At 49.0% G+C, this 282,063-nt stretch overlaps 9 protein-coding genes and 2 long non-coding RNA genes across 24 annotated transcripts; 8 read left to right on the forward strand and 3 right to left on the reverse strand.

Moving 5' to 3' along the window:
• The first annotated feature begins 15,644 nt into the window (after positions 1-15,644).
• Positions 15,645-22,373, forward strand: LOC136337590 (uncharacterized). Its single transcript, XR_010731857.1, has 2 exons — positions 15,645-15,761; positions 20,671-22,373. It is a non-coding gene; the product is annotated as an uncharacterized lncRNA (long non-coding RNA).
• RETREG2 (reticulophagy regulator family member 2) lies at positions 22,123-27,670 on the reverse strand. Of its 2 annotated transcripts, XM_066279013.1 has the most exons (10): positions 26,877-27,670; positions 26,513-26,619; positions 25,752-25,782; positions 25,258-25,393; positions 24,819-24,903; positions 24,381-24,524; positions 24,139-24,233; positions 23,876-24,011; positions 23,313-23,626; positions 22,123-23,207 (listed from the first exon to the last, which is right to left on the reverse strand). In XM_066279013.1, exons 1-10 carry the CDS (start codon positions 27,146-27,148, stop codon positions 22,983-22,985), a joined length of 1,545 nt encoding a protein of 514 aa, XP_066135110.1. In that variant the 5' UTR covers positions 27,149-27,670; the 3' UTR covers positions 22,123-22,982. The 2 variants fall into 2 exon arrangements, with proteins under 2 accessions (XP_066135110.1, XP_066135109.1); XM_066279012.1 differs by having other exon boundaries at positions 22,123-23,626; positions 26,877-27,669.
• An 871-nt stretch (positions 27,671-28,541) lies between these two features.
• Positions 28,542-33,722, forward strand: CNPPD1 (cyclin Pas1/PHO80 domain containing 1). The gene is made up of 8 exons (XM_066280695.1): positions 28,542-29,171; positions 29,617-29,725; positions 30,236-30,317; positions 30,482-30,602; positions 30,688-30,816; positions 31,732-31,793; positions 32,156-32,273; positions 32,492-33,722. The coding sequence occupies exons 1-8, from the start codon at positions 29,103-29,105 to the stop codon at positions 33,032-33,034; spliced, it is 1,233 nt and encodes a 410-aa protein (XP_066136792.1). The 5' UTR covers positions 28,542-29,102; the 3' UTR covers positions 33,035-33,722.
• Positions 33,723-35,174: 1,452 nt separating this feature from the next.
• On the forward strand, positions 35,175-41,791 carry SLC23A3 (solute carrier family 23 member 3). Of its 6 annotated transcripts, XM_066279597.1 has the most exons (12): positions 35,175-35,476; positions 35,612-35,769; positions 35,883-35,980; positions 36,185-36,258; positions 36,426-36,607; positions 36,927-37,041; positions 37,195-37,309; positions 38,317-38,570; positions 39,097-39,202; positions 39,613-39,780; positions 41,159-41,254; positions 41,344-41,791. In XM_066279597.1, the coding sequence occupies exons 1-12, from the start codon at positions 35,312-35,314 to the stop codon at positions 41,634-41,636; spliced, it is 1,824 nt and encodes a 607-aa protein (XP_066135694.1). In that variant the 5' UTR covers positions 35,175-35,311; the 3' UTR covers positions 41,637-41,791. The 6 variants fall into 6 exon arrangements, with proteins under 6 accessions (XP_066135694.1, XP_066135695.1, XP_066135693.1 ...); XM_066279598.1 differs by lacking the exon at positions 38,317-38,570 and having other exon boundaries at positions 36,958-37,041; positions 37,261-37,309; XM_066279596.1 differs by lacking the exon at positions 35,175-35,476 and having other exon boundaries at positions 35,637-35,769.
• A 913-nt stretch (positions 41,792-42,704) lies between these two features.
• NHEJ1 (non-homologous end joining factor 1) lies at positions 42,705-137,728 on the forward strand. Of its 3 annotated transcripts, none has more exons than XM_066280705.1 (8): positions 42,705-42,804; positions 47,954-48,130; positions 48,514-48,726; positions 55,672-55,810; positions 56,413-56,471; positions 132,669-132,786; positions 133,404-133,519; positions 133,984-137,727. In XM_066280705.1, exons 2-8 carry the CDS (start codon positions 47,954-47,956, stop codon positions 134,056-134,058), a joined length of 897 nt encoding a protein of 298 aa, XP_066136802.1. In that variant the 5' UTR covers positions 42,705-42,804; the 3' UTR covers positions 134,059-137,727. The 3 variants fall into 3 exon arrangements, with proteins under 3 accessions (XP_066136802.1, XP_066136805.1, XP_066136803.1); XM_066280706.1 differs by lacking the exon at positions 42,705-42,804 and adding an exon at positions 44,011-44,118; XM_066280708.1 differs by lacking the exons at positions 55,672-55,810; positions 56,413-56,471 and having other exon boundaries at positions 133,984-137,728.
• Positions 137,729-147,994: 10,266 nt separating this feature from the next.
• IHH (Indian hedgehog signaling molecule) lies at positions 147,995-154,464 on the forward strand. The gene is made up of 3 exons (XM_066281201.1): positions 147,995-148,708; positions 151,116-151,377; positions 153,040-154,464. The coding sequence occupies exons 1-3, from the start codon at positions 148,388-148,390 to the stop codon at positions 153,696-153,698; spliced, it is 1,242 nt and encodes a 413-aa protein (XP_066137298.1). The 5' UTR covers positions 147,995-148,387; the 3' UTR covers positions 153,699-154,464.
• Positions 154,465-167,957: 13,493 nt separating this feature from the next.
• CFAP65 (cilia and flagella associated protein 65) lies at positions 167,958-204,994 on the forward strand. 5 transcript variants are annotated; one of them, XM_066279895.1, is made up of 32 exons: positions 167,958-168,036; positions 170,739-170,923; positions 175,584-175,686; positions 176,167-176,333; positions 176,514-176,713; positions 177,006-177,151; positions 177,592-177,814; positions 178,174-178,439; positions 178,862-179,062; positions 179,267-179,626; positions 181,488-181,625; positions 182,946-183,191; positions 184,211-184,435; positions 185,322-185,480; positions 185,702-185,852; positions 186,276-186,404; positions 187,890-188,103; positions 188,412-188,540; positions 193,853-194,029; positions 194,306-194,372; positions 194,519-194,629; positions 197,046-197,237; positions 197,341-197,499; positions 198,941-199,084; positions 199,316-199,429; positions 199,635-199,742; positions 201,148-201,210; positions 201,439-201,641; positions 202,097-202,225; positions 203,129-203,605; positions 204,578-204,715; positions 204,799-204,994. In XM_066279895.1, exons 2-32 carry the CDS (start codon positions 170,751-170,753, stop codon positions 204,959-204,961), a joined length of 5,475 nt encoding a protein of 1,824 aa, XP_066135992.1. In that variant the 5' UTR covers positions 167,958-168,036; positions 170,739-170,750; the 3' UTR covers positions 204,962-204,994. The 5 variants fall into 5 exon arrangements, with proteins under 5 accessions (XP_066135992.1, XP_066135994.1, XP_066135993.1 ...); XM_066279897.1 differs by having other exon boundaries at positions 204,826-204,994; XM_066279896.1 differs by having other exon boundaries at positions 201,166-201,210.
• Positions 204,995-209,809: 4,815 nt separating this feature from the next.
• LOC136337483 (uncharacterized) lies at positions 209,810-214,138 on the reverse strand. The gene is made up of 3 exons (XR_010731837.1): positions 214,107-214,138; positions 212,085-212,187; positions 209,810-210,017 (listed from the first exon to the last, which is right to left on the reverse strand). It is a non-coding gene; the product is annotated as an uncharacterized lncRNA (long non-coding RNA).
• A 189-nt stretch (positions 214,139-214,327) lies between these two features.
• Positions 214,328-217,869, forward strand: CRYBA2 (crystallin beta A2). 2 transcript variants are annotated; one of them, XM_066279769.1, is made up of 5 exons: positions 214,328-214,473; positions 214,670-214,834; positions 215,594-215,735; positions 217,070-217,212; positions 217,667-217,869. In XM_066279769.1, the coding sequence occupies exons 2-5, from the start codon at positions 214,674-214,676 to the stop codon at positions 217,812-217,814; spliced, it is 594 nt and encodes a 197-aa protein (XP_066135866.1). In that variant the 5' UTR covers positions 214,328-214,473; positions 214,670-214,673; the 3' UTR covers positions 217,815-217,869. The 2 variants fall into 2 exon arrangements, with proteins under 2 accessions (XP_066135866.1, XP_066135865.1); XM_066279768.1 differs by lacking the exons at positions 214,328-214,473; positions 214,670-214,834 and adding an exon at positions 214,841-215,041.
• A 5,061-nt stretch (positions 217,870-222,930) lies between these two features.
• Positions 222,931-227,591, forward strand: FEV (FEV transcription factor, ETS family member). Its single transcript, XM_066280823.1, has 3 exons — positions 222,931-223,006; positions 223,750-223,824; positions 226,496-227,591. Exons 1-3 carry the CDS (start codon positions 222,955-222,957, stop codon positions 227,029-227,031), a joined length of 663 nt encoding a protein of 220 aa, XP_066136920.1. The 5' UTR covers positions 222,931-222,954; the 3' UTR covers positions 227,032-227,591.
• Positions 227,592-251,054: 23,463 nt separating this feature from the next.
• Positions 251,055-253,455, reverse strand: CDK5R2 (cyclin dependent kinase 5 regulatory subunit 2). The gene has a single exon (XM_066232866.1). The coding sequence runs from the start codon at positions 253,306-253,308 to the stop codon at positions 252,202-252,204; it is 1,107 nt and encodes a 368-aa protein (XP_066088963.1). The 5' UTR covers positions 253,309-253,455; the 3' UTR covers positions 251,055-252,201.
• Between the last annotated feature and the right edge of the window lie 28,608 nt (positions 253,456-282,063).

Below are 282,063 nucleotides of genomic sequence, written 5' to 3' on the forward strand. Positions count from 1 at the left end.
CATATATTGGGCACTAAAGTTTGTGTTCCCCAAAAAGCATAGTCTGAGACAAGGATTTTGGTGCAGGGAATTCATGTGGGAAGTAATCCTAGCCAGAGAAGGGAGACAGGAAAGAAAACCAAGAGAGTGTTACTAAGCTGGTTACCTGTGGTAACAGGAGCTCAGTTCCACTGGGAACTCTTAGTGTAGTCATATGGAACATACCTCAGAGTTGTCCTTCTACAGGTCAGGAGGCTGGACTGACTTCTGTCTAACAGAAACTGGGAGTTACTGCTGGGGTGGTAAGTCTCCCATGCACTGGTTGGTATGCAAGCTGACTGAGCCACAGAGACTTTGGGGAAAGCCCCAGGGTAGAAATGCTGAGCTGGGCTTTGAGATGGGAAGCCATCAGAGCTCAGGGGAACTGTCCACAGCAGCAGCTGAAATCAGAAATAGGCCAAGCAGAGTTGGCACAGAGCACCAAGAACACCTGCTATGTTTGGCCAATGAGATTCTTTCCTGGGAGCTCGAAATCGAGGCCAAGAGATTAGTGTTCATCATACCATTGGGCTTGTAACATATAAACTGTGGGATGGCCATCTACCCATACTGCCATACTGTCATACTGAGGGACAGGAAGAGATTGTTATCTACAATATTCTGACTGATGGGACACAATGAGCTCTATAAAAAATAGATTGATCTTGTAGTTGACACACATGGATTTAAGGTACATTATTATCTGACTCTTCTACCTCCTCCCAAAGTCTACAGTCTTCAACAAAACTGTGGTTGACTGCCACTACTTCATTGGTTCACTTTGTCTCTTTTTAAATACAGGTAGTTGTGTCATCCCGTTAGATTCAAGGTATTCCTCAAGGCTTTGTCAGAACCTCCAGTCACAACATGAAGTCAGGCTAATGACATGCAAGACACTCTTCATCTAGGTGTACACCTCAGGGCCATTAGCCATGAGGATCCAGCTTTTGGCCTAGGCCCTTATAGAAAGGATGGTTGTTGAAGAGCTTGTCATTTGTGAATTCCAAGACTCTGTATCTGTTAAATCCAGCATTAGTTCTGTTAGATTTGAAATTATGAAATTGCTAATATTTGAAATTTTTAACTTAAAAAAAACAATTTTGTATGGTTTAACCTAATCTAAGCAGCACATGTCATAGTTAAGAATAATTTTTCTAACATTCTATTTAATCTTCAACCTGCTTGGTTTTGGAACCCACACATGACAGCATTCAGCCACTGTCTGAGAGTGTGGTTTAAAGTCCATGCACCTCAAAATCAGAAGTGCCAAATTTCTATGGAGCTTAGCCCTTCAAACTTCCAGCATTTCCTGATAATCATGTATAAGAGGAAGGTTTTATGTAGCATATAGGTTAAGCTGCCATATCAGGGACTCAAAATGACAGTGGCATAAACAAGGAAACAGTTTAAATTCTTGCTTGTGTAATAATCCAGGGCTGGTATGAAAGCATCTGTCAGGGCCCTCCTGTTTGTTTGTTCGTTTGTTTTTTATAAATAGCTATTTATTTATTTATTAGAGAGACAGAGAGAGAGTCAGAGAGAGGGACAGATAGGGACAGACAGACAGGAACGAAGAGAGATGAGAAGCATCAATCATCAGTTTTTCATTGCAACACCTGAGTTGTTCATTGAATCGCTTTCTCATATGTGCCTTGACCGTGGGCCTTCAGCAGACCGAGTAACCCCTTGCTCAAGTCAGTGACCTTGGGTCCAAGCTGGTGAGCTTTGCTCAAACCAGTTGAGCCCGTGCACAAGCTGGCGACCTCGGAGTCTCGAACCTGGGTCCTTCCGCATTCCATTGGGATGCTCCATCCACTGCGCCACCACCTCGTCAGGCAGGGCCCTCCTGTTTTGTGGCTCAGCCATTCCTAAGGTGTTGCCTTTGTCTTTGTGGTCCCAAATGAGTCCTTGCTCCAGGTAGCAGAATGAGGGAGAAGAAAAAGAGGCTATAGTCCTGTCATTAAAGGGCATTACCATTAATTTACATAAATCACTTCTCTCCTCATTGTAATAACCAGCACTTAGTCACATAGTCATACCTAGTTCAAGGGAAGCTGGGAAATATATTTTTTAGCTGTGTGGCCAGGTTCCCAGGTAAAACTTTAGTTATTATGCCAGTGAAGGAAAACAGATATTTGGGAGACAGCTAATATCACAAAGGAAAATAAAAGATGATTTTTATGATATTTGGACTATCCTGAACTTGGTAGGTGGGTCACTTAATCACACGATTATATAAGGCATTTTTGTTAGCTCATGGGATTTAAGGATGAGAACAATAGAATTGAGTACCACTTGGTCAATCTCATACTGAAGCCAACAGCCATTCCCTAGTTCTGTCCTTGAAAACAAAATCCTGATTTTGATCACCCTTTTCCAAGCAGTTCTGTTTTTTTGTTTTTGTTTTTAGTTGTTGGTTTTTGTTTGTTTTTGTGGAAGAGACAGAGAGAGTCAGAGAGAGGGACAGATAGGGACAGACAGACAGAAAGAGAGAGAAATGAAAAACATCAATTCTTCATTGTGGCTCCTTAGTTGTTCATTGATTGATTTCTCATATGTGCCTTGACCGGGGGGCTACAGCAGACGGAGTGACCCCTTGCTCAAGCCAGCGACTTTGGGCTCAAGCTGGTGAGCCTTGCTCAAACCCAATGAGCCCGCGCTCAAGCTGGTGACCTTGGGGTCTTGAACCTGGGTCCTCTGCGTCCCAGTCTGATGCTCTATCCACTGTGCCACTGCCTGGTCAGGTCAAGCAGTTCTGTTTTGCATGTGATCCTTTGCAGCCCCTGGGATTAGTCTCAAATAGTCTTCCATGTTTTTCAAACTCTTCAAGAGGTATTCACAATAGGAACTACATTTTACAACCCAGCACACACATAAACAGACACAAAACTGATACTTGACCTTGCTATGTTTGCTATATACTCTGATATTCTATTCTATTCTATTCTATTCTATTCTATTCTATTCTATTCTATTCTATTTAAATGCTGGTTGCAGCCTGACTCATGGTGGTCTAGGAGATAGAGCATGGACCTGGGACACTGAGGTCCCAGGTTCAAAGCCTCTAGGTCGCTGGCTTGAGTGTGGGATCATCGACATGATCTGAGCTTAGGGTTGCTTGCGTGAGCCCAAGGTTGCTGGCTTGAGCAAGGGGTCATAGGCTGGGCTGGAGCCCCCCAGTAAAAGCATATATGAGAAGCAATCAATGAAGAACTAAAGTGCCACAACTATGAGTTGATGCTTTTCATCTCCTTTCCTGTCTCTCTCTCTCTAAAACAAACATATAAACAACATATAAAATGTTGGTTGTCATACACTACACTGATTTTCATCCCACCACCGCATTAATAATAGGTTTCAACTTTCAGTTTGAAAAAACCCAACTGCTCAAAGCCACTTAAACTGCCCTCATTCCCCTTGGTTTAGGCATGCAAACTTTGAAAAAGACAAAATGATGATTACTCTTTTTTAGAAGCAGTGCTATAGTTTTTCTAATAAGCCTACTTGATCTTCATCTGATACTGTTGGGATATAATTGTTGTCACAGTATATTTGACTAACAATTCACTACTGATACAAGCACAGAATTTATGGCTTTGTAACATTAAACTGTAGAAATTGATAAGATGTTGTTCTTTTACAGCCTTGAGGAAACATTAACCCCAAAGGCATTATTTTGAGCCCTGTACAACATTAGTCAGTTTTATATCTAACCTAGTAATATTTTTGTTTATTGCAAGAACACTCAGAGAACCAGTTTTGTTTTGTATTCTTTACCAGTTCCCTCATTAATGATTTAAATAAGACCTTTATATTTTTATACTATCTATTTGGATGAGAATTTATTTCTGCTCTGGACACTATCTGTGACATCCAGCATTCAGTCAGCCATGTGGTGACCATGAGTGGAACCCAGCAGAGAGGATAAACCAACATGCTGAATGAAGATGGCAGAGAGGAAAATAGGAAAGTTCTAGGGCAGGGGTCCCCAAACTTTTTACACAGGGGGCCAGTTCACTGTCCCTCAGACTGTTGGAGGGCCGGACTATAAAAAAAAACTATGAACAAATCCCTATGCACACTGCACATATCTTATTTTAAAGTAAAAAAACAAAACGGGAACAAATACAATATTTAAAATAAAAGAACAAGTAAATTTCAATCAACAAACTGACCAATATTTCAATGGGAACTATGCTCCTCTCACTGACCACCAATGAAAGAGGTGCCCTTTCCGGAAGTGCAGCGGGGGCCGGATAAATGGCCTCAGGGGGCCACATGTGGCCCGCGGGCCGTAGTTTGGGGACCCCTGTTCTAGGGTCATTGGTAAATAACCAAACCTGGACACCACATCTGGCTTCACATGAGTGAAGATGTCCTTGTTTGCAAGGTTTTCTGAGTTTTTAAAGCCCTTTTTCATACAGTTGTGACAGCTTATCTTTATAAAAATAAGTATTTGATTCACCCAGCTGGAACTTTTTGCTGGTATATTTTCTACATATGGTGGTGGCTGTGATGAGAGCAATGAAATGATTGCTAAGCTTCCCAGTCAACCTTAATTCTTTTTTTTTTTAAGTGAGAGGAGGGGAGATAGACAAACTCCTGCATGCACCTGGATTAGGTCCACCCAGCAACCCCACTCTGGGGCCAATGCTAGAATCAACAGAGCTATTTTTTTTTTAATTTTTTTTATAAGTAACTTTATTTAGCTTCTCTTCCATCTTTTTTTTTTTTTTTTTTTTTTTTTTTGTATTTTTCTGAAGTTGGAAATGGAGAGGCAGTCAGACTCCCGCATGCGCCCGACCGGGATCCACCCGGCATGCCCACCAGGGGGCGATGTTCTGCCCATCTGGGGCGTCGCTCGGTTGCAACCAGAGTCATTCTAGCGCCTGAGGCAGAGGCCACAGAGCCATCCTCAGCACCCGGCCAACTTTGCTCCAGTGGAGCCTTGGCTGTGGGAGGGGAAGAGAGAGACAGAGAGGAAGGAGAGGGGGAGAGGTAGAGAAGCAGATGGGCGCTTCTCCTGTGTGCCCTGGCCGGGAATCAAACCCGGGACTCCTGCACGCCAGGCCGACGCTCTACCACTGAGCCAACCAGCCAGGGCTCAACAGAACTATTTTTAATGCCTGAGGCTGATGCAGTCATAGAACCCAGCTATCCTCAACACCTGGGGCTGACATTTGAACCAATTAAGCCATTGGCTGTGGGAGGAGGGGAGAGAAGGGGAAGAGGGAGGGAGGAGAAGCAGATGGTCGCTTCTCTCTATCTTTTTGTTTTTTAATTTATAGGTTTAGCCTGACCAGGCGGTGGCACAGTGGATAGAGCATCAGACTGGGATGCAGAGGACCCAGGTTTGAGACCCCGAGGTCGCCAGCTTGAGTGCGGGCTCATCTGGTTTGAGCAAAAGCCTACCAGCTTGAACCCAAGGTTGCTGGGTCCAACAAGGGGTTACTCAGTCTGCTGAAGGCCTGTGTTCAAGGCACATATGAGAAAGCAATCAATGAACAACTAAGGTGTTGCAACGCACAATGAAAAACTAATGATTGATGCTTCTCATCTCTATCCATTCCTGTCTATCCCTCTCTCTGACTCACTCTCTGTCTCTGTAAAAAATACATAAATAAATAAATACTCTATAGGTTTAAATTATTTTTATTTATTCATTTTAGAGGAGAGAGAGAAAGAGAGAGAGAGAGAGAGAGAGAGAAGGGGGAGGAGCAGGAAGCATCAACTCCCATATGTGCCTTGACCAGGCAAGCCCAGGGTTTCGAACTGGCGACCTCAGCATTCCAGGTTGATGCTTTATCCACTGCGCCACCACAGGTCAGGCAGACGGTTGCTTCTCTTGTGTGCCCTAACTGGGAATCAGACCTCGGATTCCACACATCAGGTTGACACTCTTATCTACTGAGCAAACCAGCCAGGGCCTCAACTTTATTTTTTTTTTAATTTTTATTTATTTATTTTTAATTGATTTTGAGAGAGACAGGAAGGGAGGGAGGGAGAGAGAGAGAGAGAGAGAGAGAGAGAGAGGAGAGACAGTGAGAAGCATCAACTCATAGTGGCTTCACTTCAGTTGTTTATTGATTGCTTCTCATATGTGCCTTGACCAGGGGGCTAAAGCTGAGCCAGTGACCCCTTGCTCAAGCTAGTGACCTTGGGCTCCAGGCTAGTAATCTTGGAATCATATTCATGAGCCTGCGCTCAAGCTGGCAAGCCTGTGCTTAAGTGGGTGAGCCAGTGCACACACTGGCGACCTAGGGTTTTGAGCCTGAGACCTCAGCATCCCAGATTGACACTATCCACTGTGCCACCGCCTGATCAGGCCCCTGCTCAACTTTAAGGACCCTCCCTTCACAGCTCTGGAAAGACTCCTAATATAATGATATTATATTCTGTGCACTATTTTGTGTATTTCATTTGTATTTTAAATTACTTCCAGGGATTTATAAGTACTTTTATTTTATTTTAACATATAGCTATTTGATTTTAAATAATTCCTTTCGTGTTAAACTATAATCATTTGATTTCAAGAATTTTATTTTCTCTCTCTACATTCATCAGTAGCTTTAAAATTGTAGGCTTCCAGTTTTGGGAAACTTTCTTTGAGCAGACTAAACAAAGATAAGCACTGGTTCTCTCTCCACTCCCACTCCACAAATGCTCAGATAACCAAAGATTTAAAGAACCCTAAAAATAAAATCTTTGGAGCTCTTTCTGGAGTATGAGCCAGAATGTTTTAACTGCTATGTCTTTTTTTTTTTTTTTTTTACAGAGACAGAGAGAGAGTCAGAGAGAGGGACAGATAGGGACAGATACACAGGAAGGGAGATGAGAAGCACCAATTCCTTGTTGTGGCTTCTTAGTTGTTTATTGATTGCTTTCTCATATGTGCCTTGACCGGGGAGAGGCTACAGCAGAGTGAGTGACCCCTTGCTCAAGCCAGCGACCCTGTGGTCATGTCTATGATCCCATGCTCAGGCCAGCGACCCTGCGCTGAAGCTGGCGAGCCCGTGCTCAAGCTGGATGAGCCTGTGCTCAAGCTGGCAACCTTGGGGTTTCGAACCTGGGTCCTCTGCGTCCCAGTTCGACACTCTATCCACTGTACCACTGCCTGGTCAGGTGCTATACCAGTCTTAACTTAGAGACTACAAAGACCACAAGAAAGAGTGAAGCCCTCATAGTCTCTCCTCTCACACAAATGCTTCCTGACTGATGGGTTAGAATCCAGATCAACAGCCCAGAGGCTTCCAAAGATTTTAAAAGGTTGATAAATTGACCAAAGTCACCACTCCCTGATACATAGTTTGGATGTAGCTTCCTTGCTTCCTGTATAAAGAAAGGAGAACACTGAGAGAAATCCAATAGCATTTTCCACCTTGAACAAGCTGCTTCAGAAGATAGCAATTAACAATGGAGCATTGCTTAGTCTCTTTTCTTGTAGACCTATGAAGCATATGCAGATCTTCTAAGCATCTTTGTGCTTTAGCTGTGGGTAACTGAACTATAGCCCCCCCCCTGAAAAGCAGAAATTGGCTTCTCTACAAATTACAGTAGACCCCTTCTCTGTGGGGGATATGTTCTTAGACTCCCAGTAGATGCCTGAAACCATGGATAGTATTGAACCTTATATATACTGTTTTTTCCTACACAAACCTATGATAAAGTTTATAACTGTGTCACAGTAAGAGATTAAGAACAATACTGATAATAAAGTAGAACAATTATAACAATACACTATAATCAAAGTTATGTGAATGGTGCATTATTAAGTAAAATAAGGGCTACTTGAACACAAACGCTGCGATACCATGACAGTTGATCTGGTGACCGAGTGGGCTACTAAGTGACTAACTGGTCCAAGAGAGTATTCAGGACGGATATGCTGGACAAAGGGAGGATTTATGTCCTGGATGGGATGGCAGGGGGGAGGCATGAGATTTCATTATGCTACTCAGAACAATGTGCAACTTAAAACATATGAATTATTTATTTCTGGAACTTTACATGTAATATTCTCAGACTGCTGTCGATTATAATTAACTGAAGCCGCAGAAAATGAAACCATGGATAAAGGGACGCTACTGTAACACGTGTAGTGACAACCACACACCTCTTATTTCAGCGTCAGCGGGTTTAAAGCAGAATAGGTCAAAGTGAGGATGCCTGCAAGGATGTCTCTGGCCCAATTCCACTCAAATGCTAGTTTAATGGTATCAGTTAAATGTTTTCCTCCTTCTCAGTAGTCTCTCAGAGAAACAGTGCATACAGAAAGGGAAAGAAAAAACTTTTTTTTTTGTATTTTTTTGTATTTTTTGTGAAGCTGGAAATGGGGAGAGACAGTCAGACAGACTCCCGCATGCGCCCGACCGGGATCCACCCGGCACGCCCACCAGGGGCAAAGCTCTGCCCACCAGGGGGCGATGCTCCGCCCCTCTGGGGCGTCGCTCTGCTGCGACCAGAGCCATTCCAGTGCCTGGGGCAGAGGCCAAGGAGCCATCCCTAGCGCCCGGGCCATCCCCACTCCAGTGGAGCCTCGGCTGCGGGAGGGGAAGAGAGAGACAGAGAGGAAGGAGGGGAGGGTGGAGAAGCAAATGGGCGCTTCTCCCACGTGCCCTGGCCGGGAATCGAACCTGGGTCCCCCGCACACCAGGCCGACACTCCACCGCCGAGCCAACCAGCCAGGGCCAGAAAAAACTTTTGTTAACTGTTCTGTTCTATTTTTTTCATGTGTTAGTTTATTTAATCCCCCATAAAAACCTTTTTGAAGTAGAGATTATGCATTCCCATTATGCAGAGAAGAAAACTGAGACTGAGATTGAGTTACTTATGGAGATGGGATCTTACTTTTGGAGATATGCAGTTTTCTGTTGCCTTATGTCCCATATTCTTTCATTATACAACATCAGCCCCCATATCTACACTGTAACCTCCTTAACAATTGAAAAGGGGAATATTAAGTGGTGGTTTTCTCACAGTTTGTGGAAAATTCGGATCTCTCTATGGGTCAGCAATACGGGCATACCTCGGAAATATTGTGCAATAAAGCAAATTGTAAGATAGCAACGGTATTCCAGCCACACGAAGGGCACGGGAAGAACAGGGCAAACGTTCTGGACTCTCCTCACAAGCAGAGCACAGAGGAGACTGTGTGCACGAGAGATTAGGAATGTGGAAAAGGAACTCTCTGTTAAATATGGCTTATTGAACACACATTTTATGTTTGTTCCCTTCTCACACTCCACTAAAATGACAGTAAAGGAACAAAGAGAATAGAAGAAGAAAGACTACACAGAGCTATGACCAAAATTCTTTAGAAAATGTAACCCTAAAGGAAGAGATGACTGGCAACACGAGGAAGTTGAAACCTAAGTGCTAAGCCAGGAACAAGCCAGTCTGGACCACAGAACCTGGTCAAGGCTCAGGATGGGAAGCAGCAGACACCTCTGAAGGTGGGATGGAAGGGTGGGGCTGAAAACAGAAGGGTGAATTCAAAATCTATATTAGGAGCAGCTAGATTCTCAGATTCCCTCCTTTCATCTAGACAGCCAGATGATTGGCCCTCTCCCACTTCAACAGAAGGCAGGAAGTATACTCTAGAGCAGTGGTCCCCAACCTTTTTTGGGCCATGGACCGGTTTAATGTCAGAAAATATTTTCACAGACCAGCCTTTAGGGTGGGACGGATAAATGTATCACGTGATCGAGACAAGCGTCAAGAGTGAGTCTTAGACGGATGTAACAGAAGGAATCTGGTCATTTTTTTAAAAAATAAAACATCATTCAGACTTAAATATAAATAAAACGGAAATAATGTAAGTTATTTATTCTTTCTCTGTGGACCGGTACCAAATGGCCCACGGACCGGTACCAGTTCGCGGCCTAGGGGTTGGGGACCACTGCTCTAGAGAGAGTAAGCCAGAGGGACTCTGGGCTTAGACTCGATCACCAGATGCAGCTGAAGTGGAGAGGATAAAGCACTGCTTTATCTCACCTGGATCTAGAGCACTGGCGGCCACGTTTATACTCTCCAGACCGGAGATCGCAGGGTTCTTCTCGAAGGCAACTGACCAGTCTAAGAGAAAAGATCCATGGATATTGGCATGTGGGGGTTCCCAGGAAAATGCTTGTCTTTGCCAAATCACCCTACCAGAACGATGCCAACCAGTCAGTCCTGTCTATGCCTAGAAAGCATTCAGTTGGACTTTAAAAGCCTCTGTTTAGCCTGACCAGGTGGTGGCACAGTGGATAGAGCATCAGGCTGGGACAAGGAGGACCTGGGTTCAAAACCCCCAAGGTCACCAGCTTGATTGTGGGCTCGTCTGGTTTGAGCAAGGCTCACCAGCTTAAGCCCAAGGTCACTGGCTTGAGCAAGGGGTCACTCAGTCTGCTGTAGCCCCACCAACTAAGGAGCCGCCACAAAGAATTGATGTTTCTCATCTCTCTCCCTTCCTGTCTGTCCCTCTCTCTCTGTCTCTGTCACACACACAAAATAGAGTCTCTGTTTATATATGAAAGAGCAAACTACAATTTGAGGGGAAGTCTCTACCATGAAAGACAAAGACCAAAATAAAACAGATGCAGTGATAGGGGTAACTGGTACAATACAGGGAAGTTAAAAATATAACTATATTAATAATAGTACAATGACTGTAACATATTAATAATGATTAATATCTTCAGAGAGTAGATTTTTTCATCTAACACTCAAAAGTAAGAAACCATAAAAAGGGATATTTGGATAACAAAGAAAGTGCCTAGAAATAAAATATATAATCACAGCCTGACCAGGTGGTGGCGCAGTGGATAGAGCGTCAGACTGGGATGCGGAAGACCCAGGTTCGAGACCCCGAGGTCCCCAGCTTGAGCGCGGCTCATCTGGTTTGAGCAAAAGCCCACCAGCTTGAACCCAAGGCCACTGGCCCCAGCAAGGGGTTACTCAGTCTGCTGAAGGCCCGCGGTCAAGGCACATATGAGAAAGCAATCAATGAACAACTAAGGTGTTGCAACGCGCAACAAAAAACTAATGATTGGCCTGACCTGTGGTGGCGCAGTGGATAAAGCGTCGACCTGGAAATGCTGAGGTTGCCGGTTTGAAACCCTGGGCTTGCCTGGTCAAGGCACATATGGGAGTTGATGCTTCTAGCTCCTCCCCCCTTCTCTCCCTCTGTCTCTCTCTCCTCTCTGTCTCTCCTCTCTAAAATGAATAAATAAAATTAAAAATATATATACAAAAAACTAATGATTGATGCTTCTCATCTCTCTCTGTTCCTGTCTGTCTGTCCCTGTCTATCCCTCTCTCTGACTCACTGTCTCTATAAAAAATAAATAAATAAATAAATAAATAAATAAAAATTTAAAAAATATATATATAATCACAGAAATAAAAAATTCACAGGATGTTCTGGCTGAATAGCTAGGCTGGTTAGACTAGATAGAGCAGGGGTCCCCAAACTTCGGCCCGCGGGCCGCATGCGGCCCCCTGAGGCCATTTATCCGGCCCCTGCCACACTTCCAGAAGGGGCACCTCTCTTTCATTGGTGGTCAGTGAGAGGAGCATAGTTCCCATTGAAATAATGGTCAGTTTGTTGATTTAAATTTACTTGTTCTTTATTTTAAATATTGTATTTGTTCCCATTTTGGTTTTTTACTTTAAAATAAGATATGAGCAGTGTGCATAGGGATTTGTTCATAGTTTTTTTTATAGTCCAGCCCTCCAACAGTCTGAGGGACAGTGAACTGGCCCCCTGTGTAAAAAGTTTGGGGACCCCTGAGATAGAGCATCATCTGGAAATGCAGAGATTGCTGGTACCATCCCTAGTCAGGGCACATACAGGAGCAGATTAATATTCCTGTCTCCACCCCCCCCCCCAGCCTTTTCTCTCTAAAATCAATAAAAATAAACATTTCAAAAAATTCAGAGGAATGATTGCAAAGTTGGAAAATATTTTAGAAAGAACAACAACAAAAAAGAAATAACAGCAAAGAAAAGGTAAGAAAACCTTCGTCTTGAAGACAAGTCCAAGGTGGTCAGGTGGAAAGTAGGGAAGACAGTTTCAACTGAAAGAGACAAAAATGCAAAGGAGTGATGCATAAGGATAGAGAAACACAAATGCTTGTTCTGTGGTTGGAATATCAAATTACACTAGATGAAAAATAGAACGAGCTATTCTAAGTTCAAATCCCAGTGGCAATAAATACTAGTTTTTAGAGATTGACAGGTCAGCACAGAATGACTTCACTCGTATTTCAGTATTTATTTTACTTAAAACTATTTTTAGCCTGACCAGGCGGTGGCGCAGTGGATAGAGTGTCAGACTGGGATGCCGAGGACCCCAGTTCGAGACCCTGAGGTTGCCAGCTTGAGCGTGGGCTAATCTGGCTTAAGCAAAAAGCTCACCAGCTTGGACCCAAGGTTACTGGCTCAAGCAAGGGGTTACTCGCTCTGCTGAAGGCTCGTGGTCAAGGCACATATGAGAAAGCAATCAATGAACAACTAAGGTGTCGTAACAAAAAACTGACGATTGATGTCTCTCCATTCCTGTCTGTCTGTCCCTGTCTATCCCTCTCTCTGACTCTCTCTCTGTCCCTGTAAAAAACAAAAACAAAAACAAAAACTATTTTTAAGCAAAATGTTCAGCATTTAAAAAAAATTATATATATATAATTTTAATTTTAGTGAGAGGAGAAGAGAAACTCCCACAAGTGCCCTGATGGGAATCAACCCAGCAAACCCACTAGGGGGTGATGCTCTGCCCATCTGGGGCATTGCTCTGTTGCTCAGCAACTGAGCTCTTCTTAGCACCTTAGCATAGGTGGAGGCTATGGAGCCATTCTCAGTTCTCGGGGTCAACTTGCTCCAATCAAGCCATGGCTGCGGGAGGGAGGGAGAGAGAAGGGGAGTGGGAGGGGTGGAGAAGCAGTTGGGCACTTCTTCTGTGTGCTCTGACCAGGAATCAAACCTGGGACATCCACACATCAGATCAACACTCTACCACTGAGCCAACAGGCCCTCTTACTTTTCTCTCTGTGTCTCTCTCTTCCCCTCCTGCAGCCATGGCTTGATTGGAGCGAGTTAGCCCCGGGGTGTTGAGGATGGCTCCCTGGCCTCCACCTCTGGTGCTAAGAAGACCTCAGTTGCCAAGCAATGGAGCAACGCCCCAGATGGGCAGAGCATTGCCCCCTAGTGGGCCTGCTGGGTGGGTCCCAGTCAGGGCACATGTGGGAGTCTGTCTCTCTGCCTCCCCTTCTCTCACTGAATAAAAAAAATAAAAAGAAAGAAATATTTCTTTATATGTTTGAAAAGCAAACATATTATATTTTTTTATTTTGAATTTTTTTACAGGGACAGAGAGAGAGTCAGATAGAAGGATAGATAGGGACAGACAGGAAAGGAGAGAGATGAGAAGTATCAACCATCAGTTTCTCGCTGCGACACCTTAGTTGTTCATTGATTGCTTTCTCATATGTGCCTTGACCAGGGGCCTTCAGCAGACTGAAATACCCCCTGCTCGAGCCAGTGACCTTGGGTCCATGCTAGTGAGCTTTTTGCTCAAGCCAGATGAGCCCGCGTTCAAGCTGGCGACCTCGGGGTCTCGAACCTGGGTCCTTCCGCATCCCAGTCCGACGCTCTATCCACTGCACCACCGCCTGGTCAGGCAGCAAACATATTATAAATACACACATAATTAAATGTAAAATTGTAAGTGTAAAAAGTACGATTGTTAAATATATATATATTTTTTAAGATTTTATTTATTTATTTTTTATTCATTTTTTTAGAGAGGAGAGGGAGAGAGAGAGAGAGAGAGAGAGAGAGAGAGAGAGAGAGAGGAGAGACAGAGAGAGAGAAGGGGGGAGGAGCAGGAAGCATCAACTCCCATATGTGCCTTGACCAGGCAAGCCCAGGGTTTCGAACTGGCGACCTCAGCATTTCCAGGTCGACGCTTTATCCACTGCGCCACACAGGTCAGGCAAATATATTATTTTAATATAAATTATGAGCATATAAAATTAAGAAAATATTAAAGTAAAAACTAAACCAATAAAAATAAAAATATGATAAGAATTGAAAATAAAATTATTTGCTCTTTTTAAAAATAGTAATTTAGTCTGACCCATGGTAGCACAGTGAATAAAGCGTGAACCTGGGATACTAAGGTCACAGGTTCAAAACCCTGGGCTTGCCCGGTCAACAAGAGGCACATACAAGAGGCAGCTACTACAAGTTGATGCTTTCCACTCCCCACCCCCCTTCTCTCTCTCTCTAAAATCAATAAAGAAAATATTTAATAAATAGTGATTTAAAGAAAATATATAATATGTAAGTGTATTTTTTGTTCAGGTTTTTGTAGCTGTTGAAAAAGCTCTTTTTGGTGTTATGCTCCTCAAGAAAATGTGAGGAGATGGCTATAAACCTAACTTCAAATATAGTTCTCCAACTTTTTTTCAAATAATATCATCTCTTATTTGATAAATTTGAGATCTTTTTGAGCAAATTTTTTGTTTCTTTAGGTGGATGTGATGTTTTAATTTCTGGCAAGCTCTAGTTTTTGTTTTTTGTTTCAAATAGAAAATGTCTGATTTGTATTCATCTTCAATTTCATGAAATAGATTGAAATTCTGATGCAGAGATAGGAATTTTATGTCCTGTTCCTAATTTTACATGTTTAAAGTGCCTTTGAATTAGAAACAACATTTTTGTAATAAAAGCTTACTTTGTCCATTGACATTTCCCCTCTTCTTGAAGTCTGCGGAATGCAGTGATGCTTTCTAAACAATTACCTTGGTGTGTGCAAAATTTTAATGCAGCTCTATGTCATTTATAAATGACTTAGAATTTAGATTTTTCTAATGTTGGAAGAATAGTTATCTCAACTAAAGTTCTATTTTGGTCCTTTAAAATATGAAAATATGTGGGAATACTAGAGTACAGAAAAACAGTACTGTAATTACACTCAGCTGTGTAACTTTGGACAAGTGATTTTACCTGAGTCTCAATTTTCTCATCTGTAAAATGGAGAGGTGGAATGGGCTCCTACATCAAAGCATAATGGTGAAGATTACATAAAAGGATACATGTAAAGTACTTAGATCTCTAACTTATTAGTTATTTAACTGTGTATATTATTATTACTAAATATGTTCATTTCCCATGTGTTGATACATTGTCCGTTTTTTTGGTTTGTTTGTTTGTTTTTACTTTCAATGTGTAGATTGTGAGTTCAAATCCTTTAATGTAAATTCTAGATAAGCTTGATGTGGTGGTTTTAAAGTAAATCCAAAAATTCTTTGCTACTTTTCATTTCAAGGATGTAGGCTGGACTCAGTGACTTTCGTCTAACAATATGGTAGAAGTGACAGAGTGTGACTTTTTATTTTTTTGTTGATTTTAGAGAGAGAGGAAGGAGGAGAGAGAAACATTGACCCATTGTTTCACCTATTTATGCATTCATTGATTGACCCTTGTATGAAATCTGGCCGGGATCAAACCTAAAACTTTGGCATATTGGGACAGCAGTCCAACCAAATGAGCTACCTGGTGAGGACCCAGAGTGTGACTTTTAACAATAGGTTATAAAAAGCATTGTGGCTTACTTCTTGCTCTCTCTTGGATCACTTACTCTAGGGAAAGTTGGTGTCATGTCCTGATTTCACTGAAGCAGCTACAGGAAGAAATTAGTGTGCTCAGGAACTGAGGTCTTTTGCCCAGAGCAAGTGAGGAATTGAGTCTTCTAGCTATCTGTGAGTATGCCATTTTGGAGCAGGTCCTATAGCTCTAGTTGAGCCTCCAGATGACTGTAGCTAGCCAGCTCTGGCTGACATTGTCATTACAATCTTGTGGGAGACCTTGAAACAGAACCACCCAGCTAAGCTGCTCCCAGATTTCTAATCCTTAGAAATAGTGTGGCCCTGGCTGGCTGGTTAAGTGGTAGAGCGTCTGCCTAGTATGTGGATGTCCTGGGCTTGATTCCCAGTCAGGGCACACAGGAGAAGTGACCATCTGTTCTCCACTCCTCTCCCTCCCCCTTCTCTCTCTCTCTCTCTCTCTCTCTCTCTCTCTCTCTCTCTCTCTCTCTCTCTTTCCCTCCTACAGCCATGGCTCAATTAGTTCAAGCGTGTTGGCTCTGGGTGCTGAGGATGGTTCTGTGGAGCCTCCACCTCAGGTCCTAAAATAGCTCAATTGCCAATCAACAGTCTTTCGTGGGCTGAGCATCCCCAGTAGGGGCTTTCTGGGTGGATCCTGTTAGGGGTGCACGTGGAGTCTGTCTCTCTGTCTCACTTCTTCTCACTTAAAAAAATATAAAACAAATAGTGTGAGATAATGTTTGTTGTTTAGAATACTAGGTTTTGGAGTAGTTTATTTTATGTAGAAATAGATAAACAATACACTTTGATATTGACACTTAAAATATATATATATATGACACATTCAGAAATGTGTACAAGTCAATGAATTTTTATGTATTGAACACTCCCACAAAACCAGCACCCAGATCAAGAGATAAAACATTACCAGCCCCCAGAAGACCCTTCCAGTCACTGCTTCCCTGTCCCCAAGGGTAGCCACTATCCTGACTTCCAACAATATAAATGCACTTTATGTAAATGTAGTCATATATCATGTATTCTTTTATGTCTAGTTTCTTTTACTCATTTTATTTATGAGGCTCACCCATATTTTTGTGTTAATTATAGGCTGTTCATTCTGTTTAGTTACCTGAACGTACTACAATGTATTTATCCACTGCACAGAGGATTTCTGTGTTACACTTACCATGTGTATTTCTTCTCAACATTTTGCTACATTCTCTATCATTTTCTCTCTCCACACACACACCATATATTCATATACTCATTCTTGTTTATTTACATTTCCAAACTATTTCCTACAATTTGCAGAGAACATAATCTTTTACATCTAAAATATTCTGGGCCTGACCTGTGGTGGCGCAGTGGATAAAGCGTCGACCTGGAAATGCTGAGGTCGCTGGTTCAAAACCCTGGGCTTGCCTGGTCAAGGCACATATGGGAGTTGATGCTTCCAGCTCCTCCCCACCTTCTCTCTCTCTGTCTCTCCTCTCTTTCTCTCTCTCTGTCTCTCCCTTTCCTCTCTAAAATGAATAAAATTTTTTTAAAAAATTCTGAATATGTATCCTAAAAATACTTTCTTATATAATTAAAGTGAAATGATAAAAATCAAGACATTTGATCTTGATATATCTTTTTTATAATATACATTTGATATTCAAAGTTTACCAGTTGTTCTAATAGTACCCTTTAGAGTAACTTTTTTTTTCCTACCCAGGATACAATACAAGGTTGGATTTATTGTTCTGTCTCTTTGGTCTTTTTTTTTTTTTTTTTTTTTTTTGTATTTTTCTGAAGCTGGAAACGGGGAGGCAGTCAGACAGACTCTCGCATGCGCCTGTCCAGGATCCACCCGGCATGCCCACCAGGGGGCGATGCTCTGCCCATCCAGGGTGTTGCTCTGTTGCTACCAGAGCCACTCTAGTGCCTGAGGCAGAGGCCATGGAGCCATCCCCAGCGCCTGTGCCATCTTTGCTCCAATGGAGCCTTGGCTGCGGGAGGGGAAGAGAGAGACAGAGAGGAAGGAGAGGGGGAGGGGTGGAGAAGCAGATGGGTGCTTCTCCTGTGTGCCCTGGCCGGGAATCGAACCCGGGACTCCTGCACGCCAGGCTGGCGCTCTACCACTGAGCCTACCGGCCAGGGCCTTGGTCTCCTTTTTAATCTTAAATAGTTTCTCAATTTTTCATTATCTTTTGTGAAATTGATATTTTTGGAGTCAACTCACTTTTTATATTTAAAAAGTAAAACCCCAGACTTTTTTTTTTTTTGTATTTTTCTGAAGCTGGAAACGGGGAGAAACAGTCAGACAGACTCCCGCATGCGCCCGACCGGGATCCACCTGGCACGCCCACCAGGGGCAACGCTCTGCCCACCAGGGGGTGATGCTCTGCCCCTCCGGGGTGTCGCTCTGCCGCGACCAGAGCCACTCTAGCGCCTGGGGCAGAGGCCAAGGAGCCATCCCCAGCGTCCGGGCCATCTTTGCTCCAATGGAGCCTTGGCTGCGGGAGAGGAAGAGAGAGACAGAGAGGAAGGAGGGGGGGTGGAGAAGCAAATGGGCGCTTCTCCTATGTGCCCTGGCCGGGAATCGAACCCGGGTCCCCTGCACGCCAGGCCGACGCTCTACCGCTGAGCCAACCAGCCAGGGCCAAACCCCAGACTTTTTAAACCTTATTCCATTTCTGTAGAGTCACATTTTTTTAAGCAAGCACTAATACATATAATTGAATTTTTAAAAAGATTTTATTTATCAATTTTACCAAGAGAGGAGAGAGACGGATGGGGAGCATGAAGTATCAACTCATAGTTGCTGCATTTTAGTTGTTCATTGATTGATTGCTTGTCATATGTGCCTTGACTGGGCAAGCTGAGGGTTTCAAACCAGTGACCTCAGTGTTCCAGGTCAACGCTCTATCCACTGCCCAACCACAGGCCAGGCTATAAATTTTTTTTAATGAAAATAGTCAATTCTAAATAACTGAGTCAAAATTATTTTTGAAATATTGTAATAATGCAATCACAGGAGATCAAGTTGGTTGGGCAATTTTACCTTAAACTCAGAAAAGCCTTTAGCTTCAAAATCATCAAATACGAATCTCCAAATTTATATCATTTTCATGGCCTTAAACCTAGTCCAGACACCATGAACTTACATGTTTGTCTGGGGGTTATTTTAAGTTAGCTACCATTCACTAGAACAATAACAAATGAAGGCAAGATATCTATTGTCAATAGGTATGTACCAACCACCCAAGTCTATTTACATTGGCTACTTCAATAGTTAGGACTCCAGTACACCAGTTCAGTTTAGTCCAACATCCATTTATTGAACATCTACTATGTTATATGTTCCAGGCTAAATTCTGGGAATATTCAGAGATTAAGACATAGTCCTTTCCCGCAACAGTAAGCAACAGAGTAGAAGCTGTACATATATACATGTACCTATATATCCCATATACTATACTTATATAGAGAGAATGAAGATCAATGTGATATGTGGAAAAATAAAGGTATACTGAGAGAGTACTAGGAGAGCAAGACTGATACGAGGGGCAGGAGACATGGGACATCAGGGAAGGCTTTATGGATAAGGAATGGCTCGAAGTACATCTTAAAAGACAAGGGAAGTGTTTTCCAAACAGAGGGGTCCAGTGTGTGTGTGTGTAGAGCAGGATGAGGGAGGGCTGCATAGGTGAACAGAGGACAAGATGTTCAGCGCTGAATGCTATAGTGTAAAGAACAAAACGGGGCAGGGGCAGAGCGCAGGCTTCTTAACCGCATAGGGAGCTTGGACGATGTTGGAGGAGAGCCTTTGATTAATACGGAATAGCAGAAAGGTCATCAAATTAGTATTTTTAAATAACATAGCCATTTTGGGGGGCATGAATTTTGGTGGTGGACAAGAGTGTAGGCAGGGAAACTGTCACTCACAGTAGGCCAGATGAAAGATAAAGAGGGTGTGACTCAGAGCTGTCATGGAGATGACAGAATTAAGAAATAATTTGAACATCAAATTAGCAGCAACTGGTGATTAACTGGGTGTGGGATGAAGAATTTAGCCTTCATAGTTGGTGGTGCTAGCAAGCAAGATGGCAAATACAGAGAAAGTCTGTGTAGGGAGGTGTGTGTGTGTGTGTGTGTGGAGGGGAGTGCTCAGTGGAAAGGGTGTGTTCAGTTTGGGTGCTGAGCAGTAGGTATCCATGGAACATTCAAGTGAAGATGCCTAACTGGAAGTTCTGGGAAAGGATTTAGAAGTCATCAGCAATATAAGTGGAAACTAGATGCATGAACACATGAAACTGCCCAGGCAGAGTACAAAGAAAATGAGCCAGTGACAGACCCAATGAAAACAACAACAAAAAGCAGTATTTAAGGGAGTGGGTGGAGCAAGTCCAAGGAGACTTTAGTTGGACACCAAAGCAAAACAACATGGTGATACATTTATCCTTCCATGAAGGAATTTTTAGAATCTCTGTATTTGATCTTTTGTTCTTATAAAGATCATTTAAATCTAGTTTTGCAAAATCTCTTGACCAGAAAAACAAATTCTGCCTAGCACTATTATTAATCAATCTCTTCTCAAAGATTTAATTTCTGCCCTCTTAAGTTCTACAGATCACCCTTCAAAATCTGTAGGCAGCTTATGTGACTCAATTCAGGCCTCTCCTCTTGGCTTAAACACCCTCAGTTCCTTTACCAGTTCCCTATGGGATGATTTTCAGCCTTCACCTCTGGAGATCCTCTCTTACGAACACTGCTGTTTGTCAAGTTGTCCACAAGTGTAGCAAGCCGTCCTCTGGCAATATTCTAACTTATGCACAGTATGCTATAGTTACTATCTTCCTTGCTTGGGAGACAGTATTTCCAGTAATGTAGCCTAAAATTAAATTGTATTACACTGTTAGCTATTTGAATGTATAGTTAACTTAAGTGCACTGCCCTGCCCGCAATAAAAACATAACCATCTCTTCTTCTGCTACTTTTATTTAGCCTAATAGGTTTCACATTTTGCTCATTTTTTTTTCCCACTCATATGAAAGCTTTCTTGTCTCTTTCATCTCAGGGCAGGAAATGGCCTGGACATCTAACAACAACAGAAAAAATTGTTGCCCTGGCTGGACTGCTCAGTTGTTTAGAGCATCATCTCAAAGCACAGATTGCTGGTTCAATCCCCGATCAGGGCACAGACAGGAACAGTTCGATGTTCCTGTCTCTCTCCAACTGAAATCAATAAATAAATTTAAAAAATAAATTGTAGACAAACATGTAGCAACCATCAGACCAGGGTAAATGTCAAGAATGGATCCTCATGGAACCTCAAACCTATGGTCAATGTTTTGATCCAAGTACAGGCTTCTGGCTCCATCCTCAAACTTCAAATTTAACATGAAAATGGATAAAAGGTGGGGTATATGGAGCCAGTGTCTTTCTGATAGGTTGATCTTTTAAATTGCTTTTTTGTTGATTAGAAGTTTTTCCTATTTTCTTCTGGAATCTCTAGATGATAAAGTTTATATTCCTTCACTGGAAATGGACAGGGACTCAATCAATCCTGATTTTCTCTCAGGCAAATGTGAAACAAATGGAAAGGAAAAATTTCTGAGCTTAGGAGAGATGTAACACAGAAGGCACCCTCAAAGAAGTCAGATAACACTGCCACACGTTAGGTACCTCCAGCTGAAGACTGAGGATGTGAGATCCTAGAGAACATCTGCTCAGTTCTGGGCTTTCTGTGACGTCGTGCTTCCCCAGAGGGCAAGGACCACCACATCCGCTCTTTGTGAAGCTGAGGTATTAGATTGGTTCTCTAGTTTTCAGCCCTCCAGTATCTTTCCATTTGTGCCTATTTATGGGTGGGGGCTTCCTGTTCCAGTGTGACTGCTGGAGCCAGACTGCTTGGGTTTGGATCCTGGCTCCACTACTTACTAGGGCTGTGGCCTTCCAGAACATCAGTCTGTCTGTAAAATGGAGCAACAGTACATATCTTAGGGTTGTGAGGGGAAAAAGTTAAAAGTATCAATTACTTTTAGAGTACCGAGCACTTATTACACATTCAGTTAGTGTTAAGATGTTATTCTTTAGTGTTCCCGACCTGAAACCAGTTTAGACACAGGTAGAGGCCCAGTTGTTTGGTTTCCCCAGGACAGCTCAGAGCTGAGCCAGTTAGTTACCGGCCTGTAGATGGGTAAGAACTTTTTAAGAAGACAATGTTAAGGTTGTAGGAAACATAGCAGAAACAAATGTTATGGTCCCAAATTTCTATTGATTGGGAAGACGAGGCAATTTCCTCCTGCATACACTTTATTCACACATGCTAAGTCTCACCGAACATACGACACTACCAGGGGAGGTGGCTTGGGTTTTCAGGGTAATCCTTGCTTCTGGCCTTGTTCTGCACCAAGTAATAAAGAACCAGGAGCAAGACTGGGGACAAGGAGGTAAGGGGTGAGGATGGGACAGAACAGTGTGTGGCAGGCAGCTCACAGCGAGGCAGGCAGGCAGGCAGCAACAGCAGTTCTGGCCAATCAACATTTTATTTTTCCAGTCAACACCAGCACAGATGTCCCTATCCACTTCTTGACCCTGGTAGGGGGTCCCACCACACTTGAACTGCCCAGGGTCCAGAGGAGCAGGTCTCCTTATTCCTCCCTGGGATAGTATGAAAGCACCTCCTCCCAAGACAGAGCTCCTGCGCACTAACACAGTGCTGGTGCATGTGCTGTGGGATCCCCGCTCTGCTCCATCATGAAAGGCTGCAACGAACTAGGCCAATGGTTCAGTGGAGGTTCCACGGGCAACCATGACCTAAGAGCTCAACTACTAGTCTGACACCCCGCCCCCCCCAGGGTTAGTCTATACCTCCCAGACAGGAGCCTCCCTAAAGTTTAGCCAGGGGAAGAAGAGCTGGCAGAGTGGGGATTGAGCTGCTAAGGATAGGACAAAGCAGGGAAATAAAGCAGAGAGGAACACAGGACAGAAGAGAAAAATAATAAAGTGCCTGAACTAAACAACCAAGTGGGACACAAAGACAGAGCAGCACAGGTCCCTGAGGATAGGAGAAAAAAGAAAGGGATAGACAGACCAGCAGGGTTTGGGGCAGACTGGAATGAGAATAGAGATGAGGCAGGGAGGCAAGTGCAGGCTGGGGGAAGGATTTCCCTAGCTCTGTTCACATCCACTAACCCAAAGGTAACATTATTTACAAACAACACCAATCCCAGGCCCTGGAGCAGGCCCAGGACAGCAGGCAGGCAGTAGGCAGAGGTGGGCTAGCTACCATCAGACAGCCAACTTCCTTACATACTACCCCTCGTAGAGCAACAGGGAAAGGATGGAACAGTGGCCACCTACTGTGCCTGCAATTCTTGCCATGGCTCATGGCTCGGCCATGGACTGCGCCTCTTGGTCTGACTGTAACAGAGGAGGGGGGTTGGGCCCTAAGGATGGAGGGGGTGGAGCATCAGGAGGCTCTGGGGATGTCTCTGGCCCCAACCCCAGCTCTGCATTCAGCTGCTCCAGCTCCCCCTGATCCAGCAACTCAAAGTCCTCAGTGGTGAGTGCCTCTTCTTCCTCAGGGGCAGGCAGGGGCTGGGGTGAGTCCTGGGGAAGAGGTGGGGGCACCGAGAGGGAAGGGGCTGGGTCACTTTCAGCAAGGCAAAGTAGGGGGGGCAGGGTGCTCGAGGGAGTGGTGGGATTACCACTCACTGCCTCTGGGCTCGGTGTCTCCACTGGTCCTCCAGGGGAGAGCCTCTCTTCATCTGTGGGAGAGCCTGCCCCATTGAAGTGCGTGTTCACAAAGTGAAGGGGGGACGAGAGCCGAAGCAAGGTTTCCTTGGCTGCTGCATCTTCATCTTCCTCCTCCTCCTCCTCCTCCTGCTCCGAGTCCAGGCCTTGCCTTGCGAGGGCCTGCGGGGGGCCCAGCAGGTCTTCCGGAGGGGCCAGCTCTGTCTCCTCTCCCTCCCCCAGCTCCCGGCTCAGGGCTTCCTCTGGCTCACTTGGCAGGCTCTGCTGGTCCAAATCTGTGCAGAAAACAAGAGGGTCAGGAATGGGCCTGCTGTTCTGAATGCCCACACAGGCTATAAGTTCAAAAACAAGAACTCAGTACATAGAGTGCTGGATTGGGCCTAAGGTGTTAAGGTCTTTCAGGAGCTTAAGAGTAGAATTACAGGGTCAGTTCACCAATATTTATGGGGCAACAATCAGAGAGCAAAGCTAGTATCTCACAACAGGGAACAGGAAGATTGGGAAGGGCAAATGGGTTCCCATACCCTCCGAGACATCAGTTAGTTGTGGAGTTGTGGCCCGGGATACTGAGAAGCCACCACTCTCCAAGATAGATGCCTCCTCATCTGACAGCTCTGAGTCTGTAATGGCCAAAGCCAGGGCTGTTTTCTTCACATCGACCTGCAGGAGAACCAGGATGAACACAATAGATGAGGTGATAAGAGAACTAATTTTCTAGGAGCACCCCCTAACCAACTCCCATTCCCCCCAGCCTTCTACTTGACCTCCCATCTCCCTTGGACCTCACCACCGGGGAGAAGCCAGCCAGCTCTGCCTCGCTTTCGCTCTCTGTCTCTGCCAGTGGCTCATCACCTTCAGGGGGTGCGTTCTTCCCTTGCCGCTCTAGAGAGGTAAGAGCAGCAGGGTACTCGCCAAGCCAGAACAGTAGTGGGGGACAAACATGGCCAAGGGACTGGAGATTATCGATAAATTCTAGGGCGTTTCATGAGCCGTAAGCCAAGCCCCGCCCGGGTTATAGGAGCCCCTTACTCCTCTTGTCGTGTTTGTGATGCAGGCTGTCAGCTTCTGCCTTCATGCTGTAGTCCAGCTGCATGAGCAGGGGCTCCAGGCGAGTATACATCCTCTGGATCAGCTCATGATAAACCACCAGGGGCCACAGCAGGATACTCAGCACTAGGGGACAGAACATCGACTCAGAGCTCCCTATGCTTATTTCCTGAAGGCCCTTGTTCAACTGGTCCCTAAACAGCAAGTCCTTTCCTGAGGCTGTATCAGCCTCTTCCCTCTGTATCCTCTGCCCTCCTCCCAGGCGACTCTTCCACTGTTGCTAATACTCCCAGTATCCCTCAGGGATCTCTGTGAATGGGCAACTGAGCGAGGGAGAGAGCACAGGCGTCCCTTTAGGTCAGTTCAGGGAAAGAAGATAAGGAGAGGGCTTTGGGAAGGGCAAGGTTAGACCCTACTCACAGACAATGTAGGAAATCATAATCCCTGGAACATAGTGTCCCAGCACAGCCAACAGAGCACAGCCGGAGCAGACTCGAGCACAGAACTGCAGAGAAGAGCACAGAGTCTAAGAACTTGGGCGGAAGTAGTATACACCCCACTCACTTGGGTAAGAAATTACTGCTCAGCAGGTGAAAGGAGAAGTATGCCCTCTGGGAATATGGTGATCCAGTCTAGTCAAAGGATGCCCACCACCACCAGTTTGGGAAGTATGCAATTGATACTACCAAACACCTAAAAGTCAAACAGCTGTGCCTTGGCAGGAAATAGTGTCAGAACACCAGCGTATTCTCCGAGTGAGAAGAAGGCACCAGGTCTCTTCCTCCAGTGTCCAAACACTCCTCCCCACCCCCTTTTCCCCACAGTGCAGGGAACTACTGTACGACATGGGGGAGGTTACCTGAGCTGGATTCTGCCTCTTGTACTGCAGCAGCTCCTGCAGATGAATCTGGAAGGTGAGCCAGCTCTCAGCCAGGTATCTGCACAACTCGGGCACACTCAGCAGGTGCGGCCGGGCGCCTGACCCCGCACCCTCACTGGGGAGACATGACATGACCCCTAGAGGCCTCAGACACCAGCTTCTTAGGCACTCAGATCCCTCTGAGAATGCCAATTGAGATCTTCAGTCTAAGGAAATGGATAACCCTACCTCCCCAAAAGAGGCTGTCCTGGTCCAGGGAAACAAAGCCCAGAGCTCCCAACCCTATGCCCCCAAAGGAGCGGGCACACAAACACCTACACAGGAATCTAGGACCAAGCTAATCATCAGTCCGTTCACTATGTGGGGGGTTCTGTGCCTACAGAAGCTGCAGTGTTGCCCTGTGCCATGGTGACACTGGCACCAAAGCAAGACAGGATTTGGGCATTTGTCTTCAAGAGGTGGCCTGCACTCACCTGTCAGAGTGTGGCTCCTCTGGGGTTGATGCTATAGAGAGAGGAGGTGACACGTTACTAAGCAGTAGGGGCTTTGGGAGACATTCCCCAAGGCAGACAGAGCTGCCCTCTTATGCAGTCCCAGAGGACTTTCTTCAGATGCCAACTGCAGGAAACACCAGGTTGTGTTGTTTGAATGTGTCCCTCTTTTGTAGTCTTTACCCTTTTCAAACACAGGAACTATGTCTATTCATGTTTATGTCCCAAGCAACCTGCACACAGCTTGGTATCTAGTTGCTCCAAGAAGCAACTAGATATGAATTATGTTGTTGTACGAGTATCAATATAAAAAAATAAAAACGAAACAGTGAGAGCTAACATTTATATAATTCCTATTGCATGTGAAGGTCTACCACATGCACGTAACATGAATTAACTCACTTATTCTCCACCTCCTGATAAAGTTCTACCATCTCCTACTTTATAGATCAGAAAATGGAGGCAAATACAGATTGAGTGGATCTTAGATTACACACACAGTAAATGGCTGAGCAGACAATGGAACCCGGGCAATCTGGCCGCAGAGTCCACAGTCTTAGCTATTATATTCACAGCAACACCAATCTGAGGAAGGAGGAATGCCCATTCCCGAACTGGGGGCGCGGGGTGCCCGGGAGGCAGGTGGCCCGCGGTGTGCGCACCGCCTCCGCCACCCGGCCACCCAGCGGGTCACCCCGGCAAGCGCACAATGGGGCTCGCTAAATGAAGGAAGTGACACTCACCTGAGACGTCGGGGAGGAAGCGAGGCTGCCACAGATCCAGCAGAAAATAGGCCAAAAGTGAGACGCTCAGTAGGAAGATGGGCCGAAGGGACGACGAAGACAGCAACCTTCGGGAGAGACAGGCCCCTGCGCGGTGAGCGGGTGCGAGCGGCTCCCGCAGCCATCGCAGGAGGCGGAAACGGCAGCCTCCGGGCCTAACCCGAGACCCGGAGACCGAGGCCCGGGCCCCCCAGGCGGAAAGCAAGTCTCCGGGCACCGGGGGTGGGCAGTCCCCAGGGCCAGCGTCGCCCCCAGAGAGGTCAGGTCAGGGCCCGGCCCCTCCCGCCCCCGCCGCCCGGCCCGCCCCCTTCCCCCGCGCCGTTACCAGAAGAGGCCGTTGAGCGCGGCCGCCGTCACCAAGCTGTGCAGCGGCTTCTCCCACACCAACAGCCGCTGCGCGGCGGCCAGCACGGCCTCCCAGCCGCGGAGCCGCAGCCACAGCGCCGTGGCCAGGCGTCCCACCGCCTCGGCCGCGGCCGCCTCGTCCTCCGCCTCGCTGGTAGCCTCACCCATGCCCACGCTCAGAGCCAGGCCGAAGCTCAGGCCCGGCCCCGGGCCCCCAGCCGCGCCGGTGTTACCCCCGCCGCCGCTCGCCATAGCCCCGCCGCAGCCGCCGCCCGAGCCCGCGGGGAGCCAGGGCTGCGCGGCCGCCGCCGGGGGCGCGTCAGGCGGAAGGGGGCGCACGCCGCGGAGAGAGCCGCCGAGGCCGCCGCCGGGCAACACGTGATGGCGGAGTGTCGGGCTCGTCACGTGATGCGCCCTAACCGCCTGGGTAGGGCGGCCCGCGCATGCGCGCAGGGGCACGGGTGACCCGGGTTCCTACAGTGCTCTGTTCAACTGCTGGAGTCGTGACCCCTGGTTGGGGACTAAATGGTGTCTCTTTCTTCCTGACCGAAGGCCTGTAGCTCCGTGTTTCGCCACCCCAGCCCGTTTTCTTTTCCCGGTGTAGGCAGGGCGGCTAGGGAGTCTGGCGCGGGCCAGCTATTCCCGCTGTGATGTCGGTCGAAGAGGCAGGAAAGGGGGTTTCCAGATGCTTCCTCCCCTCGGTGGGATCTGCTTCTGCTCTGGCCAGGCGGCGGCTGTCCCATTACTCAACCCTCAACGTACTGGTCTTCCCAGTTTCCTCTTCACGGCGGTAAATAAACACCAGCGTGTGACGCGAGGGACTGACTCAATAACAGCTTCACCTACTGAGAGTTGTTTACTCCCTGTCTATGTAAACATTCCCGCCCCCACACAGACAGCTCCTTCCAGTCCCCTGCTCGAATCAGGAGTTTAGTAGGGTCTGCGGTTGAATTTAAAAATAAAATCCTTTTTAAATGTTTATTCTTTGGAGACATGTTAACACCATTTATTGAGGCTTACAACATATCGGACGTTTTATTGTCCCTTGAATCGATCTCTGCAATTACCCTACAAAATACGTATTTAGTTTTTTTTGTTTTGTTCTTTTGGTGACAGAGAGAGACAGAGGGACAGACAGGAAGGGAGAGAGATGAGAAGCATCAATTCTTGGTTGCAGCACCTTAGTTGTTCATTGATTGCTTTTTCATATGTACCTTGACACCCCCCACCCCCCCCACCCCTACAGCAGAGCAAGTGACCCCTTGCTCAAGCCAGCGACTTTGGGCTCAAACCAGCGACCACGGGGTCATGTCTATGATCCCACGCTCAAGCTGGTGACTTCGGGTTTTGAACCTGGGCCCTCTTTCCCAGTCTGAAGCTCCATCCACTGCGCCACCACCTGATCAGGCCGTATTTAATTAGGTTTAAAATTCGAAACTACAGTGCATACACTGTACAGCAAAAAGTAAGCTTCCCTGCTTCATTGTACACACACAGTGCAACCACTGTCAAATTTCTTGTGCATCCCTTCGTCGCTTTTATGTACATTGATGTGTGTGTATCTATATCTCCCCTTTTTAAAAACAATTGGGAGCAACTCGTCGTCCTACATTTTTGTTTTATTCACATTAGAATCTACATTGGTAAGAGAAGTCAGCGGGGCTTGCTCCCCTTCCGTGCGGTATGGTTCCCTAGGAACTGTCCCCATTTGTCAGATGAAGCGAGGTCATGCTGGGGATCAGCTCTGTGACTTGCCCGGACCAGGCTTTGGAGCCCGCCGCTCGGCCCAGCCGGCGGCAGGAAGTGCCGCGATCGCTGACTCGCCGGCGACACCCGCGCGGCTTGTAAACGCGGGGCAGATGAGCGGCGCGGCGCGACAACGGCATAGTTCGCATTGCCTCGTGGCCGGGTTCTTTCTCTACTCCGTGAGGTGAGCGCCCCGGCCAGTGAATCCCAAGCCCGGAGCTCCGATCCTGGAGTGCAGAGCTCCGGTCCGGGTCCGGGATAGCGGAGCCCCGCCCGGGGCGGAACAGGAAGAGGCGCCCTTGCGCCCGGGCCCCGCCTGCTGCCGCTGGCGCGAGGGACGCGGCCGGCACTGGCAAGGGCGGCGGCCGGCGCGGAGGAGGCCGGAGGGCAGGTGGACCGCGGCCCCCTTACAACTCGTTCGCTTCCCATCCGCCTTCACAGGGCGGCAGCTGGCGGCGCGATGGACCTAGCTGGGCTCCTGCGGGACGAAGAAGGCACCTTCTCTCTCACCGGCTTCCAGGACTTCTCGGTGAGCGCGCTGCCCGCCCCACTCCCCGGCCGCCTGCGCTTGGAGTCGGGAGACTCCCCTCGGGGCCGAGCCGGGCCGGGCGGAGAGCTCGCCTGACAGCCTGCCCGGGAGCTGGGAGGCAGCCGCTCGAGCCGTCCCCACCTGAGGCCCCGGCTGCTCGGCCCCGGGGGAGAGCCGCGGGGCACAGGATTGGAGGTAGTGGTGGCCCGCCCGAGCCTTGCTCGGAGAAGCGCACTTGGAGAGCCCTCAGTGGAGGACGGTTCCGCCCCTTGTGGACAGGCTCCCACTGGCAAACAATCCAGAGACCGCGGGCTTGGGTGGGGCATGCGACCCAGGAGCAGGGAGGCAGGCCTGCTGCCCCGCGCTCCCTTCTGGCCCGGAGTCGGGATCTCCGTCGCACCCTCCCCTGCCCTTCACCCTCCACCACCCTCCTGCCCCGTTTCAGTTCCTACCGGGACACCAGAAGCTGAGTGCCAGGATCCGGAGAAGACTCTACTATGGCTGGGACTGGGAAGCGGACTGTAGCCTGGAGGAGCTCTCCAGCCCCATGGCAGGTCAGACAGTGTTGTGTGTGTGACTGAGCATGTGAGCAGCCCGAACATGGGATTGTCAGCGGGCACAAGAGTGACTCTAGGTGTACCCCATGAGTTGCCCTGTTTCTTCATAGCTAGCTTTTAGGTAGTTGGTGTAAAGGCTGGGTTTATTTTTCACCTTTTTTTTTTTTTAGCCCAAATGAGTATAAAACATTGCTATCTTACAAATATGTATCTCTCTTGACTTGAATACCAGAAACTCTTAATTTTCCAAGAACATCCACCATGTGTTTCCCAAATAAATGAAGTATGTCTATTTCCCCAGTGAACAAGAGTGAAAGACAAGTTTAAGTAACTTCCTGTGACTGGAAGATAAGCCTTCTTGCTGGAAGGAGCTGAAGGTCAAACTTGGGATGGACTTTTTGTTTCAGCGCTATTGTTACTGTGGTCCTGTCTGCAAGGCCTCAGCTCTGTGTGTGTGTGTAAGGGGGGAGGTTGTTTGCTTACTCTGTCTTCCTTTTGCCCCTGCAGACATTGCTGTAGAATTGCTCCAGAAGGCAGCCCCCAGCCCCATTCGCAGACTCCAGAAGAAATATGTTGCCCATGTGTCCCGGTGAGCCTTGAATTGAGGGAGACAGGATGAGAGTGTTTGAACCCTAAAAAGAAGGGATTAGGTATTTCTGGAGAGAAGACGTAAAGACACAGAGATGAGCATCATAAGTGTTACAAGATCTGAAAGGTGCTTGGGTTTAATTACTGATGCTTTCCACCACTCAGGGAGGCGTGCATCTCCCCCTGTGCTATGATGCTAGCCCTGGTGTACATTGAGCGGCTCCGGCACCGAAACCCCGACTACCTACAGCATGTGTCCTCCTCTGACTTGTTCCTGATCTCCATGGTAGGACATCCTCTCCCCTTCGTTTCCTTTGTGAGCTAGGAGCCCAGTGTGAGCTCTGTTGACACCACCTCTCTCTCCTCTGCAGATGGTGGCTAGTAAATACCTCTATGATGAAGGGGAGGAGGAGGAGGTCTTCAACGATGAATGGGGAGCTGCAGGGGGTGTGGCTGTGCCCACTCTCAATGCCCTGGAGAGGGGCTTCCTGAGTGCTATGGTGAGTAGCTGTTTCTTGTTCTGTTTCCTTGGCCCATATTTTTGTTCCTTTCACTCTTCGTTGTTTCTCTCTCAGCCTTCTGTTTTTTTCATTTCTCTTTCTGCTTATCCTCCTTGTGTCTTTCCTTGTATCTTCCTTGTCTAGTGCTCTGCACCGACTACAGCATTTGGAGGTTCCTGGTGTGGTGAGGCCAGAAATGGAGCATCCCTGCTCCTCCATTCCTCCAGGCCCAGCAGGGTCCACTCTGAGTCAGAGCTTCTCTTACTGGACATGATTTGCAGGATTATTTTTTCCCTGTACCCTTAATGGAGGATGTAATGTGAATCCAAATATGTGATGATTAAATGAGTTAATAGAGCCTGACCAGGCGGTGGCACAGTGTATTAGAGCTTCAGACTGGGATGCTGAGGAGCCAGGTTCGAGGCCCCAAGGTTGCTGGTTTGAATATGGGCTCATCTGGCTTGAGCACAGGCTCACTCATTTGAGTGCAGGGTCACTGGCTTGAGTGTAGGATCATAGACTTGACCCCATGGTCGCTGGCTTGAGCCAAAAGGTCACTGGCTTGAGCCCAAGGTCACTGGCTTGAGCAAGGGCTTGCTGGCTCAGCTGGATCCCCCTTCAAGGCGCATATGAGAAAGCAATCCATGAACAACTAAAGTGCTGCAACAATGAGTTGATGCTTCTCATTTCTCTCCCTTCCTGTCTGTCTGTCCATGTCTGTCTGTCTGTCTCTCTTGCACACATGTGCAAAAGCAAATTGAGTTAATACAGAAAAGAAAAGCTCCAGGAACAGTGTTTGGCACATAGTATGTGCCAAGTAAGTGTCACTCATAGTGGTAGTTGAGGTGCTTTTGACTGTTAAATGACTGGCTCATGCCTAAGCCTGGTTTGGTGCCTTTCTCTTCATACCCACAGGATTGGCGTCTCTACACTGACCCTCAGGAGATCTTTGAGGTGCTGAGCTGGTTAGAGAGCTGGTAGGTTCTAAGAGTCGGGAAAAAAGACTTAAAGGCTGAGGCCTACGCCAGAGGAGCTAGACAGAGGTGAGGGTCTGTGTATCTGGGAAGAGGCAGGAGACAGGAGAGAGAATGCCCAAGTCAGTGGTTCCCAAACCTGCCTGCCCTCTTTGTAATCAGTCACCTCTGGGAGGGTGGGAGGAGCTTATAAAAAATACAGATCTTGGTCTCACCCTCGGTGTCTGGATCAGCAGGCGGCCTAGGAATCTGCGCTTTTAACAAGTTCCCCAGTGTTTTCTGGTGGGTCCCGGGGAGGAGGAGGGTGCCATCGAGCCAGCTGCAGGAGAATTGCAGGTGCTTTGTCTTTTCTCTGCTCCCAATAGTGTGGCTGATCATCAGGGACGGCGACGGGGCTGGTACACCTACACAGACCTGTGTGTGCTGTTGGAGCAGCCAGCCTGGCAGCTGGCCCTGGGCTCCCTGTGCCATCAGCTGGCAAAGGTGAGGAGGGGTCAGGAAGACAGGAAGCTTGAGTGGGCTGGTGTATGGGTGGGATGATGTAGAGCGAATACTGAAAGGCTCAGGAGATCGGATCTGGGAGTAGAAGGTGAGAGAGCTCTTACTGGGACTCGTAAAGACAAGGGGCGGGTATGTTAAAGATAGAGCAGGTTTCAGGGGAGGATATTTGGCACTGACTTTTCTTAATCTCTCTCCTGCAGCTATCCTGCCTGTTGGCTGTGGCGTATGTGAGCAGTGTGGCCCTGGCTGTGGCATCAGTGGCTGTAATACACCAGTCCTTGGGGCTGTCCTGCAGTCCCCCACCTGGTCCCCCAGACCTTGGACTGGCCTCCAGGTGCCTCTTGGAACCCTGCGTACCTCCTCCTATGCCACAGTGCCTGCCATCTCCTGCTAATGTCTCCAGCCACCTGGAAGGCAACGTAGGGCTGCATTCACTCTGGAGCAGTCTCCTGGCCTCACTGAGTCCCCCACCATTGCCTCCCCCAGACCCTCCTGCCCCTCCCATTCTCCATAACTGTCCCCTTTGCCAGAAGCTCCAGAAAGACTTGCCAACCTGTCGTGCCTGCCACCATTCCAACCGTACGGGCCCTACAGGGCGCCCAAGCCCCTGGTACAACTCCCATGGCCTGGTGTCCTCCTGGCCCCGGAGCCCAATGCCCTCTCTGCTCCCACAGCCTCAGCAGTGTTCCCTTCTCAGCATCGTGGAGCTGGCCCGCCTCAAGTCTTTCATCTTCCCTGGCTAGGTAGGGTTCCAAGGGATGCACGAAGAGGGCTTGGGAGTCCGAGAATCTAGAGGCGCAATGCTTGATTTAGACCCTGTCTACCTCTCTGGGTCCTTGGCTGGTCCCCTGTCATTTTGGGTGAGGGAGTTTAAGGAGTTACGGGGCAGAATGACTAAAGGTCACTTGCTCTCCTAGACCTCAGTGGCTGGCTGTTGGCCAGGGCAGTGATGGTGCCAGTGTAAGCTTCAACTCGGTGACCAGGGCATATCACAGATGGACAGAGGACCCCTTGTCTCTTCACCTCTTCTGGGCTCTTTTAGACTTTAGCTTTTTAGTTCCCTGGACGGAAAGGTGGGAGATGGGAAATGGGGGTGGAGGGAGATAACATTGACTGGAGTCTGTATGATATCTCTGAGCAGGAGAGCCAGGGATTGACAGGGCCGAGGGGGGATCTGCGAGGGAAGGCGGGTGAGTGGGGAAGCCCAGCCCACGCCCGCCCCTTCCGTGGAGTCTGAAGGAGGCGAGGACTGCCGGGACCTTCAGACCCGCCCCTTTGTCTTCCAGTCTTTTTAGTACCCTGCTCCTGGGCTTCCTCTTTTCCATGTCCTCTCCTGGGTGTTGTCTTCACAGGCCCCTCTGGCCACCACTTTGTATCTGGGTTTTTCACGCTTTTGTAGAACTGAGGTTTCAATAAACAGTTTCAGTTGCATGGCCTGGACTCTTCCTTCTCTGGCAGCCTTTGGAAGAACTTTCTTCCCCATATCTGCCTTCTAAGCCACCCTGCCACCTGATCTCGTCATCTTACAATTCTTCCTCTCTGAGCCCCAGTTCAGAACTTCCCTGTTCTTTGATAGCCATAAGCCCCCGTTTCAATCTTCCCCTCCATCCCTCCTCCCAGCACCCTGGGGTCACTAGCGCTGCTCACCTTGGGTTGCCATAGAGCATGGATGGTGACCGCCATCCCTGGGGTCGATCTTGTCTGTTGAAAGTTCTGGGTGAGCACCACCCTTGTGGATTCTGAAGCACATCTGGACAGAGGCCAAGCCAGGTATCCAGCAGAGCCCATCAGCTTCTTGAGGGCAAGCCAGTGCACCACCTGTGAATCCTGACTTTCAATCCAGTCTGGCCTGTGATGGTAGTGTTGTTAAGAGCGGTCCAAGGAGGGGCAGTCATTGGAAGAAGTAAAACCTCTGGGCAGCTGGACTGGGTGGGTATTTAGGACTGTTTAAGATGGTTTATAGCAGGGATGTATTGCATGCCCCCTAGGGGGCATTTTGAAAATTTACAGGACTTTGTTGACTCAAAACTTTGAAGGCCTGATCTTGGCATTTGGTCGGCTTGGGCAGAAAGCTAGACACCCTGAAATGCCCAGGATCCCTCTTATCAGGAAAGATTCCCAAGGTGAGTTTGGAATCATTGGGTGCACATAATGCATAGGAAAACCCTGTTTATATTGGAGCCTAGAACTATCTAACTTCACGTGTAAACACAAAGTCCAAAGTCCTTTTTGCACATTTTGAATAAAGACTCAGTTTTTCATGAACGCACTTCCATATGAATTCAAACTTGCTTTGCTGCAGCACTTCACCATGAACTCAGTACATCTTTTGAAGCATCAGGTCACCATGGGCAGCACTGCCTGTGGCCCACAAGTCAACAGGGAGGCACCAGTATCAGTTGGCATGGTAGCTTCTGCATCCATGGTGACTCTACATATGGGGTTGGGACTTGATCAGTTTGTTGTCTTCTGGTTTAGTTGGGCCCAAGCTTTCACATCATGAAATACTTTTTATTATAAATTACTTATTCCTCCTTTATATTGCAGTGAGGACATTATATAAAGTTGTGATCCCTTGTCGTGTGTCATCTATTACCCATGCATGTCCTTTGGAGGCATCCAGGGGGGTGTGACCCTGAAAGGGTTGAGGACTGCAGTGTCACAATAGTGCCAGATCACAGTGGGGAGGGTGCATAAACCTCAGATCTTCCCAGGGTGTGTTCTAGGTCTCCGCCCCTCCTGTCTGGCTTTCCAGAGCCTGGAACCAGGGATCTAGATGGAGCTTCTTGGGGGAGGGGTCCAGAATATGGCTCCCAGTTAATGGGTGATGGAATTTGCACAAGAACTGGGCAAAGGTGAAAAGGCCGTGTCCTGCCTCAAAACCCTTATTCCTCCGCTCTGCTTCGCTGACACTCCACCCCCTCTCCACTCCAGGCAGCTAACTTCACCCAAACTCTGACCCACTATCTCTACTTCACTCTGGCCCAGGGCAGTCAACACAAGACGAAAGGCAGGACAGCATGAGCCGATCACACGCCCATCCCATCCGACTGGGATCTGTGGGCTCCCAGGGGGTCCCGATTACCCTGCCACCAAAGCCGACTGTCCAAGATCCCTCCTCCTTCTCTTGGGCCTCTCTGTGTGGGCCTCCTCCCTGGGGCCTCAGCTGTCTCCTGGCTCTGCAGGTAGGAGACAGATGTGCAGGAGTTGATGCTGACTGTAGGGGGTGTTCGGGGGAGGAGGCGTGGCATGGGAAAGTCTCTGGAAGTAGGTACCTGCCTATTTCTGAAGACCGCCCCTTCCCCTACCTCCACCTGCAGCATATCTTGGTCCTGGCTTCTCTGCTCTGTGCCTCGCATCTGCTCCTGCTTCGAAGTTTCCCCCCGGGAGGACTCACTTACTCCCCTGCCCACCTCCTGGCCTCCAGCCTCTTTTCATGTGGTGTGTCTACCGCCCTGCAAACCTGGATGGGCAGCAGGTAAGGGGAACTCCCTGGAGGGCCAGGGCAGGGGCCCAGAGGGCAGGAGAGGCTTGGGACGTCCTTCCAGCTGCCACCTGCCATCAGACCTGCCAGGACCGCTGTTCCTACAGGCTGCCTCTTGTCCAGGCTCCATCCTTTGAGTTCCTCGTCCCTGCTCTGGTGCTGACCAACCAGAAGCTGCCTCTGGCCTTCCAGACGCCTGGAAACGGTGAGCACAGAACAAAGGCATGAGGGTGGGGTTGGGTGCTAATCGGAGCACACAGGTGTGGACAGGTGCAGGGTTAAGGAGGGCAGCGGTGGGACCCCTAGGCGCTCTGGGGTCTTGGAGCTGTGCCGGGCATCAGCTAGGACTGCAGAGCAAGGGGCCTCCATCCCATTTCTCTCTCTCCTCTCTGTGCCCCCGACTTCCCAGCCTCCCACACGCTGCCCCTGTGTGAGGGGCCTGGCTGCGGGAGCCCGGATGTCTGGAACACTTCTCTCCGGGAGGTACGTGCCTGGGGACTGGGGAAGCTCTGGTTTCCGTTTGCAGAGACCAAGCTTCTCTGAGGGAAGGAGGGAGGCTGGTCTGGGGGAGAGACCGCCCCTGGAATTAGGATGTCCAGGCTGAGATCAGCTTAGCCAAGCAGAATGTTTTCTCCTCTTCACTCTGCTAGGTGTCTGGGGCAGTGGTGGTGTCCGGGCTGCTGCAGGGTGCAGTGGGACTATTGAGGATTCCCGGCTACTTGTTCCCCCACTGTGGGCCCCTGGTGCTGGCCCCCAGCCTGGTGGTGGCAGGGCTCTCTGCCCACAAGGAGGTGGCCCTATTCTGCTCTGGTCACTGGGGGCTGGCCTTGCTGTACGTAAGTCCTGAGAGATGTGGGGGTGGTGACCAGTGGGATGTGCCGGACCGGGGGAGGGCAGAGCTGCGGACCCTACCAGAGCAGCTAGTGGAGCGGGGACGACTTCGTGGCTTTGGAGTCCAGGAATTTTGCTGGATACATTTGGTCTCCCTGACATTCACTGTGGTCTCCCACTGGCCAAGGTGCTCTCCTTCCCTGTCCATGGGGGCTTTCTTCTCTGAGACCCCCTTTTATGATAGTCTGCCTCTCCTACCTCTATTACCTGCCCCGGGATGCCTGCTTCCTCTTGCTCCTCAAGCTCCTTCTCTCTCCTAGGCTTATCCTGCTCATAGTGGTCTGTTCTCAGCACCTGGGCTCCTGCCAGTTACCCCCGTGCCCCTGGAGGCCAGCGTCACCTTGCACTCACACCCCTGTCTTTCGGCTCCTCTCGGTATGTGGGCTCTGGGCAGGGAGGCCAAGATTAGAGGGGCTGGCACTGGAACCGGTGCTGGCCTCCCTCCCCTTAGGCCTCTGTTACTCCTCTCAGCCTGGCCTGGAGGAACCTGGGGGAGGGGTTCTTTTCCATCTCAGCCTCGCCCCTCAGGTGCTGGTCCCAGCGGCCAGTGTGTGGGTCATCTGCGCCCCTCTGGATCTCGGCGTCACCCCCCAGGAGCTGTCTGCCCCCACTAAGGCACCGTGGTTTTGGCTGCCTCACCCAGGTACGTTTTCTCCTCGTCCTCTGTCCTCTTATTGAAATAAACATATCTATTTTTTTCAACTCAAGACTGAATGAATTTCATTTCTGAGTTAAATCCTGTGTTTTCTCAAAACTACAGTGGAGAGAAACTGCTGTTCTGCGGGGCAATGGCAGCCCCTCGTTCACCACAGGGTGTTCTATTTAGTGTTAAGAGATATCTATCTGCAAACCACACCACTCTCTGCTGATATTCCTTACCCAATATATATATTCATGTTACCTACCCCACAGGCATTTGAGTTAGTGTCCTGTGTATAAAGATTGCTTTTGAGACATTGTATCTGAAATTTGCTCATTCATCAATTTAATGGAGGTTTGTTGAGTGCCAATTAAGTGTTAGTTATTTGATAGGGGACATAATAATAAACATGACAGACATAGTATCTGGGCTCATGCAGTCTATAATGTTGGGCAATACAGATATTAATTAAATTGGCATCTAAGTAAATGCAAAATTGTATGTGGTAACTGTAACAAAGGGGAGGCACACTTGTGTTATGAAAGCTTATAATGGGGTGTCTGACTTTATCAGAAGGGTCAGAAAAGGTATTCTTGAGGAAGTGATCATTGAGCTGAGGTGTGAGAGATGACTAGGAGCTAACTGGGTAAAGTAAGAGAGAAGAGCACTTTAGATGGTGAGAACAGCATATGCAAAAGTCCTGTGGTGGCCAGCAGCACAGCAAATACAAGGGCCTTGAACAAAGTCAGTACTATATCTGGAGTGAAGGAATTAAGGCAGAGTGTGGTAGGAGATGAGGCTGGAGGGACAGAGGTAAGGGTCAGACCAAAGAGGACCCTGTAGACCACGGTAAAAGGATGGTCTTTATCCTAAGAGTTTGATGATTTTTGTCCTAAGATATCTGCAAGATAATGGGGCCCCCAGGATATTCTTGTGGCACAGGCCTTTGCAGGAAGAGGGATGCTCCAGCCTTGAGTCTGGCCCCAAAGCGACTCTTTCTCCCTCTTCAGTCGAGTGGGTCTGGCCCTTGCTGACACCCCGGGCTCTGGCTGCAGGCATCTCCATGGCCCTGGCAGCCTCCACCAGCTCCCTGGGCTGCTACGCTCTGTGTGGCCGGCTGCTGCATTTGCCTCCTCCACCTCCGCATGCCTGCAGTCGGGGGCTGAGCCTGGAGGGCCTGGGAAGTGTGCTGGCTGGGCTTCTGGGGAGCCCCGTGGGCACTGCATCCAGCTTCCCCAACGTGGGCACAATGAGTCTTATCCAGGTATGTGGGCAGAATGGGGTGGGGAAGGTGCAGGAGGTGCAGGAGAGGATAGGGAACTCACACGGACTGATTGACAGCTATGTGCAGTAATATGACATTAGGCTCTTCACATCCACGATCTCCTTTAGGGAGGTGCCTAGAAGTGATAAGGGGCTAGAAGTGCAAGGAAGACCCCAAGTCAAAATTGAACTCCTTCTATGCCTCAGGCACTGTACAGAGCTAGGATTCCAGTGAAGAATGAGTCAGATAAAGTCTCTGCTCTCTTGGGGGCTTCAGAGAGGGAGAGGCAGACCATTTAAGAAAAAGACGTAGATATTTTCCCAGAATGATGTGCCGTTGAGAAAACCAAGCAGGGCAGTGGGACAATGGTTGAGTACAGGAGGCCCCTTTAGGTAGCGTATTCGGGGGTGATTCCTGGAAGGGGAACATTTGAGTTGGGATCCACATGGTGGGAAGGGGCCACCGGGCAAACACCTTGACTAGTTGAGGAGGTGGTTGTCTTTTCGAGCATCTTTTCTTCATGTAGGCTGGACCTCGGCGCGTGGCCCACCTGGTGGGGCTGCTCTGCGTGGGGCTCGGACTCTCCCCACGGCTGGCCCAGCTCCTCACCACCATCCCGCTGCCTGTGCTTGGTGAGTGCCTATATCAGCAGGGCTGGTACTGACCCACTAACCCTCAGTGTGGCCCACCTGGAGGGGCTGCTCTGCGTGGGGCTCGGGCTCTCCCCACGGCTGGCCCAGCTCCTCACCGCCATCCCGCTGCCTGTGCTGGGTGAGTGGATATATCAGCAGGGCTGGTACTGACCCACTAACCCTCAGTGTGGCCCGACTGGTTGCTTGTGACTGGCACCCTTTCTTTCTGAACAGCCTCCCTGATTCATTTTCTTAGCCCAACAGAAGCCCTTGACTGGGTCTCTGGGCTTTTGGCAGAATCAGAAATGAACCTTTTGGAATCTCTCTCCATCACAATCTGTCCCAGCTTGCAATACTTCCTGCTATGCTAGCCGTCTCTCAACCCCTTTGATTACTTTGCTATGACACAGGCGGGGTGCTGGGTGTGACCCAGGCTGTGGTTCTGTCCACTGGATTCTCCACCTTCTACCTGGCTGATATCGACTCCGGGCGGAATGTCTTCATTGTCGGCTTCTCCATCTTCATGGCCCTGCTGCTGCCAAGATGGCTCCGCGACGCTCCAGTCCTGCTGAGCACAGGTGGGAGGGGGGAGGAGAGAGGAGTCACTCAGTAGGGGGGAAAGCAAGGGCTTGAGGCTTGAGGCTGTCTGGACTGTGGGCCCCACGCCCTTCTCTGGGCTTTGGTATGAATAGTCCATCCATTTGTTTAGCAAATATTTATTGGGCACCATGCAAGTTCGTTGGGATACAAACATGCCTCCAGATGTTACAGGCTAGTAAGAGAAATGAGATATGTAGGCACGTGACAGGAAAGGCTCAGATAAAGAGCAGTGCTGCTCAGTGGTGAGATCGATAGATGGTTGTGGTATCACATGATCCAGGCAAGTTTTTTTTTTGTTTTTTTTTTCCATTTTTCTGAAGCTGGAAACAGGGAGAGACAGTCAGACAGACTCCCGCATGCGCCCGACCGGGATCCACCCGGCACGCCCACCAGGGGCGACGCTCTGCCCACCAGGGGGCGATGCTCTGCCCATCCTGGGCGTCGCCATGTTGCGACCAGAGCCACTCTAGCGCCTGGGGCAGAGGCCACAGAGCCATCCCCAGCGCCCGGGCCATCTTTGCTCCAATGGAGCCTTGGCTGCGGGAGGGGACGAGAGAGACAGAGAGGAAAGCGCGGCGGAGGGGTGGAGAAGCAAATGGGCGCTTCTCCTGTGTGCCCTGGCCGGGAATCGAACCCGGGTCCTCCGCACGCTAGGCCGACGCTCTACCGCTGAGCCAACCGGCCAGGGCTCTTGATCCAGGCAAGTTTTATGGAGAAAGTAACATTGGAACTGGTCTTGAAGGATGGGGAGAAGATCACTCCTGGTGGAGAAGCCATCATAAACACAGACACAGTAGGAAGTGATAGGGATGTCCTGGGAGCAGCAGATAGCTTAGTTTGTTAGCTCAGTTTAGCAAATGCAGTGGTTCTCAACTGAGGATGATTTTGGCAATGTCTGGAGACGTTTTGGCTGTTACAGACAGGTGAGAGGGGAGGTTACTAGCATGTACAGGGATGCTGCTATATATCCCACAATGCACACGCAGCCCCCCTAAAGAACTATCTGGTCTAAATTACCAGCACTGAGGTTGAGAAACCCAGGCTAGAGCATAAAAGGTAAGTGGGAAGTAAGGTTGGGGATTTTAAGACAAAAATTTCCAGAGACAGGAACCTGGACTATCAAAGCACATCTGGAGGGCATGTGGATGCTCAGAAGACAGGGTGTTGAGCAGGGATCCTGTGGGAAGGGCCTGGGTGTGGAAAATGGAGAGTAGAGTGACAAAGGACAAATGGGATGGAACAATTCAGACAGATTTGTCCTTAGTCCAAGACTTAGATTTAGGTCTAGAAGTATAAGATTCCTTGGCCTTGCATAGGGTCAGGGTTCCCCTCCTGCCTGGTCCCAACATCCTATAGGCTGGAGCCCCTTGGATGTGTTACTTCGCTCGCTGCTCACAGAGCCCATCTTCCTGGCGGGACTCTTAGGCTTCCTCCTAGAGAATACTATTCCTGGTAAGTTGAGGCCCTAGCAGACTGGGGAGTGGCCAGGAAGTCATCACTCCTCGGGTTGGGCAAAGGCCTGACCAACCTTTGTTTTGCAGGTACACAGCTTGAGCGAGGCCTAGGTCAAGGGCTGCCATCCCCTTTCACTGCCCAAGAGACTCGGGTGCCTCAGAAGTCCAGGGACAAGGCTGCTCAAGAGTATGAGCTTCCTTTCCCCCTCCAAAACCCGTGTCCCTGCATTCCCCAGCCCATCTCTTGCCTCTGCCCACTACCTGAAGACCCTGGGAATGAGGAAGAAGGATCTGCAGAGCCAGGAGAGACGGCTGACTTGCTGCCTGGTTTGGGGGAGCAGTACCCAGGGTCTAGCAGAGAAGAAATTAGGTCCCATTAATTCCAGGACTCATACTTCTGCCTATGTCCCAGTTTGCTGGAGAGTCTGCACCCAGGGTCTTCTTCCTCCTAGGGAGAGAGAGAAAAATAGAAAGGGGGGGGGAGTGTATGTGTGTGCTGTAAAATGGGTCCACATAAAGGTCTTGTTTCCCAATAGGTTTATTGCCTTTCTTTCTCTTAATTAGGCCTAACTGCTCCAGAGCAGGGACCATGAATGAAAATGAGATTTTGCCTGTAAACGATCTATACTTGAACCTCAGCATTCACTTAAATATTTATTGAGTGCTTCCCATGTGCAAGGCCCTGGAACTACAGATATGGATAAGACAGGGTCCCTGCCCTCTGAAGACACTTACGGGTTAAAAAGACTTAATGTAATTACTGAAATCCAAAGCAGAAGGCAGTCTGGAGTAATGATAAAAATAATGCTTTGGGCAAAGCGCAAGAAACAACTCTGCGTGGGGACCGTGGGAAAGGCTTTATGAGAGAAGCAGCCCCGAGGCTGCTTTAGCAAGAGGAAGATTTTTGGTTGTGGAAAATGCATGGGGAGAATTTTTCAGGCTCAGGTATCCAGCTCAAGAAAAACCATAAGTTGTACAAACTACAAGGTGCGTTGAGGGATTTCAAGCTTCTCAGTGGTGATGAAGCATAATTATGGGAATGGATGGAAGGAGAATGAGACAAGCGAGGTCGTCAAAGGAGGAGGCCAGACCATGGGATTTATGCTTGGGAGATACACCAAAGAGCTCACGTGCTGGTGAGGACCCAAGAGATTATCTAGGAAAGTTCTACTACCCTCTTCCTACGTATATCAAAGAGGTTGGACAGGTAAAGGGAGAGAGGGAGGGACATTTAGTGATAAGTCCAAATACACGGGCCCCCTCTCTTGCACCTTACCCGGCATTCTTTCCACCCAGCCAGCCCTGCTACCCCGCCACCTCTCTACTTGTTTCCCTGTCTGGATAGCTGTTGGGCCACGCTGAGCCTTCTGCTCCGAGCACTCTTAATCAGCTTAGATGCCCCGCCCACGTCAAGCCCGGGCCCCGCCCCTGTGTCCCAAGGCCCCGCCTCCCCGTGTGTGGGGCAAATGCCTATACTATAGGCCTTTCGGTTTGCGCGCGCCGGCAGGCCTCCTGCGGGGAGGGTGGGAGCTGTCGCTGCCGTTCACGGTAGGTGGGGTCCGGCTGGAATCCGGGCCGGAGCGGGAGCCCGGCGGGGCTGGGACGCGAGGGGCTGCTCGGACCCTGAGTGCTTGCGCGGCCGCGGGAACTTTCTCCCAGGAGGGACCCGCGCGCGGCCCACGTTCCCGGGCCGACCTCGGGGTGGGCGGGACCGCGCGTGCCCGGCCTGCCTCCCGGCAGCGAGAGACGGGGTCTGGGAGCTTCTCCTTGGCGAGCTGCTGGGTGCTCCGGGGGAGCGGAGTGTCGGCCTTGTTGCCCCCTGAGGGCTTCTGAGTCGCTCCCCAGTGCGGCCGGTGCCGGTGCCGTAGAAATGGAAAGGCGGACAGCGGAGGCCTTTCTGGCGACGGCAGATGGAAACGGCGCCAGGCGGGGCTCGTGGGGTGGGGCTCTGGGAGAGAGAGAGAGCGCGTGAGGATTCGTCCCGCCCAGAGAACGGGGCGTGGCCCAGCCCGGAGGGTCGCTGGGGCCTTGCTGCCCTCTGCAGGATGGCGGAGGAACTGCAAGGAGAGAGGGCCTCCCGACTGAGGGGCCGGGCTTGGTTCAGACCGGAGTTCTCAGGTGACCCCACCTCGCGTGGGCTCTCCCCAACTTTACTCAAGAATAGTACAGTGAATCTGGTTAACGTGAAGGTTAAAGGCGGTCTTTTTTTGTGTGTGATAGACTGAGATAGGGACAGACAGGAAGGGACAGAGATGAGAAGCATCAAATTCTTCATTGCGGCACCTTCGTTGTTCATTGATTGCTTTTTCATATGTGCCTTGACCCGGGGCTGCGGGGCTACTCCTGAGTGAGTGACACCTTGCTCAAGCTAGCGACCTTGGGCTCGAACCAGTGACTATAGGGTCATGTCTATGATTCCACGCTCAAGCCAGCGATCCCTTGCACTCAAGCTGGTGAGCTTGTACTCAAGTCGGATGAGCCTGTGCTCTAGCTGGCAACCTTGGGTTTCAAACCCGGGTCTTGGTCCCAGTCCAACACTCTATCGGCTGTGCCACCGCCTGGTCAGACTAAAAGTGGTCTTGAAGGAAAAAAGAAAAAAGTGGGATAGAGAGGCCTCAGACTCCGGATGTGCGTGGTGGGAGCAGCTAACCCCAGGTCTAGTGCTGAATATCTCCGTTCTTTATGGAGCCTATTGACCTTGACCATACTTAAAATTTTTGTTTTTAATTTATTGATTTTAGAGAGGGAGAGAGAGAAAGAGGCAGGAACATCACTCTCTTCCCGTATGTACTGACCAGGGATTGAACCTGCAACCTCTGCACTTCAGGATGATGCTCTAACCAACTGACCTATTCTGCCAGGGTATGGCCACATTTTAAACGCCTTCCCTGTACCAGGAACAAAACAAAACAACACCCTCCATCCCCCATCCATACAGTTTGATGGTCCTGAGCTTCCGGGCCTTCTGAAGTGACAGGCCAATTCTGGTGAATCAGAGTAGACGGCATGCTAGATAGGACCTCTAAGGGACAGAAGGGCTTGGCGACTTCACTTGCGTTTGTGACCTTTGGCAATGTGGAACTCTGGAACAGGGAGGATTAGCTTAATCATTCCAAGATCTCTTCTTGGTAAGAAATGTGACTGATGTACTATTCCCCAAACACAAAGGTTTTGAGGCTGCTGCAAATAAAAGTCACAATGTACATTTCTATTTCACCTGTTTATTGACTGTACAAATTAAGTTAGGTTACAGGGCCGTGTTTCAAAAACTAGCTTATGGTGGAAGAATAATGGCTTAGACTGAAATGGAAATGACTGGAGGAACAAACCGTGTTTACTTTGTTAATGAAATCCAAGGAGTTTTCTTTAGCTTCTGAGATGCCTTCCCCCCCCCCCCCAGCTTACTTGTATTTATATACTGAAATAATGGAAGGAAATTCTAACATCCCCTCCTTTTTTTTTTAACCCACAGGGGAAATCATACTTCTTGTTAATTAGCCATAGTTACTGAACATCTACTAGGTTAAGGCTACAAATTGAGGGGTTTTTTTGTTTTTGTTTTTTTTTTATACACAGAAACAGAGAGAGTCAGAGAGAGGGATAGATAGGGACAGACAGGAATAGAGAGATGAGAAGCATTAATCATTAGTTTTTCGTTGTGCATTGCGACACCTTAGTTCATTGATTGCTTTCTCATATGTGCCTTGACTGTGGGCCTTCAGCAGACCGAGTGACCCCTTGCTCGAGCCAGCAACCTTGGGTCCAAGCTGGTGAGCTTTGCTCAAACCAGATGAGCCCGTGCTCAAGCTGGCAACCTTGGGGTCTCGAACCTGGATCCTCCGCATCCCAGTCCGACGCTCTATCCACTGCGCCATTGCCTGTTCAGGCTACAAATTGAGTTGTTGAAGTGGAAAAGTTGGTGCCCAGCAGTTCCAGTATGTGCAGCAGGGCGTGGTGTCACTGCTGGCAGTGCCTTGCGTGGGGATGTGGAGGATGAGTGAAGTGGAGGGTAATGTACCATCTTTACTTCTGTGATATGCTCTTGCCTTGTAGTCATGACTTCTTAGTCTTTCAGGTTCTTCTTTTTTAAATTTTTTTCTTAACCCCCCCCCCTTTTTTTTTTGTATTTTTCTGAAGTTCGAAGCATGAAGGCAGAGAGACAGACTCCCACATGCGCCTGCCTGGGATCCTTCTGGCATGCCCACCAGAGGGTGATGCTCTGCCCATCTGGGACGTTGCTCCCTTGCAACCAGAGCCATTCTAGTACCTATAGCAGAGGCCATGGAGCCATCCTCAGCACCCAGGCCAACTTTGCTCCAATGGAGCCTCGGCTGTGGGAGGGGAAGAGAGAGACAGAGAGGAAGGAGAGGGGGAAGGGTGGAGAAGCAAATAAGTGCTTTTCCTGTGTGCTCTGGCTGGGAATCGAACCCAGGACTTCCACACACCAGGCCAATGCTCTACCGCAGGGGTCCCCAAACATTTTACACATGGGGCCAGTTCACTGTCACTCAGACCATTGGAGGGCCAGACTATAAAAAAAAAACTACGAACAAATCCCTATGCACACTGCACATATCTTATTATAAAGTAAAAAAAACAAAACGAGAACAAATACAATATTTAAAATAAAGAACAAGTAAATTTAAATCAACAAACTGACCAGTATTTCAATGGGAACTATGCTCCTCTCACTGACCACCAATGAAAGAGGTGCCCCTTCTGGAAGTGCGGTGGGGGCCGGATAAATGGCCTCAGGGGGCCGCCTGCGGCCCGCGGGCCGTAGTTTGGGGACCCTTGCTCTACCGCTAAGCTAATCATCCAGGGCCTTAGGTTCTTCTTGATATGGGATTTGTGCTTCCCTATTTGCTTTGGACACAGGGTTTATTTATTAGCTCTTTATTTATGTATCATTGATCCCTTTGAGAATTTGTCAATAGCTGTGGATTTCATCCCAAATGAATATATGCATGTATGCACAAATTTTGCATGTAATTCCAGACGATTCACATACATAGACTCTAAATTAAGAATCTGTCTTAGGGAATATATTTACCTATTTTATATTTATTATTATATGTCATTATTTGAAATCCTGAGAGCTTCCAGAATTTTGTTTTTAGATAGTAATCAAGTATTTGAATTTTTCTGATGATTTATGATGTTTTATAAGACAAGAACTATTTCTTCTCTTCTAGAAATTCTAGGAAAAGATAGCATTGACAGAGTTCTTAGGAATGTGATAAATATACAATGAGAATGGTTTAAGTTTCTACATTGTTATATTATTAGAAAGCAGAAGTACTAATACCAGTATGCTGAGGCTTGTTCCTTTAGGCCAGGGGTCGGGAACCTTTTTGGCTGAGAGAGCCATGAACGCCACATATTTTAAAATGTAATTCCATGAGAGCCATACAACGACCTGTGTACATTACGCATTATCCAATAAAAGTTTGGTGTTGTCCCAGAGGACAGCTGTGATTGGCTCCAGCCACCCGCAACCATGAACATGAGTGGTAGGAAATGAATGGATTGTAATACATGAGAATGTTATATATGTGTGTGTGTGTGTGTGTGTGTGTGTATTTGTATTTTTCTGAAGTTGGAAACGGGGAGGCAGTCAGACAGATTCCCGCATGCGCCCGACCAGGATCCACCCGGCATGCTCACCAGGGCCCTGCCCATCTGGGGCGTCGCTCTGTTGCAACCAGGGCCATTCTAGCGCCTGAGGCAGAGGCCATGGAGCCATCCTCAGCGCCTGGGCCACCTTTGCTTTAATGGAGCCTTGGCTGTGGGAGGGGAAGAGAGAGACAGAGAGGAAGGAGAGGGGGAGGGGTGGAGAAGCAAATGGGCGCTTCTCCTGTGTGCCCTGGCCAGGAATCGAACCTGAGACTCCTGCACGCCAGGCTGACGCTCTATCATTGAGCCAACCGGCCAGGGCCTGTTTTATATTTTTAACATTATTTTTTTTTATTAAAGATTTGTCTGCGAGCCAGATGCAGCCATCAAAAGAGCCACATCTGGCCTGACCAGGCGGTGGCGCAGTGGATAGAGCATTAGACTGGGATGCAGAGGACCCAGGTTCGAGACCCTGAGCTCACCAGCTTGAGCATGGGCTCATCTGGCTTGAGCAAAATGCTCACCAGCTTGGACCCAAGGTCACTGGATCGAGCAAGGGGTTACTCAGTCTGCTGAAGGCCCGTGGTCAAGGCACATAAGAGAAAGTAATCAATGAACAACTAAGGTGTCGCAGCGAAAAACTGATGATTGATGCTTCTCATCTCTCTCCATTCCTGTCTGTCTGTCCCTATCTATCCCTCTCTCTGACTCTCTCTCTGTCCCTGTAAAAAAATAAAATAAAATAAAATAAAATAAAATAAAATAAAATAAAATAAAGAGCCTCACGAGCCATAGGTTTCCGACCCCTGCTCTTAGGCACTTAATGTGGAAAAAAAAATCTCTCAAAATTCTAAATAGATTTTTAGTGGCCAAGAGGTACTCAGATTGGTGCTTGGTTGGTTATATACTGGGGTTGGGGAGGTGGAGGAGTGGGGGTATAATGTAAATCCATGCTTTCTGTGTTATTAGGGAGGGATTTCATGAGACTTATTTGATACTGAACTGTCTGGAGGTCCCCCCCTTCTCCCGCTCCCAGGCCCGTAGTACCCTGGGACACTTTGCTAATTAAGATCTCCTATAGATGGAGGAACTGGAGCAAGGCCTGCTGGCACAGCCATGGGGATGGCTGCAGCTTGATGAAAACTCCCTCATGGCCAAGGCTTATATCACCAAGCAGGGCTATGCCTTGCTGGTTTCAGATCTTCAAGAGGTGTGGCACGAACATGTGGATGCTAGTGTGGTCAGCCAACGAGCCAAGGTAAGTGTAAAGAGAAGTGCTGCTTTGCTGGGGTAATGGACATCATTTCTTCCCTAGTGAAGGTCAGGGGACATTAACCTCAACCAGCATGCTGGTCTGTCAGTTGTCAAGGAAGGCTGAATCAAGCTGAGGCGATTTCAATCATCCAATCAATGTCCTGCACTTCTGCCTATAGCCCTGGAATCTACATATGGGGGTGTATGCATGTGTTAGTTTCTGTACTGCACACAGGACAAGGCAGAATTGTGAAGCAGGCCGGTTGATCTCTCTGCTCATGCCCACTGTCTTCATGTTAACCAGAGTTTCCCTTTGCTGTTGTTGTTTACGAAAGAGTCGGTTTCCCTTTAGCCCCGCACTCTGTACAACTCCTGCTGCCCTTTTAGGAGCTGAACAAGCGCCTGATTGCTCCACCTGAGGCGTTTCTCTGTCATTTGGATGATCTGCTTCGCCCGCTGTTGAAGGACATTGTTTGCCCTGGAAAAGCTACTTTCTCCTGTGATCGTATGGCAGAGACACTGATACTGCGGGTGCGGAGTGAGCTCTCGGATCTCCCCTTCTACTGGAATTTCCACTGCGTCCTAGCTAGCCCTTCCCTGGTAAGTGGAATTCAAATATGGGGTAGGGAAGGGGCTTGCTGGCTGCTTGGAGATGAAGTTTTAGGTGCTCTCTTATTTTTTTTTTAATTATGTTTGAAATACTCTCCAATTAAAAAACTTTACTTGTCTAGACAGAAGGCAAAAAGAAGTCTCAACGGATACATCCTTTCTTTGCAAAGGGAGCAGAGTTTGGGTCTACACACTTTATTGGGTGTCTTTTTTCATTACTTTATTTAATATTTATTTATTTCTTTATTTTTTTTTAGATTTTTTTTTTTTACAGTGACAGAGAGAGAGGGATAGATAGGGACAGACAGACAGGAATGGAGAGAGATGAGAAGCATCAATTATCAGTTTTTCAGTTTTTCGTTGTGACACCTTAGTTGTTCATTCACTGCTCTCTCACATGTGCCCTGACTGCGGGCCTTCAGCAGACCGAGTAACCCCTTGCTTGAGCCAGTGACCTTGAGTCCAAGCTGGTGAGTTTTTGCTCAAATCAGATGAGTCCGTGCTCAAGCTGGCGACCTTGGGGTCTCAAACCTGGGTCCTCTGCATCCCAGTCTGATGCTCTATCCACTGTGCCACCACCTGGTCAGGCCACTTTAATACTTATTAAATATCTGCTGTGGGCCAATTATTGAGTGTCCACATCTAAGACAACATAGCCTTTTCCCGGGGTTCATAATCTAGTAAGAAGATAGACAAGATAAAGGATGGTAAATTCTTTGATTGAGGTAAACCCAGGATGATTGAGGATCTGACAAATCTTCTTTAAAAGCTGGTTTCTGAGATGAGTTTTGAATATGAGTAGGAACTAACTGGGAGAAAATAAAGAGGTCATTCTGGGCAGTAGTGCATTTTGAGAGGCGTGGAAATGGTTTAGTTTGGGGCATGTGGGGGAACTTTGTGACTGCAGGGAGTGGAGAGAAATAGGTAGACAGTGGCTAGATCTTGAAGGGTTCTAGTGAGTTTGGATTTTATCTCAAAGGCAAAAGGGATTCATTGAAAAACATTAAGCAGGGTTTAATATTATTCAGTTTGTAATCAATCAAGATCACTGTGGCAATGGGGTAGAGTATGTACCAGAGTTAGGTACCATTCTGAACATTATCTCATCATTTAATCCTCACAATTGTCCTGCAAGACAAATACTGTTTCCCCTGTTTTTCAGAGTAGGAAACTGATATTGAAGGTAAGTTGTCCAAAATCACCCAGGTTATAAATGAGTAAACTGGAATTTGACTTGCAGAAAGGTCTGATTCAAGAGCCCATGTTCAGGGACTAGGAGGATAATGTCTTCTGCTCACTTGTAGCTTTCTAGGCCCCAAGAGCTTTTATGAGAAATTGGTTAGTTGAGAGCGGACATTAAGGATCAGTTTGCAGGCATTGCTGCTGCAGGTCTCGTCTCCACGTCTATCTAAACAGAGCTTGTTTCAGTCGGTAACGTTAGAGGAGGGGCGTCTTCTATGCAGGGCCCAAAGGTGTGGGTTTATCAGCCAAGGGTTCTGACAAGTGGGCATCCTTTCCTATCTCCATTTGTTAGTGGCCCAGAGGAGATGTGGTGCTTTGGCATCAATAGCATGGATGGAGCAAAGTGCCTTGTGGAAAACTGTTCTCTGGTGTTTGTTTTTGATCTGGAACCCAGTAAAGCTAGACTTGAGTGTTTGGAGAACAATATATTATTAACGCTGAATCTCTAAGGCCCATCAGCAATGCTTAGTAGAGAATAGCCATTCATACTTGTTGATTTTAATCGAATTCCTTGTGAAAATTTCTATCCTGCCTTACACATTAGAATTTACCTCTTTTGTTCAAAACCCCTGTAACTTTTTCTATGCAACACCAGGGGGCACTGTTCCCTTAAAAATGCTTGTTCTGGGACCTAACTATTTGGGCTGCCTTTGGGAAGCCCAAACCATGGCCAATCTCCTTTTGCATCACACAGCCGTAGAAATTCAGAATAGTGAGATTGGGGAGCCATTTCTTCTTGGAGGCTGATGAGCTCTCATAGTGTATTTTCTTTCATAAGAATAATGATATTAAAATGGAAAACAATATGGAAAGAAACAACTAGCTGTTCGGCCAAGGTCCTCTAACTGGGAAGCTGCAATAAGAAAGGAGAAAACAGAGGTCAGAGTGGAGTGCGTTTTGGCTGGCCGTCGAGAGAAGTGAGCTTTGGACAATTGATTAACGGTTATGCTTTAATGTAAAATAAAATGTTTTTACAAGAAGGAGAATGCCATCCCAGGGAAACCCCTGAACCTGAGGAAGCTTTATAAGGAAAAAATTGGAGTGCGTGAACTCCAAGGATGTAGGTGGATACTATTTCAAGCTTATGTGTGTGTCTATGAGGTCACGCAGTCATAATTTTTCTTTGTTACTCATTCTAGTGATAGAGTTTCCTTTTTATGCAAAGGACAAACATTTCAGGCATTTAAGAGTATACAGTGAAAAAACCCCAGGTCTTTCTACCCCTTTTCCAGTGCCTCATTTTGCTTCTCTAAAGCAGCTACTGACGTCAGCTTCTTGTGAGTTCTTAAAGAAAGCTGTATTTAGGTGCGTACGTATGTGTGTGTATACACCCTCACACAATAACTACCCTCTGGGTGTGTGGATGTGTTCCAGAGGGCAGCATGCTGGTCACACTGTTCAGTACCTTGCTTTTTTTTACTTAGAGAACTTAGACATCATCCATCACAAGACATTTAGAAGATTTGCATTAATAGTTTTTTAGTGACAACATAGTGCTTTATGAAATGGCTAGATCAACATCTATTTAACTGCTATGCTATTAGACTATTACTAATAGTCTAATACTAATAGTCTACTAACTGCTAGTAGACTATTACTTGTTCCCATTCTTTTGTTGTTATATATAGTGACTATACTTGTGTTTACTCTTTCTATGTGTATAAATTCCTAGAAGTGGAATAGGTGAATCAAGAAACATGTGCAGCTTTAAACTTGCTTACATAATGCCAAACTGTGTTCCCGAGAGATTAGGCAGCTCACCTCCTACTAGTCGTACAGGAGAGTAGGAGAGTACCTGTTTTCTCCACACTCTCTACAACATAGTGTATTCACATGAATACTCTGAGAGTTCTGAAGTCTCTGCAGGATGTGATGGAATATATGGAGCTTCGGGTCTCTGCTTTCCAACCCTGAGCCCATTTCCACTTCTGGCCAACTTCTCTTACCTTCTCCTCCTTCCATTGTGTATCCTTTCTACTGTAATTCTTTCTGTTGTTGTTTATATATTTTTTCTAATATAGTCTTTTTTTTTCCTTTTTTTGTGGCAGAGACAGAGAGAGTCAGAGAGAGGGACAGATAGGGACAGACAGACAGGAAGGGAGAGAGATGAGAAACATCAGTTCTTCATTGCGGCTCCTTGGTTGTTCATTGATTAATTTCTCATATGTGCCTTGACCATGGGCCTTCAGCAGACTGATTGACACCTTGCTCAAGCCAGCAACCCTGGGTTCAAGCTGGTGAGCTTTGCTCAAACCAGATGAGCCCATGCTCAAGCTGGTGGGCGACCTCGGGTCTCAAACCTGGGTCTTCCGCATCCCAGTTCAACGCTTTACCCACTGCGCCACCGCCTGGTCAGGCTCTAATATAGTCTTGATAGTCCATATTTTGACTTTCAGATTTGTCACCTCTTTGGGCATTTTATAATTTCCAGGACTCACCTGCAAAGGCATTGTGTGTGTGTGTGTGTGTGTGTGTGTGTGTGTGAGAGAGAGAGAGAGAGAGAGAGAGTGTGTGTGTGTGTGTTAGAAAGAGCAAAGAGTACAGGCTTTCGAACCAGCAGATCTGAACTTGTATCTCAGCTCCACCGCTTTGACTGTTCATGTTACCTCGGATAAGTTACTGAATTTTTATGAGTCTCCGTTTCTTCATCTTTAAAGTGGAGATACCAATCACAGCCTTCCTGTGGAGTTATGAGAATTAAATAAAAGGACACATGTAATATTACTTACCCTTAGTCTCATGGAGCAAGTACTGCAACTTCATAATTTTTCTTTTTAGAAAGATCAGGCCCATGAGACTACTTGGGATGAAGGCATTTTTTGCATCTAGGTGGTCTCGGAGCAGAACTAGAATGTAGGTCTCCTGATTCCCAGTCTGTTACCCCTTTCACCACATCCAAACCTGATAGGGTTCGTCGTGGGGTTGATAACTGCCGTTCTGCTCGCCTGCCTGTGACTTGTGAACATTTCCAGGAGAAATCTGAAGACGTTGCGGGAGATTATAAATAGCGTTTCCTCTGGAGAAGATTGCCATCTCCTGCTTCCACATCCACCACACTTCCTGGCCTCTGAGCTCCTGAGCTCTTGAGGGCACAGCCTCGTTAGGGCTGTAGGGTCAGAGCATGTATTAGGCTCACAGCAGGTATTTGTTGAATTGACTTGTTAAACTGCATCTTTTCATAGATTGCTGTCTATAAATGAAGGGGGCGGGGTGGGTGTGTCCCTGCCCTTCAAAAGCATTTCAAGATTTTTCCTTGTAGTGTCTGTGGATTTGCTTTGAAATCTGTTCCTTCAGCCGCAATGCCTTGTTCTAATTAACATCTAAGTTACTGTTCATCTAACTTTGAAGTGAGTTATACCCCCGTGATTCAGAGTGATGTAACCCAATTCTATGAAATACTTTAGCAGTTAAAATATTTACTGATAAAAAGCTTTTTTTTTATTTTTTATTTATCTTTACTTTGTGGACAGTGGAGTCCAATAGATAACTTCAGGTGCCTGGTTATAGCATTACCATGTTTAATTAGACATGGCATTGATTAAAAACTGTTTCTCATCATGTTTCATGTTGTTGTGTTTACTACCACTCAAAGAAATTGCCTTTAAGGTGGCCTCCCAGAGAGAGGCTAGCGAATGAACTTGAGGAGTTTCCACTGTTTGAGGGCTGTCGCCAAATGCATGGCGTTGCTGCTTGGTTAGCAAGTGCAGTCACTTCCAATTCAACCCACCAACCATCGACTTGCTTTCATACAAATATTCACCTGTTTTTCTTCCCGATCTACCTTGAATAGGACCGAAGTGCCCAAAAACAATTCCCAGGAAAGAAGGTTGGGTCTAGAGCACCTCAGTTTCCCCAAAGCAGATCTTCTGCCACAGTCTGCACAGCGCTTCCTAGAAGCGTAAGTTTGTACTAAGGATCCGAGCTGGCAGGCAGCGCCAGGTTGGGATGCACTGGGCGATGGAGAGCAGTGACTGGCATCTATAGCTGGACTTGACTTCTTCTCGCCTTCCGCTTTGTGCCAGTACCCCTGCATTTCTTGGGTCCTGGTGCCGGCACTGGTGCCTAGCATCCCCCCTCCCATTAGAGAAATGTGGAAGTAAGTCCTTTCCTCTCGGTTTGAGCCACAGTACAATTGGAGTTTTTAGTAGTAAGTTCTAGTAGAAAATTAATAGGAAACAAAAGCACCCGAGTGTGTGAGTTCAGACTTCTGGTGCTGCTGGAGACGCGTCTGCCTGCACATCTGACAGAACTCTGAGTACCCTCCGCACTTCAGGCCTGTGTGGCTGGTGTGCCACGGCCAGCAGGCCGACTCTGGCGTGCTGCCTATTTTTGTCAAGTTTTATTGGAACCCAGCCCTCCCTCATTTATTACATGTTGTCTGTGGCTGCTTTCGTGCTACAAAAGCAGAGCTGAGTATTGCAACAGGGACGGTATAGGCCACAGGACGGAAAATATTGACTCTTTGGCCATTACAGGAGAAGTTTGCTGACCTCTGGTCTAGGGCATTTCTTCTTAGTTCCTCCTCTGGTCCGTCTCCCTGGGGGGAGGGAAAAACACTCCCCAAGCCACAAATAGATTATTGATTTTAGTTATTTTTTTTGGCTAAGGCTTTCCTCTTTTAATGGCTAATGGACACCTTGCATAGGTGAATAAATGATACTTTTATATAGCTGTACATTATCGTATGAGAACATCATCCTAGCCGCGCCGCAGGATGGCTGTGCTTGCGACTTTCTTACCTCTTGTTAGGAGCGTAGTATGTGTGTTGGTAGTTTATTCCCTCCTAGGCTGGCCTCTTGTGACTGGCTTGCTTCTATCACAATAATAACCTTAGACATTGCTGTGTTGGTGGAAACAGATTGAAACTCGGGGCTCATTCTGGGGTATCATCAGCCCTGAAATGGCTCTTCATAAGTGTCTCAGTCAAATTCAGCTTTGAAACCTCTTTACCTTCTGTGGATTTTTGTCTTCTATTATACTCCAGCTAACATACTCTGTTGTAGTCATACCTGCCTTCCTTTTCTTAAAAGTTTTTTTGTGAGAGAGAGGGACAGACAGAAAGGGAGAGAGATGAGAAGCATCAGCTCATAGTTGCAGCACTTTAGTTGTTCACTGATTGCTTCTCATATGTGCCTTGACTAGGGGGCTCCAGCCGAGCCCAGTGACCTGTTGCTCAAGCCAGCGACCTTGGACTTCAGGCCAGTGACCAGGGGGTCATGTCTATGATCCCACACTCAAGCTGGCGACCTCAGGGTTTCAGTTCTGGGTCCTCAGCGTCCCAGACTGACTCTCCATCCACTGTGCCACTCACTGCCTGATCAAGCCAGACCTGCCTTCTTGACGGTTACTTGGACCTTTTGCTTTTGTCTCTCCCACTCTCTGCTGAAAGTTGAGTTAGCACTTGCCTCTTATCCATTGCATCACATCCTTCTCTTTGAATCCCGAGTCTAAATATATATTCCTGCGTGTTCTTTATTCTTCCCAGCTTTTTACCTGTGACACAAAGAAAATCCTCCGGCTTCTTTAATTATATTATATTTGTGTTTACATTCATGTAAATGGGCTGCTTGTCCCTGAATCTATAAGTTCCTATGAAAACATTTATTCTTCAGTATTTTTTCTAGGTTTTCTAATACAGTGTTAGGGAGTATTTTATAAGTATCTGTTGGCTAATTGCTAACCCTTCCATGAAAGGTCTCACAACATTTGATTCGTCCTCTGATGGGCATCAGTCTGGCATTGCAGTGCCAAGTGAGAGATCTGGCAGAATTGCTTCGCATGAAAGACCTAGAGATTCAGGACTACCAGGAGAGTGGGGCTACGCTGAGCCGAGGTGAGAGGACGCTCTTCGAGATGACGGGTGGGGCGTGGCACAGGGAATCAGGGGGGCCTCAGCCAAGGGGGGGACTGTTTGCGTTAGAGAGGTGCTTCCCCAAGAGTGGGTGCTGGGTTCTGACCAAAACTGGAGACTTGATGGTTGGTGACACCTCTCTCCGCCTCGAGTACCTGGCTGGTGCCCAAGTGGCCAATAGAAACTGTACCCAAGTCCAGACATGCCCTAGGCAATGGCAAGGAAAGACTTTGGAAAGGGGCCAACAGCTGTACAAAATTGTATGAGGGCAACGTGAACTTGGGCCTTCAGGAAGCTGCACAGCTCCAACTTCAGAGTAAAAATTCAGTTTGACCTTTGTCTTTGAGTTGGGAAAAGCTCCTAGAGCACATGCTGCCACCAAATCTGTCGCTGGTGGCTAATCACCCTTTGCTCCTCATGTTTGCCCACGTAATCTCACCCCTTCTCCCAGTGGATGGGTGCCTCTGGGTATTGTGTCTCTGTGCTCTTTCCCAACAAATTTTGGGCCTGTTTTCTTCCATGTCACAGGTAGGAGGCTCGTCCTAAGACTCACATTTCTTTTCTGTATCCCTTGTTATTAACAGATCGGTTGAAGACAGAGCCATTTGAAGAAAACTCTTTCCTGGAACAATTCACGGTAGAGGTAGAGTATTTGTTATTTCCTTTCTCCTGTGCAACTTGGCTTCACTTCCTTTTTCCAGGTACTCTAGCGGTGACTTGAGTTTGGATGTGAGGTTGCTTGCATGGTTGGAAAGCCCTTTCTCTGAAAACGTTGCCTACGGAAAGTCTGATAAAGCTTCAGGTGAACGTGGGGAAATGGGGAGTGTAGGGGGAAAGGAACGTAAAAGGCAAAAGCGGGCTGATTAACACTCAGAAAACATCTCTGTTCAAGTGCCTAGGTATTTAGTTTGGAATTCTCTAACCTTGGAAAGCTTGGTTGCCCAGGTGCTAAATTTTTGCTTGTGGAGATCTGATCCCAGATCTGGATTGGGGATCAGGGGGCTAGTTATTATTACTTGTCCAGGCCCCTTCAACATGCCACAGTAGAGGAAGGTGGAAAGCACAGGGCTAGCATTTGGGGACTGTCTTGTGGGCACCATAGGCTGTGGAAAATCACAGTGTTTATGCAAGGGGACTGGCACAGGGGTGGATGGGGAGCAGATAATTGTGCCTGTCAGAAGCTCCTGCCTAGGCTTCCCTTCTAAGGACCAAGCGCGGCCAAAAGAAACATCTGCTAAATGCCAAACAGGGAGAGTATTATTAATAGTGGCCTTTGATAATACCAGTCAATATTGATCTTTTCCTTCTCTAACTCTTCTGGGACTTGTTGGTTGTACAGTTAGTACCTTAGCATCATTGCCCTATTTTCTAATTGTGCCTGTTACCCAAGTTGGTACTTTATTATGTAAGTAAGTGATACTATTATAATACTCTGTTATGTATAAATTATTCATATTTCTATCTTGTCGTCCAGACTAATTTGAAAACTCCTTGTGGGTAGGGGCTGTAACTCATACTTTTCCTTTGAACCTGAAATTATTACTTTTCACAGAGCTAAGCATGAAGCAGGTGTTCTTGAGTTGGAACTTTCTGTTCTGCCTCTGTTGACTGAGTTATGACTCCATAACTCGTGGGGTCTTAGCACTAAGGACAGAAAAAAGAAAAATGCAAGTGGAGTGTTTAGTCCATCTATTGCAGCAGTTGTAACACTGGAGAAGGAAAGTATGTATAGCTGCGTCCTAAAGCAGAATAGTTTCAAGTCTGTAAGGGGAAAGAGAGGCCATTAAACCTAGACTTCTAACAGAGTGATTTCCCAGGCCCCTTTCCTGTGAGTGTGGGTATGAGGGTAACGTAGGCTGGAGACGATGTACTAGCTGGTGCCTCAGCCCCTTAGTTAAACCACGCAAGGCTGATTCTTAGCTCAGCGGAGAGGACCCTTCCCGATCTAGTGCCTATACACCTATCCAGCTGGGTTTCTTTTTTTTTTTTTTTTTACACAGAGAGAGAGTCAGAGAGAGGGAGAGATAGGGACAGACAGACAGGAACGGAGAGAGATGAGAAGCACCAATCATTAGTTTTTTGTTGCGACACCTTAGTTGTTCATTGATTGCTTTCTCATATGTGCCTTGACTGTGGGCCTTCAGCAGACCGTGTAACCCCTTGCTCAAGCCAGAGACCTTGGGTGAGCTTTTGCTCAAACCAGATGAGCCCGCACTCAAGCTGGCAACCTCGGGGTCTCAAACCTGGGTCCTCTGCATCCCAGTCTGACGCTCTATCCACTGCGCCACCGCCTGGTCAGGCTCCAGCTTGGTTTCTTTTTTTTTTTTTTTAATTAAAAATTTTTCTTTATTTATTTTATAGAGACAGAGAAAGAGAGAGTCAGAGAGAGGGATAGACAGGAACAGACAGACAGGAACAGAGAAATGAGAAGCATCAATCATTAGTTTTTCGTTGCGCGTTGCAACACCTTAGTTGTTCATTGATTGCTTTCTCATATGTGCCTTGACCGCAGGCCTTCAGCAGACCGAGTAACCCCTTGCGCGAGCCAGCGACCTTGGACTCAAGCTGGTGAGCTTTTGCTCAAACCAAATGAGCCCACGCTTAAGCTGGCGACCTTGGGGTCTCGAACCTGGATCTTCCGCATCCCAGTCCGACGCTCTATCCACTGCACCACCGCCTGGTCAGGCTCCAGCTTGGTTTCTTGATGTTTTTTCTTTATAGACTCTGCTTCAGCCAGCTAGAATGACTTAATCACCAAAAATGCTTTTTTTCTAACCTTGATGTCTTTGTACACATTGGTCCCTTGATCTAGAATGGCCAGTGCCCTGGATTTGTCTTGGAAACTTCTATAAATGTTCTAAGTGTCAACTTCAGCTTCATTAGGAGACCTTTCCAGATTTTCCTTGTAAAGATAATATTCCATCCTTGTTGCTCTAGTACCTTGGTTTGTACCTGTATTTTAACCACTTGTAACTTTGTAATATTCTGTTTGTATGTCTGTAGGGCTGTCTTTCTCCTCCACTATCTATGGACTACTTGAGGGTAAGGGCCGTGTTGAATGCATTTCTATATCTCTAGCACTGAGCACAGTGCCTAGAACTAGTAGGTTCTCAGTGAGTGTGTAGATGAGTATGTGGAAACTATATGCCAGGGGGATGTTATGAAAATTGTGGCAGTGTGGCCTGTGGATACAGTGTTTCTTGTTAGACCTGTATTAGGGTCTCTGGTTATTCTTCCAGTTCATTTTGCAGCTTTGGATAAATTGCTTCTCTCAGGGCCTCTGTTTTCTCATTTGTAAAATTGGAGGCAAGGGGAACTCTACAGAACTGCGTGTGAAAGCCTACAGGATCCAGGTGGTACTGCAGGAAGGGTATTGGTGTTCTGGACCCAATGACTTCAAGAATACTGGTCCTTAGGCTTTGGGTGACCCCATCCAAACTGCATAGACTTGTAGAATTTTATTGTATCTGCAAAGGATCTGAGAGAGAGGTGGTTGTAGCTTTCCATTCCTTAGATTAAGAAATTGGGCCTCTGAGAGGTTAAGTGACTTGCCTAAGGTCATAAAGCTATAGCTATAGGTTTAGGACCTCCTACCTTCCTTATCTAGGATTATCCCTAATTTGTTTGGCTACTTTAGTTATACACACCAATTAGGAAAGTTAGGGGCTAGGATAATGTGGAGTTCTTCTGACCTCTGGATCACTGCTCTGCCCCGCAGGACCACCGAATGGCCCGTGCTGCTAGGACCAAAAGGCTTCCTCACGGGACTGTGGGAGTTCTTCTGGCCGCTGCATCTTTTCAGTTAGTCTGCCTGGGTCCTACAAACAGGACACAGAAGGGTCATGGGGTCACTCAAGACTGAGCCGAAAGGATGTGCCATCAAAATAAGCAACATAGGAAGATAAACAAACCGGGACAGAGAGCTCAGGATGAAGGTACAGGGGGAGGGGGCTGATGTCAGAGGGCCACGCAGTCAGTGCCTGGGGTCTGTTTTTCTTAGTTTTCACTGGGACTATTGCTAGGCAAGAGGCCACGGAGACAGGGCAGGGGGCAGTAGGACAGGGAGGTTTCTAGGATACTAAGGCCAGGAAAGATATATTTAAGGACTGAACAGGGGTTACTTCTCCATACTTAGTCCTTTTCCACCACCTCCCTCAAGAGCCTCTGATTTCTCATTTCCACGGAGCCCAAGGGGCCAGTGGATGGTGGTCTAACGAGAGGGGGACACTGGCAATGTTGACACAAGTCAGCGGGGTAAGGTAGCTGCTGGCACAATCCTGATAGCGGCCAAGAGTCCCATATGGAGCACTGCCTAGGACCAGAGGCTGGAAGTCACCTTTAGGAGCAGGAGACGAGACGAGTCAAGGACTTGGGGACTATTGCATGGCAGTAGGAGCTGTGTTACCAGCGAACTTGAGGATGATCGGGCTGGCCCAGCCCACTCCCAGCCTAGTCCACTGGAGGGAGTTTCTTCCCTTGGCCCTGTCCCGGCCTTTCTCTCTCCATCTGGTTGCCATCAGGCTGTGTGGCTGCTGGCGGGGCTCTTTATTTATTTATCCCAGTGTAATGGGGTGAGGAGGGAGCTGGCCTAAGGCTGGCATTCCGAGGCCAGGCCACTGAGCCACAGGCGGTTTGCATGGGTGTGTGAGTCACTGGGGCTGCATGCTGCTCAAACCAGACGCGGCTGGGCTCAGGGACAGGCAGCCCAAAATAGAGCCCCGCCCTCTGCAGCTGGCAACCCCTGGCCAGGAGTCAGCCCTTGACACCAAAACCTGGGCAGTTGCATGAAGCTGGCTATCCTGGGGGGGGGGGCGCTTAACAGAGAGATTCTGCAGTTCTCTTCTCCGTCTTCAGACGAGAGCGTTCAGCATAGCAGTCGCTGCTCGTGCTGCGTTCTGAATGCCTTGTGAGATGTAATTTGTTCAGGGTAATTCTTTCACCAATTTCTGGTATATATATAGTTTTAGTTATGTAACTACAGTTAACGTTGATTTGACTCAGCATCCTAAATGTAGCCATGGACTTTGTGTCCTGTCCAGTTTCAGTTACTATCTTCATCCTTCTGGTTGCCGCCTGTTTCTAGAGTAGATCCTTCAAGCAATGAAGTTATTTGCTGCTACTGTTAGTAAGCTAGAGATTGTACCAGAGACCCCCAGGGGAGATGCGGAGTCATTTACCTAGGAAATTGTTGCCCTATTAGGTTCATTCACAGACAGCTTCTACTTGGTTTCCATGGCTGGCTTTCCATTCTTTACCTGCCCCTTTAAATGTTAGCATTAACCTAGAATAGTGTCCTGATCCTCACCCTCCATTCTCTTTCTGGGTATCCAGACCCCAGTTTCAGTGATTCTAGTCCACCACTGAGGATGACGTTTACATCTCTACTGTGTTTCAGGCCCATAGTTCTTCCTGCATGTTGGACATTTCCACCTGGATGACCCACATGCAATTTGTGCAAAATTAATAATCCACTCCCCCAAACCTTTTTCTTTTCTCATATACCTTATTTTGAGGAATTGTACCATTACCCGTTTATTCAGTTTTCTAAGCTAGAAACTTAGAAAAAGTGGGAGTTACCCACTTTTCTCTTTGGCCTTACTGCTGAAGCCTAACTTGTCAGCTGTCTTTTGACTCTTCTGATTTTCTGTATTCCAGTTTCCATTGCCTTAGACTCACCACACCCAGCGCCATCTTCGGTTCGACCGTGCAGTAGCCTCCTAACTCTCCCCCAGTCAGTACTGTTGCCCCCACCCCAAGTTGAACTCGCACTTGTGTCAGAGTGATCTGTTTGAAACAGAAACCTGATTGTGTCACTCTTTTGCTTATCGCCCTTTGGTGGCTCTCAATAGCCTATAGCAGTGGTCCCCAACCTTTTTTGGGGACCGGCTTTTAGGGTGGGACGGATAAATGCACAAAATAAAATTATGTGGCCGGCGTAAAAACTGGTATTTTTAAATATAATTGTCGAACTTATGAGACAAGCGTCAAGAGTGAGTCTTAGATGGATGTAACAAAGGGAATCTGGTCATTTTTTAAAAATAAAACATCATTCAGACTTAAACATAAATAAAATGGAAATAATGTAAGTTATTTATTCTTTCTCTGCGGACCAGTACCAAATGGCCCACGGACCGGTACTGGTCCGCGGCCCAGGGGTTGGGGACCACTGGCCTATAAGATAAAGTTCAAGCCCTGGCCGGTTGGCTCAGCAGTAGAGCGTCGGCCTGGCGTGCGGGGGACCCAGGTTCGATTCCCGGCCAGGGCACATAGGAGAAGCGCCCATTTGCTTCTCCACCCCCCCTCCTTCCTCTCTGTCTCTCTCTTCCCCTCCTGCAGCCGAGGCTCCATTGGAGCAAAGATGGCCCGGGCGCTGGGGATGGCTCCTTGGCCTCTGCCCCAGGCGCTAGAGTGACTCTGGTCTCGGCAGAGCATCGCCCCCTGGTGGGCAGAGCGTCGCCCCTGGTGGGCGTGCTGGGTGGATCCCGGTCGGGTGCATGCAGGAGTCTGTCTGACTGTCTCTCCCTGTTTCCGGCTTCAGAGAAATACAAAAAAAAAAAAAGATAAAGTTCAAAATATATTGCCTGTCACACAAGATTATTCATGACTTGGTCCTGCTGACCTCTTTAGCTTGACCCTCTGTCGCTTGCCCGCAGCACCCACAATTCCGTCATACTGAAGGGTTGACAGTTTCCTACTCATACAGCTCTAGGCCCATTTGCTTTGTACGCCCTGTGCTCTTGTCCTTGCGACAAACTCCAATTAACCTTTCCTACCTCTGCTCAGGCGTCGTCTCTTCCGTGAGTTTTCCATGAATTTTTTCTTTCTTCAGCCTTCTCTCCTGCTTCCAAGCATAGGTACGCTGTCCTGCAATGCCCACAGACCCCTTGCCTACCTCTGTCACTCTAGTCTGAGCCACTGTCGTCTTTTTTCTGTTTTACAATAGCCTCCTTACTGGTGACCCTGCTGCGACCCCTCCCCCGCTTCTGGCCAACAAAGTGATCTTCTTAAAAATAAGTCACATCATGCTACTCTCCTGCTCAAAGCCCTTCACTAACTTCACATTTCACTTACAGGGTAAAACCAAGACCTCCCGATGGCCTGGCCTGCAGAGCCCTCCCTGATCGGACTGCACTGCCTTTCTGGCCTCACTCGACATTCCCCTGCCTTTAGGCCAGTGGTTTACCAAGTGTGCGCCAGGGTGCACTGGTGCGCCCTAGAAGATTTCCAGGTGCGCCCTATGGTAGTCCAGAGAAATATGTGCCTGTTGGGGACCAAAAAACCAACAGGGTTTTTGGAGTTTAGATTTTTGGGGGACAGAGGTGTGGGAAATTGACTGTAAGCTGACAGTCTACCCAACCCCCATCTCACTTGCCTGACTAGGTTGCAAAAGGCTATTAAACTGTGGTGCTGGATTGTTACACTACCCCCCATGTTCCCCAGAAGACTGGAGGCAAGTTTCTTCTATCCTTTGTTTGGTGTAAAGTTAAGATGATATGTATGGTGGGGGTTTTCTGCACTCAACACAATTAAGAGTAAAAAGAGAGGAATTCTTCAATGTATTGACAAGGAAATGAGAGTTTGCTTTTCAAATATATGCCCAAACACTGAAGAAATCACTAGGACACATCAGGCTCATGTTTCTCATAAACACAAGAATGAAAAAACAACACAATCGTACCAGGACCTGCCGAATTTACTAAATCTTACTAAGAATGTATCTATATATATAAAAAGATAACTTTTTTGTCGTTTTTTTATTTTTATTTTATTATTTTTTAAAATTTATTCATTTTTATAGGAGAGGAGAGAGAGAGAGAAAGAAAGAGAGTGGGGGGAGGGGGACAAGGAAGCATCAACTCCCATATGTGCCTTGACCAGGCAAGCCCAGGGTTTTGAACCAGAGACCTCAGCATTCCAGGTCAAAGCTTTATCCACTGTGTCACCACAGGTCATACCCGTTTTTTAATTTTTTCAACCCCTCTTTTTTACGAATTCTAAAAAGCGTAACTCAAAAAATGTAACATAAAAATGATTTTAAATGTCAGAATCAATTTAATTTTGTTGTATTTATTTCATTTAATTACCATAAAAGCATGCTTGAATTTTATTTTTTTCTCTAATATTTGACTAAATTATTATAACATATTTCTCAGAAATTTGTATATAGTGTGCCTACAATTATTTGTAGGATTTTATTTTATTTATTTATTTATTTATTTATTTTTTGTATTTTTCTGAAGTTGGAAACAGGGAGGCAGTCAGACAGACTCCCGCATGTGCCAGACCGGGATCCACCCGGCATGCCCACCAGGGGGCGATGCTCTGCCCATCTGAGGCGTCGTCGCTCTGTTGCAACCGGAGCCATTCTAGCGCCTGAGGCAGAGGCCACAGAGCCATTCTCAGTGCCCGGGCAAACTTTGCTCCAATGGAGCCTCCGCTGCAGGAGAGGAAGAGAGAGACAGAGAGGAAGGAGAGAGGGAGGGGTGGAGAAGCAGATGGGCGCTTCTCCTGTGTGCCCTGGCGGGGAACTGAACCCAGGACTTCTGCATGCCAGGCCGACGCTCTACCACTGAGCCAACCGGCCAGGGCCTTATTTTAAATGCGCCCCGACTTCAAAGAGTTTGAGAAGCACTGCTTTAGGCACTTATGCTGCCGTTCCCTCTGCCTGCAGTGCTCATTCTCCAGATATTTGTGTGGCCAACTCCCTCACTTCCTTTACGTCTGTATAAGTTATCTATTGCTCTGATGAATGACTCCAAAACTAGTGGCTTAAAACAACAAACATCTTATACAGCTTTTGAGGGTCAGTTATCTGGAAGCAGCTTATCTGGGTGATTCTAGTTCTGGGTCTCTCAGGAAGTGGCAATCAAGATTTTGGTTGGGACTGCAGTCATCATAATAGGCTGGAGAATTCAATTCCAAGCTCTGTCACATGGCTGTTGGCTGGAAATACCATTTCCCTGCCACATGGCCTCTCCATAGGGCCACTCACATGAAGATCCCTGGTTACCTCCAGTAATCCCTGAGAGACCAAGACGAAGACTAAGATCAAGACCAAAATGGAAGCTGTGGTCTTTTTAATTTTATTTATTTTTTTAGAGAGAGAGAGAGGAAGGGAGAGAGATGAGAAGCATCAACTCATAGTTGCTGCACCTTAGTTTTTCATTGATTGCTCCTCTTACATGCCCTGACCCAGGGGCTCCAGTCTAGCCAGTGATCCCTTGCTCAAGCCAGAGACCTTGTGCTTTAAGCTAGTGACCTTGGGCTCAAGCCAGTGACCTTTTGGCTTCAAGCCAGTAGCTTTGGGATCATGGCAATGACCCCACACTGAAGCCAGTGACCCCATGCTCAAGCTGGTGACCCTGTTCTCAAGCTGGATGAGCCCATGCTCAAGCCAGCGACCTTGGGGTTTCGAACCTAGGAACTCAGCATCTCAGGTCAACACCCTATCTACTGTGCCATACTGGTCAGGCGGAAGCCATAGTCTTTTTATAACCTAATCTCAGAAGTGACATCCCTTCCCCATCTTGCTGTATTCTCTTCATTAGCAGTGAGTCACTAAGTCCAGGCCATACTCAGGGGGAGGGTAGTTAAGCTCAATCTCTTAAGGGGAGGTGTGTTAAAAATCCATGGACATATATACATGAACTACAGTGATGTCTTTGTCCACATATCGTCTTTTCAATGGTGTTACCCAGACTTTCCTACTTACAACTGTAAGCCGCATCCCTGCACCTGGCCCTTGCATTTTACTTCACCATGCTCTCCTTTGTATTTTTCCCCACAGCCCTTACTTTCTAACATATTATCATAATACTCACTGATTTTATCATATTTATTGCTTATGGTCTGTCTCCCCCCTGCTAGAATGTGTAAGCTCACCAAGGACAAGGATGTATGTTTTGTGCACTGATTTATCCAAAGTGCCTAGAACAGTGTCCACTCAATAAATTTTTTTTGAGTGGGTGTAGGAATCGTATCTTCCCATTCCTTTTTATTATCCCTGTCTTTTTTTTTTTTTTTTTTTTTTTTTTGTATTTTTCTGAAGCTGGAAACGGGGAGAGACAGTCAGACAGACTCCCGCATGCGCCCGACCGGGATCCACCCGGCACGCCCACCAGGGGGCGACGCTCTGCCCACCAGGGGGTGATGCTCTGCCCCTCCGGGGCGTCACTCTGCCGCGACCAGAGCCACTCTAGAGCCTGGGTCAGAGGCCAAGGAGCCATCCCCAGCGCCTGGGCCATCTTTGCTCCAATGGAGCCTCGCTGCGGGAGGGGAAGAGAGAGACAGAGAGGAAGGAGAGGGGGAGGGGTGGAGAAGCAGATGGGCGCTTCTCCTGTGTGCCCTGGCCGGGAATCGAACCCCGGACTTCTGCACGCCAGGCCGACACTCTACCACTGAGCCAACCGGCCAGGGCGTATTATCCCTGTCTTATGAAGAGGCCACCAATGTATCACCTGTTGGTAGCCTGAGAGGCAGACAGCTCTATGATAATTATGTGAGTGGTCTAAGGAGAGGACCACTGTTAGATTGCCATTCTATGACCTGCCTTGTTTCTTCGACTCTTAGTTTAGTAGGAGATTGTCCCAACTTTGGGATGAAGCATAAACCTTGAATCTCTTATCATGGAGAGACCCTAGAATCTCTTTTACGGACTCAGTTAAGAAATTAAATACCTCAAAATCCAAAGGAGTAAGAACTTAACAAAACCAGCAGAGGACATTATCATAGAGCCAAAAGTAAGTGATTAAGTTTCTCCTTTCCTTGGTCTTTCCTCTCTCTGGGCTCCACTTCCACAATTAGAGGCACCGCTCCTCTGCCATGCACCTGCTTTGACCACGTGGGGGAAGACACAGGGTTCAGAGTACGTTTTGTCAGTCTCCCCATTGGCATCTTATGCAAGGGTGAGTCCAGATGCATCAGAATGTCCTCCCTACCATAGTAGGTATCACTTCTCGGGTCCCGAGAAACTTGCAGTTAATTCATTCTTCTGCAATTCAGTATAGTGCACACATACTGTGTCAGGCTCTGTGAGCATCTGCGTGTGATAATACTGTCATCCAAGAGCTCGCTGTGTTTAATGAGGGACAGTGCGGGCCACAGTAGTGGAGCGACTGAAAAAAGCTTCCTGTAAAAGGCAGATCTTGAACTGGACTATCGTGGGTTAATTGTTTGCTTTCTTCAGTTTTGCTAGGGAAATACTTGGAAGGCCATTTAGGTGGAAAGCACATGGGCAAAGATCTACAGTAGGAATGAGTGGATGAGGATTAGCAGGAAATAAGGTTAGTAAGATAATGCCTCGAGGCCAGGTTGTGGAGGGCCTTCCGTGCTGGTCTGGAAGATCGGTGCTTTCTTCTGAAGGCAAATGTTTTTCATTTTTTTTTCCTGCCTGTAAGGCACTGACTTGCCCATTTCAGTCCAGTTGTTAACATCTGTCGTTACACGCAGTGATTCTTAAACAGAGGCACATCTCCTAGGAAGGAGATGGGGCACTTCCTTCTTACCGTTATTAATTACTGTTGTAGATAGGGAGAAACCATGGAAGGTTTGGACTGGAGAATTGACATATGAAAGTAATCTTTCAGGAAGATTAGGCTGTCAGTGGTGTGCCTGTGTGATCTGAAGAATACTGGTGCCATTGACAGGCTGGGCAAGTCATGGGTGGGGCTCAATTAAATCTAATCTTGGGCATATAAAGGAATGGTTTTCCTTATTTAAAACACAAATCCACCAGTATTTGAGCTCTGGAATGAAAACTCCAGGGAGGAAGAGATGGCCGCACATGTTTCTCAACTGTATTTCTTTTGAATTTGCCTTCTCTCTGGGGTTTTCTCACTGGGACTCCTGTAGTCGCCATTGAGCCCTGCTACCAGGGTCACCACCTTTATCCTTTCGGCCCGAGAATGTATAAAAGGGTCTCTTCCTTTATTTTCCTCTTACAAAGCTTTATATGGGATTATACTTTCAAAAGAAAACTTATTAGAAATTGGAGGGGAAAACTAAAGAGAAATCAATGTAGAAAATGCAAATGAGATAAATGGACTCATTTCCAAAAGGCAGGTTTCTGATTCTGGGAATCCCAATAGTGCAGGACTTAATCATCTTCCACATTCTCTTCTCTGAAAAAATTGAAAGCACGATGTTATAAACTCAGATGCCTACGTGGGGTAGGCATCTAACAGACATGTGTATCTAGCCGGATGAAAAACAATGGGAGCCTATGGGGAACTCAACTGTGCATCTCCCTACGTCTAAGCCCAGATGGGCTAGCCCAGTTTAACAGACGCTGCTCCAGGGAGTTGTGTATCTTACTTCATTCAAAGGAAGTTACCAACTCTTCTAAAATAAAAACTTTTTTTTGTTTCACCAAATCTACTGTTAGTTTCTCATGTGGTTTTAATCTCCAAGTCTAAGAAATCTCCTTAGTTCAGAATTGAGTTTGAAGCGGTGTTGATTGATGCCTTATTTCTGGCAAATATCTAGCCCCTTTAGGTCTAATCTATAAGCTGCACATACCCCTGGAGCATTTTGCTGTGATTCACGGTTGAATCTCCCTGTTTTCCCCTCTTGTAGGGGGGGGGGGGGGGATAAATCCATTGATTACAGTATGCCCATTTAGCAATGCCTTCATTTATATATATATATATATATATATATATATATATATATATATATGGCTTATGCATAATTAGAGTTAATTTCAAAACATAAGATGAAGCTCTTTTTTAATACGTGCTGGACATACACGTATTAAAATGTATCATAGGACATACAAGTGTGCATGTTCAGGAAAGAGTTTAAAAAATAAGGTTGAAGTTTAGGTTGAAAAGGACTTATAGAAATATATTTGGGAAATCATCTGCAAAGGAGCAATATTTGAGAATGATGCGTTTTTTGGTGGGAAGAACATGAAGAAAAGAACAAAAGTCCACCTGATTGGTGGTCGACCTGGGACGCTGAGGTCCCCAGTTCAAAACCCAAGGTTGCCGGCTTGAGCATGGGCTTGCCAGTGGGGTTGCTAGCTTGAGCATGGGATCATTGACATGATCCCAAGGTCGCTGGCTTGGGCATGGGATCATTGACATGATCCCAAGGTCGATGGCTTAAACCCAAGGTCACTGGCTTGAGCAAGGGGTCACTGGCTCTGCTTGAGCCTCCCCCCCCCGACTGTTAAGGCACATATGAGAAGCAATCAATGTATAGTTAAAGTAAAGAAACTACAAGTTGATGCTTTTCACTTTTCCCTTTCTCTCTGTCTATCCCCCTTCTCTCTTCCTCTAATAAAAGAAAGAAAAAAGAGAGAGAAAGTAAAAAAGAAAAGAGAAAGAAAGAAAAAGAAATAAAGAGAGAGAGAAAGGAAGAAAGAAAGAAAGAAAGAAAGAAAAAGAAAAAAGAAAGAAAGAAAAAAGGAAAAGTCCAGTGATGGTTTTGGAGGACAATTATGAATTGGAAGGAGGCGTAGGAGACAGTGAGGGAAATGTGAGTGAGATAGGACGAGAATCTGGATGGAGGAGTAAGTTGGCTGAGAAAGGGAAGCTCACCATTATCAAGTACATACTGTGCTTGTGCTAGACACAGTGCTAGGTACCTTACTTAAATCCTGACTTTCGATCCTTACAACACACCATGAAGTTAGTGATAGTCTCCTCACTTTAAAGATAAAGAAGCAGAGGCTCAATCAAGGGCTAAGTAATTTGCTTTAAGTCAGTCAGCTGATTTACTCATATTTGTCTTTACTCAAATCTCACACTCTTTCTGTCACCAAGTGGGGTGATTCCCAGTGCCACATGTGGGGGAGAGACCAAAGAGAAAGGGCGACTGCCTGAGAACTCCTTAGGTCATTCACGATCTTGGGCAACATCAGCAGCTTGCAGGCAGCTAAAGAGCAATTGACCAGGCAATAGAGACATGGGACGTAGAACCCTCATCAGAGAAGTTTCATCCTGAAAAGGGAATGAGAGGTAGAAGGAGCTTAAGCAAAATTCCTTTTTAAGATGGGAAGATACATGTTTGAAAGTAGAGGAGAATCCACTGGAACAGGAAAGTCTGAAAGCCGGGACCAACGGAGCGGAGCCAAGTGGAAGGATTAGCCCTTCCTCAAGGGGATGTGGATGGCATGAAGGCACAGGAGATATTTTGAAGATACTGTAGATGACTTGATTTCTGTCTATTTCCATCCTCTTTCCTCAGGAGAGGTAACCTTTTCATCCCAGAGTTATAAAGTCCTTTCCAAGGGCATTCAATCTGCCTTACTTAAGAAGAGGATCGGATAGTTACACGACTTCTGTTAGAACAGGAACAGTGAAAGGGACAGAAGTCAAAGTTGAAGCTGTATTCTTTACTTCTCCCAAACTCCCAAAGCACTTTGTATCTTACCTGTGTCATTTATCACTTTAGCTTTATTATAAGAATTTCTAGCCTGACCAGGTAGTGGCACGGTGGATAGAGCATCAGCCTGGGACTCAGAGAACCCAGGTTTGAAACCCCAAGGTCGCTGGCTTGAGTGCAGTTTCATTACCTTGAGCGCAGGGTCGCTGGCTTGAGCATGGGATCATAGACATGAGTCTGTGGTCACTGGCTTGAGCCCAAAGGTCACTGGCTTGAAGGGGTCACTGGCTTGGCCAGAGCCCCTTGGTCAAGGCACATATGAGAAAGCAATCAATGAACTACTGAGATGTCGCAATGAAGAATTGGTGCTTCTCATCTCTTTCTCTTCCTGTCTGTCCCTCTCTCTGTCTCTCACCAAAAAAAAAAAAATTTCTAGACTTATCTCGCTTGTTAGATTATACACTTCTTTTTTTTTTTTTTTTTTTTTTTTTTTTGTATTTTTCTGAAGCTGGAAACGGGGAGAGACAGTCAGACAGACTCCCGCATGCGCCCAACCGGGATCCACCCAGCACGCCCACCAGGGGGCGATGCTCTGCCCCTGGAGGGGGGTCGCTCTGCGAGACCAGAGCCACTCTAGCGCCTGGGGCAGAGGCCAAGGAGCCATCCCCAGTGCCCGGGCCATTTTTGCTCCAATGGAGCCTTGGCTGCGGGAGGGGAAGAGAGAGACAGAGAGGAAGGGGGTGGGGTGGGTGGAGAAGCAAATGGGCGCTTCTCCTATGTGCCCTGGCCGGGAATCGAACCCAGGTCCCCCGCACACCAGGCCAACGCTCTACCCCTGAGCCAACCGGCCAGGGCCAATTATACACGTCTTAAGTGCCGCAGTGTCTTGCTCATTTTGCTTCGTCTTCTGCACCCACTACAGTGCCTTTTCAACAGGAGGTACACAATGATGAGTGATTGTAACATAAAGGTGTTGGCATTCGAGGAGTCTCTCATATTGGTCAATATTTCTCTGGTTATAGAAATGAAGAAAGAAAACGACTTACCTTTAAGCTTTACCTGATCTATTGGCTTCATTACCTTAGCCTTTTACCTACCTAAAGGGTTCTCTTATATCCTTTACTTGTGAGTAATATATTTTTGGAGCTGAACCAGCTTGAGTTCATCCTCTCAAGTTGGAGGATGAACCAACTTGAGAAGTGACAGTTCTACAGAGACTGAGTCATATTGGCTTAGCTGTCCAATGTTTAGGATTTGTGGGCATCCTTGTAATCTCCCATAGGGAATTCAAGCAGACATTGCCTGCCACAAAGTCTCAGGAAGCATTGTTGTCATTCTGTGCGGGAGATCTTTGGTCTATTTGTTTTTCTATTTGGAAGTTTAAACTTTATGTGGACAGTACTTATTAAGCACCAGCAAAGAATTAAACATTATGATATTTAATATTTTGTTTTACTGAAAAATTAAAATGTGGTTTCTACCCTTGAAAGGTGGACTATTAAGATTTTATTTTTAGATTTTTTAATTGATTTTTTTAAAGATTTTATTTATTGATTTTAGAGAGTGGGGGTAGAGAGAGAGAAAGGCAGGGAGTGGAGGAGTGGGAAGCATCAACCTATAGTAGTTGCTTCTCCTGTGTGCCTTGACCAGGCAAAGCCGGGGTTTCGAACTGGCAACCTCAGTGCTCCAGGTTGACTCTTTATCCACTGTGCCCCTACAGGCCAGGCAAGAATATTCTAAATACATAAAATGTATGTTACCCAAAAGGAGGAAGAAGTATATGGATTCATTTGGCTGTGATCTAGGGTTCACACCAGGTTAGTTTGGGTGAGGCGTTCTGGAAGAGATGAATCTTGAGCTAAGAGTTCAGAGGGATTTTGTGTAATAAATGGCTGCCGAAGGGAAAACACACTAGGTGTTTTATTCAGTTACACCATCTGAGAGGCTCCCCTGAGGGGTGGTGGTTTGAGGGAATCCTTCCAAAGCTCTTCGGCATCTGTTACTCTTACGCTCAAAGCCTGATCAGTTTTGCTGCTGTCCATCGTCCCCTTAGACTCTTTTACTTCAAAGAACCCCTTCCAATTTGATGTGAGTGAAATTAGGAACAAGGAGCTTGGAGACCATTGGATGACAGTACTTCTTGGTTTAAAGAAGGAATAGTCGCAGATCATCTTGGCAGTTAGTTTTCTGCAGCCCCCAGCAGCTGAGGGACAAGCAGAGTCAAAGTGCTGAATTTAGTGGGTACCAAAGGAGATACAGGTCTCAAGCAGAGTACATAAAAACACAACTAAGCTACAGAAAAAGAATATTACCTATTCTTCCGCCGTGCACAACCAAACTATCAATAGTTTATCCACTTAGTCTGTAAGTACGATGCTAACAGCGTAAGCCAAAACACTCATGTCTCAATTTTTTAAAGTTTTTATGGGAGTGAGTGTCGTAAACTTGAAAGGTTGTATGTCGAGACTGTTGTAACCCAAGGAGCCCCTGTATCCCTGCATAGTATTGATTATGAGACTAGGTTACAAATCTCATCCAGGTCCTACCCTAGTGCCTTAACAAAGGAAATCCTGTCATCTCAGGTATCTTGTACAGAGGAGTAGAGCAGTCGAATTTTATGAGCTTTAAGGGAATTTATCAATCTAAGAATATATCAAGCCTCTTTGTTTTACTTATGAGGAAATTAGGGCCCACAAAGATCAAAGAAACCTTGTGTGACAAACAGTGGTAGATTTTGACACCAGGACTCAGAGTTTAGCAGCAGGACACAGGGCTCTGAACTTCTGGTCCAGTATTCTTCCATCATGTGCCATCGCCCTGCTTCCTGTTACACAGTTGTGCACGGAACTTCATGTGGACAGTAAGCAAGACCGAGCCCCACCTGTGAGCAGTATAGAGCCCTAAGTTAATTACGAGGTAGGAAGATGGGGCACGGCTGGAGAACTCTGCCCCAGGTACTGCCTCCGTCCTTACTCCACATTCCTTTCTTCCCTCTCTTGGTCTTGCACATCTCTAGGCTCGTATATGCAATTTGAGAAAAAACTGTTAAACAATTCATGAGGTCGGAGGAGATTGCTAACAAATGGGCAGAGATGTATAGAATTCAAAAATAAAACTAAAGGAGGAGAAAAATCAAGGAGTAACACTTGATTAATTTATCTAGCACAGTGCCAGAGCAATGCTACAGGAGAATGCGGATGAGTGTCTAGCTCTTTCCACAGTGTATACAAACTATCCCATAAAATCATTTGCTGTTTTTTTGCCCTTTTCTGTGTTTAGCAAGTAGCACCCTCAGTGTTGATTCAGCTTCCCAGGAAGACCTTTACCTTGTAAACTAATAAGTTGGCATTTTAATTTCTAAGTCAGTGTCTTATGATTTTAGTCAGCATCAGTCAGTCCTTTAGCATCTGATTATGCCTAAATTAACTAATGACCACCAAGTTAGAGACTCTGGATCTTTGGTGATCCTCGCGGACTCCGATAGACTCCCCACAGGATGCTGCTTGAGTAGCCACTCAGGGTCTCTCAGTCCATGTATCCATTGCCCTTCCCCCAACATTTCATGTTGAAAATACCGAATGAACACTGTGGGCTCCTCTAATTCCATTTTAGAAGCATCTTGGGTAAGTACCAGAGAGTATTGGGTGTTGTGCCTTTTGTTCGGTGCAATAAGTGGTCTTACCCATACCACTCTTTCCATTGACCCTGCCGTGTACAGTAAGAAGCCCATCAGTGGGGCTTTGCACAGCTAGAGAGGCCCTTCGGATGGGCAGTGGGAAGTGTGCACATGCTAAGTTGGAAGGGGTCTCTCTCGGTACTCTCTTCACTTGTAGCTTCCCCTCCTTTGACTTTATCCTCCAGTGAGCAAAGTGCCCCTCTGTCTCTTATTCTTTTCCCACACCCATTTTAGGAACTTCAGTGTCGGAGGGCTTTCCGGAATCGTGTTCACCTGCTCTGGAGAGCCCTAGCACCTCACAGTCTGAAGATTGGTTCTGGTTGTACCAATCTGCTCAGAACTGCCTGGATCAACTAGCGATGCTATACAGACCAATAGCCCCTCTTTCCCGAAACTGCTCTTGAGGCCGTACAGCCTGCAACAAATAGCCATTGTACTAACCTCGTATCGGGACTTAGAATGTCAGTTTTCAGCATGTCCTTATATATAAATATAGGCCTCTCTAGATATAAAAAGTGAGAGAGTCTGTAAGTTGCTTTTTTTTTTTCTATACCCCCTTTCATGGGACAAGCTAATGAGGTGCATATCATTAAAGACCCGATGTTTTGTGGGACGGAGCCTTTTAAACTGGATGTGCCTGGCTTAGTCATGGCAAATATTTACCAAAAAAAAAAAAAAAAGGGACATACCATATAAAATTAGAGTTCTGAAAATAGTACCGAGAGAGGGAGAAAGAAAGAAAGAAAAAAAAAAAACGGGACAGAAAATACAGGCCAGTCTGTTTGGGGAAAAGGGAAAAAGATAAAATGAGAGAAACCTCGGCAGTAAAAACAGCATCTTGGTAAACAGACTATAAAAAAAATTGTGACCTGCTTTCTGGCAGCCCTGGCGGCTGTCGAGCGGGTGAAGGTGGCGGAGCTGGCGTCTGTGTGGACACACGGTGCCCGGGGCGCACGGCTCCCCTGGCCGCGCAGGGCGTTAAATTTAGCCACATAATGATGGGCCTGAGGACAGCCTCTTGTTGACCACACCATAATTACTGCTTCACTTTATGAATTTTATTTTGCTTATTCTGTTTCCTCCTTCTTTGGCATGAAGGAGGCCTGGAGTGGGGGGAGTCCCGCCCCCATACCCCTCCTTTACTGGACAAATGAGTCTTCATAGAAACCAGGGCTCTTGGGCCATCAGGGTAAAGAGTAAGCTCCCTTGATTAATCCTGAAGAGGGGAAGATTAGCTGGTCCCCGTGGCTCCTTTTTTTTAAATCCTAGTCTAGCATAGTCATAAGTGGGACTCGCCAGCTGTGCTTCTCAGAACTCCTGGAGAAAATGTCCTGAAGTCTTTGGTCTCAGAAGGCACTGTCACATGGGTCTACAGAGGTTGACACTCTTGCTCTGTTTATACCCCAAGAGCTGGTGTCCCAGGTTTGTTGGATTTTTTGGTCTTTGGTACTAAACTGCTTAGCTAGCTGCTTAGAAGTTGAGCTTTGCAAGGTCTGCATCACGAAGGGGCATGTTTTATATATGTCAGTCTTGGCAACAGCTGGGTTCTCAAAGCTGGGAATCTGATATAATCAAGGGACTCTGTTCAGGTAACATAGAAATATCTGATCAAAATATATTTTTGAAACCTCAAATATTATTCATCTTGGGCTTGGATGATGCAAATCTCGGTTTTAGAGTTAAAAGAACAGTAGCTAGAGCATATCATGACATTGTCAGAGTGGTGCTTGAAGGCTTAGCTTTACCTGGCGCTCTAAGGAAGGGGTCAGAAGCCCTTGATCTCAGAGCAAGAGTACCATATTGGGGAGAGAAGGTAGGTTGTCTAAAGGGCATTGAAGACTTGCATAGAATAGGTACGGGGTCATTGCGGGTGAAGTCCTTGAATGGTGACCCAGGCTGGCGGCCACCTATGGCCCCACCGTGGCCCTCCAACTGAGGAAGTGGTGGAAGAGGAAAAGCAAACAGGGGTTGTGGTCAGGGTCCTGGCTTGTCTATCATTGGCCAGGACTGTCCTGTTTGTGTGTCAGGGGTGGTTGGGCTTCTCCCAAAGGCAGGCAAGAACGTGTCAAGGAGAGGCTTCTTGCAGCTCTTGTTTTCCCAAAACAAAGGAAACTCCTTGCATTGCTGGAAGTCGCGTGCTTGGATGCTGAGTTTGTTATTGCCTGATAACCTGGCCACCAACTCCTGGCCTCCTCTTCACCCCTCAACAACCAGGGTCTCAGTGGGAGCAGCTTCCTGCTCCTCATCCTACAGCAGATTCACTCTCTATTGTACCCAGAGGGGAAAAGGAGAGGAGAGCTAGTCCTTCCACCCCCATACCTACCCTCTTCACTTCCCATGGAACTTTCTAGAACAGTACTTTTCAAAATAATCTCACACATGATCTTACTGTGCATGGCTAAAATGTAGCACATGCCACATGTGACAAGTTGACTAATACTCAAACCATTTTATACCCTGTTTATTGAGATGAGTCTTCTGAATATGTGTGTGGATGTCATGGCAATGTCAGGTTGCTATAAGAGTTTTAAGAAACTTACACTCAACTTCTATCCTTACCTCATCATGAGCTAGTAACAAAGAGTTCATGGATCAGCACCAGTTGGCTGATCACACTTTGAATAGCATTCTTCTAGAACCTTAAGACCTAGTGAGTTTGAGCTATTTCCTATTGGACATAGGGATCCTACCCCAAACCTGTTTAGTAGGGGATGAACAGAAAAAGAAGGTATTAAGGAAATTTTAGGCAGACACTGAGGTGAAAGGTTGGACTAGATCAGGGGTCTGGAATCTATGGCTCGTGAGCTAGATGTGGCTCTTTTGATGGCTGCATCTGGCTTGCAGACAAATCTTTTTTTTTTTTTCTGAAGTTAGAAACGGGGAGGCAGTCAGACAGACTCCCACATGTGCCCGACGGGGATCCACCCGGCATGCCCACCAAGGGGTGATGCTCTGCCCATCTGGGGTGTTGCTCTGTTGCAACCAGAGCCATTCTAGCACCTGAGGCAGAGGCCATGGAGCCATCCTCAGTGCCCGGGCCAACTTTGCTCCAGTGGAGCCTTGGTTGCAGGAGGGGAAGAGAGAGAGAGAGGAAGGAGAGGGGGAGGGGTGAAGAAGCAGATGGGCTCTTCTCCTGTGTGCCCTGGCCGGGAATTGAACCCGGGACTCCTGCCAGGCTGACACTGTACCACTGAGCCAACCGGCCAGGGCCTCGCAGACAAGTCTTTAATAAAAAAATGTTAAAAATATAAAACATTCTTATGTATTACAATCCATTTTCCTACTGCTCATGTTCATGGTTGTGGGTGGCTGGAGCAAATCACAGCTGTCCTCCAGGACAACACCAAATTTTTATTGGATAATGCATAACATACATGGGTTGTTGTATGGCTCTCATGGAATTACATTTTAAAATATGTGGTGTTCATGGCTCTCTCAGCCAAAAAGGTTCCCAACTCTTGTACTAGATGGTTCAAGCTTTCTTTCCCAGCGCTAAGTTCTGTGGTTCTAGGTTAAACAGTGAGGCCAAGAGATAAAGTCAATGACCAGGATGATTTTCCCTTGGGCAGCGACTTTCAAATGGTGTGCTGCAAGAAATTTTAAAACATGCACGACCTCACTATTTAGTCATGGGCTCTGACCTCTTTTCCCTTAGATTGGCAAATTAAAAAAATGACACTACCATCTGGTGTGAATGAATCAAAATTATACTTTTTTTGTGTGTGTGTCAGATCGGCAAAAAGTTATAATTTTTGGTGTGCCACAGAATTTTAAGATTGAGAAAGGTTGACAATCGCTGCCTTAGGGTATTTTTTCTAACCTTACACTGCAACTCCAGGTGACTTAATGAGGTAAAGAAAGAAAAGCAATGGATGGTGTGTCATTACCATCTGGATATGAGGCCTTTCTCATACAGATTGATCATGTGTTTGGTCAGCGTTATCCTAATCTGTTAGGAGGCCACCAAATTGTTTCTAGAAGTTGAGAGATCTAGGATTGAGGGGAAAAGTAAATATTGGCAGAGTTGGTGGAATTCAAGTAAGATAAGAAATGGGGCTTTGATTCGAAATGTGGGTTATTGGCAGGGTTATCTGACAGCCAGAGTGGGGGGGGGGGATAGGTGTGCGTAATACTTAAGACAGGAGGCTAACAGCCCAGGTCCATAGGACAGCTGGTTGGAAGGGACTTGCCACACGGTCAAAGGTTTCCCTTTGCCAGAGAGGAATAAGGGGACTGAGAGGGAAGGCTGTTCGGAAAGTAAGCCAAGGGTTTAAAGCACTAGAGAGTTCCATGAGGAAGGGAGTATGACTCTTCCGGGTCCCACCCTTGCTAAAGGACAGAAGGAGGAGGAGGCCGTCTCAGCTCTGCTTCTTTTCCCTTTTTAACACCTCTCTAACTTCAGGGATCCGCAATCAGGAAAAGAAACCAGATGGAAGCTCCTGATTAAAATCATTCTGGCCACGTGTCCCTCTTAAACCTGATCCACAGCTTGCTAACGACCTTAGGATAAAGTCCAAACTCCTTACTAAAGCCATTAAGGCCCTTTATGACCTGGTCTCTTCTGGTGTCTCCAGCTCCGTCCCCCACTCTCCTGCTAGGCTACACTCACCGCCCCTCCATACTCCCAACCTTCCCTCCGTCCGCACTCCAGGGAACTGCTGTCAGTTCCTAGAGCCCATTATTCTCTCGTATTCCTAGTCCTTGGCATGGGCTGTTCCCTCCAGAAATCCCCGGTACCACCAGCAGGCCTTCTCTTCTGGATAGCTCCGATTAGCGGCTTAGATTTTAATGAAACTGTCACTTCCTCTAGGGAATTTGCCCTGACTCTCTGTGAATTCAGATTAGTTGCCATCTATGTGCTATTTTATTTGCTCTGTCATAGGCCTGGTCTACACTGCATTGTAGTTACTGGTTTTTCTGGCTCCCTCATCAGATGGTAAGTTCCCCGAGGGCAGGGATATTATCTGTCTTGTTTAGCCAATGTTTGATCCATTGTAAGAACTCAGTAAATTTTGAGGTGCTACTATTCTACACAGAATTTTTGGCTTTATTATTTAATTTGATTCCACAAATATACTGATCACCTTCTCAGATGAAAATGAAGAACAAATTTACATACTTTTTTTTTTTTTTACCCCACAGGGGCACTTCAGAATGAGGGATCTGATGAATTGGCTCAGAGAAATTAAGTGATCCTGAATCCCACAAGTAATTGCAGTTAAAACCAGAACCTCATCCTTTGTCTTTCTAGTACAGAGCATTTTCACACTGTCTCAGAGGCTCTGTTCTAATGAAATATACTGGAGAAGGGAGGATGGTCTGAGACTGAAAAGCGTTCTTGAATCTGCCCATTGAAACCCTGAAAAATGACTAAGCACCAACCTGGAGTATCATCACATAGACGGTCAAGAAAAAATGTTAGTACCACGAGACATGGAATGAGCTGAGACACAGTTGGAGGGGAATCCTCTATCTTGGAGGAAGATCTGAGAATGCTGACATTTTCAGCTGCCAAAATGTTTGCCTTGGTGCCGCCTTGAGAACAGGATAGCCAAGTGGGATGAGAGCAAAACCAGGGCTGCGGGAGGGGACACTCGCTAGCCCTCTTCCGACTGCAGCCGTTTCTCAGTCACGGAACAAGTAAGGTGGGTGCACTGGGACCTCTAAGGCTGCTCTCGGCCCTTTCAGTCCTTCTGTTCTTGGGACCTGGAGGGAATTGGTATCACCCAGATCAGCAGGAACCTGGTCTGTAGCAGAGCTGGCCACAGGCCAGGTTCAAAATTATTCCTGCGCCTTGGCCTTGGGCAGGGGAGACACGGCCCACTTCTCTCACCAGCAGGGATCAGTCAATTCTAGCCGTACAGGACCCAGACGCTCTTTGTCCAGCAATGTTTTCCCAGTGTCTCCTGGGGAGTGATTCAGGGCCAAGGTGACAGTGGGTTTGGAGCCCAGATGAAAGGATTGCAGGGACCACAAGACAAGATCCCTTGTGTGGTGGCCGGCTGGAAAGAGGAGGGAGTGAATATGTGTGGAGGTCAGTGACGCAATTCTCCTGGCTCGCAGAGATGGAGGAGGAGAAGGCTCGCGGTATGTCTCCTTATAAAGAGGCCCTTACCACATGAAGCAGGGGGTGAAGGTGATCCCACTGTGAGTCACCCAGGAAGGGACGCCGTGTGCCCAGAGCCCAGAAGACAGGACTTGTGGATTTCCCACTCTTTCCTTCTATGATGTTTTGCGTAATATGGTTGCTTTAGTCACTCGAGCCGCGCTGCTTCTTTGTCCTCCAATCTATTCTTGCTCCTCACCCTGGACTATCCCTGATGTGTATGGCTTTTCAATCTGTCAATTTGTTCTTGATTTCTTTTTTTTTTTTTTTTTCATTTTTCTGAAGCTGGAAACAGGGAGAGACAGTCAGACAGACTCCCGCATGCGCCCGACCGGGATCCACCCGGCACGCCCACCAGGGGCGACGCTCTGCCCACCAGGGGGCGATGCTCTGCCCATCCTGGGTGTCGCCATGTTGCGACCAGAGCCACTCTAGCGCCTGGGGCAGAGGCCACAGAGCCATCCCCAGCGCCCGGGCCATCTTTGCTCCAATGGAGCCTCGGCTGCGGGAGGGGAAGAGAGAGACAGAGAGGAAAGCGCGGCGGAGGGGTGGAGAAGCAAATGGGCGCTTCTCCTGTGTGCCCTGGCCGGGAATCGAACCCGGGTCCTCTGCACGCTAGGCCGATGCTCTACCGCTGAGCCAACCGGCCAGGGCTGTTCTTGATTTCTATAGTTGGATTTTTTTAAATCTGCAGTTTAATATCTGTTGATTGCAGCAGACCCTAACCCTACTAATTGTGTTTGCCTTTGGGAAGATGGCCTGGTGGCTCTTTGCCAAGCCCGGTTGTTCTTAGACTGTGTTTGCTTTCCTTCTTATCTCCAACCAAGGCAGGTACCCTATCCTGGACTGGAATCTGAAGGGATTCTAGGGGCCCCCTGGATCCAGTTGCCCTTTGGTTGAAAGCAGCTCTCGTCTGGCCTTTATTGAGGTCTGGGATTGCAGAGCGCTCTGGGGAGTGTCCCTGTAATCAGCCCGCCACCAACCCCACACTGCCTTGTAATAAAGCGACTCTATATTTGTTCTGTTTATAGTCTCCTCTGTAATAATGCCACAGCCCTCACTGTTCTCTCTCTTTGGGGAGATTTTCTGGGTAATAGAAAATTTTGAAATGTTAAAGAGGATTTTAGGCTCAGAATGTGTTTTTTATCTAGGATGTGTCTTAAGTTGGGAAGATGCCTAGGAAATCCAGGCGGCCAGTGCTCTTGGGGAGGAGTGGGTTGTGGTGAGCTTGCTGTGTGTGTGACAGTGCGGCTGTGCGGACCATGGCGAGGAGGGGAGGTTTGGGAGCAGCTGTGGGTGCGTGCGGTGTGGTTGCAGTCGGTGTGGAGCACGCTGCTCCGTGGTAGTGGCAAGTGGAGAGTGTGGTTGGAATGGGGAGTGGGAAAGGTGTGCAGAAGTGCCAGTGCAATGATGAAAAACCCAATTTTGGGAAATTTCAAAACTGTCAGGTATGTTGGATGGTGAGACCAAGAAGTTTGGCCTCAGCGTGGATCAACCTTCGGAGACTCACATTCCCTTCATTTTCCCGCCTGACAGCCCGCTCGTTGACTCTGGTCTCCAGACCTCTCAGGCCCAGGCTGCACACGGTGCCGCCGGCATGCCTTCCTCCTGCTTCCTGTTCCTTCCAGTTTCTCATCTCTTATTTGCCAGCCAGGAGGAAGTCAGAGACAGACTGTTATGGCGAGGAGGTGAGCAGTAAGCCTCCTGGATGTTGGCTAGTGGGGGTGGGCCGGACGGCCCGGGCTGGTGGCTCTGGCATTCGCCTACATGATGACTACTGGGAGTTGTCGCCAGGGCCCTTGCTAACAATTCTGATTCCTACTTTTCCCCTCCCCCCTTTACCTTTGCCCACTCCCACCCCCCGGATTCTATAAATACTTTATTATATGGCACTAGTAAAACTTCAAGTATTTCTTTTTATTAGAGCTACATAATATGGTAATTGTATGACAGAACACAGCTCCCGTGAGCGGCCCCCATCCTCTTCCTAGGTGTGGCCTCTCACCACCTCGGCTTGGGCTAGGCCCACAGGCCTCTCTGTTCCTCCTAAGTGTGTGTGAAGGGGGCTGGGTCAGCTTTTGAGACAGATCTAAGGGGTCAAGGCCTTTAAGTAGGATTAAGTGAGGGGAGTAAAGAGGCCCTTTTCTAAGTCTAAACACAGTTTGTCCTGGTGTGCGAGTGCAGCAGGAATCTTATTATTAGCAGTAATTCTAACCACTGCATCAGGCCACTTAACTTGCCTTTCCTTTTCATAGTGTTGTCACGTGCCCTTGAATAGGTTTTGAACCTAGAACCAGGTCCCGGGGAGCATGGGTCTCTTCGGTTGACTCTGATTCACAGCGCTTCTCCTTTGTTTATTTATTTTTAATAACAGTCCTTATTCTTTCTGGTGTCTCCTGGTTCAGAACCTGTCAGTGCTGACGGAACCCAATCCCTCCCATCCCTTGCTACCTCAGCCCTTGATTGTCCTTCCTCTTAAATCTGAGTCATTGGTCTCTGTCCGCTAGTTTCATGAATGGTGTGGAGCTAGAAACGCCAGTGTGTGGGTCTTCCATGACTGTTAATGTGTGACCTGACAACTGTGTATTTCGTTGCCTAATTGAGCCTTATTATTTGAGTCAGGTTTTTGTCCAGTGCGATCTGACTTTAAATTTGCTCTAGAGCTCTACTGTGGCAATTGATCTAGGCCAGTGTGCCCTCTCATTCTCCTCTGAATTGAGTAGGACATCATTTCCGCATTCGTATTGCAGCAAAGCTCGGGAATTGGGGATTTCTGCCTGGGTAGCAGCTAACAGAACCCGCAGTGCCAGCGACATGGAGCAAATTGTTGAGTCCCTTCTTGACTGCCCTTGTGTCCTGGTTTGCATAAGGGCCAACCTCCAAGCTAGACTCTGCCATCCACTCTTTACTCCCCCTGGAGACAAATGGGCATATGCTCTTCCCATCTTTTGGACCCAGCCAAGGTTAATATTAGACCTTCTCGCTGGGCTGCTGTTCCCGAAAGCCACAGGGTGTTGTTAATATTCATGTGACCGCAGAGGCTCATCAATATTCATGAGGTATCTGCAGTCTTCCTTTAGGCCCTTAGCTTTTAGAAAACAGGAATGATTAGAGTTTCTAGGACTTAAAACTAACCCTATTTCCTGGAGTCTCTTGAGGAAGAGGCAAACCTTAAGAGTAAATGTCTGGGCCAAGAGAAAAAGGAGTTTACAGGCCAATATCCTAAACCGGTCTGACAGCTTAGTGGAGTGCTGGGTGGCTGCTCTTAATGTTATCATCCCCAGCCAGTGTTTGCTGACTACCACTGGGCTTAGTTAGCTTCTTGTACCAGGTACTGTGGGGCTAGAAAACCAGCACTGTTCAGTACCCAGTGAGTGCTAAGGATACAGCCATACCTGACCTGATTCCTGCCTCCAGAAGCATGTGCAGGAGAAGGGGAGACAGGTGTGCACACACCTATCATTCCGAGGTCAGAGGGCTCTGTCAGCGATACATACAAAGTGCTGAGTGGGGACAAAGGAGAAGTCATTTCTGTGGGGAAATTAATGCAGGATTCCTAGGAAGCTCTTGAAAGGAGGGTGGATCTAAGGAAAGTAAAGCAGAATCTTCTGATTGCTTCAATACCCCTCAACAAGTCACCGATCCCCGGTCAATGCCCCTCCTGGGTTCCCTGACCTTGCCTGCTACTCCTTTTGTCGGGGACTTTATTCCAGCATCTTATTGAATAGAATGACTATCCTGTAAAAGTACCTCTACTTCCTAGGTGGGAAAACTTCCCCTTTAGTCCTGAAAGACTTAACTCATAAGAACTCCCAACTGTGACATAGTCTTTGGTATAGTGTGGTTATGGAAAAAGTTGGGCATCGTTCCAGATTGAATAATTTAAAAAAGGGCATGAGCCTGACTGGGCGGTGGCGCAGTGGATAGAGTGTCGAACTGGGATGCGGAGGACCCAGGTTCGAGACCCCAAGGTCACCAGCTTGAGCGTGGGCTCATCTGGTTTGAGCAAAACTCACCAGCTTGGATTCAAGGTCGCTGACTCGAGCAAGGTGTTACTTGGTCTACTGAAGGCCCATGGTCAAGGCACATAAGAGAAAGCAATCAGTGAAGAACTAAGGTGTCGCAATGAAAAACTAATGATTGATGATTTTCATCTCTCTCCATTCCTATCTGTCTGTCCCTATCTAACCCTCTCTCTGGCTCTCTCTCTCTGTCTCTGTAGAAAATAAAAAAATTAAAAATAAATAAATAAAAGAAGGGCGTGAGATCCTGAGGCCACCTTGACATTGTATTTAGCATTAGTTGGCCTATTAGGATTTTGGTGTCATGTTTGAAAAATGCATGGGACCTGAGTGCCCATAAAAAAAATTATAAAAGGATGGAATAATAAAAAGGATGGAAACAGAATTTTAAAAAATGTATTCAAGGAAAATGGGAGTATTTAATTCAGAGAGTAGACTGAATAGGAATAGTAGCTCATTCTTTTACATATGAAAACTTAGTACATGGAGGAGGATAGATAGCTTTTTTGCATTTCATTCAAGATAATACAAGGAATGATCTTGACCTTGAATTACAGCAATAAGGTTACAGCTGAAGTAGAAAGAACTTTTTACCGACTAGAATGTTACTAGGGAAGCTTTGGAAACTCCCATCCTAGAATTCTCTAAGGTTCTTTTCATAGTGACAAGTGTAGTGCTGCTTAGAAACAATTTGAGAGCCAGAGGAGTGGGCATGTCCAGCCCTAAGATGCTATGATCGACTCCATGCCGCTAGATTTACTGGGTCATGCTAGGGCCTATCAGAAGCTTCTCCCTCTTCTACCAGATGACAATGCTTTTTATGGAGCCCCACATATTTCCAGTGGTGACATTTGGGAAAATACTTGCTTATAATTAAGTTGTCAATCATAGATATCGCTCCATAATTTCTACTAAAGACTTGTAAATCTTGAGGTCTGAGGAAGCTGACCTTGGAAGATAATGCAATTCCTAGAGTTAGGCCCAGGAATGGGTTTTTGGAGAAACAAACAAACAAACAAAAATACCAAAACTAATCCATAAGGCATGTGAAGAAAAATGAATATTGACAGTTCTTTTTCTGTGCACATTTATTGCCTCATTCTGTATGTCCTTCCTTTTATAGCCTCTTGTATTTCTTTATTCTGTCTCTTTACAAAGAATGTTTATGTTTTCGTCTTGCTCTTGGCTGTTCACACAGGTATTCTTTTAAATGAGTGAGAAATTGCTAGACTACCTCACGACGTCAGACGCATGACGCTAGCCTGGGGGCTCCGTGGAGGAGGAACTGCGTGTGTCTTCTTCATCCCGGAACCTCCAGCTTGTGCCTGGTCCGTCTTAGGTACTACAGAAATATTTGTTAGATGGATGAACAAATGTTTATATTTGTGAGATGAGCTGACTACTCAATGAGCTTATTGCTCATTAGAATGTTTGCCCAGACCATACTGAGGACCACAGAATGGGACGGCAGTGTAAAATATCCACGTCACTGTTCATTGGGTGACATTGCTCTTTTTCTACTGTTGGATGACAAAGGATCATGTCACTGTGCAAAATTAGAATTTCTACCTAAAACCAAGAAAAGGAAAACTGTGATTGAGAAATCATTTTCATATATGGAACCTATTAAGTAGAGAAAGGGCTTGTTGAGTATCCACAGTCGTCCAATCAGGAAGACTCTTGGAGAAGGAACTTCACAGCCCAGGAAACCGTGTGAGGAGGTTCTGGCTAGTTGGCTTCCCTAAGACATTGGTCCCAGGAAACACGTGGGTGGAGGACTGGGTTTGTCCATTGCGTGTCATAGGAATATTCCCTTTGGTAGAAGTTTAGTTTCTTTTCTCACGGATTCCATTTCTTTTGGGATTATGATGAATTAAAGAGGGTGAGCTTGAGGTCTGTCCAATTGTAGGCTCTATTCTACTCAGCTGTCAGAAAAGGACAGCAGGTGGCGCCAAAACATTGTCATACTTCTGCAGGCTTTGGGCAAGACTCCAGGTGGAAAGGATTCTCTTTGAAATTGGGGACCAAGGGGGACCCTGGCTGTTGCTCAGGTAGGACATCCTTTTGGGCTCAGTGTCTGCTGGCTTCCATCACCCGGCATCCATACCCCCACACTCTGCTTTGGGAGAGGATTGGTGGGGAGGGGGGCATCCATCACATCAGAGTAGGAGAGGAACCTGTTCACTTTTGTCCTTGGCAGGAGGACACTGTCTTCTTTAGGGCCTGATTCTGTCAGATGCCCTGGTCTTTTCTAAAGCTGTTGGCTTATTCTGTGAGCCTCTTTTTTTCCCCTGTGAATTTATTTCTCTCCTTTGACAGATGTCCACCTTAGGATATTTTTCTTGTTTTAGGATACTTCCCGTATGTATAGATTTCTTTTCTTTTCTCTTTTCTTTTTCTTCTTTGTTCTTTCTTTCTTTCTCTCTTTCTTTCTTTGCTTCTTTCTTTCTTTTTCTTTCTCTTTTTACCTGCCTCCCATCCCAGTGTTTCTGGAAGGCTGGGAGGGGGTTAAGGGCATAGGAGTGGAGAACACGCATGGGAAGTGGAGGTGCTGGTTGGAGCACCTCCGACCAGCAGGGGACAGGGACGGCTGGCTCACTGGCTCTGAGGAGGAGGCAGAGTGTTACCAGGATGGTAGGACACCAAAGCAAAGTGTTAAAACCACCCCCAGACCGGCCACAGCTCAGAGGCTGGCTCTCTGGCCGGCACGTGCTAGAGCCGAATGGCTTCCAAGCCCTGAGCCCCGAGCCCAGAGCCCAGAGCCCTGATTGACTCGCACAGCCCAGCCGTTAGCTCTCTTCTAGCATTGTCCCTGACGCCCCTCATTTCCCCACTCCCTTCGCAAACCCGCCGGGCTGTCTCCAACCTTCATTCCTTGAGCTTGTTCCTTAGGCCTCCCCCCTTCCCTGGGGCGGGTTTAAGGGTTGGGCGGAGCTGTCCGCCCAAATCCCTTGTGGCCCCTTTGGTTCCTGGTTCTATATATATCCCTGTCCTTCTCTGAACAGGGTTTGATAGGGCTTTATGGGCATTTCCATCCGCTTCACAGGCACAGCCATCACAGAGACGCGTTTCACCCGAGAAACCTCAGCGGAGCCTGGCCTGTGGCGGACGCAGTCTGGTCCCTGAATCAAGGCTCTCTTCTCTTCCTGCCCTCCCCCAGCCCTCCCCCGCCAGCTCCCCACTGCCTACCCCCAAGTGAATAACAGAGCTCTGGGGAGCACTCAGCCTCATTGGCAGGGCACTTTGGAACTCCAGAGACTCGTGGAGAATGCTTTAGTGTCCGTCTCTCCACTGAGCTAGCCGGGGAAGATGTGAGCCCTGACTTCTGGCTTAGACTCTGCTGTAATAGGGCAGCCGGGCATCTCTTGTGGGTGCTGGCAGGTTCTCTTGAGACATATGAAGAAGAGCCTTTATGGACTGAGACAGGAGGAGCCAGTGGAAGAGGGTCAGGAGCAGAACTGGGTCATATGAGTTCAAAGGGATGAAGGCACCAGGGGATTCAAGACAGTGGGTAGGGAAGAAGACTCCCCTCAGGAATCTTCTTTTGGTTCATCCTCTGACCAGGAGATGGACTCATGGAGTCTGGTTTATTAAGGGAAAGTCTGCAGAGAATAAAGGGAAACCTGTTAAGCAAGCTAAGATCTGCATAGGGAAGCAACAGAACCCCTTGCTCCCCTACGCCCACATTTCGGATGTCTAACATCCCAAATAATCACAATAACTACCATTCTTTGTACCTATTGAGTGCCAGGGACTCTGGCTGTAAATCTTGCCGTTACTCTTCCCAACAGTATTATGAGTTGGTGTTTTCCCATGGTACGGAAAGTGAAACAGGTTCAGAGAATATAAGTTGACCAAAGTCACATAGCTCATAAATAAGCGATGAAGCCAGCTTTCAAGGCCGGCCGGCTAAATCCGAAACCCATGTTCTTTCCGCTGCACCATGCCACCTCCCCAAGGAGCCTGTAAGAAGGTGACAGAGCCGATGCCGACTTAGTTTGTGGTTTGAATAATGTTTAGTCTCTTTCCGTTATTTAGAACTTCACATTTCCACATGGTTCTCTGAACCTGACACCTGTGTTTACTTGTGAGTTTCCCTGACATTCTGGCTGATTCCCTGAGCCTGGGAATTCCCAGGGCACCAGGATGCTTGGCCGTTCCCCCTAAAGGATTGGCCCATCTGTGTGCATTTCTTTACTGTTATCCGGCTGAGCTCTGACAAAAAGGCAGCATGCTGTTGTTGCCTAAGGGCCTTCCTCCCTGGCTTAGAGACATCAGTCCATTTGTGACTTTGCTGTGTCCAGAGTGGCCTGGCTAGGTATTTTCTCTTCCCTGCTATGTTTACTGTTCTTTCGTGGGATTTCAGATTTCCATGATGGCAGAAGGCTTGTAAAATGCAAGGGTGGGGAAGGGTTACCGTGGCAGGAGCCCGGGCCAGGCCAGGTCGAGCCAGCATTACAGACAGCTTTTATAATGGTGTGCAAGGCTAGGAGGCTTGTAAAGGCAATGCAGGCAGATAGGAGGATAAATCATGCAAGCAGTGGGCAGGGTGGTGAGCCGAGGTTAGGAATTAACTTTGTGTTGGATGGAGCCCAGGTTGTGGGATGGGAAGAGAGGCCTCTCCTCTTTTCCTCTCCTCTCAGCTCTGTTCTTTGCCTCTCCTTTCTGTTGGCCCTATTCACTGCAGGCTGTGACATGTTTGCCCTGGCCCTTCCTGTCCCTCCTCCAAGTTGCTTGAACTAAATCAACAAGGGAGAGAGTACCCCAGAGCAAGGGAAGAAAGTACTTCATGCTTCTGCCGGTCAGATTGCTTTGTTTTATTGCAAATATGAAAAGGGACTTTCTTCCTGCTGCCATAGATAAGGGTATCTGTCCCTAGTTCCTTTCTGCTTTTTCTCATCTATTATGACCTTTACCTAGAAAATGAACCTGGTCCTGGTCGGATGCTCAGTTGGTTAGAGCATCATTCCAGAACGCAGAGGTTGCTGATTTAATCCCTGGTCAGGGCACAGACAGGAACGGATCAGTGTTCCTGTCTCTCTCTCCCTTCCTCTCTAAAATCAATAAAATAAACATTTAAAAAAAATAAAAGAAAATGAGCCTGAATCCTTCAGGATCATAAAGGAAGCAGAAAATGACCTTCCAGCTATTCTGAGAGGCCCTGTCTTGATGTAGAGGCTCAGCCTACCTGAGCCTGGGGTGAGAAGCCTTTGGCTTCTCTTGAGAATTGAGGCGAATCCTGATATCGTTATTCAGGATTTTATTTGATGATGGCGTCTTTTTCTGGGGCCGGAAGAGTGTCTGTGTGTGTCATGTATGGCAATGAGGAGGGAACTGGGAGAAATGCAGAGAGAGGCCACACGAGTGGTCAGAGTAGACTTTGTGTATGTATAAAAAGAAGTCGAGGTTAAGTTTTCTTAAAGACTTATGCAGGTGGATATAGCAGCTGAATGTTAAGAGGCGGATTCTTACGGCAGGGACAGTGTTTATAAGCCCCTTCAGCTCTTGATTTCTCCCTACAGCCCTTTGTATAATGCTTCTGCAAATTGTGGGTGGTCAATAAATGTTTTGACTATCTTTTTTGGCTCTTGATTGACACAATCAACCAGCTTCTAGGCCCTCTTCTTCCATTCCCTCCAACTCCCTCTCCCTCCAGCGTCTCGCACCAGAAATCGTCCCTCTAATCATCATAGCTTTCAAGTGGATGGCTCAGCCCAAACTCAAGTCATTGACTGCGTTCTTCCTCCCCAGATCTGTAATAATGGCACGGCCACTTTCTTTCTAATTAGGCCCTAATTGAAAACCGGTTTCATTTGGATTTTTCTTCTTCTGTTCTGCTTTTTAGTTCCAGTGGTGGAAAAACATTCAGCTTAGGTTTGGGTTTTTTCCTTCCTTTCCCCCACCCCTTTTTTTCTCCTCCTCTTCCTCCTCCTCCTTCTCCTCCTCCTCCTCCTCTTTTTTCTTTTTGATACGGTGGGGTTCTTTTGGGAAAGCTGTCCCCAGCCTGTTGGAGCCCCACTCACAAACCCCAGCCTTCTCCTACAAGACCGGGTCTTTTCAAGTGGTTTGCGTTGAACACGTCGGAGGCCCCCAATGCCTGTGACAGTTTCTGTTAATTATAGAGGCTCTTTCCCCCTCTCACATTAGTCAAAGGAGTTTTGTGTGTTTTAACAGCGTTTTCCCTTGGCTTGAATAAGACTCTGTTCAGACATTTCCTAGCGCGGGTGAGTCAGCAGCAACACCGGTACCCGGTAGCATGTTTCCTTATTTGCTTCTCCGGGAGCTTCAGAGATTACAGTGGAGGGATGCTTCCTGGTATGCCCGAAATTTAGTTGTTTCTGGACTTGGTTCTTACACAGTCAAAAGCTTCTGCAGTGTCTGGGCCACAGATATGACATAGGTGTGCCCCTGTGAATGGAGATGTTCTCTGGGTCTTCTTTGTGCTTTTGGTCACTCGCAGCCTTGTCCAGTCCCTGTGTAGGAGTCCTCTGATAGTCCCCATTGTCAGGTTGTTACATCAGAGCATTTCCGGGGGCCGTGGCTTCCATTTTCTATTTCTTAGCCCCTATTGGCATCACCTCTTGTAGGCCTTTGGAAGACTTATGTTGCTGTCATCTTTAGTATTAAATGCCCTTCTGCCTTGAAGCCCCCAAGAATGGCTTAGGCCAGAGCCTTCTAACTAGGACTCGGCTCTCGCACGTGGTCTGCTTAGGGACTTCTCTGAGAGGTCAGCAGACCAGTTTGGCTAGGAGAGAGCCTAAAATCGCTGAAACAAAAGATATTCCACTAGAACTCCTGTGTGGGGCTGCATCTTGCTGAATTGTGTTGAAGGTAGGCAGCCTGGATTTAGTCTGCGAAGGGGTCAGCACAGTCTCACAGAGGGAGCTGTGGGTGGAGGTCAAGAGACCCCGCACAGGCAGAGTATCTTTGGACACAGCATTTTTTTTTTTAAAGATTTTATTTATTGATTTTAGAGAGAGGTAGTTATTTCTCATATGTGCCTTGACTGGGCAAGCCTGAGATTTCGAACCTGTGACCTCAGCCTTTCAGGTCAGCACCTTATCGACTGCGCGGCCACAGGTCAGGTGACACAGCAGTTCTAATGGCTGGATGATAACTGCTTCTGCCGTTGTGAGCTTTATTCTTTTCTTCAGATATTGACTTCGCTGTGACTTTCTCTTTAAGAATATTTTGCTAGGCCTGACCTGTGGTGGCGCAGTGGATAAAGCGTCGACCTGGAAATGCTGAGGTCGCCGGTTTGAAACCCTGGGCTAGCCTGGTCAAGGCACATGTGGGAGTTGATGCTTCCAGCTCCTCCCCCCTGTCTCTCTCTCCTCTCTCTCTCTGTCTCTCTCTCTCCCTCTCTTTCTCCTCTCTAAAATAAATAAATAAAATTAAAAAAAAAGAATATTTTGCTTTTGAAGATGCTTGTTTTCAGCTCCTGCACCGTTTTCCTAGCCTATAAACCTCCCTGCCTGCAGCATTGATTTTATTTGGATGAGAACATTGTGGGAGGAGGATCCCGAAGACTGATGATTGACAGGTTCTGTTCGGGACTTCTCCTGTGAGCTTTGGTGGTTAGCATGAGAAGGATGAGCTTTTTGAAGCATTAAATGGGTGACGGTCTTAATTATGCGAACTCTCATTCCCTGTTTTCGAGAAGTATGGTATACTTGAAAATAAAACCTGTTCTGGCTGTAGCTCAGTGGTTTGACAGGGAGTCTTAGGCCACATGGGAAGGTCAGCTAGCTCAGTTTCTAGTTTATGGAAGATAGAGTAAGACCTGTGGAGGGTGTTGCTGGTGGGAAAGATGGGCACCGAGTGAGGAGAGGACTCTGTTTTAAAATTATTATTGACTTTCAGAGAGAGGGAAGAGAGAGAAGGGTGGGGAAGAAGCAGGAACTCGTAGTTGCTTGTCCTTATGTGCCTTGACCAGGCAAGCCCAGGGTTTTGCATCGGAGACCTCAGCTTTCCACTACAGGTCAGGCAGGAGAGCACTCTCTTCTACATTAGAAAAACAGAAGCCTTGGAGGCCCTGGGTGGCTGACCCTGGAGGTACATCACTTCTCTGGAGCCCCTAAGGGGCTCCTAAGGACAACGCCATAGGAAGGAGGTTATGGAAATTCATAATGATTACAGTTTTTAAAAAGTTCTTGGATCCGAACTCAAGAGAGCTGGTTCCCCACATGGAGTGTGACTTCTCCATTCTCTTCCCCTTTTCTTTCCTATCTGTCTTCCCCTCCCCAGCCTGCCTGGAGTCTGTGCTTCAGCACGTATTTGGTGTACCAAATGCAAAACACCCTCCTGCCCTGTGACCACGGAGAGAGACTGCAGCGTTGGAAATTCTTCCTAAGTTGCTGACATGGTTGTGCTGTACATTGTTTACATTGTATGACACACGTTTAACAATATAAACTGTAATATATTAAGGTAAAACATTGAACAAGTAAAGCAGAGTCAAAAGATACTAGTGACATAGTCGGTTAGCCCTGAGGAGGTGCAGGATTGGAACCTCATCACTGCATTTTTCATGTGCCATCAAGTGATGGTCGCTTGTGTGCCCTGTGCTGTGAAGGTGTGGAGTGTAAACAGTGGCCCACATAAAGGCACAGGAGCTTTCTGTAAAACCGGGCAACTAATTTCAGCAAAATCTTTTCATGTATTTTTCAAAGTATATTTATTTGAAATACTTTCGGATTGTGATTTTTGGTGGCACAAATGTTGTGGGGGGGTGTTGTCACGCCCTACTGTGGGGTGATTGGATGGGACGTTTATGCTGATCATGAGAGTCCCGAATGTAAGGGAAATCCAAGAGAGGGTGAAGCAGCAGAGGCTCGGAACAGAACTGTGGAGCCCAGCAGCTGTGATGTTTGTTCCTGAAAACCCTCGGGTTTCTGGAGATCAGCTTTCTGGAAGAGTATTCTCCTTCTTTGTATCGGGACCTTCTGCAGCTGGGAGCGGGGCTTTGGGACACATTTCAGCAAGTCGGCCCCCTGTGTTATCCTGTAGCAAGGGAAGGATTTAGGTATTTGCTTCTGACAAGTTCAGGAAGAGCTCAAGTCCTCCCTTCTGACCTCTGGCTTTGCTCTTAGAGAGACTGCAAGTTATTGGCCAGTTCAGAGTATAAAGGTGCACAGTTAGCTAGGATTGAATTAATAAAAGTAATGATTTATATCTGTGTGGTGTTTACGGTTGGCAAAGGGCTTTCCCTTACACTGTCTCCTTTTGGTTCTGTCTTTGTGGATTAGGACAAAGTTTCCGTATCCTTACCCCTGTTGTATAGATGGGGAAACGGGTCCTTCAGTTTCCCAAGGTTACTTAGCAAGTAAGCAGCCGAGCCAAGACTCAAACCAGGTTAGTTTAGATTGTTCCATTAGGTTAAGCTGGTCACCTGGTCTTCTACCTTATGACTCTTGGCTTGACCAAGGGTCAGGGTTCAAAAGGATAAGCTCCCCAGTGTTCTCTCCAGTTTCAATCTCTGTTACGTTTTTCACTATTTTTAGCAATTTTTTTCCTGACACTTTCTTTTTCCTCTCTGTTCCTACTTCTCTGACCCCCCACTTTCAGAGACTGCCTTATTTGCTTTCCTAGAAATTCCTCTTTTAAGGCTTTTGGGAACTTTGACCTACCAGTAGTAACTGCGTTTAAGAGAGTGTTTAAAATCCCTCCTGCCCCTCTCATTCACCCCCCACCCCCAAAGCATGGCCGCGCCCCATCCTGCCATGGCGCTGGCCAAGCGTGTGGGGCAGCTGTGGTCAGTCACATTTATAAAACTGGTAAATATGGGACCGGTTTCTGTCCCCTCCAAAGGTCAATATTTGTGCAGAGTTTAATTTTAACTTAACAAGCAGTTGTTTTCTGCAGCTGCCCTAGTGTGTTGTGTTGTGTGTGCTCTCCTTCCCCCCTTCCCGCCGACTGTGTGCGTCTCTGTGTGTGTGTGTGCACACTGGCAGCTCGGTACTGTTCTTAGAACCTGCAGCCAAGGGCGTGGCCGGCCTCCGCATCACAGAGGACACTGGGGCTGAAGCCAGCGGGATAAAGTGCAGTGGGCCTAGCATGTGGCCATGACTGCCTTTTTTCCTCGGGGTCAGGGGACAGAGAACGCTGTTTAGTGATCCTGACGTCATCACCATATCTTCCTTTGCAGGAGAGATTCTAGAATGCAGGATTTGAGAGAAAGGGTGATCTCCTCCAAAATGTACACCGCCCCCCTGCTTTGCTTTCTGAGGAGTGTTAACCCCTTATCCAAGCAAGAACCCTGGGTCTGAACTGCAGCAGCTGCCTCTTTAGTAAAAGGAGGGGAAGGCATGCGATCATCCCTTAACTTCTTCCAGCTTTTAATAGGCCATGATTTTATGACTATCAGGGCATTTTATGACTAGGTGTCAAGAGTAAATTCTATTTTAGTTTGTAGCTTCTTTTAATTTTTTTAATTTTTAAATTTTTATGATTTTTTTTTTACTTTTGAGAGGATGTTTATTAAAGCTGGGGACAATGAAACAAGGAAGGGCCTGGGATAGAAGAAGCAACAGGAGAGCCCAGTCGGGCTGCAGGCTCCCTGGAAACGCTACGGCAGGGGTCCCCAAACTACGGCCCGCTGGCCACATGCGGCCCCCTGAGGCCATTTCTCCGGCCCCCACCGCACTTCCGGAGGGGCACCTCTTTCATTGGTGGTCAGTGAAAGGAGCATAGTTCCCATTGAAATACTGGTCAGTTTGTTGATATAAATTTACTTGTTCTTTATTTTAAATGTTATATTTGTTCCCGTTTTGTTTTTTTACTTTAAAATAAGATATGTGCAGTGTGCATAGGGATTTGTTCATAATTTTTTTTATAGTCCGGCCCTCCAACGGTCTGAGGGACAGTGAACTGGCCCCCTGTGTAAAAAGTTTGGGGACCCCTGCGCTACGGGAAGGCAGTGAGCCCAGGCGCGCTGCCCTCAGGTCCCGGGGCATTCGGAGGAGAGGGGCCTTGGAGACAGGTTCAGGCGGTGGGCCCGCAACAAGCTGCCGCTGCCACTGCTCCCCTGGTTGCAAGCCTCATGGGGACCCTTAGACCCTAGGAGAAAGAAAATTCACCCGAAAAAGAGATTCGAGTCGGCGTGCCCCAGGGAGGGCACGGATCTCCTATTCCTAGCTGTAACACCGTTTAGAAAGTAATCTTCCCCTGGTCCGTGTGAAGGGGATAGGACCTTTGTTTCTTACAAGGATTTTGTGTAAATGTGAGATTTTACTTAAAAGAACTCTGAGCTGTTTAAATAAAGATAAATACTTTTAATGCTAAGCTCACCTTAGCAACCCGTGTCCCCTTTCACCAAGCTTCTGAAGTTTTTTCTGCATGTGAACATGTTCCTGGCTCAGACAATCTAGTCCAAGAGGCAATCAGCCCATGTCCTCAGAGCCATAGGGTGTAAGATGGAGGAGGAGCTGTCAAGAACAATGGTATGGGGTTCCAGGAACCATGACCACCTTATTGCTCTTCTTTGAACATGGGAGACACGGGCCCCACCTTCGGGCCTTCTCACTCGCTGGTCCCTCTGCTAAGAGTGCTCTTTCCGCAGATATCTGCGTGGCTCAGTCCTTCGTTTCCTTTGAGCCTTTCTTCATGTGCTACCTTCTAGTTGAGGACTTCCTGGCTACCCCGTCGGAAGTTTCATCCCCACCTGCATCCCTGTGCCCTCCAGCACCTTCTGCTCCCGTTTCCTGTTCTCCTTTTCTCCTGAGCACTTATCATTACCCAGCATACCACAGATTCTGCTCTTTTTGTTAGGTTGTTTTTCTCTCCTGCGAAGGCATGGATTCTCAGTGAGGGCAGGGATTTCTGTCTGTGTATTTATTGCTGTCTCCCCAGTGGCCCTAGAACAATGCCTGGCATATAGAAGCTCTTAAAATATGTTTGTTGAATACATGGAAGGAAGGAAGGGAGGGAATGAGAAGTAGTCTCCCTAAACTGATGATTCTTTGTAGGGGGTATATAACCCATAGTGGAAGTGGTCAGAGTAATTTGGGGGCTTTTTCAAACTATGTATACCCTTGCCAAAAAAATTCTGATACATGCCCCCTCTACCCCAGGATGATTAGGAATCATTACATAGTGACCTACAGTTCCTGATGAAAATGGGTGATACATGCTTCATGTGTGTTGGGTGGGAAAAAGTTGGGAACCACTGTCCTAGGCAACCTGACAGGCCTGTCCCCTTCTGGTCTGTGACTTACAGGCAGCCATGATGGCTGGGAGGAGGTGGTTGTTTCTCTCCCCCTCCCCACCTTCCCCTGCCTCCTATATGCCCCTACCTCTGCCTCCTCGCCCCTCCTCTTTCCTTTATTCTTAGCCAGACACCCACCCGCCTCTAGCACACAGAGGCTGCCTACATTGTGAATGGTTGTAGTTGGGACACAGAGAGCCCTTGATGGCAGCAAGCGCTTCTTGTGACATCAGCTCTGTGGCTTTAGGGGGAAGGCTGTGGCTCCGGGTCCTCGAGGGAGGGGGCTGTTTTTCTCTTCTTGATCGTTCACGTTGGTGCCGTCTGACTTATAAACTTTAATGGCCAGTTTTAAAGGTTACTGCCATGGGGCACCTTTGTTGCCAGTTTTAGTTTTTTAATTTGGAAACTTTTTTTCCCCTTGTGGTCTTGGGAGGAAAGAATTGGGGCCATTTGGGGCTGGGAATTGGTATTTGTGGGTGATGATGAGATAGCACAGGAGCATTCTGGTTCTGGCTCCAATAACCAGAATCCCTGGCATGTTGTCCGATGGCCCAAATGAACCCCCAAATGCGAAGAGGAAGACCAACATTGGGAGGTAGAGTCATGAGCAGCATTGGTCAAGGAGATGGACGGTTGGGAGCTTGGTAGGCTGTCTGAGAAGAATGGGAGTCATAACCCTGAGGCATTGGGGAAGGAAGGAGACTTCTCGTTATTCTAAGCCTCTTAACTCTTCCTTCACGTGAGTCTGGGTCCTTCGCTCTGAATCTGAACGCCATTGACAATGGTCAGGTGTAATGGGGATGGACACAGGGCTTCAGCTAGAGAACTGACAGTCGGGAATGTGCCCGGCACTTACTGCCTGGGTAGTGTGGATACAGCAGTCACAGAGAGAGCTCGCTGAGTCTTCCCGCCACGGGGCAGCTGCTGTAGAAGGAGGGGGTGCGTCAGGGCTCCAAGACGTGGGGTATGAGGGCATGCCTTCGGGACGGAATGCACGGTCCTGGATTCAGATCTCACTCCTGGCTGTTTTCCTGGGCTGGACGAAGCTGGATTTGCTTCTTGTTCCCTGCGTTGCAGGGCGGGGGAGGAGGTGTGGGGGTTGGCTCCGGGCTGGGCCACAATTAGTGACCTGGAAGCTGGGCTGGGCACCCAGAGTCTATAAATAGCAGACGCGGAGCAGTCGCTCAGCGGACTCGAAGCCCAGCCAGACTAGCCGCGTTTCAAGTGGTCTGGGTGGGATTTTTTTCCCTCTGTTAACCATTTGTACATCTGGTTTCCTCGGTGTTGGTGGGGGCAAAGGAGGAGGGTGGGGTTGTGAGCAGAACCAGAAGTTTATGTGGGGAAGTTGCTCCTTGATTAGTTTTGTTATTTTGTGTATCTGGGAGCTTGTAGAGTCCTCAGAAGGCATCTGGGAGTCCAAATGGTAGCTGCCAGCAGTTGGGGTCTCAGAGCAGGGCGTGCGGTGTGGGAAGTGCAGGAATCCTGCGGAGCCCCGGCCACTGAGATATGGTGGGTGTTCCTGATGAGGGAGAGGAGTGAAGGCTCAGGGGGAGCCCCTCAGATCAGTTGGGGGTAGCCTGGGGCTCATTATTATTATTATTATTATTATTATTATTATTACTTAGATTTTATTTATTCATTTTTAGAGAGAGAGAAGAGGGAGAGGAGCAGGAGGCATCAACTCCCATATGTGCCTTGACTGGGCAAGTCCAGGGTTTCAAACCAGCGACCTCAGTGTTCCAGGTCGACGCTCTATCCACTGCGCCAGCACGGGTCAGGCTAGGGGCTCCTTAGGTCTTAGTCTTCAGCACTCCGTGAACTCAGCACTGCAGTCCCCCCGTGGCAGCCACGCCAGCCTGCGCCCCTTCTTCCTTACAGCGCCACTCCTCTCACAGGTCTGCATGGGTTCCAGTCACCTGCCCTGGGTTTGAAGTCAGAATACTTTGCTTTGGATCCCAGTTCTTCCACGTCATTGCTTGTCACTTGGACATATTATTTAAGCTCCCTGGGCTTCAGGTTAGTTCATCTGTCAATGAGCAGCTTTCATAAAATACCCCGTAGGTTCCTTCTAGCTTTTATAAACCCATAAATTGGTGTCAGCCAGTTCATTTGTTTTCCTTCTTCAAGAAGAAAATTCACCTCTTCCAGGAAGCCTTCCCTGAACTATCAGTTTGATCTTATCTTTCTCTCACTTCATGGACCATTAGTGGTGACATAAATAGTTTATCCTATTTTCTTTTGCATTTATTATCTCTTTCTTTGCAGTTATTTTCTTGCTAGTTTCACATACATATTTATATTTTGTCTCTTTAAGTAGATTACAAGTTCTTTGAAGCAGGAAACCCTATCTTCTCTGGCTCTGCCACTCACAGCTCTTACTGTTAGCGTTGTAGGCACCACGGAAGCCACCAAAGCTTCCTGAGAGTCAGGCAGGTAGGCAGACTTGAGTGGAATGGGAAACAGGAAGATATGAATGTTTTCAGCGAACTCCACTTTGAGAGGTGTCTTTAAGTAATGTGGAAGGCGGCAAATGAGAACAGGTGGGAGATTTCAAGTACTTCACCAACCGTGGGATCCCAGGCCACTGCTTTGCTCATTACCCTTTCCTGGGTGCTTTGACTTACGGGCCAGTCTGACTACAGTGGGTTTCTCGGACACTGCTTTAATAACACACAGTGCAGGGCAATACTTTGTGTAATGGTAAAAGGACTTTCTGTTCCAAGCACAGGCTCTTTGAATTAGGTTTCAGTTCTCCTAGTTTCAATAATCCATCTGTTTGTAGACTTCTTTTATGTCTGAAGATAAGGCTAATAGCACTTGTCGATACCTGTGAAAATGTATATGACGTTGTTTTCTCTGAGTCCAAGGAGAGCGATGTCCTTCCTGGCTGGCTTTTCTGTCACGGGGCTTTGATCTTCCACCCTTGTTTCATCTTTTCTCCTCCTTCTAGCTCTTTGGACCAGGCTAAACATTCCTCCCTCTTGGGTGTTTACACTCTCCCAATGTTAGCTGAAGCTTATCGTGTCTGGTCTCCGACGTCAATTCGGCCATCTGCCTAGCTGAAACCCCTAATCGCTCCCTCCCCCACCCCAGGTCAGTTGTGTTACTCTTCCTGGATCTCTCTCAAAGTTATTTCTACAGTTTTGGTGCCAGAGTGCCTGATACTGGGCATACGAACCAGGCGAAGTCTCCTTAAACCAAGGGAAAAAGACTGTTTCTCAGTCTTCAAGGCGTGATGCCTTTCAGCCCTGGGTTCTGATGCAAAGAGCTTGGTTTTGTCAGTATTATTTTTCTTTCAGTTCATTCATGTAATAACCATTTATTGAGCACCTATAATATGCTGGCTTCTTCTTAAACACAAAGAGTATAACACTATTTCATCAAAGTTAGCAGACATTTAAGCAGTCACTGTTTGTGAGGCAGTGTGCCCGAAGACGGGGACTGGAGAACACCGGAACCCAAGGTTGTGCAGTCCGGGAGCTTGTAACCCAAGAAAGAGCCAGACACGTGAACACTGAACCACAGTGCAGTGCAGGACGAAACGAGAGGGGATCTAGGTCCTAGTCATGTGCTTTGGAAGGAAATAATAAGAAGGGTTAAACTGTTTGAGGGAGGGAGGTTTCTGGGCAGCAGGCAGCAATCAGGGAAGACTGAGAAAGAGAAGGAGTTTGAGCTGAAACTTGAAGGATAAGAATTCTCCTAAGTAGAGAATGTGGAAAAGGATATTAAAGTGAGTGGCATTTATTTTTTCTTTCCAGATATAATTTTTGAGAAAATGGGAAAAGGGAGTATTCAAAGAACGGCCCTATTTCTTCTCTAAGAATGTTTGCGCCCTCCACTGTGCCGCTCACTGTTCTAGAGGCAGTGATAGAACAGTGGCCAAACCAAGTTTTTATTCCCTTAGAACTTATGCTCTAGTGAGCTGTCACAATAAACATGGCATTTGTTTCTCTGTCCCACTGCTGTTATCACTCACCATACTTCTAACTGCACCAAGCCCTTTGAACTAAAAATAATGTCTCATAACTCTTCGGGCATGGTCCTCTCCTGACTTAGTGCCACCTACATATTTCTTGATCATTTCTTTTTCGCTCGGTTTTTGACTGGTCAGTAACTGAGACCAGATTCTGTCACTTCCTTACAGAGTAGTGATGATTGATACTTTTTTTTTTTTTATAAATAAACCTTTTTTAAAAATATTTTATTTATTGATTTTTTAGAGAAAGAGGAGTGAGAGAGAGAGATAGAGAGAGAAGGGGGAGGAACAGGAAGCATCAACTCCCATATGTGCCTTGACCAGGTAAGCCCAAGGTTTTGAACCGGCGACCTCAGTGTTCCAGGTTGAGGCTTTATCCCACTGCGCCACCACAGGTCAGGCCATGATTGATACTTTTGATAAACACTCTATATGTCATTGGACAATCATGAGGTGTCTTATATTTTAAGTGTTATTTTTATTTTACAGCATACTTTCAAGTATTCTGAAAATTGGTAATCTGTATGAGCAACAAATGGTAAATAATAAACTAGAAAATGTGATTAACTAGAATTTCCTGTCTCAATCAAGCAAGCGATTGGCACTCCCTGTTCCTGTGTTTACCTTGGCTGAGTCTTCTCCATTTCGTTCCGTCACTGCACTGATTCTCAGGGCCCATCTTTTGCCCAGCCTATGTGTGTTTCTGTTTTACCCATGGTCTCTTTATGGCTTCAGGCCATTTTAATTTGGTCAAGTTAAGCCTTTCTTCCCAAGTCTGCAATTGCCTTTGCCTCAATTCTAAGAGAGGCTGACAGTAGGAATGAATCCAAAATTCCATTCATTTTATATTCACCACATCTGGGTTTCTTTTAGCATCATTTTCCCCCTTGAGAACATTTTCAAGGTTCTCCTAATTTTCTAGTGGTTTTTCTTTTTTTTTTTTTGGTGGTGGTGGAGAGGTGCCTTTTGGAAGATTACTAAGACATTTCCAGGACTGATTATCTAGTATTGAGTCTATTTATATATAGCCCTTCTTCTCTACCACCTTCTCTCATGTAATAAAATTATTTTCCTTTCCTTACTTCATTTACTGTGTAGACTTTTATTCTTGAGACCCAAGTTGTAGGTGATACCCTCCGTTCCCCTTGGTTTCCTAGGGAACTGTTGATTCTCCAGAGAGGAGTCTTGCTCCATCGGAGTCCTCTTGTAAGGGAGCGCTCCAGGTAGAGAGTGCAGCAGTTTGTTTACATGTCTCCCGATTTCCCTTCAGCAGCTACCCTGGCTAGACCTTGGCAGCTGTCAACACTATTCTCAACCACTAGAGGACACCCTGTTGGGCTAATTGTGGGGATAGATCTCCCTTTTCCTTTAGTCAGTCTGTGTCTGCTTTTGGGCCACCACATTCAGCACAGTAGGTTACGTACTGCACAGCTGCAGTGAGTTCCATTCACGTAAATATGATGTCCCTGGAGTCACGCAATCTATCTATCTATCTATCTATCTATCTATTTATTTAATTATTTATTTATTTATTTTTGGTGAGAGAGAAAGAGAGAGAGACAGGAAGGAAGAGAGATGAGAAGCATCACCTTGTAATTGAGTCTCTTTAGTTGTTCATTGATTGCTTCTCATATGTGCCTTGACTGGGAGGCTCTAGCCAAGCCAGTGACCCCTTGTTCAAGACAGTGACCTTGGGCTCAAGCCAGCAACCCTTGGGCTCAAGACAGTGACCTTTGGCCCTAAGCCAGCGACCATGAGATCATATCAATGATCCCACGCTCAAGCTGACGACCCCTGTGCTCAAGTTGGTGAGCCTACGCTCAAGCCAGATGAGCCCACACTCAAGCTGGTAACCTTGGGGTTTCCAACCAGGACCTCAGCATGCCAGGTTGATGCTCTATTCATTGCACCACCACTGGTCTGGCTGTAGTAATGGAATTTAGCTTATCCTGCCTTTAGCTCAGCCAAGGCAATATCAGTATTTTGTTTTTCAAACCTTAGGCAAAACAGAACCAAAAATACCAAAACAAGAACCCCCCAAAAAGTTTAGTTGGGAATAAATTCTTTCCTACACTATCATTACATTATTCATGTAAATAATGCAAGTTCTCTTAAATAAACAAACACTTTACATATATGTGCTCTGAAGTTAGACAGACTTGGGTTTGAATCCTGACTGTAACGTTTACTGTCTATGTGACTTTGTTTGAGCAAGTTACTTGTCTACATGGGGAATCCAGAGTCAGGTAGTCTGGTTTCAACACCTGGTTCTACTCAGTTATTAGCTGTGTGACTTTGAGAAAGTTACTTAACCTATCTGGCTTCAGTTTCTTTTTGTAAAAAATGGGCATATTATATCCTCTATAGAGTTTGAGAGCTCAATAAAATAATATAGTTGGGTACTTTTCATAGTGTCCGGTGCAAGATAAATATTCAGATTATATAATACATATAAAATTATTATTCTCATGTTTCTTTCCCTTTAGCAATCTGTATATTTAATGAAGATAGTATCCTCTTCATTCGATGTTTATGTTTACAAGCAAATTTGAAACAGGTTTTAATATTTTTTATTTATTTTTTTGTATTTTTCTGAAGTTGGAAACGGGGAGGCAGTCAGACTCCCGCATGCGCCCAACCGGGATCCACCCGGCATGCCCACCAGGGGGCGATGCTCTGCCCATCTTGGGGCGTCGCTTTGCCGCAATCAGAGCCATTCTAGCACCTGAGGTAGAGGCCACAGAGCCATCCTCAGTGCCCGGGCTAACTTTGCTCCAGTGGAGCCTTGGCTGCGGGAGGTGAAGAGAGAGACAGAGAGGAAGGAGAGGGGGAGGGGTGGAGAAGCAGATGGGCGCTTCTCCTGTGTACCCTGGTCGGGAATCGAACCCGGGACTTCCCCACACCAGGCCGACGCTCTACCACTGAGCCAACCGGCCAGGGCTGGTTTTAATATTCTTAAACTGATATATCCTCCTCACTAAAACAAACAAAACAAAAAGACATTCACATTAAAAGATGAATGAGATTTTCTCCTACTATCAGTTGGCAAAAATTAAGATTGGTTATTATAGCTTTGTCAATCGTATGTATGGGGAATTGGGCATTCTTTTTACAATTTTGGTGAGAAGGTAAGTTTTTAAAAAATTTTTATTTAGAAAATTAAATTTAATGGGGTGACATTGATCAATAGATGTACCATAGTTTCAGGTGAACATTTCTGTAGCATTTGAACTATTGATTATGTTGTGTGCCCATCAACCAAAGGGAAGGTAAATTGATACATTATTTTTGGAAGGCAATGTTTTGGCAGTATTAGATAAATCCTTTCATTCAGGAGGTAGGGGTGTAATCTGTAGAATTGTTAACATGCAAAGACATCCACAAGTATTTTTTTATGCTCTCCATTGTTCTTTTGTTAATTGAATTTATTGGGGTGACACTGGTTAACATTACTATACAGGTTTCAGGGGCCCAGTTCTAAAACACATTATTGTACAACATATTGTATGTTCACTTGCCCCCAAGTCAATCTTTATCCATTACTGTGTGCACAAGTATTTTCAAAACAGCATTGTTTATAATATGGAAAATTGGAAACATTTTTAAATGCCCTTTGTTATGCAAATGTAAAATTATGGTTTATCCATACACTGTAGTACAGTGAAGCCACTAAAAAAATGAGGTAGACCTGGATATACCTTGAATAGATGGCCATGCTATACTATTAAGTGAAAAAAGCAAAACGGGTAAGAATATGCCTTCTACTTGGGGGGAAACACCTCTGTGTATGTTTACATAAGAATAGAGAAACGTCTGGGAGAATACACACCAAATTGTGCACAATGGTCACCCCTGAGGAGTGGGTTAGAGGTCAGAGAGGGAATCTTCTAAACTCAGTGTTAAGGGTAAACTTAAGTGTTAAAATCAGTATGTTTTTTTGGTAACTCTTTAAAAAGGGAGAAAATAAATGGATGAGTTTACCCCACGTGCTTTCTTTTCCTGATGGAGTTCTTCGCCATTTCTTAGCCGCACTGGTGTAGCTTCCTGGGCTCACTGGTCCAGGTTCCTTTCCTCACCCTCTCTGGGCTTTCGGTGGAGGGTGAGGTAGGATTCTCAGCCCCTCTGGGGAGTTACATTCTAATTCTCTTCCAGAGTGTAAGCACTGGATGAGGTCCTGTGGGTTCTTGGCCATATCTCATAGCCTCTTGGCCGCTCTGCCCTTTTTAGAACACTCTAATTTCTTTTTTTTTTTTTTTTTTTTTTTTATAATAAATTTTTATTAATGGTAATGGGATGACATTAATAAATCAGGGTACATATATTCAAAGAAAACATGTCTAGGTTATTTTGTCATTAAATTATGTTGCAAACCCCTCGCCCAAAGTCAGATTGTCCTCCGCCACCCTCTATCTAGTTCTCTGTGCCCCTCCCCCTCCCCCTAACTCTCTCCCTCCCTCCCTCCCATGTCCTCCCTCCCCCCACCCTTGGTAACCACCACACTCTTGTCCATGTCTCTTAGTCTCATTTTTATAGAACACTCTAATTTCTAATCAGTCCTCTAATGAGGAAGGTAATCTAATTGGCCCTAAGAATTTTCCTCAGGGCTTTAGGCCTTTCTGTGCTAACCTTGCACAAGTTTCTCTTTCTTGAAGATTTCCTTAGCTCCTGGACCTTTGAAAACCTTGTCCTTGACTCTTGGTAGAGGTGTGACTGTTTGGCTGACTTTCTGATATTAAAGCCGGTGCTGTTCTTTGGTGAAGCAGAGAAAATTATCCTTCTGTTCTAGACGAGTTCTAGCGTAAGGCTGGTAATTATACTAGTGGTATTGCCACAGGCCTGGCAGATTCTTACCTACATCCACCTTCTTCCACAATGACAGAAGGCTTCCTTCTCTTGTTTTGAAGACCTGTGTCCTCCACCACTCCCTCAGTGGGCCTCCCAGTGGATCCACCTCTTGGTTTGAGGACCCTTCTGCAGTTCCTGCACACTTCCCTTGTGCCTCCTGAAATTAATGGTGCAGCATCAGCAAAATCTTACCCGTGAGCATCCCTTTCTCCTCCTGGCTCAGAAACCTGGCTTTGCTGTGAGGACACTTCTTTCTCGGCAGCCCACTCACATGGTGGCTATTTTTTCCTCCCATAGTCCTCTGACCACGGACTCTGGAGGTGGGATGCTTGCTTCTCATTGCTGCTTCCTCACCATTCTCCTTCCCCTTCCCTAAAAAGCCTGGTTTTGAATCTCATGTCATCAGACTATGTATCATTCAGGACTCCTCATTGTTTTTGTAATGCACTGACTCTGAGTCATTCCTGTGCATTTCTTGAGGACTTTAGCTCCTGACTCACTGCCACTTTCTCCATTTTTCTCTAATGATCTTGACTTCTGCTCTCTCTCATTCACTGATTACTATGGACATGCTCTAGAGCAGTGGTTTTCAACAGGGGAGATTTTTCCCTTAGGGACCATTTGGCAATGTATGGAGACATTTTTGGTTGTCATAACTCAAGAGATACTACTGGTACCTAGTGTAATGGGTAGCGTCCCGGGACATTGCTCACATCCTATAGAGCACAGTATGGCCCTGCATGACAAAGGATTGTCCAACCCAAATGGTCAGTAGCACTGCTGTTTAGAAACTCTGCTCTAGAATCTACTTAGACCTTGTCATCACTGGTAACTGCAACTCCCAGAAGCTCTATTTTACACATGCTACTATCCAACCACTTCCTCCTCTTACTGTTTTGCTGTCCTTCTCTACCTCTACTCAGCATTCCTTTAATCCCACAGAGCCCTCCACTTCCTTGATCTCACCCCCCTTTCATTGTCCTGACTCCTTTGATGTCCTGCCTACCTGCCTCAGCCAGCTTCTATGGTCAGTCATTGTAATCACGCTCCTGCCTGTATTCTTCTCAAGGCCTTAGCCAGAAGGCCGAAGAGTGACCCTGCCTCACCCTTGGTTCTCTTGCCCATCACTCGGCTTGTATGCAGTTCATACCTCTTCCATACCTGCATATACAGCCAAATGTAGTCAGGAAAAGAAACAACAACCATGCCGACTAGCTTCAATTTAAATTCTTGACCATGAACCTCAAATGCACCGTTAATACTGCCAGGCAGTTGTATTATATTCTCCTAATTCACTCTCCCATCAGTCTAGACACTCACACCTTCTCTTTCCTCAAGCCCGTATCACCTTAACCTTGCTTCCTGTTTCCTGGGGGTAAAAAAAAAAAAAATCAGAAGTGGATTTTAACAGACTTACACCACTACTTATATTTACTGCTAATATCTATACCCCCATACACTGCCTTCTACCTGTGTATAGGCAGTCTCCCATTTGTGCTTTAGACTCCATGTCTCCTATCAAAGAAATCTGGTAATTCCTCTCTCTTTTTCCTTTCTATAGGTTTATCATATTAATATACAAATGTGCTATTATTTTTCCCATTTAAAAAGTTCTCTTCTTGATACCCTGATTTGCCCACCAGTTATGACCCTATTTCTTTGAACCCTTTGTTGCAAAACTTCTTACAAGAGTTGTCTACTTTTGCCTGACTGGGCGGTGGCGCAGTGGATGGAGCGTTGGACTGGGATGCAGAGGACCCAGGTTCGAGACCCCGAGGTTGCCAGCTTGAGCACAGGCTCATCTGGTTTGGGCAAAGCTCACCAGCTTGGACCCAAGGTCGCTGGCTTGAGCAAGGGGTTACTCGGTCTGCTGAAGGCCCATGGTCAAGGCACATATGAGAAAGCAATCAATGAATAACTAAGATGTTACAACGAAAAACTAATGATTGATGCTTCTCATCTCTCCCTGTTCCTGTCTGTCTATCCCTCTCTCTGTCACTGAAAAAACAAACAAACAAAAAAACCAAACAAACAAAAAAAAGCTGTCTACTTTTATTGTGTTCCTCTCTTCCAGTTCTCTCTTAAAATCACGTCAGTGGGTTTTGACTGCCATCCCTCTACTGAAGTTGTTTTTGAAAAGGTCACTACTGACTTCCTCATTGCAAAATCCAATAGTTAGTTCTTGGTTCTCATCTTATTTGATCTATAAGCAGCTTTTGAGTAGTGGTCACCCAGTCTTTCCTTCCTTCCTTCCTTCCTTCCTTCCTTCCTTCCTTCCTTCCTTCCTTCCTTCCTTCCTTCCTTCCTCCCTCCCTCCCTCCCTCCCTCCCTCCCTCCCTCCTCCCTCCATTCCTTTATTCTGTCCTTCCTTCCACCTTCTAAACTATATTTGGAACTAAAACAATCTTCCTAGAGACAAAGCTCTGAGCACAGAGTCTATCCCCAACCATAAACGTTTTCATAACAAAATTAGCAGCAAGTGATCTTTGGTATTACAGTAGGTAATTCTTTAGCTGTTCATACAATATTCAAACTAATCACCACATGACATTAGATTACTGGTTTACAGTTGAATTTTATACTTAAATTATCTTAAAAAGTTTGAAGTCCTAGCTTAGTTTTTCAGTATCAATATGCTAACCATAGCTAACATTTAGTGTCTGAGGTAGAGACGTCTGTAAGAGGTTTATTAAAGAAAACACAATTGAGAGTACAATAAAGAACAAAAGATTTCTAATCATGGAAGCATACAGCCAGTTAGTTGTCTTTGTTGGTTCAACAAGCCAACCCTGAAATGCAGAACTCTTGCTTCTTTCATTTCTGTAGAGCTTTTGCACAGGCGTGGAACTTTCTTTTGTTTGGACGCCTGGATTTTGGAATACTGTGAACAATGATGTTAACTGAGTTTAGGCCGTGTATGTTCCACGTTAATAATCAACAGTCCTTCTTGAAGACACACATTCTTCATTTGGCTCCCAGAGCTGTGCACTCTCCTGGCTTTATTTTCTACTTCTTGGTTACTTCTTCACAATCTTCTTTACTGATTCCTTCTTTTCTGCACTATTTCCAGGGCTTGGTCCTTGTTCCTCTACTATTGTTTACATACGTTTACTCTGTTGGTGATTGCATTTAACCTCATGGCTTTAAATACCATCTTTACACCTGTCTCTCCAGCCTGGATCCTCCCAAACCCCAGACTTGGGTTTCCAACTGCTCATTCAACATTTCTACTTGAAGGTCTAGGAGACATCTCAAACTCAACATAATTCAACTTGAACTTCTGATTTTTCCCCTCCTTACCACACATTGGCCAAGCGTGCTTCCCCTGTAACCTTTTCCCCCTCAACTGATGACAACTCCATCCTTCCACTTGCTTGGGTTAAAGGTTTTGGAATCATGTTTGACTCTGTCTTTGTCTCATATACCCCACCTCCAGCCCATCAGGAAGTTCTATTGGCTCTTTTTAAAAAATAAACACAGACTGTTACTGCTTGTACAACCTTGATCTCGGCCACCATTATTTCTTGCTTAGATGACTGCAGTAGCCTCCTCTCTTGTCTCTGTGCCTCCTCCTTTGCTCTCCTACAGTCTTTCCTTAACTTTGAAGCTGGAGTGATCCTTTAAAGTTTCTACAAAAGCTACCTTGGGAGTTAGACGCAATGGAAGTGAGAAAGGAAGAAAGCTGATTAGACCAAGTTTTCCTTAGCCTTTCTCTCATATCCACTACCCACCTCCCTTTCTAGGAAGGGACTAATACAGTCTTTCACCTCCTGGTCAGCTTTTTCTTTAGACCCTCCCTTAGGTGCCCATCTTCTCTGACTAGTGGCCTTCGGGGTGGAGGAGGGGGTGGTATTATTCCCTGGAGTGGGAGTCAGAAGGAATAAAATTCCTCTCCTATTCTTTTCTGTTTTGGTGGGTTGGAGGGCTGAAGACTTGACAGATAATGTTTTATTATCAACAGGTGTTCGAGATGCCCTGTAACCAGAGCCTAGATTTGGTTCTTCCTTCATCCCCTCACCTGGAGATGAACCCTGGTATAGCTGCTCTGTTCCCTAGGGTCAGCTTGGTGTCAGGGCTGCCTGTTCTCACCTCCTAAGTGAGCCTGAGGATAGGGGGTTAGCAAACTCAGTGAGCATCTTAAACCCACAAAACTGTGGCTTCCTGTATCAGTTAGGAAATATTACATTAGGTATTCAAGGCATCCTCTCCCCCTCAGCAAAACCCAGATGCAAGAGTGTGTGATGTATTATCTATACCTACAAATGATGTGGACATTTTAGAGTACCAGGACTAGAGCCAGGAGAGAGGACAGGATTGCGTAAGTCCTGGACTGAGGGACCGGAAGTCTTAGGAAGCAGCTTTCAGCCTCAAGCCTGTTCACATCCAAATAGAAGTGCCTCCTAATCAGGCTTGTCTTGACTCCTCTGCAGATTCACACTTCTCTCCTTCTCCAGCTCCCTGGCCAGCCCCCTTTCTCCAGCCCCATCCTCTCACACCCACCCTCCCTACCCACACAGTGCCCCCACACTGAGTTGAGGTCTGACTTGAAGTCTATCTTAACTTCCACTTTTTTTCTCCCGGTATTCCATCTTTTTTTCCCGGTATCTCTTTAATGCCTTGTTGGACCTGCTTACTTTTCCTTAAGCACTAGATTTTAGAGCCATCACTGGACCATTTTGTGTCATGTCCCTGTATTGCTCCCGCAGCCATGGGTCAGGCAGGTGTCCTGTTGTGAATGAGTATTTTGAGTGAGTTAAACCAGTGTCAGGTAACTAACAATTGACCTAGCGTTTCAACTTCCTAAGACCACAACCTGCTAGTCTTCTTGACTTTCTGGAAAGTGACTTAGTATCCAGAATGTTGTGGTTTTTTTCCCTTAGAACCTTCAACTCCTTGGAACCCTTGCCCTTCTCTAAACTCGGAGTGTCTGGGGCCAGGCATTGGTGCAGGTCTGGAAGGGTGTCCCTCAGCGGACTTGTGGTGCTTGCACTTTGGTAGCCACATGGATGTTGTGTTAGGTAATTTCCACTTTTTCATTTAGATGTTTAACTTAGATTTCACCGTTTGTTGTTTTTTTTAAACTTTTTTTTTTCTTTTGTATTTTTCTGAAGCTGGAAACGGGGAGAGACAGACAGACACCCGCATGCGCCCGACTGGGATCCACCCGGCACGCCCACCAGGGGCGACGCTCTGCCCACCAGGGGGAGATGCTCTGCCCCTCCGGGAGGCGTCGCTCTGCGCGACCAGAGCCACTCTAGCGCCTGGGGCAGAGGCCAAGGAGCCATCCCCAGCGCCCGGGCCATCTTTGCTCCAATGGAGCCTTGGCTGCGGGAGGGGAAGAGAGAGACAGAGAGGAAGGGGGGGGGGTGGAGAAGCAAATGGGCGCTTCTCCTATGTGCCCTGGCCGGGAATCGAACCCAGGTCCCCTGCACGCCAGGCCGATGCTCTACCGCTGAGCCAACCGGCCAGGGCCGATTTCACCGTTTTTTAAAAAATATTTTTACTATAAAATATTTAACACATACAAAAACATATGACATATATAAGGTATAAAGAATAATGAAATAAGCACCATATATATACCTACCACACATTGCATTTTAAAACTATTAACAGTAATATTCAGCCCCTGTCTCCTGGCTTCTTTCCTGTTTGCCCCCAGTGGGATTGCAAACAGCGGGAAGAGCAGCTAGAAGACTTGAGGGTCATTCCAGCCCCTCTCTAAAGAAGTGTCCCCAGGTCTACATCTGTCTAGTGGGGGCGGCCAGTTAGGCACTGCCCGTTGGTGTTACTTTTGTGACAGGAAAGCTGTTCAGGACAGTTTCTCCTCCCCCAATAGCACAGAATATCTATTTATGATACGTTTTCCAAGAGGGACCTCTGAGAGTTTTGGTTTCTCTTTCGGAACTTTGTGTCTCCATTGTGCCCTTGCCCTCCATAAACCCAGAGGTCGACAGTGATCAGACAGTACTGGGAGCACCCATCCTGCTCCATTTCTGCTGGCTCCGACCAGCTCCATATGTGGAGAGAACTGGCCAGGTGTGCCTACCAGGTCTAGTCGCAGGCCAAGAAAGGTGGCTCTCCCTCCTCCCCTGAGTCACTGGGTGCCATCAGTACCTGCTGCAGCAGGTTCCTGGCAGTCAGCACCTGTGTACAGGATGGAGAATGTACCCATTCTGAAATGCTAGGAATTTATAATCTAGTAGAATGTTAATACATGCAAACAACATAGTGTATTGTTAACAAATCAATAAACTCGCTTGTCTAAGGGAGAAGATCTCCTCAGTCAGCTTAAGTAAAAAGGCAAAAAGGAAATTGGATGCAAAGGCACTGGGACTCTTAGCACCAGCTTTCAGGATGGCTGTGCGTGGCTCACAGGGACTGGAGAGGCAGCTTCTTTTTCTGGGATCTCAGCAGAGCTCATCTCTGCCGCCCATGGCCAACCCCCGGCCCCTCGGTTTCTGCTCCTCCAAACTACGGACTGACTTGTGGCTTTGGCATGTCTGGGTGCTCACTCTAACTCTACATGGCCTTTGTGTTAAGCATCCACCGTCATCCAATAAGAGCCTTTACAACAGGGGTTTTTATCCTGTGATCAATGGATTATTTGAGAATCCAGGCTCAGAATTCAAGTTTTCATGAACTGGATGAGGGAACAAATTACATATTTATTTTCATTAACCTGTAACTGAAACACATTTCCTTTTATTATAAATGTAAGCAAAAACCACTGTGGCACTAGCAATGTCTGTGATTTTATCACCAATAGAACTCACAAGTATTTTCCTCTCTTTTCATAGTTGCTGCAGATATGAAATATAGTTTATGCTCATTACTACTTGAAATTATGTAGTTATTAGACCCACTACTAAATCTTGTAATGTAATGTGTCAGTAAAGAAGCATATAGCCCTGGCTGGATTGTTCGGTTGGTTAGAGCATTGTTCTAAAGCACAGAGTTTGCCGGACATACCACCAGTTCGTACTACTACCAGAACGACATACTACCAGTTCATACTACTACCAGAACGACGCACTACCAGTTCATACTACTACCAGAACGACGCACTACCAGTTCATACTACTACCAGAACGACGCACTACCAGTTCATACTACTACCAGAACGACGCACTACCAGTTCATACTACTACCAGAACGACGCACTACCAGTTCATACTACTACCAGAACGACGCACTACCAGTTCATACTACTACCAGAACGACGCACTACCAGTTCATACTACTACCAGAACGACGCACTACCAGTTCATACTACTACCAGAACGACGCACTACCAGTTCATACTACTACCAGAACGACGCACTACCAGTTCATACTACTACCAGAACGACGTACTACCAGTTCATACTACTACCAGAACGACGCACTACCAGTTCAATCCCTGGTCAGGGCACATACAGGAACAGATCAATGTTTCTCTCTCCCCCTCTCCCTTCCTCCTGTCTAGAAGCTTATGTGTTATTGTATTGCAAATTTGTTCTTTTAATATTTGGATAATGACATTTTAATTCATGGTTATTCTACATGTTCTAGTTTATGCATTTAAAAAGGGTCCACAGCCTTCATATTGTCAGAGGAGTCCATAACATTAAAAAAAAAAACAACAACTAGCCTGACCTGTGGTGGCGCAGTGGATAAAGCGTCAACCTGGAAACACTGAGGTTGCCGGTTCAAAACCCTGAGCTGCCTGGTCAAGGCACATATGGGAGCTGATACTTCTGGTTCCTCCCCCTTCTCTTTCTCTCTCTCTCCGGTCTCTGAAATGAATAAATAAAATCTAAAACAAAAAACAAAGAAACAACAACAACTAAGAATCCATGCTTTATGACTTTTGGGTCACATAACTGATGGAGAGAATCTGGTTCAGGAATTGAGTTCTCTGGGGTCAGGTGTCCACTCTTTATCTAACTAGCTGGGGCCAGGGAGTTGGGGTCACACAGTGCAGACCTGACCCCCTCCCTCATTGTGCCCTTTCAAGGAGGGATGTGGGCAAATGGAACATACTTCCAAAGAAGGGGGCTTAGGCCCTGGCCGGCTGGCTCAGTGGTGGAACGTCAGCCTGGCGTGCAGAGGTCCCGGGTTCGATTCCCGGCCAGGGCACACAGGAGAAGCGCCCATCTGCTTCTCCACCACTCCCCCTCTCCTTCCTCTCTGTCTCTCTCTTCCCCTCCCGCAGCCGAGGCTCCATTGGAGCAAAGATGGCCCGGGCACTGGGGATGGCTCCTTGGCCTCTGCCCCAGGCGCTAGAGTGGCTCTGGTCGCAACAGAGTGACGTCCTGGAGGGGCAGAGCATCGCCCCCTGGTGGGCGTGCCGGTGGATCCCGGTCGGGCACATGCGGGAGTCTGTCTGACTGTCTCTCCCCGTTTCCAGCTTCAGAAAAATCCAAAAAAAAAAAAAAAAAAAAAGAAGGGGGCTTAACTGAGCCGACCACCTGAGTTTGCTCTGTAGTCCTTTGTATTTGATGTAGTTAACAGTTATATCCTTTCATATTCATACTCTACCACCGATCTAGAAAATATGTGCTATTGCTTATTAAAGGGACCAGGAAGCAGCATGTAGGTATATCATTATGAATTCAGAAAGAGCTTATACTGATGACACTAAATAGCAGTATATTAGTATGGTAAGAAAACATTGTTAATGATTGGAATAATAGCAAAGGTTTGGTGTTGAATGAAAGAAAATATATTTCTCTGTCCCCCACTCAGGATCCTGGATCCTGGATCCTAGATGAGCTACTCTTCCACACTCATTTTCTTCAAATTACAGTTTTTTTCCATGTTGATTATGAAAGGGCTCAGTCTATTCATCTAAGATTTGCGAAGTCCTTCCCCTGGGAGAACGACATCCTACCTGCTCGAGGAGGGGCAAGGGAGATTAATGCTGAGGACGGGCCTTCTTCTGACCTGGGGTTGAGTTAGGAATTTGTGCAGAGATTTCCAGAGAATCCCATTTTCCCGGGACAGCCTCACACAGTTTGAGTTGCAAACCATCAATTCCTATGTAACACCATTTCTCCTTGCCAGCTTCGAACGCCCATCATTAATTCTGCTTGGCCTGCCAGCAGCGATTTGGGCTGAGGCTATTAGTTGGCTGGTTCCTGTGGATTTGCCTTCTGTTTTCAACTCAACATGCTGTTCTGCTTTAATAGACATACCTTGACCCCCGTCCCAGCCCCTTCCTCCAGATTTACCCCATGCTCTTGCTTCTGTTTGCCTCTAGTGCAGGTTAAAAGTAGGGAGTCTGGGGGTGGGGCTAGGAAATCCCTGCCAAGGATGAAAAATCCCGCCTACTTCCTGCTGTTCTCTCATAGTAGACTGTGCACAAACCTGCATCACAGAACTGGACAGTTTTGGCCGAATGAACAATCATTTGTTTCTTTGCACCTAGAACAATCTGGCTCAGAGAAGGTATCTAGTAAGTGATTCTTGAATGAATAAGTGCATTTGTTTCTGTAGCTTGAGACTTTTTCCCTGATTCTGCTTTCAGCACATTATCTCCTGCTATTAAGCAGGGATTTATTCTGTGTGTGTGTGTGTGTGGTTCATTTAATACAGAATTTGAAGCAGCTTTTTCAATAATTCTTTGAATTTTGTTCTCTCCCATTTCTGGAAAATAGTATCCCTTTGGGCTTATCCCGAGAGTTTTTTTGTTTGTTTGTTTGTTTCTTGTTTTTTTTTTTTACAGAAACAGAGAGAGAGGTCAGAGAGAGGGATAGACAGGGACAGACAAACAGGAACAGACAGAGATGAGAAGCATCAATCATCAGTTTCTCGTTGTGACACCTTAGTTGTTCATTGATTGCTTTCTCATATGTGCCTTGACCGTGGGCCTTCAGCAGACAAGCAGCCCCCTGCTTGAGCCAGCGACCTTGGATCCACGTGGTGGGCTTTTTGCTCAAACCAGATGAGCCCGCGCTCAAGCTGGCAATCTCGGGGTCTCGAACCTGGGTCCTTGACATCCCAGTTCGACGCTCTATCCACTGCGCCACCACTGGTCAGGCTTGTCCCGAGAGTTCGCAGTAGAATGGAGACTAATTCAGCATCCCTAGATCTCAGGCTGGCTTTAGCAGGAAGCACCCTTTGATGAGGTCAGGCTCAATGGTGGAGAAGCTCAGACCCCGGGAAGCAGCTGCCTCAATGGTGGAGAATCTCAGAGCACTCACTGACTTTGAAAAGTGATGAGGGCTCAGCACTTCCAGGTCCAGTTATTCCTTCTCTGTGGGTCTTAGTGAGACTCTCACCTACCTGCCCCCCTTCTCACCCCACCCCGGCCAGTACACCCCTGGCCGGATACTGGCTGTTCTTGCTCTTAGAATGCTGATACGAAGAGCTTTAGAAGGAAGGAACTTGCAGAAATGGCTCCGAGGCTGTGCTGCTGGCCCCAGCTTATACTTCGCTGGGCTGAGCATGGGAGTCGAGGATTGCGAAAGGAGGAGTTGAGAAGTACTCAGAATTTCAGGCTTTTGGTTTTTGGACTCAGTGAGAGATTAGCAACCAAGGGCTCATGTCCACCTGGGCTAGCCAGAGGGCCTCAGCCAGCATTGGGACAAGCTGCCATCCCAAAGCTCTGCAGCAAAGGCACACTGTAACCTCCGTGAGGGCAGTGGCCACGTCTGCACCCCCAAAAGGAATTCCTAGCACCTATTTCGGAACCTGGGACGTAGTAGATACTTGGTAAATACTTGCTGAATGAGCTTGGACTCTAGGAACTCAAGGCGCTCACAGCCTGGTGAGGAGATAGGAAACACGTAAATAAATGAGTAACTGAAAATAGTGCAGTCGGTTTGAGGGAAAAAAAGAGAGTGTACCTGATCAGTGGTGGCAAAATGGATGAAGTGTCTACCTGGAACGCTGAGGTTGCCAGTCCAAAACCCCGGGCTTGCCCAGTCAAGGCACATACAAGAAGCAACTGTGAGTTGATGCTTCCTGCTCCTCCCCCTGGCCTTTCTCTCTCTCTCTCTCTCTCCTCTCTCTATAAATCAATAAATAAAATTGTAAAAAAGGAATAATAATAATTAATAATAATAATAATAGAGGGCTATAAGAGCATATACTTTAGATGACATGGTCAGGGGGCCAGAAGAAGTGACATTTAAAATGAGATCTGCAAGATGAGACAGAACCAACCACTTGAAGAGCAGGGTAAATAGAATTGTAGGAGATGCCCTGAAGCCCCTGGCCAGTTCATAGAAATGCTGAGGAGGCAGTCTGCATGCCTATTTATCTAGATTCTTGTAGGCTATTTATAGAAAAAAAGAAGGGTCTACTGTTGATTCATGGTTAGTCTGTTCACCGCCGCCCCCACCCCACACCGCTCCTTACATATCCAGCTTTGTTTTATAATGCCTTAGACCTAGTGTTATTGACAGGGAATCAAAGGCTCCAGTGTGTGCCTGGCCATGCAGAACAATTATTTGTTTATGTGTCTGACTTCCTAGCCAGACTATGAGCTCCTTGAAGGCAGTGAACTCCATCTTATCCTTACGACACAGCATGCTATCTGGCATACTCAACAATTTTGCTTAATGATTGAATTAATAATAACAGTTCATGTTTATTGAGTGCTTTCTCTGTGTCAGGCAGTAAAGTGACACGTTCCATGCATTATCTCATTTAATCCCCAGTGTAACTCCATAATACAGGTAGTGTTATTATTCCCATTAGACAGCTGGAGAAACTGAGGCTTAAAAAGGTCAAGTAAGGGGCCCTGGCCAGTTGGCTCAGCGGTAGAGCGTCGGCCTAGCGTGCGGAGGACCCGGGTTCGATTCCTGGCCAGGGCACATAGGAGAAGCGCCCATTTGCTTCTCCACTCCTCCACCGCACCTTCCTCTCTGTCTCTCTCTTCCCCTCCCGCAGCCAAGGCTCTATTGGAGCAAAAATGGCCCAGGCGCTGGGGATGGCTCTGTGGCCTCTGCCTCAGGCGCTAGAGTGGCTCTGGTCGCAACATGGCGACACCCAGGATGGGCAGAGCATCGCCCCCTGGTGGGCAGAGCGTTGCCCCATGGTGGGCGTGCCGGGTGGATCCCGGTCGGGCGCATGCAGGAGTCTGTCTGACTGTCTCTCCCTGTTTCCAGCTTCAGAAAAATACAAAAGAAAATGCAAAAAAAAAAAAAAAAAAAAAAAAAAAAGGTCAAGTAAGGGACTTGAGATTTGAGCAGTTTGACTCCAGAGTCTGCACAGTTTTGGCTGAAAGAAAGTATGTTTTCTGGGTTGCCTTCAGGTAGCTGAGGTTGCTTTGCACTTTCACGGAAAAGGAATTAATATGTTACATATATGATCTCATTTAACAGTCCTCACAACGACGCTCATTGACAGGAATTATTTTACTCATTTACAGAGAGAAAATTGGGGCTCAAAAGATTAAGTTACTTGGCCAAGATTCATAAACACAAATGCATAAGTGGTGGACTTTTTCTCAAAACTAAGGCCATGTGACTCTAGATCCCGTGCTCTGTCCCCATTCTGTGCTAACTCCAGTCACTCAGTCACTAGGCAGGAATCTGCTCTACTGACTGTGTTAAAGTCGTTTAAAGGTTGTTCAGGCTTGTTGGGAGCCTGAGAGTCTATTCTTTTTTTTTTTCACTCCTTTTCCAAGTCAGAGGAGGGGAGATAGAGAGACTCCTAAATGAGCCCCAACCGTGATTTACCCAGCAACTCCCTTCTGGGGCTGATGCTCTGCCCATCTGGGGCCACGCTCACAATTGTGCTATTTTTAGCACCTGAGGCAGAGGCTCCACAGAGCCATCCTCAGCACCCAGGCTGATGTACTTGAACCAATGGAGCTGTGGCTGTGAGAGGGGAAGAGAGATAGAGAGGGAAGGGGGAAGGGTGGAGAACTTGGTGGTCACTTTCCTGAGTTGCCTGACTGGGAATTGAACCCAGGACATCCACAAACCCAGCCGACACTCTACCACTGAGCTAACCAGCCAGGGCGAGAGTCTATTCCCAAAAGAGGGAACAGAGTGGAGAACAAGCAGAGGAGAGGGGAAGAAAAGAGACTTTATCTTTTTAAAATCTGTTTTTAAAATTGATGTATCATTCACATACCATAACATTTACCAAAAAGTATACACCATAAATGCATACAGTTCTTTGGTTTTACAATAGTCACAAGGTTGTTCAACCATAACTGCTATCTATTTCCAGAACCTTTTTATCACCCCAAAAAGAAGCCCTGTGCCCATATGCAGTCATTCTCCATCCCCCTTTCCCCTAGCTGTTGGAAATCACTCATCTACTTTCTGTGTGGATCTGCCTATTCTCAAGATCCATCCATTAAACCACTTCATTCCTTTTTATAACAGAATAATATGCCATTATACGGTTATATCACATTTTGTTTCTCCATTTGTCAGTTGATGGACAGTTGGGTTGTTTTCAGTTTGGGGTTATTATGAATAGTGCTGCTATGAACATTTGTGTACAAGATTTTGTATGAACATATGTTTTCAATTCTTTTGAGTATATCCCTAGGAGTACAATTGCTGGGTCATATGGTAACTCTACATATAATTTTTTGAGGATATGCCAAATTGTTTTTATCATGGTTTATATTTTATTAATAGACTTTAAAAATGGAAATATAAGATGCATACAGAAAAAAAAGATGCATACAGAAAAGTGCCCATGTCACAAACATATAGCTTAAAGAATTATTACAAAATGAACCTAGCCATATAATCAGCGCTCAAATCAAGAACAAGAAAACTGCCAGTACTCAGTACCTACCACCACCAATGGGTAACCACTAGTCTGTTCCAATATGACAGATTAATGTGCTTGTTTTGAACTTCATATAATTGGAATTGTATGGTATATACTCTTTTGTGTCTGATTTTTTTCTCTCAACAAAATGTTTATGAAATTCATCCATGTAGTGGGTAGCAGTACTTTGTTAATTTTCACATCTGTATAATATTTCATTGTAAGACTCTACCACAACTTGTTTATCCGTTTGTGTTGGATATATGGGGTAGAGCAAAAGTAGGTTTACAGTTATAAGTATACAAAACACATTTTTTCTTATATTATTACTTATTAATTATTGTATTATTTTTCACATGAACAACTCTAAACCTACTTTTACCGCAACCTGTATACATAAAAGTAGAATGATTGTTTCATAGTTATGCATATGTTTAGATTTAGTAGGTACTGCTAAACAGTTTTCCAAATGACTGTATCAATTTATACTCACATGGGCAGTACTGTGAGAGTTTTCTGGTGGTACCACATTCTTGTCAACACTTGTATTAGCTACTGTTTTCCTTCTTAGTCATTATAGTAAGTAGGTAGTGAGATTCTATTGTGATTTTGATTCCCCTAATGACTGATGAGGTCCTGCACATTTTCATGTCAGTATTGGTCATTTAGATATGGTCAAGCCCTTTACCAGTTCTCTCTTGGGTTGTCTTTTTCTTATTGATTTTTAAGATTTCTTCATTTATTCTGGAAACAAGTTCTTTATTGGTTATACGTATTGCAAATATTTTCTCCCACTTTATAGTTTACATTTTTTGTTCTTTTAATTGTATCTTTTGATGAACAGAGGTCCCTAATTTTATCTTTTTACCTTTTCTTAACTAGAAATTTTCTTTTTCTTTTTTTTCAATTAAAGTGTATGTTCAATATTAATTTGATCAGTTTCAGGTGTACAGCATAGTGGTTAGACAATATATACTTTACAAAGTGTTCCCCTGATATTTCTAATACCTGGCACCATACATAGTATTGCAGTATTATTCACTCTATTCCCTATGCAGTACTTACATCCCCATGACTACTTTGTACCTGCCAGTCTGTTCTTCTTAATCTCTTCACCTTTTTCATCCAGTCTCCCAACCCCTCTCTGCGCTGGCAACATCAGTCTGTTCTCTGTGTCTATGAGTCTGTTTCTATTTTGTTTATTTGTTTATTTTGTTCTTTAGATTCTACGTGTAAGTGAAATGATATGGTATTTGTCTTTCTCTGACTGACTTATTTCACCTAGCATAATATTCTATAGCAGCGGTTCTCAACCTGTGGGTCGCCTACCCCTGTGTTTTGGTTGTTCGACCCCCGCCGGCATCGCAACCCACAGGTTGAGAACCACTGTTCTATAGCAAAAAATGTAAGCTATAGAGTGGGAGAAAATTTGCAATACATATAGCCAATAAAGGACTTGTTTCCAGAATAAATGAAGAACTCTTAAAAATCAATGAGAAAAAGACAACCCCAACAGAGAAATGTAAAGGGCTTGGTTCATCCATGCTGTCGCAAATGACAGAATTCCATTTTCATGGCCAAGTAGTATTGCATTGTAGAAATATACCACAATCTTTTCATCCACTCGCCTATTGATGGGCACTTGGGTTGCTTCTATATCCTGGCTATTGTAAATAACACTACAGTGAACGTAGGAGAGCATATATTCTTTCAAATTAGTGTTTTGTGTTTCTTCAGATATATACTGAGAAGTGGAATCACTGGGTCGTAGGGCAGTCCCATTTTTATTTATTTATTTATTTTTGTATTTTTTTGAAGTTGGAAACAGGGAGGCAGTCAGACAGACACCCACATGTGCCCGACCGGGATCCACCCAGCATGCCCACCAGGGGGCGATGCTCTGCCCATCTGGGGTATCGCTCTGCCGCAATCAGAGCCATTCTAGCTCCCGAGGCAGAGGCCACAGAGCCATCCTCAGCACCTGGGCCAACTTTGCTCCAATGGAGCCTCAGCTGCGGAGGGGAAGAGAGAGACAGAGAGGAAGGAGAGGGGGAGGGGTGGAGAAGCAAATGGGCGCTTCTCCTGTGTGCCCTGGCCGGGAATCGAACCCGGGACTCCCGCACGCCAGGCCGATGCTCTACCACTGGACCAACCGGCCAGGGCCTCATTTTTAATTTTTGAGGACCCTCCATACTGTTTTCCACAGTGGCTGCACCAGTCTGCATTCCCTCCAACACTTGTTGTTGATTTATTGATGGTAGCCATCCTGACAGGTATGAGGTGATGATCTCATTGTGGTTTTAATTTGCATTTTTCTGATGATTAGTGATGTTAAGCAATTTTTCATATGTCTATTGGTCATGTGTATGTCTGTTATAGAAAATTTAATATGTCCTATTTGGAGAAGTGTCTATTTAGGTAGAGGTTCCTAATTTTAATGTTCCAATTTAACAATTTTTTCCTTTATGATTGTGTCTTGTTAAGAAATCTTTACATACCTGAGGTCATGGAGATCAGGCCTTGATCAGGAGAGAAGAGAGAGAGAGAGAGAGAGAGAGAGAGAGAGTGTTGTGGTGCATCCACCTATAGAGTAAGGTTTGCAGGGTGGAGAGGACACTGTGTCACCCAACAGGGAGCAGGCAGGGTGGGGGCAGGGAGCCCATGAGATCGCAGCCACGCTGGGCTGTGTTCCCAGCTGTCAAGCGTGTAATCGAGTGAAAAAGAATCCCTTTGGTGGTAGATGTCCTACAGAGAATACTACTGGGTCCTCTAAATCACCTCTGTGCCCTGCAGGCCCAGCTGACTGTCCTCTCTTCTCCACTGAAACAGGAAAAAATAAAATGTGCACTTACGGGCTGTGCTCTTGGCACAGGGCAGGGACCAGAGCTTTCAGAGCCAGACGCCTGCCTTATAGCTGTGATCTTTTTGTTACTAAACCTGATGCTTTTTTCTTTCTGATTTCTACCACTTGGTTTTGTTTGTTTGTTTTTGTTTTCTTCTGTGTGCGTGTGTGTGTTTGTGTGTGTGTGTGTGTGTGTGTGAGAGAGAGAGAGAGAGAGAGAGAGAGAGAGAGAGGAAGGGAGAGAGATGAGAAGCATTAACTCACAGCTGTGTCACTTTAGTTGTTCGTTGATTGCTTCTCATTTGTGCCTTGACCTGGGGGCTCCACCCAAGCCAGTGACCCCTTGTTCAAGCCAGCAACCTTGGGCTCAAGCCAGCAACCTTGGGCTCAAGCCAGCAACCTTGGACTTCAAGCCAGTGACCTTTGGGCTCAAGCCAGCAACCATGGGGTCATGTCTATGATCCCATGCTCAAGCCAGAAACCCCGCACTCAAGCTGGATGAGCCTGTGCTTAAGCCGACGACCTTGGGGTTTTGAACCTGGTACCTCAGAATCCCAAGTTGACGCTCCATCCACTGCGCCACCTCCAGTCAGGCATACCCACATTGTTTTATTTCCCTGTGGGAAAAGGATGGTGAGATGGCTGACTCTGAGAGAGGTGCTAAACCATCCCTCAGACTATTTCCCTGATCGGCTGGTTGGACCCCCTCTCTGAGCCAGAACCAGCAGGAACCAGGAACTGCTTGTCCTTCTGGAGGAAGGCGTGGGAGTAGAGAAAAGAAGGAACCAGAGTTGCTACTGCACTTTCTGAGGGCCTCTGAGGACTCTCCCTCCCACCTCCCAGCCCCCACGCCCCCAGGAAGCCACTTTTGTCCCCCCAGCCCCTTTGCTGCTGCCAGGCGCTCTCCAGACTAGAAAGCCACGGTTTTGTGCTGTGCCTGGGTGGAGCTTCAGGGACAGTTCAGGCTCCAGCCCTCCGAAGGGGCGGGGCGGTTGAGGAGTGAGCAGAGGGTCACAGCTTAGGCTGCACCATTTGCTTGTCACCTTGAGAAGTTCCACCTTGTCTAGCAAAACCCCCTTTCAGAGGCAGCCACCACAAAGGGCTCTTATGAGAGCGGCGCCCCTGCCCCCGCCTCCACTTCCACTCCCTTTGCCATTATTTTTCTTTTGGGGCAGAGCTGAGGGGCCTTCCTGCTATGACTTTGAGGGGCTGTACTTATTTTGTACTTATTTTAAAAGGCAATTTAGAGTCTAGAGCCTCCCAAGCCAGAAACTCATTTTTCTGATTTTCTAGGACCATGGGAGGGGACTCAAAGGGTTAAGTCGGACTTTCTTTCTGTGGAGGGCGCTTTGTGTTTGCCCTTGACTAGCCTCCTGAGCTACTGGGAGATTTAAGAAAGAAGGTAGGAGCTAGCATCTAGTACGACTAGACCTCAGAACAGGGACCAGCCTACTTCTGGGGAGGGGGGCGGGGAGAAATGGCTGTCTCATTGGGTCATTCTAAAAGACATTGTTGTGTGGAGGTTCGGTGTCTGTTCTGGGGTCTTCCACCTCCCCATACGGCTACTTTCTAGCTGTGGCCTTGGTCAAGTCACTTAACCTTTCTGAGCCTTTGTTTTCCCATATACAAAATGAGAATGATTTTAGTGTCTAGCTAATAGGGTTACTTTTTTGAGAAAAAGCAGTAAATGCTTAGCCTACTACTCAGTGCTTTGAATGCATTCCGAAGTGTTCCTCTTACTGCTGTTATTGTTTCTCCCCGCCCCCCTCTTCGGACTGTGTAGTTCAGTCCAGGGAGCTCGGGCCTCACAGAACCATATATTTACAAAAACATGTATAATAGAAGTGAGGCTGGATTTGATCTCAAACTGTTTTGAACTCTGCACCTATCTTATCTCCATTGTGTTTGCAGCCCCATGAGAGAGAGAGTGTGGCAGTGAAGTGATCGCAGTTTGACATGCGGCCACAGAGAAAGGGAACTCACGCTTTGACCGGATTGCACGCGTGCATGCTTGAATGTATGTCTATACGCGTGTATCCGTTCTCCCACCAGGTTTTAAAAGGGTGGAGGGGTGAAGTGGACTATAATTCATTTGTCCCAAACACAAGGTTGAGTTCAGGCCTGTCTGCAGAGCTGAGCGTTGAGTGGCTGGGTGCTCGGGAGTCGGAGGCTGGTGGGAGCACACGCAGGTCAGCAGCGGCCGGGCAGAGTGGCCAGGGCAGGCCTGGTGCGGCCCAGACCCAAACAAAGCTGAGCCAGACCAAACACAGGAGCCATGTCAGCTGTCTCGTCTACTTCACATGCGATCTTCAAGGGCACCGTGCCTTGTGTACTCAGGGTGCTGTGTCCTCTCCCAAGTCACCAAGGCTTATGCCCAGTGAACAGAGAGAACAGAGGAGTATTCTGGGAGGGACGGAGCAGAGGGACCCCTCAGGCTTGGATCTTGCTGAAACTCAGACACAGCTCATCCATGTGAGATGCTGTGGAATGATCTGAAGTGAGGAGAAGGGAGGGTGAGAAGGTTGCCTTTTAACAACCTGCACATCACTGCCATCTCTCTCTCCTTTTCTTCCTGTCCTATTGTGGTTTGTTTGTTTTTTTCTCAGACTCTGAAGAAACCGTGAGATTTATCCCATCAAAAACCATTTGGCTGTTAACTATTTGGATGACATACCTGCAACTCATGTTTTTCTACTTTCCAAATAGTCTTCACTGAGTGTTTCTCTTTAAAATGGGAATGCCTCAGCAGAGCATCTTGCACAAGTCACAGTGGGGGGCAGGGGATGGCGGTGAGAATGGTTCTTGGTAGAAGCCCCATTGGACAGTTGGACTGTGTGGAACACTTTGGTGACAACTTTTTGAGGAGCAAGCTGATTGTGTTTCGTGTGCTTCTAGAGAAGGTGGCTTTACTCTCTCTCTTATACCCGCCCCACTGAAAAAGGGTCAGGGGAATGTAGGGGAACTTGACCCCTTAGTTAAGGTCCTGAATATGGGGAGAATAAAAGAGATCTTTGAAAAGTGACAAGAGCAGTTTGGGGGAAGTAAGGAGATGTAAGTATACTGAGCAGGCACCTATGCAAATATTAACTTGTATAACCCTTCTGCTAGTCTCAGAAAAGTAGATATTGGTCTCCTCATTTTTCTTGTGAGGGACCAGAGGCTAAAAGAGATTAGTAGCATAACCGCTAACTGGCAAAGTCCAGATTTGAAACTAGGACCTTCTGATGCCAAAGCCATGCAGCCTTGGTCCTTGCCCGAGACTGAGGAGTGGGCCAGTGTGGCAATGGCGGACAGGGAACTGTCCATAGGTTATCTTCCTGTTCTGGGCTGTGATGAGGCGCTGAATTGTTAGAAGGTCATACGGTTTGAGGTGCAGTGGGGAAAGGTTGAGGACTGGGTCAGACACTGGCTTATTTATACACTATAGCATTAGGGTATTTCTTGAGCCTCCTTGGCATTTGACTAGGCAGGAAGTCTCTGTGTGCCTTGCAAAGGGAAGGGACACATTTCCTGAGTATCTTCTCTACACTCATTTAATCCTTTCACAAACTCTCTGATGTGGATGATGGCAGGGTACCTTGTCTATCATGGGGATTAGGTTCCAGAACCCCCCACAATAGGTGAAAATCCACGAAGTAATGACATTATATTTATTTTATTATTTATATATATTTTAAGGCTTTATAAACCCTCCCCACACTCTTTTTTTTTTTTTTTCCACTTTGGTTTTTTAATTTTTTTATTTTATTTATTCATTTTTTAGAGAGGACAGAGAGAGGGAGAGAGAGAGACAGAGAGGGAGAGAGAGAAGAGAGAGAAGGGGGGAGGAGCTGGAAGCATCAACTCCCATATGTGCCTTGACCAGGCAAGCCCAGGGTTTTGAACCGGCGACCTCAGCATTTCCAGGTCAATGCTTTATCCACTGTGCCACCACAGGTCAGGCCCCACACTCTTATAAACCTTTCCCACCCTGTTATTAACCTTTCCCACACTTACTTTGCTTATTTTACTGCAAAAATAATTAAAATAATAAATATATAAAAATACCTATATACCGCAAAATCCCACGATATAGTGAAAAATCCATGATACAAAATTAGATATACTGTATGCAATTAAAAAACCCGCGATACAGTGAGACTGCGAAAAGTGAACCGCGGTATGGCGAGGGAGGACTGTAGTCTCAGCATCTCTCTCTCTCCACCCTCCTTCCCTCCTTTTCCCCCTCTCCTTCCTTCTTTCCTTCCGGTCCTCCTCTTCCTCCTCCTCCTCCTCCTCCTATTTCTTCTCTCTTTCTTTCTTCCTCGCCCCCCTTTCAAAATAAGTTGTTGACTTAGTATGATGACTTATTGAAAATGTCACCACTAGCAAATAGAAGCCCAAAGACCTTAGGTACGAATCCAAGTCTTTAAACCCTAAAGACAGAACTTAAAACTTGATTTTACTTCCCTTTTGTCTTTTTCTGAGGAAGTTTTTTTACTGATTCGTGGGTCGTCTTGCTTCTAAGAAGCCACCGTCGGTTTTCTCTATCTGAGCCTGGAGTCTGCCCTTGGCTTCGGGGTTGCCTTTCCTGCTGACTCCCTCTTTCACTGCCCAAACTGGGTCTGTATTGCAGACCCAGGAGTTAGTTCAGGGCTTATTATCTTTGATTTAAGATTTTATTCTAGCTTTCTAGATTATCCTTCTGTAACATCTACCTTATTCCCTTGGGTGGAGTCATCCTTGACCCCTCTCATGTCCTATACCCAGTCCATCAGCAAATCCTGTTGGCCATACCTGCACATACACCTGGAATCCGACCACTTCCCACCACCTCCGCTGCTCCCACCTGACCCAGGCTCCCACGAGCCCCCACCTGGCTATCACAGCGGCCTCGGAGCAGATCTGCACCCCACCCCTGTCTTCTCTTGTCCTTCCACACTCAGAGTGATCCTTTTGAAATGTATACCAGACCATTTCACTCTCCTCTTTATTATTAAATAATAAAGATAGTCATGGCTAACTATTTTTAGGAGCAGAAGCTAATATACTTCATTATCTCACAAGTTCAAATAAACACAGACACATGTGGATGCCTGCCATGCTTTGACGGAGGGTGACCATCTAACTTACTGTCCAAATTGGGACACTTGTAAGAGAGAAAGGGAGCTCTGTTAACACAATAAGCATAGACTGGGCTGGACCCAGGCAAACTGGGAATCTGGTCACTGACCCAGATACAGAGATCATTCTCTCAACTGTACTCCTGAAACTAATACAAAATAAGGTTAAATACAAACTATAAATGAAAAATAAATTTTTTTAAAACTGTCATCTTCTCAGTGAGGCCTTCTTTGACCTCTGTGAACTCACAGCACATTCCTGCCCCTGTACCAGGATGCCTGTGCTGATTTATTTTTCTCCATGGTGCTATCACCATCTTGATCTCTCCTCTCTAGAATGTAAACTTTAGGAGGGCAGGGGATTTTATATCTTTTGCTCAACATACTATATCACCAGCGTCTCAGTCATCCTGAACACTGTAGGTGATCAGTAAATATTTGGCGAATGGATGGATGGCGGTGGGGATTTCTAGTGCTTGAAGAGTCTTTCTCATGAGTCCCCTTCCTAATCATTTAGCTTGTCCATTTCTATTTATCTTGGTAACTTTTCCTTAGAAGAGTTTCCCAATGTGCTCATACCCCTAATGGGAGCTGATGACCATTTCCTAAACCGAGCCGTGGGCTCCCTAGAGGGAAGTTTGTACAGCACAATTTACCAGGTTGCAAGAGGTGAGAGAGGAGTTCTTACCCTTAGGAAGTCACACGTTGGGCCCCTGCCCTGCAGTTGTGACATTGTGATAGTCGGTCCGGGCCTCGGGGCCGTGTCCGCTTCTGCGCTGGTACCAGCACGGAAGAAATGATGCTGGGAGCTCCGGTTTGCTCGTTTCCCCCTTTTCTTCTTTTACATCTTCATCCTCAGCCTATGAACCCACACTGACCAGGGCGAGCAGCGCCTCGGGTCAAGCCTTTCCTTACTCACAATCCTAACGGTTTCCTCTGAAACAGCCCAGAGGAAAGGAGAAACGAGACGGGGGTGGGGGTGGGGGGTCAGGCCTCTTATTTTCTGTTGAAAGTGGCAATTGGGATATCGCCAACTAATCCTGTTAGAGTCAGAGAGTAGGAGGGAGTTTTAGGACTCTTGGACCTGGGGAGGGAATTTTAGACCAGATGGAGATAGGAGTTTGCTGAGCGGGAGTGTGGGCCCTGGGAACCAAGGCGGACTGCAACAGGGACAAGAAGGGAGATACAATGCTCTGTAGGATTTCTGTAACTTTAGTTTCCTTCCTTCCTTCCTTCCTTCCTTCCTTCCTTCCTTCCTTCCTTCCTTCCTTCCTTCCTTCCTTCCTCCCTCCCTTCCTCCCTCCCTCCCTTCCTTCCTTTCTCTTTATTTAAGTGAGAGAAGGGGAGAGGAAATAGATAGACTCCTGCATGCGCCCTGACTGGGATCCACCTGGTGACCCTTATCTGGGGCAATGCTTTGCCCATCTGGGGCCATGCTTGTAACCAAGCTATTTTTAACGCCTGAGGTGGAGGCTCTATGGAGCCATCTTCAGCACCTGGGACCAATAAGCTCAAATCAAACAAGCCATGGCTGCGGCAGGATAATAGAGAGAGAGAGAGTGAGAAGGAGGAAGGGGAGGTATGGAGAAGCAGATGGTCGCTTTTCCTGTGTGCCCTGACGGGGAATCGAACCCAGGACTTCCACACGCCAGGTTGATGCTCTACCACTGAGCCAGCTGTCCAGGGCCACCTTTGATTTTCTTAAAGCTTCTCATATGGCTGTATAGCAGGGGCTAAAGTCCTAGTGGATTACAGATGGGAGAGTAAAATAGCTCTTGTGACTATTGAAAGGTCACAGTACTAGCAGTAAGTAGTGAAGTACTAGAAGAGTTTACAAAGATGTGGCAGAAAAACTTAAAAGGGAAACCTAGAGGAAGCTCGGGCTCCTTATCACTGCATCAGTCCTAGTTCGGAGCCAAGGAAGCCTAGGCAGGCAGTTATACGTAGAGAAGGCTGTGAAACAAAGGGAAATTCCCACAGGCATAGCCTTAATTCAGAGTACGATGTCCTTTGCCATCTGGCGGGTAGGAATTTAGCCTTCTGGTCTCATTTCCCATGGGATATATCCCTGTATCCTGTCTTTTCACACCTCTGTGCCTCAGAAACTTCCAACACATTCAGAGTCTAACTTTGCAAGGTTTAACTAATGATGTCACCACCTCCGAAGCTCTTTGAGGACTTTCAGTCGATACTTGCTCCTTTCTTCTTCTCTGGACTCCCAGAAAGTCAAAATTTGCCCCTTTCTTTCTCTCTGGACTCCTATCACCCTTTGTTTATAATTCTGTTGTAGCATAACCCTTGAAAATAAACATGTGATCGTATATATCTTCCTATCTCCTTTGAGGCAGGGACTCTGACTTACTCCTGTTCTGAGGGGAAAGGACAGATGCAGCCATTTCCCCACCTCCAGTCCTGCAGGGCTTGGCACGTGCTAGGATCTCAACTTTTTTGCTGAGTAGAATTGATTCTGGGTTAATCAGATGAACACATTACACGGTATTCTTCCCCTCCCCACTCTGGGCAGTGACCCGCTTTGTGGCTGGTACACCTTGCTCCGGGCCCAGTCGTACCTATAGCAGGGGACACTGCTATTTGCTTTTCTTAGTCCTGACTCCAGCATTCTCCCTTTGATCTCTGCCACACACACCCCCACCCCCATTGTCCTGGGCAGAGAGCTAAATTTCTCCTTCCCAGGCTCAGACCTCTCGCCTTTCTTCCCTGGCATGCTCTGCCCAGGGAACAGGGCTGACAGGGAGCTGCTAGGAGAAGAGTAAGGGTGTGGCCCTTCAGCCCCTGAGGTTTGGGTGGGGGGAGCTTCCTCTTTTTTTATCTGTTCACTTTTTTCTTGTCACCTGAGAGAGCTTGTTCCTGGGCTGGACAGGAATACAAGCAGATGATCCATGATGAGAGGGATTGAGGGGTGTAATCCTGGGAAAGCCTGTTTCGCCCTTTTAACTAAAATTTTACTGTTCAGAGAAGTAAATACAAAGTCATTATATTTGTAGGCCTTGAAGCCAGGCTGTGGATTCTAATCTCATTCCACCACATCCTAGCTGTGGCTTCCTCAGGGAAATGGGGTTATGGTGTTGCCTACTATGTTCAATCATTCACAAATAGTTATTGCTCCTTCTATGGGCCAAGTTGTTCTAGGTGCCAAGGAGACAGCAGTGAGTAAGACAAAACTGGGTTAATACAGTCAATACTGAGGACAGTGTCTAGCACATAGTAAACATCAGCAAGGGGACCAGCATTCTTTCTCTAGTACTATTCTGAGAGTATATACTCAGGTACAGTAACCTTGACAGTGACTGTAGGACCAGATCCCTCTGAGAAGGGGAAGGATGGGGGGGCTAATATAGGGGTGCTAGATTTGGACTCAGGTCCGGGACAACACTGGCTGTAGTGGCCTTCAGTTCTGATGCTTCATTTTGAGACTAAATCACGACCTGGCAAAGATCCCGCTGGAAAATCGATGAATCTCTTTAGTTCCGTAGACAGGGCAGGAGGAGATACCTGGGTAGCTCAGGCTCTGCTTGGCCCGTCTGTTCAAACAGTACAGTGCCAACCAGGCTGTGTGTGGGTGACGCAAAGAGAGGCCACATCTCGTGAGCAAAATGGAGGGAGAGCCAACATCTATGGGCCTGCCCATTGTCAGGGCTCTCTGGCTGTGGAGCAGAGGACCTTCTGGGGAGGAGGTGGGCTGGACTGGAGAGCTGGACCTGGAAGGAGAGCGAAGTGCGGTGAGGGGAGGGGAGGGGTGTGCTTGGCCTTCCCCGTTTCAGGTCATCTCTCAGGTAATGCTGCCGAAGAGGGCTGTTTCACCCCCAGTGTGATTACTGGCTAGAAGTGAAATTTGCATTCAGGGCTTTTGAATCACTGTCTGTGGTTTCTAGTGACTGCCCAAGACAGGAATAATCTTTATGACTATACCAGAATCGGGTTAGGGTAGAAATGTATGTTACATTTCCTGGGATCAACAAGTTTTTCAGCGACCGCCATGCTCAGGGAAAGATAACTGGATAATCTTGACTTTGGTTCACCAACTACTTCACTGCTTCCCCCACTTTCTCGCTCCATCCTTCTCCCACAGTGGGTTTCAGAAATGAATGCCCTTAGAGCCCAGAGAAAGTGCCCTTGACAGAGACGTGGGCCAATCCAGGGTTCTTGGGTTGGTTCCCATGTGAGCTGCTGGCACGGCTTCCTCAGAGACCTGCTAGCTTGGCTGGGAGCCGTGCCGATTTGCATGCACAGGGACAGATGAAGTAGTTCTGGGCCCTTTCCAGGATGCTGACGTGCAGCCAGGTTTGGGAACACTGGAGACCACACTCTTTCATCGCATTTTTACTGCTCCTTCTTCCGTCTTCAGCATCATTTCACCTCGGCTCAGCCAACGTGTGAAAGTCAAACTAGGCAGCACATTTTGCTGTGAATATAAATCCACATAGGTCATTTTATATTGAAGGAAACATAAATATAATAGGATTATAACAGCATGTCTTAACTTTTTGTCATTATAACCTCCCTAAGGAACATTTTAAGACATTTTTTCCTAATCACTCACCCTCTAGGAAATTTTAATATAAAATATATAGCAAAATTTTGTTTATGTTTATATATGTCTGTGCTTTATACTCTTTCTTTCTTTCTTTCTTTCTTTCTTTATTTATTTATTTATTTATTTTTAGTGAAAGTGAGTGAGAGAGAGAGAGAGAGAGAGACAGACCAACAGGAAGGGAGAGAGGTAAGAAGCGTGAACTCATAGTTGCAGCACCTTAGTTGTTCATTGATTGCTTTCTTGTATGTGCCTTGACCAAGCGGGCTCCAGCTGAGCCAGTGACCCCTTGCTTAAGCCAGCGACCTTGGACTTCAAGCCAGTGACCTTTGGGCTCAAGCCAGCGGCCATGGGATTATGTCTATGATCCCGCGCTCAAGCCGGCAACCTCAGGGTTTCGAACTTGGGTCCTCAGTGTCCCAGGCCAACGCTCTATCCACTGTGCCATGACCTGGTCAGGCTGTGCTTTATACTTTAAAAAATAAGCTGGAGAACCACCCTAAAGAACCACTTTTCACCCCCTTGGGAAAGCTGTCCCCCACTTGAGTTCGTGGGTCGCAGTAAAGCCCAGCGGGGGTGCAGTGGGGCATATAAGCTGTCAGGTCAGCCTCTACGGCTCCGTAAACTTTATTTCTCCTGCCTCCTGACTAAATATCGCAACTCCATGATTTTTTCTTATTCCTCAGCTGGTCATTCCCATATATTCTCACTGCTCTATCCTGGAACTCGTCTTTCATCATTTTTCTCTCTAGTATGCAGGTTTAGGAGTGAACTTCATTAAAATGGTAATCTGCACAGCTCAGGGACCATTTAGGGACAGTGATTTCCTAAAACAGTCCTCTAAGAGATCATCCCTTTGGAAGAAAGAGCCTGGAGACCTATGGGGTATTCATGGACAAACATAACAGACCTGAATGTTGGGGGAAATAAAGATACACTTTTGGAAATTGCCTTTCAGGGGAGAAGAGTTCTCAAGAGGTCTTTGTATTGGTCCCAACAGGCCCTCTATGGCAGGGGTCAGGAACCTATGGCTCGCAAGCCAGATGTGGCTCTTTTGATGGCTGCATCTGGCTCGCAGACAAATCTTTAATAAAAAAAATAATAACGTTAAAAATATAAAACATTCTCATGTATTACAATCCATTCATTTCCTACTGCTCATGTTCATGGTTGCAGGTGGCTGGAGCCGATCACAGCTGTCCTCCAGGACAGACAACACCAAATTTTTATTGGATAATGCGTAATGTATACCGGACATTGTATGGCTTTCATGGAATTACATTTTAAAATATGTGGCGTTCATGGCTCTCTCAGCCAAAAAGGTTCCCGACCCCTGCTCTTTGGGATCTAAATTCTTTATGTAAACTCTTTTGGGGTTGAGGCCAGTTCTGCCAGCAGAATATCAAGTCCCCTTTCTCTGGCACTAACTACAGTGACCACATCTCCTCTCCCTTGTAGAAGCTACCAGAGGCTTGCAGTGTTGGTGATGGAAGACCCTTTGTCGCCAATCTACAGAACCTGTACCTGGCAGTCAGCAGACAGGAGATCCAGGCGAGGCGGAGGCATCAGGACACTGGTGAGCAGCTCCGGGGGAACTGGTCGCCCTCGGGGAGGAGTTGGGTCTAGACTTGTGCTGTCTCGGTTTGTGGTAGCTCTAGCTGCTTGTGGTTATTTAAGTTTGAATAAATAAAAAATGAAATAAAATGAAAATTTTGTCTCCTCATTTGCTCTAGCCACATTTCAGGGGCTCAGCAGCCGCTAGTAACCACCAAGTCGGACAACGGAGATACAGAACATTTCCATCACTGCAGAGAGTTCTAGTAAATCGACTAGGCACTTAGGAGGATTAGTGAGAGAGCCAGGAGAAGGCAGAATCGCTCCACCTGAGACATGTCAGGAAATGTGTAGAAGAGTTGGCTACTTTGAGTCTAGGGAGCTCTTTTCCGACCTGGTAAAAGTGAGCCCTGGGAGTCCTCATAATAGAAACAGGGCTTTTTGAAAATCAGCTGGAAGTTGGATTTGTGGCTACTTCTGTCTGTTGATACATTAGTAACAACCCCAGCCTTTGTCAGGATGCTTGGTAAATTCTAATGTCATCCTGGTAAGAAGGTATTTATTATGATCTTCCCTTGATCTTTTCTTTTTTTTTTTTTAATCTTTTTTTAAATCTTCCCTTGATCTTTCTGATTTCAGGAGATCCCCCAGCCTCCAGTGCCTCCCCACAAGGAACTGATCACCACCCTCTGAACCAGCAAGAAGAGCCAGTTTCCTCAGCACCGTCGCCACCACTGCCTGAGAAAGAGCCCCCAGTGAGTCATGAGCAGCTTCCTGGATGGCGTTCTAAGCGCTGGAGGAGTCCCACCTGTCGCCTCCAAGTCACGGGTCCCTGGAATTGCCACCTGGTTGATGAGGCCTTAATAATATTGGGGAATATTTGTCACTAGCCTTCTCAAGGCTGGTTTTCTAGATGACGAGTCCTAGTATTTTACACCTCCTCTCTGCAAGGTTCTTACACTGAGTGAGGGACCTCAGCTTCTGTTCTACCTTCTCCCACTTCCAGTGATGGTCCGCAAGGTTGTTCCCTGGGGGCAAGGCGAAGGTGCGCCTCCTGCCTAGGGTCCTGTGTCACACTCTCTGACATAGACTTCGAAACACTGGGTCAGCCACTGCAAAAAGGCCTCATCCTACCCAGAGCTGCGGGAGGAAGGAAGTCCTCTCCTGACTGAAGTGGAGCTGTTCAAACCCCCGTTCATTCGCATTTCTTTTTCTCTAGGGTACTCTGGGCCCTGTGCAGAGGCCTCAGCTATCAAAGGTCAAGAGGAGGAAGCTGAGAGGGCTCTTCAGTTAACCTGTCACTGTCTCAATGCTGAGGATGGACTTGGAGGGTAGTTTCCTGGTGCCACTCTGAAAGGAGCTCTAGTGGCAGCAGTATCTCGGACACAGTTATATAGTCAGAGGCAAGATCTCTGAAGTTCACGTTGACAGGCGACATGAATGGGTACTGTTAACTGAAGGAATCTTGGCTCCGACCCATCAACCATTGGCCTTCCCTATCCGAGTAGAAGCCAGTTTCTAGGAATCCCATATCCTCCTCTTCTTTGGTGGAGCTTCTCTAGACCTAGGACCCTATCGTGGACTTCTGGTGTATAAGATGGGTCAGCAAAAAGGCGCAACATGCTTCGGAAGCTTTGTACATCTTTCTCAAAAGTCCCTAGTCAGTTCCAGGTGCTCCTCAGAGACCCACTTCTCCCTTTAGCATGGGACAAAAACCACTCGCACTCCCCTGATTTTGACAGTACTTATTCTGTGGGGCACGTTACCCACTTCACTGTCTGGATCCCACCCCACTGTTGTCTCTGGACAAAGTCTAGGCCCTCAGTCCAGTCCTTCAGTCTCTTCCGTAGGCTTCTCGGCTGAGGCGTGCGCTAAGCGTCCACGTGGGAACTTGGGTCTTGAGAACTCTCTCTATGGTGGGCACAAGGAAGAACATATGTTTATGCTCTCCTTTGCCCAATTGATATGGGTTTTTATCTATTTTTTTTTGTCTGTTTCTAAGGCATAGACAACAGGTTAAACCACAATATGGGATTGAAATAACAAAGAACTTCAAACGTAGTGCCAAGGTCGTGGAGTGGGAGAAAAAGAAATTTTACCTTCCCATCCTTCACTCCACTTCAAATGACATAGTAACTAGAAGAACTAGGAAAGATAGGATGTCAGGAAATAGGAAGTCACCCCAGGAGTTCTCTGGGACAATGTGATTGACCTATAGGATGAAGAGTGCTTAGCAAGAAAAAAAGTGCACGAACAGTCTGAGATAGGCAGAATTTCAGACATTTAGAAAGTTAGCTCTTTGGACAGATCTGGCAAGACAGCAGATCAGGATTGGCAAAGTCCCTTGGCCTTTCCTGCTAGGTTTTCCTGTACAGGTAAGCCAGCTGAAACTTTACCTTGGAGAGACAGGAAGGAAAGTAGAACTCAGATGTTAACTGGGAGCTGCTGGGTAGAGGAAGGGGTCAGGGACAGAACCCACAGAGGCCTTTCCTGGTTTATTTACATATGATGGTCAATGCCTCCTTGCCCCCATCTGCTCTCTGACTGGGACTGGTGTTTTTGTGCTCACGTCAAGTCATGCAACAGTGGACAATCCAAGCAATGATAAAATAAAATGATTCTAATGAGAACAATAATAGTGAGAACAATAATAGAGAATAATAAATGAGAGCATTTATTGAGCAGTTAATGTACACCAGGTTACTAAGCGCTTGCCACTGAGTCCTCACACCACCATACGAGGAGGATACTGTTAACCCACTAGGAAATGGAATCCTGATGAGATTCAGTGCCTTATCAAAGGTCACACAGCTACTAAGTAACAGCCAGAATTTGACCCCAGACAGCTGCGTTCACCATTCTATACATGACTGAAACCATTCTCCGGAAGGGTGTCAGGTCCTTTTCTGTCTGCCACTGTAACATCCTTCTCCTGTGACCTTGCCTACTTTCAATAGGATGCTCTACCTGTCATTGATCTTCAAGGACTCTGGGCCTTACCCCACGTTTTCACCTGCCGGCAGGGTCTGAGAGCTCCACCAGGGCACATCCCAGTAGCTGCTGCTAACAGTCTTTCCCTCCAGACCACAGAGTGCACCCCTCGGCCGTGACTGCCGTGGAAGGGAGTTGGGAACCGAGTCAAAGCAATCTATAGATGGCTCATTTTGTTCTTTAGTTTCTTTTTGGCGTAATTTCAATAGCCAGATTTCAGGACCTACAAGTTATGAGACCACATGGAAAAAGGAAAGTCTTGCCCAGCAAGCTGGGAGAAACTCTGGATTCTTCTCTGGAGAAACCTGGATGATCTCTCTATCTTAAGCACAGTCTCCAGGGCTGGCATTTTTAATCAGAGGGGTCAGAGGTTTGTGAATCCCTCCCAAATTATAAGTAAAATCTCAAGAGCATAACTTTTTTCATGTTCTCAGAAGAACGTGTACTTTTTAAAAAGGTTAAGTAAGAATGCCTAATGACCTCCCCATCCATTGCCCACTCCATCCCCAAAGGGTGCTGTCTCCATGGGGATATTGCCTAAACACATCCTTCTGTAAACATGGCTTCCAGAGGCCCTGCCTCAGGCATTCTTGCCCTGAAGTGCTAACCCCCCAGTCCTAGGGGTGGTGGCTGAGAATCTTTGTCCCAGGGCAACTCCAGGGAATCCCTGCCTTGACAAATTGGCCTAACCAGGCCTATTCCAGCCCTGCCCCCTGGCTTGGGCCCCTCCCCAAGGCCCCCAGCCTGGCCCAACCCCCACTCCACATGCACATAAAAGGGTCGAATTCTCGTGGCTGCTCCATAAATTTTATTCCGTAAATATTAGTTTTCCCTGTGTTTAATAAAGCAGTGGCCCACCTCCCCGCCTCCCCGCCCGCTCCCCGGGGCCGGGGCTGGGGCCAGGGCTGGCTGGTGGGAGAAGGGACTCTTTCAATTGCTTTGGAGTATTTTTAGAAAAAAAAATAATATAAGGTGGTTTACACGAGCAAGCCAGCAAACCAGGAGCGGGACTAGAGACCTCGAGGAAGTTCCTGCAGGAACTTGACCTAAAAAGTAGAGAAATAGCGCCACCTAGGCTGCTAGGTCAACTTGGCCCGGCTGGTGGGCTCACCCCTCCCCCATCGTCAGCGAGGACTGGCCCGCTCTGTGCTGGGAGAGAAATCTTCATCCCTTAGCACTCCAGCTGGGCAGCACCTCCTTTACTTAGGCCTGGAGGAGGGCTTTCTCAGCAGTCCTTGAAGGCAGAGCCCACGCTGGGTCCTGGAAAATCCCAGTAGGGTCATTCTCTTCTGTTGTAGTCAGCCAGCCTCCCAGATCAAAGAGTGTTTCCAAAGGATAATAAAGTTATTGAGAAAGGAGGAAGGAGCGTGTGGTCTCCATCTTCACACTGAATCCTGAGGTGCTGGCCCTGGAATTCTTAGGGTGCAAAGTGGCAAAGAGTGAAATCTGTGCTCCTTTGCCTTGGATGTGAAAGGAATCTCTCTCTGTTAGATCAAGAGCCTTCCTGGGGTCAGATGCAGGTTCCCTCCAGTGAGATACTGGAGTCTCCTGTGTCCTCAGCCCTCTTGCTTCTTAAGTTTATCCTGTGGCACGTCTGAATTCCCTTTTCTTGCCTTCCTATCTATTTAAAGCTCCCATCTTCCGAAGGCCTCAGTCCTCCGCCCTGGTCCCCCCGAGATGAGCGGGAGCCCCATGTGTTATTCTCGGTACAAAGCTGGCGGGAAGAGCAGCGTTGGCAATGGTCATGCCTCTTCTCCTGGGCCTGATTTAATCACATACTTGGCATTGTCACCAGGGCATTTCCTTCTCTCCTAGTATTATGTCCCTCATTTTCTCCTGTTGTCAAAACTAGGAAGATTTGCTCCAGAGAGTACAGGGGAAACCTAAAATCCATTTTAAAACCCTTCCTCATGATGTGAGATGCTCCCTTCATCCGTTCTGCTTGCTGACCCTCGCGATTTGCGCTGTCATATGTGTTTATATACACGTTGTTATGTGCCTTTTGTTTTCATCCTTACATTAGGTTATACTCCTTGAGAACAGGGTCCATTCTTAACCCTAACTTGTAAACTACCACCATGGTGGTATCACACTGCTAAAGTGCAACTTATGTTAACTGGGTTTTGATACAGTCAGGAAATGCTTTTTTCTAAGCTGCTCTGACACTTTTCTATCTTCGAGTTTTCCCGAAGAAGAAACTGTTCAAAAGGAGTAATGACAATGACATACTACAAGGAAGCCACCACACTCAGAGCTCAAGGCCCTTGTTTCCTGGTCCCTGTTACCGACATCAGTAAACCGATGGGCTCACAAAAATTGTAATGGATTAGGCCAGGTGCTCAGATACAGAGGAAATGCCAGAGGAGAAGGGAGCCCACGCTGTGGAGGGAGGGTTTTTTCTAGATCCCGTGACCTCCTGGAAGCTGCTACTGCATACGTATTCTTGTTGAAGGTTCCTATTGCTCTATTTTTTTTTTTTTCATGTTCTCTTGGACAAGGCCTCCAAAGGTCACACCCTAGATGGGAGGGTATGAGATGCCTGTGTACGAGGGAGGGGTCCCAAGGAAATCCCTCTCTGCTTGAGGAGCTACAAGTCCATCTATCCTCCCTCTTTCATCCCAGACCCTTTGAGGAATATTCTCTCATCATCAAAGACTTTGCTTTGGTGGCCCTTTATGCTCCCCACTCAGTGCTGGGGTCTCATGTCTCTACCCGGGCACATGGGGGGAAGTCATAAGGTAGCGCCAAAGCATTCTAGCAAAGGCCCAACTGCGCTTCCAAGCTGCTGAGTCCTAGCTGCACTCAGTTCCTCTATCTGGGAGCCCAACTGGTTCTGCTGTGTTTCCACACTCCTTTGGAAGAGCGCTCACCTCTCTTCACCTCACCCTCATGGGCTCGGAGGACCGGGGCCAGCCTAAGGAACCCGGAAGAGGCACTGGAAGGACTCCAGGGTGTGGGGAGCACACAGCCATTGACTCACCTGGGAAGATTGTGCCCAGATTACTCGTCCCGCCGGGCCAAGGGCCAGGAGTTAAAGGAGCATGCAGTATCCCAGTCCTACCCACTCAGTCTGAGGCCCGAAAGAGTAGCAGGGTTAGAATTGGGGACTAGGACTCTGGGGCTGCTTGGAGTCCCTTCTGAAATCTGAGTGTTGTATTTACTTTTTCATATTGGCAGCTGGAAGGGGAAGCCCATCCCAGCCCGGCATTGTTGTCTAACATGGTTAATCAGATCCTATAATCCTGCTGTGGAAATATTGGGCCTCATGCAAAACAATAGAGACCAAGAATATTGTAGTTAAATTTCAACCAACTGCCTCCCTGGCCTGTTTGCCTAACCCCTACCCCCCTCTCCCGGGCCAGAGTCCTCCTTGCTTTATGGACCCCTGATAGGATCGACAGCAGTCAGAAATCGGTGACAGGGGAAGGGAGAATGGAGTAGGGAGTAGGGGAAGGGTAATCCTCTTGACTGGCATTCTGTCCCGCCTCTCCCCTCCCACCTGGGCCTTAAAGTGGAAGCCGGGGTGGTGAAAGGAGTTGGAGTTGGTGGGGAAGTGCCCTGGGCCTGGGTCTGTGTACAGGGGTCAAGGGCGGGACTTCCGGGAATCCGGGGAGGTAAAGAGATCCCTTATTCAAGACAGAAAAAGACTGCTGCCGGTTCAGGAGAGACTGCCAGTTTCATTTATTACGGCTGCCTGGCGCTTCCAGGGCACAAAGCAATACCAGTTTGTCCTATGTCACATATGGGAGAAACAGGAAGGCACTGGTTGGGGGAAGGGGAGTTGGCAAAAAAGGATTTTTGTTTGATTAGTAATCTGATATAACAGCAGTATAAATAATAATACTCTGATGATATATGAAGGTGATACTGATACCCTCACTGGAGTGGTTTTCTGGTTGTGGTAATGTCCATTATGTTGCTCTCTATAGTGAGTGTGAATTTAATGTGGCAGGATAATTTACATGATTCAAATAGCAGCACAGAGGGACTAGATAAATTGTGCAATGGCATTGTGAACCAAAAAAGGATGCAGTGTCTGCATGGTGTTAAGGGAGACAATGAACATGGTGGTATGTTCATCCAAAGGCGGGGACATGCCTCTTGCAGACAGGAGGGCACCGTCTTGTGAAGTGGCCGACTTGGGGTTTGTGCTGGGCCGTCATGCCCCCAGGATGCACTGGACACACGGTGCAGCCTCCCTGCTTTTGGAGTGTCACCAGTCAATGAGGTGAAGTACAGCGAGTCCCCAGCCCCAACACCATGGACTATTGAATGGTCAAAGCGTATCTGCGATTTTAGGATTTGCAGAACGAAATAGCAGAACTGTGCCAAATGAAACTGTATTTACTTAATCCCTGTTCATATAGGGTGGGGATGGAGGAACAACAAAGAGCACTCGGTGTTTCTTACTGACGATGTTATGTGATAATTCAGGGATTGACATGGTTCCTGAGGGTCATTCATCAAAGCTACTTTAAAGCAGGGACTGCTTGGTGCGGGCTGAGAGTCCCACCACAAAGACATCTGGAATACAGTTCCTAGGAGTGAGGCTCTAAGAGGTATGTATGCTTCTGGATAGGAATTGCAAAACTACCTTAAAACCCTGGTCAGGTATCTCTGTTGTTTAGAGCATAATCCCAGTACGCCAAGGTTATGGGTTCAATCCCCAGTCAGGGTACATACAAGAATCAACTATTGAATGCACAAATAAGTGGAACAACAAATCAGTATTTCCCCCCCTCTCTCTAAAACTCAATTTAAAGAACTAACTTAATGGCAGTCATCAAATGGAATTGTAGCAGGTATGAAACTGACATTAAAATGATCTAAAAGATGATGGAAAACATTCCAACAGTTAAGCAACTTGAATAACTAGTGGGAAGAATTCAATGAAAAGAATGATCCCCAGTGAAAGCTACATAGAATGGGCCATATTCCTGACCAAGAAGGGATGAGGAAGCCAAAACGGTTGGTTAAACTGTATGCTACACATAGACGTGAGCTGCAAATGGGGAAGTCCAACAGGAAAATCCAGGTCCCCACAAAGGTGTTCAAAGGAATACACAGGTTTGTAGGAAATGTGCTGGGAATGAGATAGAAAAATTCATATTCAGCATGAAACAGGAGGAATTTTAAATGCATTTACTCAAATCTTACATGTATATGTATGTATATAAAATGCTTACTAGCATCCCGCCAGTAGACATGTTATATATATACATACGTACAAGCATACATTATGTATGGCCACAAAGACATATAGCTCTTGCTTTAAAGAGACCTACACTCCAAAGATGATATTAAAAGGATAGATATTTTCCTAAAAATTTTTCAAGTGTACGAAGTACAAAGTGAGAGCCAAGACTGTGCATCTTTTTTTTTAAGTTTAAAAGAATCATATGTACAAATGCTATTTTGTTACCTGCTTTCACTTTTGCTTAATGATGTTGTGCCCATATTTACATGTCAATACATAAGTTTCTTTAAAAGGTACGTTATCATCACTCTGAGCTTTATAAAAAGTTTAAAGCGCCCCTATAATCAGAAAGTTGAAAGGCCAGGCTTACTCCATTTCCCTCCATAACTTCCTCCTCGACCACCCCAGTCCCCTTGCTGTTTCTCTGATATGCAAGCAGGTCAGGGCCTTTGCTCTATGCAGTTCTCTCTGCTAGAATGCTCTCCCCGCAGTTATCCACTTAGTTGAAGCCCTCACCTCTTTCAGGTCTTAGCGTAAGTCGCCCCTTCCCACGGAGGCCTCCACTGACCACCCAGCTTAGCAGAGCCCCCCCCGCCTCCTGACCTTGCACCCGCTCCTTTGGCTGCACCCCCAATCCTTTTAGCCGGTTTTTTGCTCATAGTCCTGTCTTATTCCCTTCTAACATGTTATGTATTTTACTTATTTTTCCATTTCTGTTTACCTGTCTGTCTCTCCAGTGCCTCCGAGAACGAAGCCCCAGAGGAGCAGGAACCTTGGGCTAAGTTTTTGTTGTTCCCTTGCATCCCAAGCACCTCAGTGTCTGGCGCTTACTGAATGTTCAACAATAGTTGTTGTCTGACCAGTGGTGGTGCAGTGGATGGAGCATAGACCTGGGACACTGAGGTTCCAGGCTCAAAACCCCGAGGTCGCCACCTTGAGCATGGCCTCATCCAGCTTGAGGGCAGGCTTGCCAGCTTGACCACAGGGTCACTGGCTTGAGGGGGGGCCATCAACATGATCCCAAGGTCACTGGCTTGAGCCCAAAGCTCGCTGGCTTGAAGCCCAAGGTCACTGCCTTGAGCAAGGGGTCACTGGCTCAGCTGGAGCCCGCCCCATCAAGGCATGCATGAGAAGCAATCAATGAATAATTAAAGTGATGCAACTACAAGTTGATGCTTCTCTCTCCCTACCTCTCTCTCTCTCAAAAACAAAAACAAAAAGATTGTTGTTGATTGAACAAGTGAAGAGAGATTATCTTTTTTTATTTTTTATTTTATTTTATTTTTTTATTTATTCTTTTTTTTTTTTTTTAGAGAGGAGAGAGAGACAGAGAGGGAGAGAGAGGAGAGAGAGACAGAGAGAGAGAGAGAAGGGGGGAGGAGCTGGAAGCATCAACTCCCATATGTGCCTTGACCAGGCAAGCCCAGGGTTTTGAACCGGCGACCTCAGCATTTCCAGGTCGACGCTTTATCCACTGCGCCACCACAGGTTAGGCCCAGATTATCTTCACACATGAGAAGAATACCCACATCTGCTCACACCTGGAAGTGGTTTTAGAAATTTGCAAGTTTCAAAAAAATTTTTCAGATATAAATAAATGTAATCTTTGTTGTTTACAGCAACCGGTTGTAACGAGAGTGGGACTTCAATATCATTTTGTTAGCCATAACCATAAGGGAATGAACTTATTTTGCCAAAACTAAGAATAGAAGTTATTTAAAAGCAAGAGACTGTATACCTTCTTATATATTTGACTACAGACCCCCAGCATCTTTAGGGTGCTAACTCTACCAAGAGAGACTGGTGAGAGAGTGCGGGTGACCAGTACAAACCCAGAACACCGCTTGAGTATTAAAAGAGTAGTCCTCTACCCTCCTTTACTGAGCATTCACTGGACTGGTATTTTCCAAGGTTCTCTTTAAGCAACAATTCCTTCCCAAATAGAGACACTGAGGTGGAAATAAAGCCCATTACTTAGTAAAATGTTATTATCCATATACTGAAATATATTTCTATGTACGTCTTTCTGTCTATAAGACTTTCCCACAATCTTTAGTCTCTGATGTGAGGAGAAAACACTTTCTTTGTAACTCATTCTGCTGCCTTGTCCTCCCCATTCAAAGTCTTCAAAGCAAGGTCTTTAATGTTTGGATCTCTCTGAAGTGCCTTGTAATGAGCTTATTGTTTGGGCAAAGGTAACTTGACATTCTCATTTCTAATCAATAGCTAGCTTTCAAAGCATTGTTAGTTTTGAGTGCTTTAATTGGATCTCCAAATGTATTCTGGACTGATCTGAGGCTCAAAAGACAGGCATGCTCCCATTTTTGCACATGGGCCAGATTTGATGACGTTGTTAACCTTTCTAAAAAATCCACAGTAGGCGTTAGAGTGCTCCCAACCAGTTCGGGAAGTCGTCAAATAGAATTTGAGGTCTTAAAAGCCCAAGAGGAAGATAACAGAAGAGTCCTCTAGGTTTAGAGAGAAAAAGAGTGACTTGAACAAAGGTCAACATGCCAGCATGCTTGTCCTAGGAATCACTCACCAAGAAACTGGATGATTATGGAGTCAAACAAGCCTGGACTCCAGTTCCAACTTCCTCACTTACAAGCTCTGAACCTCTGTTTCTCATTCGTAAAATGAAGATAACAGTGTCAGCTTTCTAGTTTTTGTGAAGGTTACCTCAGATGATACTAGGGGTTCTCTCCTTGACTAGATCATTCAACTCGGCTCTTCATTATTTCAAGGGCATCGTGTTTGCTTGGACCACTGCCCTTTTCTGAGGATGTTCTTCATTCTCGTCAGTCATTCCTTTCCCTCCTTCAAAACTGACTTTTTCCAAGATATCTCACTTACAGCCTATCACTTCTTTCTTTCTTTTTTTTTAATGAAAAAAATTTTTTCTATTACAGTTGGAATTCAATATTATATTAATTTCAGGTGTACAGCATCATTTCTTAATTCCATATTCTTCTAGACCAAGTTCATATAGTTCATTAACCTATCTAGTTTGTAATATGTTATTCTGTACTTTTTAATGAGTAGCATTCATGGCTTTGTAACTGCCTTTTATTTTCATGATTTATCTTTAGGTTTAAATAGTGAACGCCTGAAGAATAACAACTGTGTCTTCTACTTTTCCGTTTGCATTTTCTATCCTTATCTACCTATTATACTAGTGGGCACAAAGTAGATGCTCCCTAACAGACAGAAGCAGGGCCTTCTAATCCCCACTACCGTCTTGGGGCGCACGTATTAGTATTCCCCTCTGGACAGGTAACAGGAATCAGAGGACAGAGGTTTCCACTAGTGGACCCAGCAGAGACTAAAAATGAATTACACAAAAGATTTGTACTTTACAGTGTGTATTTTAACCCTCTCAACAACCCTAAGAGGTGGGCGATATTTTCACTTTATAGATGAGAAAACTACAATTTAGAGAAGTCAAGTGAGTTGGCCACGAGCGTACAGGTTGAAGGTGTCAAAGACAGTGTTCACGCACAGATCTGCCACCTCCAGGCCTAGTGCTCCCTCCGCTCGCCGGAGCTGCTGTGCACTGAGTCACTGCAGGATATTTGACTAACCGCGTTCTTGAAACTTGTTTGGTTGTGGCTCAGGACCCATGGATTTAGAGCAGGATTGATCTGGTCAAGTGGCTGGATTAGGTGAAAAAAGGCTAGTTGAATGGACCTACACAGTGTGTGTGTGACTATATATATAAATATGTATATATGAATATATCACTATAAGTACACTATATTTGTACTATAGTGTTACATTCAAGATTGACTGAAAATACTAATATGGTAGTCTACTAAACAGATGCTTAAGTATCAAGTTCTGTAGTGTGTTTTTCTCCCTCCCCTTCCTTCCCGCCTATTTTTCCAACTTTTACTCTTGTAAACAATAACAAAAAAATTTAATCATATAATCCGAAGAAATAGACTTTACTTTGTTCTCTTCAAAACAGAGATGATTGGGGGGTACAGGGCTCTACAAGTGAGAAAAGAAAAACGATTTTACCATCTGGCCCAGGACAGAGATATGAGGTGCCCTGAGCAGGTTCTGTTGCTGCTGCTCGGACCCCAGGCCTTCGGTGCCTCCAGAGGGGACATCTCAGTTCTCCAGCTCCCCTGCTGCCAAGAGCCTGGCCAGGATCAGAGAAAGGGCCAGACTTTGAGAAACTTAATGGCTTGGCCCAAATCAAAAGCTACCCTGCATCTACTGACCAGCTAAGAACACAGGCAGCCAAGAAATGATGAAGTTCCTTAGGCCCTAATTGGGTTAAAAGTGTTCCGGGGTCTCTGCTGAAGAAATGATGGTGCTAATGTCTCCCCTCTTCTCTCCCCCTTCCTCTCTGAAGGAGATCGGGCTGATGCTGGTCTAAATTTGAGCTTTGGCTCTTGAACCACCATTGTATCCGGAGAAAAGACAATATAGCTTTGGGATGAAAGACCGCCAGGTCCAAATCTTAACTGTGGGATCACAGGCAAGTTACTTTACTTCTAAAGCTCTAGAGTTTGTATATTTGTCAGATGAGAATAATAATTACTGTGTACAGAGGGCTTCTGTGAGGATTTATTAAGTGTTTAAAGTGCCGGCCACAGAGAGAAGATTCGGTTACTATGAATCCCATCTGCTTCTCCTAGTACACACCCTGATCAATGCTCCAAAGCCCTTCAGGCCAAGGTGGGTCTCGGGCAGCGGAGTACAATCTGAAGCAAGGAGATTGTGCAGCTGTGGAAGCACCCTCATGCCAACCCCCACCAGCACTGCAGAAGTAATTTTTATTTGACACTGGTCCTATATGTACCATAGGTTTGTATTCAACAGGACCACAGTTTAAGAGGAGAAATAAAGAGGAAGAAAGGCAAAGTTAATAAATCATTATAAAAAAGAATGTATGAAAGAATCTTAAAGACATACACTTTCACTGGGAGAAAAGAAGATTGAAAGTGAATCTAACAACTCTTCAAGACCATGCATACTAGGAGGACAATGGCTCTAGTTGCTAAGGCCAGAAAAAGGAGGAAAGAGGTGAATTTGCATTAGAGAGGTAGGAAGAAAGATTGAACTTGAGGCAATACTTGTATAGAAAATGATTATAAGAGACTAGGACAGATGAGCATGGAACCCCACAGGATTTCTCTTTGGGAACTCTGTCCAAACAGGGAGCTCCTGTTTGTCTGGGCTGGGAGAGGTACTGACCCGGCTGCATGGTCTGTCTGTCCCAGAAGTCTGAGGACGAGACGGGGGTGGGAGCATTGCAGGGATAATTAATTCCTGAACCCTGAAAAACATAAGTTAGAACATTCTGAAAGCTACATTAGAGAGACGTAGAATCCAAACGCTAATATGAGAATAAATGGGGCCTGGGAAGGAAGTACAGACAAAGCGGGGAGGGAGGGAAAGAAATAATCCATTTTGTTTCCAAGTGACACATGCCACTCCAGTCCTAAATTCCCTGTGGTGAGCCTCAGTTTCCTTGGGTTAAGCACTCTCTTCAGTGAGTCCCTTCCAATTCTGAAAATGTGTTCACAAAACTGATCTAGAGAAAATATGAGCACATCTGTGAGAAGCCACAACAGCCCGAAACCCAGGCTCTACTGGAGGAGTCAGTGTTGCACAGACAGAGGGCCAATACATCTGCTCTGGGTTCAGACCCCGCCCCACTGGACCCCTCCCTGCGCCTCACCAGGAGCAAGTTGCTTATCCTCTCTGAAATTCAAAGTTTTTATTTGTAACATGGGGATAATAATAGCTCATTTGGGGTTGTGAGGCTTCTTTATTTTTCAGGTTGTGAGTTTAAATTAAATAATGCAAAGAGAATATCTGCTATAATAATATCTAATAGTTTCCATGTATTGGGCACATAAGTACCCACAAAATGGTACCTGTTGTATTAATATTCTTGGAATTAGAATTTTAAGCCTTTTCATTTCTCATCCTTTTATTCTATTGCTATTGACTTTGTAAAATAGATTTCAACCAAATCATATGTAGTTTATTGTGAGGTTGTTTTTAACACACTCGCCTTTTGTTGAAATGAAACCTAATTCATTTAGCTTTTCTGAATGGCATAGTAACAAATACAAGCTATGTTTACTTCTCCCGCTGCCTCTGCGTGTTCTCTGTCCTTGTTAATTTGTAAAGAGAGTAATTGTTTAGCAGCCCCTTATGCTTTCTTTCTTTCTTTTCTCTCTCTCTTTCTGCATTCTTGGCGAGCCTGTCTCTGAGATCTGCACTGCCCCTCGGTACTGTGGCCAGTCGAGGTTTCTCCTTTTTTCTGTTGATATCACCATTTCGGCTGCACTTCTCTACGCCTTGGCCTACTACCCCTTTGCAATTTCATCTTGCTCCTGTTAACAGTATTTCCAACTCAAAAACCCCTACTGATTCTTCTAAGGATGAACGCCCCACTCCCAGCTTCACACCCGCCGGGCCGTGGGATGTGCACCGAGTTGATACAGAACTCAGCTCCTCTAAGCTGAGAGGGCGAGTCTTCTGGGCCAGGGTGGGGCCCCAGGTTACTAGCGGCCTCCTGCCTTTTGGGTTGACTTCCCCGCAGGGGACACCGTAGGCGGCTGTGCGGTCCCGCCACTGCCCCCCGCCCCTCGCGTCCGGCCGCGCCGTGGGTTGCGGTCGCTGTGGGGGTGGCAGCTCCTGCCCGGGAGGTTTGTGCCTGGCGGGGCACCCCGGAGCCGCGGGGAGCCCAGAGGCGCGGCCAAGGCGGGGTGGGGCGCGTCCGGGCGGGGAGGGCGAGCTCGGGCGGTGCAGGGGGCGCCGAGGGCAGCGGGCGGGCGGACTGGCGGCGCAGGAGCGCGCGGGCCGAGGGCTGGCTGGTGCCGGGGGCCGCCCGCCCGAGGGGGAGGAGGCTGGGCTGCCCTTGCTGCAGGTTCGCTGTCGAGCACACAGGAGGCAGGGACATGGGCAGGGTGCGGTCTGCGCGGGGCCCGAGCCCGGATCTCTTCCATTTCCCCTCTCACTCGGCCCCGGGCTGCGCCGCAGACGGCAGCAGCTCCCGCTCCACCCGAGTCGCCTGACCGCCGGGCCGGGGTGCTAACCGCGGGGCCCGCCAACCCGCCGGCCCGGCCAGCCCAGCCCAGCCCGGCGGCCCGCAGCCCCGCCATCCGCCGCCCCCCGCCGCCGCCGCGTTGCCAAAACAAACGGGCCGGCCTATTTATTGGCGGCGGGCGAGCCGGGCAGCTCAGAGTCGAGGCGCCGAGGGGGACAGCGCGCCGCCACCAGCCAGGGCCCCGGGCCCCCACCGCGCACCTGAGCCCCGCCGGCCCCGCGCCAGGCTGCGCAGCCCATGGCGCCCCCGCCCGGAGCCCCCCGGAGCCACCCCGCCGCTTGAGCCCCCGCAGGGCCCGGGTCGACTCGCCCACCCATCAGCCCACCAAGCGCCCTCGCCCGCTGCTCTCCCGGGCTCCCGGCCATGTCTCCCGCCCGGCTCCGGCCCCGACTGCGGTTCTGCCTGCTCCTGCTGCTGCTGCTGCTGCTGCTGGTGCCGGCGGCCGGGGGCTGCGGGCCGGGCCGGGTGGTGGGCAGCCGGCGGCGGCCGCCGCGCAAGCTCGTGCCCCTCGCCTATAAGCAGTTCAGCCCCAACGTGCCCGAGAAGACCCTGGGCGCCAGCGGGCGCTATGAAGGCAAGATCGCGCGCAGCTCGGAGCGCTTCAAGGAGCTCACCCCCAACTACAACCCCGACATCATCTTCAAGGACGAGGAGAACACGGGCGCCGACCGCCTCATGACCCAGGTGAGCGCGACCCGCCCTCCCGGGCGCCGCCGCCGAAGCACCGCCACCTGCCCGGCCCTACCCGCCCCCCTGGCACCTTTTCGCGACTGGCTGGCCCGCCCCCTGGCACCTGCCCCTCTCGCCCAGCCCAGCTGCCTCGTGTCCAAGACGGGAAAGCCGGGGGTCCCGGCGGGAGCGTCGGCAGCTCCGAGCCCGCCGATGGCTGTGAGAAGAGCTCCCGCTGCCGAGCGCCGCAGCCCGGGTTGCCCGCGGCCCCCCTGCCCTGGAGCGCTGGCCGCTCCGGCCAAACACGGTCCCCGGAGGCACCTCGGACCGCTGCCTCCTGCGCCTCCAGGACCCACCCGGTCCTTCCAGGCCTAGCCCGCCGCCCCGCTGCGCTTCTTTCATTTAGAAGCCACTGGGCACCCCCAGGAGAAGACGCTCCAGGCGCAGGGGACCCCGCGGACTTTCTTCCACGCGCTCTTGGTTTGATGCGCTGCCCCCTCCTGGAGCGGCGTCCCGGTGGGGTCTGGGGTTAAGGGACAGCGAGGAAGGTGGGTGTGGGAAAGAGAACTTGTCGGGGAGCCCACGTGTCTGCCCAGAGAGCCGAGCCGCTCAGCTGCGGTTGAAGGGTAGGGGATCGAACCCGGGCAGTCGCTGGGCTTGGTGGCTGAACTTGACGGCGGGGACGGGCTGGGTTGGAAGGGAGGGGCTCGGGTGCCGGGGAGAGAGGGAGCAGAGCTGAAGCTATAGCCCCTGCGTGCTCGGACCGCGCTCAACACCGGCGCTGGGGTGCTGGTAGGGCGGTGAGGGCTTTGGGGGTGAGGGCGGAGGCACACACTTTCTTCCCTGCAACCCGGTCCTCGGAGAAAGAGACCTCAGTCCCCCTCCGCAGCGGCCTCCCGGGCTTCCCCCGCGAGAAGACAGCGCACGCTCTGAGTGCTGTAGGAAAAGCAGCTAGACCACGGCTTCCAGCATGCGCGCTGGCGCCGGGGCCGGCCGGCCAGTGTCGGGGCGAAGGTTGGCCGGGGTCCGGGCCGGGCCGGGCGCACAGGAATGCAGATAAGGATCCGGGCCGCGGGCTGGGCAATCATTGACAGCGCGCGCCCCGCTCCGGGCCCGAGCTGGGGGTGGAGGGGGAGAGGGGCGGGGAGCAGGGGCCGCCCGCGGACACAGGGGGGGGGGGGGCCTGGAAGCTCGGCGGCTGGAGAGCACGCGGAACTCCCTCCCGGGGCAGCGAGCGTCCCGGCTGTGCTGCTCACCGGGGAAGGCGGCAGGCCTTGGGCTGTGACCGCTGTTGGCTCCGGGGAGACCGAGTCCAAGGGTCTGTGGGGCCGGGCTCTGCGGAGCAGGGGTAGGTTGAGACACGGGCTGCCCACGCCTGGCGGCACCTCGAACTTCAAAGTCACGGGCTGTGGACGGGCCCTCTCTCTTGCCGGCCCCTCCCGCCAGCCAGCGGCGGGGTCCCCTGGACTGCAGGCCCGCGAGGAGTCAGCACCGACAGCTGATCTTTTCCGTCCGTCCCCGGGGGCGCGGTTCTAACTCTCACCCTATGTGAGGCAGGCGTGGAGCCGACTCCCTGAGATTAGAGGCACCGTTTCGGGTCTCTTTCCGGCTGAGAGTTTCTCAAAGGTGCAGAGGGCTCTGGGCCCGGGACGTTGCCTAATTATCAACCTTGCAGAGAGCCTTGTAGCGGGAGACGCTCGGCGTCGCCCTGCATCGCGCCAGGCACTAGCTTTTGCACCAACTTCTGGTTCCAAGGATGCCGTAGTTCAGGCAGGGGTGCGGGCAGGTTTTGGACATAAGAGGGTCCCAGCAGGAGCGCTTTGTGGCTCCCGGGAGACCCAGGCAGGTCCGCGACTCCCTTCCACCCCCCCCCCCCACACACACACACGCTCCGGGGGCTCCGCACCTGACGCGCCTCCAGGGCTCGTGTCCCGGGCTCAGCCCTGAGGCTACGCTGACACCTGCTGGGCGTCGTCGGCCTTGCACGCCCCGGAGGCCAGCCGCAGGCGGTCGGCTCCGCTCCCGCCCCGCCGGGTAGTGAGTCGGCCCTGGTCTCGGTGCCCCGGTGAGACAGGGCCTGGGCGCTGGGAAGTTGTAGCCCGGTCTGTGGAGGACGCGGTACCCAGAGAGGGTCAGAAAGAACCCAGAAGGGAGAAGCCACTTATCAGAAAAAGGAGCCCCCAGAGTGTACGGCCGGCCAGCCGTGCCCTCCAGGTCTGTGGCGTCGCGGTGCGGTCCAGGTGCCTGGGGCGGCCCGATGCTGTAACGGAAGGAACCAGGTTAAGGCTCCGTATTTCTAAGAGCGAGGGAGAGAGCAACTCCCCCGGTTTCCCAGCGCAGGCGAGCGCTCCGGAGGACCGCGGCTGCGCCTCCCCTGCGCGCGGGCCAGTGCCGCCCCGAACGCTGTGCTTCCCTCCCGCAGCGCTGCAAAGACCGCCTGAACTCCCTGGCCATCTCGGTGATGAACCAGTGGCCAGGCGTGAAGCTGCGAGTGACCGAGGGCTGGGACGAGGACGGCCACCACTCGGAGGAGTCGCTGCACTACGAGGGCCGTGCTGTCGACATCACCACGTCCGACCGCGATCGCAACAAGTACGGGCTGCTGGCGCGCTTGGCGGTGGAGGCCGGCTTCGACTGGGTGTATTACGAGTCCAAGGCTCACGTGCATTGCTCCGTCAAGTCCGGTGAGCCGCTGCCGGGGGACTGGGCCCGGGGCCGGGGCCGCAGGGCGTGGGCAGGCGGAGCAGGGCCCGCCGGGGCCGAGAAGGCGAAGAGACCCGCCCGGGGATGGAGGCGGGAACCCCGGGAAAGAGGACGTCGGCGGCGCTCCCCGCTTCTGCTCGTGACCTCCTGCCCTTCCCGTGCATGGTAGTGTCAGTGGCGGGAGCCTAGGGAGACAGGGCTCTGTTCCCGCGCTGCTGGGTGCCGACCGTGAGGCCCACAGTGCAGAGCCTGCCGCAGGAGGTCACGACAGAGCAAGCTGAACGGATGTGGAAGCCAGGCTGTGACAGAGACAGCCTCCCCACCCGGCACGGTGCAGAACGAGGCGGGTGGTGGGGCCAGGGGCCAGGTGGGGCCCAGACACCGGGAAGTCTGACCAGGAACCAGGAGCCCAGAGGTTCAGAACCCACAACCCGGCTGCAGGTCAGGCCCTTTAGGGCACTATGTATGCTCGGCCCAGGGGGCGCAGGCGTCCCCAACCTCTCCCCCAAGGCCCTGAAACTGGGCGTTCTGGGGCAAAGCCAGCTATGAGGGCCAGAATAAACAAAGTGGACTCAATAAAGTGGATTTTCCCACGTTTGCCGCCTTGTTGATCCGAATTGGCAGGCATTGGGGCCTCACCCCTCTCTCAAATCTTGTCAATGTCCCTGTCACCCACACTGAACGCAGTCGCGGATGCTTCAAATGGTTCCTGTGTGGTGCCAGCCTGGCTCCACGGGGTGCAGGCTCAGCCCTCCAGGCTGGCACTGGGCAGTAGTCACACCTGCAGGTGCCCTTTTTACGGCTCCTGATCGCACTGGGTCCACAGTGATGACCCCACCTCCACCCTCCCCCTTAGAACTTCCTTGCCAACGGTACCTACTTCAAGTCACATCCGCCCTTCACCTGCAAACACTGGTCCAGTGACAGCTCCCAGAGTGGCCACTCTCATTCATTATTCCTGACCCCGAAACACTGTTCTCCATCCCACCCACTGATGCCCCTGTGTCCTGTTCCCGCACAAGGACACAGTGATTTTACTCCTGCCACTCACGGAGCCAGGCTTTCCTGGAGTCTGTAGTCACCCACGGCTGGCCTGTGGCCTGTCTCTCACTTTCATGTAGACTCCAAGGGCCAGCTCTGGCACAGAACTTGGGGTGTCAGTCAAAGAGGGCAGCTTTGGGGGAGTGTCTGATCAAGGGGTGAGAAATAACGGCACATTCAGACCCCAGAGGAGCTAAGCAACTCACCTTTTCCACAAGGCTGCAGCTCTCTGAGTATCAAGTCACAGCCGACCACTGCCTGGCTCGCTGACCTCTGACCTCTCTGGCTGCTTCACAACATTGTCAGCATTGAGATCAGATGAGGGGGTTTCATCTGGGCTTCAGGGTGACCCTTTCCTTCTCACTCACTGGAGCCACAATATGCTCCTCTTACTGGCAAAGAATTAGACTGGGGAAGAGGGCAGAGATCACACTGAAGGTTGGAATAGGTACAAGACCGCATGGGAATTGGGGGTAGGGGCCAAGATATGGTGATGGAGGCTGTCTGGGAGCAAAAGGATCCGGGCTGGGCTTGGGAAGGGGGCTGTGATTCAGAATCTGAGCTCTGCATCAGTAACACCTTCGTGTCCCTTCTTCCTACAGAGCACTCGGCGGCAGCCAAGACAGGTGGCTGCTTCCCTGCCGGAGCCCAGGTGCGCCTGGAGAGCGGGGCCCGTGTGGCTTTGTCGGCCGTGAGGCCCGGAGACCGGGTGCTGGCCATGGGGGAGGATGGGAACCCCACCTTCAGCGACGTGCTCATTTTCCTGGACCGTGAGCCGGATAAGCTGAGGGCCTTCCAGGTCATCGAGACCCAGGACCCCCCGAGACGCCTGGCGCTCACGCCTGCCCACCTGCTCTTCACCGCAGACAACCACACAGAGCCGGCAGCCCACTTCCGGGCCACATTTGCCAGCCAAGTGCAGCCTGGCCAGTATGTGCTGGTGGCAGGGGTGCCAGGGCTGCAGCCTGCCCGGGTGGCAGCTGTCTCCACACATATCGACCTGGGGGCCTATGCCCCGCTAACGAGGCACGGGACACTGGTGGTAGAGGATGTGGTGGCCTCCTGCTTTGCAGCCGTGGCTGACCACCGCCTGGCCCACTTGGCCTTCTGGCCTCTGAGACTGTTTCACAGCTTAACGTGGGGCAGCTGGACCCCGGGGGAGGGTGTGCACTGGTATCCCCAGCTGCTCTACCGCCTGGGACGGCTCTTGTTGGAAGAGAGCAGCTTTCACTCGCTGGGCATAGCTGGGCCAGGCAGCTGAAAAGATCCCTCTCCGTCTTCCCAGAACTGCCCAACTGGATCCAGAGGCCCCCCTGTCAGGAGGGCGCTGGCCCTGGAAGGAACCTGAGCAAGGGTTACTGGATCCTACCGTCTCCTCCATCACAGAGATACCCCATTGAGACTTGACTGGGCAATGCCAGCGTCTCCCACCGCCATCTTGGTATAGTGACAGAGCTCCAAGCTGAGCTGGCAAAGGGATGGCTTGTCCTCCTAACCTATAGACCCCCAGGCTGGCACAGTGGGTCCCAACCCAGCAAGCTCTCATTACGGTTTTTCATACCTGCCTCCCCCAATGGGGAGAAGCCATGCCATCTGTCTTGGCCCGCCTCTGGAGGGCTTGCACCTCAGTTGATGCTGCTAGATTCCCTGGGAGCCAGCAGGGAGCTGGCTGGACTCCATGCTGCCCAGAACTAAGAAGGCTGCAGGGTGGGGCAGCCATCCTGACACATGTCCTTTCTCCCTGGCCACACTCCTTGGGACACATCCGGAGACTGTTTCTATCAGCAGGCAGAGTTCTGTGTTCCAGCCAATGTGATCGTAGGGCTTGGGACCGGGGAAATGGGCTGGATGTTCTTAGCCCTGCCCAGGCTAAACTCCCTCTTCTGCTGAACCATGACCCTCACCCCCTCTTCTGGTCAGTCTCCCCCACCTTATTTATTGGAACCGAGGGGGAAACCCATGGGAGAATTTGGGATATGTTTTGGTCTTTTCCTCCTTTTGTAATAAAAATTATTTAAGTTGTTAGAGCCATAGAGTCCAGAATGCTGAGTGGGGTCAACACACAGACAGTCTGGAGCCAGGGTTGGGCCCATCTAGCAGTGTGCTCACCCTTCTCCAATGACAAGACCTCCTGTGCTCCATCTGCTTTGCCGGCCCTTTCTCTCACCGGTAGCTCTGTGAGGTCCCAACAGAGATCTGAGTTCTATGCCAAGCCAGGCCTTAGCATGTTGACCTCAAGGTTGGAGCAGAGAGAGAGGTAAGGTGTCTAGGCCCATGATCACCTCGCTCATCTAGAGCCACCTCCTGTGCTAGGTCAAGGTGCTTTCCCTGCTCGCTCCAGCCTTTCCAACTCCTTACTGTGATAATGGGTCGTGGCACGAAATGATTCTGGAGACTTCACATCTCTTTTATGGCCCATTGTGACTTCTTGGATAAATCAGGGTTCCCTAATCTAGCAGTCCTCACACCTCAGACTTACCTGGGCAGCTTGTTTAAAATCTTGGCCCTACTTCCAAGGTTTTGCTTTAGCAGGTTCAGAGTGAGGCCCAGGAACTTACTTTTACAAACATCCCAAACCTGGCAGATGGTCCATGGACCACACTTCGAGAAACATTGCTTAACCTGGAGGAGGCCCAATTTATTGCCAAAATAGGATGACCCCTTTCTTCATTTGGCCTTGCTGCTTCCATCCCGACGGGCTTTTCTGTGTTCGCTGCAGGTTACCTGATTTCCAAACTCAGTGGGACAACTGTTAAATGCTCAGGAATTCCACGAGCCAGTGGAAATAGGCCATGGTGAGACTATTTACACCATGGGAACTCGCATAAGCTACACATTAGAGTTCCCCACACTGTAAAGAGCCAGTTGTTGGAGTGCACCAATGCCCAGGTTCTACCCTCCTACGAAGATTACTGTGTTGGGGTTGACTGCTCAGATTCTTATCTTCCCTTTCCCCCACCTCCATGGAAGAACACTCCAGAGAAAACTTCATTTTCTGGGGACTGCATTATCTGGGGGAAAATAAGCCCCCACAGGCTGTAATGAATAAAAAAATGCTATCACTTAATGAAAATTCCCCATTGCCAGGCGTTGTTCTAAATGCTTCCGTGTAGAACCCACTGAATTTTCCTAACACCCCCATGGGGTATACACTGCAATATTACCATTTTCCAGAGGAGGACACAGAAGCACAGGCAGGTGAAGTCGCTTGCCCAAAATGATGCAACAAGCAACAGAAGCAGGATTTATACCGATGCATCTGGCTCTCGTGCCTACTGTTTTATTTTATTTCAATGAGGTAACATTGGTTAATAACATGATACGTTATAATTCATGACATTATAATTCAATATCTGTGTACACGATAGTGTGCTCGCCGCCATAACTCTTGTTTCCACCCATCACCATACATTTGATCCCCTTGCACGTTTCTCCCTCCTCCCCCCTCCTAAAGCCCACTGTTTTTTTTTGTTTTTTTTAAAGAGCTAGAGAGAGGGATAGATAGAGACAGACAGACAGAAACGGAGAGAGTTGAGAAGCATCAATCATCAGTTTTTCGTTGTGGCACTTTTAGTTGTTCATTGATTGCTTTCTCATATGTGCCTTGACCGCGGGCCTTCAGCAGACCGAGTAACCCCTTGCTCGAGCCAGCGACCTTGGGTTCAAGCTGGTGAGCTTTTGGTCAAACCAGATGAGCCCACACTCAAGCTGGTGACCTCAGGGTCTCGAACCTGGGTCTTCCGCATCCCAGTCTGATGTTCTATCCACTGCACCACCACCTGGTCAGGCTAAGGCCCACTGTTCTTACCATAGGATTTTCCCTTGGTGAACCTGGGTCTTCTCTGGAAGGTCTTCTCAGTGTGCCAGGCCTGGAAATCTGCTTGGTTAGAACATGAAGAATGGACTCATCCCTCTGAGGCAGATACTCGTGGATCAGACTCACAGGAAACAGAATGTCCATGAATTCATTCACAGTGACAAACATAAAAGGTCAATGTCAATATATTTTTGTTCACTTATTTGCACATTCTCTCCCTTGTAGGCATTCTACATTTGTGTGTGTGTGTGTGTGTGTGTGTGTGTGTGTGTGTGTAGAGAGAGAGAGAGAGACAGACAGACAAACAGAGAGAGACTCTCTTATGCTCTTATGGAGTTTGGGGTGGGGATGATTACCTGCTTCTCCTGCTGGCCCTGGGTACCCTCTGTCCTATAGACACAGAACCCTTGTGTGTCCCCAGACTTTTTTGTTTTAAATAGGCCTCATCAGAAAAAGCATTCATTCTCTGACAGAGAAGGATGCAAAAGTTCAGAAGAAATTTTATCTGAATTCAGCCCCTCAGAAAACAAATCTTAGGGAGAAGGTGGGGCCCTGAAGCTTTTCTGGAAACTCTGGGCTCAGGTCTGCGGAGACTGGGTGAGCGGGGACATAAGAGGAGGCAGCCTTGCCTGACCTATGGTGGCGCAGTGGATAAAGCGTCGACCTGGAACCCTGAGGTCGCCGGTTTGAAACCCCGGGCTTGCCTGGTTCAAGGCACATATGGGAGTTGATGCTTCCTGCTCCTCTTCTGTTCTCCCTATCTCTTTCCTCTCTCTCTCTCTCTCTCCTCTCTCTCTAATAATAAAAATGAATAAGTAAAATTTAAAAAAAAGAGGAGGCAGCCTGAAAACTTACCTTCCAGCTCTGCAGTGTGGTGGCCCTGACCCATCCCTCCAGACCCCAGCTTGCCCCATCCTCTCCACGATGCCAAGGCCCAGGACGCTACTGACCCAATGCCTGCCTTTCCCCTCAGGCCCATGCTCAGCCCCCAAGTTGCTGCACCCGCGGTTGGAACCTTCACTCACCTGCCCAGTCATTGTTTACTGGACACCCCGTGGCAGGCAGGGTGCCGGTGTGAGGGAAAGAGGCGGTCCCCGCCCTCGGTGACCTGGGTGACAGGGAGCAGCACGGGGAGATGGATGTCCTGACATCCTCACAGGGCCTGTAGGAGTGCCACAGCGAGGGTGGAACCAGAACAATTCCTGGAGGTGAGAACCACGCAGGGAGGGCAAGGAGGTGTTCGCACGGCAGGTGAGTAAAGGAAGGGTCCAGGCCAAGCACAGTCAAGGCCACGTCTCAGAGGCTTGAGTGAGGCCGGGAGCTTGAAGGAACCACCAGCAGGTCAGCGTCACCAAGCTACTCGGCGCGTGTGGGTCTGGCAAAGGTGAGTCAGAGGACACAGAGCCTTGGGTTCCGTGCGTTTGGACTTCATCCCGAGGGCCTGGGGAGGCTGAGGTGGGGGAAGCTTGCCACTAGACTGTTTCAGAAAGCTCGCCTGACTGCAAGCGGGAGACAGAGCAGGGGAGGCAGTCAGGGAAGCTGGGAGTCCATTTACTGGGTAAAGAAGTTCACTGATTTCTGGACTGAAGCAGTGGTCACAGGGATCAGAATAAAAGGTCATTACAATGGATTGTAGGTGTTTGGGCAGGAAAATGACCAGGACTTGAAGCTGTTTTGGATGAGCAGTGAGGGTGAGGAACGGGCCCAAGTCAACTTCAGCTTTAGTTTCCTTCAAACATTTTTAAAAAGACTTTATTTATTTATTTTAGACAGGAGAAAGAGAGAGAGAGAGAGAGAGAGAGAGAGAGAGAGAGAGAGAGAGAGAAGGAGGGAGGAGCTGGAAGCATCAACTCCCATTATGTGCCTTGACCCTAACAGGGCAAGCCTGGGGTTTTGAACCGGCAACCTCAGCGTTCCAGGTAGATGCTTTATCCACTGCGCCACCACAGGTCAGGTAACTTCAGGTTTCTAAGCCTGAGATCCAGCTCCCCAATGCCCAGCACCCTTGACCTTGGCTAAGAGACCTCTGGAGCAGCCTGGGTAAACAGTCGTCAACACAGGGGCCGCTGCACCCTGGCTCCTTGGCTTGTCGGTGAAGACACCTGTCCTCAGGTCCCCGTTCCCAAGTTGTCCTTCCAGTCTCCTCCCTTGTGTTTGGAAAACACCAATCACCCTGGGCCTGGCTCCTCTGAAGCTCTGTGCGCCCCACTCACCCCGGCCCCTAGCACAGCCTGAAGGTGGGCCTGCCTGGGGCCGGCTCCCGACAGTGGACTGGGCTCAGAAAAGCTGTGTCAAATGCAACAGTCCTTAGGCACCCAGGCCTGCTGCTAGTACCTGCAGCCCACGTGTGGGGACCAGCAATAGGCGCCTCTCCATTAAAAAACTGTTCAAAATGCCCCCTGAGGAGATCTTACTAGAAAAGGCCACTTTTCTGGCCTGGCACCAGGAGAGACCCTCGTGCATGGGGCAAGCAGGGGTATGCAGCGCATCTGGATTTCCTGGCAAAGGTTGGTGGTGGCAACACCGCCCAGCACAGGCCCTCTGCTCTCTGGGTGCAACACACCTCCCGGGGCTCAGCCCCAGGGGCCCCATGTCCCACACCCCAGCCTGGTTCTCAAAACCTCTTTGTTCTCCTGGGACAGGCTGTGGCTAGCCCCGTCCTGATAAGGCTGGGTCAGGCCGATAGCAGCCCTACCCTTGTGCTCCAAACCACACCCTTGCTGCCTTGCACACACACTGAATCCCCATCAGATGGGCATAAATGCAGGGTATTTCTGCCCAAGTTGTAGTCCAGAAGCCTTAACCCCTGGGCTGACCCTCCCTCACTTTATCTGGATGGGGAAGCAGGATAAGGGAAATATCGCTATTTTAGAGAAAAATGAACTAAGCCTCCAACAGGAAAGACCACTTGCCCACAGTTATTTATTCCACAATCAGGATCCTCAATTGTGCTAAGTCTATTTACAGTATCTTTTTAAATCCTAATAGCCTGTGAAGGGAGGTTGTTCCTAATTCCTACTTTGCAGAAAGGTGAAATACAGAGGCCCAGAGAGGTGAAGGCACGTTCCCATGATGGCACAGTAGCGCAGTCCAGACCAGAACCCGAGTCTCCGTAACAGCGACTGGGTGAGGCGGGAAAGGACGAGTCGCCATCCCAGAGGAATGGGAGGAAGTCACGCCCAGCAGCAGGCTGGAAGCTCTGATGGAGCTGGAGGTGGCCAAGAACTTGTCAGGGAACGTGCTCTTGGAGGAATAATGTTCCAGATGTTATGGGAGGATCTCATTTTGATGGGAATGGCAATGGTTAAAATATGTCCACAATTATTTGACACTCCCCTTCCCTTGAACTTGGCCTGAGGCTGGAAAAGGCCATGTAGCTTCTTCCTGGTTCCACCCTGAGATTGCCAAACTGGACCAGCTATAGATTGGTGTTTCCGTCCAAAGCCTAGCGAGTACCCAGCTGACAGCCAGCACAGACTGTCAGCCACGTGAGGACACCACCTTGGATGACCAGCCCAAGATGGCATCAGCCCTGGCTAACATCTGAACGCAGCTGCATGAGAGACTCCAAGGGACATCTTCCTGGCCAAGCCCCCCTGAATTCCTGACCTACGAATGCACAAACCAAATTAAACGATCATTTGGAATCTTGACGTTTGGAATCATTTGTTACACAGCAATAGTAACCAGAACAAAAGGCAAAGTGAATGGGAACAGATAAAGGCATCCTCTGAGACCTTCCTGGGGCCTTTAATACACTTTTACACAAAAGCTGCTTTAAGTGTAGCCTGCATGAGGAGGTATGATGCCTCTTCATCTTCTAACAGGCAGCAGGAGAAGACACAAGGACTTGGAATAAACTTGGGGGAGCCAGAGATGGAGACTAAAGGAAGGGCTGAATGAGTGCATCTCTTCACATTCAACTGATTGAAAAAAAGTTATGACTCTGTTCTAGTGGCAGGATCTCTGATCACAGCAAACTCTTGGAGGAATAAAGAGCCTTCTGAAAGGAAGCAAGTTCACGTTTGTGGGCTAGTGGCTATCAAGAAGTTATACATGGCCAAGTGGAAGAAAATATTATTAGAGATCCAAAAAACTCAATGTTAGATGTTGAAGAAAGTTCTCAAAGGTCAGGGACAGACTGGGAAAGAGCTGGACATTCCTGTGGACAGTTGCTGGCCACATTTTCCCAGAGTATCCCTGCCAGTTTCTGCAGAAACAAAATGCCTCAACAAAAAGGTCCATGGAAATGAACAAGAAGCACCCTGTTGCCCTAATAAACCCCAAGTGTGCCAGCATCTGGCTTCTGCACACACTTCCAAATGCCCACCTTAAGAAAACTCAGAGGAAAGTGGCCGGCAGATAATGAGAGATGAGTGTGCCTCTGGGGAGTGGTGGGGAGAGTAGGGATGGACGGGGTTAGCTCAAGGACAGGTTTCTTAGTTTTTTTTTTTGTTTTTTTTTTACAGAGGCAGAGATAGACAGGGACAGACAGACAGGAACGGAGAGAGATGAGAAGCATCAATCATTAGTTTTTTGTTGCGTGTTGCGACTTCTTAATTGTTCATTGATTGCTTTCTCATATGTGCCTTGACCGCGGGCCTTCAGCAGATCGAGTAACCCCTTGCTGGAGCCAGCAACCTTGGGTCCAAGCTGATGGGCTTTTTGCTCAAACCAGATGAGCCCGTGCTCAAGCTGGCGACCCCGGGGTCTCGAACCTGGGTCCTTCCGCATCCCAGTCCGACGCTCTATCCACTGCGCCACCACCTGGTCAGGCAGGTTTCTTAGTTTTAAATACATGATTCTAATGACACATAAAATGGGTATGGTCAAAAGCTGATAAAGAGGGGGAAATAGAAAGGTTACAGTGGAGAATCCCGGCAGACACCACTTTAATCAAGTGATCAAAGGTAACACCACCAGTAAAACACATTGGCATCATGTACCTTCTGATATGATGCACTGAGAAGGGCAAATCACCTGTCTGCTATGCTTCTCAACAATGCACATATTAGTACTATTATGAGAAAGAGAACCAGATCGAGGAAAATTTTACAAAATAATTGAAAGTACTCTTCAAAAAATATCAAGGTCATGAAAGACAAGGAAAACTCAGGAAATGACCCAGGTCAGATTCTGGAATGGATACTGAAACAAAAAAAAGAACATTAGTGAGCAAACTTGTGAAATCTAAACAAATTCTATATTTTAATTAATGGTATTTATAACACCAAGGTTAATTTCTTAGTTTTGATAAATGATCTATGATCATGTAAGATGTTAACCTGAGGGAAAGCCAGGTCAAGTGGTTATGAGACTCACTGTACTATTTTTTGTGACTCTTATGTATATCTAAAATTAACTCACAAATTCAAAAAAAAATCTAGAAGATAGAATCTCATGGAACAGTCAAATGTTGACTCCTTTACCATCCATGAAGTTCTAGCCAACTTCCACACTCAAAGGAAGTCAGCTGCACTGAGCCAGTGGTCATGTCATGACATCTTTACTTGAGAGAGGACCCTGGTCAGAAATGGATTGGAAAAGGGTTTGAGGACTTACATAGAATGGAAAGTCACAGAATAATGATATTCTATATTTATTGAGAACATATCATGAGTTTGGCATTGTGCTACGCTCTCTAAATAGTTTATCCCACTTAAACCTCACAACCTTTGAACTGATGAAATTTTCCCTGCTTATGGAAGGTCTTGTAGAAGTGAAGGAACAAGATCATACCGCTAAAAGCTGGGGCAGTTGGGATTCAAAACCAGTCTGCTTTACTCCAGAGCTTGTTCTCAACCACTCCACTGTAGTGTCTTCTCAGGGATGTGCCTCATTCAGTTCAGACTCCAGGGTTTCTGCACTGGGGAGGGTGGGGAACGAGGAGCTAGAAGGCAGGAGGAAGTGCATGGCCCGGGATGGGCTGGCCAGCAGGAGCTGTCCGTGGTGCTGGCCGGATAGTCTTGGAGCTGGAGGATCAGCAGGAGATGGTGTAGGAAGACAGCTGGGAGTGCACACAGAGAAGAAGCACTTCTCAGAGTAGAAGGAAAGAGCTGTTAAAGGCAGTAACAGGTCCTCCAGCAATGAGAATGAATTAGAGGTGGGAAGACTTTGAGTTTTGCCTTGAAATAAATAACAGTCTACTGGAGCTGGTGAGGTAAGATTTGTCCTTAGGACTGACTTGCAACTAATACTATTCAGTATAGCTATGCTGATCATTGAAATCTGGAAATGTTGTGGCACTATTGATAGACACTGGCTGAAGCCTCCACTGTGGCTGCTCTTCCAGTTCTCTCCCTGTCCTCTTAGGCTTCCCCAGGACCCAACAACTAAAGGGATAAGGCCTGGCACATTGTGGGCTCCCAGAAGCCTACTCTGATTCTAAGGCCCATTCTCATACATCATGCCCATACCTTACCAATTGTTAAGTATTTTTTTTTGTATTTTTCTGAAGCTGGAAACGGGGAGAGACAGTCAGACAGACTCCTGCATGCACCCGACCGGGATCCACCCGGCACGCCCACCAGGGGCGATGCTCTGCCCACCAGGGGGCGATGCTCTGCCCCTCCGGGGCGTCGCTCTGCCTGACCGAGTCACTCTAGCGCCTGGGCAGAGGCCAAGGAGCCATCCCAGGGCCGGGCCATCTTTGCTCCAATGGAGCCTTGGCTGCGGGAGGGGAAGAGAGAGACAGAGAGAAAGGAGGGTGGGGGTGGAGAAGCAAATGGGCGCTTCTCCTATGTGCCCTGGCCGGGAATCGAACCTGGGTCCCCTGCACGCCAGGCCGACGCTCTACCACTGAGCCAACCGGCCAGGGCCTGTTAAGTATTTTTTAAATATTACCCCTGTTTGTTCCCATTTTACAGATGTGGAAAATGAGGTTCTGGAATGTTTAATTATTTTCTTGACATTGCTCAGTTAATTCTAGAATCAGGACCTAAACTCAAGTCTTCTGGGATAAAACCTCATGTCCTTTTTCCTTCATCTCCCTATTATTGGCCTGCATGTCTATCCAACCTTGGGTGAGGGCAATGCATAGGGGAGAAAGTTATCCAGGGGGGTTGGGTTGGCACAGGAGAGTCAGAAAAACCCTATGGGGTTCCCAGACAGAATAGAATCTTTTTCTTTGAATTCTCTTGCCATATGGCAGTCCACCCCCAAACCTCTGCTGGTTTTGTGCCATGGCAGCTGTTCCAGGCTGGAGGTGCCATCAGTCCTTTAATGCACTCCCGCCCTACCACATCCCGCTGCTCCCAGGGAACACAGCACTAATGCAGAGTGTGCCATGCCTGCTCCTTGATCCAGCCCCAGACCATCCCAGGTCTTCTTGGCTGCAGCTTTCTCTCACACTCCGTGCCTCAGGCTGGGCATAGAAGACGTATTCCACTAGTTTCAGAGGTCAGGAGCTTCTGTGGGAGGATGCACCTGCTCATCTCCTTCTTGCAAATTAAATACACCTTGGATGCAGACCTGATTTCAGAACCAGCACTCCAAATGGAGTCAGAATCTGTACAGGGGAGAAGGTGGGAGAGGATTTTGCAAGTGCTGGAGCTAGGTTGACTCGCCATCTGGACTGCAGATCACTCTGGTATCTCCTTCTGTCTTTCTCCACCCTGAGCAGCAAGGCACCTCCTACTTGGAGAAACAAGAGGAGGTTGTGGAGAGGAGAGAAACTTCTCACTTCTCCAGTGTGCAGCAGAGAGGTTGGGAGGTGGTAGGAGAGGAGGGTGCACAGGCCATGTGGTTCGTTTATAGGAACCTCCCATTTAATGAGTGACCATGGTGTGTGTATGTCTAACTTTGTTGTCTACCACTTGTCAAGTACTTTACACATGCCTAATTACTTGTTCCCTACACCAGTCTTTAATTATCCTCAGGTAACAGATAAGGAAAGTGAGTTTCAGAGAGGTCATGTGACTTGCCCAAGGTCACACAGCCAGTAAGAAGCAGAGCCAGAATTAATTTCAAGTCTGCCTGGTTTCCCAACCCAGAGTCCTCTCTATTCCATGGTGGTAAGGCTTAGAAGTAGGGAGTGGTGTGTGGTGTGGCTATGTGGGAGAAAACCTTAGAAAAGATGTTTTTGTGTGTGTTGAAGCCCAAATCACTGACTGCTTTATCTTTATTACCCCCATACCTGGCTTCTAACCAGAAGGATTGGAGTCTGTCTCCTACTCATCCTCCTTCTTCCCTTTCTTCCACACCCTGGCCCTCATCAGTTTCCTGAATCATCACTCACCTTTGTTTATAACCTCAAACCAAGCCTTATCCACCCTCATTGTCTTTCTTGGATCCAGGAAGGATATAGTTACTCATTATCTCCCATGGGTTCCCGGCTCCTGAAAAGGGGGACTTCTGAAGCAAACCTGTCTTCCTCTTTCTTCCTCAGGCTCAACCACTTGCCATACTCCTTTCTATGCTGTTCAAAATCCAATTCAGGCCTCTTTTTGCAGCTAAAATATACTTTTGAAATGTCAGAGTAATCTCCTTTTCTAGATCCCTCGGGTCACAAACTCTACAGCAGAACATGACTACAGAACCCCTCGTAGGATCTTGTTTCTTGCATACCATCTCTATGTGCTGTAAAATGTCGATTATTAACTATGCTGTACTCACCAATGTAAAAGAAGTGTCTCTCTGTTTTACTTTTTATTCAGTCTTTTTATTCCTGCTTTGCTTTCTCTTGACTCCTTAATCTCTCACCAATGGATTTGATGCAACTCTCCTTACATCGCCCCCTTTTATTCTAATGCATAAAATAAGCTGCAAACTGCCATTCTCCAGAGCTTTTTCTCAGTCTGTTGAGATTTTGCTTCCTGTCAGTTTGGCTCTGATGAACTCATAAAAATTCTCTACAGGTTTGGATGTTTCTTCGTCAACACTACTAAAAACCTCTTTTATTGTCCCAAGTCCAGAACACACCAAGCTTTGGACAGATCTCAGGGACACTCCCTCAGTGAAGAGGCACAAGGATGCATGGCTCCTGGCATAAGCTTTTCCTCTTCTGTGTGGTTTCGTCACTGGGATCCCTGAGACACCACCAAGCCTTGCCTCCAGAGTCACTGCTCCCTATTTCTTTCTGACCTAGAAATGGACAGACAGATTCCATAGGTCCAGATGAATCAGGCTGACCATTTCAAAAGAGCTTAGGGGAAAATAAAAAGGAAATCATTATGGAAACTACAAACAGCATTTAAGTCATCATGTTCAACTTCCAGGTTTCAGATTCTTAGAATAACAAGAAAACCAGTGAAATACTCACTGAGTTCCACACTTTTGATCCCAAGAAAACTCCAACTCGAATTGTGTTGGCATAACTTACTGGACACCCCCTGGCCCCGCCTCTGCCTTCCCTCCAGTTCAGCCAACCTTTGGCCATGTGATCTCCCCACCACTTTGTCATCAGATTCTGCCTTTTACCTTTCACAGGTAAACCCAACTTTCCCAAAATGAGGATTTATTTTCTGGTTTTACTCCTAAACTCACTAAGGTTTCTCCCCTTAACATCTGCCCCCATCACTGTCCTGGGTAGTGAAACATCTTTAATTGTTCATGAATGAACTTTGAGACTTTTGGCTTTACCCACCAAAGCAGTGTTCACCAAATGAGATCCTCCCCCACAACACACCTCCAGACTAATAAACAAAGGGCTTCCAAAAATCCATAGTACGTATAACAATGAATTCTTCATACATTAACCTTCAGATCTCTTCAAGAGCTAGCTTTGCGCTGGCCAGGAAATAAGGACACATTCTCTCCAAACAGCAAAAAGAACCCGTCTGCAAAGCAATGTGCGAATAAGAAATATCACGGACTGCTTTTACATTAACAATTGCAATCGCAGAATGAAGTTCCGCTTGAAATGCTGACCGTATTTCACCAACCCTTGAACTTCTGACCGTATTTCACCAACACGTGTTGGGAAAGAACAGGAATGACTCCCTCAGGTAACGATGAGTCCACGGAATAGCCTCCTATGAATTTAGTTGTCAAATAAAGTCATGATTGCGGAGCCCTCGCAACAGCTAAGGAACCATACACACCCTGTTACAACTGGTGGAAGCCCAGTTGCTATGAACAGAGAAAATCAGAAAATTAAAAATGAATGTAGGAATTCAAATTGGGCAGTGCTTTCGCCTTCTATGAACAGTGACTCTTTCGGGCTGCCGTCGTTGCCCTGGGATACCAAGAGACGCCGCGTCCTGTACCTATGGAGACGACAACATGGCGGTGGTGTGAGTTTTGAACGTTGATCCCAGGGACGCAGGGAGCGGCGCGAGTGGCCAGGGAAGGTATCTGCCCAGGAGACCACCCCCTCCGGGAAGTGACCAGGGGTCCCCTTCCTGTCCTTCTGAGAGTCCCGTGGGACTGAGACTTGCGCGAGATCAATCAGAGTGGGCATCCCAAAGAGAAAGGAGGAACAACTAAGTAATTTTTTCCCTTAAATTTACCTATTTCTTCCTCCTTCATCTCTACACGACGACCTGCCACTTTTTCCACTGGTTATCGTAGGGATTCTTAGGTTTGAAATTAGAAAATTAGGGAAACTGATAATATGTATTTTTAAATTCTCGAGATTAGAAAATTGGGTTTTAAAACACCACCTCTTTGCCTAGTGTGTCCACAATGATTGCAAATGCCTTTTCAGAAGAGTAATGCTGGCTAGTGTTGTTAATTATAGTCACACTCACATAGGTTTATCTAGGGCTTTTTTAACCCCCTACTTCACATCAATTTTGTGAAATAGTCAGCATAACCCTCATTTACAGGCGAGGAGACTGGGGCTTGGGATTTGGAGAAACTTGCACATCTCAAATGAATCTAAGCGGATGCTGGAACTTAGCTGTCCCTGCTCCAGGACCAGTGCTCACTCTCTTAAGCCCTAACCCCTGGCCTGGACCAGCTTTCTACCCCATCCTCTCTCATCTCTTCTACGCAATTCACGGGGATGTTTCATGTGTTGACTGAAGACTTTTTCAGAGCATTGAGGCTGGGGCTGTCTGTAGAACCTCCTGAAGCCACAGGCATTAATGAGTCAGACTAGAACGACAAAGGCATCTAGTAGCAGAAAAGTAATGGGACCCTCTTCTCAGGGTCCCATTAAAAGATTACATGCCCATGCACATTATATATTATATATTTTGCATATAATTTGCCTATAACATTTGCATATCATTTCCAAATAATTTCCAGCTGCAGTTCATCCATAGATTTCTCTGCTTTAAAGGCTGATTCAGGTAGAGCGTAAGCCTGGTGCATAGATAGATCGGGTTCGATTCCCAGTCAGGGCACACAGGAGAAGCGACCATCAGCTTCTCCATCCCTCCCCTTTTCTGTCTCTCTTCTCCTCCTGCAGCCATGGCTCGATTGGCAGTGAGTTGATATGAGGAACTGAGGGTGGCTCCATGGCCTCAGCCTCAGTCACTAAAAAATGTGGCTCCCGTTGTAATGAAGCAACCACCCCATTTGGGCAGAGCATTGCCCCCTGGTGGGCTTGTTGAGTAGATCCTGGTCAGGGCACATGCAGGAGTCTGTCTCTCTGCCTCTCCTCCTCTCACTAATAAATAAATAAATAAATAAATAAATAAATAAAGATTCATTTATCCTCGGAAGGAGTCACTACTTCAGCGAATGCTTGCTTTAAACCAGGGCTACCGGTTTCATACTGACAGAGGAAACCCAGAACACTAAGAACCCTCCAGTCTCCTTTGCCTCTTTACTCCTTATTCTTCTCACAGGAAGCCACACATTCAGAGGAAGGAAACAGAGCAAAACCTAGATAAAGGTAACGCAGATGCTTTAGTAACTCTCAGTCGGGGCTTTCTAGGAAATGCCAAGTGTGGTCATGGAGGGCAGGGTCTCTCTTCCAAGGGCCTTTCCTGAATGGGGGGCTCTCTAGGCTTGCAGCGAAGCCCTGGGTCAGATTCAGGCTCCTTCCTCATGGTGCCACCTCACCTCACACCTGTTGCCAGCGCTGGGAAGCAGGCACTCCTCCATGATAACGATGGCTGTTGCAAATCTACTCCATTGGCCTCTTTTTCACGTCCCTCCTGTCTTTTATCTGGTCTCTTCCCAGCTCCAAACTGGCAGGAACTCCTGGCTTAGCCAGAGTGCTCCCCTTAGACTTGTGTTCCAGGCAGCCCCAAACCCCATGTCAAGGACAGGGGGCAGCAGGGACCACACTGTGGATCATACTTGAGTGCCACCGTCACTGGCAGCAGTGCGGCCATGAAGGCCTGCAGCAGCGGCAGCGCCAGTGCCCGGTGCCCGTGTGAGCACACGTCCAGGGCAGTGGGACGGGGCACAGCAGGGCTAGGGCGAGGGGCCAGGTGGCAGGGGCGCGGAGGGGAGGAATCTGAAAGGACGCGGTTCTCCTGTCCCAAGCCCAGCACTCGATCCTGCACAGATGGAGCACCAATCTGGCTGGAGTGGTGGTGGCAGTGAGTGACCGCGAGGGAAGGACTCTAGGGGAATGTGAGCTGGAGGCTGATAGAGTAGCCAGGCGTTCTCTTTTCCTTCAGAAAACTCTTCTTGTCATGACCCCTATGACTTTGTGTTTGACCAGCATGTGAATGTTGATTAGTTTCTTGCAGCTCTTAGGTTCTCTCTATGTTCTCTCTGTGTGACAGCACAGGAACAGTGATGGGGCGGGGGCGGTGCTCTGAGGGTGTGACTCTGGGCTGTGGCTTTGTACTTGGTGCAGCGTGTGTCTGTCTTTGTGGATTTTCATGTCTCCTTAAGTGTGATGGTGGTTGTACTTGCATTCCTGCTGACCAGGGGTCATCTCAGCCCTCTATCTGTGCCACTCTGGGCCTGTTTGCCCAAAGATTCACTCCCCTGGCTGGAGATTGGAAGATGGAAGAGGGAGAGAAGCCAGAGCATTTCCCTTCCTCTCTGCTTTTTATAATTTTTTTAAATTTTTATTTATTTATTTATGTATTTTTTTTACAGAGACAGAGAGTGAGTCAGAGAGAGGGATAGACAGGGACAGACAGACAGGAACGGAGAGAGATGAGAAGCATCAATCATTAGTTTTTCGTTGTGCATTGCAACACCTTAGTTGTTCATTGATTGCTTTCTCATATGTGCCTTGACCATGGGCCTTCAGCAGGCCGAGTAACCCCTTGTTGGACCCAGCGACCTTGGGTTCAAGCTGGTAGGCTTTTGCTCAAACCAGATGAGCCTGTGCTGGTGACCTCGGGGTCTCGAACCTGGGTCCTCTGCATTCCAGTCCACCGCTCTATCCACTGCACCACCGCCTGGTCAGGCTCCTCTCTGCTTTTGACAGTGTCTCCAATAGCAGTGGCGTCTCCCTGTGATGCCAGTCCCCACCTCTGGACTCTGAGAACCCCGCCACCTCCTTTAACCTAGGTGTGGCTGCAGCTTCCTGAGGTCGCTAACTTCACTACCCCCTGATTGTCCGTTAAATTCCTTGTTTTAAATGCCCAGAGCGGCTTCTGTTTTCCTGGTTGGACTTGACACATGCACCAGATGATACTTAAAATAAATTACCCTCGCTCACCTGGCCACGTTTTCTCTGTGGGCAGATTGGGAAAGAAAATACTGTATTAGCCATCTGACACTCTCTGTAAATATTGAAACTGAGAGTGTAGCCTCCAAGAGAGGAAGGATTTGTCAGTCTTTTTCAATGTTGTATTTCTGGCACCTAGCTCAGTGTCTGGCTCATAATAGGTAGTCAACAAATATTTGTTGAACTGGGGAGTATATCCTTATGCTATGTAACAATATAAAAGCAATCCTTGTTCAAAGATAAAATAAAGTGGCAATGAGTTGAGCCTTCAGAGCAATGACTGTGGCAGGAAGAGGCGCCTGGTTCATCCTCCTCCCACCTTGCGTCCCAGGGGTTTCCCATTCCCCTCCCCCCTCAAATAGATAGGGCTTAGGGACCCTCCCACAGAGGGGTTCCCGTTCTAGAAGGGAAGCGCTGGCACACGGCACCTCTGGCATCACCAGAAGTAGTGCTTGGAGGGCCCCAAAGTCAGCGCACGGGGTGGGGGTTGGTCACAGGCAAAGCGGCTCCTTCCTCGGCCGCACCAGCCAGTTGAGGGAGGAGATTGAATGCTGGAATATCCCTGGGGCCTGGAAAAGTGCCTGGGATAGACGGCTCCCGCGAGGAGAGGCTCTGTGGTGAAGGGGCAGGACGGGGAGGACGAGGAGGAGGCAGCATCCGAGAGGCGTGGGATCTAAGGTGCCCGGAGGCACAGAATGGGCCAGCTAAGACTGCTCAGTTTGCTGGGTGGAGTGGCCAGATGGGCTGCCCTAGGGGAGGCCTTAGGGTCAGGGGCGCCGGGAATCTAGTTGGAAACCATTCCAGTGACCTTGGAAGAGGTAATATCTGATTCCAGGGCCTGCCTGCCCCTCACTCTCTCTCTTCAGTCCACCCCCCGGGGCTGGAGGTGCCTATACTCTGCGTCTTTGAATCCTACCCCAATAATTTGTCCATCTGTCTCTCTGCCAACTGAAAAGCCAACCAGCGCCATGGACACTCAGATGTGCTTCTCAAAGAAGCAGGACAAAGTGAAGAAGAGGGTCATCTGGGGCATTGAGGTGGCTGAGGAGCTGCTGTGGAAAGGCTGGGACCTAGGGAAGGAGATCTCCAAGAACCTGGTTCTGAAAAACCTATCCATGAAAACGCAGAAGATAAAGTACAGGTATGAGACCCAGCCCCTGAGCCCCAAGCCCCAGAGCAGACACTCTTTCAAAAAAACACAATTTTTTAAATGTTATGTAAATTCAGAAGACTATATAAAACATGTGCAGTTTGAAAAACTATCAAAAGTGGAACCCGGCCCTGGCCGGTTGGCTCAGCGGTAGAGCGTCGGCCTGGCATGCGGGGGACCCGGGTTCGATTCCCGGCCAGGGCACATAGGAGAAGCGCCCATTTGCTTCTCTACCCCCGCCCCCTCCTTCCTCTCTGTCTTTCTCTTCCCCTCCCGCAGCCAAGGCTCCATTGGAGCAAAGATGGCCTGGGCACTGGGGATGGCTCCTTGGCCTCTGCCCCAGGCGCTAGAGTGGCTCTGGTCGCTGGGCAGAGCGACGCCCCGGAGGGGCAGAGCATCACCCCCTGGTGGGCAGAGCTTCGCCCCTGGTGGGCGTGCCGGGTGGATCCCGGTCGGGCGCATGCGGGAGTCTGACTGTCTCTCCCCGTTTCCAGCTTCAGAAAAATACAAAAAAAAAAAAAAAAGTGGAACCCGTGTGACCAGATTAAATAATGGAACCTCACCTCCATTACATGTCCCTTCCCTATTAGAACACCTTCCTTATCCACAAAGATAACCATTATCCTGATTGTCACAATGATGATTTTCTTGCTTTTTTTAAATGGATTTACCACCTATGTTTGCATCCTTAAATTGTGATACAGTTTAATTTTACCTTTTTTATAAACTTTATATAAATGGAATAACCTGGTATACTTCTTAACATTTTTATTTTACTCAGTTATGTTTCTAAGACTCATCCATGTGCAGCTATAATTCATCTTCTTTCATTCCAGGATAGTACTCCAATGTATGCTTGTATAGTATTACAATGTCTTCATCCATTCTTCTGTTGAAGGACATTCAGGTTGTTTCCAGTTTGAGATTGTTACCATCTTTCATGTACACATCTCTGGTTACACAAGCAGAGATTTTCTAGGGTAGATACATAAGGATAGAATTGCTATGACTTAGAATATGTAACATTCGCTTTTTGTAGATAAAGCCAAACTATTTTTCAAAGTACTTGCATCATTTGTATTCCTACCAGTCACATAGGAGAGTTCCCATTCCTCCACATTTTTACCAATTGCTATTGTCAGAAAAAAAAAAGTTTTGGCTAATAATGGTAATTTCTTGTGGTTTTACATTTGTATTTCCCTGATCACTAATACAGTTGAGTGTATTTTCCTATATTATTGACCATATGACCAAATTTCAATTATGAAATTCCTGTTTAAGTCTGTGCCCATCTTTCTATTAGATTGTCTTTTTTTTTAATAGAAGGTATTTTTTAGAAGTTTTTATTATGGATAAAAATCCTTTGTCAGTTATGTGTTGTGAATATCTTCTCCCTCCTGGTGACTTGCCTTTTCCTCTCTTTATCATGTCTTTTGAAGGCTAGAAGTTCTTAATTTCAAAGAAATCAAATGTATCAATCATTTTCTTTTATGGTGATGCTTTTGATGCTATTTTTGTATCTTGTTTAAGAAATTCTTCTTGGCCTTGGCCAGTGGCTCAGTGGATAGAGCATGGGCCCAGCCTATGGACGACCCAGGTTCAATTCCCAGTCAGAGCATACAGGAGAAGCAACCATCTGCTTTTCCCCCACCACTCCCTCTTCTCTCCCTCTTCTCTCCCTCTTTCCCTCCCACAGCCAGTGGCTCAATTGATTAGAGTGTGGCCTCAGATGCTGAAGATGGCTCCATTGGAGTGCATCAGCCTCAGGCACTAAAAATAGCTCGGGACTGGAGCATTGGTCCCAGAAGGGGTTGCTGTGTGAATCCCAGTTTGGATGCATGTGGGAGTCTGCCTTACTATCTCCTCTCCTTTTACCTGAAAAAAGAAAGAAAGAAAGAAAGAAAGAAAGAAAGAAAGAAAAAGGAAATCCTTCTTTACCACACAAAGGTGATGGAGATATTCTCCTATAGTTATCCTCTAAAGACTTTATGGTTTTTCATTTTGTATTTGTCTTTCATCTATATGGAATTGATTTTTTTGAATGGTTTGAAGTCAGGATCCTATGACATTTCCTTTCTTCTCAACCAAATGTCCAGTCACCCCAATACCCATTTACTGAAAAGTTCATGCTTTCCCTCATGATCTCTCCCGCCACTGGTATATGTCAAGTGTTCATATAGTAATGGATTCATTTCTGAACTATTTTGCTCCTTTGATCACTTGTCCTGGGCCAATATCATCCTGAATTAATTATTAGAACTTATAATAAATCTTCATATCTGGCAGTATTAGTTCTCCAATTCCATTCTTTTAAAACATTTTTATTTATTGGTTGATTTTAGAGAGAGAGGAAGGGGGCAGAGAGAGAGAGAGAGATGTTGATTTGTTGTTCCACTTATTTATGCATTTATTGGCTGATTACTTATGTGCCCTGATCAGGGATCAAACCTGCAACCTTGGTGTGTCGGGACAATGCTCTAACCACTGACTACCCAGCCAGGGCCTCCAACTTCACTTTTATTCAAGATTGTCTTGACTATTCTTGGCCCTTTGAACTTTCACATAAGTTTTCAAATCAGCTTATAACATCTACACATAAAAAAAACCACTTTTTGACATTTAGATTGGGATTTAATTGAACCTACAGATCAATTTGGGGAGAATTGATATTACAAAATGAGTCTTTCAATTTATAAACATGATGATTCTGTTTAAGTCTTCTTTCGTGTCCTTTGAAAAAGTGTATAATTTTTTCCATAGACACCTTACAAATTTTTAGTTAGTTTCATTCCTACATATTTTGTATTTTTGATAATATATATACCATTTTCTGCTTATTCTTGTTTGTTTTAGAAAGTCATTTTTTAAAAATGTGGATGTTATGTGCATAACCTTATTATGTCCAGCAACCGTGGTAAATCCTCTCACTCGTTCTAATAATTTATTTGTTGATTCTTTTGTTTTTCTATGTACACATTCATTTTACATGGAAACGACATTTTTTCCCCAATCCTTACACATATTCTTTCTTTGTCTTCCTTCCCTGCACTGTTGGATAGGGAAGTGCTGAACAGAAGTGGTCACTGAAGACATCCATGTTCACGATCACACAGTAAAAAGTTCCATTTTTCACCATTCATTGAGATGTTTCCTGCAGTTTTTTTCCCCTTTAGACTTTACCAGGTTAAGGAAATTTCCTTCTCTTCCTGGGTTGCTGAGGATTTTTCTCATAATCATATGTTAAAGTTTATTTAACATTTTATTTTATTTTATTTTTATTTTTTTATTTTTCATTTTTCTGAAGCTGGAAACAGGGAGAGACAGTCAGACAGACTCCCGCATGCGCCCGACCGGGATCCACCCAGCACGCCCACCATGGGGCGACGCTCTGCCCACCAGGGGGCGATGCTCTGCCCATCCTGGGCGTCGCCATGTTGCGACCAGAGCCACTCTAGCGCCTGAGGCAGAGGCCACAGAGCCATCCCCAGCGCCCGGGCCATCTTTGCTCCAATGGAGCCTTGGCTGCGGGAGGGGAAGAGAGAGACAGAGAGGAAGGAGAGGGGGAGGGGTGGAGAAGCAGATGGGCGCTTCTCCTATGTGCCCTGGCCGGGAATCGAACCCGGGTCCTCCGCACGCTAGGCCGACGCTCTACCGCTGAGCCAACAGGCCAGGGCTAACATTTTAAATTTAGATGACCATTTGACATTTTTCTTTTAATTTTTTAATATGATGGGTTACATAGATTCTCTATGTTAAAGTAATTGTGTAACCCTGGAATAAGCCCAACTTGGTCATGATTGAGTATTCTTTCTCTACGTTGCTAAGGTCTTTTGGCTAATATTTTGTTTATGGGTGATTCTGGCCTGTAGTTTTCCATTCTTCTCCTGCCTTGGTCAGGTTACAATGGATTCATAGAATATGTTGGGGAGTGTTTTCTTGTTTTCTATTATGGAGAAGATATGGCTGGAATTATTTTTTGTCAGATGCTCAGTAGGACTTGCTGTGAAGGAAGCCACCCAGCCCAGCATTTTCTTTATGGGAAGACTTTTGACTATGTTCCCATTTCTTGGATGATTTTAGTGAGGATGGCTGTAAAATTTATTATATAATTCTTGAGTCAATTTTGGTAAGTTATGCTTGCCTAGGAATGTAAACACATTTATGTGAACTTTAACATTTGTTGGTGTAGAGTTGTTGACAATACCATCTTCTTATTAATGATCTTAAAGGTTGGGGTATCTATAAGTTTGGACCCACCCTGTAATGCTGTAGCTCTGTCAAGGTCTCTGCTTGAAAAGGCGTCTCTGGTACCTCTGTTCCCACCTTAGTTTCCCCCAGGAACTTGGTTGAATCAAGACATTCTTTCTCGCACCCATCCCCATGACCACCGCGGGCACCAGAGCTTCAGGGGCTGCTCCCTTGCTCCTGCGTCTGTTGGGTTGGTGCTCTGACATCCTGGAGGGAAGGTCTGTAACAGGGATAGTAAGACGAGGGAGACAGGTCCTCCTGTGACGTAGCCCCGTGTTTTCCCCTTTGTGGTCTCAAGGACTCCAGCCCACTCAGTTTTCCAGGGCCCTTTCCGATCTCTCTGCCCCTTCTGGTTTTCCGAGCCCCGACCCTGAAGCATGTGTCTGCTGGTTCTCTCCTGCAGGCCCCCCAAGACCAGGTTCTTCTTCACAGTCACCCCTCAGCCCATCCTCCTGAGCCCGGGCATAAGCTTCATCCTCCCCATCATCTTCCGGCCTCTGGAGGAGGTAAGGTCCACCATGGCAAGCAGAGGGCAGTGAGGGACACATGCACAGTGATGCTGAACTGGCAGAGCCCCAAGGAGCCCCCCACCACCATGCAAACATCCCACCAACTGTAGCAAAACTCCGGCTTGGGAAGCCCTGGAGAGGCTCAGACCTTAAACTCTTTAGACAGAGGTGTTTTCAGTTGGATGTTGGCTGTGCTACTATATTAGTCATCCAGGCTCTTTGGTCTCTTCCTGCTCTCAAAATGTTCCCCCAAAATGCATTGTTTCCCACAAAAGAGGCCCCATATCTCTGAGACCAAGACAGTGGTAGAGCCCAGATAACCAACCATCTCCCCAGAGACTGAGATGGGGGGGCCACCTCTCAGTGGTTGTGTTGGGGGGATGGCCAACCGCTGGGGTGGACCATATGGTCCCTGAGTACCAACCAGGTACTGGTACTGATTAGGGGCTGCCTCTGCCCCCAACCCCCACACTGCAGAAGGAGTACACGGACCAGCTGTGGTTTGAGAAGGAAGAGGGGATGTTCTGTGTGGACCTGAGGGCCACCCTGCCTTGCCACAATCTGACCTGCCCAGCATCCCTGCAGTTGCCTATGTGTGCCGTGGGGGACATGGCTGAGGCCTGGTTCTGCCTGGACAATGTAGGGTGAGGGGAGCGACTGCAGCTCAGAGGTGGGGAGAGCAAGTACCTGGGGGAAGAGAGACCGGCATTTCTGGTGTGGAAAGGGGTGGGCGAGTAACGAGTGGAGCCCAGTGTCTCTACCTTCCTAAAGCAAGGGCAGTGACCAGAATGAGCCCAGAGGCTCTGACTAGCTTCACCCTCCAGGGACCTGCTTACCTTCTTCAACTGGGAGTTCCCAAGCCCGTTCCAGATGCTGCCCACCAGGGGGCTGCTGGGGCCAGGCCAGGCTTGCCGGATCAAGGTGACCTTTCAGCCTCTCGTGGCTGTCACCCAGAAAGTCCAGGCCACGTGCTGGTATGGGGAGGCTGGCAAACAGAGGAGCAGCATCCAGCTGCAGGCTGCAGGTGACGCTCAGCCTCTTACCTGTGCCCGGAGCCCACCTGCTCTACCTCCCTTGGTCCTAAAGCCTCCACGTGCCCTTCTACCCCACCTCTGCCCTGGCCTGGCCCCCACGGGACCCCCACCAGCTCCCTGCCCTCCCCCCAGCCCTGCACGCTTTGCCTTTCCTTTGCCTTTTGGTGTCATAGGCCAGTGTTTCCCTGGGGACTCCTACCTTCTTCAAGGGGCTATTCAGCTGGGGCCACAGAGACCCTGGCGGGTTTTCCTCTAAGACCCTTCCCCCAATCTTTGGTCCAGCCAAATGTGCCCAGCTGCTGGTGAACATAAAGCAGAAGCGACCGGAGGACCAGGATGTGGAGGGCTTCCAGAAAGTGCTGCACTTTGGCTCTGTGGCTGTGGGCTGCATGGCCAAGAGGCAAATCAGGCTGTATAATCCATCTGTGGTACGCATCCTGTGCACGCGGGGGCCAGGGGCAGGACTCGGGACCGAGGGGCTGTGTGCTCCTGAAACCCGTCCCCTGTAAAGAATGTCCCCTTTCTCTCCGTACCTTTGGCTCCAAGCCCCACATAACCCCTGTCTGTGCCCCTGATCCTCCAGATCAATCCACAGAGCAGCCCAGGACTGTCCCAACCCCAGAACCACAGCTAACCTTTTGGTACCTTCAAGAGATGGGGGAAGGTACCTCTCTGTCAGTCCCAGTACAGGGCACAGGGCTCGACCTCGTCCTTAGTCCTGGTGAAGGTAGCATCACCCATGCCCGAAGCTGACAATGAGGCAAAGGCTGGGTGCCAGCTGCCCGCAACCCCTTGGCTAGGAACCTTGGTCATGACAGACTGCCCCAGCCTGAGGCCTGACCATTCCTGGCCTCACCTGGCCCCGCAGGTGAGTGCCCCCTTCAGGATTGAAGTGGCCCCAGACATGCTGACCAAAGACCAGGCCTTCTTGTGCCCCACGGCCTCTGGCGTCGTGCCCCCAGGAAAGAAGAGATATGTGTCGGTGTTTTTCCACCCCGAGACCTTGGATGTCAGAACTATGGACTACTTGAGTGTCGTGCCCTCTGGCTGTGCCTCCCAAACCCTGCTCAAAGTCGTTGGTTTCTGTAGAGGTACTTGGAACCCCAGGACGCTGCACTTCTTTGGGGACAGGAGCAGCCCATGCTTAGGATTGGGAAATACTCCTTGCCTGCTAAGAACCGGGTGCCTCCTTGCCCTTCAGTCTCGGTGTCTGCTGCCCCCTGGTGGGCTCAGTGAGGAATCAGTTGAGGACACCCAGAGATCATGTGCCTGCCCTAATTCCTGGAGACCGGGAGGTCTGCTCAGGCTGCTGGGGCTCCCAGACTTTCCACCTTGGCCTTCTGTCTGCAGGCAGCACCCCCTCTCACCAGTGGGACCCTTGGGAGGCTGATACTCCAGCCCCACCCTGGTGCAGGGCTAACTCACAGGGACCCCCATCTCCTATGCCCAGGTCCTGAAGTGTCCCTGCAACACTACTGCATCAATTTCAGCTGGGTCAACCTTGGAGAGCGCTCAGAGCAGCCCCTGTGGATTGAGAACAAATCAGACTGCCTGGCCCACTTCCAGTTTGCCATTGACTGCCAGGAGAGCGTCTTCAGCCTCACACCTGCCTTCGGGACCCTGGTGGGCAAGGCCCGCATGACCCTGCTCTGTGCCTTCCGGCCCACACACCCCATCATCTACTTCCGGCGGGTGGCCTGTCTCATCCACCACCAGGTGAGGGGGGAGGGGGCGAACAGGAGCTTCCCTGGGAGCTGGAGGGCCAGTCTGAGGCCCAAGGATAAGGACAGTGCTTAGCGCTCACCTCTGTGTTCTGGAACTCCTGGGGCTGTCTGCCTGGCCTACTTCCTCCAGGGCCAGCCTGGTTCTGGAGCCAGAGCATGGCCAGGGGCACAGGCAGTTCACTCTGAGCCGGGCGGGCGGGTGTGCCCACTTTGTCCTGACTGCTCCAGGCCAGGGACTTTTCTACTGCTGTTGTGAAGGAGAAGGGAGATCAAGCTCACCCCACACAGCACAGGCAAGACCCAGAGCCTTGAACTGCGCATGAAACCCTGCCCTGCACGAGCTCATTCATACTGGTGCTGGCCAAGGTGGTGGGTGGGGACTGAAATGTAGCCTCACGTGGACAAATGTCATAGGACCCAGTGTTCCTGGATCTGATCGGGACCTGCCACTCAGACAGCATGAAGCCGGCCATCCTGAGGCCTCAGCACCTCACTTGGTACCATACGCACCTGGTGCGGGGCCTGACGCTCTACCCGCCAGACATCCTGGGCCTCATGCTGAGCGAGAGGAAGCTGGAGCAGGATGAGAATGGGGCCCTCATGATCCCCACAGAGGTTCGTGGGCCCCACTGGGTCTGGGGGCAAGCCCTCCCAGGTTCATGCCCCCTTCTCTAGCAGTTCTCGGGGGGGGCAGTCCTGCGCCCCCAGAGTGCTGTGGGGCAACCTGTGTGGAGCTCCTGCAGTTTTCCCCAGAAAGAAACATACCGGCGAGAGGCATGCAGGAGGAGGCAGTGGGCCTTTCCCGTCTCTCCCCACCAGGACCCGAAGGACGTGCCAGCCCTGCAGTGTCCCCCCATCCCCCCCATGACTGAGTACTTCTTCGATGGCACCAGAGACTTGGCCATCTTTCCCCCGCCCGTCAGCATGGAGCCGGTCGAGGTGGATTTTGGTGCCTGCCCTGGACCTGAGGACCCCAACCCTGTCCCACTGCGCCTGGTGAACCACACCAAGGGCAAGATCACTGTGGTCTGGACACGCAGGCCTGACTGCCCCTTCTGGGTGACCCCAGAAACCTGTGATGTGCCCCCGCTCAAGTCCACAGCCATGCACCTACACTTCCAGCCATCGTGCCCAAACTGCCTCTACGTGGTGGAGCTCGAAGCCTTCGCTGTCTATAAGGTGTGTGCAGACAGACAGTGTGGGGAAGGTTGGTTCTCTGTCCCGACGCCTGAATGGCAGGGGGGTCAGGGGGGTGACAGGGACGTGCTGCAGGATCTGTCTCCTCCACGCCAGGCCCTTCTCCTTGTCTTCTTGGCTGGGCAGTGGCGTAGCTGGTGGCTTCTCCCAGGCTCGGGGCCTGCTTTGGCTGCGGGGCTTCTTGGCCTATCTGATTGTGTCTCATTCATGTGTGGCCTCCTACCTCCCACAAAGGGGAGCTCAGCTGGGGTCAGGCCCTTGGGAAATTCTGGTGGACAAGGAGTAGCTCCCTGGGCGCCTGGCTTCTCTTCTAGTCCTTGAAGGAGGACACAGTCCCTAAAGGAGCTGTGGGCAGGAACCAGGGCCCGGGGACAGTCGGGACGCCAGATAATTAGATGTGTGTGACAAGGGGCTCCCAGCACAGCCCTTGCCCAGGAAACTCCGGGCACAGGTTGACCCAGCCTGGCCTCAGTCTCAGACACGCAGCACTCCCTCCTCATCTCCCATTGGTCCTGCCCGGTCCCTCCTGCCTCTCTTAGCTCCGCCCACCGCTGTTCTCTCCCAGCGGCCAGGGGCCCATAGCTGAGCGAGGAGTTGAGCAGTACAGTCAAGATCAGACTCCCTTGGCCCTGGCCGGTTGGCTCAGCGGTAGAGCGTCGGCCTGGTGTGCGGGGGACCTGGGTTCGATTCCCGGACAGGGCACACAGGAGAAGCGCCCATTTGCTTCTCCACCCTCCTCTTCCTCTCTGTCTCTCTCTTCCCTCCCGCAGCCAAGGCTTCATTGGAGCAAAGATGGCCTGGGCACTGGGGATGGCTCCTTGGCCTCTGCCCCAGGCGCTAGAGTGGCTCTGGTCTCGGCAGAGCGAGAGCGATGCCCCGGAGGGGCAGAGCATCGCCCCCTGGTGGGCAGAGCATTGCCCTTGGTGGGCGTGCCGGGTGGATCCCGGTCGGGCGCATGCGGGAGTCTGTCTGACTGTCTCTCCCCAGTTCCAGCTTCAGAAAAATACAAAAAAAAAAAAAAAAAAAAGATCAGACTCCCTTACCAGCCGTGTGACCTTGAACAAGTCCCTTAATGTTTCTGAGTCCCGGTCTTTTCAGCTACTAACCTGGGGTCATATCCAAACTTTGGAGAAGGCTCTTCAAAGCTGAGTCTTTCATTGCCTCCATTCAGATATCCTGGCAGTGAAACGTGGAGGTGTGTAGGGACAGGGCTGTGGACACCTGCCTGGGCCGAGGCTGAGCCGTCAGATTTTTAGGCTCTATGCCTAGCCCTGCACTGTCCCATATGGCAGCCAGCAGCTACCGGTGGCCAGCAAGCACTTGGAATGTGGCTGTTCTGAGCGGAGATGTGCCGAAAGGGTAGGAGACACTGGAGTTTGAAGACTTAGTGTGAAAAGAATGTAAAATATCTCACAAATCACTTATATATTGGATATTTGTTTGAAATGAGATTTTAGTTTTATTAGGTTAAATAAAACAAATAATTGAAATTAATTTTATGTGTTTGAATTTATCGATGTGGCTACTGGAACCTTTAAAGTTATGTTTGTGGTCCACATTTGTGGGTCTCAGTGTTTCTGTTGGCCCGCGTCTCTCTAGGTACATTCTTACAGGACGTCCCACGGCCGTTGTGAGGATGAAAGAGCACTGGCTGCGTGCTCAGTGAGGGCAGCAGGGCACACAGCAGGAGGGGCTGTTAGGACTTGTTCTCTGCACTGTTCGCAGGGAACGCCTCCCTTCTGTGCCCCATGTAGCACTCCTGCCGTGCAGGGAGGCACACGAGGGCGCTGTGCAGGGTCAGGCACAGCACTCTGAGCTTGTCCGTGGACCTGGCCCCCTGCAGGTCCTGCAGAGCTTTCATAATATCGAGGAGGACTGCACGGTGTGCCCCTCCTGGTGCCTGACTCTCCAGGCACGAGGCCACAGCTACCGCGCTGCCTTGGAGCACTGCACCCCCCAGTACTCCCTGGACGCCCCCAAGGTGAGCGTGGTCCAGCAGCAGTGGGAGGTGGGACGGGGGGCTTCTGCTGTGGCCTGCAAATCCTTCTCCCTTCTCTAAGGGTCTGAGAAATGCATCCCAGCACCCTCCCTGGCTGTCCCAAGCTCCCCCCTCCAGCCCCTGGGGCTCTGGGCCAGTGGAGGCCCTGGAGCAGGGGAGAGTCTAGGGCCTGGACAGCTGGCTCCTGCCTGCTCCCTCTGAGATACTCCCCTCTCCTCTCACGCTCAGGTGTAAGACTCTCCAGCTCCTTCATTGTCTGGGACCCATTTCCTGAACACCTGTCAGGGGTGGGGCTGCCATATCATGAGCCCCTGCTCTCGGGGATCACCCAGACCTCCGTGGGTTGCAGAACCAGTCTCTTGGCTTAGCCCCTTCCTCGGGGAGTCATAATTCCCAGGCCTTCCCTGTCTGAGCAGCAGGACGACATAGGGCTTGAAACAAACCTTGGAGCCAGACAGCCAAGTTCTAATTCTGGTTTCCTCTCTGATGCAGTTGTCAGACTTTTCGTTCGTTCTCACTCCCCTTAAACTGATGGAAAGGCATCACTTTCGGAGAAGGTGCTTGGGGAGACTCTGCTCCTCCTGCCAGCTGTGTTTCTGCACAAGGGCACCCCTTCCGGAAGCCCTTCCTGACTGCAAGGGTTTCCCCTGGCCAGCCCCTTCCAGCAGTGCGTGGCCTTTGCCGCCATCTGGAGCATTCCAGCCCCTGTCAGTCCCCCACAGCCTTCGCAATGCACTTGTTGTCCAGCTGAACTGGGGGTCCCCTGCTCAGCGACTTCGGGCCTGTGTGTTGTAGCCTGCTCGGCTCTCAGCCCGGTGCTGGCCACACCCTAGATGCCTAAGGAGTGTTTGGAAGCTGGGCCTGCTGGGGCTTTCACTTTCTCAAAGTGGGGCTCTCCTCGGCCTCTGCAAGGGGGTCATCCGGAGGTGCTGCTTACCCTGGAGCTCCTGGACCAGGAGCTCTGAAAGTGGGTTTTCCAAAAGCGGTTTCAGGGCCCCTTAAAATGAAAGAACTCTTCCTTAACTTTGAGGAAGGGTCTGTGAGGCCTGAATTTTCTGGGGCCAGTTCCTGTGGTCACTCTATCTCCCTGTCTGGAAGTCTCTGGAGGACAGAAGCATTTTTTGGTGCCAAGCTTGGCCTCCCTCCGTTACCTACTCCCAGGCTTGGCTTGGATGTGTAGAGGCGGCATGGCTCCCCTTGGAGACAGCCCCATCCAAGTCCACATAGACTTCCTTGAGTGTGTGTATCAGGGGTGGGGGGCATGTGCATCTGAGCTTGGGTCCCTCTTTTCTTGCACCCTAGCTGTTTCCTGCAGTGTCTCCCAGTGAACCTTCCTACCGCAGCCTGCTCCTGACCAACAAAGGTTCCATGTTGCTGACCTTCAATCTGGCCCCCCAGAGCAGCCTGGACATCTCTCTGAAGCCCAGCTCGGGCTGCGTGGCCCCTGGAGCCCACAAGATCTTCTTTATCTGTACCTACCCCAAGGGCAGCTCCTGGAAGCAGCACGTTTTATACTTACAGTTCAATTTTTGTCCGCAGTATCTTAAGGTAGGAAGCTGGGGTAGGGGGCTGGGTCCCTAGGAGTGAGCCATTGTTGGGGGCATCCCTCTTCAAAACCCCATTCTTGGGTTGGCCTTCAAAGCTTACTAAAAGTAGCTAAGGGGGTCCTGGCCAGTTGGCTCAGCAGTAGAGTCTCAGCCCAGATTGTGGATGTCCCGGGTTTGATTCCTGGTCAGGGCACACAGTAGAAATGCCCATGTGCTTCTCTACCCCTCCCCTTCTTGCCTCTCTTTCTCTTCTCCTCCTTCAGTCATGGCTCAATTGGAGCAAGTTGGCCCCAGGTGCCGAGAATGGCTCCATAGCCTCTTTCTCAGGCACTGAGAAGAGCATGGTTGCTGAGCAATGGAGCAATGCCCCAGATGGACAGAGCATCGCCCCCTAGTGGGCTTTCTGGATAGATCCTAGTCAGGGTGCATGCGGGAGTCTGTCTCTGCCTTCCCTCCCCTCGCTGAATAAAAAAATAAATAAATAAAGTAGCCAAGAGGCTATTACTCCTCCAAGAAGTGGCATAGCAGGAAGAGGACCTCACTCCTGTGTCTAAGAATAGCTCTCTCACCCCTCAGGGCCTGGCCTATCCACCTCATGGGGTCTGGACAAGAGAAGGGGTTCATAAGTCCCACAGGATGGAATGGGGGCAACATAAGACTCATATCTACAGGTGGTAGAGGGGTGTTTGGGAAACCCAAATACCAGCCTACTTGGGTGGGCTTGAAGAAACCCAAAGCCAGTCCAGGGAAAGGGTCTGGGGTGGTAAACCCACACACATCCAGCCCATGAAATGGTCTCTACATCCTCTCTCAGTCCCTGAGTTCTTTTCAAGAACTATGTCCTAGGTCAGTCCTGACCCACTCTGCCTTTGACAGAAGCTGCCACATCCAGGCTGGCAGAGGGCCTTTTGCTGCCCTTGCCTAGGGGTAAAAGCTGCCCAGCTGTGGCTGCCTGGGCCATTAGGGGATCCAGGGCTGCAGGGTGAGGTCAGGGCACTGCCCTCCCTGCTCTGGCTGCAGGAGGTGAGCATGCAGAGCCGGGAGGAGCTGCTGCAGCTGCAGCTGGACACCCACAGCAGCGTCTTCTTCAAGCCCACCCGGGTAGGCTGCTCCTCCACCAGCCGCTTCACCTTCCGCAATCCCTCGCGTCTGCCCCGGGAGTTCGAGTGGAGGGTCTCCCAGCAGTACCGAAAGATGCTGGCCGTCCAGCCTGCCAGGGGGCTTATCCAACCCAACGAGAGCCTCGTGAGTTCCCTGCCCCACTGCCAAAGGCCGGGGGGGGCACCTGCCATCCTCACCCCACCATCGTCTCTTACGCAGGCCTCTCAGGGGCCAGGCTTACGCTGTGCACCTCCCACCGGATCCGTAGCCACTTCCCCCAGTCTATGAGCAGGTGTGGTTGTTGCTAGTATCATCACTTCATTTAATATCGATGAATCAAGACTTAGAGAAGCAAACTGCATTTACTAAGATTATAGATTAGGAGGTGCAGAGCTGGAACTTGAAGCAGGCTTTCTGATGCCACTGCCCAAGGGTGAGTCCACCCTCCATCCATGGTCCCCAAAATTGTGAGGTCACTGGCAGGTGGATTAGAGCAGCTGGGCTTGAGGCCAAATGATGGAGAGGGACTCCTAGAGTCCCCAGTGGCTGTCTGGAGGGATACAGGCTGGGACACAAACTAGCAGATCCCCATTCTGGTCTAGGACCTTATAGACCAGTTGGGAAGCCAGACAGGCCCCAAACCACCAACTCACGGCAGGGGTAGTGATCGGCGAGGCGAGCGGCCACGCAGACCCCGGGGCCAGCCATGGGAGTGCACACCCCAGCTCCCACCAAGTGCCCTTACCAGCTATGTGACCCTGGGAAAACTACTCCAATTCTCTGAGTCTCCAGTTTCTCATCAGAAAATAAGGCACTAAAATAATACCACTTACCTGGTGGGGATAAAGGGTTGAGAGGCTAAGGGAAATAACACAATATACGATCCGTGTAAGGTAAACACGAGGTGCACAAGGTAAACACCCAGAGAGGCTTGCCATAGCCTGCTGTCCTGCAGGGGAACCTTGGACAGCCAGGAGCCTGGGTGGGGGCTTGCTGGAGGCACCCACAGGGAGAATCTCTATGCCTGCAGACGCTGACATGGACCTTCAGCCCTCTGGAGGAGACCAAGTACCTGTTCCGAGTGGGGGTGTGGGTCTGGGAAGCTGGCCTGCCCCCAAACGCCAAGCCCTCCCCCACCACCCACTACATGATCCGGCTGGTGGGCGTGGGCACCACCAACACCCTCTCTGTGAGTGGGAGAACCCTTGTGGGTTGGGGTAGGGAGCTGGGGGCCAGGGCATATAGGCCAGGGGACCCCAGGGAACCTGCCTCAGAGAGGGGAGCCCTCTGAGCCCTGGCCCGCACCTCTGGACCTGCCCTTCCCCGGGGACTAGGGCCAGGGGTGGGAAGCCGGGGCCGAGGTGGAGGAGCCCCCACCCCCCCCACCCCCCGTCTGAATCTGGCCCTCAGGCAAAGGAGAAGGAGCTGGACTTCGGGAACGTGGTGGTGAACAGCGAGCAGTCCGGGTCGCTGGTGCTCCTGAATGAGGGCAATTGCACCCTCTGTTATCGCCTGTCCCTGGAGCAGGGCAGCCCTGAGGTGGTCAGCAGCGACCCCCTCGGTACGGGGCCTGCGCTGGCACCGGGGCCAGGGAGGTGGGCAGTGGTTAGATCATAGCTAGCAGGCAGGCAGAACAGAGTTTAAAACCCCCTGCTTCTGCTTTCTAGCCGTGTGGCGTCGGGCTGGCCCAGTCTGAGCCTTAGCTTTCTCACCTGTAAAATGGGGCCCCTGGCGGCACCTGCCTCAGAGACTGCTCAGAGGAGCAGAGTGTTTAGCGGGTGCCAGTGACACAAAGACAGAGCCCTTCTGTCTTGGTCTGAGGAGAGGGACCCTGCTCCCCGTTTTCCGGCCCAGAGCCGGCTCCGTAGCCAGTGCTCCGCGGGCCGGGAGGGTAGCTGGGAAGGAGCAGGCGGGGAGGCAGGGCCTCCCTGCACTGCGTTGAAGGCCTCTCTGCTCTCGATCCCACGCCGTCACCCCTGAGCAGCTCTTCAGCTGGACCGCACAGAGGGGAGCATGCCACCCCGGTCTCAGGACACCATCTGCCTGACCGCCTGTCCCAACCAGCGGTCCCAGTACTCCTGGACCATCAGTTACTCTCTCCTCTCCCACAGAGGTACCTGGGCCACCTGACCGGGAGCCAGTGCCTGGAGGAGAAGGGGAGGGCTGTGTGAGCAGGAGTGGGGTGGGGGTGGGTACGCCTTTGGGTGACTGGTACGCATGCCTCATAGCAACCACCTGTCTGTGCGGGTGTCTGTGTGTCCGATGCCTGAGCTGTGAAGGACTCAGAGTACAGTGGTTAGAGCTGTGCTAATTGAAAGAGTGATTGTAGGCACATCCTCAGCTGCCTTGGGCCTCAACTTCCTCCACAGTGGAATGGAGTTGTTCCCAGACTGCGCCAGGGCACGGAGTGGTGTCCAGGGCAGCACAGAAGGGCGGCTTAGCGTGTGGACTCGAGCCAGACTGCCTGGGACTGGAGCCTGGCCCCTACGCTTATTAGCTATGTAACCTTAGCAAGTTTTTTAACCTGCCAGTACCTCAGTTTCCACATCTGTAAAATGGGAATAATAATGGAGCACAGGCAAGAAAAAGGAAAGAAGTACTGATACAGGTTACCACATGGTGGAACCTTGAAAAGATTATGCCAAGTGAAAGAATCCAATCACAAAAAGCCACGTACATAGCGTGTGATTCCATTTATGTGAAGCATCCAAATGGGCAAATTTATAGCAACAGAAAGTAGATTAGGCTTTACCAAGGGTGGCGGGAGGGGAGAATGAGGAGTGACAGCTACTTGGTACTGGGTTTCTTTTGGGGATGATAAAAGTGTTCTAAAATTAGATAGCAGTGATGGTTGCACTGCTCTAAATATACAAGAAAACTCTGAATTGTATGCATTAAAGGGTTAATTTTATGTTATATAAATCATGTGGGGTTTTTTTTGTTGTTGTTGTTGGTTTTTTTTTTTTTTGCTTCTTCTTTTCCAAGTGAGAAAAGGGGAGATAGAAAGACAGACTCCCACATGTGCCCTGACCGGGATCCACCTGGCAAGCCCCATCTGGGGCTGATGCTCTGCCCATCTAGGACCATGCTCGCAACCGAGCTATATTTAGCACCTGAGGCAGAGGCTCCATGGAGCCATCCTCAGCGTTTGGGGCCGATGTGCTCAAGCTGTGGGAGAGGAAGAGAAAGAAAGAAAGAGGAGGGAGAAGGGAAGGTGTGGAGAAGCAGATGGTCACTTCTGTGTGCCCTGACCAGGAATTGGACCCGGGACTTCCATACGCCAGGTTGACGCTATACCAATGATCCAACCAGCCAGGGCCATAAATTATGTTTCAATAAAGCTGTTAGTAAGAACTAACTTGAACACAAACACGATGCACATCACATATAGTGGTGTGCGTGAAGCACCCAGGATGGTGCCTGGTACATAGAAGTATCAGACAAGGGCTAGCTGTTGTTGGAAACGTCTCAGAGCCTGGGAGACATCCGCTGTTCCTGACAAGGGTCCTGGGGCAGGTTGCCCAGGGCTCCTGCACAACCCACCCTATGGGAGCCAGGGGGTGAGCGCACCCCTCTCAGTCACATCCCTGTCCCCCAGATAACAAGGTTGGAGAGAAGCAGGAGCTGTGTCGTGTCTTCCTGACAGCCGTGTACCCCATGCTCTCCATCCGGAATGTGTGCTCCATGGGCAGCACTGAGGGCATCACCCGGAGGCACCTATGGCACCTCTTCTCCTTGGACATGCTCAACAGCTACTTAAAACATGACCCCTTCCCTGGAGAGCTCACCTACAAGGTGCCCACCCGGCACAGGTGAGCAGAACCTGGGAGACGGGGGAGGGGGAGGGTCGGGGCCCGACTGGGGATGTTCTTGGAGCTTTCTGTCCACCCCCTCAGCACAAGGCCCTGTCCAAGAAGTGGGCCCTTACCTGCCCCCTAACTTTTGCCCATCCGGGGAGGGGCCTGGAGAAGGCAGGGGTTGCCTTGACGTCCGAAGCACTAGCCCACCTGCCCAAGTCTCTGCCCCCCACCTGTAGGGAGCAGAGTGCTAAGCCAGTGCCCCTGGGAGGGCCCTGCTCTGTTCCCGCCCCTGTCTGAGCCCCTTTCTCTGCTCCCTACAGCACGAGTCGGATCCCCCCCGTCCTCACCTCTCTGAAGCTCGACTTCAATTTTGGGGCAGCGCCAATAGAGGCGCCACCCTCTGTGGTGCTCCTGGCTCTGAAGAACAGTGGTGTGGTGTCCCTGGACTGGTATGGCTGGCGCGGAGGGGCTGGCTGGGGGCCTGGGAGGCAGGTGCGGGAGGCCTTCCCTTGCTGGTGGTAGACCTGGCTGCCCGGTGCCTGTGGAAGCAGGTACCCCATTGATGGGGTGCGGAGGCCGGGGTGGGACTGGGGCTGCCCAGCAGGATGCAGGACCTGTCACTGGCTTAGACACGTCAGGTCAGTAGGCTCAGCAGTGGTGGAATCACAGTGCTGGGGACAGGCACTGCGGCCTCAGTGAGCGAGGGGCACCCCCTGGAGACAGGCACTGCGGCCTCAGTGAGCGAGGGGCACCCCCTGGAGACAGGCACTGCGGGCTCAGTGAGCGAGGGGCACCCACTGGAGACAGATACTGCGGCCTCAGTGAGCGAGGGGCACCCCCTGGAGACAGGCACTGCGGGCTCAGTGAGCGAGGGGCACCCACTGGAGACAGGCACTGCGGCCTCAGTGAGCGAGGGGCACCCACTGGAGACAGGCACTGCGGCCTCAGTGAGCGAGGGGCACCCCCTGGAGACAGGCACTGCGGCCTCAGTGAGCGAGGGGCACCCCCTGGAGACAGGCACTGCGGCCTCAGTGAGCGAGGGGCACCCACTGGAGACAGGCACTGCGGCCTCAGTGAGCGAGGGGCACCCCCTGGAGACAGGCACTGCGGCCTCAGTGAGCGAGGGGCACCCCCTGGAGACAGGCACTGCGGCCTCAGTGAGCGAGGGGCACCCCCTGGAGACAGGCACTGCGGCCTCAGTGAGCGAGGGGCACCCCCTGGAGACAGGCACTGCGGCCTCAGTGAGCGAGGGGCACCCCCTGGAGACAGGCACTGCGGCCTCAGTGAGCGAGGGGCACCCACTGGAGACAGGCACTGCGGCCTCAGTGAGCGAGGGGCACCCACTGGAGACAGGCACTGCGGCCTCAGTGAGCGAGGGGCACCCCCTGGAGACAGACACTGCGGCCTCAGTGAGCGAGGGGCACCCACTGGAGACAGGCACTGCGGGCTCAGTGAGCGAGGGGCACCCACTGGAGACAGGCACTGCGGCCTCAGTGAGCGAGGGGCACCCACTGGAGACAGGCACTGCGGCCTCAGTGAGCGAGGGGCACCCACTGGAGACAGGCACTGCGGCCTCAGTGAGCGAGGGGCACCCACTGGAGACAGGCACTGCGGCCTCAGTGAGCGAGGGGCACCCACCGGAGACAGGCACTGCGGCCTCAGTGAGCGAGGGGCACCCACTGGAGACAGGCACTGCGGCCTCAGTGAGCGAGGGGCACCCACTGGAGACAGATACTGCGGCCTCAGTGAGCGAGGGGCACCCCCTGGAGACAGGCACTGCGGGCTCAGTGAGCGAGGGGCACCCCCTGGAGACAGGCACTGCGGCCTCAGTGAGCGAGGGGCACCCCCTGGAGACAGGCACTGCGGGCTCAGTGAGCGAGGGGCACCCCCTGGAGACAGACACTGCGGGCTCAGTGAGCGAGGGGCACCCCCTGGAGACAGGCACTGCGGCCTCAGTGAGCGAGGGGCACCCACTGGAGACAGGCACTGCGGCCTCAGTGAGCGAGGGGCACCCACTGAGCATCTGCTCCATGCCCGGCTCTGTGCTTTATAACCCTTTCTCCGCCAAGACTCCCTCACTCCAACTGGGGGAAAAATCCTCCTCTGCTGACTCTTTCGCAGATGGGAGGCTAAGGACTCAGCAGAGTCGGGTTTAAACCCAAATTGGACTCTGTCCAACTCCAGAGCCCCCACCTTCACCGGCTAATCAGCAAGGCTTTGAACTGCTCCTGGGTACCAGGCACTGCGCTGGGCGCTGGGGCACTCTGACAGAGCCCCGTCCAGCAGGGACAGCAGGGTAGCGTGGGGGGGGGGTGGACAGAAGTCTGCTGGCACGGTGCTGTCGGGGAGGAAGGTGTGGCTGCGCGAAGCCGCCGGGGTGGAGGCTTTGGCCGCAGGGCAGGCTACACTCCTCTAGTCACTGGGGCCCAGGCCTGGAGACCTGAGTCCGCCACGCTCGGCCCTTCCTGTGCTTGGCTCTCCTCCCACTGGGGCCCAAACCTGTGCCCAGTAAACATCCCGTTTCCATGCCAGGGCCGTTTCTTGTTCTTCCTCCCTGTCTCTGCCACGCGCCTTGATTTCCTAGTAAACTTCCTTTTGATGACTTCCAACTTTCTTTGGCTACACGGAGGTGAGGAAGAAGCGTCCCATCTGGGTCAGGCTTGAGAGTGAGCGAGCCAGGAGTCCAGCCTGGGCGGGCAGTGCGTGGGTGAGAGTGAAAATATGCAGGCAGGGGCATCTGGGACGGCAGGAACCCTCCTGCCGCAGCGGAGAGTCTCAGGGGCCTGGGGGCTGCATCAGCCGGGTGCCAGGGTTGCCTTACTCTCTGGGTTACCCTGCCCCTGCCTGTGGCAGAGGCAGCTGGGGGCGCTGGCTCACCGGGCAGCCCTTGGATGAGGAGGGCTGGGACTGTGAGTAACGGAGGCTTTCTGACCCCAAATGACTGAGGAAGCTTGGCAGGCAGGGCTGCGAGCCTGATGGGAAAGGCCCAGGGCCCGCTTTGAGCTCTGGATCCGCCATTCACTGGTCTCTCTGAGCGGCCGGGAGCCAGGCCCGACGGAGCTGGGGGGGGGGGGCAGGAAGAGCTGCACTGGCCTGTGCCCCGTGTGGAGCAGGGTGTTTTGGTGGATCGTGTGTGCCTGTGTGTTTGGGTAGGAGCAGGCCAGCTCACACTCTCCGTGGAGAGGGTCCAGGTTGCTGGAAACCAGGCGAGAGGAAACCCAGGCAGAGTGCCCGCCGAGCTGGGCCCATCCATTAGGGGATCATTTGAGGCTCAGGAAGGCCTTCTGTGCTCCTTCCAGGATTCCGAGCTCAGGGAACCTTCCTCGGACGGCTGGACCCTCCCAGGCTTTCTGTGTGTGTGCTTCCGTTCCCTTCCTTAGAAGGCTGTTTTTGAAAAGCCTGGCTGGTCTCCGCTGAGCTTATAAAGAACAAACCGAAGGCTTAGCTCCTGCCAAGACCAGCAAGAGACGGGGAGTGTGCACTCGGCCTAGAGGTGGCGGCAGGCGGGACAGACAGACTGAGAACCCCAAGGATGATGAGGAGAGCCTGGGAGAGAGGGAGCCACGTCACCGGCCCCTCCCTTCGAGCCTTCTCTGCTGCTGCTGCCCTCAGCGGTGTGAGACGCAGGGCCTTGGACTGCAGGGGGCTTCCCTGCAGGGGCTGCTTAACATGGTGTTCCCTCATTGCTCATTAAGTCACTGGCTAGATCTCTCCTGGGGCTTCAGAAGCACAGGGTCTGGGCTAGCCCTCAGAATAGAAGTGCAGGGGAGTGAGCCGGCCCCCCAAGGGCCAGCGGGCTCTCTGAGCGGGCAAGCCTTTTGGTGCAGGGTGGTCTGCGCTGCGGAAGCCCTGAGGCCACTCCACTCTGACTTTGGACATGGGGAGGGGGCAGATTGGAAAGGCTTCCTGGAGGAAGCTACAACTAAGCTAGGCCCTCAACCTCGGGGCTGCAAAGAACCTTCCAACAGAGCACCTGGTGTGCACCTGGGTAGGAGGAAAGGGCACAACATACGCAGAACATTGATAGGGTAGGAGGGAAGTGCTTGCACGCACTGGGGAAGCGGGCAGGGGCCAAAGTCTCTAGGCCATAGGATCCTTCTCCTTCTGAGCGTTTGGACTTCTGAGAACAGCGATGGGATGGACTATGGGAGGAAGGGCAAAGACACCGTCTACTTTTAAGAGCCGTCACTCTGATCTGGGTTGCAGAGAGAGAAATGGATGAGCAGCTTGAGGCAGGGGGCAGGTCGGGAGGCTGCTGTCTCTGCGGAGTTGGGGTGCTCACACTAGAGGATTGGCCAGGAAAGGGGGCTCAGAATTATTTGGAAGGGGAGGCTGGGTGAGATCAGAGAGGGAAATGGAGGTGATGAAACTACTCAGACGACCCCATAATAGCAAGATCTCTACTGATCGATATTCCCTAGATAAAATGACAAAAGCAGTCCATTCACCTGTAACAAGTCAAATGATACAAGAGTGATGGAAGAAATTCCCCAGCAATTCCCCCCCCAGTCCACCTTGCGGGGTGCTGAGAGCTTTCTCTCTCTCTGCACTTGTACAAAATACAGACCCAGGGACAGTTACAGGGTTATTCTGTTTCTTTCATTTCATTTTATTTTTTATGGTAACAGTATAAAATGATACATATTACTTTCTGCTCAATATTCTATCAATAACATTCCCTGTAGATTAATACAGATCAGTATATAGCTCTAACTCATTGCATAATATCCCATTATAGGGATGGCCCTTACTATGGCTTTATTGGAGGGCGGTAGTGGTTCCCAGTGCTTTTTTTGCCACCACAGAGATGGTTGTGATAAACCGTGTGTGTGTGTGTGTGTGTGTGTGCGTGTGTGTGCGCACGTGTGCACGTGCATGCAGGGATTTATTCCTGCAGGTTACTTCCCCAAAATAGGATTTCTAAGTCAAAGGGCATATACACTTTTCATTCCAAGTTTTTACAAAAAAAGGTGGTAGCAGTTTCTTCTCTCCTGACCTATTTTTGAGGGTGTCTTTTTTCCAAACTTAATGAACTTAGATGTAACTCTTTCACATTTCTGATGTAAAAATACTTCAGGCTCACTGGAGGGGTTTTGATTTGCTTTGCTCGGCTCCCTTCGAGCCTTTTCGGAAGTGTTGGCCGTTTTGTTTTCTCCTCTGACTTCTCCCTGTTCGTAGCCTCTGCCAGTTTGGGGCCGTCTCTGTGCCAGATCTCAGATTGTGACCCTGGGACCCCCTTGCCACTTGTTTCTCAGCTGTTGAGAGTGCAGGGCCTACTCGACTATGCCAGGCATGCCAGGAATTAACCGACGCCTGGCTTTGCTTCAGATTCCAGAGCGCTGGTCCTGCTGGGTTACCTGTTTTCTGCCCTGTGCTCACGCTGGCCTGGACACGGTCCCGCTTGGGGGCCCTGGTTGGCCCTGCTGGCATTCTTAGGTGTCTCAAATGGACCTTCCTAGGAATTTTGTCATAGAAACCCCTCCAGGGTTAATGGCCGGCTCCAAGTCACCCACATATAAAAGTGACCTTCTTGACCCCTGGCAGCCACAATGGGAGCCCGGCCTTCACTTCCTGGTTAGTCATTGGCTGTGAGAATCCACCACCAACCCGTTTGCCCTGCCATGCATGGGACAGTTTGCCAGATGGCAGGATGAAGTAGGGAGGCATGAAGGAGGCCTCCAGCATTCCTCGTGGGGCTCAGAGCTCCTGCCTCTCTATTCCGACTAAGAGGCTTCACTCCTGCTTTGCACCCCTCTCCCAGGACCTTCCTCTTCCCAAATGACCAGCACATCGACCTGGACCTGTGGGCGGAACAAGCAGAGCTCGACTCCACCGAGCTGCACCAAATGCGTGTGCAGGACAATTGCGTCTTCTCCATCAGCCCCAAGGCCGGGAGCCTGAGTCCTGGGCAGGAGCAGGTGGTGGAGCTCAAATACAGGTGCTCCCCCCACCACCCCCTGCACTATGGCTCCTGGAGCATCCAGGCCTTGCACTGTGTGATTCCAGGGCACCCTGAGCAGCCGCCACCCTGGGGGGACCCCCCTTCCCACCTGCAGGGGAGGTTTAACTCCCCTCCTACCCCTTCCCAACTCAGGGGCTTCCATGTGCTCCCAGCGGGTGGCCAGCTCCAAGCCACAGGCATGCTGTGATCATTTGTTCTCCCACTGGTACCAGGGCTCCCTAACTCATTCTGGACCTGTGTCCTCCCTTCCAGCCACCTGTTCATTGGCACTGATCGCCTCCCCGTGCTATTCAAGGTGTCCCACGGCCGGGAGGTCCTGGTGAGCCCCAGTGCGGATCCTGTCCTTGGAAAATCAAGAGAGGAGCAGGGAGTTATGACCCCCAGAGAGCAGGGATCTGGATCTCTCTGCTCAGGGCTTCTCTTTCCCCCGGGGAAGGATGCTACCCACGAGCCCTCTATTTCCAGCTGAATTTCGTAGGCGTGACAGTTTTGCTGGGTCAGAAGTACGTGCACTTCACCTCCACTAGCCACCAGTTCACCCCTGTCTCCATCGGCGACACACTGCCCCCACGGCAGGTCAGTGGCCTACATCGTCCTGGTCCCCAAGAGGCCTGCGTGTTGATCTCTGTGCATCTGCAAAAGTTCTTGACAGGGTGACAGAAACACTGCCTTCCAGAAGCCCTCACTCTAAAAGGGAGGGCTGGAGGCTGAACCCCGAGATTGGGCAACAGGAAGAGACCTGAGTCGAGAGGCACCGGTTTCTGGGTGCCTGGTGCTCAGCCCTCTGCCAGGCCCGCTCCTGCGCAGAAGAAGGGCTTTGTCTTCTCTTCTCTCTGGCACAGGGTTCTTCAGACTTCTTTGACCATGAACCGCACGAATATGTTTTGGGAAATAACCCAGTACTTAATACACATACAACCGATCATAAATCAATACATACACTACTACATGCAAAGTACTCTGATGTGTTTTTAATTATTATATTCTGTTCCATTTCTTTAAATGCTGGATATGACCCATTAAATTAGTTTCATAACCTGCTCACTGATAGGTCTCAGCCACAGTTTGAAAATCACTGCTCCAAGAAGGACATCTTTCTGGAATATGAAAAACTTGAATGCGAATTCTGATGAGGCTGTAGGGTTTTCTTTATTATTTGGAGCAGACCCAGTTCCTTTGCTGTGAGAATGTACATTGGAAATCTCCAAGAAGGGAACATAGTATTTCCCCAAACATTTCACAGCTCTGAAATTTCTAACCATTTAGAATCCCTTGGGTTCCTGGGCAGGGGGCCTCAGCCACTCAGCCTGATGGGCTTCCAGGACCTGAGGGGGGTCGCCAGCCCAAAGCTCTGTTAACATCCCTACACCACCCTTTACCCCACTGGCTTCCCAGGAACCCCACTTGGGGCTGGCATGCCCAAGCCTAGAGAGGTCCAGACACTCAGAGAAGAAGGCAAGGACTCAGTGGCCCCAGCCGAGCTTTCCAGAGTGACCAGACCACTCTCCTGTGGCCCTGACTGCAGACAATGGAAAATACCCTCCAATCTGCAGCCATAGACTCAGCTGTGCCTCCAGTCAAACTCCACAAGCGTGGCAGAGCTTTCTCTCTCACTCGGGAGGTGATGACAGATTATGACCTGGGCTGGCAAGGGGGCAGTGGAAAGAGAGAGAAGTCAACAGGTTTAATTTACATTTTGGAGGTAGCATCGTTGGGACTTGCTGGGCGCCGGGTCTGGGAAGTAAGAGGAAGGGTGGGGTTGAGGGTGTATCTGACTACTCCTGGCGCGAGCTCCTGGGACTGCAGTGCCATTCACTGGAGGGAGAAGCCCTAGAAGGGGCTGCAGGTCTTAGAGTGAAGACATTGTTTTGGCCAAATGTGGAATACCTGAGACACAAGCAAGAGAGGTGGTCAAGTAGAAGCTGGTGTTGGGTCTGAAGTCCAGAGGGCGGGCAATCTAGGCTGGGGGAATAGTCAGCACATTGAGGAGTGGGTGCTGAAAAAGATGAGAGGTCTGGGTATCAATCTAGATGAACTCCTTACTCTCTCTGTCTTCTGTTCTCTCATCTCTAAAATGAAGGATTAGGCCAAGAGGTCTCTGATTTCTTCCAGGACATTCTGTGACTTTCAGACATTGAAGTTAATCTTGGTGGCCCGCATACCTTTCCTTCCACTCCCTTGTCTTCCTTTAAGTAAGACTGGCTCTAATAGCTACAGAAAGTGGCAGCCTCACAGCTGATTAGAACCAGAGCCTAGAAAGGGATTAGGAGTCGGGATGGTGCTTGCATGGACATTTCCCTAAATTCCAATACTAAGGACATGAGCATGAGTGTTCCCTTAGACCTTGGCAAAGGTAAATTGAGAGAAAATAAAATAAAGATTACAGATTATCTTAAAATGGCACAGGCTGATGGCCCTGGCTGTTTGGCTCAGCAGTAGAGTGTTGGCCTGGCGCGTGGATGTCCCAGGTTCAATTCCCCATCAGGGAACACAGGAGAAGCGCCTATGTGCTTCTTCACTCCTCCCCCTCGCCTTTCTCTCTATCTCTCTCTTCCCCTCCCACAGCCAAGGCTCTATTTGAGCAAAGTTGGCCTGGGCCCAGAGGATGGCTCCATGGCCTCTGCCTCAGGCACTAGAATGGCTCAGATTGCGGCGGAGCAATGCCCCAGATGGGCCAAGCATCACCCCCTAGTGGGCTTGCCGAATGGCTCCCGGTCAGGAGCATGCAGGAGTCTGTCTCTCTGCCTCCCCTCTTCTCACTTCAGAAAAATACAAAAGAAAAAAAAAGTAGCACAGGCTGAGAAGATAGTTACATACTTCTTCTTGGATGATGAAGCCACAAGGGAAATCTGAGGTATTTGGGGAGCTCTGGGACCAGAAGTGTGACATTACAGAGATCAACCTGCCCTCCCGCAGTGGACACAGCATCCCAGGCTCTCTGCATTGCTGCCCTGGGCTGGTTGCGAGGTCTCCCTGTCCCTGCCCCCTGCAGATATATGAGCTGTATAACGGTGGCTCGGTGCCTGTGACATACGAGATCCAGACCAACATCCTGTCGCAGGTTCAAGAAGAAAATTTTGGTCACCCCATCTTCTGCTGCCTCAACCCCCAAGGGGAGATCCAGCCAGGCACCACCACTCAGGTCCTGTGGATCTTCTCCCCCATCGAGGCCAAGCCCTACGCAGTGAGCAGCAGCTTGGGCTCTCGCGAGGTGGAGTTCGGGGTTGGCTTCCTCAGCAGGCCTTGCTCTGACCAGTCCCCGCCCCCCGACCTTCCTAACTTCCCAGGTGGACGTCCCCATACACATCCCAGGATGGAACTCGGCCGTAGTCCAATTCCAGGGAGTGGGCTATGACCCCAGTGCCACAAAGGACACAACCCCTTTCCACAGTATCTCCTCATGGGACAACAGCTCCACACACTCGAGGCTGATGGTTCCTGGACAGGTAGGGGGAGGGGGCTGGGAAGACCTGAGTCCTAGGAGGAGCCTGAGGGCCCAGGGTGGCTAGTGCAGCGGGATGGGGAGGCGGGGAAGGAAAGGAGAGGATGTTGAGAATGGAGGGATACGGGACGGAAGCCTCCGATACAGGAGGCAGACCAGCTCCAAGACAGGCTTACCCTGCCACCTAGTGACCACAGGTGTCCCTGCTCCAGCCACTCTACCTTCCTCTCTGGGCATTAGGATGGGGCTATTAGAAGGGGTAGAAAGAAGTTCTCCCATTCTAGGGCTCCAAGGTATCATCTTCAAATAGAACAGCCACCCCTGGACCTAGATGGGTTTTGCTGAAAATATCTAGGGCCCTTAACACTACCTTTCAATTCACATACTCCTCACTTTTGGGAGGTCTGACTCATTTATCCATCCACTCATCTATCCCTCTCTCCACTGACCAACATGCCTATTTACTCATCCAGGTGTCTGTCCACCCATTCACCCAGTTCTCCATCCATCCTTCCATGCACCCATCCAGTCACTATCCACTCCTACGTCTGCCTGTCCACCCTTCTGCTCCTACCCTTCCTGGACTCTCACTGCAGGATGAGCACTGTGGAGGCCCTGGGAACACAGAGAAGAGTCCAACAAAGCCCCAGCCGTGGAGGCACTGGGTCTGGACAGAGAGAAATTGCCCCTTTCATGTGGCCTCAGGCTTGCCAGACACCCCTACAACACGGCTCCTGTTCTCTGCCCAGTGACAACATCAACAGCTGATCACCCATTAATTTACAACCATACTTCAAGGACTCAAACTATGTTGACTTTAGTTCTGTCTTCTCTAAGCCAGTTCTGATTTCTCAGCCTTACCAAGCCCGTTTTCATTGTCAAAATCATAAGCTTCAGAGTGAGACTGGCTGGGTTTATCCAGCTGCACCTGTGAGACCTTTGGAGAAAATATTTATGCTGTCTGAACTTCAGCAGCATATCTGTAAAATGGGGGCAGTGGTAGTACCTATATCAGGGGTTGGGAAGCTTTCTGGCTGAGAGAGCCATGAACGCCACATATTTTAAAATGTAATTCCATGAGAGCCATACAACGACTTGTGTATGTTACACATTATCCAATAAAAATTTGATGATGTCCTGGAAGACACCTGTGATTGGCTCCAGCCACCTGCAACCATGAACATGAGCAGTAGGAAATGAATGGATTGTAATACATGAGAATGTTTTATATTTTTAACGTTATTATTATTTTTATTAAATATTTGTCTGCGAGCCATAGGTTCCCGACCCCTGACCTATATCATAGGCTATTGGGAGGATCACGTGCGTGTAAATTACCTAGCGTGGTACCTGGCCTATGGAAAGCACTCAGTAACTGCTGGTAGTTGCTATGGTTATTATTTCTTCACCTCCCAAAGTTGCTATTGTGTTGTTTCCCTTAACAGAATGTCTTCCTGTCCCAGTCTCACATCTCCCTGGGAAACATTCCTGTCCAGAGCAAGTGCAGGCGCCTGCTGTTCCTCAGAAACATCTCCAGGAACGAGACGATTGTCTTCGTCTGGCAGCTGAAGCCTCTAGACTTTGGGGAGGTGAGAGTCCCTGGTGTCCACAGATCCAAGCCTCCAGTGGGGCTCCAGACCTACCCCAGCTCTCCCCATCCCATTCCATCCTGTCCCGTCCCGTCTCATCTTGTCCCCTCTCACCCCACCCCATGCTCTGCCCTCCCATCCCACCCTTTCCATCCCACTCCATCCCATCCCCTCTCCTCTGTCCCAGCCCCTCCCAATGAAGCCCCAGAGACTCCTTCCCCAAATCAACAGGTGTCCGTGAGCCCCATGGAAGGGAGGGTGGCCCCAGGAGAGACGGTCCCGTTGGTGGTGACTCTGAAGGCCTCAGTGCATGCCAGTTTCTACAGCCTGGATCTGGTATGCAAGGTAGGACCAGCCCCGGAAAAGCCAGGATAGAGCATAGCTTCTAGCCCTGGGGGAGGGGGGATATGGGGAATGGGGGTATGAGATCCCCAGACCCCCAGAGAGAGCCAGCCCCGGGAAGAGTAGGGGCCCACAGCACAGGCCAGGGCAAAGCCTGGACACAGGCCCCCCAGACCTTGGTCTTCTCCCTCCTGGCCCTGGGCCACAGGTGTACCGGCAGGACCTCCTGCAGCAGTACCATAAGGAACTGCAGGACTGGAAGGACGAGAAGGGGCAGCAGGAGGTGAAGCTCACTATCACGGACAGGAAAGTGACGGTGAGGAGGGCAGAGCGGGCCTTGAGCACCATGACTGGCCTTACCCGAGGGCACAGAGATGGTGATCCGAGGGGGTCCCACATGCAAAACTGGCCAGCCTGCCCTAAGAGATTAGATTTATTTTCTCAGACTAAACATAGCATCTCCCCCAAGAAACTCTTGCACACAGAAGGCTGGCTGACTTTTCCCTGCTTCGTGTAGCTAGTATTTAACAAGTGCCTTCTAAGCACTGGGTACTGGGGACTAGGGAAAAAGAGGCAAAGCCCACCTTCTGATGGAGGGTAGTGCAGCCTGGTGGTTGCGGGTGCAGGCTCTGGAACAAGTTGCCTGGTTTGGATTCCTGGCTTTGACAATTTCTAGCTCTGTGATCTTGGTCAAGTTATTTAACTTCTCAGTTACCTCAGCTAATCGGCTTCACAGTAATTCAGAGGGGCGGAGAGGAGAGAAGATGGGCTGTGAGTTGTGAATTGTGGAAGCTGGGTGGTGGGTAACGGAAGATTCTATGTAGCATTCTCTACAATTCTGTGTATGTCTGAAATTTCCAAAATTAGGAAGGTTAGAAATGAAAGTTCTGTCTGACCTGTGGTGGCGCAGTGGATAAAGCACTGGCTTGGAATGCTGAGGTCGCTGGTTCAAAGCCCTGGGCTTGGCCGGTCAAGGCACATGTGAGAAGCGGCTGCTTCTCACTCCTCCCCTCCGTCCCTTGCTCTCTCTCTCTCTCCTTTCTCTAAAATCAATAAATAAAATCTTTTTTAAAAATATCTTTTAAGAAATAAAAGTTTTAAAAATATTTTTAAGTGCAAGTAAAATATCTGCTCTATAGCACTGTTGGGAGGATTAAGTGAGTCGATACACGTAAAGTAGCTACAACAGTGCCCAGCCCCAGTAAGCATTCACTAAACGTTCTATGAGCATCTGTCCGGGGAGACCGATGAGAAAACAGGTCTTGGTCCCCACCACCACCAGTTTCACAGCCTTTCCATGCTGGCATGTTTGTTCCTTGATCACCTCTGTGTCCACCACATTGCTCCCCTCTGAAACTCTGACCCAACTGTGAATGTAACCCATATCTGAGGTCACAGAAGAAGGGAATTCTGAATTAAGTCTTAACAAGGGAGGCCGTTTCCTTATCACACCAAATCACAAAGCTCCAGGGTGCAAGGAGCTCTTCCGGGTCAGCCTACACATATTTGGTGGCATCTTCTCTTTCCTTCAGTTGGATAACCAGACTTTCCTTGTCTGTAGGTTGTACTTCCCTAGGGAAGGCTCTGGAAGAAGGTATGGCTAGGACTTGGGCAAGAACAGGAGGGCAGCAGGTCCTAGCATTGAGTTCAGGCCTTTGGTGGGTCAGCGGGAAGAGTAGAAAGAGAAAAGATTCCCTCTGGGCCTCTTGTATCCTAAGCAGGGGTCCCTTTGCTTCCAGAGAAGAGCATGTTGTGCAGCCTGTGAACCTACAAGGAGGTACAAGGTAAGGCCGTAAGCCCCAGGCCCATCTCCTTGGATAACCTGAGTGGGTCTTTGCTCGCTCTTAGAGATACCTCCAACCCCCGGTCCACCTTCTAGAAGGGAGGGATGAAATTGACATTGGGTGAGGTCAAACCCTGTGTGGCTCAAAAGGCCTGGTTGGGGGCTCGGGACCCATCAGTGATGGGAGTGCAGTCCCCAGACCCCTGCTATCATGTCCCCCTTTCCAAAGACGCTGCCCCCCATCAAAAACCAGCAGTCTCTCAATGGGCCCACCAGCCGGAGTCTTAAGATCCCAAAGGAGGAGATGTCCTGGCCATGCCTCCAGCTGCCCGCACCAGGCGTGCTCTGCTTGGGCCTCACCGCCCGCGCCCACGCCATCGACTATTTCCTGGCCAACTTCTTCTCTGACTTCCCACGACACTTCTTGCACTGGTGAACTCTCAGAGAGAGAGGGGTCTCTTCCCTCTGCTCTCTACCCCCATCTCCCATCCAGAACAGGGGCTGCCCAGACCCAATCCTTACCAAGGGCTTGGAGCAGGTGCACTGGTGGTGGTGGGGTGCTAATGGAGTGTTGCTGCCCAAGATGCTCCCATTACTGCTTAAGCCCTTTTGAGGATGGGGCAAAGAGCCAGGGCCCCCTGTGGAACCTACGTAGGCCTCCCTCTCCCTCCTTCCTTCCTTTCCAACTTGGAGCCTCTCCAAGTCCTGCTCCGACTCTGAGGGTCGGGCTTAGTTCCCCAAATGCAGCAGCACCATGTCTGGGTTAAGACTGAGTCCACCCCAAACTCATCTATGTCCTCTTGACTGTGAGGCCACCACCACTGCTCATGCCCCCAGCCTTAGCATGGTGGCTTGCCCAGGCCACTCAATGTCATGGCCTGCCCCAGGGAGCTGCCACAGAGGATGTCCATCCAGGAGGAGCCAGAGGCTTCTGAGAAAGAATCCCCCGATAAGTGGGCCCCTGTCTCTGAACAGAAGAAGCAACTTCTGGTCGACTGTCTCACCGCCATCATCAGGTGACTGCTCACCCCCTGGACTCTCACCTCCCTATCTCTCTAGTGCATTCAGTCAACTTGGGTCTACCACACTTCCTGGAGTTTCAGCTCTTGCTTTCCTGAAAAATAAAACTTCCTCACAAGCTTCTTCCACTGGTAGCCCTAGGCCCTCCAGAATGGCACATCTGTAATGGAGCTGGCTGGAGGCATCATCAGGGCTGGGTCCCGAGCTCTGCCCTGTCCACAGCTGGTAGATGAGCTCTAGAGCTAGTTCACGTTCCCCAGTCTTCCTGTCCCTCATCTGTGAAACTCTGACTTCCTGGCTCTGTCTCTACCGTATAATGTTCACCTCTAAGACTCCATGGGGTCCAGAGATGGCTTCCTCTAGAGCAGGGGTCCCCAAACTTTTTACACAGGGGGCCAGTTCACTGCCCCTCAGACCGTTGGAGGGCTGGACTATAAAAAAACTATGAACAAATCGCTATGCACACTGCACATATCTTATTTTAAAGTAAAAAAACAAAACGGGAACAAATACAATATTTAAAATAAAAAACAAGTAAATTTAAATCAAGAAACTGACCAGTATTGCAATGGGAACTATGGGCCTGCTTTTGGCTAATGAGATGGTCAATGTGCTCCTTTCATTGACCACCAATGAAAGAGGTGCCCCTTCCGGAAGTGCAGCGGGGGCCGGATAAATGGCCTCAGGGGGCCGCATGTGGCCCGCGGGCCGTAGTTTGGGGACCCCTGCTCTAGAGAAAGGTGGGAAGAGCAACGGACCAAGGGCTCCCCTCTCTCACCTAGCACCTGTTTGTGGACACACTAGGCAAGAACCACAACTTGAGGAACTCTGAAACCAAAGCCTCACATGGGGCTTGAGAGCCTTTCAGTGAGAATCTTTTCCTCCTCCCTGCCACCCAGAGGCCTGCTGGAAGACAAGACCTTCCATGAGGCCATAAACCGAGGCCTGGCGGAGCAGATACCTTACTTTTGCCAGTTCTGGAGCGAGCAGTCCACCAGGCTCATGACCCAGAGCAGCAGCCTGCAGGTAGCACCAGAACTGTTTCTGTCCTCCAGCAGCTGGGAGGACAGGGAAGGCAAGGGGCAGGAGGAAGACAAATGGAGTCTGGGGAAGCCAGAAGGGGAGGAAGAGACGGAAAATGATGAAGAGGAAGAAGAAGAGGAGGAAGAGGAGGAAGAAGAGGAGATGAAAGAGGAGGAGGAGGCAGGCAAGAAGGAGCTGGAGGAGGAGGAGGTGATGGAGGAGAAGGAAGATAAGTTGACCGGGACAGGAATTAAGCCTATGTTCCAGGAGTCTCTCCAATGGCAGTGGCAGCAGCAACTGAAGGCCATAATGAAGGAGGAGCAAGAGCAGGATGAGAAGGAGGCCACGAGCCGGTGAGTAGCCAGACCCAGCTGAGGGTTTGGAGGGGGGCTGTGTGCAGAAGGATCCTGCAAGGCGAGGTAGACTGGGGCAGCCTCTACTGCGTGTCTCTTCTAATTCCGTGTGCACTGGCATGATGTTGGAAGTATAAGACCCGGGTGGAAGTAACATATTTCCGGTGTATAAGATGCACCCTTTTCCAGAAAACTGGAGGTCTAAAAACTGAGTGCGTCTTATACAGTGGTTGTAGGTTTTTTTACTTTCCTTTCCCACTTTTTGCACTTTTTTTGTGCTCATTGTTAAAGACAGTGATTCGTCATCAGACACAGATGAGGACAAGCTAATGGATGGGAGTTCTGACAGTGATGAGGAGTTGTATGAATTTTATGATGAATAAAACTTGAGTTCAATAACTTTATGTAATACATTTTTTTTTTCAAATTTTGGACCACAAAATTAAGGTGCGTTTTATACATGGGGAAATACGGTATTTACAGAATGGTGATCTGAGCTTTAATTTTTTCCCCCAAGATCTGCCTGTTAACATTCACCATCACACCACTTCAAGGAGGGTAGTTGTAGTCTTCAAGATCTCTTGATTGAGTTTCCAGAACCAGGAGAGAAGTGCCCCCTCTTCTTGAAACTGCGCTGTGGTGGCTTTCTGTCAGGGTTGGGGTTCCCTAGGACCCACCTTGTCCCTTCTGCACTCTCACTGCTGCGTGCTTTTCTCCAAACCTGGCCCTGAGAGAGGACTACCATTGCCTAGGTTCGAATCCCACCACTGTCCCAGCTGTGTGTTATTTGGCAATTTAGGCTTATAGGTGTTTGTAAACTGGAACCAGGATGCCTCCTAGTCTAGGGAGGGTGGGAAGTGAAATGAGAATCCAAACAGAGTGCCCAGCACGCGGTACAGCTCACAGGAAGCCCCCGGAGAACGCGCTCATGGCGGATGACCACGCTGACACCAGCGCCCTGGTCCCCCGCAGGCTCCCGGCTTTCGCTAACCTGCAGGAGGCACTGCTGGAGAATATGATCCAGAACATCCTGGTGGAGGCGAGCCGAGGGGAGGTGGTGCTCACCTCGCGGCCGCGCGTCATCGCCCTGCAGCCGCTCGGCGTTCCCAGGTGGGGGCACTGGGGCACTGACGGCGCCGGAGGGGCGCCAGGGGTGGCGGGGGCAGCAGCTTGGCCTGAAGCCTCACCCTCAGCCCTACCTGGGGCTTCATATCTTACAGGATTCCGACTTCAGACCTGCTGCCGGCGGCGCCCCCTGAGTCCCAGCAGAGAGTGGTGCCCCGGCTGGTCGTGGCACCGCCCCCCACCGACTCTTGGAACAGGCCGGAGGCCAGCTCCTCCAGACTGCTTCCCTAGACCCTGCACGGCACCCTCCCCAGCGCCCCTCCAGTAAAGCATCTGGCCGTTTTTCTGTATCTGCCTTGACTTTCTTTCCCTGACGCGGGAGCAGCTCGCACGCGGGCTCTGAGAGAGACAGATGATGGGAGTGGCCGACGTGAACCTTAGCGACGCATGGGAGACTTAAAGGCTGGGAGGCTGGGCCTCCCCACTGTACACTGCTGCCGGCGCTGGCCCCGGGGACAGGGGAGGGCGCTTCAGGTGGGACCCAGCTGGCCTTTGCCCCGGGGCAGCCTGGTGGACAGGAACTGAGCGCCCGGCCCGGCCAGGACAGGGAGGTGCACACCCCTTCCCCGCCCCGCTTTCCCGGGGCCTACTCCGAGGCGGCCGCTCCGCCCTCGGCCTTTATTCGGCAGCTGCAGGGTCCCTGGGACTCGGCTGAGAGTCTGGAAAGAGAGGGAGACCGAGGCACGTTGCGGAGGGTCCACAGCTAAAGGCTGGGTGCGGGTGCGGGTGCGGGTCACCGCTGGACAGCGGGCCACAGTCTCGACAAGCGACTCTGTCCTGACTCTGAACTCCCAGACGCGGGGATGTCTGGCTCCCCTGGGACACCCACCTCCCACTCCCCTTAGCCCCCCGCCCCCGGCAGCCACTGTCCTCTGCTCCGCGGCTCCTCCCACCCCACCCCCGCCCCGCCGCCAGAGGCAGGTGGGTGGAAAAGTGACATCTGGTGTTGTTCCAGAGGCGCCCAGGTCCCCGACCCCCCTCCCTGACACGCGCCGCCACCAAGGCCTCGGAAGAGCTCGGCCCCGGAGCCCGGTGGGGGCGGGGAGAGGGCTGGGGGCGCTCCGCCTCCTCTGAGTCAATATTTGCCCCGAGCAAACGGGCGCCCGGACAGGTGTGAGCGTGCGTGTGTCTGTGTGTCCAGGGGCGGGGACTGGACGCGCCGTATAAGAGCGCGCCGAGCCGGGCGCGGGCACAAACTCCGAGGCGTGCGCGCCGGGGCCGAGCCAACGAGGGCCCGGCCGGGCAGGGTGGCCGGGAGGGAGGGGCAGGCCAGGGGTGCGCCCGCGGTGGCCGCCCGGCCGCCGACGTGTCAGCCGCGGAGGCGCGCAGTGAGGGGCCCCGCGCTCGCGGAAGACCGGGACCAGGAGATCACCAAGGGGCCACAGCCGGGCCCGGGCCTTCCGCTCCCGCCCCGCGACGAGCCCCTCGCACAAACCGGACCTGAGCGTTTTGTTCGTTCGGCTCGCGTGAGGCAGGGGCGGCCTCGCAGCACCCGCCCGGGGGCCCAGCGGATCGCCACGCAGACACCTGCCGCCGCCGCCGCCGCCGTACGGGCCGGAGGAGCCGCGCGCGGTTCCCAGGGCAGATCCGGCTCCCATCCGGCCCCGCCCGCTCGGCCGTTCGCTGCCCTGGCCCGCAAGTCCCGGGCGGCCGGGCCTCGTTCGGGGTACTGTGGGCCGCAGAGCAGGCTCCACCGGGTAGCACACGGGGCTGCGGCCCGGAGAAGGAGCCCTTCAGAGGCAGAAACCCAACTTCTGGTCCGACTCTATCCCAGCGACTTCTGTAGCCTTGGGCAAGTCATTCTCCAGGGCCTCTCCTGGGATTTCCCCATTTGCACAGCGAGGTCACTCTGGCCTCCCGTGAGGGCCTCGCCAGTCTCTGTACCCAAGTTCCAAGCTTCTAGCAGTATATTTGAGCCCCCTCAGCCGGAAAGTTGGAGGCCCCTCACTATAGCAATAGCGGTGAGGTGTGGAAAGTCTGAGTTGGGTGGGCTAAAACTGTGATGGGGTCCAAGACCCTCCCCCAGGCCTCCCGGGTACTGTCACCCTGAGGGTTCCCTCCCTACTACCTCGATGGCCCCTCCTTCAGCCTTCCCCCGTCTGAGACAGGTTGATGAGAAAGAACAGAGAGCCCAGTCCTTGCCTGATGGGGTCCCCAGGCACAGCAACTCACTACTTTTCCCAAACTTCATAATCCCAAGGCCTCTTGCTTCAGGGTGGGGTGGTGCCTGTGCGGCCCTCAGTTCAGCTGGGGGCCCTCAGTTTAGCTGGGAGGCCCTCAGTTTAGCTGGGGGGCCGTGGTTCACTAGCCACACCCAAACCTGGGACAGACCATCCCCCTGTCCGGCCATTCAAAGTGCTAATATCTGACACGGAGGCGGAGTACAGAGATTGCTCAAGACCCTTGGGCTCCTGCTTGGAAAGCCTAGAACTGAGGGCTCCACACAAGGCCTGGGGTCAGTCTGAGCCCCTAGCTGAGTCTGTCCCGGGGCTCCAGCTGCCCTCTGTTCTCCCTCCCAAAATGGATAGTAATGAGGAGCCAGCCCCAGATGAGAGACCAGCTGAAGGTTGGGGATGGAGGTAAAGCTACTTGGACAGCAATAAGGAGCCCCAGTTCTCCCTTGGTCTGAGGAAGCATCGTAAGGCGGGACTGTGCCCTCACACAGCCTGGCCTAGGCAGCCCCTATGGAAATGAGAATAAGGGTCAGAAGTCGTTGGTCCCTTCCAGCACCAATCTGGGGGCTGCTGGAGGTGTTGGTTTGTTGCCTCCACTATCCTCCTCCCGCTCCACTGCCACCCCTCACCCCCTGGGATCTGCTGACCACCCTCAGGCCCCCTGGGATCTGCTGAGTCCTTGTTGCAGAGACAGGAAGGCGGTGGGGATGAGAGGGCTCTGATAGGTCCCAGGCAGGCCTAGGGAGAGGTGGCACTGCCCGAGGGATCTGTGGGCAGCAGCCATGGGTGGGACGAGGTGGGGGGTGCACGGGCCCCAACGCAGTCTCCATCCTGGCCTCCCTGACCAGGCTTCTGTCCTGGGCCCAGCCCTCTGCTCCTTGTCTGGCACTTCATGATGTGCCTGTCAGGCCTGGCACTGGCACATCACCCCTGTATCTTGGAAGGCTTCCCCCCCTCCAATCATAGAAGAGGGCTAGAGTTCTCCCCCTCTGGCTGGGATTTGAGATCCTGGGGCTGCACAACAAAAGAATTCCTCTGGAGTGACCCCCCAACACACACACACACACACACACACACACACACACACACAGCAGTCCTTGTGGAGGAAGGTGTTGAGAAAATGAGGCCACCAGAGGACTGGGGTCTGCCTTTGTGACAGCCTCAGAGGGCTACTGCCTCTTTCCCCCAGAGCCTAATTTCCCTGGACCCCACCCCCCACCCCCCAGCCATCCCCAAGACCTATATTTCCTGGCCCTGGCCAGGGATCTGGCCTCTCTTCCGAGTCCCTCCTCCCTTGCCTAGCCAGGGGCGGAGTCTCCAGGCGCCAGGCAGACCTGCAGGTGCAGGGCTGGGTGAGGGGGGTGCTCAGCAGCTGGTGTTCGAGGTGGCCCCCTCCCCCCTCGGCTGTCCAGCTCCCAGCCAGAGCCTGCTTCCTGTCATCCCCGGCAGCACCCTGCGTGGGGGAGGGAGAGGGAGCGGAGGATGCAGAAAAGGGACTGTGCTTCCAGTGCAGGTGGGACTAGGAAGCAGCCAGTTGGAGATGGAATTGGGAAGAAGGATGACAGAAGGGCCAAGAACATAACCAGGGCAGGCAAAGGGTGCAGCCCCGAGGGGCGTGAGGACCACAGGGAAAATTTTAAGGCCCAGAGATGCTGCAGAGTCCCCCCTCCCCACCCCACACACAGTGAAAACAAAAGCTAGTGGTAGACCTGAAACACAGGCAGAGACCACCTGAGAGAAGCCAGAGAGAAGGGACAGAGGCAGTGAGATAACCAGAAATGTACACTTCAGAAAGATGGACGGGTTTAAAGACGGAGGGTCAGAGGTCAGGTAGCCAGCGGTGGACGGCTTAGTGTATGTATGTAGAAGGAGGAAGCAATGTGGAAACAGCCTCCACCCCACCCCACGTTGGGACAGGAAATTGCCTCCTACAGAGGGGACAGAGTTGGCTTCTATGTGGGCTGCAAATGGGGCCACCAGGAGGTGGGAGGGACACCCTTCTCTTGGGAGACCAATCTCCGTTAAGAAGCAGGAGGAGAGGCAAGGCTCTGGCCACCAGGGGACACTGAGTCTATCTCTCCCCCTTTCTCTCTTGGCCACAGCTGGACAGACAGACAACTATGGCAGCTGCCCTGCCTCCACTGTCCACCTGTTGATTCTGCCCAGTGTTGAAACTTCTGGGTGTGGAGGCTGCCCAGGCCTCCTCCATATTGGCGTGGGGGACCCTGGGCATGCTGGCATGGGGGTTCATACCCAGGTGCTAATCCCCACCCAGCCAAGGCAGAACCAGCGGCTCACTGACCTTCTTGGAGATTAGTCCCCATGGCGACAGCAGTCAACTCAGCCCCCTCACTTTGGCTAGGCTTGGGGGGTGGGGAGGCTGACTGGGGAGGAGAGTGAACTTTCCTGAGGCGTCACAGGATCGCAGAAGGCAGGGCTGGGAGGCCCCTGCAGGATCAGCAGTTAGCTTAGTTTACAGGCACAAAACCGAGGCCCCAAGCAAGGGAGTGACCTGCCCAAGACCACAAAGAGAGCCAGAAAAAGTGTGGGGACCAGAAGTCAGATCTCCAGTTTCACTCCCAAGCATTCTTTCCAGGAGAGCGGAGGCCAGAGCAGGAACAAAGGATTGGGATCCTCTCCTCTGACCTTCCTGTCCCAGCAGAGTGGCTGGAATGAGGTGAGGTGGGAAGGCTCCTCAGCCTGAGAGCTAGGCTGGTTCCCACAGGAAGTGTGGGAAAGCCAGTGCAGATCCCGAGTTCTGCTTGCTGGGCTGACTTCTCTCCCCAGCCCCCCCCCAGCCCCCCCAGCCCCAGGGCTGGACGGAACCACACTGCAAAGCCAGTCGTAACCACCGCCACAGCAGTAACATCTAACATTTATTGGTTGTGTACAGCAGGCTGTGTTTTACATGCATTTAAATCACAACAGTTTTTAAGACCATTATTCCCATTTTACAGCAGGGAAAAACTGAAAACTAGAGTACAAATTCATCCAACTTGAAGCAGTGGAGCTTGGATACGAACCCAGGCAGCAGCTTGACTCCAGAGCCCAGTCTGCAGTGTCTGTCTGATGGTGGACGGGTGCCTGAGACAATCTTCTCCGGAAGATTTTGTCTAGAGATGGTGGAGTGGGATGTGTACATGTGAAAGTGCATACCCATGTGACTCCAGTACCCAGAACAGTGCCTGACATTTAGTACATCTTATTAAATATTCAAGCAACAAGTGAACAAATGTCCGCCCTGGCAGTGTGTGTGATTCTGAAGTGTCTATTAAACTGTAGGAGACAGTTCACAAGTGAGGCATGTGGGACCCACCCGTTGCCTGTACTGTGTGAACATGGGTATGTGTGTGCCCTTTCCCTGTCGCCCCGTGCCTGCCCTGTGGCTTTGTGTCTGGATGAGGGGGTGGTGGCCACGGCTGCCTCTCATCTCTCTGGATGGTGGCCAGCTCTCTGTCCCTACTGAGGGGCTCTGTTTATAGCGGGATAAGACAATGGGTCTTATCCAATGTGTAGGTGGGGCTCCCACCCCCGCAGGACCCACCTCTTTGGGGCCCAGCTATTGGACCCTGCCTAGGCTAAGCTGGTCTGCTGTTATCTCTGTCTCCCAGGAGACCAGACCTCACAGCCCCAGGGAAAGTGCTCATCTGCCCATTCCTGGCTCCAGACCCGGGGTGGGGGCAGGGAGAGGAGGAGCAGGGCTGCAAAGGAAGGGCTGGTGCTGTTACCAGAGTGCGAGAGGGCACCGTTCACAGAATTTGCATCTTCGGTCACCAGAGCCCTGGTTGATTTCCCAGTGAAATGAAGGGTAAAGGGTGGGAGCAGGCTGGCTTCAGAGCATTTGGGCCACCAGGCACCTATCAGCTGCCCAATGGTACTGAGAAGTCAGGTCTCTCGTGGGACGGGACTCTGTATAAGGGAGACGTCACTTCTCTGTGGATTCTCGGGGCCTTTACCTGGGACGGAGGCCTGGGCCAGAGCTCAGGATTGGGTCTGAGGGTCTCTTTGTTGGATCTAACCACATGCGTCCGTACGGATGGGGGTCTGTGGGATCTTAGGGTGTCTTATGAGATGGGCGTTTGGGTAGAACCATGGGAGGAGGAGTGGCCCTAAGGATTTCTCTGTGGAATGTATGAGATGGAAAACTAGGTGGAGTGGGGGTGGGTTCACTGAGTCTGATGAGATCCCTGTGAGCTCCTGAGGTTGCTTGGAGGTATAGATTTGGGAATAGTTTTTTGTTCGTTTTCGTCTACCTAACTCCCACCCTCCACGCCTGAAGGCCAAGGCTGTGGATGTGGAAGAGGTAGAGGTGTGTGTGCTCAGCTGGCAAACAAAGCCACCTGCACATCCATCCTTCAGGAAGCTCTGAGCACCACTGATCTGGGAAAACAAACAGGACCAGCTGCTGGGGGGGTGGAGGGGGGCAAGGGGGGGTTTGGTGGCCGGAAGCTGGGGGACTGGAGCTGGACCAGCCTGGTGGAAAAAGGAAGCCGGGGGGGGGGGTCCATAGTACAGGAAAGGGACAAAAGCCCAAGTCCCATTTGGGCACACCAGGCAGGGCCCCCTGACAGCTCTTTCCTCGCCTCTTCCCCTTAGTTATTCATTCTTTCCTTTTTCTGGTGACTGTGAGGCCCAGAGCCAGGGAGAGGTCTGGGGGGATGGGGTGGCCCTGACAGAAGTGCCCAGAGGTCTTCTGGGCAACGGGCTCTTGGCAGTGTTGGTGGGTGTGCAGACTGCTAGAAGTAAAAGCCATGGAAGGTAGGGTGGGGCAGTGGAATCTACACAGCATGTCCCTGACAGGGAGCGAGGGTACAGGGGTAGAGAGACTGGCTGGTGCCACACAGCGTGTAGTGCAGGCCAAGATCAGAATTCAAAACAAGAAGAGGAGGAGCAGTGGCCCTGCTCACATACAGGAGACTCCTAACGCCTTTGACACACACACACACACACACACACACACACACACACACACACCCCTTTGCAGAATACAGTCCTCCAACCCAAACCTGGACTGGAAACAGCCTTCCCAGTTGAAGCCCTGAGCCCCAGTTCCTGTAAACGCAGCGTCCAGTCTGACAGACACCCCCCAGCCTCAGATCGAACACGGGCACTCGCGTCACGGACCAACGCAGACACACAGCCTGACGCACTCACCACCCGCTCCCGCCGCCCCTCCCAACCTGAGCCTCTCGCCATATGCCTCTTCCACCCCTCCGGCGGCCTCAGCTTTCCACCCAGAACGGCCCGCCGGCGTCTCCTGGTGGCCGAATCCAGAATTGTATGCTAGAGATAAGGGAGGAAGGCAGAAGGGAGGGAAGGAGAGATTTGGGTTCACCGCCTCCCACCGCAGCCGTAGCCCCAGTTTAGGAAACCAAGACCAAGGGCCAGGACACAGAGTCCAGGATCAGTCCTTGTTTCTCTCGATAGTTTGCATTTTCCCCCTATGGTTTTGGGGAAATTGGGGAAATTATGGCCTGTTTGTTTCTCTCTGAATCTCGTCTTAGGTAGGGAGTCAGGGGACTGGGCGTGGTTCCCAGCCCTCTCCAGTTGAACCTGGCTGTGATTGTCCCTGCTCTGACTTCAGTCCTCCTAACTTGGACTTGACTTCCCAGGCTCTTAGTCTAGGGTATTCTCCTTTACACACATTGTGATCCTCAAGAGCCATTCTTCACCAGTGAAAACTGGAGCCTGGCTGCCCCAGCACCTATTCTTGGAATCTCAGAACATCAGGGCGGGGAAAGTTGGTAGATTGGGCAAAGCCTTACTCCTGCACTCTCACTGTAGTATTTCCTCTACACCCCTTCCTCCCCCCCTGGACATTTGATCCAACCCGACCACATTGTTCACTCACTATTCAAGTTTTACTGAACGCACTGTGCTAAGGTTTGAAGATAACAACACCTTAATCATAATGATAATGATGATGACAACACAACCCGCTTAAATGGAGCTTACTGCTTGTATAAAAGGAGACACTCAGCACACCCATAAACAAAAGACGAAAAAGACAGACGCAGCTGCGTCTGGCCTGTGAGCCTTTAGTTACAGGACGTCAGGTGGCAAGAGCAGTGGCTTTGGACTCAAAAGGTCTAACTTCTCATCTTGCCCTGACACTGACTAGCTATGGACAAGGCCTCCTCGAGCCTCAGTGTCCACAGCTGTACACCCAAACCTCCCTCCCTGGACTGCTGTTGAGTCTATGAGGAAAGCTGTTGTCTCACAGGAACAAAGAATACTAGGTCCCTTCTCACTCACTTCCCCCCCCACCCACACACACACTTCTGCTGGAATATCTCCTCCATTAAGGAAAACGCACAATTTTCCCAGAAGCCTTAGTGTCTCATTGACAGTTGCGTGATTAGAAAATTCTGCTGCAATTTGGGAGGAAATGTCTTCCCTGGAGCCTCCTTTGGGACCCCAAACCTCTCCCCCCTCCTTTTCCTCTCCACCTCTCCGGGCCCTTCCCCCACCACACATAGCAAGGGCCCAGGAGTGCTGCGAGCCTTTTAATTACAGGACAGTGGGTGGCAAAGCAGAAGCCCGGGTTCGCGTCTCAGCTGGGACACCTCCTCCGCCACCTTCCACGAACCTAAGCCGCGGCTGCTTCTGTGAAATTCAGGATAATGGCAGCGCCTATGCGCCTACCTCACGGGTTCGGGATGAGAATTGGCTAAGAGAACGCACTTTAGTAAAGGCTCTGAACAGCGCGCCTGGCCTGAACTGAGCTCTTAGGAGTCAGCTGCTAGCCCCCGGCAGACGTCGGCACCCGAGCCCCCGGTCCCGGGAGCTCAGTCCGCAGCTGGCAGCCTCGCGCTTCCGGCCGCGCTAAGCCTGAAACGTTCTTCCCAACTACTCGGGCGAGCCACTCCTTCGTTACTATTACTCCTCGGAGCTTAGTGAATCCGCGCCCACCCCTGCGCGGTTCAAGTTTCCTGCGCTAAGCGCCGTCTAGCGCCCCTCTCCGCCACTCAGCTCAGAACAACGCCCGGAAGGCAAGGCCGGGTCTGGGGACTCCGGTTTGGGAGGACAGGGGCTGCGGAAGGCTGGTCTCCCAGGGAAGAGAAGGCTCGGGGTGTGCGCCTGTCTCCTTCCGCCCTGGCCAAAAGAGAGGCCTCAACCTAGAACCCAAGAAGAGGTGGAGTTCAGACTTGGGGAAATCCTGCCGCGCCTGGGCGAGTTCGGAATGCGGGGGCCCCTGGTACCTCTGTCCCCGAGGGCCTGGGCCTGGGCCTGGGCCAGGAAGGGCGCGTTCTGCTCCGAGGTCGGTGCGCCTGGCTCTGGCCCCCCAGAAAGAAAAGGCCGAGTCAGCCGTGGCTGCAGCAGGCGCGGGACTTGTGCCTCAGCGCTTTCTATTGTCATCCCCGAGGGCAGGGGCCAGCCGGGCGGCTGCTGGAACGGCCTCGGCTCCCCGGGGACTCCAGAGCTGACCGCAGCCTGCCCGCTGACTCAGCTCTCCCCACCCGAGGGGGAGAGCGTTCCGGGAGGGGGGCGAGGCCGGGTATAAAGCCCTGCGCATCCAGCCGGCGCGCAGCCTCTCCATTGTCGGTCACTACGGCGCCCACCCAGCCGGTGAATACTGGGGCTGGGGCTGGGTCTTTTCAGGGTGGGGGAGGGGAAGATGAGGGAGAGCCACTAGCAACCCGCGTCTAAGCCAGCCTCGGTCCGATCCCTGGGTCCTGCACCCCCACCCCGGCTTGGGCGGGCCTGGGCCTGAGCCGGGGAGGGTGTTCTAGAGACTCTGAGCGCTTGGTCCTTCTTGCGGCAGCGGCATGAGCAGCGCCCCCGCGCCGGGCCCGGCGCCCGCCTGCCTCACACTCTGGGATGAGGAGGACTTCCAAGGTCGCCGCTGCCGCCTGCTGAGTGACTGCGCGAACATCTGCGAGCGCGGAGGCCTGCGCAGGGTGCGCTCCGTCAAGGTGGAAAACGGCGCGTGAGTGACCGCCCGGATGCTTGTGCGGGGTTGGGAACTCCGGGCTCCCTTAGCCCAAGCTCCGGGCCTGGGACTTCGTCTCTCCTTCCTCCAGTCCCCGGTCTGTAAACTCTGCCCGATAGAGACCCACCAACACAGGAAACCCCTTGGCTTCTCCAAAATCTCCAGCCGCCGCAAGACAAATCATAAGAAAGAATGTATCCTCGCGTGAGCTCAAAGAATAAAGGCGCAAAGCGACCCTTTGCGCAGAGGGGGAGGGAGAGCTTTAACCCTGAAGGGGTTTCCAGTGTAATTCCCTCTCCAAAGTTTTTCTCTGTACAAAGTTAGATGGCTCTGCACTTTCTTTAACACAAGAAGCCAGTTCTCTTCCTCCGGGTCCACCTTGGTCTCTTGGAGCCGGGGGCCCTCAGGAGAGCTGATTGTTGTTATCACGTGCTGCTACCGCAGGTTGCGGTGGGGGTTGGGGGGGGTTCCCACGCCTACTTTTAAGGCATCTAAATTTTTTATGTAGAAGGGCTTGGTTGGCTGATCTTCGCAAATTGGAAAATTCTGTCCACCCTAACAGTACTGACCTGGAAGTCTGGACCCCTCAAACCCTGGTTAGCAACCTGTTTAGGGGTTTTGGTCTCTAGAAGGGCTGTTTTGCCACCAGTGGGTGTGTCCGGGAAAGTGCTTTCTCGGTCTTTTCAATCACAACAAGCAAGGGGAAGGGGAAAGAAGTAGTGTGCTGGGGCAGATGTTTCCCTTCTATTTCCCCAGTTGGGTGGCCTACGAGTACCCCGATTTCCAGGGACAACAGTTCATTCTGGAGAAGGGCGACTATCCTCGCTGGAGCGCCTGGAGCGGCAGTGGCGGCCACCACAGCGACCAGCTTCTTTCCTTCCGGCCGGTGCTCTGCGCAGTGAGCACAGCCCTCCCCTCATTTTCTGCCTCCTAGCTCCTAGCGCCAGGTCCTGGTCCCTCCGCGGCGTCACTCACTGTATGGGGGTGTGTAAACACAACTCCTAGCTGGGTGGTAGGGGCCTTACTTTTAACCGGAGGGCTCTCTCTAACTTTGGATTGTGGACCTCAGCCCGGCACCAGAGATCAGCACCGCGGACAGCGCAGAGACCTTGCGGGTCTTCCGCACGCACGGGGTTTCTCTTGTCGCATTGTGCAAGAGTGAGCGAGCGCCTCAGTCATCACACAGCCCTGGGAAGTCTAAATGGCTGCCATTAGCCTCATACACTGGTGTGAAAATGGGGTTCAGAGGGGCAAAGTGACTCGCTCCAGAGTCACTAGGGTCAACATGAAGATGAGACTAGAATGCAATCCAGGGATCAAAGCTGAGAAGGGCCAGTCTATGGTGTGTGTGTGTGGGGGGGGAGGAAGGTTGGTAAGAAATCAAATACACCAGTGTTTTTTAACTGCCTGTCCATGGATCGATGGCGGTTCATGAAAAAGTTAACCACCCTCATGTTGTATGAAGATTACAGGCCCAATGATTATAGACTCTACAATCTTCATACAGCATCAGAGTGGTTACCTCTTCTGTGGACTGGCACAAAATTTTGGTTTTCAATTTCAGTTGAAAACCACTGAAATACACTAAAGGGGAGTATTTCACTTCCCATTTGTGCTGATTTAGGTCCCATGCTGGTGAGGCCTGGGGCGAGGAGGTGGGGGCAGAGAGCAGGTGTTGACTCAGCCAAACTTCTCCATTCCAGGAGACCAAGGAGCCCTTCAGCAGGAAGGACCTGGGACTGTGGCAGCCCAGACCCAACCAACACTAATGCTCTGGCCTATTTGTTTTGACTCTGCCACCAAACACCCCTTAGTTGGGCCTTGTCCTGTGAGAGGCTGCCCAGGGTTCTGAGCAGGGAATTGGGTAATCAGTAATGCCTTAAAGACACTATCTTGGTTAATACACCAAATTTCTCTCAAGACCTCTGATTTTCCTCTTGAAAAACAAGTTGATGTCACATGATGCTTTCTAGCCCTGACCTGAAAAGATCTCTAGGACACCCCCCCAGTCTCACCACCTCAACCCAAAGCCACAGAAGGGGCCAGACTGGGAATCTCCAGGCACCCTAGCTCCCCAGACTGCTAGGAAGCCAGTGGAGTAAACACTAGAGTGTTTGTGGAACCCAGGTGTCTGCACAACCCGCGTTGGGTAGCAAGTGAGGAGAGGGGGGCTGAGACTGTGTCCGTTAACATCTCTTTGGAGGGTTTAACCCCTACCTTCCTGTCCCTCAGAACCACAGTGACAGCCGTGTGACACTGTTTGAGGGGGACAACTTCCAGGGCTGCAAGTTTGAGCTCAGTGATGACTACCCGTCCCTGCCATCCATGGGTTGGGCCAGCAAGGATGTGGGTTCCCTGAAAGTCAGCTCTGGAGCGTGAGTGCTGGGGCTGGGACAAGGGAAATGAGAGGCACAGGAGAGGATTGGGGAAAGGTGACGGGCGTGCTAAAAGACAGAGGAAGAGGGGGTTGTGACCGGAGGACAGAAGGAAGTGATGTGGTGGGAGACTTGGAGACAAGGGGAAGGGAGTGAAGGGTGGAAGCAGTCTGGGAGGGAGGAGGCAGGTCATAGGAGAACAGGAGTCGGGGTGAGTGGAAGGGATTGGAAACTTGGCTGGAGGCAGTGGAGGGTGGGAGTAAGAGACAAGGTGAGGAAGGTGATAGGAAGATGTAAGCAGTGAGCAGGGCAGGGAAAGATGTACGTAGGAAAAACTGAAGCAATGGTTTTGAAGCTGGGGGTTAGGAACTGCAAAAGGAGTACTACTGATGGAGGACATCTGTGGGGGCGATGGCAGAGCCTAATTACCACCCTTGCCCCCTCACTGGTCTAGGTGGGTGGCCTACCAGTACCCAGGCTACCGGGGGTACCAGTATGTACTGGAGCGGGACCGGCATGGTGGGGAGTTCCGAACCTACAGTGAATTCGGCACACAGGCCCACACTGGGCAGCTGCAGTCCATTCGAAGAGTCCAGCAATAAGGTCCATGACCTGAGCACCTTCCCTGACGATCCTCAATAAAGCCTTCTGAACCTGCCTGCCCTTCTTGTTTCTTCTTCTTCTTCTTCTTCTTTTTTTTGGTGTTTTGCTTTGTGATCTCCATCCTCATCGTTCTGAGTGTCTTTCTCAGCCAATCTGAGCCTCCTTTCAGGCTACAGTTTATGGAGCATAAACTGGCTTAGGATGTGTGCAGCTAGACTCTGATGGGGCTGGGCTGGTAAGAACCTTGGGCATCCTGTTAACTGCAACCAGTCCCACACTGCTTCTTGGTAATGGCCCATCAGCGTGGGCCAGGGGTAATGTGGCCAGCTGGCACTGGCGCTCTCCTCTGGTTGGGATGCACACCGCCCCACAGCGGGGCTCAAAGATGAATTGCCACCTGCTCTTATTCCCTGCTCCACACCCACACCCCCAGCTCGGCAAGGTCAAGCAGGGCAGGCCCTCCTCCACTCTGCAGGAGCTCTGTGGAGTTCCTTTTAGCCCCATTTCCAGTCTTTTTTTTTTTCTTTAAGGTTTTTTATTGATAGATTTTAGAGAGAGGAGAGAGGGGGGGTAGGGGAGGAGTGGGAAGCATCAACTCATAGTTGCTTCCCCTATGTGCCTCGCCCAGGCAAGCCCAGAGTTTCAAAGGGCAACCTCAGCATTCCAGGTCAATGCTTTATCCACTGCGTCACCACAGGTCAGGCAGTTTTTCAGTTTTGATTGGTACCCTGGCTCCCTCTTCGGCTAGGGAAGCCTGCACCCCCTTCCCAGCTTTACGGAGTCTCTGCCTTATAGAAGAGCAAGGGTGGGAGAAGAGGAATTAGTGGGAGTTTCTACTGTTTACCAGGGCCTTCTAAAGGTGAGACTCCCTCTCTCTGAACAGAGCCTCCAGGGCCTTTGTCTGAATAATAAAGATCCTTCACATGGTTTGAGCTCCAGTATTTACAAAGCATCTTCATACTCCTCCTTTCTACGGTACCAAACAACCTCCTCTTCACTCTTCCTCTTCTACACTTTTCAAAGAACGGGTGAACTGAAGAGGCACTCCCTTAGCAACTGACCCAGTGAGCCTGGATTCTGGGGCAGATGGCAGAAGCCCACAGACTCGGTGGAGCTGAGTGTGGTAACAGCCACCAGAACCCCTGTCATCAATGTAGCTTCCTCCCAGTTTCCTCTTTTGCCCAGTTAATAATATCCTCAGTCTTACATAGGCAGGGCTTCCAAGGTGCTGGGGATTCCTTTATCCTATTCCTCAGAGATGCTTGTGTTTTCAAGTTCCTAGTGGACCTATCAATGTGGAGGAGTGGCCCAGATCATCACCCCAGTGCAGAGGAGGCAGGGCAGTGTTGGGGAATGGTCAGACTTGAACCCGCAGTCCCCAGGGGCCCAGCTGTGCATAGTCAGGCACCTGCTCCCTTGGGAAAAGCCATGAACTGGCCAGAACACCAGAAGTCAGACCCAATCACACAGCACCCCTGCATCTCAATTCCCTCTCCTGTAAACTGGGGCTACTGATCCATGCCTGGTCTGTGTGACAGGGATGTTGTGTAGATTCAGTGAGAACCCCCTGAAGATGCTTGTGGTTATGAAAAAGCACTGGGGCAGTCACTAGTCAACTCCTTCCCTGTCTCCCCTCATGGACCCCAGGGCTCGGTCCGGAAAACAAGGGACAGAGCCCTAGGTGGGGTCTAGAGTCCATGCCCCCTATTGCAGTTGATTCTCCTGACACATTCAATGCTTAATCCATTTCACCAAGGGAGCCACTGGAGCTCCTCTGAGAGGAAGAGGCCTCAGGGGTCACCCACATAATTGGTGACTTGAACAAGGGCTCCTGACCCCAAATCCAGGCTAAGTGTAGGCTGACCTGAGCAGTGGCTCAAAGTCTCAGGCCTCAGCAAAGCCCCAGAACTTTATGAGTTCCAAAGGACCTTGGGGTTCCTGCCTGGTCACAGGCTCCTTGGAGCCTGTCTTCTCGGAGGGATGGTAACAACAACAGCAGAATGTGTAGAGCCTTGTCTGAGCAGTCAGCATGTGTTATATAAGCCTTATAATTCTGTATGGTGGGTACTGGAACCCCCATTTTACAGAGGAAGAGACTAAGACAGAGAGGTTCTGTAACTCTTCTGAAAGCTCACACAACTAGGAATTGGGGTCCCGGAGCTGAACCCAGGCGACTGGCCTCAGAGCCCAGCAGCCCATCTCCTCGTTCCCTGTCTCGGGGTCATACAGAGGGCAAGGGGAGACCTGGTCTCTGCCATCAGTTGAACCGCCCTCCTTCTAGGAGGGTCTGTGGCTGCTGGAAAGAGCCAGCAAGAAGGCTTCAGGAACTGGAAGCGTGACCCTGAACAGGGCACTGCCTGTCTCTAGGTGTCAGCGTCCTCACCTGTACAGTCAGGGAGTCGGGAGAGCTAATATTTGCAGCAACCTTTATTTTCCCAGACCCAGAGGTCCGATTCTGCTCCCCACACTGGCAACTGAGGAGTGGGGGGCTCACAGAGGCCAGGCCTGAGAGTTTCCACCTTCCCATTCCAGGCAGGCTGATGGTCTGCAGAATGCTGTGGGGCCTACACCCTACCTGGGATTTGCTCATTGGCCACACCCAGCCAAAGGCCAAAGGGGATGGAGAGCGCCGTTCCTTACTGGCGCAGCCAATAGCCAGGTGGGGTTGGAGGACAACTCTCACTGCCACCCCAGGCCCACTCCCACCCCACCCACTCACCCCTTTAACATCTAAGTCCTCATAGGCAGGAGCTTAGAGTCTGAGACAGTGACCTTCACCAGTTCAGCGATGGGCTGTCTGGATAGACCCCTCACTCTGAGAGCTCTCCTTTCTGCCTCAGCCTTCTTAATGAAAGAGCATTAAATGCTGACCTTGGTGCCTCCCAGTTCTCCTAGCTCTGACCTCCTACTCCTTGTTTCCTGTCTGGGAACTGATAAGACAGCAGGGAGGAGAAGTATTGTAACCTCAGCTCTGCCTTCAAAACCCTCCCATCCTATGAAGCCCTGAGTTTGGTCAGCAAGGAGCATACCAACCTCCCATTTTTGCTCCCACCAAATTCCGCAAGCCCCCATCCTTCTCCCTTTAGGATCCTCTGGGGTCTTGGGATCCCCCATTTTCCCTTAGTCTCTGCCTCGTCCACTCTTCCATGGTTCCTTTGGACCTTTACAACTTCCACCGGTAAGGACAAACACTCCAGCAGTTGTAGCAAGAACCCACCAAGTTAGATTTCTAGCCATTCTCAGTCAGGCACCCCGGGACCAGGGACCCTGCAGAAAACCTGCCCACTCTGATCCACGTGCCCTGCAGTCCCAGGCATCCTCACCTTCTGGGCTCAAGCAGTGGGAGGAAAAGGCCTCAAGAGTACCAATTCGGACAGTAGTCACCGGGTACTGCATGGCTGCAGGTGGGCTTCCGGCTCGGAGCCCGTTCCCAGCCAGCATCCCTCCCTAGCAGCCCCTTCGGAATCAGGAAGCCTCACAGATACCCGGAGACCTCAAGCCACCTGGGAACCACATCAGCTTTGCTAATACACGACCAGCATCTTTGTCCCCCTTTCAGGGTGGATCTCAGCCTCTACTTCCTCTGGGTAGGGTCCTTATACAGTATCCAACCCTGCTACTCGCTCTGCTCCCGTTAGCAAGGTGCCAGTTCCAGCTTGATTCAGAGGTAAGCAGACGGCAGTAGGTGTGAGGGCGGACAGCGGCTGGGACGGCAGAGGATGGGGAGGCTGGGAGAGCGATAGTGTGGCGGAAGTGGAAGGGGGATCCTAAGCTTACTGTATGCCACAGATTAGTGGGGAACAAAGGAGTGAGAAAAGGAGGAGAGAGATAGGATGGAGAGAGAGAGAGAGAGAGAGAGAGAGAGAGAAAGAGAGAGAGAGAGAGAGAGGAGGCAGGAGGGGAGATGGAAGTAAGAGAGACTAAATGGAAGGAGAGCCCTAGCCAGGTAGCTCGTTGGTTAGAGCATCCTCTGATATGATAAAGTTGCAGATAACAAATCGATGTTTTTCTCTCTCTTTTCTCTCTCTAAAATCAATCAACAATGTTGTTTTTAGTAAAAAGGAGGGATGTAGAAAGGGGGATGAGGGGCAACCAGCTAGAAGTTGTGGGGGAGATGTCCCAGCGCCGCCGAGGCCTGCGAGCTCTGGAAAGGCCAGACTCGGGCGAGAGCCGGAGACAGACCGGGAAGGAGGCAGGCCTCCAGGGCAGAGCGGAGTGGGAGAGGGGCGGAGGGAGAAGGCCCGGGGACGGGGCGCGGAGATAAAGGGAGCCCGGCTGCCCGGCTGCCGGCCGGCGCGCAGCGACAGGAGAGAGGGAGGCAAGCGGAAATTTAAAAGTGAAGATGCAGATAACGCAGCCTGGAGACGGGAACCGGGTGGGGGTGGGGGTGGGGCGCGTGGGGCGGGGAGGGGGTGGGGAGGGGGAGACGGGAACCGGGTGGGGGCGGGGAGGGGGGCGCGTGGGGCGGAGGGGGGAGACGGGAACCGGGTGGGGGTGGGGAGGGGGGCGCGTGGGGCGGGGAGGGGGAGACGGGAACCGGGTGGGGGTGAGGAGGGGGGCGCGTGGGGCGGGGAGGGGGCGGGAGTGGTCGAGACGAAGAAGCTGCGGCCCTGGGGGTCTGAGGTGGGGCTGGGTACTCCGCCCCGCCGCTGTTTGCTGAGAGTCGGGGAGGCGGAAAAGAAACGCGCTCCCGACCTCCGTCAGCGCTCGAGGCCCCGGCCCATCCCCCGCGCGTCTCCCGGCTGCGGGGCGCGGGGGGCTGCCAGGCGCGCAGGGCTGCGGCGCCGCTTGTTGGAGACTTTATTGCGATGGGGCGATAAGAGGGGCGGGGGCGGGGTCCGAGGGGCCGAGGCGACAGCGCTTTAATTAAAACGGAAATTGCGGCCCCTGCCCGCGCGGGGGGCCGAGGGTTCCAAGCTGCCTGGTGGCTGGCAGCGTCTCTCCAGGACCCCTCGTCCCCCGCCACGCCCGGCCAGACCCCTCCCGCCGGGCCTTGCTGGACTTGGCTCTGTCTTCATCTCCCAGTTACCCGCGGTCGCCTCGGGCGGGGATCGGTACCCCGGAGCGCAAAGCCCGACGCGTCCCCCCTCTTTCACCCCCCACCCCCACCCACCGCCCACCGCCCAGCCTCTGGCGGCGATGAGACAGAGCGGCGCCTCCCAGCCCCTGCTGCTCAACATGTACCTGCCAGGTACCAGGGCCCAGCCGGGGCCGGCGGCACCGGGGCCCGGGGCTGAAGTCTGGTCTGGGGCGTGGGAAGGGGACGGCTGGGTCCAGGGGAAAGGGGCGCGGCCCAGGGACTCAGACTGCCGGAGGACTGAACAATCTAAGGCACTGAGGACGTTAAAGGCAGATGGAGAGTTTTGGGGCTCTCGTGTCAGATCTAGAAGACCCGAAGTGAGCAGATAGGGAGGCTGGGAGGCCGAGGTCGCCAGCTCAGGGGCTGAAAGAGCCTGAAGGGGAACAGGGTCTCCGGTGGGGTGGGGACCTCGGGGCGTGTTCAGTGTTGGGGGGGGGGGTACGCCGGGCGTCGCCCCGCACCCTCGCGGCTCCTCACCTCGGTGCTCCTGGCGCTCCCGCCGGCCCAGCCTTCCAGGCGCCCTCCTCTCCTCTCCTCTCCTCTCCTCTCCGATGGGCTCCGTGCGCTCCGGCTCGGCTGGCGCAGCCCCGGCTCGGCTTTATAAGGCTCCCGCCCGCGGGTTCGGAAAGCGGATTTCCTTTTTCCTGGACGCGTTTCCTGACTTGGGCGTTATGGAGGGTCTCTGCGCGGCGCGCGCCGGAGCCAGGCTTCGGGAGGAGGAGCCGGGCAACTCGCGCCCCCAGCCTCGCGCAGGGAACCGAGGCACCCCTTCTAGAGCCTTGGCCCCGGGGCCCTTGGGTCAAACCCGCAACCTTCGTCTGCGTCTGCCTGACTGTTTTCTTCTGCCGCCACAGATCCCGTCGGAGACGGTCTCTTCAAGGAAGGGAAGAGCCCGGGGTGGGGGCCGCTGAGCCCTGCGGTACAAAAAGGTGAGCTGGCTGCGGGCTGGGAGGGTGAGGGCGAGCACAGTGGATGGGGGCCGGCACCCACCCGAGAAAGACAGGCGCTACCACTACCAGAACAGGGTGGAAGCGATGTGCCCTGCGGGGCCCTGGACAGCGGAGGGTCCAGGCGTCATTGTGGAAAGGACGGGGAGGCATTCACTTGGCCTTGGGCTCCTGCATCTTCCGAGTGACAGCGCCGGACTTGCAGGCCAGGACGGAGGCAGAGGCTCCTGGCCCCGGCTCACTCTTTTGAGGACAGTACTGAGGTGCTTGGCGTCCTTTCCCTGCTAGCAGCAAGAGCGCCAGGCCCCAGGCACCTCTGGGACGCATTTACTGCCTCGCCACTGCACCAGGGCCAGCACCTACCTGCTGAACTGACCTGCAGCGGCCAGGCTTTCCCTGCCAATCCGCTGGGTCACTGCAGCTGATTCCTAGGCTCGAAGCCAGCTCTCCACCACTGGCTAGATTACCTTCGCTTTGCTTTGTTGGTGGTGGGGCCTGACTAGCTTTCCAGGCAAAGCCTCCCTACAGCCCCTCACTCAGCCAGTACCCTAAATCTCACGGTTACAGTCATCATAAAAACAGGGTTGGCAACAGCTTTACCTAGAAGAAAACACGACTCCCAACAGGAACGCGTTTCCAAGCCTCTGATGTCATTCTGCATCTATTCCAGCTGCACATTTCTACCCAAATCTTCCTTTCTTCTGACCCTAAAACTCAGCGCTCCCTACCTGGAGCCAGGCAGCTCCTGCTGGGCTACTGGGGAGGATTGGGGTTGAAAATGTGGAGGGTGGCATCTGGGCTGTGAGCGAGTCATTGTGAAGGGAAGAGAGGCTCCCCCGGCTCGGTTTGAAACAATAATTGAACAACTTTGAGGAAAATCCATTTTATTCTTAAAGGGAGGGGGCGGTTGTACCAAGATTTTAATCTGCTTGTCTGGTTGAGCCCCTAAGACAGAGGAGTGAGTCCCGGGGCACCCCGCTCCTCATCACACGAATACCCAGGGAAAACCCTGCCGCTTCCAGCAACCCCAGAACCAGAAGGCAGCAAAGCCTGGAGATGGGCCGAATGTGGGAGAAGGCAGGGAGCTGAAGGTGGGACCACAGCGGCGTCGTGGTCTCAGCCCCTCTCCTCAGAGCCGTGCACCCCCTGGGAAGTATGGCAGCTTTGCAGGCCCAGGTTCCCGCCTGTTCCGAAAAAGAGGCCGAAACGAGCGCCCGCGCAGCGTTCTGCGCACCAGGCCTTGGCGAGGTTGGGGAGCCTTCAGAGGCTGCTCCTCCTCTCAGGTGGAGGAGGCCCCGAGCCCTCTTCCTAGCTGACGTGCCACCGCAAGGGAGCCTGCCACCACCTCTTCCCCGCCTCAGGCTGTCTGCCCTTCCCCACTCCAACTGTGTGCCCCTAGGGGCTGGGCCTCGTCCAGTGGCCGGGGGTGGTCCTGCCGCCCCTGCCTCTGCTCCCTGGGTCTCCAGGTGTGGTCCAGTGGCCGGGATGGTCCTGCCGCCCCTGCCTCTTCTCCCTGGGTCTCCAGGTGTGGTCCAGTGGCCGGGGGTGGTCCTGCCGCCCCTGCCTCTGCTCCCTGGATCTCCAGGTGTGGTCCAGTGGCGGGGGGTGGTCCTGCCGCCCCTGCCTCTGCTCCCTGGATCTCCAGGTGTGGTCCAGTGGCCGGGGGTGGTCCTGCCGCCCCTGCCTCTGCTCCCTGGATCTCCAGGTGTGGTCCAGTGGCCGGGGGTGGTCCTGCCGCCCCTGCCTCTGCTCCCTGGATCTCCAGGTGTGGTCCAGTGGCCGGGGGTGGTCCTGCCGCCCCTGCCTCTGCTCCCTGGATCTCCAGGTGTGGTCCAGTGGCCGGGGGTGGTCCTGCCGCCCCTGCCTCTTCTCCCTGGATCTCCAGGTGTGGTCCAGTGGCCGGGGGTGGTCCTGCCGCCCCTGCCTCTGCTCCCTGGATCTCCAGGTGTGGTCCAGTGGCCGGGATGGTCCTGCCGCCCCCTGCCTCTGCTCCCTGGGTCTCCAGGTGTGGTCCAGTGGCCGGGGATGGTCCTGCCGCCCCTGCCTCTGCTCCCTGGATCTCCAGGTGTGGTCCAGTGGCCGGGGGTGGTCCTGCCGCCCCTGCCTCTGCTCCCTGGGTCTCCAGGTGTGGTCCAGTGGCCGGGGATGGTCCTGCCGCCCCTGCCTCTTCTCCCTGGATCTCCAGGTGTGGTCCAGCTGGGACGTGGCGTCCAAACACCTGTGAAGGCTGCCATCTACGGTTGTGCAGGCTCTGACCTAAATTAGGACTCAGGGCCCAGCTGGCCGTGAGCTGACATCTCATCTTTGCTCACCTCAGAGAGCCAGGGTCTTGCTGTGCCACTGCCCTCCTGAGGAGGAGGCGACGCTTCGCCTTCTGGTCCCAATTCTCACAAAGCCACGCGCCCGCGGGACTGTGTCCTCCTGCTGGAAGAAAGCCTTGTTTTCACTGTGGAAAAGCGCAGTGATGACGAGGACACCTTTGCTGACCAGCCTCTCCCTGGCCGGCCGCTCCGCTGCGCCCGTCTGCCCAGCCGGGCGGGCCCTCTCCCCTCCGTACCCCGGGTCCCCCGGGCTCGGCCGCCCTCCCGCCTCCCCCCGTCCCCACGCCCGGTCCCCCCGCCCCGCCCGCGGCTGACCGCTCTCCTCCCCGCAGGCAGCGGGCAGATCCAGCTGTGGCAGTTTCTGCTGGAGCTGCTGGCGGACCGCGCCAACGCCGGCTGCATCGCGTGGGAGGGCGGCCACGGCGAGTTCAAGCTCACGGACCCGGACGAGGTGGCGCGGCGCTGGGGCGAGCGCAAGAGCAAGCCCAACATGAACTACGACAAGCTGAGCCGCGCGCTGCGCTACTACTACGACAAGAACATCATGAGCAAGGTGCACGGCAAGCGCTACGCCTACCGCTTCGACTTCCAGGGCCTGGCGCAGGCGTGCCAGCCGCCGCCGCCGCACGCGCAGGACGGCCCGCTCTACAAGCTGCCGGCCGGCCTGGCGCCGCTGCCCTTCCCGGGCCTCTCCAAACTCAACCTCATGGCCGCCTCCGCCGGCGTCGCGCCCGCCGGCTTCTCCTACTGGCCGGGCCCGGGCGCGGCCGCCACCGCCGCGCTCTACCCCGGCCCCGGCTTGCAGCCCCCGCCCGGGCCCTTCGGCGCCGTGGCCGCCGCCTCGCACCTGGGGGGCCACTATCATTAGACGGGGCGGCCGGGCGCGCGGCCTCCAGGCGCCCAGGGCCTCGCTCAGTCCCACCCGCGCCCCGGGAGGAGCCCTGCGCCTCCCCGCCGTTCCTTTGACGTCAGACTCGACTCCATTCGCCGCACGCAGTCCCGGGGAGGAGAGCTGAAGTCTCGTCGATGTCCCTTCAGCCGCGGACCTGAGCCCCTAGAGGAGGGTGACTGCGTCCCCCACGTCCTCTACCTTCCACCTTCTTCTAGCCCGCAGGTCCCTAGGGGGCTGTGGGGCTCGCCCTGTCTTTCCCCCCCTCCACCTGCACTGAGGCCTGGCTCCTGGAAGCTCCATTCTGACCCTTCTCCTTCGAGTTCCAAATACTTTCTCTCTTTTTATTCTCTTCTTCACGGAGCTGCCGGTTCCAGCGCGGTGGCGGCCTCTCGCAGTCACCTTCCGGGCCCCTCGGCGGGCTTGGCGGGGGCCACTGCCCCACGGCTCACGCGGTGGCTTCCCGGGCCCCCTCCTTCCGCCACTGCTCTCTGGCGGGAGGACCCGCTGTTTCTCTTCCCTTCCAGAACCATTAAAGCTCCCCAGCTCCCCGCGCCTCCTCTCTCAGTTCTTTGCTGCACCAGAGCCGTTTTCCAGGAAGGACAGAAGTGAGCTGCCCGGCGGAGGCCTGAGCAGAAAGGCCCGCCAGGGAGGAGCCGGAGAGGATGAGGGCGAAGGAGGCTGGGGGGTCGCTCCTGGGGGGCACGGGGGGCCCCGCGGGCGGCGCGCACGCGGGGGGGGGGCAGCCACGAGGGAAACGTCCTGCTGCGCCCTCCCCTCCCTCTCCCCTCCGGCCCCTCCAGTCCGCCTCACACCTGCCTTCCCGCCCCCTCTCTATCCTACTGCAGCCCCATCTCGTCCTGACGCGCAGGGGCATCCGCCTTGTCCCGTCGCACGCGTCCCTCCACGGGGACCCTCCCCTCGTGCCAGCCCCTATCCCGCCTTGTTTCATCTTCACGCAATCTCAGCCTTTCCTCAGGCACGCCATTGCACCCCCTGCTAGCCCTCACTCGGACTTGCTCTCTCACCCTCTCTCGCGGGCCGCCCCCCGCTCGCCCATCTCCAGCGCTCTCTCTGGATCTACATCCACCTCCTTTTCGGAAGGAGGGAACCCTGTCTCCCTCGCCTGCCGCTCCCAGCCTGGGCCTGAGACGGCCGCCGCCTTCTCGCGGGTGGCGCGCGCCCTCTGCTGGTCGCAGGAGGGTAAGCCCGGGCCAGGCTTTGCCTCTAAGCCTGTGAAGGCTTTGCACCGGTCGTGTTGGGACCTCAGGTGTCTTCCCGGACCGAAGGCTGGAAGACCCCGACGCTTTCAGGTTACCCTCAGCCTTCAGAGAGGAGGGCGGAAAGAGGGCACGCCAGCCGTGCATCTCAGGCCCGGCCTCAGGGAGTCCGGGAAGTGGGTCATTATTCTGGCTCTGCCCTTTTCCTCACCTTGTAGAAGCCCTTCTGAATGGGGTACCCAAGGGGACCACGGCTCTTATGCTCTCTCTGAGCATTTTACAAAACCTATTGGCAGGAAAACTGCCTTAAACACTTCCCCAAAGATGGAAACAACGAGGGGCGGGTACCTGAAGTGAGAGCTGGGACCTGGAGCTGCCCAACTAAGCAATCCCGCTGCTCCCCCTTCCCCTGGGTCCTGGGGTTTCTTCCCCAGGAACACATTTCCTCCGGGACAAAGGTTCCTCGCTGGTTGCTGGGGAAATGCCTGGGCTTCCACAAGGCAGTCAAGGAGACTCCCCTGTCCCTTGTGGGAAGGAAGGAGAAAAGCAGTTGGAAGTCTGGACAGTTAGTGCAACAAGAGCCCAAATGCCCCTTCCCAAAGAGTCCTGATGAAAGCATCTAGGTCCGCCTATATAAAAAGAGTCTCAATTTATTTTCACTTTATTTATCTGGTTCTCCAAATCACACATTCTCATCATAGTAAATTTAGAAAATACCCACCTAAGGCTCCCATTAAATATGAGTTGGACGAAGCATGTAATGAAGCATGGGGAGAAGTCACTTACAGTCCCATTACCCGGAGGCTACTATTCATAACTCTTTGTCACAACCCCCTGCTTATTCTCTATGCCATTTAGAATTTAATGATATCCTGCTCTAGTCACCTAACATCTGGTGTAATCTTGTTCCACATCATTGGGCCCTATAGACCTCATGGGGTGGAAGACCTCTAGGGAGCACATGAGCCAGGGGAGGGGTCCTTAGTGACTTGAAGAGAGAGGTAAACAGGCTCTTTGCAGGGGGGGCAGAAGCTGGCAGGGAGAAGAAACGCACTGGGTTAGAACCAGGTTCCAGAAAGGTGGGGGCTGCAAAGAGTCATGGGTTGAATGTAACAAAGTGAACTTTCCTGGTAAGGAGTGTGAGGCCTTGCCCTTAGATCACAAAAGACATGACAGCAGGTTGGAGTGTGAGGCATGGCAAGGGCAGGGCTCAGCAGAGCCTGTGTGGAAATATGTGGTGACTTTGTCGACATATGAAATGGGAGCCTGGAAGGTGAATGCAGGAAAGTCCCTATGATCTGAGGATGCATTGATGGAGCTATGGCACCTCGGATGAAGGAAATGATCCCTTGCTCTAATGATGGTGCCTCCAGCATGTTTTACATGATGTTAGATAACACTTTCAGTTGAAGACCAAATGGAGAACATACAGAGGAGAGGACCCAGGAAGTGGAGAGGAAGAGTGTTGGAGAACCAGCAATGGGAGATGTAGCTGGAAAATCAAAGTGGGGAGAGGGGCACAGAGTTGTTTTTACTCATTCAAAGAGCTATTCTGTGGCAGAGAACCAGAGTGCATATGACTAAAGACAGTGGGACACGTGGTAGGAAGCTATAGTAAGAGAGATACGGCAACTTGATCTAATAAAGAAGCTTCTTTCATGGACCATGTCAGATGAGGAATGATCTGTCACCAGTGTGCTCAGTGGACCCTTCTTTGGGACACTGTCAGGGGAGGTGATCTCCAACTCTGAGACTCTTGAAGTCCTGCAAATGAGTCAATAAAGGAGGGATTTCAGGCACCACTGGGCAGCTGGGGGAAGTGTTGTTAGCTTAGGGGGTCTCCTTTCCTGTGAAGTCACATCCTTAACTCTCATGCTGCCCCTCTGTTCTTTCTTCCACACTGAGTTAGTTTAGGAAGCTAAGATATAGGACTGGGAACCAGAAGACCTAAGTTCCTGGTCCCAGCTTGGTGACTAACTTGCTATATGACCTTCAGATAATCACATCTCTGGGATTCCATTTACGGTGGTATTAGGATGACTCTACTCCACTCAAGTCCTGAAGAAGCCACACTTCTCACACCCAGCTTCCTGATGCTCCAGGCCAGTCCTCACTGACCCCTCACTCCTTGGTTCTTGGTTTTCCAAGGTGTTGATTCCATCATTGTTTCCCTCTCCCAATCCAGGGTCCAGTCCCTCTTCCATTCCTCGGAGTTCTGAGACTTTTCTCTATCTTCTCATTCATGTCCTTCGTGGAACGATGCTGTCCGCTGCCATAGGTTGTCACTACAGAATTTACAAAATACTTTCACACCCATCGTTTTATTAATCCCCTCCGAGGTCAAGGAGAAGGACAGGCAAGGATTGCTTTATGCACTTGGAGAATAAGTAAACCAAGGTCCAAAATGTTAAGAAACTTGGCCAAAGTCCCAGGGCTTGTTCTAACACTTATGTCTTCTGGTTCCTCTCCCAAGACTTTTGCCAGTGCTTCGAATGGTTTCTCCATAGTCCTTCAGGGCTTTTGGTCACCTTGCTTGTAGAATCACACACTCCCAATCCTCAGGATTGCATAGACCCACATCTCCTCCCATAACGCAGGCTCCCTGCAACCAGCTCCAGTTGCCTTTCTGTGCAGATGAAATCAAAAGCCCAATTAGTAACCCTGGCTGGGTGGCTCAGGGTATAGAGCGTTGTCCCGGCATGACCAGGTTGCAGGTTTAATCACATACAAGAAGTAACCAATGAGTGCACAACTAAATGGAACAACTAATTGAAATGAGTTGATGCTTCTCTCTGTCCCTTCCCTTCCCTCCCTCAAATCAATGGGAAAAAATTTTAAGCCCAACTAGAATACAGTATGGGGACACCCACTTCCCCACACTGTTTGACACCTGCACAGTCACAGAGTAATGATGCCACCTAGGGCACTGAAGCTTGTATAACACTTCCATACAAGCTCATGTGACCATAGACAGCACGATGCTGCTGTGAGGTGCTTTTCTCAGGGCTTTCTGCTTCTCTGGCCTTTATCTCTACTTCAATGTGTCTTTAAAATGCACTTAACTTCTGCTCGTTTCCCAACCTGTTTATAATGCATATCAAGTAGAGCTGCTGCTGATAACAATGTGCTCTACCATTTATTGAACCTGACGGTGCCAGGCTCTGCCTCTGTTTCCATGTGGCATCTCCTTTACCTGGCCACAACCTTGACAGGTAGGGTTGGTTACCTCCATTTTCAGATGAAGAAACTGACTCTCGGAGAGGTTAAGTAACTTGCCCAACCTGCCGCTCCAGAGCTCTAGTCCTCACCATCACACCATATCCCCTCCTTCTGGGCCTTCTCGTCTTCCTCATGTAAACACAACCTGCTGCTTGGCTATTTCAGGTGTACTTTGTCTAACTGTCTAATCATAGCAGAAATGGTTGATTATAATGGATGAACTGATGGCTTGTTTTCTGAGTGTCCTTAGTAGGGCCCTCAACAGATAAAGAACAAAGAAGACTCTTTTCTTGTCCCTTTGTTTTTTGCAAACCTCTACTTTCTTAACTGTATTTCTATAAGCTTGGCTGTGTTAGATCACTGTACTCTGGGGTCTGCATGTACCTTCACTTTGGTGCCAGTTGTTTGGTCAGCGGGACTTACCCCTGACTCTCTTCCATCCTGAGACGGTAGGTCTCGTGTCTGGAGGAAAGTGGCCCAGTGTTCCATTGCCTGTGACTTTTTCTGGTCATTCTTTTCCACTGGATCCTGTTTGCTATTTCCCTCTTTCCTTTCTTTGTAAACAAAAGGCAACACAGTAAGGGCTCTGGGTATGGCCATCTTGGGTTTTAGTGCTGGCTCTGTCACTTACTAGTTGTGACCTCAAGTTACTTATTTATGTCACATCTGTAAAATGAATATGATAATAACAGAATCTACCTCATGGGTTTGAAAGATTAAATGATTGTGTTAGTGCCTTTGTTTTTCTATTATTAGACAAACAAACAAAATCCCAAACAAAGCAAGCACCTTCCTCTTCCCCACCAGACCCGTTCAGATGTTCACCGCGTGCCCTGGGAAGGGAATATATGTCTATGTTTCCTAGCCAATCCAGACCTTGTCCTGGGCCCGCCTGGTGAGCCTCTCCAAGAACTGCCTTTTCACTGATTATGGGGCCACAACCACCATGGCACAGGTCAGCCTCCTGGACTCAGAACACCCTCCATTTCTTTATGAAGTAACAAGAGAGTGTACTGAATTTAGAATTACAGGATTTCAGCTAGTTACCAGCTGTGTGAGTTTGGGAATATATCCATATTGTTCGGGGACTTAGTTTTCTCCTAAAAACTGGGGAGAGCAGTAATGCTTACATCCCATGGTTATTGTGTGGGTTAAATAATAATAATATTAGCGCCTGACCAGGCGGTGGTGCAGTGGATAGAGCATTGGACTGGGATGCAGAGGACCCAGGTTCGAGACCCCGAGGTCGCCAGATTGAGCGTGGGCTCATCTGGTTTGAGCAAAAAGCCCACCAGCTTGAACCCAAGGTTGCTGGCTCCAGCAAGGGGTTACTCGGTCTGCTGAAGGCCCACAGTCAATCAATGAACAACTAAGGTGTCGCAACGCGCAATGAAAAACTAATGATTGATGCTTCTCATCTCTCTCCGTTTCTGTCTGTCCCTGTCTATCCCTCTCTCTCTCTCTGAAAAAAAAAATATTAGCAATAACACTTCACATATGTCTCACACTTAATAATACCCAAATAATATCCTAATAATATTTCTCTCCTTGTGGTCAACACAGCTAGCTCTCCCCTTGGGTTGTGTGCTCCTCATTTCATGCAGTAGAGTTGCCACGAAGACGTGATTGTCCACACCGAGTTCAATTTCCAGGCCCTCCTCCTTTTTTATAAGTGGAATATTAATGGAAATGATCATATGTGTTTCTCTCAAGCCAAAGCATTTAGAAGTGGATGTGCCTTCCTCATATTCTCTTATTTCCATTTTGCAACCTGTTCTTAAGATTAGTAGTCCCTAAGAGATGGCAGAGCCACAATATAGACGGATCCTGGTCCCTAGAACATTGTATGGAAAGAAGTCACCTGTCAACATGCATTGGACTATGACATGAAATTTGGAGGTTTTCTTGTTATTAGCAATTAGCATTGCAATAACTAACTTCCAAATCGCATTTAATCTTTACAATAATTCTCTGAAATAGAAGTGAGTTCTCTTAACCAGTAAGGAGGGAAAAGGGCTTTTGTAGTAATAACAATAAGGGCTAATACTTACTGAACACACATGTGCCAGGCACAATGGTAAAGAACTTTATATTCATTTCATCCTTACCACCCTCTGGAGTTGGTTCTGATATTATTCCCATCCTATGTATCATCTCTCATGGAGGAATAAGCAGATTCTGAGATTCTGAGACCCAGGAAGTGGTAGGACTATCTGCCCATAGCCCAGCCTAACCCAGGACAGGTCCCCAATTCCAACACTCACCGTGGGTTACAGACAAATAACAGAGCAAGAAATGCATTTGAGAAGTCCTGTGGCCAACTGTGGCCCTTGCATTCCAAATGGCATGACAGAGCAGAAGGAGCCCTGATGGACAGGAATTCAAGCCCAGCCTCCGCCTACTCCCTGTGAGAACCTGAGGCTACTACTCTCTCTGAGGCTCAGTGGCTTCATCTGTGCAGAGGAGATGCTGACTAAACCCACCCTGTTTGGTTTGGTTTGCTGCAAGGCCGCAGCAGGTGCCTAAAGAACCCGGCATGAAATGCTGCTCCATAATTGTCATTCAGCCCAGCATCGACCAGCCCAGAACAGACACTGTGAGCACAGACCAGCTCTCAGTCTCACCTTCCAACTCTGCACCCCAATTCTCCTTCCCTGAGTCAGAGAGCTCCTTGAGTTTCCGTGAGGTTGAGGGAGGAGAAAATAGCTCAAGGAGGCTAGAAAGCCAGACCCGAAACACCGGTTCCTTTTTCTGGAAGAGGAGGCCAAGTTGCTTAGCAACACAGCAAGAATTTGTCAGGGAGGCTCCAGGCAGTTTTTTTCCTTTTGCATCCTGCAGCAGGGAGACGTCTCGGGTGACAGTGAGTGGGTAAACAAGTGGGAAAGTGAGGAAGGGTCCCAGGCTCTGATGGTAACCTCTGCACCTCACCCTCCTTTCCTGCAGTCAGCTTCCAAATCCCCAGATCTCTCGCCTTGGTTTTCCACCCTTGACACAGAGGCAGAGACAAGCTCTAGGGTCTATATTGCACACACAATCTGTGCAATGGTCACATCTCTGACTGAGCACCTAAGGGCCAGACTCAAGACCACCTTATAATGTGTACTGTGCTTTATAGCAGACAAAATACACCCATGTACATGATTTCACCTGATACTATAATAGCCTCTTTAATTCCTATGTGACAGATGGGGGGGGGGGGGAATCAAGGTTCCACAGTGAGGGAATAGAAGGATCTAGATTTTCTGCAAATTTCTGCAGATTTCTACTACATGCTGTAGCATGGATCTTAATACATACTAATCCAGGCATTAGTACATATGTGTGCACTGTATCCTCTGTGCTCTCAGTCTGAATTTTTTGTATGCCTAATATCCGCAGATGCCCCAAGATTTACCTCCCACCTCCTTCCTCCCACCTTTTACCTCCTTTTCAGTCACAAAGCAGGTAAGTTGTGATAGCGGGGTTCAGCTGTTCTTCTCTGCTGGCCCCATCCAGCCGGGGGCGGGAGGGGATCCCTGGAGTGGGGAGCCCCAGGAAGGGCCTGGCCTGCTGGCATGCTGCTGTGCGAGGCCAGACTGGCACAAGCGTCTACACACCAGCAGCAGAAGCAAGTCCCCTGGCTGGCATTCCAGAGAGAGGCATTTGGGTTGCACTGGGACCATGTCCTGGCAGCAGGGAGTAAACATGTGTCACCCAGTCACAGATAGCTCATGGAAGGTCCAGGCCTCCAGGCTCTGTGCCGCCTCAGGGGCCAGCAATGCTGGTCAGAGGAGCCCTAGGCCCCATTCTGGACTCTACTGTGGTCTCTTAACCCCTCTGTCAATGTTTCTTAATAGTGTTGACGACCATAGCAATGACTGTTACCCCAACAACAGTGATAGCGCCACTCCTATCACAGCCGTTTGAGAGACACAACAAATTTCCATGTAATGAGAAAATAAAATTCAGAGTGAATAACTATCTTAGGTCAGCAGCTAATAAATGATAAAGTAGGGACTCCAACCTCTGACTCATAGTCTTCTGTTCATCACATCACAATATCTTTATATATTAGGGGAGAGAAAGGAGTCCCAGGGGACATTCAGACACCCTGTCCTCTATCCCCAAATTACACGTGGCCTACACATGTAGGCCAATATGGCTCAGTTGGTGTTCCACATAGAATGGTCAATTTGAGTATTTTGATCAAAGTTTTATTGATATCCAAAAACAAATAGTTTTGTGTATATACAGCAATACACACAAAACAGAAGATTCTGTTTTAAAAGACCAATAACCTTGTCATTATTTCTACTACTGAACATTCTACTAGAGGTCCTCATCAACATAGTAAGACAAGAAGAAACATATGCTGAAGCCCTGGCCACGTGGCTCAGTGGATAAAGCATTGTCCCAATGTTCCGGGGTCTCTGGTTTGATCCCCGGTCAGTACGAGAAGCATCAATGAGTGCTCAGCTAAAACAAAAAAGAAGCTATATGCATATACTGAAAAGGAAGATACTAAAATGCCCTTTTTGCAGATAATATGACTGCCTAACTAGAAAATCCAAGAAATTCAACTGGCAAACAATTAAGAACTAATGCAATTAGTATATCCAGTAAGCTATAAGATTAACATACAAAAACTAAAGGTTCCCCCATTACTTCATAAAAATAAGAAAAAAAAATTGGGGATAACAGATTTACAACAACAATGAAAAATATGCTCCCAGATAAACCTAGTGAGAAACATGGGGAACATCTAAATGGATAAAGCTATAAATCTGCACTAAGGAATGTAAAAGAGGACCTGAATAACTGAAGCGCTTAGCATGCCTCTGGGTGAAGGATTCAGTATTGCAAAATGTCAAGTCTGTCCAAAGTGATGTGTAAAAGTATCTAACCGACAGTCCCTTGGTTGGTTAGAACATCGCCTGGAAGCACAGAGGCTGCTGGTTCGATCCCTGGTCAGGGCGCAAACAGGAACAGATTGATGGTCCCGTCTCTCTCGCGCTAAAATCTATTCATAGAAATTTTAAAGAAAGTGATACCATCCCAATCTAAGTCTCAAAGGAATTTTATGGAAACTGACAAGCTTGACTATAAAGTTTTTCGGGGCTGTGTTTAAGATTAGCCAAGACGGCCTGACCTGTGATGGCGCAGTGGATAAAAAATGCTAAGGTTGCCGGTTTGAAACCCTGGGCTTGCCTGGTCAAGGCACATATGGGAGTTGATGCTTTCTGCTCCTCCCCCTTCTCTCTCTCTCTCTTTCTCTCTCATTCCTCTCTCTCTATAAATCAATAAATAAATAAAAATTCTTTAAAAAAAAAGATTAGCCAAGACAACGACTTCTCTGGCCCCCATCTCACAGACCAGAGAACCTTGTCCGGGAAGCGCTCTACTAAATAAAGCTTTTGCTCTTCCAAAGAAAAAAAAGATTAGACAAGACAATTTTTGCAAAAAAAAGTGAGCATATTGCAAAATGACTGTTATTAAAAGTGTGGCTTGGTGCAGAAATAGTTGAGTAGACCAGCAGGACCTGGGGAGTAGGTCTGTGCACGAGTGCATAAAAAATAAAAATGACATTCCCTGGGGGAACAGGAAAACTGTTCAAAGTTTGGCACAATTTGCTATTCATTTGGGGAAAATAGTTATACCTTACTTCTTGCTGCATAAAAAATAAATACCAGCCTGATTAGGCGACGGTGCAGTGGATAGAGCGTCAGACTGGGATGCCAAGGACCCAGGTTCGAGACCCCGAGGTCGCCAGCTTTAGCGTGGACTCATCTGGTTTGAGCAAAAGCTCACCAGCTTGGACCCAGGGTCACTGGCTCGAGCAAGGGGTTACTCGGTCTGCTGAAGCCCCGCAGTCAAGGCACATATGAGAAAGCAATCAATGAACAACTAAGGTGTCGCAACGCGCAATGAAAAACTAATGATTGATGCTTCTCAGCTCTTTGTTCCTGTCTGTCCTTGTCTATCCTTCTCTCTGACTCTCTCTCTGTAAAAAATAATAATAATAAATAAATAAATACCAAAATAGATTAAAGAATAAAATATTGATACTATAAAAGTACCAGAAGAAAATTAAAAAACAAAGCAAAACCTAACCTCCAAACCCAGCAGAAAACAAGAGCATTCAAAAGGAGAAGAGAAGGGATCAGGAAGATGGCAGCGGAGTAGGCGGACACACAGATGCCCAGATCTCAACACCAAACTGGAATACAAATCAATTTAGGAAAAATCAGCATGAAAAACCAACACTGAACTGCAAGAACAGCTATCAAAAACCAAGGAGCAAAGAGGAAGCCACAATAAACCTGGTAAGGAGTGCCTGAATCTCCTCTGCTTACAGGAACGGCAGGGGGGGGTGGTGGTGGTGAGGCTGAGAGCCCAGTGAGATTTCACAGAGGAAAAAGAGCAGAAACTACTGCTCACAGCCACTTACCTGGCGACCAGGGAGCAAGGTGGGTTGAAAAGACCAGCTTATCTCCCAAGTGGAAAGGACAAGGAGAGGGACAGACTGTGAGGGGCTAAGGTATGCAAGAAATGAAATAAAAAAGCTGACTCATTCATGCTGGAGGTGGCCATAGCTGGGGGAGGGACTGAACCTTTCACAAAACAGAGCTGAAGTGCTTCCGGATCAGAGATCTCTGGACATCTATCCAGCTCCAATCAGCGCAACAAGACACAGCTGAAAACAAGAAGTGGGGAGGAGGGGCAGTAACTCAGGTCTCCATGGAGATCTGAGATACACCTCCCCCTACTGAAGCTGAGAAAAAACCCTGCCCCCAGTGAGATTAGCTGGTGGAAGAGACCTTCAGCGTCTCAGGTTACACCCACAGCATTCCTGGTTACAGTTTCAAGGAAGCCCCCTGCTGAGATCATTTAACAAGACTATCACCTGTTAAGAAAACAAACAAATCAAGACTTCAAAGCTGCCCAAATCCGAAAGTGGATTACAAATAATAGCTGATACCAACCAAAGAAGACCTAGAAATAACACAACTGAAAACAGGAGGCAGAAAACACCAAGCCTAGACTCAAGCAACTCTACAAATAAAACACCATTATGAGAAGACAAAGGAGTGCAACCCAAATGAAACCACAAGAGACACCCTTGAGAGATGAGCTGAGTGATATGGAAATAATCAAACTTCCAGATGCGGAATTCAAAATAATGATTGTAAGGATGCTTAGGGATCTTAGAACAACAATGGAGGGGCAGTTTGAAAACCTAAATAAAGAAATAGCAAGGATAAAAAAGGATATTGGAATATTAAAAAAGAATCAGTCAGAGATGACAAATACAATATCAGAAATGAAGACCACAATGGAAGGAATTAAAAACAGGATAGATACAGCTGAGGATCGAATCAGCGAGTTGGAGGACAACTGGAATGAAGGCATGAAAGCAGAGAAGAAAAGAGAAAAGAGACTCAAAAAGTCAGAGGAAACACTTAGAGAGCTCTGTGACAACATGAAGAGAAATAACATCCGCATCATAGGGGTTCCTGAAGAAGAAAAAGAACAAGGGATAGAGACTTTGTTCAATCATATCATAACTGAAAACTTCCCTAAATTAATGCAAGAGAAACTCTTACAAGTCCAAGAAGCACAGAGAACTCCATTAAAGAGAAACCCAAAGAAACCTACACCAAGACACATCATAATTAAAATACCAAAGCTAAGCGATAAAGAGAAAATATTAAAAGCTGCAAGAGAAAAAAAAGCTATCACCTACAAAGGAGCCCCCATAAGGATGACATCCGACTTCTCAACAGAAACACTTGAGGCCAGAAGGGAATGGCAAGAAATATTCAAAGTAATGCAGAACAAGAACCTACAACCAAGACTACTTTATCCAGCAAGGCTATCGTTTAAAATCGAAGGAGAAATAAAAAGCTTCCCAGACAAAAAACAACTCAAGGAATTCATTACAACCAAACCAACACTGCAAGAAATGTTAAGGGGCCTGTTGTAAACAGATCAAAGTTGGAAAAGAATATAGCAAAAAAAGGAATACACCTTTAAAGAAGAAAATGGCAATAAACAACTACATATCAATAATAACCTTAAATGTAAATGGATTAAATGATCCAATCAAAAGACATAGGGTAGCTGCGTGGATAAGAAAACAGGACCCATACATATGTTGTCTACAAGAGACACACCTTAGAACAAAAGACACACATAGATTGAAGGTAAAAGGATGGAAAAAAACATTTCATGCAAATGGAAATGAAAAAAAAGCTGGGGTAGCAATACTTATATCAGACAAATTGGACTTTAAAACAAAGAATATAGTAAGAGATAAAGAAGGCCATTACATAATGATAAAGGGAGTAATCCAACAGGAAGATATAACTATTATAAATATCTATGCACCTAATATAGGAGCACCCAAATATATAAAACAGACTTTGATGGATTTAAAGGGCAAGATCAACAGCAATACTATAATAGTAGGGGATTTCAATACCCCACTAACATCACTAGATAGATCCTCAAGAAAGAAAATTAACAAAGAAACAGCAGACTTATTGGAAACACTAGATCAACTTGATTTAATAGATATCTTCAGATCCTTTCACCCTAAAGCAGCAGAATATACATTCTTTTCAAGCGCTCATGGTACATTCTCTAGGATAGACCACATGTTAGGGCACAAAAGTGCTCTCAACAAATTTAAGAAGACTGAAATCATATCAAGCACCTTCTCCGATCACAACGGCATGAAACTAGAAATGAATCACAGTAGAAAAGCTCAAAAATTCTCAAACACATGGAAACTAAATAGCAGGGTGCTAAATAATGAATGGATTAAGAATGAGATCAAAGAAGAAATAAAAAAATTCCTAGAAACGAATGACAATGAGCACACAACTCAAAATTTATGGGACACAGCAAAAGCAGTGCTGAGAGGGAAGTTCATAGCACTACAGGCACACTTTCAGAAGCTAGAAAAAGCTCAAATAAACAACTTAACCCTGCATCTAAAAGAATTAGAAAAAGAACAGCAAGTAAAGCCCAAATGTAGTAGAAGGAAGGAAATAATAAAGATCAGAGCAGAAATAAATGACATAGAGGCTAAAGAAACAATACAGAGGATCAATGAAACTAAGAGCTGGTTCTTTGAAAAGGTAAACAAGATTGATGAACCTTTAAGTAGACTCACCAAGAAAAAGAGAGAGAGGACTCAAATAAATAAAATTAGAAATGAGAGAGGAGAAATAACAACTGACACAACAGAAATACAAAATATTGTAAGAAAATACTATGAAGAACTGTATGCCACAAAACTAGACAACCTAGATGAAATGGACAAATTCCTTGAAACATACAATCTTCCAAAAATCAATCTGGAAGAATCAGAAAACCTAAACAGACCGATTACACCAAATGAGATCGAAACAGTTATCAAAAAACTCCCAACAAAGAAAAGTCCGGGGCCCGATGGCTTCACAACGGAATTCTACCAAATATTCAAAGAAGAACTAACTCCTATCCTTCTCAAACTATTTCAAAAAATTCAAGAGGAAGGAAGACTTCCAAGCTCCTTTTATGAGGCGAGCATAATTCTGATTCCAAAACCAGGCAAAGACAACACAAAGAAAGAAAATTATAGGCCAATATCTCTGATGAATATAGATGCTAAAATCCTCAACAAAATATTAGCAAACCGGATCCAACAATATATGGAAAAAATCATACACCATGATCAAGTGGGATTTATCCTGGGGAGGCAAGGCTGGTACAATATTCGTAAATCAATCAATGTGATTCATCACATAAACAAAAAGAAGGAGAAAAACCATATGATAATTTCAATAGATGCAGAAAAAGCATTTAATAAAATCCAGCACCCATTCATGATCAAAACTCTCAGCAAAGTGGGAATACAGGGAACATACCTCAACATGATAAAAGCCATCTATGAGAAACCCACAGCCAACATCATACTCAATGGGCAAAAATTAAAAGCAATACCCTTAAGATCAGGAACAAGGCAGGGGTGCCCCCTTTCACCACTCTTATTTAACATAGTCCTGGAAGTCCTAGCCACAGCAATCAGACAAGAAGAAGAAATAAAAGGCATTCAAGTTGGAAAAGAAGAAGTAAAACTATCATTATTTGCAGATGATATGATATTGTATATAGAAAACTCTAAAGTCTCAGTCAAAAAACTACTGGACCTGATAAATAAATTCAGCAAAGTGGCAGGATATAAAATCAATACTCAGAAATCAGAAGCATTTTTATACACCAACAATGAACAGTCAGAAAGAGAAATTAAGGAAACAATCCCCTTCACAATTACAACCAAAAAAATAAAGTACCTAGGGGTAAACTTAACCAAGGAGACTAAAGACTTGTACTCGGAAAATTACAAAGCATTGATAAAAGAAATCAAGGAAGATACAAACAAGTGGAAGCATATACCATGCTCATGGTTAGGAAGAATAAACATCATTAAAATGTCTATATTACCCAAAGCAATCTATAAATTCAATGCAATACCAATTAAAATACCAATGACATACTTCAAAGATATAGAACACATATTCCAAAAATTTATATGGAACCAAAAGAGGACACGAATAGCCTCAGCAATCTTAAAAAAGAAGAATAAAGTGGGAGGTATCACACTTCCTGATATCAAGTTATACTACAAGGCCGTTGTACTCAAAACAGCCTGGTACTGGCATAAGAACAGGCATATAGATCAATGGAACAGAACAGAGAACCCAGAAATAAACCCACAGTTCTATGGACAACTGATATTTGACAAAGGAGGTAAGGAAATACAATGGAGTAAAGACAGCCTCTTTAACAAATGGTGTTGGGAAAATTGGACAGCTACCTGCAAAAAAATGAAACTAGATCACCAGCTTACACCACTCACAAAAATAAACTCAAAATGGATAAAAGACTTAAATGTAGGCCGTGAAACCATAAGCATCTTAGAAGAAAACATAGGCAGTAAGCTCTCCGACATCTCTCGGAGCAATATATTTACTGATTTATCTCCACGGGGAAGTGAAATAAAAGACAGGATAAACAAATGGGACTATATCAAACTAAAAAGCTTTTGCACAGCTAAAGACAACAAGAACAGAATAAAAAGACAAACTACACAATGGGAGAATATATTTGACAATACGTCTGATAAGGGGTTAATAACCAAAATTTATAAAGAACTTGTAAAACTCAACACCAGGAAGACAAACAACCCAATCCAAAAATGGGCAAGAGATGAATAGACATTTCTCCAAAGAGGACATACAGATGGCCAATAGGCATATGAAAAAATGCTCAACATCACTAATCATTAGAGAAATGCAAATTAAAACAACAATGAGATATCACCTCACACCAGTCAGAATGGCGCTTATCAACAAAACAACACAGAATAAGTGCTGGCGAGGATGTGGAGAAAAGGGAACCCTCCTGCACTGCTGGTGGGAATGCAGACTGGTGCAGCCACTGTGGAAAACAGTATGGAGATTCCTCAAAAATCTGAAAATCGAACTGCCTTTTGACCCAGCTATCCCACTTTTAGGAATATACCCCAAGGACACCATAGAACGGCTCGAAAAGGAGAAATGCACCCGCATGTTTGTGGCAGCATTGTTCACAATAGCAAAGATCTGGAAACAGCCCAAGTGTCTGTCAGAGGACGAGTGGATTAAAAAGCTTTGGTACATATATACTATGGAATACTACTCAGCCATAAGAAATGATGACATCGGATCATTTACAATAACATGGATGGACCTTGACAACATTATACGGAGTGAAATAAGTAAATCAGAAAAAAAAAAAAACTAAGATGAATCCATACATAGAAGGGACATAAAAATGAGACTCAGAGACATGAACAAGAATGTGATGGCAACAGGGGCGGGAGGTTGGGAGAGGGGGGAGGGGGTGAAGAAGGAGAGAGGGGTTAGGGGAGGGGAGGGGCACAAAGAAAACCAGATAGAAGATGACAGAAGACAATTTAACTTTGGGGGAGGGGTATACAGCACAATCAAATGTCAAAATAATCTAGAGATATTTTCCCTCAACATATGTACCCTGATTTATCAATGTCACTGCATTAAATTTAATAAAAAAAGGAGAAGAGAAATATAAAATATCTAGGAGGAGTTAGTTATCAGTTGTATCCAAAAGATACATATTTAGTTGTATACTTATTGGCAACCAAAGATAAACATGGAAACTCTCATCACGTACCCATTTCATTTCACATTTACTGAGATCTACTGCATTGCCAGGCACAGTGCTACTTCTCATTATTTAAAGAAAGAACATGAATAAGTTAATGTAAAGAGAAAAATATTTATTATTTGAATAAGGGACAATGGGTCTTCTATGGCAGTTACAAAAAATACAGAAGTATTCTTTTTTTAAAAAAATTTATTAAGTTTTGGAGAGAGGGAGGAGAGAGAGAAAGAGAAAGAGAAAGAGAAAGAGAGGGAAGGTAAGAAAGAGGGGGGGAGAAAGCATCTACAAGTAGATGCTTCCTGTATGTGCCTTGACCAGGTGAGCCCAGGGATTTGAACCTGCGACCTCACTATTTCAGGTCATCGCTTTATCCACTGCACCACCACAGGTTTCTCAAATGGCCTTAAGATAGATTCTTGAAAGGGTGCACATATGTGTGTGTCCATGTTCTGTGTGTGTGCGTGCACCAAATCTGTGCTGTATGTGTACAGATACATGCTTGCTGGGCTAGATCAGTGACTAACTGCCCTTGACCAGCAAGGGACTTTCTTAAACCTGAGGGGTTTGGAAACAGCTTGGGGAGGAGGGAGGGACTGAAGGACTGAAGATGTGTGTTTCTGCTTTTCCAGACACTGCCCAGCCTCACTTTCTTCTCTTCCCTCCCTCCCTTTCTTCCTCTCTCCCTTCCTTCCTTCCTTCCTTCCTTCCTTCCTTCCTTCCTTCCTTCCTTCCTTCCTTCCTTCCTTCCTTCCTTCCTCCCTCCCTCCCTCCCTCCCTCCCTCCCTCCCTCCCTTCCTTCCTTCCTTCCTTCCTCCTCCTCCTCCTCCTCCCTCCCTCTTTCCCTCCCTCCCTCCCTCCTTCCCTCCCTCCCTCCCTCCCTCTCTCCCTCCCTTTTCTTTTTTACAGGCATCATCACCATCATCAGCCAGAGAACTCAGGAAAGTACTAAGAAGAGAGGAAAACTGACAATTTAAAATCCCACCATGTACGGAGTGGGGGGAGGTAGAAGAGGGTAAAGGGGGTCAGTCAATACGTGGTGACAGAAACAGACTTGACTTTGGGTGGTGAACACACAGGCAGTATGCAGACGACATATTATAGGATTGTATTCTTGAAACGCATACAATCTTATTAACTAATGTCACCTAATAAAATTAATAAAATTTAAAAATAAAATTCTACCACTTAGGGCAACTATTAACATTTTAATAAACACCCTAAAAGTTTCTACTGCTGCACATGAGCGCGTGCACACATTCTTCATATATCCATGACTGCCTACTGTGTGCCCAGCACTATGCTAGGTGTAAGAAATCTAGCCATGAACAAGACAGACCTTTATCAGGAGAGAGAGAATGCTATGAAAAAGTAAGTCAGGAGTATGTGATAAAGGGTGACTGTGGGGCAGGCTGAGACGAATTCATCAGCAAGAGGTGACTATTAAATCGAGATCTGAATGACAAGAAGAGGAAAGCCATTTAAAGATCTTTTTCATATTATATTGTTTTTAACCTACTGTCTTCCCTCTGTCATGGTCACTTTTCATATCAATAAATATAGACTGATGAATAATTTTTAATGGTCCACAATATCCTAATGAATATTGACTTATCACAATTTGTTTAATCTCCTAGTGATGAATCCAGTTTTTCAAATATTATAAACAATGTTGTGATAAGCATCCTGTATTAGGTCTTTTTGTATTTCTTAGGGCAAATTTCTGATAATGTGGTCAAAGCGCATACTTTCACATTTTGATCCATAGCCAACTTGCTCTTCAAAAAGACTGAACTAGAGCAAAGATGGCCTGGGCGCTGGGGATGGCTCCTCGGCCTCTACCCCAGGCGCTAGAGTGGCTCTGGTCACGAGCGACGCCCCGGAGGGGCAGAGCATCGCCCCCTGGTGGGCAGAGCGTCGCCCCCTGGTGGGCGTGCCGGGTGGATCCCGGTCAGGCGCATGCGGGAGTCAGTCTGACTGTCTATCCCTGTTTCCAGCTTCAGAAAAATACAAAAAAAAAAAAAAAAAGAAAAAAAGACTGAACTATCATGTGTGTCTATAAACAGGGTGAGAAAGTGAACATTTCCTCATGTTTTTATTGTGGTTTCAGTTTTCCATTTTTATAATCTTTCTCCATATAAGAGATTCAATATCCTATTACTGTTTTGACTTGAATTTCTTTGGCCAGTAATAAAGTTAAGTATCTTTGTATGTGTTTATTGATTATTTACGTTTTTGTATGAATGACTTCTTTACAGTTTCAACCATCTGTTGAAAATATATTGTGTTGCGTATATGTATTCTCAGATTGTCATTTGTCCTTCAGTCTTGCTTGTGGTTGTTTTTTTTCTCTCTAGTTCTCTAACATTCTAACACTTAAATAGAGGCAGAATAATCCATCTTTTCCTTTAAGGTCTTCTCTAGAAAGATGTTCTCCATCCAACCCAAGATGCAATAATAACAATACTAAAAAACAACTCATATTTTCTCCAAGTATTTTATTTAATATGTGACTATACATAGTCATATACAGTCACATATTAATTACTGTTTCCTAATTTTCAAACAATATACTCATGCATTTTTACTTAAAAAAAGTAAACTCCACACATAAGGTAAAAAAAAGGTCCCCTATATATTAGTCTTAGTTCATTCCCAGAAGTTACTTATTAAGAGTGATGTAAGCCTGACCTTTGGTGGCGCAGTGGATAAAGCGTTGACCTGGAAATGCTGAGGTCGCCGGTTCGAAACCCTGGGCTTGCCTGGTCAAGGCACATATGGGAGTTGATGCTTCCAGCTCCTCCCCCTTCTCTCTCACTGTCTCTCTCTCTCCTCTCTAAAAATGAATAAATAAAATTAAAAAAAAAAATTTTGCCTGACCTGTGGTGGCGCAGTGGATAAAGCGTCGACCTGGAAATGCTGAGGTCGCCGGTTCGAAACCCTGGGCTTGCCTGGTCAAGGCACATATGGGAGTTGATGCTTCCAGCTCCTCCCCCCTATCTCTCTCTCCTCTCTGTCTCTCTCTGTCTCTCTCTCCTCTCTAAAATGAATAAATAAATAAAGAATTAAAAAAATGAATAAATAAAAAAAAATAAAAAAGATAAAAAAAAAAAAAAAAAGAGTGATGTATATCTTTCTCAAGCTTCTGTTACACACACATACACACACACATACACATACACACACAGAAATTATAGTTTAGTTTGTTTTGCTTTTGCATAAATGGCATTGTACTGTATGTAATGCTATGCAACTATTAATATTACAACATGTTTTGGAGGTCTTTCCTGTCAGTATATAGGATCCAATCCACTCTTTTCAACTTGATGCTGGTAACTTGGATGTATCAAAGTTATTTAACCCCTAACCTATGAGTGGATATTTAGGATGATTCCAATTTACCTCTCTCCAAACAATAATACAATTTTAAAAATATTTGCCATGTCTCTTTGTGGACACATTTAAATATTTCTCTAGGGTCAATACTAGAAATTAGAATTTGTGAGTATAAATGTATGTGCATTTACATTTATTTATTTATTTATTTTTGTATTTTTCTGAAGCTGGAAACGGGGAGAGACAGTCAGACAGACTCCCGCATGCACCCGACCGGGATCCACCCGGCACACCCACCAGGGGCAACGCTCTACCCACCAGGGGGCGATGCTCTGCCCCTCCCGGGCATCGCTCTGTTGCGACCAGAGCCACTCTAGCGCCTGGGGCAGTGGCCAAGGAGCCATCCTCAGCGCCCGGGCCATCTTTGCTCCAATGGAGCCTTGGCTACGGGAGGGGAAGAGAGAGACAGAGAGGAAGGAGAGGGGGAGGGGTGGAGAAGCAGATGGGCGCTTCTCCTGTGTGCCCTGGCTGGGAATCGAACCCGGGACTTCTGCACGCCAGGTCGACGCTCTACCACTGAGCCAACCGGCCAGGGCCTATGCATTTAAATTTTAATATTCAATAGATAGTTTGAAATTGTCTCCTCTTCTAAGGCTTTTATAGCTTTTTATTTAATTTTTACAATCAATTTGAAATTTATTTTGGGGCTAGGGATGAAGAAGTTTTGACCTTTTTCTTCATATAATGACTAGTTGTAGGAAAACAATTTACTAACTGATTCATCTCTTCCCAATGGATCTGAAGTGGTACCTTTATCATATGTTAGATTCCCATGATTGCCAAAGTTTAGTTTTGGATTATCCGTTCTGTTCTACGGATATGTCTAATCCTGTGTCAGCGCCGTATATTTTAGCTACTTAGCTCTATGATACACTTTCATATCTGGTAGGAAAAGCTCTCCATCATTACACTTCATTCTTAGGCTTTTCTTGTATTCTGTGTTTTTCTGGGATAATATATCAATTATTTTTTTCAAAGGAGTAAAATGTAGAAAAGGTGTAAAAAATGCCTCTTTTCCTATTTATATTGTTTATTATCACTCCTATTTTCTTCTAGGTTTTCACATATAAAAATGTACTCAGAGAGACTAATTTTATGATTTATGAGCTTAAAAGTCAGCCCACTAGTCTGCAAGTGCAACAGAGAGACTGCCTCTGAAAACCTCACCCGTGTATTAAACTAAGCTCAAAGGAACTTGAATACTGAGACTGTGCCTGTGTCTATCTATTTTGTACCCAATCTTTCATCACACTGAATGAAACCAATTTTTCTACCTCTCGTTTACACACCTAGCCTGTATAGGTACAGATGACCTTTTTGTAGGGTGTCTGGCAAGATGCTGAGAGGCAAGGTAATGGTCTTAATAAAGGTCTTTAAAGGTTTAATCCCTGCTGTCTTCAGGCCACTCTTGGCAAATGTGTATGATGTATAAAGGGGTCAGGCCCCCATATCTAGCCGCCAGACAGCCTCTGCTGTGAAAAATCTTCCGGAGATGCCCATCTGAATGTCTGAGGCAGAGTCTCCGTGGGCAGAGGCCCTAGGATGTCCCCTTGGATACTGCCAGATGCTCTGGTTGCCGGGCATCCTGCCTGGCAGGCAAGGCAGTTACCATGACAACCCCTCCCTACACACACTCTGCAATTTTTTGTTTCTCCTTTCCTATTAAGTACCAAGGTATTCCAGGGACAGGCAAGCATAGCTCTCAGGACAGGATGTCCTCTGCTTCAGGAAGGGGGACAGGGAAAGAAGTGGAGATGTGTATATGTTACTACTGAATGAATCTTCATTAGCATAAACGCCTATGTACCTACATCTTGGTTAAAATGTGTGCGTTTTATTGTATATCAATGCATGTATCAGCATGTATCATGCAAACAGTGGGATCACTGTTTATCTACCCATTTGCTTCCTTGCCCTCCTCCGGTCTCTGCTGCCCTGCGCAAGCAGGGAGAGTCACTCCCCTCCGCACCCAACCCCCACCAGGGGTAGTGCTGAGTCATGGCTCCCGCTGGGTTTCTGTCTCCGAGTCTCTTATTTCCTTTCTTTCCTCTTTCCACTCTTCACCCCAGCTGGGCTGCCTCTAGAGCTCTGGGTCCTCTTCACTACCTCTTTCCTGGGCCCGGACTCGCTTTCCCGAGGTTCACTTTTGGGCGGTAAAAAGGAGGCACTTCTCTCTGTTCCTAGGCTTCCTTGCTTCTCACTTGCCTTCTCAGAAGACAGTTCTGAGCCCTTCTCCTTAGAAGGGCCTCCTCTCCCAGAAAACAGGACTCTGACCACGTTTGACCCTGGAGGCTAATTCTCCCATGTATTCATGCTGATCCTCCTCCAGTCCTTCACCCCTAATCGGATTATGGCAGAGTGTCACGCTTTGGGGCACGGCAAGGAAAAGTGAGATTTAATTTGACTCCACACACTGAGATTTTTCTCTCGTTCTAGGTCTCCAAGTGCCAGACCACAGATTCCTGGAAGGATGCTTCAGTGTGTGTTTAGTACAGGGAGGGTGTTCGGTCTATGGGTTCAGGTGCAGTATCTACAGCCCCCCATCCCCAGGGGCGTGATGTTTGGAGGTCTCTGCAGGCTCTCGGGTCTCTTTGCTACCCGCTTTAGGCTTTTCTAACGCAGAAACTCCAATCAAATAGCCTTGCTAACTAGTTCCAAATAAAGCAGATAAGGATTGTTTCCACCGCTAGAGATGGGAAGAGTGAAGACGGGGCCCCGCCCGCCGGCACAGTCTGGTTACTATGGCGACAGCCGCGGGGTGACCCAAGTGCTCCTCCCTCCCTCCGTCCAAACCCAGAGAGATGACGGCACCGCGCTGACTGCGCCAAATTCCAGCCAATGAGCGGCTGCTCCCGCCTTCCCTTCCGCCGGTCCTCTCCCCCTCCCTCCGGGAACTCAATTCACAAATCTGGCCCGGGGATTTCCGGCTCCAGGCCGGGTGCAAGGGCGCTGGGCCCCGGCTGGGGGAGAGGCGAGGTCCGTCTTCCTGGGAGGGCAAGTGGGACCCGGCATTGCTGGGTTCTCGGGCCAGATTCCTGTAATTTGCCACCAGAATAGATTACACCCCGTTTTCAAACTATCTGGAAGACCTAATTGAGGCCGAGTCCTCTGCTCGTGCTGCCCTTCCAGGGACCCACCCGGCTCCCTGCGCCCGAGCGCGCCGCTCAGCACCACGGACAGCGAACCCGGGCCCTGTGGTTGCCGGCCCCGCCCAGGTGTCTGTCAGGGTTCTGGAAGTCTCCGAGCGCCTAGGGTCGGAGACGACAGCGCTCTGCTGGAGACGAGCCTCCCTGGGCCAGTGGAACCGTGGACGGAGTGCTTAGCCACGTGTCTAAGAGGGCGAGGGGGACCACACAGGAATCTGAGGCGAAATAGGTCATTTCTCTTCTTTCAACCCCACATGGCCCCAGGCTCCCAGGCTGCCCGTGTCCTCGCCTTCCTGGGGATAAAAGCCCAGGTCTGAATCTCAAGCAGGGGTGGCCCAGCCAAGGCTGCTGTGGGCAGGCGTGTGGCCGAAGCAGCTGTGGAGCCGTCCGGTGGGCGAGGAGAAGTGTGTGGGGCCGAGGGGGCCGTCAGGCGCCACCTGAGTGGTGAACACAGACCTATGTCTGCCTGGAACGCTATGGGATATATGACGGCGAGAGATGGAGGAAGAAGAGAAAAGCAGCTACAGTAACCAGCTAGTTCTGCCTCAGTGGACACTGTGGAAGGGGAACAACTTCTGCTGTCCTCCTCATTTAATCCAGAAATGGACTGGCCATGAATGAGGAGCTAGGTCAGACGAAATGGAGGCGGGGCTGGGGGCTGCAGTGGACCGGACAGAACGAGTAGCCGTTCTCAGGGACTTGACCTTCCCCTCTCGGCCCGGGGCGGGGGGTCCTCCTGCCCTGCCAGTGACAATTCCACTCCTGCTCCCTCCCTCCCTCCGGGGGCCCAAAAAAAGACCGGCGCAAAACCATCTGCAGGCGCTTCCAGCGCTTTATAGTTATCTCCCGGACAGACGGACAGACAGACAGTGCGGCCCGCGCCGTCGGCCCGCATCATTGGCACCTTGGATACGGCACCAGGCCCAACCCAGTCCCTGGTACCCTCCCGGGAGGATTCCGGTCCGGCCTCGGATCAGCACCTCAGACAGCTCCCGGCCCAACCTCCCCTCCCCCCTCCCTCCAGAAACCACCGAATAAATTAAAAGGGCGGGGAGGGGACAAAAACACCGAAGGATAAGGAAGAGGGTGGCCCTCCCCCTGAGTGAGAAGAGTTTCTGTCTCTTCTCCTCATTCTGCCGAGGCGTCGCTGCCGTCGGGGTGGCCTCCTAGGTTGAGTCTGCTCCCAAAGGTCAGCCTCCTGGAGTCGGCGTCCCGGTCCCCCAGCTCCCGGCATGCAACACGTAGGAAAGGGAGAGGGGGTGGGGGTGGGGCGGAGACCGTCCTCGTGGCGTCTGAGCCCCTGGGCTGTTTCTCGCGCGTCTCAGTCACTCCCAGTGAAGAACTCATGTTCCTTTTGGTCTGGGGAGGGGGTTCTGGGGGCTAAGTCGGGGGGAATAAATGCAAGCTGACATAGGTGGGGTGGGGGCAGGTGGGCAGGAAGGGAGGTGGTGACACATGCCAGGAGAGGGAAAAGGAGAACGAGAAGGGGAGATGGGGACACACGGTGCAGAAAGAGAAACAGGGGCAGAGAGAGATCGGGGGCGAGACGGAGACAGAAATACACACCCAAGGATCGGAAAATGGAAAGGCAGGTGGGAAGGAGGATGAAGGTACAGGAAGGAAGTGAGGAAATGGACAAAACCGAGGAGGACGGACTGACAGACACGCACAGAGGGAAGGGGGAGGCCCGGGCAGAGCTGGAGAGATGGGGGTGCAGACAGAAATGGTGAGGTAGGGGTCCCCTTCCTGCTCTCAGCCCCCACCCCCACCCCACGCCCAGCAGGTCCAGACGCCGGGCGCTCTGGCCTCCAGGCCTCCACCTTCCCCCGTGGGGCAGGGCGGCTCCTCCACCGGCCGGGGAGCGCGGCGGCGGTAACAGCGGCGGCAGCTTTACGGTCCCCGGGGCTCCGAGCGTGTGTCAGGGGCAGGGGCGGGGGGACAGGCGTTGCCCTCGGGTATCCCTAGCGGTCCAGGTTCATAGTCCAGTGCTTGGCTCCGGTCGCGCAGCTGTCCCTGGCGGCCGAGGAGGAGGCGGGGGTCGTGAGCGCGCCCCCACTGGGCGGACCCCCGGCGCCGGCGGCGGCCTCGCCCTCATTCTTAAGGTCTTGGAAGACCTGCGTGAAGAAGTGGGGGTCGGCGTTGAGCCGCAGCATCTGCGGGCTCAGCCGCTGGATGAGGCGCAGGCAGCGTTGCCAGAAGCGCTCCTTGTCGGGCTCCACGAGGAAGGGCTTGAGCGGGTAGGAGATCTCGTTGCCCATGTAGGAGTAGGCGAGGTAGAGGCAGGTAAGGAAGGCGGCCTGCAGCTCGGCGGCCGACGCCAGCTCATCCCCGCGCAGCGACTCGCGGCACAGCAGGTACACGAACACCAGGTTGGCCGGCGTGATGAAGGCCTGGTCTTGCCAGCCCTGCAGCAGCAGCGAGCGGTCCACTCCGCGGAACCAGCCCACCAGCTCGCCCGGGCTCAGCTCCTTGAGGCGGTAGCAGCGTCGGCACACGAAGTCGCCCAGGCAGCGCAGCAGCTCCCCGGTGGACGCCTGCACGATGACCCGCCGCGGCGAGCCTCCAGGCACCGGCGGCGCCGCCTGCGGGGCTGGGGGCGGCGGCGGCTTCCCCCCGCCCGAGCCTGGTGGCGGGGCGGCAGCGCTGCCCCCCGACGGCGGCTCACAGGTGGCGGCGGCGGCGGGCACTGTAGGCACGGGCACGGCCAGGGGCTTGGTGGCGCCGCCGCCGTCGGGGGGGTCCCGACCCTTGCGGAGAAGGTTCTCGCGGTTGCGTTGCTGGACCAGGGGGTCGGGGCCCGTGGACGCGGGCTTGGGCGTCACCTTCTTGCTGCCTTTCTTCTTCTTGGCGGACGCAGCCACCAGCCGCTTCCAGGTGAGCGCCGAGATGAGCACGGAGGGCCGCTTGAGCCGGCTCTCGCCTTTGCCGCCCTTGCCTACCGGCGGCGCCCCGTAGCCCCCCAGCGCCTCGTCCCCCGAGGGCGGCGCCTTCTTCTTCTCCTCTGGCAGCCCGCCGGGCCTCCGGCCCTTGGCCGAGGAGGCGGGGGAAAGAGACAGCACCGTGCCCATCCTGCAGGCAGGGGCCGGCGCCCGGGCCCCGGCGGGAACCGCGGGCGGCGCCGCTGCCGCCGCCGCCGCTGCTGCAGCCCCCGGGGACCCGGCGGTGGGGGGCCTAGCCCCGGCCGGGGCGCGGGAACTGGCGGGGGGAAGCTGGCTGCTCGGCGGCTCCGCGGATGCTGCTCTGAGTCTGAGCTGCGCCAGCTGCAGCGTCAGCCCCACCCCTTCTGCTCCTGCTTTCGCCGCGCCGCGCCCCGCCTCACGCAGCCAACCATCGCCCGAGCTGCCCTCCTAACCGGCAGCTCCTCTGGCCAATAGAGTCTTGCATGCCAACCCCCCAAGTCCCGCCCACCCCCCTTCGCCGGTCCTTTCCCTTAACCAGAAAGCGGAAAGAAAGGAGGAGAGGGTGGTGGTTGTTCGAGGACCTCTTAAAGGTCTGGACTGGGGAGGGGGTTGACTGCTCCCACCTCCCCAAGCAGGTCCTGGGACCGTGGGTCAGCTTGTCTTGATGCACTGGATCGAGGTAGAAGAGACGCCATGGAACAGCCCCTCTCCCCTTTTGATTATGTGTTGGGCGACAGCATAGGTAGTGAGTGCCCTCATCAGGGCGTCCTGGTTTCAGCTGGGTCGCACGGCAAGGGCTCCTTCATTTGAGCCATCTGGTCTGTTCCCTTTAGCTCTTCTGCCTCCAACCCTTCCCTCCCCACGAGGCCACCACAGGGGGCTGCCACAGGTGCATTTTTGTTCTGCCTGTGATGGAGTGCTGGCAGGGCCCGGGGCCTTCCGGCGGGTCACAATCCACCTCCTTGAGGGCCTTTGCTCTGGGACCGCAAGGCCCTATATATGTCCCGGATGCCAATTTTCCCGGCCTGGTTCTCTACAGTTGAGTTTTGTGGGGAGATGTCCTGGGGTTCTGGTCCCTGAGTGGGCTCCTCTTGTGTCATCATCCTCACCAACACACCCTGATCCCAAACTTGGATGGGTGATGTATGGTTGGTCCCTGGGGAAATGGTGGATATTGGATGTGTTGGTCTCCCAAGACTGAGGCCCAGATAAGGCCTCCTGTGTGGAGGTAGGCCCAAAAGGGTTGGCCCAACCTCCAGCCCAGCCCCACGTCCAGGTGGATGTGGGGTTTTATTGTTAAATGCTTCCTGGCATTCTGTCCCAGCTGTCCCCACTTCCAGCTGCAAGCTATTAAGCTGAGTCCTGTATATTTCTGTCTGTTGTTCACTCCTCAGTGCCCACAAAGACTTTGTTTTGTATTTGAGACTCTCCAGGGCTTATCCATAGGTTCTGAGCCCAGCTGGTATCTGCATTGTAGGTCAGTGTCCACCCTTCTCCAAGCCTGCTCTCTGGCTCCTCAACACAGGAATCTTCAGCTTCTTGATTGGGCCTTGAAGGTGGGTATGATGGCAAGAGAAACACCTGCCTATGGATTCAACAAAGTCTTCAGAATTGACCCTGAAGTCACCTCCATGCTCCTTACAGATCAACACAGCTCCGAAGATCCACTGCTGTCAGGGTTGGTGTGTATGCATGCAGATGTGTGGTTCATTCCAGATAGGCTGTTCCAGAATCCCCGCAGGCTGCAGCTCCACCAGCAGCTTTTCTCAGCTGTACACACACCCTCCTGGAGGCCTGTGGTCTTGATTCCCTGTTTGCCCCTGCACACATGGAGACTTGTACCCTTCTCTGACTCCGCACCCATGTGCATTGTCTCAGCAGGGTCTCTCTGACTCCCCTAGATCTGATTTTTATTCTCTCACAGCCTAGGCTGACCCGCTCAACCTCCTTATTCTCCCTTTTTTCAGCTCCTATAATTGGTTCCACTTCTTCCTACAAGGCTTTTGGAGTCAGCCTTTATCTGACACCCAAGGAACAGTTGGTTCACCAGTAGTTAAGGACAGGCCCCACAGAGACTGAGCTGCACTGCCAGAAACACCAGGCACTTGGTTCTAAATGGCACATGGGGCCTCCCAGCTCTGCTCCCTGGAGTCCTTCATTGATGTAGGGTCTACTGCTGGTGTCATTTAGGACAAGGTCTATGCAGCACCCACAGATCTCACCACCATGGTACCCCCACTCCAGGCTCAACTGTGACCTCCTGTTGTCCTCTGGGTCAGAATCAAAAATTTCCTCCTCTGCTTCAGGGTCCCCAGAACAGGTATCTTAAAAAGTCACACTTCCAGCCTGACCTGTGGTGGCGCAGTAGATAAAGCATCGACCTGGAAATGCTGAGGTCGCCGGTTCGAAACCCTGGGCTTGCCTGGTCAAGGCACATATGGGAGTTGATGCTTCCAGCTCCTCCCCCCTTCTCTCTCTCTCTCTCTCTCTGTCTCTCTCTCCTCTCTCTCCTTCTCTGTCTCTCTCTCTCCCCTCTCTAAAAATGAATAAATAAAATAAAAATAAAAATAAATTAAAAAAAAAGTCACACTTCCAGCCCTGGCCGTTTGGCTCAGTGGTAGAGCATTGGCCTGGCATATGGAAGTTCCAGGTTCAATTCCCGGCCAGGGCACACAGGAGAAGCACCCATCTGCCTCTCCACCCTTCCCCCTCTCCTTTCTCTCTATCTCTCTCTTCCCCTCCCGCAGCCAAGGCTCCAATAGATCAAATTTGGCCAGGGCACTGAGGATGGCTCCACGGCCTCTGCCTCAGGTGCTAGAATGGCTCTGATTGCAATGGAGCAACGCCAGATGGGCAGAGCATCGCCCCCTAGTGGGCATGCTGGGTGGATCCTGGTCAGGCACATGTGAGAGTCTGTCTCTCTGTCTCCCTGCTTCTCACTTCAAAAAAATACAAAAAAAAAAAAAAAGTTGCACTTCCCTTTCTCATTCATCACCCTGCCCTGCCTCAAACCCACACTCTGGCTAACCCACTCTTTATCCTCCCAGTGTGGTTGTCCATCTTGAATCTCTGAACTCCTACCACTGCCCCCCACCCAATAAAACCAAACACTACTTTGCCTTCTCCTGTCAGGCTCTTAAAATTCTACCTCTTCCAAGAAGCCTTTTTGGACTGATTAGGAAGAATCTAATACTCTTTCTGTCATCAGTCTTTCTAACAACTGGTTAAGGGCTGAGCTCTGAGTCCCCAGTCCAAGATGTGCAAGATAGGTATGGGTGGAATTTTAAAGGAAAAGCAGACAAAATAATCAAAACAAATCCATAAATAATGATGACATTTCTGTTATAAAAAAGCTGGAGACATTATAGGAGGAGAAATAGAGGTTATATTCTGCAGGTAGAGGCCAAGACGGAAAAGCATGGTGAAACCAGAAAGAATTGATGAGAAGGTGGGCTTTCCAAAGAACAGTGAGTGACACCCCCACCATATCCTCAAGTGTACTCTTCTGGTTGGGTTATATTTAGGGCCTACAATCTGCAATCGATGCATGTATCTGTATTAGGATCTGTATGTCAACTCCCGATGGTCCATATCCCATGGATGTACATGCTCCTCTGGGATAGTGCTAGATGTATTACTCCTTTAGATGAGAAACCCCCTGAAATCAGGCTCCTTGTCTGTCTCCATCACTCTGGAAAACAACGTCCTGTCCAAACAAGCAGTTATTCCTGAAAGCTCTTTAAACCCAGAACTGTAGGCCTAGACCAAGAACTGGAAGGCCTAGATCAAGATTTTAGTCCATGACGGAGTGGACTGGTTGGACTTGTTTTCGGTGGTCTGTATCCTATTTTCTTGGCTATCCCTGTGAATGGTGGTCTAGCAGCCAGGTATACCTCAGCCCTGCTACCAGAGAAAGGAAACATCCTAACCTATTGGATCAGAATTTCTAAGCCTGGTTTTAACAAGATGTTATTTCCAATTTTGCTCCAGACTGCATTTACAGCATACCTTGGTTCTAGACAATATAAATTACTTATAAAGCCTCTTCAATGACCTGAACCTATACTAAAAATTCAGTGACTGTTAAGCAAATGTGTACAAAAAAATAAAACTGTAAAAATAAAAAATAAATAAAAAAATTTTAGTCCATGTAGGAATGTGGTTTTATTGATAAGAATTGCAATGTCACCATAGAGATGAGCCCTTCGCTGAACTCTCACCCCTGGGAAGATGAGCCCCACTTTTAAGGTAATATCTCCAGGTAATGCTGCTCAGACTCTTATGCCCTTTGGCTGTTTTCATCTCCCTCTCTGAGAGTCCATAGTCTCGAAAGCAGGAGTTCTAGCCCATGGCTTAAAAATTGTATGACTTGGGGAAGTCATTTCAGCTCTCTGGGCCTCCTTTTCTTCATATTAAAATATAGGAACCCCATATACTTCATTATCAGATAAAAAGGAATACCAAAATTTGGGGGATTGAACTTAAAAATGATTCCTAAAGTCTCCAGTTGATTCTGATTGTATATAAATCTGTCCTATAAATCTGTTTTGCTCTCTAGATCCAGCCCTGTCTGGCGTTCTCTGATCTGCTTCTGCCTGATGGGCTCACTCTGTGCACACAGCATCTGTGTGAGGTCTGCACTTCTGCAGTTCCGCCCAGGAGACAAGGGGAGGGGTGCTCGAGCTATCAGCAATGCTTTAGAGGGGTCCCTGCAAGACGGTGAGACAAAGGGGAGGGGTGCTCGAGCTATCAGCAATGCTTTAGAGGGGTCCCTGCAAGATGGTGAGACAAAGGGGAGGGGTGCTCGAGCTATCAGCAATGCTTTAGAGGGGTCCCTGCAAGATGGTGAGACAGGACATGATGCCAAGATGGCTGAGGTCCAGGATCTCCCCAGTAAACGCGGGCCAGAGATTCCAGAACCCAAGGTCATTGCACCTCCACACCTCCAGGGGATCCCTACAAAGAAGCTGATGACAACACAAGTTTCTAAAACACCAAGGGTGGAGGCTCAGCTTGGGCATCTGAATGCCTGGATCTCGCTGTCCATGCCCTCCATACACACACTGCCATCCAGGGTCTCAGCTCCTTAAGTGTGCAAAGCAGGAGCATGTTCACCAGCCCAGCTCTCCCTCCCTCTCCTGAGGGCTTTACCCGAGGGCACCTGGGCTGGGGAAAGGACCCTGGGAAGGCCATAGAGCAGGGGTCCCCAAACTTTTTACACAGGGGGCCAGTTCACTGTCCCTCAGACCGTTGGAGGACCGGACTATAAAAAAAAAACTATGAACAAATCCCTATGCACACTGCACATATCTTATTTTAAAGTAAAAAAACAAAACGGGAACAAATACAATATTTAAAATAAAGAACAAGTAAATTTAAATCAACAAACTGACCAGTATTTCAATGGGAACTATGCTCCTCTCACGGACCACCAATGAAAGAGGTGCTCCTTCCGGAAGTGTGGTGGGGGCCGGATAAATGGCCTCAGGGGGCCGCATGCGGCCCGCGGGCCCGTAGTTTGGGGACCCCTGCCATAGAGGAAGCAGAATCCCTCCCCAAGCAATAGCGGGCAGTGCGGAGAGGGGGTAAGCACAGAGAAGAGATGAACCTGACCAAGGAGATGCTGCTAGCTGCCAGGAGGGAGATCTCCACTCCCTTCTCACCCTCTTGCCCATTCCAGCAGGCCCCTTGCTAGAAGGACTTCACTGAGGAGCCCACATGTACCAGATTTCCCCATGTATAAGACGCACCATTTTTTCAAAAAATGTGGGGTCTAAAAACTGGGTGAGTCTTATACAGTGGTTGTGTCATTTCAAATGCCATAGATGGAACTGAGGACGAGGCAATATATGAAGGTAGTGATTCATCATCAGACACAGATGAGGACCAACTAGTGGATGGCAGTTCTGACAGTGATGAGGAATTGTATGAATTTTATGATGAATAAAACTTGAGTTCAATAACTATGTAATACATTTTTTTTTTCAAACTTCAGGCCCCCAAATTAAAGTGATCTTATACACGGGGAAAAACGGTAGGTGTTTTAGAGCAGAGAACAGAGTTGTAAACACAGAATAAGGGGACATGCCCTGGGCAGGAAGAGAAGGGACCAATGTTGAGATGCTGGAGGGCCCAGGATTAAGAGTCTGAAAGGACAAGGTGAGTTGGGGCTCCTTTTCCTTGCCATGAGCTCTGCTTCCTTCCTTAACAAAGCCTTGGTCTTCCCGTCAGGTTAGCAGTGCCAGCCTTCCCCCATTCTCACCCCTGCTCTTCTATCCCCAATCCCAAGGCTCCTGCCTTCGCCTCCCTTCGTTGCCTCCTGAGCACAGACTTTGCTGCCCAGCCCTTCCAGCACCTCCAGTAGCTGTATTTCTCGGTTCACCTCCTGCTTCCACCAAGTCCCCTTTCTAGCCTCTCCCCTTTCACCCCCATTGCAAGGGTCGCCCCCTGCCCATGCCATTGCTTCCCTGCCCCTGCCCGTGTAGACAGCTTAGCACTCCAGATGTAGCAGCAGACCAAGAAGGGCGGGCGCGGTGGCTGTTGCTTTTCTGGGATATTCTTAGCCTGTCTGGGGGCTGGAGCTGGAACCAGCGTTTCCATCTCAACCAGGCAGTTGGCTGCAGGGAAGCTGCTGCTCTGGCTGAGTCTTTATCTAGTCCTTGGTCTGTTCCCTGTCCTCCTCTGTCTCAGTCCCACTCTGTGAGCCCAGACCCTCCATGAGTCCTGCCTTCCCATCCCTGCGTCCAGGCATAGGGGGGACCCTCTGCCCTGGCCTAGTGCCAGTGAGTTCTGAAAACCCTGCTCTCAGAGACTCCTGGAGAACGAGAAAGGCCTTCAAGTCTAGTTTGAACGTGCCCTGGGTCCACACACAGAGGTCCTTTGCCTCTACGCTTCCAGGCTCACTTCCATCTGGTCCCCAAGAAACCCTGCATGGAACCTGGGCCCAAGACTCTAGCCAGGACCCTGAGAGCCTTGCTTATCTTGACTTCTCGGGAATCACTCAGGGTCCTTGAAGTTCCAGGGGCTGCCTCCTGAGAGAGGCTGAGCCCGGGCGGGGGTCCAGTCCTTCTCTGGGACTGAACAAGGAACTCACTGGCCCAGATCCCTTGTTAACGGAGGGAGGGGCCAGAAGGAGATCTGACTCCTTCACGAACAGCACAGAAAATGTTTGTCTTTTTAAAAGAGACAGTGTGGGGTTCTTTTTTTTTAAATTATTTATTTATTTATTTATTTACTTTTTTAGATTTTATTTATTCATTTTTATTAGAGAGAGAGAGGAGGGGGGGGAGAGAGAGAGAGAGAAGGGGGAGGAGCAGGAAGCATCAACTCCCATATGTGCCTTGACAAGGCAAGCCCAGGGTTTTGAACCGGCAACCTCAGCATTCCAGGTCGACGCTTTATCCACTGCGCCACCACAGGTCAGGCCCAGTGTGGGGTTCTTATGTGAATTGTGAAGTCACACAGATCTGGGTTCAAATCCAGTGCCTCCACTTATGAGCGGGGAGATGTTTGTTAAATCTTCTGAAGGCTATAAAAGTGGACCATCATAGGGTTGTTGTAAGATTTTATTTAATCGCACAATGCTTGAATATTACACATGCTTGGGTTAAAAAAAATGTTATTACAAATTATATTATTATTTTTACACAGCAAGGAAACTCTGCTTGACCTGTACCATTAGCATGTTTTGTTTCTTACTAGAACATTCTTCATTAATGGGCCAGGATATAATTAAACATTCTTTTTGTTTGGTTTTTAGGACCCAATGTATAGCTGTCCTTTCTTCTTGTCTGTTGTGCCGGAAGCCATTGCTCCTCAGACTGCTCCTGGAGGTTGTTTGCTTTGACTCCCGAGGTCACGGAGACCTGACAGCACATCAGACACCAGTCCCTGGCTCTGGTCCACCACAGGCCCGTTCATTCTGTGAACTGCCGTGCTCTGTGCCACACCACGCTGGCCCCCCACTCGCTGGCCCCCGGGGGCATGCTCTAGCCACTCATCACACACCTGCTGTCTCTCCAAGGCTCCAGAGAGTCCATGGAGGGTTAGTTCTGCTTTTCAAGGGCTTTGAGAAATTGTTCTGAGAAAATCTTACATCAACTTTAGCAAATTGTATTCGAGGAACCTGTAGCCTACAAGGTACTGGGACTATGAAAAGGTATGAAGTAGGGCTCCCACCTTCAAAGAATGTACAGCAGAGATGATAAACGATATGGAAAAATAACAATAAATAGCAGTACATTGATCAGTGCCCTAAGATTGGGTGTAGAGGATCGGATTGGATGATTTGGCTAATCCCGCCCATCCCCCTCCACCTTCCACCTTGCAGCTAATCCATCTCCAGCTTGTCCCGAGTTCTCACTAGTAAGCAACCACTAGCAGGAAGTTAAAATCAATTTTTAACTGAGATCCAGCTCCTCGACCTGGTAGTATGCCCTCTCTAGTCTGTGGCCCTTCCTGCCTGACCCCAAGCTGTGACGGTGGTAACGGCCTTTCGCAAGGCACAGCCAGGCCTCAGCAACTCCCTGCACACATGACAGAATCTTGCCCTCTGAGTGCGAGAGTTAATGAGTGACTGCTTGTGTGAAGAACCCTGGTGGGCCTGCTTACTGGCCCAATGTCTCAGTTGGATAGGAGCCACTTCAGTTTATCAGCTATTTGTCCAGGATTAGGGAAGGTTAAGAACGGGCTTTGAAACAGGTTCATTAATTTATACTTTCTTCTCCTTAATTTCAAAATATAAAGACAATTCTTTATTTTTACCTCCTTTGAGTAAAAAAGACAATTCTACTCTTATAAGCTAGAGCCACACATATACTCACTTTTGATTTTGAGTAGGAAGCAGAGAATGAGGAAGTTGTCCATGACATTAATTAGTAGTTTCTAAACTACTCTACCCAGCATAACCACCTGGGGGGACTCAGATTTTATTTATTCATTTTAGAGAGAGGAGAGACAGACAGGAGGGGGGAAGAGCAGGAAGCATCAACTCCCATATGTGCCTTGACCAGGCAAGCCCAGGGTTTTGAACAGGCGACCTCAGCATTACCAGGGCAACGCTTTAGTCACTGTGCCACCACAGGTCAGGCCTAAAGTTATCCTTTCTTTAAGTGGGCTCAAGGTGGCATCACTACCAGATGTTAAGATGGAGGACACTCTGGGAGACGGCTCGATCCCAGCTGTTCTTTCTGTTGCACACCACTGTTGTTGCTAAGTTTGGGCACCCAGCCTCCCTGTGGTAAGAGAAACCTAATTTGCCTGTGGGAAACCACTTCTCCCACACTCCAAATCCATGTGGTCTACATGGGGCCAACCCCGTCCTAGACCCCAACGGTGGGTTCCGGACACGGACCTGACCGGCTACCATCCTGGGCACAGTGAATCAGGGCTGGGCTGGGGACCCAAACCAGTCCAGTTACACTCAGTTCTTGGAGTTTTACTGGACCTACTGGGAAAGAGGTGCTTTCCTTTCTCAGGTTGCTCAGCTGGTCAGATGGAAGCCTAGAGACCCTGGTGACTCTGCGGCTCTCACATGGACAGAGACCATCTGAACCAATACCCAGGAAAACAGAGTCAGCAGATGGAAAGAGAGATTCCTGAGGTAATATTAGGTCCTGAACGCAGCTGGGCTTGAGGAAGGTGTATGGGCCAATGAACGCTCCCCTCCCCAATTTTTTTCTAATTGTAAGGCAATTTGAGTTGCTAATCTAATATTTGCAAGCAAAAAAGTTCTACTAGAATTTCATGAGTGGAAATTTTTCTTCTGAAACTGTATCCATACCTTTAGAGAAGTATATGTTTGGTCCTGGTGACTGAGAAGGGTGGTCTCTCACGTGTGACTGTCAGTGAAGGGACTGATTCTGGAAAGGACACCATTGACCAACAAGCTGGGTTCTGGCCCCTGCGCCTCTTTCCTGTTGGATTCCTCAAGCCTGTCTGTCCAAACCATAGCTGGTGATAGTTCTTTTTCGGGTCTCATGACCTGTCACCCGAGTGAAAGCTTGGGATATGGAAGCCCTTCCCTCCGGCCTGCGCAACTGTCAAGTCTTCTCTCTGGGCTGCCGCCAGCCGCGTTCTTTAGGTATCAGCTTCCTGCTCAAATAAGAAATCTGATGCTTCACTCTCCATTATGCTTCTGAATCAAGTTTGCCCCCAACCAGTGTAAGAGGCGGCTGTGGCCACACAGAACCATTTGTTATTATCAGGGCCATTAGCTCGGTGTCTCTGGAGGACAGGCGCGGAGGCGGGTTTGAGCTTTAAGCTGACCCAGGGTTCTTGTCCGGGACTCCAGAGCTCCTACTCTGGCCTGTCTTTGGCGAGCTCTCTCAGGAGAGTGGCTGGAGCTCCAGTCAAACCAAAATTTTCAGTTACAACGTGGTTCATATGTGTCTTTCCTTTTTTTTTAACTCCAAGACTATTTACTTTCAAATAGTTTGTGGATTATTCTGCAGTGGAACAATATTTTCCTGTCCTACTGTTCTCCAGATATACAATCTTGATGATAATTCTATGAGTACTTGGACATCCGTTAAAATTCATTTTTCTTTTTTTTTTAATTTTTTATTTATTGTTTTACAGAGACAGAGAGTGAGTCAGAGAGGGATAGACAGGGACGGAGAGAGATGAGAAGCATCAATCATTAGTTTTTCACTGCACATTGCAACACCTTAGTTGTTCATTGATTGCTTTCTCATATGTGCCTTGACCGTGGGCCTTCAGCAGACCGAGTAACCCCTTGCTGGAGCCAGCGACCTTGGGTTCAAGCTGGTGGGATTCTGCTCAAACCAGATGAGCCCATGCTCAAGTTAGCGACCTCAGGGTCTCGAACCTGGGTAGTCTGCATCCCAGTCCGAGGCTCTATCCATTGCGCCACCGCCTGGTCAGGCTCATTTTTCTTTTTTCTTTTTTTTTTATTAAGTGAGAAGCAGGGAGGCAGAGACTCAAGTGTCTCAACTGAGATCCACCCAGCAAGCCCCTACCAGGCGATGCCAGGCTGGACCACAGTTCTGTTGCTTGGCAACCAAGCCAGTTTAGTGCCTAAGGCTGAGGCTATGGAACCATCCTCAGCACCCAGGGCCAATTTTGCTCACCATTCAAGCGATGGCTGCGGGAGAAGAGAGAGAGAGAGAGAGAGAGAGAGAGAGAGAAATGGGGGTAGGGTTGGAGAAGCAGATGGTTGCTTCTCCTGTGTGCCCTGACCTGGAATCGAACCTGGGACTTCCACAAGCCGGGCCTACATTCTACCGCTGAGCCAACCAGCCAGGGCCGATAATTCATTTTTCTATTCATTCATTCATTTGCTTCAAAAATTTGAGTGTACAATTTTCTTTCTTTCTTTCTCTCTCTTTCTTTTTGTTAAATTAAATCCGACTTCTAGCCCAATCATACTGCAGTGGAAGGAATTCAATCTTAGTTTTTATGTAGACTCCATCCTCCTTCCAATGGTTACATGATATTTCCTGAAAATAGAAAGTCTCTAGTATAGTCTTTTGGGGGAACTAGTTGTCCAAGTCTGAAGGGCTCCTCAAAGTCTGACATCTCTTCTGTTTCTAGGCTGTGACCGAGGGTCAAGAATCTTTTAAATTGTTATGCAACATGTGAGACATACAACAATGTATAAAAAATTAAACAATATATCTACCACCTAGTTTAAATAAAATACTGCCTTCACACTTTAATCCTCTTATATTCTCCTCCCCAAGTCTCTTCCTATCACCAACCCCCCCAACAGAATAACCAATATTCTAAATTTGGCATTTATCTTTTCCCTATATTTTAAATTTTTTCTTACTGCATGTGTAGATCCTGATTAAGCAAATATGTGTGTGTTTTATTGCTATCAAAACAATTACCAGACACTTACACATTTAGAGCTTAAACACTATCCATTTCTTAGCTCACTTCTGTAGGTCAGAGGTCCAGACAGGCTTGCTTGGCTTGGTTCTCTGCTTAGAATTTCACAAGACCAAAATCAAGGGCAGGGCTCTTATTTGGAAGCTCTGGGGAAGAGTCTGCTCCCAGACTCCTTTAAGTTGTTAGCAGTTCCTTACGGTGGCAGGACTAAATTTCTCCTTTCCTTTGAGACTATCAGCCAGGGATCACTCTTGGCTGCTGAAGGCCACACATTAGTAATTGTGCATAGAATCCTTTTCACACTAGGAATGCCTATTTCTACTTCTGTGGCCAACCAGAGAAAAATTCCTGCTTTTAAAGGGTTCATATTATTGGGTTAGTTAGGCTCACCTAGATAATCTCCCTATTTTAAAGTCAACTAATTAGTAACTTCAATTACATCTGCAAAAGGCCTCTTTGCTACATAACATCACATAATCAAGTATAACATGGGAAAGAGGAACCAAGGAGGCCATCTGTGCATCTAAGTATCTATGTATCTGTGTATCTATCTATGCATTTATGTATCTTTCTCCGTCTATTCCTCTGTTGAGAGAGTTGTTCATATTTTAACTTTATATAAGTAAAGCTATACTATATTAATCTGGAACTCACTTGTTCATGTTCTCGGGACAGGGCAGAATAAATCAATCAGAAAAAAAGATGGACAACTTAATTTTTAAAATAGGTAAAATATTTGAGCAAGTGTTTCATAATGGAAATGCCTAAATGGACATTAAGCTTTTGTAAAAGTGCTAAACTTCATTAGATACCACAAAATGTAAATTAAAACTACAGCAAAGGCCCTGGCTGGTTGGCTCAGTGGTAGAGCGTCAGCCTGGCATGCAGGAGTCCCGGGTTCGATTCCCGGCCAGGCACACAGGAGAAGCGCCCACCTGCTTCTCCACCCCTCCCCCTCTCCTTCCTCTCTGTCTCCCTCTTCCCCTCCCGCAGCCGAGGCTCCATTGGAGCAAAGTTGGCCCGGGCACTGAGGATGGCTCTGTGGCCTCTGCCTCAGGCACTAGAATGGCTCTGGTTGCAGCAGAGCAATGCCCCAGATGGGCAGAGCATCACCCCCTGATGGGCATGCCAGGTGGATCCCGGTCGGGTGCATGCGGGAGTCTGTCTGACTGTCTCCCCGTTCCCAACTTCAGAAAAATACAAAATAAATAAATAAATAAATAAATAAAACTACAGCAAGATTCCACTACAAACCATCAAAATAGCTAAAATTAGAAAGACAGAAATAGGCCCTGGCCAGTAATTGATATAAGCACTGTGGAAAACACTTTTGCAATATCTACTAATGCTGAACATATGTGTATTCTGTGACCAAGCGTTTTCATTTCGAGGTTTATACCCAACGGAAATGTACGTACATTCACCATAAGACATATATTAGAATATGCACAGCAGGGATCTTTGAAATAGTCCCATACTGGAAACAACCCTAATGTCTATGATATTAGTTACCTACTGCTGCATTAAAAAATGACTCTAAAACTCAGTGGCTTAAGATGATAAACATTATCTCACAACCTCTGAGATCAAGAGTTTGGGAGTAGCTTGGCTAGACTGTTCTGGCCCAGGGTCTCCCATAAGGTTATAGTGAAAGTTACAAAGACAGGACTGCCATCATTTGGAGACCTGACCCACATCCAAAGTCACTCACATGGAGGTTTGGCCTGAGGATTCAGTTCCTCACTGTGTGGACCTCTCCATTTTATTAATTCCGTTCCCTTACCTTAATTCTTTTCTCAGAGACTTCTAGTTACTGTGTGTTGAGTCTTACTTGCCTATCTTTAATATTTATAATTTTCTCTCTTTGAATCCTTTTCATCTCTTCTAAAATGTCATTTTAATTTTTAATGTATTTTTTCTTTTCATGTTTATTGATCTTAAGGCATTATCTACTGTATTAATTTACTCTAGTGTTTTTCCAATTTAGCCTTCCCTTCTGAAATTACTTTTTCTTTCATTTCTAATTCTTTTCTGAGTTCTGTCACCTCATTTCAGAATTTCTCCAACTTTGATTTATGTTGTTCTTTTATGTGTTGTATTATTTTTAATGGCTTTTATCTTTTTTCTAAATAGTTATAGTTGCAGTTTTTATCTGTTTTGTGGGCATGTCTTTCTGACATGCTTTCTTTGCCTGTAGGTATTATTGTGGTTCTTTTTTTTTATTATTTTCTTATAACTCTGTAATTGATTTGGCCTCAATACTTTTCTTTTGCTTATTTACACATTAAATTAATTTTCCTGAACTTCTAGAGGGAAATGTGGGTCAGGGTAGCTCTTCTAAGTACACAGAATATCCTTTCTGTTATTTTCATGTAGTAATAAAAAAATGGCAGCATTCTAAGATTTATTGGCTCTTCTCACCTTTTCTTTTTTTTCCAAGTGAGAGGAGGGGAGATAGACAGACTCTCACATGCACCCCGACTGGGAACCACCCAACAACCCCTGGCCCCACTGATGCTCTGCCCATCTGGGGCCATGCTTGCAATGGAGCTATTTTTAGCACCGGAGGCAGAGGCCCCACAGATCCATCCTCAGCATCTGGGCAGATGCACTCGAACCAATCGAGCCATGGCTGCAGGAGGGGAAGAAGAAGGGGATAATGAAGAGAGGTGGAGAAGCAAATAGCCACCTCTTCTGTGTGCCCTGACCAGGAACTGAACCCAGGACATGCACACCCAGGACACCACACGCCAGGTGGATGCTCTACCACTGAGCCAACTGGCCAGGGCCTCACCTTTCCATTTATCTGGGCCTTGTTTTGTCTTTATCTTTGTTGTCTCTATCCGGCTCAATTTTTCTTCTCCTAGCTGTTTTTCCTCATGTGGGATCCTGTACCGGCAGGGAGTCCTGATGGCCCGTCTCTTGAAACTACACAAGGGCTGGAGCATTCCATTCATTTCCAATCTTGCCACAGGCTGCTTTTACTCACCCACTACTGAATGAGGAAAACCCCCTTCCCAATTTCTGCTGCTTTCTCAAATGAACCCCTGAACACGTACTGGTTGTTATGGTGTCCTTCTATTCCCGGTTCCACCAGAAGCTCACTGTTCTCTACTTTCTTCTGCACAGATGCCAATTCAACGCAGTGGTGTTGCCTTGTCCTTGGCCATTTGTATTTTAGGGTTTGTGAAAATACCCTGCCACCTAATTTTGTTGTAAATATTATCCATGGGCTTTTATTTTTATTTTTTTAAGTTGAGGAATAATTGACTAACATTAGTGTCAGGTACACAACATGATTTTATATTTCTATACATTGAAAAATGATCACAAAAAGTCTACTTACCGCCCTGGCCGGTTGGCTCAGCGGTTGAGCGTCGGCCTAGCGTGCGGAGGACCCGGGTTCGATTCCCGGCCAGGGCACACAGGAGAAGCGCACATTTGCTTCTCCACCCCTCCGCCGCGCCTTCCTCTCTGTCTCTCTCTTCCCCTCCCGCAGCCAAGGCTCCATTGGAGCAAAGATGGCCCGGGCGCTGGGGATGGCTCTGTGGCCTCTGCCCCAGGCGCTAGAGTGGCTCTGGTCGCAACATGGCGACGCCCAGGATGGGCAGAGCATCGCCCCCTGGTGGGCAGAGCCTCGCCCCTGGTGGGCGTGCCGGGTGAATCCCGGTCGGGCGCATGCGGGAGTCTGTCTGACTGTCTCTCCCTGTTTCCAGCTTCAGAAAAATGAAAAAAAAAAAAAAAAAAAGTCTACTTACCATCTATTACCATATATAGTTACACTGTTTTTTGTCTTGTGATGAGGACTTTTTTTAAATTAACTTTAATGGGGTGACATTGATAAATCAGGGTACATATGTTCAGAGAAAACATCTCTAGGTTATTTTGACATTTGATTATGCTGCATTCCCATCACTCAAAGTCCAATTGTCTTCCATTACCTTCTATCTGGTTTTCTTTGTGATGAGGACTTTTAAGATTTACTCTCTTGCCTGACCAGGTGGTGGCACAGTGAATAGAGCATCAGACTGAGATGCGAAGGACCCAGGTTCGAAGCCCCAAGGTCGCCAGCTTGAGCAAAGGCTCATCTGGCTTGAGTGCATGCTCACCAGGTTGAGTGTGGGGTTGCTGGCTTGAGTGTGGGATCATAGACATGACCCCATGGTCGCTGGCTTGAAGCCCAAGGTCGCTGGCTTCAGCAAGGGGTCACTCGGACTGCACTCTGCTGTAGCCCCCCAGTCAAGGCACCTATGAGAAAGTAATCAATGAGCAACTAAGGTGCCACAACAAAGAGTTGATGCTCTTCATCTCTCTGCCTTCCTGTCTGTCTGTCCCTATCTGTCCTTCTGACTCTGTCAAAAAAAAAAAAAAAAGATTTACTCTCTTATAAACTCAAATATGCAATGTAGTATTATTAACTATAGTCACAATGCTGTACATTACACCCCAGGACTTATTTTATAACTTGAAGTTTGTACCTTTAGTTACCTTCACCCGTTTCTCACCCACCCACCCACCCACCCATCCCCATATCTATGAGGTTTTCTGTTTTGTTTTGGTTTGCTTCTTTTGCTTTTAGATTTTACATACGAGATCATATAGTATTTTTTCTCTGACTTATTTTCCTTAGCAAAATGCCCTCAAGGGGACCTCAAGGTCCATCCAAAAAAAAAAATGGTCCATCTATGTTGTCATAAATGGCAAGAGTCCATTTTTCAGTGGCTGAGTAGTATTTATAAATATATATTTATATTACATATAAAATTGTTTATATATTTATATAATTTTATATATTATTTATATATATATATAAAACATTTCTTTATCCATTCACCCATCAATGGCTACTGTAAGTAATATCAATGAACATCTTTTTGAATTAGTGTTTCCATTTTCTTCAAGTACCCAAAGTAGAATTGCTGGATCACATACGGTAGTTCTAATTTCAACTTTTTGAGGAACCTCCATACTGTTTTCCATAGTGGCTGAATCAATATACATTCCTAATAGTGCATAAGGACTGCCTTTTCTCCATATCCTCGTCAACACTTGTTTTTTTTTTAAGATTTTATTTATTGTTTTATAGAGAAAGGAGGTTGGTGGGGAGACCAAGAACTTTCAACTCATACTTGCTTCACTTTAGTTGTTTATTGATTACTTATTGTATGTGCCTTGACCGGGCAAGCCCAGGATTTTGAACCAGTGACCTCAGTGTTTCAGGTCACTTTATCCATTGAGCCACCACAAGCCAGGCAACACTTGTTATGGTTTTGATTTGCATTTCCCTGATGATTAGTGATGTTAAGTATCTTTCCATGGCCCTGTTGGCCATCTATAGGTCTTTTTGGGAAAAATGTTACTTCAGATCCTCAGCCCATTTTTTAATCTTACTGTTTTTATTTTGGTTTTGTTATTGAGTTCTTTGTACGTATATTCTGGATATTAAGTCATCGGGTATGATTTGCAAATATTTTCTCCCAGTTGATAGGTTGTCTTTTTATTGTTGATGACTTCCTTTGCTGAGCAGAAGCTTTTTAGTTAGATGTAGTCCCACTTTAATTTTTGCTTTTGTTGCCTTTGCTTTTGGTGTCAACCCTAAATAAAATATCATCACCAAGACCAATGTCAAAGAGCTTACTGCCTGTGTTTTCTTCTAGGAGTTTTATGACTTCAAATCTTACATTCAAGTCTTTAATCCATTTTGATCTAATTTTTGTGTGTGGTGTAAGTAGTTTCATTCTTTTGCATGCAGCTGGCCAGTTTTCCTTGGGTGTTTAGTTTTGCTATCTAGTTGTCCTGCTTTTGTGTAGGCATTTAGAGTAAAACACTATGTCTCTGCCACACCTATCTGCACAGAATTCTAGTATTCTGTATCTTCTTGTGGATGGTCACTGAGTGTGTTCACTTTGTACAATTGAGCTGTGACCTTCATATTTGTGCACTGTGTTGTATGTGTATTATAAATCAACAGTTTACCCCTATATTGTAGTTCTCCAGAGAAACAAAACCAATAAGGTGTGTGTGTGTGTATAGAGAGATGGAAAGACAAGAGAGAAAAAGAGAGATTTTTAAAAAAAAATTTTATTGTGTTAACCTGGATTCAAGTGTCTCACTCAATATAATTCCCTTACCCCACCTCCAAGAGAGATTCATCTTAAAGAATTGGTTTCTATAATTATGGAGCCTGGCAAGTCCAAAATCTCCAGGAAAGACAGGCAGGCTGGAGGCCCGGGGAAGAGCAGAGATCGAAGGACAAGTGTGAAGGCTGCCTTACAATTTGTCATCTCTTATAAAAAGAAATTTAATTTGAACTTATACATGAAAATCAGGCATGCTAAATAACTTAATTAGACCATTGGAACACTCCATAGAGGACTTGAATTCTTCCAACCCCATTTTCCATGAATGGTTCTGCCCCTTGCTTTTTTCATTTGACAATACATAGTTTCCAATAGGACATAAAGAACTACCTTAGCCCTGGCCGGTTGGCTCAGTGGTAGAGCGTCGGCCTAGCGTGCGGAGGACCCGGGTTCGATTCCTGGCCAGGGCACATAGGAGAAGCGCCCATTTGCTTCTCCACCCCTCCGCCGCGCTTTCCTCTCTGTCTCTCTCTTCCCCTCCCGCAGCCAAGGCTCCATTGGAGCAAAGATGGCCCGGGCGCTGGGCATGGCTCTGTGGCCTCTGCCTCAGGCGCTAGAGTGGCTCTGGTCGCAATATGGCGACGCCCAGGATGGGCAGAGCATCGCCCCCTGGGGGGCAGAGCACCGCCCCTGGTGGGCGTGCCGGGTGGATCCCGGTCGGGCGCATGCGGGAGTCTGTCTGACTGTCTCTCCCTGTTTCCAGCTTCAGAAAAATGAAAAAAAAAAAAAAAAAGAACTACCTTATTCTTTGTTTTCTTTTTAGACTGAAAAGTGTCCCATTTTACAGAGATATAATTTACTTAACCAATATCCTCTTGATGAGCATTTAATTTGTTTCCAGTCTTTTGCTATTACAAACAATGATATGATGGATACTTGTGCATAAGTTATTTCACATATGAAATAAACTCTTAACAGTGAAATTGCTGGGTCACAAGATATATGCAGCATTTATATATATATATTTTTTGTATTTTTTTTTTCTGAAGTTGGAAACGGGGAGGCAGTCAGACAGATTCCCGCATGTGCCCGACTGGGATCCACCCGGCATACCCACCAGGGGGTGATGCTCTGCCCATCTGGGGCATTGCTCTGCAACCAGAGCCATTCTAGCACCTGAGGCAAAGGCCATGAAGCCATCCTCAGCGCCTGGGCCAACTTTGCTCCAATGGAGCCTCAGCTGCGGGAGGGGAAGAGAGAGACAGAGAGGAAGGAGAGGGGGAGGGGTGGAGAAGCAGATGGGCGCCTCTCCTGTGTGCCCTGGCTGGGAATCAAACCCGGGACTCCTGCATGCCAGGCTGATGCTCTACCACTGAGCCAATCAGCCAGGGCCAGCATTTATAATTTTGATTGATGTTGCCGATCTGCCTTCCTTACAGGTTGTACCAATTTAAACCTCCCCCAATGATGTAAATAGCAACACTATAAGTCTTTTTGACACTTAGAGTAGAAAAATTATGGCAGGAGTCCGAATGGTTTCTGAGGAGCAACACTAGATGGGTTGCATATCAACTCAGTCATTTTAACTGGTAGCAACATAAGACTCAATTCTCCTTTGCAGTAAGTCATTAATTCTTGTGGACTCTCCCACCACACCAACGGTGCCAGGTTGCCACCAGCAGTCCATATTTCAGAACTTAACACCTGTAATTTGGTCATTCTACCCACAAACCACTAGATGTCTTTTCTACCCCTCTCTATCTGGCTATCTCCTATCCTCCCTCAGAACCACTTGCAATGTCTTCTCCTCCATCAAACATTACCCGACTCAGTCACTCTACAGAATTTTGTTCACACCTTCATCATAGCACAAATCACCTGGAAAATAATTATCCTCATACCTGTCTGTCTCCCAGGCTGAGCTCCTCAAGGATAGAAAGCTCATCTTTCTTCATCTTTGCGCCAGCACCTCTTCATGTGGCACCTGGCACAGACAAGGTTCACAGTAAAGGCTTGCTGAAGTGAAATTAGCCAAGGGCACATTTTCATAGTACCCAGCGGCAAATGTAACAGTGCTTTTCTTTTTCCTTTTCTGGTACTGTTGATCAGACGTTCAAAACTACAGACCCTTCTATTTCTTTGTATATGTTTCTGGACTTTCTCCTTCTCCTGGAATTGGTTCTGTTCTCTGCTGTGTCCTTGATACCTACAACACTGCCTGGGAGACAACAAGCATTCATAAATAAATTTTGAATGAGTTGATGTCTCTAATCAGAAGAACAACTACAGTGCGGCTGGGATTTTTTCTTTTGTCTTTTTTTTGCCTGTTTGCTGTGAAGATGAGTAACATTATTAACCAACTTGACCTAATTGACATTTACAGACCACTCTTCTCAACAACACCAACATACACATTCTTTTCAGTTGGGTATATAGGACTGCAGCTTAGCAGAGCCATCTATGTAGGAAACAGACTTGAAAGTCATTAGCTTAAAAATGGTAATTAAAGCCTTGGGAGTGAAAGCAAAGAGTGTGGAGGGTGAGAAGGGAGGATGCTCACATAATGGAAGGAAGAGGACCCAGCAGAGCAGCCTGAGGAGCAACCAGAAAAATAGGAGAATGAGTGTGGGTGTTATCACGACCACATGAACAGTGTTTCATTCAGCGAATGGTCCACAGAGTCAAGTCTGCATTTATACATTCAACTAGAAAGCCCGGCGGTCATACGAAATGACCGCTGTTCTAGATATTATAAATTGTAATTAAAATGATTTGTGCAAAGGTGTCTGCTAATTCAAACTGAATTACCCAGGGCAGGCGGCGAGGATGCCCCTTTGCTTACTGCCCCACGGGGTTTCCCCCTTCTACTTGCTTAATTGCTTAAAGTAGAGTGCAATGAAGGAAACCACTGGCGGTACATTTCTTAAGAGTCACCGCTAGCTCAATAAATAAAGGTGATTTAAATAATAAAATGTTAATTCACATGTCAAAGATCTCTTTGTACACAACATTTCTTGTGTAGATCTTTCCATCATTTTTAAGCTCGCCTTGCAGAGGACCATCAATTATTTTTAATTTTACCTCCGTTCTTTCACGAACTCTTGAACAGGCAACATAAAGTTGACCGTGTCCAAATGCAGGCTCAGGTAAAAAAATGCCGACACGCTTAAGCGTTTGGCCCTGAGACTTATTGATGTTCATAGCAAAAGCAAGTTTCACAGGAAATTGTCTACGTCTCAATTGAAGCGGCAACCCTGTTTGAGATGGAGCCAAATCAATTCTTGGAATGACATGTATTTCACCTTTAGAGGAGCCAAAGACTTAGCTATTATGACATTATTTTTCAATTGGAGAACCTCTAGTTTTGTACCATTGCAAAGACCCCTTCTGGTGTTAAGATTTCTTAACAGCATAATAATTGCTCCAATCTTTAACCTCAATTTGTGAGGTGGCATGCCAGAAGGTGGGACTATTTGAATGCCGTGGCAACTTCACCCCATTGGCTAGTACAGTTACGCAAGCAACCAATAAGCTATCAGCGACAAACAGACACTTAAGCCGCATATAATAAAGATAAGTCAGTGCACCATCTACATAGCAGGCACTATGCAAGGGGCTGGGACACAGTGGGAAAAAAAGCAAATTCGTACCCAACTCTTGTGGAGCTTACAGTCTACAGGGAAAGATAATCAAATAAATCTCAAAATAAATTTGTAATTACTGAGATGGTTTTGTGAGAGCATATATCAAAGGTAAAGCTATCTTCCCTGAGGAAGTGACATTTGAGCTAGATCATGACAGAGGGCACTAGATAAAAGACCAAAACCAGAAGCAACAAAAGAAAAGACAGATAAATTGGACTTCATCAAAATTAGAAACTTTTGTGCTTCAAAGGACGCCATTAAGAAAGGGAAAAAAGACAACCTAAGCAAAGAAAATATTTGTAAAACATGCATCTGATAAGGGACTTGTATGTAGACTAATTAAGAACTCCTAAAACTCAGTAATAAAAATACAACCCAATTTACAAATGACAGAGGACTGAATAGACACTTATCCAAATAAGATATATAAATAACTAATAAACATGTGGAAGTATGCTCAAAATCATTTGCATTACGGAAATGCAAATCAAACCTAAATTAGGTACCATGGGCTTCTTTCACTTAGCATAACATTTTCCAAAATGTTATGTACCAAAATTATGGTTATAATAACACTTTTAAAATGGAAAATAACAAGTATTCATGAGTGTATTAGTTTGCTACAGCTGCCATAAACCAAGTGGCTTAAACAACAGAAATTTATGGTCTCATAATTTTGGAGGTCTTAAAAGATAAACTGAGGCATATTAAAATTATTAAAGAGTTTATTTGAGCAACATTGATTTGAATTGGGCAGCATCCAATCTAGGAGATAAAAAGGAGCTCCAAAGAGATGTATAAAATGAAACACCTTTATATGCAGAAAGAAGCAGGAATGAGAAATTTATACTAGGCAAAAAGTAGGTTGGTTACTGCAAAGTTACTTTCTTTTAGTTTAGGGGGTGAACAGCAGGGGTCTATCTGGCATCCTACCTAACTAGTGCTGATCAAGTGATTCCTGATTAACTGGTTTAATATTTTATTTCTGTGAGAGTTGAAATTAATTAAGTCTTGGTTTGGTGACATGAAGCTTAGCATAAGTGACTCCATTTTGAGCCTGTTGTCTTGCTTTTAAAATAGGCTGTTAAGTCTGAAATCAAAGTGTCAGTAGGGCCATGCTCCTTCCAAAGGTGCTGGAAAGAATCTGTTCCAAGCCCTCTCCCAGCTTTTGGTAGTTCCTTGGCTTGTGGCGGCAAAACTCCAATCTTCACTTGGAGTTCTCCCTGAGTGTGAGTCTCTGTGTCTAGATTTCCCCTTTTTATAAGGAACACCACTCATATTGGATTGAGGGCTCAACCTATTTCAATATGCCCTCATCTTAACTAATTGCATCTGCAATGGCCTTATTTCCAAATAAATTTACATTATGCAGCATTTGGGATTAGAACTTTAACATAAATTTTGGAGGGACACAATTCAACCCATAACAGTAAGGATATGAAGAAATTGGAACCTTCATACGGTGCTGGTGGGAGCATCCAATGGTGCAGCCACTTTGAAAAAAACAGTTGGGCTAGTTCTCAAAATATTAAACATAGAGTTACCATGTGATCTAGCAATTCTACTCCTAAGTAGTCAGCCAAGAAAAGAAAAACATACATTCATACAAAAAACTTTTACAAGGGGTCCTTGGGTTGCAACACAATTCTGTTCCTACGATAATGACGTAATCTCAATTTTGGTGTAAGTTGAAACACACCCTAGTCTAAGTCACTTACCTATCCTAACACAGTAGTAAAATCATAGTCTAGAACATAAAAACATAACTAAGCTACAGAAAAAGGAAAAGAACATAAATATATTGTATTGTATTAACAGAAAAAATGAGTGTAAAAAAAAATTCCTTACCTTTATTCCTGTGGTTGGCTTGCACACTGGAAGGGGCATTGCAAGGTGGGAGAGAGTGACCTATTGGGAGGAGGAAGCTGCAGAGGCAGGAGAACCAGCAGAAGGTGCTGGAGACACTGGGTCAGGTGAATCAGGATTGCCTAAGGACCATGCAGGACACGCTGGAGATGATTCTACCTGTGCTGCAGTGTTTCATCTCGAAACACAGCTGATGTAGAGGGTAACGGATATATTGCAGGCCTTTCTACCATCTTAAAGAATTGTTCCAGGCTAGTCTGGAAGGTTGATGACTTCTTTTCTCTAAAATCTGCCTATAGCATTGCGAGGCATCCATAACAGCTCTGTAGACTTTACTGAACTGTCATCGCTAAGGGCCTCAGCCTGAAATTTTGCCAACCCATCCTCTACCATAGAAAAACCTTCTGCCAAGCGCTCAGTAGTAAATCCCTTGGGTTCTGGGGTTTCTATCTCTTCCTCTTCAATCAGCTGCTGCTCCAGCTGAATGAGGTCCTCAACAGACAGCTCCTCTCCATGTGATGCCAGTAGCTCTGTAACATCCATTGTGATGGCTTTCCTCTTCTTCGAAGCACTACCATCTGAAGTCTCTGACTTCCTTTTAGGAGTCATGATAAGGGCCAAAAAGTCACCAAACAAAGCAACATAAATGGAACACTTGCGCTTTTTAAAGTCAAAAATAGCAAGTTAGGTAAGCATACTAGGGGACAGCAACTCCCTCACTCATGCGCCACAGTACTGCGTACTCTTCTGCCACACAAAATCAAACTACCTCGACCACGAAGTCTGTAAGTAGGATGCTAATGGCATAAGCCAAAACACTCATGTCTCAATTTTTTAAAGTTTTTACGGGAGTGAGTATTGTAAATTTGAAACGTCACATGTCAATACTGTTGTAACCCGAGGACCCCGGTACACATATATTCATAGCAAAATTATTCATAATAGTCAAAAGGTAAAAACAACCCAAATATCCTTCAATTTATGAATGAATAAACAAAATGTGGTATATCATACCACAGAATACTATTATTTGGCAATAAAAAGAAATAAAGTACTTAAATTTACACAATTTAAGTACATGTCAATTACATCTCAATTTAAAAAAGAAAAAGGAGCCTGACCAGGCGGTGGCGCAGTGGATAGAGCATCAGACTGGGATGCAGAGGACCCAGGTTCAGACCCCGAGGTCGCCAGCTTGAGTGCGAGCTCATCTGGTTTGAGCAAAAGCCTACCAGCTTGAACCCAAAGTCACTGGGTCCAGCAAGGGGTTACTCGGTCTGCTGAAGGCCCGTGGTCAAGGCACATATGAGAAAGCAATCAACGAACAACTAAGGTGTTGCAATGCGCAATGAAAAACTGATGATCGATGCTTCTCATCTCTCTCTGTCCCTGTCTATCCTTCTCTCTGACTCACTCTTTCTCTATAATAAATAAATAAATAAATAAATAAATAAATAAATAAAATTAAAAAAGAAAAAGGAAATAAAGTACTGATATATGCTTCTGCGTGGCAGCATGGATGAACCTTGGAAATGTTATGCTAAGTGAAAGAAGCCAGTAACAAAATATATGATTCCATTTATAATGTCCAGAATATGCAAATTTATACAGACAGAAAGTGGTTGTCTAGGGCAGGGGAGATTTGCAGGGTGGGGGGTGACTACTAGTGAGTACAGAATTTCTTTCTAGGGGGATAAAAATGTTCTAAAATTACTGTGATGTTGTACAACTCTGCATATACAAAACTGAACTGTATGCTTTAAATGGGTAAATTTCATGGTATGTGAATTGCATCTCACTCAATAAAGCTGTCATTTGAAATATATAAATAAATAAATAAACTCCTTACCATGAAAGAAAAATTTAAAAAGGGGAACAACATTACAGCAAATACCAATCACCAGAAGATAAGCTCCAGAATGGCATCAATCTTTGCTTGTTTTGTTTGCTGTCATATCTCCAGCACCAAAACAATGTTGGGAAAATAGTATGCATAAGCAAAATAGTATGTGTGTGTGTGTGCATATATATGGGCATGCACACACGTACACACATACTGGTGACAATATGTAAACATATACGTTAGTATGATAAAATAGTATATATGCCGTTCATATATATATATTTTTTTAATTTATTCATTTTTAGAGAGGAGAGAGAGAGGGAGAGAGGGAGAGAGAGAGAGAGGAGAGAGAGACAGAGGGGAGGAGCTGGAAGCATCAACTCCCATATGTGCCTTGACCAGGCAAGCCCAGGGTTTCGAACCGGCAACCTCAGCATTTCCAGGTCGACGCTTTATCCACTGCGCCACCACAGGTCAGGCAACAGTTCATATATATTTATATGCAATGGGTGAAAAAATGAATATATGCAAAAGCTTTGTAATCAGGAAGAGCGCGTGACTCACTGGAGAAATGAAAGATCAGTGTGTGTGACTGGGATGCCCTGGAGAGGACTGGGTCTGACCAGGCAGGTCAGATTTGGATCTGATCCTGAAAGCAATGGAGAGCTTCTGAAGGATTTTAAATGGATGTGGATCCGATTTATATTAAAAAAAATACTTGGCCCTGGCCGGTTGGCTCAGCGGTAGAGTGTCGGCCTGGCATGCGGGGGACCCAGGTTCGATTCCCGGCCAGGGCACATAGGAGAAGCACCCATTTGCTTCTCCACCCCCACCCCCTCCTTCCTCTCTGTCTCTCTCTTCCCCTCCCGCAGCCAAGGCTCCATTGGAGCAAAGATGGTCTGGGCGCTGGGGATGGCTCCTTGGCCTCTGCCCCAGGCGCTAGAGTGGCTCTGGTCGCGGCAGAGCGACGCCCTGGAGGGGCAGAGCGACGCCCTGGAGGGGCAGAGCATCCCCCCTGGTGGGCAGAGCAGAGCATCGCCCCCTGGTGGGCAGAGCGTAGCCCCTGGTGGGTGTGCTGGGTGGATCCCGGTCGGGCGCATGCGGGAGTCTGTCTGACTGTCTCTCCCCGTTTCCAGCTTCAGAAAAATACAAAAAAAAAAAAAAAAGAATACTTGCCTGACCAGGAAGTGGCGCAGTGGATAGAGCATCGGACTGGGATGCAGAGAACCCAGGTTCGAGACCCGGAGGTCACCAGCTTGAGCACGGGTTCGTCTGGCTTGAGCAAAAAGCTCAACAGCTTGTACCCAAGGTCGCTGGCTCGAGCAAGGGGTTACTCGGTCAGCTGAAGGCCCACGGTCAAGGGACATATGAGAAAGCAATCAATGAACAACTAAAGTGTCGCAACAAAAAACTGATGATTGATGCTTCTCATCTCTCTCTGTTCCTGTCTGTCTGTCCCTATCTGTCCTTCTCTCTGACTCTGTCCCTGTAAAATAAACAAACAAACAAACACAAATAAATAAATAAAACTTGTAAAAAAAAAAGAATACTTGCCTGACCAGGCAGTGGCAAAGTGGATAGAGCATCAGTCTGGGACACGGAGGACCCAGGTTCGAGGCCCCGAGGTCACCAGCTTGGGCGCAGGATCATCTGGTTTGAGCAAGGCTCACCAGCTTGAGTCCCAGGTCGCTGGCTTGAGCAAGGGGTCACTTAGTCTGCTCTAGCCCCCTCCTCCCCCCGTCATGGCACATATGAGAAAGCAATCAATGAACAGCTAAGGTGCTGCAACAAAGAGCTGATGCTTTTCATCTCTCTCCTTTCCTGTCTGTCTGTCTCTATCTGTCCCTCTCTATCTCTGTCACAAAAAATAAAAAATAAATAAAAATAAATAAATAAAAAGAATACTTGTAGCAGGGAGAGTCAATTAAGATAAGGACTGAAAAGTTGAATTTAACAACAAAGTTTAGTGACCTTGAACAAAATCAATCTAAATAGAGAGATGGAGTGACTAATTTGGGGAAGTGGAAAGGAAGCAGAGCTGGCAAAATTAAACTACACTTAGTAAGGCCTCTCCATATTCTCAAGTCTCCAGGGAAACCAACCAAAAATACACTTGGCTTGAAAAATAACAAAAGACATGTTCGCATGCATATTCACACACAGCCGGTTCATCAGTTGATTCTGTTTCTATTCATGAGTTCCACACTTACCATGACACAGAGGGAGGACCCCTGGCTGCAGTGCTTCCATTCTGCTCACCAGAGGCTGTCCTTCTTTCATTACTAGAAGAGGTCGGCGGGAGGACACAAAGAAGGCTGCCATTATCTGAGATTCGGAGGCAGTTCAGAAACACCATTGCTCCCTTTCCGCTTTACTGGGACTCTCATCTGGGCTATTCACAACCCAGATCCCAAAGGCAGACCAAACAGACACAGTCAAGGCCTACTCCAGGAAGACTGAAAGTGAACGGTTTTGGAATAGGGCACTTGTCCCTGGTGTGACCAGATACCTGAAGTGAGAACCAAAAGGGCTAGGTTTTAGTTCTGCCAGTCACAGTAGCAAAACCTTGGGCAAGTAACTTAATCCCTTCTGGGTTTTCAGCTCCTCATCTCAAAAATTAAGAGAATAAGCATATGTTGTGCCATGATCAGAGTGGTCAGGATAAGAGGACAACCATGTAAGACCTAGATTTTGTGAGGCCTGAAGTTTATATCATTTCATGAGACCCCTTTAAGAAAAATATAAAATATTGTGAAATGGTACACCTGAAACCTATGGAATTTTATTAATCAATGTCACCCCAATAAATTCAACTTAAAAAAATAAATATAAAATTATAAAACAAAATTAGGTACAAATGTGCATGTATATTTATAATAAAAAATTACATCAAACTACAAATTTTTAGCAGTTAGTTCCAAAAAAAGAAATAAAAAAATTTAAAATATTTGTTAAATTCACTGCTTGGCCTATATACTTTTTTTCACTACTTTTGGCTGCATATTCTTTAATGACTGCCTCAAAGATAACAATTTTGTAATGCTTTCTATAGAGGGAAAAGGAAACTAATTCAGTCTTTCCTCTCTTGTGGTTGATCAGAATTTTCTCTTTATTATTGCTAGTTTAGAAAAGATTCTTAGTTTCTCAATTCATTATTTATACTGGTTGTCAAATTTGGGCAAAACTCTATCAAGCTTCTTTTCTTTGTAACCTATTAGATTTCAAAGGAATTTCACATTTCTTGTACACAGTTATTAATATTTTATATCTCCTCATTCATCTGGTGCTGGACATCCTAGGGCCAAAGGATCTCTGGCACGTTCAGGTCACCATGCTTGTAACTCAGCACAGGAGCATTCCTAGAAGCCACTCCTTCACCGAGAAGGCTGACATTAACTTAGGGTCTCTATACAACCCATAGACAGGCAGGTAGGTCCCATCTAACTCAAATTAAGAGTGTTCCCTATTCCAAAATGCCTAAAAATAACCACAGCCATTTCAATGCCCCCAGATGGGGAAGTCTCAGTGGAAACACAGTGGTCTTAACATACGTCGAAATAACCTAGTTTGGCCAATTTTATAAAAACACAATGGTAGGCCCTCTTTCATGGCCATAGAGAGGACTCAGGCAAGAGAG

Source organism: Saccopteryx bilineata, chromosome 5, assembly GCF_036850765.1.
Source record: "Saccopteryx bilineata isolate mSacBil1 chromosome 5, mSacBil1_pri_phased_curated, whole genome shotgun sequence".
Classification (NCBI taxonomy): Eukaryota; Metazoa; Chordata; class Mammalia; order Chiroptera; family Emballonuridae; genus Saccopteryx; species Saccopteryx bilineata.

Coding starts and splice junctions, on each gene's coding strand:
- RETREG2 (XM_066279012.1), bottom strand. CDS start 27,148: ATGGCGAGCGGCGGCGGGGGTAACACCGGCGCGGCTGGGGGCCCGGGG. Junction 24,012..24,138: donor TGGCTGGCTTCTCCCCGGTG/GTGAGGTCCAAG, acceptor GTTCTCCTGCAG/GTCGATGTGAAGAAAACAGC. Junction 23,627..23,875: donor ACTAACTGATGTCTCGGAGG/GTATGGGAACCC, acceptor TTTTCTGCACAG/ATTTGGACCAGCAGAGCCTG.
- CNPPD1 (XM_066280695.1), top strand. CDS start 29,103: ATGGACCTAGCTGGGCTCCTGCGGGACGAAGAAGGCACCTTCTCTCTC. Junction 30,318..30,481: donor TATGTTGCCCATGTGTCCCG/GTGAGCCTTGAA, acceptor TCCACCACTCAG/GGAGGCGTGCATCTCCCCCT. Junction 31,794..32,155: donor CTGAGCTGGTTAGAGAGCTG/GTAGGTTCTAAG, acceptor TGCTCCCAATAG/TGTGGCTGATCATCAGGGAC.
- SLC23A3 (XM_066279597.1), top strand. CDS start 35,312: ATGAGCCGATCACACGCCCATCCCATCCGACTGGGATCTGTGGGCTCC. Junction 36,259..36,425: donor GGAACACTTCTCTCCGGGAG/GTACGTGCCTGG, acceptor TCACTCTGCTAG/GTGTCTGGGGCAGTGGTGGT. Junction 37,310..38,316: donor GTTTTGGCTGCCTCACCCAG/GTACGTTTTCTC, acceptor CTCCCTCTTCAG/TCGAGTGGGTCTGGCCCTTG.
- NHEJ1 (XM_066280705.1), top strand. CDS start 47,954: ATGGAGGAACTGGAGCAAGGCCTGCTGGCACAGCCATGGGGATGGCTG. Junction 48,131..48,513: donor TGGTCAGCCAACGAGCCAAG/GTAAGTGTAAAG, acceptor CTGCCCTTTTAG/GAGCTGAACAAGCGCCTGAT. Junction 133,520..133,983: donor TGCCTGAGAAAGAGCCCCCA/GTGAGTCATGAG, acceptor CTTTTTCTCTAG/GGTACTCTGGGCCCTGTGCA.
- IHH (XM_066281201.1), top strand. CDS start 148,388: ATGTCTCCCGCCCGGCTCCGGCCCCGACTGCGGTTCTGCCTGCTCCTG. Junction 148,709..151,115: donor CCGACCGCCTCATGACCCAG/GTGAGCGCGACC, acceptor TCCCTCCCGCAG/CGCTGCAAAGACCGCCTGAA. Junction 151,378..153,039: donor GCATTGCTCCGTCAAGTCCG/GTGAGCCGCTGC, acceptor TTCTTCCTACAG/AGCACTCGGCGGCAGCCAAG.
- CFAP65 (XM_066279895.1), top strand. CDS start 170,751: ATGGACACTCAGATGTGCTTCTCAAAGAAGCAGGACAAAGTGAAGAAG. Junction 185,853..186,275: donor GGTCAGCAGCGACCCCCTCG/GTACGGGGCCTG, acceptor ACCCCTGAGCAG/CTCTTCAGCTGGACCGCACA. Junction 188,104..188,411: donor AAGGTGCCCACCCGGCACAG/GTGAGCAGAACC, acceptor TGCTCCCTACAG/CACGAGTCGGATCCCCCCCG.
- CRYBA2 (XM_066279768.1), top strand. CDS start 214,851: ATGCTTGTGCGGGGTTGGGAACTCCGGGCTCCCTTAGCCCAAGCTCCG. Junction 215,042..215,593: donor AAGAAAGAATGTATCCTCGC/GTGAGCTCAAAG, acceptor CTATTTCCCCAG/TTGGGTGGCCTACGAGTACC. Junction 215,736..217,069: donor TCCGGCCGGTGCTCTGCGCA/GTGAGCACAGCC, acceptor CCTGTCCCTCAG/AACCACAGTGACAGCCGTGT.
- FEV (XM_066280823.1), top strand. CDS start 222,955: ATGAGACAGAGCGGCGCCTCCCAGCCCCTGCTGCTCAACATGTACCTG. Junction 223,007..223,749: donor GCTCAACATGTACCTGCCAG/GTACCAGGGCCC, acceptor CTGCCGCCACAG/ATCCCGTCGGAGACGGTCTC. Junction 223,825..226,495: donor GAGCCCTGCGGTACAAAAAG/GTGAGCTGGCTG, acceptor TCCTCCCCGCAG/GCAGCGGGCAGATCCAGCTG.
- CDK5R2 (XM_066232866.1), bottom strand. CDS start 253,308: ATGGGCACGGTGCTGTCTCTTTCCCCCGCCTCCTCGGCCAAGGGCCGG.